The sequence below is a fragment of the Urocitellus parryii genome, chromosome 13 (assembly GCF_045843805.1).
Source record: "Urocitellus parryii isolate mUroPar1 chromosome 13, mUroPar1.hap1, whole genome shotgun sequence".
NCBI lineage: Eukaryota > Metazoa > Chordata > Mammalia > Rodentia > Sciuridae > Urocitellus > Urocitellus parryii.
In genome coordinates, this window is record NC_135543.1 from 62108345 (window position 1) to 62345189 (window position 236845).

A 236845-nucleotide genomic window follows, 5' to 3' on the forward strand; every position below is an offset into this window, starting at 1 on the left:
TGGGGCAGCGCGCTGCCAACTGGCGCGGCGCCCGCAGAGAAGGGCCGCCGCACACCCCGGCACGTTCCGCCTTTCTGCCGGCTGGACCGGGTCTCGTTAGTCTTCGTTCTTTAAAAGGCAGCATTCTTTAGCCGGCGACTGGGTCGGTGTCTAGCTGGAACGCGCCCCCATCTCACGTCAGCCGCTCTACGCCAGCCGTCCTACTATGCTCAGTACACCTCTCCCGGAATTTGGGGGGAAAGCACCTTGTTAAGGGAAGTTCAGCAGGTAAAAGTTAGTGTCACCTGTACAGCGAATTCTTTGTCCCCAAATGCGCTAGCGAGGGAAGTCCCCTTGCTTCGGATTTGAGAGAGCTCATTGTTAGGAGCTTACCTGCTTTTATCTTACTATATCATCAAGAAATGTGCGGGGTAAGAAAATGCTAGCTGTGCAGTCTAGGGTTAAGATTTACATTTTAGCTATCTCTTAACAAAATTAACAATTCACTGGAGCTGGAGACGTAGCTCAATGGTGGAGCACTCATTCTAGCATGAGTGATGGCCTGGTGCCACAGTACCACAGAAAAAGTAGAAGAAGAAAAATTCAGTTCCTTAGTGGACTAACCACATTTCAGGTGCGCAGTAGTCCACAAGTGCCTAGTAGCTGATTATCACAGCGAGCTTAGGTAGGATATTTATATTATCAAAAAAAATTCTTTGGGATAGAACTGAGAAGATTAAAATACTGGGAACAGAATAGTGACTTTAATCACGTAAAGTAATGAAAACACTAACCAGGGGGGGAAAAAACCACAGGCTGTAAAAGTTAGAAGAAATCTGTAATAGAAGCTGTCAACAGGTTCTTTTTACTTATATCTGTAACTTAGGACACATAGAAAATCACCTTCAAAAATCACAATCTTTAGGGGCTGAGGCTGTAGCTCAGTGGCAGAGCACTTGCCTGGCATGTGTGAGGAGGCACGGAGTTCAATCCTCAGCACCGCATATAAATAAATAAAAAAATCAACAACTAAAAAATGTTTTTTAAAAATTAAAACCTTTAGTTTTCCTGATTTCTGAAATTATGTCATTGAAACTAAGTATTTAGAATACCCCGCAATTGTTGGCCTCAGTGGGATTGCTGAATTATAGTGTATATGTGTGTTCCATTTTATTATACATTGATAAATAGTTTTCTGAAATTGGTCACTGGACAACGATGCCCAGTCCTGTCATTTCTATTCAACAACATATAACCATAGGGACAAGTAAGGAAAATTGAGAAATGGCATAATGATTGGAAAGAATGAAACAAAATTGCTATTACTATAGCCAATATATTGAATGCATAGACATCCAAAGTAATCTACAGGTAAACCTTATCTTAATAAATGACTTTAGCAATAATCCTGAATCAATATAAGAAAAATCAATTGTATTTTTACATTGCAGCACCAAATAGAACATTTTAAATTTTAATTACAAATTATTCAGAAAATTTTTTGACAAAACATCAAGACTCTAAAATGAAAGAGAAACAGCTGAACCAAGTAAATGGAAGACTATGTGATGTTAATGGCTTGAAAATTTTAGTATTGTTAAAGTTGCCAATACTTCTCTAAGTAACCTATAAATTCAACGCAATCTTAATCAAAATCTCAGAGATTATTTAGTGGAGATTAACAAACTGAATTAATATTTATATAAAAATGCAAAGGGCCTAGAATAGTCAAAATAATCTTGAAGAGGAAATAGGATTTTACCAGATATTAAGACTTCAAAGCTATGGTAATTAAAATAGTGTGTTATAGCACAAGCATAGACAAATAGAATAATGGAACAGAATAGGATCCAAAAACAAACCACCAAAAATAGCCAACAAGAGCAGACATAGAGGACTTAAAATGCCAAAACCTGCAGTGAAGGTGGTGTGATATAAAGGAAGGAGAGTAAAGAATAGGCTCGCATGTGAACAGCCACATAAGATGTGTGTTTCCCCAAGGTTGGTGCTGGTAAAAGGGGAGTGATGGCATCTTCCACAAGTGGTGCTGGATCCAAAAGAGCACACGTTGCCTGTTTCCATCCACATGAATTTCAACAACAGGCAACAGAACAGTGACTGACTGGGGCAGCACAGGTGATGTGAGGTATTGACTGGGAAGGAGCATGAGGGACCATTCTGGGATCCTGGAAATCGGCTGTCTTAGCCTAGGTGATGGGTGCACTGTTTTACGTGATATATTCTGTGTGTCTATAATCATTGTGCTGAACATTTAAGATTTTTGAACTTTATAAAGTTAGTACTAACCTCAAAATTATAATAAAATTAAATAAGTGGTGCTATTTCATTTAGAAATGGAAACTACACATAGTATTGCACATGGCATTTAATGAGCTAACACCACCTAGTAAATATAGTAAAACTATATATCCAAAGTTACATAATGCACCTAGAGTCTCTGAAATCGCCAACCACTACAAAGTATAGATAAGAACCACACAGGATTAAGATAGCAATTTACTCATTCCATATTTTGGAGACATGAAGTGTATCTGCTGCTTAGGTTATACCAAATGTAATTAATGTATCTAACAGAAATGCTAACACTTATTCAACTTTGTGCACAGCCTCCAAAATGGCTTTAGTAAAAGACCAAATAAATTATAGCTTAAAAAAAAAAAAACTTTTTAAAAAACTTCCTTTTCCATTACACAGCATGTATAGTGGACTTTCATGGCATCTCAGTATGCTGGTTACTAATTGTTGAATTTAAGCTCCAAAGTCTTCCCTTTTTGACTTCTCTGTAAGAATGGATCTGGGCCCTGTAACATTCTTTTGCTTATTGCTGTGATGTTAAGCTTTGTCAGTAACAGGCTGGCCATGGACTGGAGAGTCAAACAAAAAGTAAACTAATTCTAGAGAAGAACGTGTGAGAATACTTCTACAGCTATTTTTTTTTTTTTTTTTTTTATGCTAGGCATTGAACTCAGACATTGTAGGATAAAAGGGCTTGCTTCCTGGTTGGTGTGTGCTTGCTCAGCATGATCCTTCAGCCCAGAAGTTTCCTGCAATAGCCACCTGGGGGAGGGAGGCAGCATAGAAGAGGACCTCCAGTGAGATATCTCCACTTGCACAGTTTCCCATACCCCTGAGAGAGAGGGCAGGATAGTAGGTTGAATGGTGCCCAAAAATACGTGTGTCCAGAACTTGTGGTGGGTATTTGCAAATGTAATTAAGCTAAGTAGTTTAAGTGAGGATCATCCTAGATTATCAGGGTGGGCCCTAAATTCAATAACAAGTGTCTTTCTAAGAGAAGGGCACAAAGAGAGGCGAGTCAGAGGAAAAGGAAGATTCAGGCAGATTAGGTGATGTAGCCACAAGAACACCTGGAGCCCCAGTGCTGGGAGAGACAAGGAAGGGTGCCTCCTAAATCCTTCAGAGGGTACACAGCCCTGCGGACACCTTGAATTTGGACTTCTGGCCTGCAGATCTGTGGGAGAATAAACTACTATTGTCTTAAGCCACCAAGTTTATTGTGATTTGTTACGGCAGTCAGTTGCATAAGATTTCTAAGTTCTAACCAGCAACTCATCTGGAGTTCAGTGAGCCAACAATGTTCTTCTCCAAGGGGGCTTGAGAAGAGTGACAGCTGTTCTTGTGCCCATTATTCCACATCCTTTAGACCTCTCTAAAGTTTTTACTTGTAAATCCTTCATTAGTCCAACCTGCTGTAGTTAATAATTCTTATTATTAAATTTTCCCTGTCTGTATTGTGTGGTTTCTCTCTTCTAATTATATCCAGACTGATGCTCTGAAAAATATGAAAACTAAAAAATATGACAACTTTAAGTTTAACTTCATGCATGAAGAAAGGTCCATATTTTTTCTTGGTATTTTGATATAAATGTTTAATTACTGAATGAATGAAATAATGATATACATGTCCATGGAATTCACCTCCCCTCAGCAGATCCCCTCCACCCTAATAACCCTTCCAGGTAGGACAGAGGGACAAGTGTAGGCCAGTGATGCTGAGTACGTTGGCTATGCAAAGGAAAAGAACTCATCCTGACCACCGTCTACCTTAGACCATTTCTAGTAGACAATTCTCATGGACTAGAGAGCCGAACAAAAAGTAAACTAATAGTTTCTAGAGAAGAAAATGTGAGAATATTTCTACAGCCATATATTTTTTTGTGTGTGTGCTAGGCATTGAACTTAGGGACTTGCTTACAAGAGACAAGTGATCTACTACTGAGCCATACCCCCAACCCAGTATGACTTTTATTAATGAGACACAAAAATAACTAAACCATGAAAAATGTAAATTGGGCTACTTTAAAATTAATGATTTCTACCAGCAGGGTGGCACCCACCTATAATCCCAGCAACTCTGAAGGCAGAGGCAGAAACACTACTAAATTAGAGGCCAGCCTCAGCAACTTAGTGAGAATACAACAGTTACTAATAGGGCATTATGTAAAAATGTGGATGTGTAACCGATGTGATTCTGCAATCTGTATTTGGGGTAAAAATGGGAGTTCATAACCCACTTGTGTATGAAATATGATATGTCAAGAACTTTGTAATGTTTTGAACAACCAATTAAAAAAAAGAAAAAAACAAAATAAAAATAAAAAAGACTGAAGATCTAACTTAGTGGTAGGGCTCCTCTGGGTTCAATCCCTGGTACCATAAATAAATAACAATTTCTGTTCAGCAAAAGATGCATTAAGAAGGGAAAGAAACAGCAGCCGCACTGGAAAGATATCAAAGCAAGGGCAAAGAAAGAAGATCCTTTGGGTTATCTCTTAAAAAAAGAGGAAGGCTTACCAAGACCTCAGCCACCCAGGTGGAGCAGGCACTTTTGGCAAAGAAGCTGCAGACAGAAGAAAAAAGGCTCAGGTTTAAGTAACTAAAGTGATTGCCATGGGGTCGGGCCCTTTCCACTTCTGTAGTGGTCATGCCAACAAGAACACAGTGTGCTTCCTCAAGAAGGTGGGTCCAGGTGGCTGTTGGGTGAAGCACCAGTCAGGTCCCCCAGAGGCTGAGCTAGACCCAGAACATCTGAAAGCACAGTGACTGGGAGCATTTGTGGTTTTGTTTTCTGGAACTATCATCAAGAATCTTGGATTTAGGAGAAAAAAAAAGCCAGAAAAGCTTCCTGGAATGGAGAGGTCAGGTTGGGCTGTGTCTTGGACCTCGCATTTGGTTTTATCGGGTACCTGTGGCATTCCAAGGCAGGGGGCAAAGGTAGCAGGGTGATTAGATTCACAGGGGTGCAGCATAAAACACCTTGGATTTTCTGCAGGTTGTTGAGTACATAGAATATTAAAGCCTCAGTCAAGGAGTTGGGGGATGGAGATTCTTTTCTGCCTTCTCTTCAGAAACCAGAAGGGAAGGGACAGGGACAAAACTGCTATAACACCACAGTTCCAAGGAAAAGTTCCATTGTTTCCCACATTGGCTTCCACCTCCTCTTAAACCAGAATATGCTTTGTTGCATTGTTTTTTATTTTGTTTTTCTTTTGGTACTTGGAATTAAACTCAGGAGTGCTTTACCGCGGACTATATCCCCAGTATTTTTTATTTTTTATTCTGAGACACATCTCACTAAGTTGCTGAGGCTGGTCTCCAATGTGGGATTCTCCTGCCTTTATCTCCTGAGTAGCTTGTGAGGCATCACCACCCCCTTTGTTCCATCTATCCTGGGGTTTAATGTAGGTGAATAGATGACCCAACTATGTGCACAAGGCTCAGGGGCATAGTTGAACCTGGAAGTTCCTAGGGCTTGTTTGAAGAAGACCTAAATAAAATTAGGAAGAACACAAAAACAAAGGCTCAGTGGGTCTGCCCTGAATCCACAGCCTGATCTTTCCTAGGGGGCCCTGAATGTGCTCAGACTCGGCCAGCTCTGAGTGTAACCATGGCTTTTGTAACCTAGCCTGTTACTGGCTTAGTCCTTTTTTCTAGCTCAGAATTTGAGAATAGAAAGATCCAGTTGCCAGGAAGACGTTCATATATGCAAAATTTTGTGTATATGAAAAATTTTGTGTATATGAAGTTCATATGCCCTTCTCCTTAGGGACCCGCGCACCTTGTGTGAGAAAGTCCTGTTATTGTCAGGATTAGTCATCAGGCCTTGATCTTGCTGGTTGCTCTGGTTCCATGTGCTGTGGAAGACCAAAGTTTGCCAAGCTTTTCCCCTTCAGTCCAACTGGGTTTTACTATTAAGAATATGCAGCAGGGGTTGGGGTTGTGGCTCAGTGGTAGAGCGTTTGCCTAGCATGAGTGAGGCCCTGGGTTCGATCCTCAGCACCACATATAAATAAATAAACTAAATAAAGATATAAAAAAAAAAAAAGAATATGCAGCAGATTCTGGTACCATCTATAACTCCAGGAAGTGCCTGCAATCCCCCTACCCTGCAGGCTTCAAGGTGGAATTTCCTGGTTTTTCTGATGATAGGCCCTTCTTTTACAATCCAGCCCAGGCTGGGGATGTGGATCAGTGGAAGAGCACCTGCTTAGCATGTGGGAGGTCCTGGGTTCAATTGCCAGTATCGTGGTTTGGATATGAGGCATCCCCCCAAAGCTCCTGTGTTAATGAAAGATTGTTCTGAGGTGAAATGATTGGACTTCGAGAGCTGGAACCTAATCAGTCCATCCTAATTTACATGGACTGACTGGGTAGTAACTACCGGCAGGTGGTGCTTGGCTGGAGAAAGTGGGTCACTAGGAGCGCACCCTGGAGGGGTGCATATTCTCCAAGGCTGCTCCCTTTTCCTCTCTGCATCCCGAGGTGAGCAGCTTTCTTCTGCTATGCCCTCCCACCATGATGTTCTACCTCATCTTGGGCCCATAGCAATGGACTTGGCTTACCATAGGCTAAACCTCTGAAACCATGAATCAAAATAAGCTTTCTCTCCTCTAAGTTGTTCTTGTCAGGTATTTTGTATTTCAGTCACAGCAATGAAAAGCAGAGTAACATACCCAGTATCCACACTCCCTGCCCACCCTCCTGCCCCCAAATTAAAAAGAAAAAAGAAAAAAACACGTCGGGAAGGAGTGAACCATTTAGCATGGATGAAATTGGCACTATATGGCCTCTGGGGCCCTAGGCCAGCACTGTAGTTAGACCTTTTCCTTGCATAGTTTGGACTTCAAAAGTATTGCTCTTTGTTATGCAGTAATGATGTGGTAGACCAGAAATAAGGCTCCTGGAGATGTTAATCCCAAAGAAAATGGAGGTGATATTGCTTGTGTTTTTCATCAGTGTCCACCCTTTAGGGGGTGTCCCTCTGCCCTCTTCACTCAGCAGCCTCAACCTCCACCTGAGCAATGGTGAAGTTGGCCAGACCAGGTTGGACTTGAAAATATGCTCAACGGTGTTACACTTTATATGTGAGATGTCCCCAGAAGCTCATGGATGAGACAGTGTAAGAAGGTTCAGAAGTGGTAACTGAAGGCAGGTAGGGAGTAGCTGGAGGAGGTGGGTCATGGGGGGAGTGAGTTTTGAGTTTATATTTTGTCATGACAGAAAAAGTCTCTCTTTCTCCCCACCCCCTCTGCTTCCTGGTTCCCAGCTGTTTTCCTTCACCTTATCCTTCTTCCATGATGTTCAGCCTCACCTCGAGCAGAGTGACAGAGCTGGCTGTCCATGGACTGAGACCTCTAAAACCGTAAGCCTCCAAATAAACTTTTCCTCCTCAGATTGCTCTTGTCTTTTGTTCAGGTCTTTTGTTCACAGCAGCGAAAACTAACCATCGTGTTCCTGGGCCTTTCACATCAGCCTTGCTGCAATTTAGGCTTGTCAGATTCTTAAACATAGCTGTGAAATTGAGTTAGAGTACACAATGCCTTCAATGTGCCAGATTGTGAGGTAATTAGTTAGGCTGCTTGGCTCCGAGAAGACTAGATGTTATGGATGCTTCTCTTGTACTGTAAAGCATTATGAAATCAGATTACTTTAAAATGATGTATCATGAAGTCATGGAAAAGCAGTTGTGGGTCTGACGCCCAGAGTTTATCTCTCAGATCTGTCAGATATTAAGTATGGGGACAGGGGCTGGGGTTGTGGCTCAGCAATAGAGCATTCACCTAGCACTTGCGGGGCTCTGGGTTCTATCCTCAGCACCAAATAAAAAATAAAATAAGATAAAGGTATTGGGTCCAACTACAACTAAAAAACAAAATATTAAGAAAATATACATGGGAACAAGTGTTTCTGCTCTTGCCTGTAAGTTGGAGCTCATATCCTCTGGCCTGTCTGCCTCACTTGGTGGTGAAAAGAATTAAGCAAAATAATAGTTCTTAGCTTATAATTCTATATGAAGAAAAGAAATTCTCCTTTAAAAAATTGTGATAGTTATCGTAACAAAGAGAAAGAAAGAAATGGTAAGCCAAAAAGTAGAAGTTTTGCAGGGGACGATCCAAAAAAGGAATCAGGCCCCAAAGCTATAAGGGATGCTGTGGAGACAGCTCCATAGGAAAGTTGAGGAGCCATTCAAATAGGGATTTCACGAAGTACAAATGGCCAGCAGTACACACCAACCTTGTCCTCAGTCACAGGGAATGCAAATTAAAACCACCTCACCCCAGCAGGAGGGTATGAATGGGAAGCAACTGCAGATACCACCCATTTTATAATAACAAACACCCAAGATGGTCAACTCAGTCAAAGGTTTATTTTGGCTCACAGTTTTGGAGGTTCTGATCCAGGATTGGTTAATCCCTTGCTCTGGGCCCATGGCAGCACATCATGGTGGGAGCAGGTATTAAAACTGCTCACCTGATGCTAAGAGGAGAAAGAGAGAAAGAGAAAGAGACTGACCTCCCACAGTCCCCTTCACGAGCAAACCCACAGTGACCTGAAGACCTCCTGGGGGTCCCCTCTTAAAGGTTCTGTCACCTACCAGTGGCACCAAACCAGGGGCCAAGCCTTTAGCACATGTACCCACTGGAGAGGTATATTTTGACTAGAAAGAGGTAAGGTTCTAGCAAATTGAGCTGAATCATTCCAGAGAACAGAGGGTGGCATAAAGTCTGCTGGGACAGAAGTTGCCAAGGAGACATGAATATGTAATTTGCCTCTTTGTTACAATAACTATCACAATTTTGCCTTGGTCAGTGTTGGAAGGAAGAAAAAATAATGGGTAAAGGGAGATGAAAGCTAGGTGACACCTGCCTATGATCCCATAGGGAGGCTGAGGCAGGAAGATAATGCTTGAGTCCAGGAATTCAAGACCAACCTGAACAACACAGAGAAGGAAATGAAAGGGAAAGAGGGAAGGAATGAAAGAAGGGAAGAAAGAAGAGTAAGAGAAAGGAAAATCCAGCGAGTAATCCAGTTGGGTCACTTTGATCGGGAGTCTAAAAGATGAGTTCTCAGATACTTTATTACAGTCGTGTCCTATTGGATGTGTTAGGTGGTTCTCAGTTCTTCTTAATCATTGAAATCTGGGGCTTCCAATTTATTTTGATACTACAGCTCTGCAGCTATCAATGTCCCACTAGGATATAATTGTAAACTTAAAAAGGATCATCCAAGAGAATTTAAAGACAGAACAATTTATGAAGTTGCAGGCAAGATTTTTTTTTTTTTTAATCAATAAGACTGAGTGAAAACCCTGAGTTAGCCTCACTGGGAAAATCCTACCATCCAAAGTTATGAAGTGGAGGGAAGGGAGCAGTCACTGAGACCCAGAGAACAGGCAGGAGAGGGTGAAGGATGGGGCTGGCTTTCTTTAGAGCAGGAATATATCGTGTATTAATTTCCTATTGTTGCTGTAACAACTCACTACAAACTTAAAGATTTAAAACAACACAAATTTATTATCTTAGAGATCTCGAGGTCAGAAGGCTGAGAACAGGTGTTATGGGTTAAAATCAAAGTGGTGGCAGTGCTAAATTTCTTCTGGAGGCTCCAGAATCTGTTCTTGCCTTTCCCAGCTTCTAGAGACTGCCTGTATTAGCCCGGCACAGTGGTGCACACCTGTAATCCAGCAACTCGGGAGGCTGAGCCTCATTAACTTATCAAGAGCCCATCTCAAAATAAAAAGGGCTGGAGATGTAGCTCAGTGGTAAAGCACCCCTGGGTTAAATCCCTTATGGCATGGGAGGTCTGTATTCCTTGGCTTAGGACCCCTATCATTTGGATCTTAAATGTTTCTTGAAGGTCTGCCTGCTGAAGGTTTGGTTCCCAGCCTGTGCCACTATTTGGTGTTGCGGGATAGGGCGGACTTTTAGGAGGTGGGGCCTTAGGGAAGGAAGTTAGGTCAGTGAGGACGTGCCCTCCAAGAAGATATTGGAACCCAACCCCTTCCTCTCTCTTTCTCTATGCTTCTCAGCCACCATGAGATGAATAGTTGGTGGCCCATGGACGGGGACAAGTGGCAGAGGGAAAACGAACAGAAAGAGTGGCATCATGGTGAGAGAAGTATATCTTGAGCAAACACAGAAATTCCGTGACCATGGAAGTTTGAGGGGAAGCCGCCATGTCCACAGAGGACTCCTGGGAAGGGTTCTGTTGTGCATATTGCGTAAACTCCTGGATGAGTCTTTAAGAAGCCCAAGGTCTGGCACGCAGTCCAGTGATAGAGGGCATTTGTGTTATACACGAGCCTTGGTTTCGATTCCCACCACCTCAAAAAAAAAAAAAAAAATCCTATGATCAAAACCTTCTTCAGGGTTTCTGTAGTTAGGTTTTTGCTGTTTGGGGGTAAATTTTCATACTGACAGAGGTCCTGGAGCCTTGACTTATCTTCAAGTCATATGAGGGTCTGTAGAAGTGAAACGATGTTGATGCAATCTGTAGAAGTTCAAATTTGGTGTATCCTAATCTGAATTCAATACTTTAACATCTGCTTCTCCTGAATCCTCTATTCCAGTTAGTGACATCACTTATTTTCCCAAGCAAAAACTGGAAAGTTCTCTTTAACACCTATCCTTTATCCTCTGTATCTAACAGGGGCATTTGGTTCTTTTGATTCTTGCCTTCAAAAAATCCCTCCCACTTGAGCTCTTCTGTCTCCCCTGCTGCTGTCCTACTTCAGGTGTCCTAGTTTGTCCTGTTCCTGTGTCCTTTCTGCCCCATTTCATAACATTCTATTTGGTACCTCAAGTGCCAGCAGTGCCCAGAATAACGTAGATGGAAAAATCAATGCCATTGAAAGAACAGCTGAATGGATCTTTGTTGGATTACTTCAATTGTTTCCAATTCTCCTATTACAGGAAAATGTTGTAATGTCTTTTATGGCTATAACTCCTCCCCTCCTTTTAAAAACTTGTTTCCTTTAGATAAATACCCAGGAGTAGAATCACTGGACAGAAAGGTATCGCTGTTATCTCAGAAATAAACCCTGCGATGGAGATTGGAACACAAGTATTCTATGTGGGAGGTGAGGCCAGGAACGCTGGGAAGGGATTAGGGAAGGGAGAGAGGGGAAAAAGGAAGCCAGTGGAGGACTCATTGGCAACCAGATACCATGTGGCAACTGGACCATCCTCCTGGGGAAACCCAGGAGGCCATTCAGAACATACTGTCAAACCAAAGGGCAAGGAAGTGGGGTATCATCCACCAACTCCCCAACAGTTGTGGTTCAAAGGATGTTTCTAGCTTATTAGCTCTAGCTTGCCCTGTGTATAAGCTGAGTTTGTTTTCATGGCCAAGGGAAAAGAAAGGTTTAAGCAGAAAATAATCTCAAAGTATGTAGGTGAATACAGAGGGTATATGGGAAAGGCCCTGCTGAAGATGCTCAGTGGCTTTTGTAATATACCACTAAATTGCTTTATGAAAGAATATAATCAATGCATACTATAAGAAGCAATTCAAAACTGAGGGAGTTTGTCTACACTCCTACAACCTGGGTAATTATAATTATTCTTAACAAATACAATTTTGGAATGCACATCATTGTTTTTCTTTTGCTTTTAATAAATTAATTTTTTAATTATATATGACAGTGGAATGCATTACAATTCTTATTACACATATAGAGCACAATTTTTCATATCTCTGGTTGTATACAAGTATACAAGTATATTCACACCAATTCGTGTCTTCATACGTTTACTTTGGATAATAATATCCATCACATTCCACCATCATTTTCTTTTGCTTTTTTTTTTTTTTTTTGCAGGAGGAGTTACTAAGGATTGAATCCAAAGGTCCTCTACCACTGAGCTACACCCCCAAGTATGAGCCACAGCACTCGACTAAAGGAAGGATTTATGATCAATTTTGGCTAATTAAAGGGTGATTCCACTTTCTTAAATAAAGTATTAATATGGTTTAGATATGAGGTGTCCTCCAAAAGCTTATATGTGAGACAATGCAGGATCATTCAGACATGAAATGACTATGAGAGCTGTAACTGAGATAGAGTCTTAAGGGAAGGGTCCATGAGCCACTGAGATGCAGAAAGCACAGTTGTAACAGTTTTTGAGCAACAGGCCCTTGGCCCATTCCCTTGTAAAATGAGGGAAATATTCAAGTGCAGGGAAAACTGGCATGAAATTGTGTAGCTTCACCTCGGCTCCACCAGGAGTCTGGCCCCTGATACAGCCCTTATATAAATGTCCAGACCCCAGCCCAAGGCAATGCTTCTCACTCTCAACGAGCCCCACATTCTTCCTAAATAAGCCTCTGTCTAGTGCATGCTGAAATTCTTTTTTCCAACATGTATGCCAGAAACCCTGCTGGTTCCGGATCCATTTTCCCCTTCTCTCTTGGAACTCTTTGGGCCCTTTTCCAGCGACATCTCCTCTCCTGAGACAGTAACCTAATTAGTGGATTACTAATCCATTTGATGAATTGATAATTTGAATGGACTAATTGATGGTAACTGTAGGCATGTAGGGTGTGGCTAGAGGAAGTAGGTCACCAGGAGTGTGCCTTTAGGGTTTATAATCTGTTTCTGGGGAAAAGAGATTTCTCTGCTTCCTGATTGTCATGAACTGAGCATCTTCTTCCACCTCCTACCACCATCGGGCCTCACCTCAGGCTCGGAGCTACGAAGTCAGTGGTCCATGAACCGAACCTCTGAAACCAGGAGCCCAAATGAAGTTTTCCTCCCCTGAGTAGTTCTTGTCATGTCTTTTGGTCATAGTGATGAAAAGGTGGTTGAAACAAGGACCAGCACGTAAGCCTTTGTCTCAGATCCTGCTTTCAGGGAACTCAGGCTGAATTATTTAGTCTCAGATGTGGTCCTAGAAAGAAGTCTTTCAGGTTAAGGTTTTGGAGCTGAGTCACCAAGCAATAAGGAATGCACTGCTGGAGTAAGTGGCATGTTGTCACAGCACCATTGCTAAGGACCCACTTGGAGCTTGAGATGAGGTACAGGTGGAAGGTAGAGTACTGGGCTTGGTGGCAGCCCCAGCTCTAAAGTGGTGTTGGTCGATGGTAATTATGAAGATTTTGGAGGTTGCTGGTCTTTGTCAAATGCTTTAGAAGTTTTGCAGATGAAAAGCAAAACACAGAATTTTGTCTGCCAGCTGTCAATAAAAAGCAGGTTAAGGAAGCAAAGGAGCCTCCATGACACAGAATGTGCTAGATAGTAATCAGGCACAGAGATGCACATCAGGAAAATGGACGTAAAGGAGAATGATTGCATGAAAATCATTGACCTGAGAAATCATTGTGCACTTGGACTGGCCTGAGACCTGGCAACTCTGGATGCTTTGGGGCCCTGGAGGCCAACTGATGTATCAATTCTGTTAGATTTCACACCTAAGAAGGTGTCTCCTGATACTGACTTCTCAAGATCAACCCCAGCCACCACTCATTACCTCTAGGTTGAGAATCAGGGTCACAGCTTGAGTGGGGAAAAAATAGTCCATACTCCAGGAAGAAAGATCATACATCGAAAGAATGATAAGACCTGGGTGATAGGAACTAACAGAAAAAGAGCGAGAAATGGACAATTGTAAATATTCAAACACAGGATCAAGGAAGAGGCAAGTGCAGATATGAGTAGAGGAGAATTTACTGATGTAGGAACACACCCCACTGGCTTGTGAGTTCCAGTGAAGACGTCTGAATCTGCTTCTCATTCACTGCTGAGGTAGCCTTTGGATGATGACTTACAGTTAGTGAGGAAGAGATGCTTGAATTTCCTTGGCAGAAGCCTGGAAAGGCTCAGGGAGGTTAGAAGTTAGATTGGACTTACTATGTGGGATTGATCATAGATCCCACCACCTGGCTATGTTCCTTGAGAGAATTCAGGAGGACTCTCTTTTTAAAGCATAAAGACTATACTGGCATGGGAGTTGTGGCCATCTTTGAGAAGCCTGGTAAGAACTGTCCTTTGCAGGCTAGAGCTGATCTGTGTGCAATGTTCCCACAGGATGCCACATATCAGTGGGAATGGGAGAATTCTGAAATAGCTGAGGGCAGGTAGCAGCAAAAAGGGAATGGAATTACCATAATGGGCAGCAAGGCCAGAATGGCATTTAGACTCTCTTGGCCTGCAGGGATCTGTGGTGGTGCTCTGTTCTAGAGGGTGAGGTAGATGGATAGCTAATTAGGATGTGACTTGACTTGGATAATTTATTCTTAAAACCCAAAAGATGGAAAGCTGAAGTTTGCAAGTAGTCACTGTAATGGAAAATCATCATTCAATCTCCAAAGCTAAATCTGACTTGAAGCAGATTGATGGGAAGCCGGCCAGTTCTTAGAGATGAAGGACTCTGTGACACACTAAAGGTAAAAATGATAAATATTACCCAATCCTTCCTTATGGAACCAATTACCATTTAGCAGGCATAATGATACCTACAGAAATGGATAGAAAACTTGAGTTGACAGTTACCACTGGACTTGAAATGCCATTATGTTCCTCCAGTTAGAGTCAGGACTTATGAAGGGAAGATAGTAAATGGAGTTCTGACTGAAGCTACTTTACAAGCGTCCCCTGAGTCCAAGGACCTGCCCTGGGGTTATTTTCTCAGTTCCCATATGTACAATTGGAATGGATATATTCTTAGATGGCTTAAAACTTACAATGATTTCCTGACATGTAGAATGGGAAACATAGGGGACAAGTCCTTGAAATTGTCCCCAACCCAACCAAGATAAAAATCAGAAGTGTTACTAGGAGGAATTGCAGAATTGAGCACCACCATAGGAGACTTCAAGGTTGGAAGTTAGTGGTCCCCATCAACTTACCCGATGGGCCTTATAAAAATCAGATGGATCATGGTAGATTCTGGCACACTACTGTAAACCTAACTAATCTGTAGCCCAACCATGGGTGTCCTGATTGATGCAGTTTTGGACTGACCAACCAACATAGTTGGTTTCAGAACTCATGGAATGGCTATGGGGCCATTAACATCATTCTTCCTAAAACTCATCAATAAAGAGAATCAAAAGCAGTTCTTTTTCACTTGGAGTGAACAGCAAAGTGCATTCACTGTCTTGCCCCAGGACTTTGACTCTCAGACACAATGCAGTTCTCAGGGATCTTGGTCTTCTCAGCATCTGCAGAGTAGGACACTGACCCATTATTTGAGGACCTACCATGAACTGGACCTGGTGAGCAGGGAGTAGCAAGTTCTCTGAAAGCCTTGGTAAGACACATGCTTCAGCGTGTAGGAGGTAAACTATAAATGTTAAGAAATGAAATATTAAGAAATTCACCACATATTAAAACTTTTTAAAGATGCAATGGTCTGGACATAATGGAACATTCTAGAGTAAAGGACTAATTATTGGGGGCTGGGGATGTGGCTCAAGCGGTAGCGCGCTCGCCTGCCATGCGTGCGGCCCAGGTTCGATCCTCAGCACCACATACCAACAAAGATGTTGTGTCCGCCAAGAACTAAAAAATAAATATTAAAAAAAAGGACTAATTATTGTACCTTGCATCTACCTACCATTAAGAAGCAGGCACAGCATTTGGTGGTCACCTTTGAATTTTGGCAGCATCATATACTCTACTTAGAAATTCTGCTCTAATCCATTTATCAGATAACTTCCAGTTTTGAGTGAAGCCCAGAACAGAATGAAAGTCATTGTGCAATCTGGGCTGAAAGATCTGGAAGATCCATTTATGCTAGCAGTATCTGTGATTTCAAAAGATGCAGTTTGTGGCTCAGTGGTGGCGTGCTCACCTAGCACATGTGATCCTCGGTACCACATTAAAAAAAAAAAAAAAATGAAATAAAGATTGTGTGTCCACCTACAACTAAAAAATAAAATTAAAAAAAAGATGCAGTTTGGAGTCTCTGACAGACCCCAAAAGCAGAGTCATAGTGCAGACACCTAGGACTCTGTGACAGAGAATTACTCGTCATTTGAAAATAGATCCCAGGATGCTACCGGGCTCTAGTAGACTGAGCATATGAACGTGGGATCCAGAGTGGCCGTGCAAACAGAACTGCCCTTCAGTAGCTGAATATTATCAGATATGTTGAGTCAGAAGGTCAAGAGCTGCAAAAAGAACATTTAAATATTAAGCTCCAGGGGTCCAAGAGGAATGTAGGCACAGGTAAATTGCATACTCAGGTGTCTTGATTTCCCATGGCAATGCCTCTTCCTTATCTCTCATGTTCGGCTTCTTTGGGAAGTTTCCTACCACCACCTGATGGAGGAGGAAAGAACTTTGGCTTGGCTTACAGGTTGGTGCCAGTGGTAAATGGACTATTGCAACCTTACGGCCCCACTCTGAGATGATGTCCCAGTGGGTAAAATTGGAAGAAATACATTTGGCAATTCATTTAAATAAAGAGAATGGTGTCTGACTCCATCAGTGTGCAAAATAGGTTGATTGGTTAGTAACTAGTTTGTTGAGATCCTAGGGTGTGTAAAATTCACAGATTGAAGACAAGGAAGGCTGGGGAAGAAGCCTGTGCATGGACCTGGAGGGGTAGGCTCAAAGTTGAGCAGACAGTTGTGCCTCGTGTTAACATGCACCAGGCAACATCTACTAAAGAACAGGTGCTAATGGCCAGGTGGAAAGGACGAGTGTGTACACCTGCTGGCCTTGATCCCAGCCCCTCCGAGCCTTGCTCAATGGACTCAGAATAGTAGCAGGAATGGAAATTCCAGATGGTTCCAGAAGAGTGGGCTTTCTCTCACCAAGGCTTCCCTAGCTTTTACCACAGCTGACCACCCAGTCTGCCAGAGACAACCCAACACTGAACCCTCAATATGGCACCCCCTCATGAGGACAATAGCCAACAATTTGGGGAAGCTTTGTTACATTGGAATTCCTCCACCTTAGAGTGGACAGCAATGGCTGATCTATCAGCAGGGTGTCCTGCATGACATTGTCTCAGACCCAGGGACCCCTTTTATGGTAAAGGAGAATTGGTAATGATTATGGAATTATTACATATACTTTTTTCCATATGCCTTATCATTCAGAGGGAGGCAGTTGGATTAATAAAACAATAGGATCTCATGTTAAAGGCTTATTTGAAATGTGCCAGCCCAGGGATGACCCTCTGTGGGATTTGAACACTGTCCTTAAGAATTTGGTGAGTATGTTGAACCACTGTTCAATATATGGTACTGTGTTCCAGTAGATGGAATTCAAGGTCCAGACCATCAGTATTTCCTGTAACCCCTTTGCAGAAATGTGTGTTTCCTGTACACACCATGTGGCTCTGCTTGATCAGAAGTATTCATTCTCAGGCCAGGAAATGCTTCCATTAGAAACAAAATAATGCTTCTCTGAACTCAAAACTACAACTATCACCTGGTCACTTTGGGCTCCTCGTGTCTGTGGAGCGCATTGGAGGATTGTGTGAAACCCAAGGGATTTCCTGCAGTATCTTTTAGTGGTTCTGTGCACAATTGATAATGGCCAGTGAACAACTACAGAATAACAAAAGCAAGACAAATAAGGTCATAGATTCTACAGGGATGAATGTTCAAGTCAACCTCACAGTCAAGCCACCTGGATCCGTTGTCAACTCCTGGCACAACTCAGTTCTGGGGAGAAATGAGTTGTGTAAGAGAGGAAAATTGAATTGTGTAAGGAGTGCATTGTATTTTGTGCTTCTTATCTCTTGCTCCAGCCACTAAAGGTTTTAAACATGTCTGCACAAGAGCAATGAACAGTGCCTCCTCTCTTGCGTACATACCTTTTGCTTCCTTCCCTGGGGATTTAGGGAATGACTGTAAGAACCCACCCTTCATTCACCAATGGGCAACCCAGAAGTGCTGAGTAATGGACGCCGTAGATCCACTCTTGACCATGGAGGGTTAGGAGAGGACCGATAAATACTTTCTCTTTTCATTATCTGGGCATGCAATTCTAAGATACATTTCATTAAGCTCCTCAAAAAATGCTATTTCAATTGAGCCCCAGTGGCTTATGGTAATGTGTTCTTTCTGGGCTTTCCTTCTTTCTGTTTCACTCCCTCTTTTCTGCACTTCTTCCCCTTCAGGCCCCTTTTGAAATGATTTGCTTATATGCAAACCTTTGTCTCAGGATCTGTTTTCAGTGGCAGCCAGGTGAAGATAATTCCAACTAGGTGTATAAGTTTTAAGTCCCTGATCTAGTTTAACATAATTAATTTTTGTGTATTGTATGGGAAGTTAAGATTCATTTTCCCCCATATGGATGTCCAGTTGTTTCAGTGCCATTTACATTGTATCAGTAATTTTGATGAGGAACAATTGAACAGATATGTGTAGATTCACTTCTAGACTCTCTATTTCATTGGCTTATCCACCTCAGGCTCTTCCAACCTCAGAACTATTGAGATTTTGGACTGGATGACTTGTTGTTGTTTTTGGGAGCAAATTTGTGCATAGTGGGATGTTTGGCACCATCCCTGGTCCATCCACTTTATGCCAATAGCAACTCCTCAGATGTGACTGCCAAAAATGTTGCCAAACGTTCCCTTGGGAGTAAAATTGCTCTGGGTAAGCACCATCGGTTATCCATCTCCAGATCTCATTGCTTAATAATCATATGGCAATAAAAGTGCTTGTAGGCCTGGGACCATGAGGTTCCCTGGTGGTGCCTTAGTCCTTCTCATTCCAAAGTGGCCTAATCAACCAGCGGAATGTTTTGTAAGGGGCTCATTTAAAGTACCAGGCAGGATAAGTCTTTCACGTTTGCTCATGGAATTCAAAATTGTTTAGGCCATTGATGAGCCTTTGAATTTCCATTTAAATTTTTTAATATTTAATGTGTCAACTTGTGTTTCTAAAAAAAAAAAACTTCTAAATTATTGACTTGGATTGAATGGAGTCTGCAAATTCAAATTAGAAGGAGGATGAACATCTTAACAATGCTGAGTCTTCAAGTTCATGAATTTGGTACATCATTCCATTTATTTCAGTCTTTAATATCTGTCAGATACAGATCTTTAAAACTTTTTTTATATTTATTTTTTAGTTATAGGTGGACACAATATCTTTATTTTATTTTTATGTGGTGCTGAGGATCGACCCCAGTGCCCCACACATGCGAGGCAAGCGCTCTCTCTCTGAGCCACAATTGCAGCCGATGTCAGAAACGTTTTACAGAGTTAATAAGACATTTATATATGATTCGTTAAGGCTATTTGTAAGTATTTTATCCTTTTTGGTACAATTGTAAATTATATTTTTAAATTTTATTTTCCAATTGTTTGATATTGATATATATAGAAATATAATTGATTTTTGTATATTGACTTTGTGTCCTGCAGCCTTGCTAACTTCAATTATTCTGGTCAGTTTTTGTGTGGTTTCATTAGGATTTTTTATGTAAACAACCATGTTGTTAAAGGCAGTGTTGAATACTTTTCTTTTTTTCAATAGCAGAATCTGTAGTACAGATTAAGTAGAGGTGGTGAGAGTGTTCATTCTTCTCTTGCTCCTGAACTTAGGAAGAAGGCATTCTGCCTTTCACTAATAAATATGATGCTAGCTGTAGTTTTTTTGGTAGATACCCCCTTTTTTTAGAGAGAAAGAGAAAATTTTTTAATATTTATTTTTTAGTTTCTGGTGGACACAACATCTTTATTTTTTATTTGAATGTGGTGCTGAGGATCAAACCCAGCGCTACGCGCATGCCAGGCAAGCACACTACCACATCCCCAGTCCTGGTAGTTACCTTTTATCAAATTTTGCAACTCCTAGCTACTCTAGTTGACTTGAAGATTTTATCATGAGTGGTGTTGAATTTGATAGTTGCATTTCATATTTTAAAAAATATGTGACTACCACACACCTGTAATCTCAGTGGCTTGGGAGGCTGAGGTGGGAGGATTGAAAGTTCAGAGCCAGCCTCATCAACTTAGTGAGGCCCTAAGCAATTTAGCAAGACGCTGTCTCAAAATAAAGCATCTAAAGGGCTGAGGATGTGGCTCAGGGGTAAAGGGCCCCTGTGTTCAATCCCAGTGCCCCCCCCCCCCCCGCCAACAAAATAAAAATCTATTAAGGATTTCTTCTCCTTCTTCTTTTAACTTCTAATGTGTTTACTGGAATGGTTTCCCCTCTCATTTTGATTCATGATGCTTTTGGTGCTCCCTCCTTCTGAAGGAGGATCCTAGGAGCTTTGCTTTTCCTCCTGAAGGCTAGCAGAGAATAGGGGAGCAGCCACTACCTACAGCTACCATGGCTAAAGACTGGTGATTCTACAGCACCCTGGGAATTCACATCCATGAGGTCGGGACTGGGTCACTGCACCACAAGCTTCTTTTTGTGTTTCCTTTCCTCCTCCTCTGGAAAGGGGTGCAGATTCTTTTAAGAGCATGTTCTTGCAGGGAGATTGTCATTGCTGGGAAAATCTATTAAGAATTTCTGCTTCCGTGTTCATGAGTGTTTGTCTGAAATTTCCTTATAAAGTCTCTGTCAGGTTTCGTTATCAAAGTTATCCTGGCCTCATAGAATGGATGGAGATACGGTCCCTTCTCTTACAAGGGATTCTGTTGGATTTCTTTGTATCTAGGCCCCCTCTTCTCACTCTGGAGATTTCATACCTTCCTTCTGGTGGCATTTGAGAGCTTTCATATCAATAGACATCTATCTTTGCCTCTGGAGTCTCCTCACTGTACCAGACAGGACCTAAGACCACCCCAACCAGCTCTCCTGTTCACCTGGCTCACCATCTGATTTCTAACAGAAATTAGTCATGCATCTGGGCACAGTGGCACCCAACTGAAATCCTTGCAACTTGGGTGGCTAAGGCAGGAGTATCACAAGTTCGAGGCCAGTCTTGGTGACTTAGTGAGACCCTATCTCAAAAAAAGATTAAAAGTCTGGAATTGTGGTAAAGCAGTGGTAAAGCACCTTTGGGTTCAATCTCCAGTACAAAAAAGAAAGAAAAGAAAAAGAATCAACCATGCATCCTTTGCCTTGACAAGCTTGATGTGATGGGTTATTTTGTGTCAACCTTACAGTGCAATGAGGAACCCATGCTAAACATTTCTGGATGTGTCTTTGGGGGTGTTTCTGGATGAGATTAATGGGAATTAGTAAAGCGGAGTGCCCTTCCCAGTGTGGGTAGTCATCCTCCAATCTGCTGAGGGCCTAAGCAGAACACAGAGATGGAGACTGGGAATTTTGTCCCTTTTCCTTCCTGTCTCACCATTTGAGCTGGGACATCAGTTTTCTGCCCTTGGATTGGTATCTACATCATTGATTCCCCTAGTTCTCAGGCCTTTGGACTTGGACCAAATGATTGCCTGGCCTGGTTCTCCAGCCTGCACAAGACGGATTATGGGACTTCTTAACCTCCACAGGCACAGGAGCCAATTCCTCATAATAAATCTCTCTCATATACACATATGTACATGTATATGTATTTGTATTTTATATGTACATGCATGAATGTGTGTGCATGTATGGAGTTTATGCATGCTGTGATATGTACATGCATATATACCCATATGTACTTTTGTGTATATATCTATGTACATGTGTCTATGTGTAAATACACACACACACACACACACACACACACACACACACACACACATATATGTAAATGTGTATCCTATTGGTTCTGTGTCTGGAGAATCCTGACTAGCATACCTGGGCAGGCAGCCATGCTCTACACAGCAAAATATCCTCAGAGCGGCCAGCAAGTCAAAGGTTCTGGTGTGTTATGGTTTCAGGTACGAGTTCCCCATGCCTCCCCAGCTCCAGGAAACCCATATCAAAATCTCAGAGAATTTCTGTTGAAATCCCTTTCCTAAATATCTACCCTCACCTTCCCATCCAGGAGGTCAGCTGCCTCCAAAAATGTTTCTCTGATATTCACCACCTTGGCCACTTTCACTTTTTCATTTCCCTACTGTGGGTAAAGGGGAAAAGGATCACTAAATTCATTTTTAGCTTCCTACTTTGCACAGATGATCTTAATTTGGAATATGAGACTCATTTGCATATATTTTCTTCAGGGCCCCAGTTGAAACAAAGGCTTCAGTTCTGCTTAATTGATAACCTTTATTTTATTTATTTGTTTGGTATCAGGGATTGAACAGGGGTGCCTACCCCCTGAGCCACATTCTCAGCCCTTTTGTTTCTTATTTTGAGACAAGGTCTTGCTGAGTTGCTAAGGCTGCTGACGTGCAGACTCCATGATGTTAAATGATTCATTCACACTGTCTTGGCTCAAACAGGGTTTTGCAGTGGGATCTAAGCTGGCAGAAGGACTAAGAGCATTGGATGTATATGGATGCCCTGAGGGAAAAAAGGGTCCTTTTTTTTTGGTACAGGGAATTACACCCAGGGGTGCTTAATCATGGTGCCACATCCCCAGCCATTTTTTATATTTTATTTAGAGACAGGGTCTCTCACTAAATTGCTCAGGGCATCACTATGTTGCTGAGGCTTGCTTTGAACTCTCAATCCTCCTGCCTCAGCCTCCTGAGCTGCTGGGATTACAGGCATGTGCCAATGCATCTGGCTCCTTGGAAAATATTTAGAGAAACCATCTACTGGAAATCTTAGTTTTCATACTGATCCTCATGAAAAAAAATGTAGATTCACTTAATTTTCATTTTAAAATACAATAGCTGGTGGGGCGGAGCTGGGGTTCAGTGGCACAGCGCCTGCCTCGCACATGTGAAGCACTGGGTTCAATCCTCAGCACCACATTAAAACAATAAATAAGCAAAATAAAGATATTGCTTCCATCTACAACTAAAAATATTTTAAAAAAATAAAATACAATACCTCAGTGGCAGAATGCCTGCCTCATGTGAGGTCACTGTTTCTATCCTCAGCACCACATAAAAATAAATAAATAAAAATATTGTGCCCATCTACAACTAAAAAAATATTTAAAAAATACATAGCTGTTCTTTAGATTTCAATTTTATTTTAATATAGTCCCATTTAAATGTCCCATTTAAAATATATTTATTCAGTCCCCTATTATTGGACGTTTTTATTGTTTCTAACTTCTCACTATTATAAATAAAAGTAAAAGAAAGAACATTTATATTCATGATCCCCAGTTTCTCTCTGGGGAAGCTGCACTACAGTGGTACCTTATCTGTGATTTTGCTTTCTGAGATTTCAGTTACCCATGGGTCAAACATGGCTTGAAAATATTAAATGAAAAATTCCAGAAATAAAAAATTCACAAGTTTTATTCTATACCTAGAAGATCCAAAAAATTTCACCAGAAAACTCCTAGAACTAGTAAATAAATTCAGTAAAGTAGTAGGATATAAAATCAATACCCATAAATCAAAGGCATTTCTATATATCAGTGACAAATCCTCCGAAAGGGAAATGAGGAAAACTACTCAATTTACGATAGCCTCAAAAACAAACAAACAAACAAACAAAACCCTTGGGAATCAACTTAACAAAAGAGGTGAAAGATCTATACAATGAAAACTACAGAACCCTAAAGAAAGAAATTAAAGAAGACTTTAGAAGATGGAAAGATCTACCTTGTTTTTGGATAGGCAGAATTAATATTATCAAAATGGCCATACTACCAGAAGCACTATACAGAATTAGTGCAATTCCAATCAAAATCCCAATGGCATTCCTCATAGAAATAGAAAAAGCACTCATGAAATTTATCTGGAAAAATAAGAGACCCAGAATGGCTAAAGCAATCCTAAATAGGAAGAGTGAAGCAGGTGGCATCACTATACGTGACCTTAAACTATACTACAGAGTAACAAAACATACATAGTAACAAAAATAGCATTGTACTGGCACCAAACAGATGGGTAGACCAATGGTACAGAATAGAGGACACAGATACTAACCCACAAATTACAATTATCTTATATTAGACAAAGATACCAAAAACATACATTGGAGAAAAGATAGCCTCTTCAACAAATGGTGCTGGGAAACTGGAAATTCATATACAACAAAATGAAATTAAACCCCTATCTCTCACCATGCACAAAACTCAACTCAAAGTGGACCAAGGACCTAGGAATTAAACCAGAAACCCTTCGTCTACTAGGAAAAAAAAATAGACCCTAATCTTCATCATGTTGGATTAGGCCCCAACTTCCTCAATAAGACTCCTACAGCATAAGAAGTAATACCAAGAATCAATAAATTGGATGTATTCAAACTAAAAAGTTTCTTCTCAGCAAAAGAAACAATCACTGAGGTGAATAGAGAGCCTACAGAATGGGAGCAAATTTTTATCCCTCACACATCAGATAGAGCACTAATCTCTAGGGTATATAAAGAGCTCAAAAGGCTAAACACCAAAAAATAAAATAACCCAATCAATAAATGGGCCAAGGACCTGAACAGACACTTCTCAGAAGATGATATACAATCAATCAACAAATATGTGAAAAAATGTACATCATCTCTAGCAATTAGAGAAATGCAAATCAAGACTACTCTAAGATTTGATCTCATTCCAGTCAGAATGGCAGCTATTAAGAATATAAATAACAACAAGTGTTGGTGAGGATGTGGGGGAAAAGGCACACTGTGTCATACACTGCTGGTGGGACTGCAAATTGGTGCAGCCAATTTGGAAAGTAGTATGGAGATTCCTTGGAAAACTGGGAATGGAACCACCATTTTACCCAGCTATCCCACTCCTCAGTCTATACCCAAAGGGCTTAAAAACAGCATGCTACAGAAACACAGCCATATCAATGTTTATAGCAGCACAATTCACAATAGCTAAGTTGTGGAACCAAACTAGGTGTCCTTCAGTAGATGAATGGATGAAAAAATGTGGGATATATATACACAATGGAATTTCAGTCAGCAATAAAAGAGAACAGAATCATGGCATTTACAGGTAGGTAAATGGATGGCGCTGGAGAAGATGCTAAGTGAAGTTAGCCAATCCCAAAATACCAAATGCCAAATGTTTTCTCTGATATAAGAAGGCTGATTCATAGTGGGGTAGGGAAGGGGAGTATGGGAGGATTAGATGAACTCTAGATAGGGCAAAGGGGTGGGAGGGGAAGAGAGAGATCAGGGAGTTCGAAATGATGGTGGAATGAAATGGGCATCATTATCCAAAGTACATGTATGAAAACACAAATGGTTTGAATATACTTTGTATACAACCAGAGATATGAAAAATTGTGTTCTATATGTATAGCATGAATTGTAATGCATTCTGATGCCATATATAACAAATTAGAATAAATTTTTTTTTTAAAATTCACAAGTTTTAAATAATGTCTAATGCAGCATATTATTATAATTGCTCTATTTAATTATCTCTAGTTGTTGATTTCTTACTATGCCACCAAAATAACTGACAAAAACTTTTTAAAAAATGTTTTTAGTTATATATGGACACAATGCCTTTATTTTATTTGTTTATTTTGTACATGGTGCTGGGGATTGAACCCAGTGCCTCACACATGCTAAGTAAGTGCTCTACCATTGAGTCACAACCCCGGCCCAATGTTTTTGTTTGTTTGTTTTTTGGTACCAGGGATTGAACTCAGGGGTACTTAAGCACTGAGCCACATCCCCAAATCCTTTTTAATATTTTATTTAGAGACAGGGTCTCACTAAGTTGCTTAGGGCCTTGCTAAGTTGCTGAGGCTGGCTTTGAACTCTCGAGCCTCCTGCTTTAGGTAACTGAGCCGCTGGGATTACAGTCAGTACCACTGTGCCTGGTGACAAAAACAACTTAAATGAGGAGAAAATTATTTTGGCTCAGTTTAATAGCTTCAGTCCATGTTCAGCTGACTCCATAGCTCTGCTCCCAAGGTAAGGCAGAAGGGTGTGGTGGGGGAAAGCTACTCAGTTCCTGATACTCAGTTCAGGAAGCAGAGAGGGGTTGGAGAAGCATACAAAGAGCCGGGGACAAAATATATAATCCCCAAGACAAACTCTTTGTTTGACTGTAGCAAGTGAGCTGGATACATAAATCTGATGCCCAGACTGTCCTGGTGTGCACAGTATCCCAGACCAACAAACACAACTTGTTCTAAAGCAAAAACGCACACAATTTGTTTTAAGATTGTGTAACAAAATTGTTGGCCCCATGTCTTGTCAATTGACTGATAAAGATTTAGGATAGCGGACAGAGGCTGCAGTTCTGCATCTCCTTGTCCTCCAGTGTGTGGATACAAGGGTGCCTGGCGGAGCCCAGGCTCCATCTGCTCGTGCTCTGTTCTGAGTGCTCCTTCCTGTGTAGGTTTCTCTCTCCCATTCTGAGAAAAAAGGCAGCAACACTGTCATAGCTTGCCAGGCCTGGCTCTTAGAGCCATTTGTGCTGGAACAATGTGGACCTTCCTGCCTCTGCAGCTCCCCGGGAGCCGCACTTGTGAGCTCACAGTGTCGACCTGCTGCCGTGAAGGCTGGACACTGTGACTCCACTTTGTTGCTGTGCGTCACTGATGACGTCACAGATGCAGGAGTATGCCGGAAATCACAAAGGATGACTCATGTTCTGATCTTAGTAAATTCATCACTGCAGTGATTATGGCTTAGAATTCAAGAAAAAAACCTGTTTGGAAGATTGTTGCTTTCCACCTCGGAGATGCATGAACAGGACTGCAACAGAATAATGAGTGCTACAGGACAGCAGCTTTAGTTTTGGGACTTTTTAGCACTAAGGGAAAGTAACAGTCTTCCATCCATGTCTTTTTCTGAACCCTAAGGCATAATCACTGCACCTTAGAATATGATCTGTCACTGCTGACCCCTCCCTGCCTTCCACACCTTGCCAAGGTGGGGTAGGAAGGTAGACATGGAGCCCATGGGCTGAGCAAGAAGCTCATCCTGGGAAAACAAGACACGGTCACACTAATTGGAAGCAAGAGAAGAGATTGCAGGTCCCATGAGCACTGGATGGTAGAGGCCAGGCAAGTCCGCTGAGGAGACAGCAGGTGGTCTGAAGGGGCATTAAAGTTGCCACTTCAGGTGCCAAAGGTGGGGACATAGGGTAAAGGATCCTGCTGCCCTCGAGTGCTATCAACCATACAGCATTCAACCCAAGTGGGCTAGGTTGGTCCACATGTAGTAACTGGTAGCTCCAAGCTTGTCATGTGTCTGAAGTGATTGAGGACCACCCAAACCAGGATTTTAGCATCACTCCCATGACCCAGTCTCTCAAGATTCTGGGAAAGAAATGCCGTCGTAGTGAGGGTATGTAATCTATTCATCTGCTGGAACTGCAGTGGCCACGAGGCCCTGGAAGTACTCCAGAGACGGGGAGCCTTCCCTCGCCTCTGGCCACCTCTGCACTGCGGCCAGATGTTTGGATGAGGAGCTGTGCTCAGGGCGGGAAGTGGAGGGCAGGGTGTGAAGGAGAGAAAAGGTACTGATACCTCTGGGGGAGTCTGGCCTGAGCCCGAGGGGCCTGGTTAGGTGCTCCGATCCAGGTGGGAGACTTGGGAAATGACAGGGTGGGCTTCTGAGACAAAGCACCTAGATGCCAAGGCAGAGTGGTGACCCCCACCCACAGCAGTCACCGGCTGACGACTTCCACAGAATCTTCACCGAAAGTGGAACTATTTTTGTTCTCAGGGTTGGTGGTGAGTCTAAGACTGGTAGGAAGCAAATGCGGAAAATCTTGTGCTTTCCAACCAGGGGTACCTCAGCCCTCTGTTAGCCAGATTGTTGGCAAAGGTACAGTAACGGCTTATAGAAGAAAGGAGGGGAAGTAGGGAACACACAGTTCTCGTCAACTAAAAATAACCCTCGTTGCTTATTTTTTTAGTAATACTCTTCCAGCTATAAATTTGCTTCATAGGGTTTTGGATGCTTTTCTCCTTCGCTGAGCTCTGAGACTAACTTTTGTTAAATGTTGTAGAAAGGAAGGCTAATGTTTTCCTAAGCCTTGCCAAAATAGATAGGGATGAGCTCTTTTTTTATAACAGTTCCAGGAAACATGGAATGACTTTTTTTAAACAAAGAATTTAGAATGTGGATTTGTGAAAAATGCTGTCCTGATGCTAGCTATAACATTTTTGGGAAGCTTTTAAAGCAAAAAGAATGGTTTAATGAACCAAAAGACATGGTTTAAAGGATTGTGTGTGGGTTGTTGGAATTTTTAAGCTAATTTTAAAAAAATCTTTTTATGGGCTGGTCAAAATTTCCCTTATATTATGAGGGTGAACAACAGTCATCTGCCTTCATTACACAGATTTTAAACTCGATAAAATGTGAAGTTTTCAATCATCCTGGGTTTTTAGGTTCTGGCACCAGCTTTCAGATGAAAACTTGATGTAAGCAGTTCTGCCCTTCTAACTTTCTGCCAAGGAAGAGAGAAAAGAAGAAAGGGGTATGGAAGGGCTGGGGCTGGGGCCCAGTGGTAGAGCGCTTGCCTAGCTCATGTGAGGCACTGGGTTTGACCCTCAGCACCATTTAAAAGTAAATAAATAATAAAGTGATAAATAAAAGAAAGCAGGATGGAAGGAAAGATGGAGAAAAGGAGAGAAAGAAAATAGAAGTTTCTGGATTCATAGTTATGAATCCTCTGTCTAATCACGTTGAATGTCCACAAAAAGCCCACATGTTAAAGACTTGGTCCCCAGACTGGCACCACTGGGAGGTGGTGGGACCTGTAGAAGATGAAGCCAAGTGGGAGGCCTTAGTCACTGGGCATGTGCTCCCAAAGTGCCCTGTAGAGCCCTGGCCACCTTCTCGTCCCTTGCTTCCTGGTCATGCACTCCCCACCATGGCTAGCCAGTATGCCTGCCAGAGACTCAAAGCAATGGGTCTGCTTGACCATGGACTGCACCCTCTAAAACTTTGGGCCCAAATAAACCTCTTCCCTTTTTTTAAAAAAAATATTTATTTATTTTTTAGTTCTCGGCGGACACAACATCTTTGTTGGTATGTGGTGCTGAGGATCCAACCGGGGCCGCACGCATGGCAGGCAAGTGCGCTACCGCTTGAGCCACATCCCCAGCCCCAAACCTCTTCCCTTTTAAGTTAATTATCTCAGATCTTTCTTTTAAAAAAAAAATTTATTTAGAGACAGGATCTTGCTGAGTTGCTTAGGGCCTCGCTAAATGAGTGAGGCTGGCTTTGAACTGGCGATCTTCCTGCCTCAGCCTCCCAAACTGCTGGGATTACAAGCATGCATCACCGCACCGACTATCTCAGGTATTTCACTGTAGTTATGGAAGGGAAATAGCACACATCCATTTAAAGGACATGGCTACTGGGTTCAATCCCCAGCACCACAAAAATAAATAAATAAATAAATAAATAAATAAATAAATAAATAAATAAATAAAGGACATGGCCAGCTGCTGTGCATGGCTGTCATGGGTACAGGAGTTGGTGAGAATGATTTCAGAACACTGACTTCTCTCATTCAGACATAGCTTTTCCAGAGCAAAGTATTTTCAGAACATTTCCTGGCAGCATAACACAGATGATATCACAGAAGTAATTCCCGCACTGCTGAGCTGCTTAATTCCCCAGTTAAACACGCTCTTGTGTCAACAGCCCACAACCAGGAGGACTGCCAGAGTCATGCCACATTTAAGAAGGCTTCTGACCACCTGGGAATGCCACTTTCCCCTCATCGTAATTTCCAATAAGTTACACTTTTTTGCTAATCAATATTTGATTTATTTCAGGTTTGAGATTTTCACTACAACTTGAAAATTTGCATTCATTTCGAATGATTAAGCCTGATGATCCTCTCTCTATTCTAACATCATATAGAATCAGGGTTAGAAAAGATATGCAGTTGTGGTTTTGTATATTTGCCACACTTTTGTCTCAGGAATATGTTAATTAAGAATGTGGAAAAAATCAAGAGTATTGGTAGCAGAAAGATTATCTTTAAAAAAAAAAAGATATCTAGTCCCTAAGTCTGGTCCTAAGTTTCAATATGTTTTGCATATATGATGGCATTTGTGTATTCTAAGGTCCCTTATAATAGCTTTATCATTCTAATAACTCACTATTTCATCAAAGAAGAGAAGAATTTATGTTGGGACAAAGGATAAATTTAGTTTGGATCTTCAATGTCCCATAGTTCTTGGGTTGGTGCCTTGATTCCCAACCTGTGCTGTTTTGGGGAGGGAGTAAAGTCTTTAGTAGGCGGGGCCTCATTAAAGGACCTTAGGTCATTGGGGGTGTCTGTGAAGGGGGTATGGGCACCCTGGCCTCTCCTCAGGCTTTCTTTCTTTGTTTTCCAGCCACCACCAGGTAAGCAGCTTCCGTGCCATGGGCTCCACCATGATGGCTTACCATAGGCCCCAAAGCAATGGGTCAACAGTTCACGGGCGAGGCCTCCCAGACAGTGAGCCAACATAAATTTTTCCTCCTTTTAAGTTGCCTTATCTTAGTTATTTTTCCCAGGAACAGGAAACTAACACAGTTTCCAAGAAAGATCTTCACTACCAACAAGATCTTGCTTTACATTGTAAGAACAGTGGGTATAACAGGGGGTGAGTAGCCAAGCTTGGAAGGTGCACTGCCATTCCGAGGGTGAGGAGTGCCCGTGCCTTTCCAGATACTCGGCTTCCAGAAAGCATCGCATCCACATTCCTACCAGCCCTACGGCAGAAGACTGCTGCCCCTGGAATTGCGAAGAGGAGTTAGGGCAGGACTATTTTCAGAGGTGTGGGCAGGGTTCGGGGCACCCACTAGGGACATCAAGGACTATCAGAAGCAGAGAGCCTGTGATACTGGAGCCCAGTGAATTGACCCTACCCCAGGTTATAGCCAAGGAGGACAGCACTGACACCTTTCACCCAGAAAAACCAATCCCCAAGCTCGGCTAAGCTAGTCATTCTCAAGAAATTGAACATTGCTACCAGAGAGCTCATTACACAGGGTAAGACCCTGGAGCTCTAAGGTCCAGCAGAGCTGCCGCCAGCCAGTGACAGCCATATGTAAGAGAAAGCAAGGGGCCACGAGGAGGCTGATCTTGAGAGAGGACAGATCAGAGCCTGTAGAATGACCCTGAGACCCCCAGAAACACAGAGAGATGGCCTCTACAGAATCTTTGAATTCCACAGTGGCCAGTGTCACTCCTTAAGTCCTTATTTATTAGAGAGTTAGAGCTCTTCTATCTTTTGGTTATGCTGGCTTAGAACAACCAAATTCTTCTAAACACTCTTAAATAGTCAATAGTTCATAATGAGGGCAACATACCCCACTTATGAATTAATCTGTGGCTTATTGAATAATTCCCCTATTATTTTCAACATTTTGCATTATAAGCATCTTTTTATTTTATATCTGTGTGTCCATTTTTTTCTAGAGATGCAGTTCAAGGTGCTGGACTGAATGGATATTTTGATGTGTATTGCTTATTGCTTTTGGTTTGACTAGTTTTTACTCAAAACAGGGTATATGGCAACCCTATTTCAACCTGACTTCTAAATATCTTAATTCTTATTTTCTTTTCCATGCCAGTATATTAGGTTGAAAACAAGTACTTCTTTGTTAATTTGTATCTTATTGATTGAAACTTTCCCCAAATGTTGGTACACATTTGTTTATGCATATTTGGAGTTTATGAATTTATTTGCTATAGCTATGGTTAACTTCTTTTTTACTGGTTTGTAAGATATTTTCAAATGATCTGTCATCATAGCTTGAACATTTTTTGGGTTGCTTGCTTGCTTTTTTAAAAATCTTCTGTTTTGACATAGAAGTTTCATAATCCCTCATTCATTTTTAAACTAGGGAAATAAACTGATTATCAAAAAACCAAAACAATAAAAAAGTACATTTGTTTAAAAATTGTGAAATCTCCATCTAAACCTTGTCCCAGAGGTAAATGTCAGCGGATGTCTGATATGTATCTTACCATTTTCTTTTTTTTAAATATTTATTTATTATTTTTAGTTTTCAATGGACATAACATCTTTATTTTTTTATTTTTATGTGGTGCTGAGGATCAAACCCAGTGCCCCGTGCTTGCCAGGGGAGCACTTTACCACTTGAGCCATATCCCCAGCCCCTATCTTACCATTTTCTAAACAAAGATAGACATATTCATTTGGAGTTTTTGAAAACAAAAATGAGATCATTATATTATTCTACAACTTATTTTTTTAATTACATTCTAGAATATATTATAGACAACTTCCCAAGTCAGTAATAAACATACTTCATTTTAAAAAATACATAATATGCATACGCCTTGTGCTTATGTAATGGCTAACCCATTGATAAACATTTAGGCTATTCAGTTTGCTTTTTTGTTTGTTTGCTTTTAGTACCAGGGATTGAACCCAGGGATACTTAACCACTGAGTCACATGCCCATCCCTTTTTATTTTTTATTTTGAGACAGAGTCTCATTAAGTTGTTTAGGGATTCACCAAGTTTCTGAAGCTGGCTTTGAACTTGTGATCCCCCAGCCTCAGCCTCCTGAGCCTCTGGGATTACAGGATGCACCACCATGCACAGCTAGGCTGCTTTTAATATCATCAACAATATGGCAAGCTAGCACAGGAGACTGAGGCAGGAAAATTGCAACTTTGAAGCCAGCCTCAGCAACTTAGCAAGACTCTGTCTCAAAAAATAAAGAGGTGGGGGATGTAGCTCAGTGGTAGAGGACCCCTGGGTTCAATCCTCAATACAATAATAATAGTAATAATAATAATAAGCATTACAGCAACAGTCTCGACTATACAAGTACTTCTGTGTCTTATGTGAGCATTTCTATGGAATAGATTACCAGGAGGAATTTCTGGATCAATGGGTACATTTAAAACTTTGATACTAACTATCCTTTAGAAATGCTAGATGAAGAAGAAAAAAACCACTAAACTAAATTACATTTCCTTTGCCAACTGGGAATAAAAGAACCCATGTCCCTCAGTAGATGTTATCAACCTTCTTACTTGTTTTTGATCTCCTAGGTAAAAAGAGCAGATATGTACTTCTACATCCATTTAATAAAACAGTGTTTGTAACAGCAAAACATTGACTAACGGAGATGTCTGTCAACAGGGAACTGTTTAAATGCATTATGGGAAAACATGTACTGGAATCCCATGCAAACATCAGCAAGGAAGAAGGAAAGTTGTGGAACATACTTACTTCGGATATATTGCCTCTTGGTGAAGTGATTAGTGAGGGAAGCATATCTTCACAATATTAGCTGCTTTTCATGTTTCAATTTCTGTGACAGTTTTCTTCTTGGTTATTATAGAAAATGCCACATTTCATTTAATTTAAAGCACCATTGATCATAAGATGCAATACTATATTTTTGTGCAACAAAGAAAAGAAATTGCTGCCAATTAACTATCAGATGGTGTGACTTGATGGGCTTGTCCTAACTTCAGGGACTTTAACATGTAAAAATTTTTTAAAAATCAGAATATCTCATATCAGTTATTAAAAAAAAAGTCTTGGGGCTGGGGATGTGGCTCAAGCAGTAGCGCGCTTGCCTGGCATGTGCGCAGCGCTGGGTTCGATCCTCAGCACCACATACAAATAGAAGATGATGTGTCCGCCGAAAACTAAAAAAAATAAATAAATAAATATTAAATTCTCTCTCTCTCTCTCTCTCTCTCTCTCTCTCTTAAAAAAAAAAAAGTCTGGGGCTGGGATTGTGACTCAGTGGTAGAGCACTTGCCTAGCATGTGTGAGGCACTGGATTCAATTCTCAGCACTGCATATAAATAAATAAAATAAAGGTCCATCAGCAACTAAAATATATACTTACATGTATACATATGTATGTATTTTTAAAAAAGTCTGGACCTTAGATTCAATGAAACATGATCACACATTTATTTGTGTTTTAAGTCAAATGAGTTCATTACTTGCAGATATAGGCATCCCGCTTAGTACATCCCAGGCTTCCCCAGCTGTAAGAATATGTCTTGAAGATGCACTAGCCAGGTGTGGGAAGATGCTGGGCAGGAAAATTCAGTATTTGTAGTAGTAAAATATTATAAAGGCATACCTTGTCTATGGAGAATAACGGAAGAGTGCATGCTGCGCTATGCAGAGCCACCATTTCTGTATGGGTGTGAAAATGTACTTTTATACACATATGTCTTTGTTATACATAATGTATCTCCATCTCAAATGGGACTCAAGAATTTGTAAACATGGTTGCCTCCCAAGAAAGGACCCAAGGAACAGGGAGATTTGCCTTTCATTTTAAGACAACTTTTCACAATTTGATTTTTAAAATATGAAAATGTATTACTAATTAAAATTGCATAGTTAAAGAGTTGGATGGGGAGGTGTAGTCTGGTGGTAGAACACTTGCCTAGCATGCATAAGGCCCTGGGTTTTCCATCCCCAGCATGAGACAGGGGGAGTGGAGAGAGGGAAGCGGGTGGGGGAGAGAGGGAGGGGGTGGGGGGAGAGGAGGGGAGAGAGAAAGAAAATCTCATACCAAAAAATGCACAAAGAAAATCTCATGCCAAGTAATCTCATACCAAGATTGCATAATATTTTTATTCTGTAATTTCTATATTGTACTCTGTAGATTTTTCTTCCAGTTACACTAAATGCCCGCAGAGTTAGTTTTGGAGCCTCTTTTGAACACTTACCCCTTTAGTAAAGCCATTTGACTGCGTGGCTTTATATACTTCTGATCTCAAACTGATATTCAAATTTCTGTCTTCTACAGATGCCCTCTCCTCTGAACTCCAGGCTCAGTTGCACATGTTTCCGTATTGATATCCAAAAGCCATCTCAAATGTAACATGCCTATGTCATTAGGACTCTTTTGGCTCTGGGTATGTGTCAGCCACCTCTTTGTTGCTGTGATAAATTCTTGAGAAAAACAATAGTTATGGCGCATGGTTTCAGGGGTTCCAGTCCATGGTTGGCTGACTCCATTGCTGTGGATCTGAGTCAAGACAGAAACTGGTGGAGGAAGAACATGGCAGAGGAAGCTGCTCAGCTCATGAGAGCCAGGAAACAGAGACAGGAAGGGGCTGGGATAAGAAATACCCTTCCAGTGCTTGCCCTGGATGACCTGCTTCCTCCAACAGGCCCATCAACTACAGTTTCCATCACTTCCTGGTAGCTCATTCATCTATCAAATGGATTAATCCACTGATGATGTCAGAGCCCTCGTGATCCAGTCACTACCCAAAGCCCCACCTCTGAGTATTGCTGCACTGGGACCAAGCTTTCAACACACCAGCCTTCAGGGAACATTCCAGACCCAAACCACAACAACGTCATATAAAATCCAGTTTAAGGGACTGGGGATGTGGCTCAAGTGGTAGCGCTCTCGCTTAGCATGCGTGCGGCCCAGGTTCGATCCTCAGCACCACATACAAATAAAGATGTCATGTCTGCCGAAAACTAAAAAAAAATAAATAAATATTAAAATTCTTTCTCTCTCTCTTTCAAAAAAAAAAAAAAAAGAAATTAAAAAATCCAGTTTAAACTCAGGTAACCGTTGACATAGGTAAATGAAGAAGTCCTGAAGTAGCTTGTGGATCAGCAGCAGTTTAGTAAGCTCCAGGCTCTTACTGGCACCCCTCTGTGAGGTTTGCTTTGACCTCCAGCTGGATTCCACAGGATTGCCAGAGCACCAGTGGGCTTCTTCACACCACAGTGTTCAGAGGAAGAGGCACATTGGTTTTTGGAGGGTTCCTTTCAAAGAAGAAAAACATTATTCTCATAACTCATTCTTATGTTCTCATAAACATTATTCTCGTTTCTGAATTTTCCTCTTGCCAAGGGGATGCCTGATGTTGATTGACTTAGGCCAGGATTCCTGAATTATTCCATAGAAAGGAGAGATCCAATTACCTTCAGGCCCAACTCTTGAGAAGATGCGGTCAGCCTTCCTGAGTCACTTGTGGTATATGAGAAACTGGTAAATTCATGAATGAAATCAGAGTGCATCAGGCCAGCTGAAAGGGATGCTGGGTAGGCAGTCCTCAGTGCCTACAGACCACCCAAGAGTTGTGTTTGTTTGTTTGTTATTTCCCTCCCTCCAAGTGATTCCTTCCTAGTTCTCTTTTAGTAAATGGTAGTGGCTTGAGTACATAGGTCTAGTGGCAAGCATAGCTGCCTTCTGGGGAATGGCACTGCCACCGTCCCGGCTGTCCAGGACCAATCCCCAGGAGCCCTGTGCTATTGCTGACTTAATATGTCTCCTAACACCCATGATATTATGTTGTTACTATTGTCGCCTTACACAGCACATGAAAGAAATTAAGAGAAAAAAATATTATATTCACTAATTTCTTTGTACTTTTTCATATTCCTCATCCCTCCCTGTAGATCTGGGTTTCCATATGGTATGATTTTCCTTCAGCTACTGCTGAACTAGAAATGTCTTATTTTACTTTTGGATAGAGGGTGACAGGTGGCTAGTTTTTTTCCCTTTTTGTACTTTAAAAATGTCATCTCACAGTCTTCTTGCTTTATTTTTCTTATTTCTTTTTAATATGGAATGCTTCATGAATTTGTGTGTCATCCTTGTGCAGGGGTCACACTAATCTGCTCTGTATGGTTCCAAATTTAGAATATGTGCTGCCGACTTGAGCCCTGGCTTGCGTTATTTCTTTTTTTTTTTAATATTTATTTTTTAGTTATCGGCGGACACAACATCTTTGTTTGTATGTGGTGCTGAGAATCGAACCCCAGGCCGCACGCATGCCAGGCGAGCGCGCTACCGCTGAGCCACATCCCCAGCCCTGCGTTATTTCTAATGAGAACTATCACTTTTTAATCATTGTCCTGTTGTGTTTTTTCTTTCTCCTCTGGCTGCTTTTAAGCATTTTCTCTCTTTTTGGCTTTTAGGAATTGATAATGCACATAAAGGTAACTTTATTTGTATTTTTCCTGCTGAGCTTGTTGACTTTTTTGAATCTACAGTTAACATTTCTCATTAAAATTGGCAACCTTAGGGATGGAGATATAGCTCAGTTGATAAAATGCTTGCTTCACATGCACAAGGCCCTGGATTCAATCCCCAGCACCAGGGGAAAAAAAAATTGGGAATCTTCCCAACAGCTTGGGAGGCTGAGCAGGAGGATTGAAGTTCAAAGCCAGCCTCAGCAAAAGCAAGGGGCTAAGCAACTCAGTGAGACCCTGTCTCTAAATAAAATACAGGATAGGGCTGGGGATGTGGCTCAGTGGTCGAGTGCCCCTGAGTTCAATGCCCAGTGCCAAAAAAAGAAAAAGAAAAAAAAAAAAGAAAGAAAGAAAAAGAAAAATTGGGAATCTATGGCCACTTTCTTCATGATGTTCTCTGCCCCACTCGTTGTCTCCTTCTTTGTGCCACACCTATTACACAGATACTGGATTGCTTGGTGTCAGAAGTTACTGGTGCTGTATTTATTTATTTATTTTCAGTCTTGTTTTTTTTTTTTTCCCATTTCAGCCTGGATAATTTCCAGTGAACTCTCTTCAAGTTCCCTATATCTTCCTTTAGTGTCCAATCTGCTGTTAAACCTATTCTGTGAATTTTTAAATTTATATATATGTATGTATGTATCTGTGTATACAGACACATATATGTGTGTGTGTTTGTGTATATATATATATATATATATATATATATATGAATGATAGATATGTATGTATATATTTTTAGTTCTAAAATTTCCATTTGTTTTTTTCCTAAAGATTCACTTCTCTCTTGAAATACCCCTCTCTACCTGTATATGTTTTTTGCAAAACTCTTATCATGTTTATAATGAATTTTTAAAATTCCTGTTTGCTAATTCCAATAGCCAGTTGTCTGTGGATCTGTTTCTATTGATGGTTTTCCTTGGTTGTGGGTCTCATTTTTCTTCTTCTTCACATGTATCATTATCTTTCTATCACATACATCACAGGGTGCTTAAAAGGTCAGTGGAGTCTGCACATAACTTTGTAGTGTGTGTTGTTTTCTGGCCAGTGCAATTCCTTAACTTTGTCCAGTGGTGATGGTGGAGGCTGACCACTGGGGTCCTTGTGCAGTTGTTGAGTTGGCATCAGGCCACCACTTCAGTTGGACTGAGTTCGTGTGACTAGCCTGCCCCTAAGCTCCCCTGTAGCAAGCACTTTCTTCATCCTCTCACAGTTTGATATTGAAGAGAGTTGGACTACAGTTTAGATATTTTTTACTGAACTTTGGCTTAACTGCAGCAGGACCCCAGGCCCCCAAAACTTTGAGGGCTGCCTGGGACTATGCAGTTACTTTACTCCTGCCCACCAACCCTTCCTCCACTGCTGCCTATTCATTCAGCACCCCTAGGTGAGTTTGAAAATGGGGGAGTATGGTGGGAAATTATTAGCCAAGTTGTATGTATTTGAGCTTGGGAACTCTTACAGATTCCAATTGATCCTTCCAGCCCCTGTCATCTGAGGCTTAGCCAGTGTCTCCTCTTCAAGTTCCTCATCTAGACAGGCTCGTTTCTCCTGCCCTGTGCCAACTGGGTCGCTGCCTCCAGACAGGAAAGCTGGTGCAGCTCTCAGGCCACCTCTGAAGATCTTCCCCTAAGTTCAGTTCACTAAGGCGTACTGCCTGTGCAGAGCAATTACACAGAAAAGTATTTTGTTTGTCCTGTTACTACGGGAAGGAAGCGTTTTCATGTCCCTCTACATCCTGACAGGAATCAGACTGTGTGTTTTAAATTTTCTTGATTATTTTTTTCCTTCACTTCTCCCATCCAATTTCTCTGCAAACTCTGACTAGCACATCTACACCCCCTAGTCTCTGCCTCCCGGGCTTCCTCCTTAGAGAGCAGCACCTGTCACTCATCACTGGCCTACTAACTCATCTCCAATGTTTGTCTTCTGGACCTCTTTCTAATTCACTGTCCATAGAGAAATCAGAATGCTCACTTAAATAAAAATCAGAAACTGGGGGTGGTGGCACACGCCTAGGGCAATCCCAGCTACTCTAGACCCTGGGGCAGGAGGCTCTTAAATTGAAGGCCAGCCCCAGCAACTTATCGAGACCCTGTCTCAAAAAAATAAAAAGGGCCAGAGATGTAGCTCAGTGGTTAAGTTCTCTTGAGTTGAATCCCCAGTACCCTCCCCCCAAAAAAATAAGGCTGGGGAAGCAGTGGTATAGCAGCCCTGACTTCCATCCACAGTACCACATGAAATAAGTAAAAACAAACAAAGAAATACAGAGCTGACAAATCAGCCACAGCTCTCCACAGCATCTGGCCCCTCTTGCACCTCTGATCCCGTCTCAGGAGCCTCTTCCTGTTACTCAGAGACTGCCACCTGCACTGGCTTGCTAACTTTGCTACCAGGTGCCCAGGTGTTTCCTTTGATTCCCCACCTGCTGGCCTTGGCATTGCTCCTAGCTGCCGGGAAGGTGTTGGCTCTCTGTTCTTCAGACCCCCCCCCATCCTCTCTGTGTTGCATGAAACCTGCAAGTGTTCTTCCTGAGGCTCCCTCGCCCACCAGAGGTTGGCTGGCTTCAGCCAAGGAGAGGCACTTGTGAGGGGTTAGTGAGGAGGGAGGGCGTCCCTCTCCTCTGCTGCAGGAGGGCTCTTCACCGGAACCTGCATCTTCTCTGTGGTTCCACTTCTCACCAAGGCCCTGCCTGGGCTCTCGTAAGAGCACCTCCTTTGTCTCTCTTGTGGTTAGGAGTGATTTCCTTCCTGCTCATCTCTGGGATGCTGGACCACACCCTATTTGACGTGCGGGCTCTCCTGACACCTCTGTTTAACTACCTGAGGGAATTTGGCTCCTGCCCTGGGCAGTGTGTCAACATCCTAGACTGAGCTCACTCACCTCTCTTCAGAAAAACACCCCTGATTTTGTTAGTCAGCCTCGTGTTACTGTAACAACTACCTGAGATCACGGGCTTGCAGTTTTGGAGACTTCAGTTCCTGATCAATTGACCCCATTGCTTTGGGCCTGTGGAGAGGCAGCACATCAGGGCAGAAGTGTTCACAAAACCTCGCACCTCACAGATGGGACACAGGAGAAAAGGAAGAGCCCAGGGCCACACGGTTCCCTTTGGAAGGCATGGCCGTGTGGCCCACAGACGACGCTGGGTCCACGGTTCCCTTTGGAAGCATGGCCGTGTGGCCCACAGACGACGCTGGGTCCACCTCCTAAAGCTTCTCCCTCTTCCCAGCAAAAGTGGGGACCACCAGCCTTTAGCACATGGACCTGGGGAGACACTCAAGATCAAACTGTAGCACTGACCGTCCTGGCCACAGTGGCCTCCCAGTGACTGGACATTTTGCACTCACTTCACCTCATTGGCCCTCTTCTCCCAAGAGAACCCAGGCTTCAAGACAGTTCTGTTGGGGGCTGTCATCTCACACTGAGAATGAGATATCTCCAACTTAGTAACACCTCAACAAATACATGTGGATCAAATGAAAGTTTTTTTCTATGTGATTTTAAACTCTTATCAACATTTTAATCCATCAAAATATGTTTTATATAATGTAAAAGATAGGTGTAGATTTTTTAAATTAAATAGCCACTGGCTTAAACCCATTTATTGAAAAATTGCTCCTCCCACATTGTTTGCACCAATCCCTTCCTCACATACTAAATCCTTTCACATGTTTGTATCTGTCATCAAGCTTTCTATCCTGTTTAACTGTTCAAATATTTATTCAAATAAGAAAGATGCAAATAATACATCAATTTAATTATTGCATGTTTATAATACATTGCATGTTTATAATATAATTATTGCATGTTTATAATAGTTGATGGATTAAACTCTTCCTTCAGTATTTTTAAATTTTTAACTTATTTTTTATTGATGCACTATAATTATACATAATAGTGGGGTTCAGTATGACATGTTCCTACATGATGACATTTCAGTGTTATTTTTAAAAATCTAACATATATATACAATTTTTATTGCTCTAATGTACTTTAGAATACATTCTAGAGGTCAAAATGCCAAATGCCAAAATGCCATTCAAAATGCCAAAATCTTGTTGGCATTTTGGTGGAATATATAGATTAATTTGGGGGAAACTGATTTTACAACATTGAATCGCCCTGTGATAATTAGTGTTTCTTTCAATTTGTTCAAGTCATCTGTGTATTGTGCCGTATTTCAGTACAGTTTTAGAGTTCTCCTCACATAAATCCTACATATTTTTTCTTATTAATAATAATAGCTAATATGTATGAGCTGCTATTATGTGTCAGGAATTTTTAAAAATACTATGAGCATGGGGCTGGGGGTGTGGCTCCAGCGGTAGCACGCTCACTTGGCATGCGTGCACCCGGGTTCGATCCTCAGCACCACATACCAACAAAGATGTTGTGTCTGCTAAACTAAAAAAAAAAATATTAAAAAATTCTCTCTCTCTCTTTTAAAAAAATACTATGAGTATATTAACATAATTTAATCCATGCAATAACCCTATAGATAGGCAGAATAACATTATTCCTGAATAATTGATTTTTTTTATCACCAGGGTGAATGGGATGATTTCCCTTGCATTTTCTAATTGGGTATGTTGATATACAAGAAAACTATTGATTTTGTAAATATATCTTGTAACTGGAGCATGTGTTTTCTTCCTTCCTTCCTTCCTTCCTTCCTTCCTTTCTTTCAACAATTTAGAGAAATTGCCAGCTTAACAACCACTATGATACATAACTTGTGATTATACACATGTTCACATAGGCTTCTTAGTAAACTTTGAGTATTTGTCATTGACGTATTTAACAAGAATTGCTACTAAGATTTCACTATGTGACAAAGCTGTACTTGACACCTTACGTGTTTGATCTCACCAAATCTTGCCCTGAAACTCTGTGGTAAGAATGATTACACCCATTTGCAAACAAACAACAACAAAAAAACCTGAGGCTCAGAGAGAGTAATTTCTCCCAGATCACACGTTTCTATTCTGTTGTTTTAAATATAACTTGTAAGCATACACCAACTGTGCTGGGTTTTAAAAAGTGTTGATTACACAAGGCTATAATCAGACTTTCATGGCCTGAGATAAAAAGAAGTGAGACTCGTCCCACATGGGATGGATTTCTGTAATGCTGTGTTCTTAAATTTTGGCTTAGAGCAACAGGTTTCCTGTCTCTGAAATTTCACCACAGTTCAAGACAGGAAGGCGTGATGTCGTTCTGAAGGTGCCTTCTGATTCTACTAGCCTATTAGCCTAGAAGGTCATATTTGCTTCTCAAAAAGCTTTAATTTCTCAGGGTAGTAGGAAAAAAATTCAAAAGAAAATCATATGGATTGTTTCCTACCCCCAGGTATTTGCCTGGACTTTCCATGTCTATCTTTGTATCTTAAGGTATGTCACGGCTTTATTTCAAGCTGTCTCGTCTCCTTTCTCCTCAACTTTTTTTGCGGCATGCTGATAATGGAACAATTATTCCCATTTTTTTTTCTTTTTCATGGTGTGCCAGGTAATAACCAGAAAAAAAAGTGATATTTTTCCTTCTTCTTGGAAATCACACCTTTTCTTTCTTTGAGAAAGCTCTTTCTCACAAGGTGCTTTTTATGTTTGAACTTCTTGTTTGAATTCAGAGTTGCCCTTAAAGTGAAATAGAGTTATTTGACTTTATGTAGACACCAGGAGAGGCTGATATTAATGAATTCAAGCAGGATATTTGTTTGAGCAAAAGCCTGGGCCCAACCAATGATACTGAATTTGTAAAATTTATTAGAGCTAGGACAAATAAATTAAAGGTTGCTCTTTAGTTTTCAAATTTACTACTAAAAGAAGGAAAGTTACAATGAACTGTGATTTTTAGAAATTAAATTTTTTAGGAATTTTTGAAATTAAGGAATTTTAGAAATTAAACTTTTAGAAACTTAATGGCTTTTCATCAAAGACCCGGAGATCACGTAGACTGCTTCATAAAGAAAGGGGCCTTGTGTCCCTCATACCACTTACAACAGCATGCCAAACTACATGTCAAGGAGAATGCTGAAGAAAGGCTTCCCGGCCAAACCACAAGCTGATCTGAAAGTGCAAAACAGCAAAGTGAGAAGTCAAATAAAATAAACACGCCAAGACTTCGCTAAGCAGCATGAACCACAGGCCTTAGAAAAGCACACACCGCCCCCCACAGGCCTCACAGTCACACCCAGGACTGCCCCGGAGGTGCCACATGGGGTCCACGCCTCGCCTCTCACCCCTTGTATGTGGGACCACAGAGGATGCTGGGCGGGCAGTGTGCCTGCTGGCTGCACCCAGTGATCTTATGTGGACTCTCCTCTCCACCTTGGCACACACAGATGTCTCCCTGATGGCTTCAGAGGTCTTTATGTTGTCAGGGAAAATGACCCAAAGTAGCCATCTACACAATCAATTGTGCCCAAGCCTTTCTCACAAGGCACTTGGTACCTAACAGTTTTATTATTTCCCAAATAAATCACATTGATTAGGAAAGCAGGAAAAGATCTTATTTGTACCCTCAAACTGCCACTTTTAGAAAAACCTTTTAGCTATTTTAACTGTGAAATAGGCAGATATTTACCAAAAAGCTTCTCTAAGCATCTGAGAATACATTTTAACTACTTATGATAAAGTGAACCTTGAGACATTTCCACGAATCATAAATATCTTGCTTTAATGACTCATTTTCAAAAGTCAATACATCATTCAAAGGAAGAAGGTGGGCATTGTACAGTGCAGGATTATATACTGTTCAAAAAACCTGTACTGAAAATATATACCTCTCAAATGAAGAGCTTAATTGCAGTAAGCTTAGTCAAGAAGATTTCATTAAAGAAATACAATTTAGAAAATGAATTTTTAAATTTCTTATTTTGTTATTGTATTGTTTATAGCAGCAACAGATTGAAATCCAAATGACCACCAATAGGAAACTAGTAAAAATTCCTGGCATGTAGTAAATGCTCACTAAATGTTTATTGATTGAGCAAATGAATGGTACAGTTTCCATTGCCTAGAACACTCCCTTGCTTCCCACCCATTTTCCAAGTCAGATATCTAGCTTCTTGTTGATTCTGAGTCTCAATAACTTTCCAATAAATTCTACCTATGCTTAAGATGGCAACCAAAAAAACCCAAGTGACACATGCATCAAATGTGACAAATACCAAATTCTATCCTATAGCAAACATTTCAGTTTCAATATAATTATAAAGGTATACCTTTTGAATTACTTTGGTCACTTGCTCATATACCAAATCCCACTTCAGCCCATAAATGGTTTGAAAATAAAGTGAGATCTCGTCACTTGGGTATTGGAATGGAGCACTGGTAATTAAGAAGACTTCTCAGAGATGATATGCTTCAACTGACAGAGACATGTCCCAAGTGTGCACAAAATGAATAAGGGCACACCAGTGAGAGTTAGTGAGATGCACAAAGTGCATATTGACTTAGTTGCAAGAAGGACCAGCCAAGTACGACAATGAAGAAAAAAATACCGAAGAACTGCAAGGAGTCAAGGCTAGCAGATAGCGGTGCTTTGCTGTAGGGCATGGCACATAATAGGTGGTAGGAAACCCAACAAAGTATGGAACCTGAAGTTGAGCCCTGATGGGGAACAGGATAATGCAGCGACGCTGCCCTCCACAAATGCTGTCCCCTACACGATCTGTGCTTATTCTTCCAAGCACCCTCACGAGGAGATGAAAGCAGGGAGATGGAATATCCACCAGTGGTGTGCACTTGTTTTCGTTTGGAAGACCCAGAAGGCAGAGCCTGAGCAGAGCCAGCGGGTCCCTTCTGACAGGGAGTGCAATCCAGGACACAAGACTGAAAAGAGGAAGAGCCAAGGTGACACAGTGGGCCTCCAGCCGGCCACCCTGTGTCCTACCAGATGGAAGTTTACCTCCCAGGAAGCAATGCTCCATCCTCCTGGCACTGAGAGGACTAAATCTGTGCAACCTGCCTCAGCCGACTGAGAACCCCAGGCAGAGGGCACACAGAGACAAAGCACTGCTTGGCTGCTCCTGCCTGAGGCCAGCTGAAGCCATACAGAGCTGCTTCCTGCAGAGCAGCTGGAACCTGAAACATGGAAGGAGGGCAGACAGAAAGTGGGGCCTGGGAAGTGTCTGACATGGTGCTGGTCAGCTGGATCTGTGACGGGTTCCGGGTCTTCCATTACGTCTGGATGATGGAGAGCCTGCAAAGGTAAAGGAGGAGGTAGTTATGAGAATCCTGGGAGTATTTATAGTATTATGTAGGACTTTGCACGTAACATACATGTATATAATACATTTTAATAATAGCATACCTGGACAAAACTGTGGTGTAGGTGCAGCCAGGAAGCAATTGCCTTCATGCTGCTCAAAAGATGGTAGCTATCCCTTCTCATCACTTGTAAAACACCCTTAATTTGACGTGAGGAATGGAATCAGTCTCAAAATGGGTGAATCACAAAAATATCTGTAGACTGAGGTTCACTTTTGAATCTAATGTCATCATTGCCGCAGGTCACATAATGGATATTGAGTTATTATTAGCAAGTTTTATAAGTTGCCTGGAAAACATCCGTCACGAGGTGGTGCAGCATTAACGGGCAGGAACAGGAGCTGTGCATAAAAGCACATTACGTCACCCTCCAGCGTCACTGGAGAAAAATGGCTGCCTGGTAATTCATTGTGAAGGTCCTGACTCCAGGAGGACTTCATGAATAACAAAGTCGACTTCTTCATTCATCACGAGCAGTGGCTGATGTGTGTTTTTCATGCAACTTTCTAAGAATAAAAATTTCTTCAGAGAGACAAATATGTGTCATTTTTTTTCCTCTGGATGGAGTTCTATGTTATGGTCTTGAAAATCAATAATCTGATTTGAATTTACTTGCTCTTCTTACCATCATCTAAGTCATTATTAAATGAAGCCAAATGATACGCTTCTCCTCATCTCTAAATGGAAGAGCACATTCAATTTATTTTAAAACATTTTGCAAAGCAGCATCACTTTCGGAAAACACTTAATAATTGCCTGGCAATTATCCTCTTATGCTATTCTCATCGTCATCAGGAGGGTCCTGATGCAGGAAAACCTCAGGAGATTGAATAGAAATATTCTCTCCGTTCCAAAAGTGGGCCTAGATTCCAATCTCTCTCCCAAAACTTGGACCTTAAATGAGTTAACTTTCACCGTCCTGACCTTGTCTGTGATAGCTTGGTTTACTCCCATCTCTCTGTTGTACTCAGGCCAAAGGTGCCACCTTTTGTGCAGCAGAATAACAGACGTGAGGCTAAGGGGGAGACAGGGCACCCAGCAGCAGGAAACCTGGGGCGTTGGTAGCCTCTGCCAGGTCTCTGCTCAGTGCGGCTCTTCCTAGTTCAATAGGGAACTGTTTGCACTTCTTCTGGGGGCTCAAACCTAGGAGAGACAGTCCAATACACAAAGGTCAGGCCACGGGGCACAGATGATTGGAACAACTACTTGTCAGGGGTCTGATCTGGTACTACCCAGTTCAAGGTCAGCCTGCTTGGACCCCTAACCTGCCTCCTTACCTCCGCACACCCCTGCTCCTTGGGAGTGATTCTAGATACCAAAGAGCAACCAGAACACTTCAGGAGACATGGTCTAGGGCAAGAAATGTGGGAACTGGGCTCTCATCTGGACAAATGAGGGAGTAGAATGAGCCTCAAGATGACAGGAGATGAGAACAGTACCAAAGAAAGTAAAATAGAAAAAATACAGACTCATGCCCCACTGACATGTGCTAGGGGACTAGCTCTCCCAACTCCTGGGAGCTGCTCTGTCTCCTGATGGGCGGCTGAGAGTTGATCTCTGTAGCTGGCCGGCTGGGAGCAGTCAGAGACAGCTGCTCTTGCACACACCTGTGTCTGGAGCACAGTCCCATGGGAGAAGGCAGGAGTGGTCCAGAGAGAGGACAGCCCCTAAGCATGTCCACTTGGTGTGCTTCTCCTGCCTGATAATACCTGCTTCTTCAGGGAGTTTCACCGACAGCTCAGTTCCAGGGAGGATTTGGGGAATCCGGAACCTTCCTGCCCAGCTGGGAGGTGCCACACCACTTCCTCCTGTGGGCAAATGTCTCAGTGTGGACAGATCCCTCAGCCCTGCTGCCTGTGGAACATCCTGATGCCAGTGCACCTGTTGCATCTCAGTCACTCCCTACCGTGGCACCAACACACACCGACACATTTGTAGATAGGTCCAGAACGAGAGGCAATCTCCAGGCTACAGTGGAGCCCTGCTCCCAGGCTGCAAGTCACACTTTCTACATTGTCACACTTTCTTTTTTCCTCCAAGACAGAAGTCCTGGTGAACCTGAGGCCGACTCCCCACCACCTCTCCAGCTGCCTGTCTTGGAGGCTGTTAGGAGAAGACCTCTTCTGGTGCAAGGACATTTTTCTCACCTGTGTTCTTTAGCTCTACCCCCCTAATTATTCCTAGGAAAAGAGGACCGCATCTCAAGTAAAATGGGCTGTGATTTGGCAGATCAGGGGGGCTTACCCTTGGGTGGTGGTATCTGGTGGTATCAGCCAACTTCTCTGCTCAGATATCTATGAATAAAATAATGACTATTGAAGAATGAGACATGTGGCTAGTTGATTCATTAAAATGGAGGGTACGTGCCTGTTGCTTAAAATATGCTCCATGCAATCAGTGTCAGCACCTCCTGGAAGTGTATCAGAAATACAAGACCCTGCTTATTTTTTGAGACGGGTTCTTGCTATGTTGCACAGGCTGATCTTGAGCCCCTGGGCTCAAGGGCTTCTCCTGCCTTGGCCTCCTAAGAAATTATTAAGTGACTTGCCAAAGATCACATGGCAGACAAGTGTTGAAGGCCAGCCAAAGCCAGGCAGTCTGACTCCAGACCTGTGCACTGAACCCACCTTTGTCATCCTAGGAGAAAAAGAAAATGAGTCCTAGGCTGGGGGTCTTGACCTTGGACACACATTGGAATCACCATGGGCACTCTAGAAAACACTCATATCCCACAGACTGGGACAAAGCATTCACAGTTAATTATATTGTTACGAGTGCATGTCTCCATATGTAACTGCAAATACCACCTTTATGTACATCTAAAAATGCACCAATAAAAATGTGTGAAAAAAGAAAAAGAAGAAAAATAAATAAAATACATATTACAGTAAAAAGAAAATCCACAGTTTATTTATCTGACATGTCCTATGTCAAGAATCTATAAAGAATCCCCAGGAGGGGGGCTGGGGATGTGGCTCAATTATAGAGTGTTTGCCTAGCATGTGTGAGGTACTGGGTTCCATTCTCAGCACCACATAAAAACAAATAAAGGGCTGGGGATGTAGCGCGCTCGCCTGGCATGCGTGCGGCCCGGGTTCGATCCTCAGCACCACATACCAACAAAGATGTTGTGTCCGCCGAGAACTAAAAAATAAATATTAAAAAAAAAAATTCTCTCTCTCTCTCTCTCTCTCTCTCTCTCTCTCTCTCCTCTCTCACTCTCTCTTTAAAAAAATAAAAATAAAAACAAATAAATATAATAAAGGTGTTGTGTCTATCTACAACTAAAAATAAAAAACAAGAAAAGAATCCCCAGGAATGAACATTAATAAGACATTTCACCTAGAGTCTAAAAATAGGTGAGGGCCTGAACAAATGCTTCATACAAAAAAAAAATGCACAAATGTCCAATAAATACCTGAAAAGATGCCCCCCAAAAGATGTCCTTGTCATCAAGTCTGAAAATAAAATAACAAAGAGATGTCCTTTCATACTCACCAGGAGGGTTAACATTGAAGAGGCCAGCACCCCCAGGGTCGGCAAAGATGCAGAGCAACTGAAACTGTCACTCGCAGCTGTGGAGGGTGTCAGGTAGTGGGCTGTGCCAGGGAGCTGTGGCCAGTCCACATAGGTCAACATGTCGCCTGAAGGAATGCACTCCCACCTACTGAGTGGGCATGGAAGTTACTGTACAGTTTCCCAAAGACTGACACCCTCCCAAGGTCAGGGGCGACGGCCAACATTTCTCCTGCTCACAGATCCTGTGGTCAGAACAGAGAAGGGCCACAGTGCAGCAGTCTTTATCTGCCCCAGGATGGCCAGAGTCTGCCATGGCTGGTCCCCAGATGGCTCATTCACCCATCTGCCTCAGGCTGCGCCAGGACTTTCAACCAGTGTCCATCCCTGTGGTGGTCTCAGGGTCCCAGACTTTTCCCATGGCTGCTCAGTCCCAGCTCGAAGAGCAGCCTGGCTCTTTTGTTTACATGGCCTTATGGATTGTATCCCCTGAAGAGCCACACTGCCCATGCTAGTCTGTGTGGTTATCCTGCTGTGCCACAGGCTGGGAATGAGCCACAGGTACTTGCTCTCTCACAGTTCTCAAGGCTGGGCAGTCCAAGGTCAAGGTGCCACCAGGGTGGGGTGGCAGCTAATGGATGTCCACTTTTATCTTTCCCTCCATGTGGAGGGAGAGGGAGAGAGCTCTCTGTCTTTTTGTTTCTAATTTTTAATTGGCATATAATATTTGTACATATAGGATACGTATTGTAATTCAGTACATGTATAATCAGGTAATTAGCACAGCCATTTCCTGGGATGGTAACATTTCTGCCCGTTGGGATCCTTCACACCGCTCTCCTCTAGTTAGGTTGAAATGGGTAACGTTGTAACCCTAGTTACCCTATTCCATTAGAACTACTTCCACCCTAACTGCAGTGGTACCCATGATCCTCCTGACACTGTGCCCTCCCACTCCCCTTCCTAGCTTCTAGTCACCTCTATTCTACTCTCTACTTGTAAGTGGCCAAATTTCTTTAGCTTCCACAAATGAGTGAGAATGTACTATATTTGTTTTTTTTCCTTTTATGCAACATGAGGCCTATTGAATTAGGTCCTGTTCTATGAACTTGTTAATCCTTAATTACTTCCCTAAAGGCTCTCCTTGCAAATACAGTAATACTGAGGGGTAGAGCTTCAACATAGGAATGGGGGGGGGCAGGATTCAGTCCAGAATGTTGTCCCTGCCGCTATTCTCTGTGAACTGAAGCAGTCACAAGCCTGTGGGCTACGGCAGGAGGGGACATAAAGACCACGTCTGATGCAGGCGTGTCAAAGACAGTGTAGCCATGCTTTAAAATCAGGACGCAGGGCCTGGGATGGAGTCTAGTGGTAGAGCAAGACCCTGGAGGGGATCCTCAACTCTGTAAAAATAAGTAAATAAGTAGAGTCCCTCTAAGTTCTATTCATAGCAGCCCCAAACTGCTAACAACTCCCAAATACATCAATATTGATATGGATAAGCAAGTTGTGATATATTCATATATCAAACATTACTCAGCAGTAAAAATAGATATACAACCACATGGAAGAATCTCAAAAACCTAATTTCAAGCAAAAGAAGCAGACCCACCAAAACCAGAAATGCCTTGTGATACCATTTACATCAAGTACGAGAACAGAAAAAACTCATCCATGATGACAATGCAGGGTGACCTGGGCAGATCGTGGGCAAGAGGACTTTCACGACTTCCCCACGCATGTCCAGTGAGCAGTGCAGCTGAGGAACAGGGCTCAGGCGGCACAAGGTCCTAAGGTGGGGAGGACTCCGGAGCCCCCTTCACTAAAACCCAGTGCTCGCCTTGTGACAAGCTCTCACACACGTAGCTTGGAACAACCTCAATTTATGCTTTTACATTCTGAACATCAGAGGTGCAAAGTTAGTCTTAAGGGGCTAAAAACCAAAACGCTGGTAGTACTGTGTTCCTCTAGAAGTTCCAGGAGAACATCTTTCCTTCATAATCTGTTGGGGCAGCTACAGCAAAATGCCATCAACAGAAATGTATTTCTCACAGTTCCAGAGCTTGGAAAGTCCAAGATCAAGGTAAATTTGATGTCTGGCGGGGGTCCGTCTTCTCCCTGTAACTTCAATGGTAGACAAGAGGGCTGGCTGTCTTTTATCAGGATGCTAATCTCAACCTGAGGTTCCACCCTCCTGATGTCCCTAAAGCTCCATTTTGTCATGCCATCACTTTGGGGGTTCAAATGGAACACACAAATTTGGAGGATACAATCACTTGGACCACAGTATCTCCCTTGCCTCTTCCAGTTTCTAGAGACTGTCCACATCTCTTGGCTCATGGTCGCTTCTCTATACTCTCTGCTTCTCGTGACATCACCTTCTTCTCTGACTCTGATCCTCCTCCATTCCCATCTCAGGATCTTTGTCCTAATCCCACCTGCAGAGTTCCTTCATCACATAAGGTGACCCATTCACCAGTCCTGGGAATTCGGATGGGGATGTATTTGAGAGGATGATTTTTCAGCTTACTTCACTGTCCTTTTGGGAAATGAACTTTTTCAGATGTCAAAAAGAGAACAAAATTCTTACGCCAAACACTGGAACCCAAAGGATTTAGAAAGTTTCCTCTTTTGTCTCAAACGATTTTTTAAAAGTGACCTACAAAATGCTTGCCATCTCCCCAGATGACAGCATTACATCAGCTGTCCCAGATAACCAGGCCCAGGGGTGGTGATCGCATTAACAGAGAACTCAATTTCTCTTCTCAGGTCCCAGGACAGCAAGCCCCGTTACAGTGTGAGAACTTGAGAACAGCCACTGTCCTTTGCTACTAATGGGACAGGAGGTGGAGGACAGGGAGCAAGACTTTAGAGGCTCGTGTTCTCAGCTCTCCTAGTATGTGAGGATGAGAAGTGGGCACCAGCGGACTTGGAACAACGTGTGATGGAGGACCCACCACAGCCCCTCCTATGCCTGCACTCTGTCTCCAAGAGCTTACATGGTAAAGAACACAGGGGAAGGGGCTGTTAATTCTTCCCTGCACTCTCAGTCTTCTGGTTTCTTCCAGGACATTCCTGCAGTCAACTGTTTCCCCACGTGTGGACTTGCTCCCCTTGGCCTACAGGGTGAACACAAAGGTCCCCGGTCTTGTCTGTATTGCATCCTTGGCCAGGATCCATCATGTGAACCTCACACTCCAGCCCAATCAATCTAAGGAGGGACACAAAACTGTCTTCTGTTGTGTTGCTTGAGCACTAAATTCTTGTCATAAATGTCACTAAGGGCCTGTCTTTCCTGCAGGTTATGGCTGAGACTGGCCAGTCTTGAAGTAGCTTGAAGACAACCACTTTGCTTCAAAGTGGTTGAATGAGATGAGGCTCACCCCTCATCCCATTCAAGGGCTGCTTCCTCATGCCTCTGTGAGGAAACTTGGACTTTGTTGGAGCTGTAGCATCACCTTCTCCCTCTTCTTCTGCTTCATTCAGAAAGGAAAACATGCCCCAGGGCTGCTCCTGGTGAGATAGGTTCTCCCCTCTAAGCTCAAGAGTGAGAGCCCAAGGGTGTCTGTGTGACAGCCTGCTGGAGAAGAGGGAGAATGTTGCTCCCCATAGGTTCAGACAGGAGCACCCCCAAGACTGCAGACCTCAGGCATCCACTACTGCCCAGATTGCAGCCTCCTGGCTTGGAGGATCACGATCAGTGCTCAAGAGGCTAGAGATGTCATTCTGCAGCCACATCTGACCCCTTCAAAGGAAAGACATCAAGTCCTCTATCCCCAGCCCAAAGTTACTGCTTGTCCATAAGAGTGGCTTCCCAGTTTAGAGCTCTTCCTGGCCCTCCCAACTTTCCCTTGCCTTCCACACTCCTTTGGTTGTGAGACAACTCTCAGTGGGTGGATGTCCAGCAGTTCTGCATGTCTTGCAAGCAAGGAACTGGTTTTCCCTGGTTCTGGATTATCTTCTCAAGGACGTTAAGTCAAGTCCTGGAAGACAAACAATGGAGTCTTTCTCCAACTCAAAGGCAGTTTGCTTTCACACTTAGAAATACAAAGGATATTTCCCTCAGGAGCAAAATATCTCTTACCAAATATTCAGGGTCTCCAAACTCAGAGATCTTCCTGTATTATAAGACCCTGAGGATGCTGGTGTTGTCCAGCTTCATTATGCCTGCGCTCAGGGGCAAGAAATGCGAATACTCTGGCTACTACTACTGTTGGGAAGAATTGCACAGCTTCTTCCAGTACCCAAGGAACTGACAGCCCAACTCACTAGCTAGCAAACAGGGTGAAGCCTCAGGCCCTTCTAAGGCGTCTATGCTCCCTAGTGCTAGACTCAGTGCAAAGCAACACATTCAGACCTCCTGTGTCCTCAATAAACAGGCCAAGTTGGTTGAGTCAAATAGTGTCAGATTTAAAATGTAAAGATTTCATTTCCAATTCGACAAGACACTGCTGCTGTTGCAGTCCACTGAAAATTTCAGAGGTTGCTTACACCTGGGACTTTTGAAGTTAGAGCCCTTCAAAGCTTTATAGGAGCTGTTTTAGCGCCACCTACTGGTGATGTCTGATAAGGACCTTCAGATGGGCACATGGGCCGACCTATTCTAAAGTCCATCAGTAGCTGAATGGCTACACCTGGGCAAAATAGAGGTGAATCTCTCAAATATAATGGGAGAGGGGCAAGGGAAGGAATATTTGGTAAGGGATATTTTGCTCCTAAGGGAAATATCCTTTGTATTTCTAAGTGTGAAACTACAAAAAACAAGAGAAACTAATTGAAGCAGTTTTCCACTCACACAGATCTAACAGGAAATAGATACAGATATATATATTTTTTAGTTGTAGTTGGACACAATACCTTTATTCCATTCATTTATTTTTATGTGGTGCTGAGGATCGAACCCAGGGCCCCGCACATGCTAGGCGAGCGCTCTACTGCTGAGCCACAATCCCAGCCCCCACAGATATATTTTTTAAGGGACTTAAAGGAATTGGCTCATATGATTGTGGGGTCTGGCAAGCTAGGAATTCTGGTAGAATTTCTGTGTCAGTTTAGAGGTGAAATTCCTTCCCCTTCTCTGTAAAACTTTAGTCTTAAGGCCTTCCATTGAATGGATGAGACACATCTACATTATCAAGGATAATCTATTTTTTAAAAATTTATTTATTTATATGTGGTGCTGAGAATCTAACTCAGTGCCTCATACACGCTAGGCGAGTGCTCTACCACTGAGCCATGACTCCAGCCCCAAGGCTAATCTTATCAAAGGCAATTTTCTGTAGATGCTGATTACATCTGCAGCAACACTTACTCTAGTGTTTGAGCAAACAGCTGGGCACCACTGCCTAGTCAGGGTAACACATAAAGTGAACCATTACAGGCAACCCTTATTGATTTGGCATTACTGTACCTGACTTCTTTTTTTAGGTACTGGGGATTGAACTCAGGGGCACTCGACCACTGAGCCACATCTCCAGCCCTATTTTGTATTTTATTTTTATTAATTTTTTTTGCAGTTGTAGATGGACAGCATGCTTTTATTTTATTATTATGTGGTGCTGAGGATTGAACCCAAAGCCTCACACATGGTAGGCAAGCGCTCTGCCGCTGAGCTATAGCCCCAGCCCCTATTTTGAATTTTATTTAGAGACAGGGTCTCACTGAGTTGCTTAGTGCCTCGCCATTGCTGAGGCTGGTTTTGAACTTGAGATCCTCCTGTCTCAGCCTCCTGAGCCACTGGGTTTATAGGCGTGTGCCACCACGCCTGGCTGTACCTAACTTCTTAAGTCACACTTAATCTCCTCCAAATAAAGACAATAACAACATCAAATTTCCACCTAACCTGATACAGCTATCCTGAGTACGAAACTTCACTCCTTCCCAGAAGAGGAGGCAAATCCTTGGGCAATGCTTATCTTCCCTTTTTTTTTGTTTTTGTTTTTATTATTTTTTTAGTTGTAAATGGATCTTTTATTTTATTTATGTATTTATATGTAGTGCTGAGGATCAAACCCAGTGCCTCACACATGCCAGGCAAGTGCTCTACCACTGAGCCACAATTCCAGCCCTCTTCTCTTTGACATCCTGAAATTTAAATACTACCATGGAAAGTTAGTACATCTTAGGTTATATAAAGGAATAAGAGAGGAAAGGGAAGCAAAGATATTATGTATAAGGATTACATTTGTAACCAAAAAAGAAATATTCATGACAGTCTTAATTTCTGTAACCAGCCATGTGGCTGGGATTTTGTAGCTAGTATCCTAGCTGGTATTTGTGATAATCACCCTCTTCCACCGTCATTCCACATTCCCTTGGCCCTCAGCAAGCACTTCAGATAGTTGTGGTTCTTCACCTGGTGAGATGATGACATCTTCATCCCTGAAAGGTCTGGGCCATTATTGTTCCCATCTGCATTAGACTGTTGTGGTTTTCCATGGACCTTAGTCATGGTAACAGTAAGAGATGCCCCACAGGAGCTCTTGCACTCCAGATGTACTATCCCCTGCTTCCACTGTAGAGTGGCTGCCCAGTCTGCCCTGAGCAGCCAGGATCAGTCCTCCCACAGCATCTGTTGGTTCAGAGGCCTGAGCAAAGCACCTGGTGGCATCTGAAGTTCCAGTTCATTGGGGATGCCGTGTCTCCTGGCAGAGGCAAGCCTCCTTTTGAAACTAAGACTTCTAGGTCAGCAGAGCATGAGGTCACCGTTCAAGAAGCAAAAATTTTGCTAGTAGGTCACCAGGGGTAATTGTGGCTGGTGCCACTCCCGTTTCCACCCTTTGGTTCCTGGACCTGCATTTGCTGGCTGCAGGAGAAGCAGCCCATATGTTGCATGCTGATTCAGAGAATATACAGCATTCTGGAGAACCTTGTCCCAGCCTTGCAAGATATAGCCCGTCACTGTGCTACATCTGAGTCTTCAAAAGGCCATTTCACCCTTTATTCAATGGAGGGAAACATTGTTAAATCCACGGATTCTATGAGTGTGGGCACACAGAGCAGCGAGTTCCTTGTTCAGAAGCGCAGCTATGTGAAATCCACCATCATGGTGGACCAGGCAATCTGCAAGTCCACAGGTGGTAGTTTGGGCAGAAGCATGGCATACAGGGAGGGTGAAGGCACATCCACATATGGAATGTGTCATTTCTAAGAAGGATAAAATTCTATGATGAAAACAGTCCACCACACTGGGGAACAATGCTGTACCAAGGACTCGGTGTCAATCTCTGCTGTTGACAGAGGCATTCGATGGTGGTCATGGCCAGGTCAGCCTCAGTGAGTGCAAGTCCATGTTGCTGAGCCTCTGTACAACCTTCATTACTACCACCATGGCCACTTTATTCATGAGCTCAGTGGGTGGTGACCAGGGTGGCTGCAGAAAGAGACTCATTGTTAGTCACAGAATGGGTACATCCTATGCACTCAATTATTGAAGTCCTTCTCTGCTGAGGTGACCCTTAGGTGAGCATTCATGTGGGACATAAATATTTTCATGGGATTTTTTCCTGCCCAGAGGTTTATCCACCAGAGCTCTTTGTGGGTGCAGGGGTTCCCCTCTCTTGTTTTATTTCTCATTTGTGGTGAAATTGTTTTTCCATCGAATAAAGATTGTATGGGTGTTTCTGTTTGTGAATATCCAGTGAATACACTTAAGATATGTGTACATTTTGGAATGCATATTAAACGTAATTAAAAAGGGTTAAAATGGTAAAGATAAAGGTAAGAAGACAAAAACCAATGGAAACAAGAGAAAGACATTATATTAGATATGTAAAAATTCTAATTTTTTATTGGTGCATTATAGTTGTACCCAGTGTTGGGGATTTGTTGTTATACATTCATACATGCACACAATATAACAATATAGTTTGGCCAGTATCACCCCCAGCACCTTCCTCTCCCTCCTCAATGCCTCCACATTGATCCCTTTCCTCTACTGATCTCCCTTTGATTTTCATGAGATCCCCCCACCTTTCTTCTTCCTCTCTAGGTTTCACATATGAGAGAACACAACCCTTGGCCTTCTGAGTTTGGCTTATTTTGCATAACATCATGTTGTCAAGTTCCATCCGTTTCTGCAAACGACATAATTCCATTTTTCTTTACAGCTGAATAAAACTCCATGGTGTCTGCATTCTCTTTATCCATTCTTCTGTTGAAAGACACCTGACAGACAGGTTCCATAACTTGGCTGTTGTGAATTCTGCTGCTATAAACAATGGGTATTCAGGTATCACTGTAGTAAGATGACTTTAATTCTTTAGGCTAAATACCGAGGAGTGATATAGCTGGATGATATGGTGGTTCCATGCCGAGTCTTTCAAGGAAACTCCATATTGATTTCTATATTAGTTTTATTAATTTATAGTCTCACCAACAGTGTAAGTGTTCCCTTTTCTAGATGTCATTTTTAATTATAAAAAATTACTATTTATATATATACACATATAATGTATATATTATGTCTGTATACACTATTTATTGATATATATATTTAAGTATCTTGGTAAAATGATTGAGTTTCTTAAGGAAAATATGAATAATCAAAACTGATTTGAGCCTCTCAGTGTCACCAGTTGCTGTGTGCGTGCGAAGGACCGAGCTAGCTCACAATAAAACTTCTTTGCTGCTTACATCGATCTTGGTCTCTGGTGGTCTTTTGGGGGTCCTGAATTCGAGCATAACATATGGGGGCTCATCCGGGATTCCCCCCTATAAGCCTATTCAAGACACCCCAATAGAGAGGTGATGAAAACCCAGCTGAAGCACCCATCCCCAGATGTCAACCTGTTTTTCCCCAACCAGACTTCAAATGGAACTGACTTCTAAAAGGGAACTCACGTCCCCCATTTCATCCCCCATGTCGTCCCCCACATTGTTGAGCCCCCCTCGAGTTCGACGCCCTCTTTCAGCTCTGAAGTAGCCAGAATGAGCCATCACCCCTTCTCCTTACAGCAATAAGGAGTTCCTAAAATTAGAGGGGGGAATGAAGCCAGAAATAGACAGTGTAGATAGGTAAATCGAGTCAGGTTGGATCTAGGAGGCCAATTTTGAGTGAGTCTGGGAAGTTGAAGACTGTCCCCTGAGGGTTATTGTTTACCAAGATGTAGAGCCTGCCCAAATAGATCCTAAACCGAGGGAACCATGATTGGGAGGATTTTGGAATGTGGGAGAAACAGAGGCACCTTTGCCTCTCAGAACAGGCAGCTCAGACAACTGCAGTCCCAGTGGCACTGGGAGAGTTTGGCTGCCTGCTCAGAAGTAGATTCTGACCAGTGGCCACTGCAGCTTCACTCAGCTCTGGCTGCCGCAGCAGTACCAGCAGCAGCAGCTCCAGGAACCTCAGCTGTTGAGAGTTTGTGGGTCCTTGCTCCTCTGGCCATTGCTAACCTTAGACATCCATAGTCAGCCGGGGCACTGGCTCCTAGCTTCCTGTCTCATGACAGCAAAAGTCCCAACAGCCACCTCAGAGAGTCAGAAATGGCGGTCCCTGGGGAAAACTATATTTTCTTTTATTCTTCCAACCTGAAGACAGGGACCAGTTTTCTTATTAATCTTGGGTAATCTCACATGTTCCCATTTTGCTCATAGTTAAGTCTTCCAATGTATTTATAACCAATTTTTTTTAATGTGTGTGTTAAATTATCTGAAATAACTGAAGGGGAAACTGTATTTGTGATTAGATGTTGATTGATACAAAGCATATATACAAATATTTTGCAGATTATGTTTTTACAATATATATATACCTACAAGAATCAGTGTGCAGTAAAGGAACAGGAAAAAAAAAAGTAAATAAGCAAAACTAATAGCTTTCAACTGTGTGGTGGCGCATGCCCGTAATCTCAACAACTGAGGAGGCTGAGGCAGTAGGATCACGAGCTAAAGACCAGACTAAGCAATGTAGTGAGGCCTTGTCTCAAAATAAAAAATAGAAAGGACTGGGGATATAGCTCAGTGGCAAAAAGCCTCAGGGTTCAATTTCAGTATAAAAAAAATAGTTTTTTTATAAACAATATTAAAAAACCTCACTCACAAGTGTATAAAAAACATAAAGCATTTTTAAAAAGCCTAATGAGAAATATGCATGACTATATAAAGGAAAACTTTAGAAATATTGTGAAACATATACAATAAAAGCTATATGCATAAAAGAAAGGAAGCAGGCCTATGTTGATCTTTGTATGTTAGTGCATAAGCAGGGGGATGATGGATAAACTAAAATGTTTGTATTTTGGTTAGAAATAAAATATTTTGGTTAGAATAAAAAATTAATGAGACCCACATAAAAATATCTTTATGATTTAGTAGATTTTTTAAAATAATCAAAACAATAGATTTTGTATTAGTCTGTTTTCTATTATCACAACGAAATGCCTGAGGATGGGTAACTTTTATAAAGAAAAGGCTTATTTAGCTCACAGTTTTGAAAGTTTGCTAGAGTTTGGACCTGGAGTGTGTCTCAAGGGTTCATGTGCTAAAGGCTTGGACCCCAATGTAGCATTGTTCACGTGTGCTACTTTTGGGATGTAACTGGCTCATGAGGGCTCTGATCTCATTCAAGGGATTAGTCCAGTGTCAGATCATAATTTAATGTGCTATTGGGAGGTGGTAGGAACTGCAGGCGGCAGAGCATGGTCGGAGGAAACAGGTCACTAGGGATGTGACCTGGAGTGGTGTATCTTGCCCCAGGCCCTTCATTCCTGGCTTTCTCTGCTTCTCAGCCTATTCGTGGGCAGCTTTGTTTGGCTGGGCCTGTCCAGGATGATGCTGTGCCTCACTCCAGGCCCAGGGAATGGAGCCAGCCAAGCATAAACTAAAACCTCCAACACCATGAACCCAGATGAATCTTTGTTCCCTTAGGTTGTATTTCTCAGTTATTTTGTCATAGTGACAAAGAAGTGACAAGGTTTAAGGGCGTGGCCCTGCCACTGGCTTAGCTTAGCTCTGGCAAGGCCCTTTCACTGTGCATACAAGGTGGAAAGTTAAAGTTGCCTTTCCCCCACAATCTAACCTCCTGTTAAAGGATAAAAATTGTTACTCTGTATCTCTCTGCACTTTTCTTTGTACTTTTATGTAATATAAAGAGAATTTGTGTGTCTTGTATGCAGAAATTTTGTTTGAGTTTTAAAAAATAAAACACCTGCTATGGTTTGGATGTGATTTGTCCTCAAAGATTACTGGAACCTTGGTCCTCAGCTTGGAGTGGGACCTTCAAAGGGTGGTAGGGCTTAGTGGGAGGTCTTTAGGTTACTGGGAGTGTGCCCTTGAAAGGGAAAGCAGGTCTCCTGGAGGCAGTTCTCAGGAGAGTGACTTTTTATAACTCTCTCTTTGGCTTCCTGTCTGGCAGTGTGATCTCTCACTCAAAAACAAAACAAAACCAAACCCAGAAAAGCCAGGTTGTTTCCCCACCCCTCTGCAATCCTTTAGGGGACAGCTGGGACAACCTGTTTTGAAATCTTTCTAATTTGTTTAATTTACCCGGTACCACATTCTTGCCATTCCTGGGCACAACAGGAAGAACAAGCCCCTTCTTCAGGCTCACTTTTGAATTTTTGTCTATATTTTCTCTCCCTTGACCCAGGTTTCTGCTCTTTCCCATTCTCCCTAACTTGACCATTAGCCCCTTTTTCTGACCAAAAACACCCCCCCCCAAAAAAAAGTCATTAAATGCCCTGAAGAATGTTCCTCTGCTTTTTGATCTGACTGAATCCTTGATCTGAGCACTACCCTTCACAGTTCTCTCTCTGCCAGTGTTCTTAACATCACCTCACCATTGAGGGACTTCAGGTTTCATTTGGGGGTCCTGCCATCCCCGTAGATGTCTTATGTTTCTATAAGGAGAACCTTCCATTTGTTCTATTTCCTCATCCCCTGTTCACTTGTTCCAGGGTTGAGAACTTCCAGGAAACTGAGGCAGTGCAAAGGCCCCTTCACACCCCTGTTCTTGCAATCAGATTTCAGACATGTTGCTCAGGCAATGAATGAGTTTATCAGAAAGGATGGGAAAGGGGAGAAGGGGACATGGTGAAGGGACAGAGTGGGTCCTCTCAGAGAGGAGAGGAATAGGTGCCTCTCCTGCACTCCAGTTTTATTGGGGATTCCCAGAGAAGTTTCCAGATAGTCTCACCCAGGTCCACCTCTTGACTTCTGACCGACATCAGGATGACATCACATTTCATGGCCTGCTGCCATGACAACTCTAGGTCACTTTGGCCCATGCTGACAGGTTCTAACTGGATTCTGAGTCATAAATTCTTACACATTTTATGGCTAAGAGGAATTATCCTTGTCTCTGGGAGTTTCGGGATTTGGTCTATGAATAGGGTCTCTTACCAACATTATTTTGATTCTTTATTTCCCTGCAGATAACAGAAGAGTGATCAGTAAGCCAACATATCCTGTTCACTTAAGCCAAGGAGGGGTACAGATAAATTGCTTCTTGAAAAAGAAAGTATAGAATTTATAGAATTATTTCCTTACCTCGTGTTCCCACCACTGGCATGTCTGCCCCATCACACCTGTGAGGTCTTTGCACACTCTTCCCACTATGTGGAGCCCTGCCCTCCTGGTGGATCTCCCCAGCTCCTCACCTCTCCCTTCAACTCCATCCCTCCTCTATCCATCCTTCCTGTCCAAATCCAGCAGCTCCGAGTCTCTATGTGTTTGGGGGAGAAACTTCCATAGTTGACCTAAATAAATTGAAGGCTGTGGATGATATTTTTCACCTTTTCATTTCCTAAATTCGCACTAATATCCAAGCTTTCGCACTGCTCTCACCGCAGGATCTAGGCACCGTCCAGAGGCAGGCTCTGTCGCGCGTCCGTCACGGGGGCGTGGCCAGCGGGGGCGTGCCCAGCGCGACGGGGGCGTGGCGAGGGGCGGCCCGGCGTGGGGCGAAGTGAGCCAGCCGAGCTCGAGGCGACCGAGCGGGTGGGGGGCGGGGCGAGCGGGCCGAAGGAGGCGCCTCGGCGGCTAGGTCCCCGAACCTGCGGGCCACGCGCCGCCGCCGCCGCCGTCGCCCTCTTCGGAGGCGGGAGGGGCTGGCGGAGGAGGCGCGTCGTCGGAAGCCATGTTTGTGGCTCGCAGCATCGCGGCGGACCACAAGGATCTCATCCACGATGTCTCTTTCGACTTCCACGGACGGCGGATGGCCACCTGCTCCAGCGACCAGAGCGTCAAGGTGCGCGCGGCGCCTCGTCCGGCGGGAGAGGGAGGGAGACCGGCGTGGAGAAAGGGGACTTATCCCAACTCTAGGGCACGCCACCCAGCTCGAGGCCGGCGCTCCCGGGGCGGTGGGCGGGTTGCGTGGGGGTCCGGACGCGGCGAAGGCCCTCCGCATCCGGTATTGTGGGGTCCCGGCCGCGCAGTAGGCCTGCGCTCTGTCCTTGGGCTTCCGGCGCGCCTGCGCAGGCCGGTGTCTCGCCACGTGCGCGCTCACGCCGCAGGGCGCCGGGGCGCAGGCGTGGACCGCGCTTCCGGCGTCAAGGGGCGGCCTCGGAGCGGGGAGGCCGGCCCTGGGCTGGCGCTCGCCTTGCTGCAGTAGCGAGGTCTGCCCGTGGAGAGTCTCCATCACCGTGGCCCTCACCAGGGGACCTGGTCCTCAGCGAGTTTCGGATCAGTGCTCGCTTTGTTTCCCAAGAAAGAAACGTGAAAAGCCACTTGCAGTCCCAGCCACGGTCCCTCCTGGGGTCCAGAGTTGTTGTGTTTCTCCACGTTCCCTGAATACCGTTCTCAGAGTCCGCAGAGCTCTGGGACTTGGAACCCAGGAGATCAAGGGTACTGTCCTGGAGATGAAATGTGGAGCGTGGGTTATTTGCATTCTGGACAGCTCCAGAGTGCCTGGAAATCTAAGGACAGCTTTTCCTCCTTTTTCGCCTTCAAGTTTGATACTAGTGATCTCTTGAAGGTCAAATTGTAACACCCAGTTACCCATCGAGGAGCCAGTGTTGCAGTACTGGAAAGGTCTAATATCACTGGGAGAAGTGTCTATGTGGTTAACAATATAACCATTTCAAGGCGTGCAGTTTGGTGACATTAAACAGCGTTCCCGTTGTGCAGCCGCTGTCGCTGCAGAAGCTCTCCACCATCCTGACAGGAGCTAGGCTCCCAGCAACTCCTGTCTTCCCCAGCCCGCACCCTCGGTAACCTCCCTTCTGCTTCATGAACTTGCCTATTCTGGGTGTCTCATATAAATGGAATCATAGTTTTTATGTCTGATGTATTTCATAACATAGTATTGTCAAGGTTCATCTATATTGTAGCATATGTCAGAACTTCATTCCTTTTTAAAGATGAATAATAATTTGTTGTGTGTATTGATCACATTTCCCTTATTCATTTCATCCATCCACTTTTTGTCTATTGTGAATGTGGCTGCTGTGAATATTGATGTGCAACTATCTCCTAGTTCCTGTTTTCCTGTTTTGGGTATACATCCTCATGTATATAGCTGTCATAAATTGTATGATATGAATAATGTAGGCATATCGATTAAATATATAGGGGAGAGAATTTATGCTCTGTATGACAGCCTCAGAATAAAACAGACAGCCTTGTTTTATTGATTTATAAAAAGGTTGTGTGGGAAGGGTGTTATTTTTACAGAAAGTCTTAACTGAAAATAACAACAAAGTACAGGGGTTTATATTTCATGAGTTTTTAGGTTTTTTTTTTTTTCTTTTCATTATTTTCTGGCCTAATACCCATTTTTTTCCAGAGTACTTTTTTTCTACTAAAGAGTGTGTATATAAATATACACACATATAATTTATTTGTGAAAATGATATACTTAACTTTTATAAATGTTACGTATAGCTACGTGCAGTGTGGCACATGCCTGTGATCCCAGCTGCTCAGGACTCTGAATCAGGAGGATCACAAGTTCAAAGTCAGCTTCAGTAACTTAGGCCCTAAGCAACTTAGTTAGACCCTGTCTCAAAATATAAAAAGGGTCCAGTGGTTAGCATTTCTGGATTCAATTCTTGGCACCAAAAAAAAAAAAAGTGTTACTTATAGTTTCATTGCTATCTCAACACTTGTTAATATTTATTGGTAGTCTCTGTTCTTGTGATATTTAAAAAAATTAATGTAAAAAAATTTTTGTTCCATTATTGCTGCACTGTTTCAACCATTACCATTCCTAATGGCATAAGTAATATCTGTTAACTGAACAGACCATACAGTTTTTTCATCATCTGCTTAGTACTGGATCTTTTAGTTGATCTTTCAGTTTGTAGGTTGTCTGTCAGATGTCAATAAAAACTTCATTAACTTAGCATATTATATATTTTGAATTATTTCTTTAGTTTAATTCCAGAAGAGAAGTTAGCAAATATTTTAAAAGAAGTTAGCAAATATTTTAAAAGTTTTTAAAAATTACTGGAAAATTGCCTTTTTGCACCTCGTTTTTTTCTCCCCCTGTAGTGCTGGAGCTCAGATCTAGTGCCTGGCACATGATAGGTAAACCCTAAGCTACATTCCCAACCCACATTACATTTCTAGGGTGAGTATTGATTTGATAGAATCATTGCCTGTGTTGAGTATTACCATTCAATTTCTTTTTTTTAATATATATTTTTTAGTTGTAGATGGACATTTTGTATTATTTATTTTTATTATTTATTTTTATGTGGTGCTGAGGATTGAACCCTGTGCTTCTTCACACATGCTAGGCAAGTGCTCTACCACTGAGTTTACAACCTCAGCCTCCTATTACATTTTTTTTCCACAGGTTAAATTGGCACTTTTTTTCAAACTAATCTATAACTTTAGGGTATAATAAAATTCAATATTTTACTTTAACTTTTGTTATATAAACAGTTGATCCATGTTATTTATGGAGTCTTTATTTGTGAATTTTCTTATTAACTAAAATTTATTTGTACCCACTTGTGCTTTTCCAGTCATTTACAGACTTGGAGAATGGTAAAATGTTTAAATTTCTAGACATACTGTTTCAGCTGAGGTAGAACAAGGTGACAGACACTTTGTTTGTGTTTTGACTCACACTGTGAACAAATTCTTAGTATGTTCCTTTAGTGCCATGATTTTTGTGTGTCTTGTTCTTTATTAGTGATCTTATAGCCTGAAATGGTGTAGTGTTGAAGTGCTGCTTGCTGTTCCTAAGCGCAGGCAGGCTGTGACAAACCTTACCAAGAAAAGCCTCCCTCAGGCCCACATTGCAGTGTTTTTGCCTGCAAGAGCAATGTGATGAATCAACAATGTGTTTTGATTAGTTGATGAAAATGTTAGACTAGAGGCAAGCAGAAGCCTGACCCTGCATTTCCCTTAGGAGCAGTGATGCAGAAGTCAAGGCAACTTTACAGAATATAACTACAGTTTGTAATGAGAACAGAGGGCCCAGGGTGTAGCATAGTGGCAGAGTGCTGGCCTAGAGTGCATAAGGCTCTGGGTTCAATCTTTGGCACATCAACAAAAAGGAAAAAAAAAGAAAATTGACTGTAATGGTAATTGTTTCTGTTACCTGTTAGAGCTTGGGTTCCTGGATCCCTCAGTCTTGCTTGGCCCAGTGCCTGACACATTCAAGGTTCTTAATCAATCAATAGTTGATTGAAGGAACATTTCCTTACTGGTTTTATTCTTTTGTGAAGTTTATTTTCCCCTCTTTGCCTAGACACTGATTCAGTCATATAGCTTATTTGTGGAAATTCTTTGCATAAAATATCTGCCTTTTGTTTTTCATAGGTCTGGGATAAAAGTGAAAGTGGAGATTGGCATTGTACTGCTAGCTGGAAGGTAAGTATTTAATTACTGTGAAAATATAGCAATTAAAAAAATGAAATAGCTGAGCGTGGTAGTGTACACCTGTAATCCCAGCAGCTTGGGAGGTAAGCAGGAGGATTATGAAGCAGAAGGATCTCAAGTTCAAGGCCAGCCTCAGCAACTTAGTGAGGCCCCAAGTGAGTGAGACCCTGTCTCTAAATAAAATACAAAATAAGGCTGAGGATGTGGCTCAGGGTCAAGTGCCCCTGAGTTCAGTCTCTGGCAACCCCCACCCCAAAACAGAAAATTGCTGGGAATATGGCTCAGTGGTTAAGTGCCCCTGGGTCCAATCCCTAGTACCAAAAAAAAAAAAAAAAAAAAAGAAAAAAAAGAAAAAGAAATATTCAATGAGTTGCTGTTCAACTTTGGGAAAATTATAAAATTTATGCATAGTTCTTTTCCTGGAAATATATTTTATTCATTTTTTACTATTAAAGTAATATAAATATGTTTTGCATACATATTTATTTTTTGTAATTACATAGTCAGGAATGAGAGTAAGGATTTTTTGTTCATCACAGGAACATTGCTGGCTTTTGTTCCTGTGGCGAGCAAGTGCATCCCCATAACCTCTAGAATTAAAAGTCAAATACAAACGAAGCATGTTTGATATCTCTCATTAATAGAACATTATCTAGTGACACAACTCTATAGAGAAAAGTCAGATTATTCAACTCAAAAAATAACTTAAATTTAGGGCTGCAATGTAGAAACCTGTGGAATGAAATTCTGACTGAAAAAGATATTTTTGGTTAGCATTTACAGGTGGGCATTTTAAAAATGCGGGCTCTGAGTAGCTCCGGTAGAAACTAGAAATATGTTTTGGAGAAATTTTTTTTTAAGTTATAGATGGACACAATATCTTTATTTTATTTTTATGTGGTAGTGAGGATCGAACCCAGTGCCTTACACGTGCTAGGCAAGGGCTCTACCACTGAGTTAAAATCCCAGCCCTCAGAGAATTTAGGAATAAGAAAATCTGTAATTCTGTTTCATTCTACATGTGTAGTATTAGCATTTCAGCATATTTCTTTATCTTTCTCTCTGACATATATTTTCTTAAAAATATTTTAGTTGTATATGGATATAACACCTTTATTTTATTTATTTACTTTTTTAAAGATTTATTTTTTAGTTGTAGTTGGGCACAATATATTTTATTAACTTATTTTTATGTGGTGCTGAGGATCGAACCCAGGTCCTCACATGTGTTAGGTGAGCACTCTACCACTAAGCCACAACTCCAGCCCAATATTTATTTGGTTTTATGTAGTACTGAGGATCCAACCCAGTGCCTCACATGTGCTAGGCCAGAAGTCTACCTCTGAGCCTACAACCCCAGCCCCTGACATATTTTTAATAGTTGTGATGTTTTATATGTAGTTATTTATTTATTTATTTATTTTGGTACTGAGAATTAAACCCAGGGATGCTTTACCACTGAGGTATGTCCCCAGCTCTTTTTATTTTTTATTTTGAGACGGGGTCTTGCTAAATAGCTGAGGTCTTGCTAAATAGCTAGGGTCTTGCTAAATTTCTGAGGCTGGCCTTGAACTTGAGATCCTTCTGCCTCTGAGTCACTGAGATTACAGTTGTGAGCTATTGTACCTGGCTTAGTTTTATTTCTTGATTTTTTTTTAAATTTATTTTTCAATTAAAGCACCTTTAGCTGGAGATGGTGGAATATCTCTGTAATCTCAGCTGCTTGGGAGGCCGAGCAGTAGGATTGCAAGTTTGAGGCCAGCCTGGGTAACATAGCAAGACCCTATCTCAAAAATTAAAAAAGGGCTGGAGGTTTAGCTCAGTGGTAGAGGACTTGCCTAGCATGCTTGAGGTCCCAAGTGCAATCTCCAGTACGGTTAAAAAAAATAATAATAATAAAAATGAAAACACCTTTGGGGCTGGGGATGTGGCTCAAGCGATAGCATGCTTGCCTGGCATGCGTGCGGCCTGGGTTTGATCTTCAGCACCACATACAAACAAAGATATTGTGTCTGCCGAGAACTAAAAAAAAAAAAAAAAAATTCACTCTCTTTCTCTCTCTGTCTCTCTCTCTCTCTCTCTCTCTCTCTTTAAAAAAAATGAAAACACTTTTACTCAAGAGTTTTTCATAACTTAAAGGGTCATCAATTTTAAATGTACATTCAGTGAGATTTAGTAAATTTAAATGAATGTGCAGCCATCATCACAGTCCAGCTTTAGGATACTTCATTAGCTTAGAAATTTCCGTTTGCCCATTTACAGTTAGTCCCTAGTCCCATTCCAGACTCCCAGCAACTGCTGATCTACAGTTTCATCTTTCCTAGAAATTTCGTGTACATGGAATCTTTAAATATTTAGTTCTTGGTGGGTAACTGCTTTCCCTTAGCATGTTGAGGTTCATCTGCATTATGTAGTGTCAGTAATTGGTTCCTTTTAAAGCTGAGTAGTCGATGGTGTAAATATGCTACATTTTGTTTATCTAATGATCAGCTGATGAACATTTGAATTGTTTTTAGTTTTTGTCTGTCATGAATAATTTATGTTTATTCAACACAACACATAACAAAACACCTAAGGTAATAATAAAAGAAAAATTGCATAACTGGTGTGACAATTGTGTACAGCCAGAGGAATGAGAAGTTATGTTCCATTTGTGTACAATGTGTCAAAATGCATTCTCCTGTCAGGTATAACTAGTTAGAACAAAAAAGAGAGAAAAGTAACTGGCTCTCAGGGTTGGTTGGTCCATTGTTTTGGGGCCTGTGGTGAGGCAGTAGATCATGGCACGGAAATGTATTGGAGCACAGCCACCCATCTTGTGGCCAGGGAGCAAATTGAGAGAGAAGAGGTTGTCCTCCAGGGCACACCTTCAGTGACAGAAGGGCCACACACCAGGCCTCACCTCTTAAAGTTCCACTGCTTCCTAGTAGCACCTCTGAGGGAACAGGCTTCCAGCACATGGGCTTTTGGGGATGTTTGAGATCCAGACTACCATAGTGTTCTTAAGAATGTGCCATGCAGGCCTTTGTGTGGATATATGTTTTCATTTCTCCTGAGTAGATGTTTAGGGTTTATTTCTCTTGAGCAGATGCTAGGCTGTATATGTTTAACTTTAGCTGCCAAATCTTCCAAAGTGACTGTGTCATTTTATATTCCCACAAATGATATATGAGGGTTATAGTTTCTACATTGTTTCCTACAGTTGATATTACTATTGTTGTTGTTGTTGTTATTATTATTATTATTATTACTTGTTTTGGGGGGAATGGGGTCTCATTAAATTGCCTTAGGCTGGCCTCAAATTGTCAGTCCTTCTGCCTCAGCCTCCCAGTATCTGAGATTACAGTCAGTCCTTCTGCCTCAGCCTCCCAGTAATCTGAGATTACTACAGTACCCATCTTCTCTTTTATTATTAGCTTTTTTAGTGGGCATGAAGTGCTATCTCATTGGAGACACACACACACTTGTGGTGCTGGGGATTGAACCCACGGGCTTGAGCATGCTAGGCAAGTGCTCTACCACCAAGGTACATCCTCAGACCTTCTCTTATTTTATTTTGAGACAGGGTCTTACTAAGTTGTCCAGACTGATCTTGAATTTGTCATTCTCCTGCCTTACCTCCTGAGTCTCTGGGATTTTAGTCTAACAATATATTTTAAAAATACTTCCCTATGTTTTTAAAGGCTGTATAAATAATAAATATTACCTGTTTTGCTTAACTGATGAATTTTTTTTTTATTGTGAATATTTTTGTACACACTTTATTCTTTAGTTAGATGTGTTTATTAGGAACCTAACATTTAATAAAATCCTCTGTGTTAGTGCATTTTTTCCATAATAACTCTAAATGACAATTGAAGGTGAAGCATAAAGGACTAGAGCAAGCTGGATGAGAAGGGTGCAGAGTGTACAATTGCTGTTACCATGTAGCTGTTCTTCTGCTACTGACTGTAGAAAGTGCATGAATAGACCCAGCCTACCTGACATCCTCGCTTGGCTGCGAGAGCCCTGTAAACTGTTATCTCCTTTCTGGATGGTGTGGCTGACCGGTAACTGTATTGTCTTAAGAGGCTGATGTTATGTGTTGTTTTTTCGGGAAAAGATCAAACCTCACAGTTTGAAGTATCAGTTTGAACCACTGTAGGTTGATGAACATCTGTATTTTCTCAGGGTCCAAGGATTTTGATTTCTCATATTTAACCAGATATCAGTTAGAATCATTTAAACATTTTGTTGTTACAGTCTTTATATACTGTTAGGCTTTTGAATCAAGTTTATTATCATTGCTATTATTATTATTGTACTGGGGATTGAACCTGGCTTTTCTAAGTCACACCAGAGGTCCTTTCTTTCGCACATGCTAGGCAAGCACTTTACCACTAAGCTACACAGCCAGCCTCAAATAATTCTTTTTAAACCAGAATAGTGGTTTTCTTTATTGTTATAATCTGTATGCCATAATATTCACCCATTTAAAAAGTATACAATTCCGGGAGGCTGAGGGTATAGCTTAGTGGCAGAGCACTTGGCTAGCATGAAATAGGCTTTGGGTTCTATCCTCATTACCACAAAGAAGAAGGAAAAAACCCTGTGTCAAGTGTAAATTTAGAGATAGTCAGAATTCTGCACCTATCACCACTTGATAATTCCAGTCCATCTTCATCATCTCAAGAAACCCTGTGTAGTAGCCACTTCCTATTCTGCCCTTTCCCAGCCCTTGGTAACTGCTGATCTACTTTCTGTTTCTATGGATTGTGTAGCAGATAATTTTGGTTAATCCCATTTTATTTATTAGGCTGATGTGTCCTGTAGAAAGAATTGGCAAATAAAAAATTGTGGACTGGTAGAATCTGTTTCTAAGCTTCATAAAGCCAACCTCTGAAGCAAGACTGCTGCTATGGACACAGGAAACAGTGAACTTTGTCCAGTTGGGTTTGTCTTTATTAGTAAAATATTAGGAAAACAACTTTAGGGGCCACTGTTCCAAGTAGGGAATATCTTCTAAAGGTTAAAAAATTATAGAACTTAACTTTTTATTAAAATATTAAATAAACTAGCTTTTTCTACTTACTAAAGTAAAAATATCTATTGTTTTCTCAAGTAAAGCCTTGTCAAACTTTGTATGAAATATGAATTAACTATGTTTTTTTTTTTTTTTTTTTTTTTTTTTAATACCCCAGACACATAGTGGATCGGTGTGGCGTGTGACATGGGCCCATCCTGAATTTGGACAGGTTTTGGCTTCCTGTTCTTTTGACCGAACAGCTGCTGTATGGGAAGAAATAGTAGGAGAATCCAATGACAAACTGCGAGGACAGAGTCACTGGGTAAGACTCCTGGTGGTGTTCCTGGGGTGGGGACATACGAGACCACCTTTTAAGAATATCTTGGGTACTTGATAAAACCCCACCCCTTCCTCTATATTTACCAGTTCCACTGTCTTTTCTTCTGTGTTTTTCTCCTACTTGTTTATTTAATTTTGTCTTAGGCCTGAAATGATACTTAGGAGCACTTTTGGCATTAATTATATTATGATGATGAAGCCAGACAGAGTACTTGATTTATGTTTGATTTTGCACTTCATATGGTAATTAGTATATAACTTTTCCCACACTCTAAAATCTTTGAAAATTTGTTTTTTTCTATTTTGTGGTTACGTGTGGTGTGTGTGTTGTTGTGTGTTTGATGCTGGGGATTGAATCTAGGTCCTTACTTGTGATAAGCGTGTGCTTTACCACTAAGCCACACCCCGAGGTCCTCTCTCTTTTGTGGTTGTTTTCGCTCTACAAAATATACTCTTCTTTTATGTGTATCAATTAAATTCTAACTCTGCCTTGATTGGACAATTGATTTTGGACAAGAACATAATCTGTGGGCTGCTTAATAAGTTCCTCAGTCTGTTAGAGAGTTGAACAATAACAACAAAAAAATAGAAAATAAGTGTTGGAGCTGTCTTAGAGAATATGAAGTGGTATCTAATTATGTTTTTATTTTTTTCATTTTCCTATTGATTAATGATGTTGATAATCTTTTCATGTACTTGTTGGCTAATTGTATATCTTACAGAGGGAAATATTTGTCAAATCCTTTGCCATTTTTTAATTGAATAATGCGTTTTGTTGTTACTGAGTTGTAGTTATTTATATATTTTAGGTATTAATCCCTTATCAGATATATGATATGTAAATATTTTTCTTCATTTGTGGGTTGCTTTTTCACTGTCTTTTTTTTTTTTTAAACCAGGGATTAAGATCAGGGGCCTCAACCATTGAGCCACATCCTCAGCCCTATTTTGTATTTTATTAGAGACAGGGTCTCACTGAGTTGCTTAGCATGTCGTTGTTGCTAAGGCTGGCTTTGAACTCACAATCCTCCTGTCTCAGCCTCTGGAGCTGCTGGGATTCCAGGCATGTACCACTGCGCCCGGCTAGCTTTTTCACTCTTGAAGTATTCTTTGATGCACAAAATTTAAAAATTTTGTTGAAATCGAATTTATTTTTCTTCTGTTTCCTGTGCTTTTTTGTTAGATGCAAGAAATCATTGTCATGAAGACTTTCCCCAATAATTTGTTTTAACAGTTTTATAGTTCTAGAACTATATTTAGGTCTTTGATCCATTTTGTGTTAATTATTTTTGAGGCAGGGTTTTACTATTGCTGAAGCTGTTCTCTTAATTTTTGTGCTCAAGCAGTCTACTGCCTCAGCCTCCTGCGTAGTTGGAACTATACATGTACACCACCACACTCAGCTGAGTTAATTTTTGAACACGGTATAAGATAGGGTCCACATTCATTCTTTTGGATGTGAATATTCAGTTTCCCCAACACCATTTTTTGAACAGACTGGCCTTTCTTCTTTTTACATTGTCTTGGCAGTCTTCTTGTAAAATCAGTTGACCCTATAAGGACGATTTGTTTTTGAACTATATTTTGTTTTCTTGGTTTGTATGTCTCCTTATGCTCTTACCACTCTATTTTAATTACTGTCACTTTGTTGCTTGAACAATATTCTTTGTACAACTGTTCCTATAGGGACAGGGGTTGTTCTGATTGCTTTTGCACTAGGGCCTTCCTAAGGCAAATGACTGCCTACTGAGGAGGAGAGAAGGAATTTTAGGAGTTTTAGCATATGAAGGATTTTTCTTTTAATTTCAGAGTATTTATTTGTATTTAAAGTAACTATAATTAGTATACTTAGTTTTTTTTATTTGTCTCGATATGAATTATTTAGTAATATGTAGACAAGAATTTGCTAAGAGGTTATCTTTGATTTCTATGTGATACTGTTTTTTAGAAATTTTTAGTATTGGGAGTCTTTAAGAAGTATTTTGATAATCACAGACAATAAACTGTTTTCTAAATTTTATTGATGGTTTTGGGCAAATATTGTGTAATCTAGGTTCCAGAATATAGCTTTTAAAATGTGATGTTGGAATTCTGTAATTATCATGATGTCATCTTCATTTTCTTAGTTTTTTAAATACTTTCACTTAAAAGTAGATGAGGTTGGTCCAGTGGGGTTACCTGTCCTTTATGCTTGAGAGACGTTGTAACCTTCTATTTACTATAGTTTAAGGATCTTAATTCATTTAATTACTGTTTGCAGCATGCTTTGTATGACAAAGTGACCTATAGTAAATTCTAACAGTTTCTAGTTTTGTCGAACAATGTGCTTAAGAGAGATTGCTTACATAATAAAGTTAGGCATTTTTTTGTCTTTTTGTGGCACTGGGTCAGTTAACCCAGAGTGTGGTACGTGCTAAGCAAGTGCTCTGGTGTTGAACTACGTCCCTCATTTAAGTTTTATTTAAAATTGATCTTGCTAAGTTGCTCAGGCTGCTCTTCCTCTGACTTGTGATCCTCCTGCCTCAGCCTCTAGAATAGCTGGGATGACAGGCATACATTAGTGTCCTTGGCTTTCTAAGTTAGGCTTTCTAAGTTAGGCTTTTTCTAAGTTAGGCTTTCTAAGGCAGACTTTCTTTTGCCTTAAAGGTAGTAATTAATTTGTTTTTTTTTTTTTTTTTTTTTTTTAGAGAATTTTTTTAATATTTATTTTTTTTAGTTCTCGGCGGACACAACATCTTTGTTGGTATGTGGTGCTGAGGATCGAACTCGGGCCGCACGCATGCCAGGCGAGCGCGCTACCGCTTGAGCCACATCCCCAGCCCGGTAGTAATTAATTTGTTAGTGATTTTTGTGTGTTGTATTTTGCAAAGTGCTTTGTAGGAAATTGAGGCCCAGGTAGCTTTTACTAACTTATTCAAGTTTATATTGCTAGTAAATTGCAAAGGACTTCGTATGTGATTCTAAAGCCTATGTTCTTTCCACTGTACCATGTTTTATTTTTGTGTATAATTTAGGTTGATAATTACTGTTTTTCAGGTGAAGAGGACAACTCTAGTGGACAGCAGAACATCGGTTACTGATGTGAAGTTTGCTCCTAAACATATGGGTCTTATGCTAGCGACCTGTTCAGCAGATGGTATAGTAAGAATATACGAGGCACCAGACGTTATGAATCTCAGCCAGTGGTCACTGCAGCATGAGATCTCATGTAAGCTAAGCTGTAGTTGTATTTCTTGGAACCCTTCAAGGTAAGCTTCTCCATCAAACCTCTGATAATATAATCCTAGTAAAACAGGATAGTAATTTTTTAAAAATATTTTTTAGTTGTAGATGGATACAATACCTTTTTACTTATTTATATTTCTTTATTTTTATGTGGTTCTGAGGAGTGAACCCAGCTCACATGTGCTGGGAACGTGCTCTACCAGTGAGCCACAGCCTCAGCCCAGGCTAATAATTTTTAAGCTAATGATTTGATGATTTATTTTTTTCAAAAATGCTTTTTTTAACTATGTGATCTTGAATTAAAATTTTCCCTTTTCTTCCCTGCCATGTCTTTCATCCCTGTGTTTTTACCCCACAGAGGATGCTAGCCATTGTAAATATTCTGAACTTTCTGGGCATTTTCTGAGTATATACAAATAAATATTTGGTGTATTGATAAACACACAGATGTGCAGATGCATCCAGATGCGCTGATGTAGTAGGCACACAACACGATAAGTACATCATGGGCATTTTCCCATCTACAAGTATATTAAGCTCTTTTATATCATTTCTTTTTAACTGCTATGTAGTGTGTAACCTTTTAAAAAATTGTAAGAATCACTTGGTAAAAAAATTTTTAAGTAATGTAGAGGAGTACAAAAGTTCCTTTGGCCTCTAAAAATAAATTGTTGAAGTTATGTTTTTAGACTTTAATCTTGGTGGTCATATTACATTATAAATGATTTACTTCTACCCAGTCTCCTGCTCTGTAGTCTTGCGACAGTATTCATGCTCACTTGTGAAAGATGAATGTAGCACCTTCATAAAACCTTCCACCTCCCACGATAAGACTAGTAAATATTAGATGTTTTGTTTGTGGTAATGTTGGTAGTTGTTTTAGTTATATTGGTAATTATTATCTCAAATTTGTATCTTTCCTTACTGATACATGAGTTTTTAGGTTATATATTGTTTTCACTTTTTAAAAATTTGTTCTTTTTTTTTTTTGGTACCAGGGATTGAACTCAGGGACACTCAACTACTGAGCCATATCCCCAACCCTATTTTGTATTTTATTTAGAGACAGGGCCTCACTGAGTTGATTAGTGCCTGGCCATTGCTGAGACTGGCTTTGAACTCCTGATCCTCCTCCTGTCTCAGCTTAGCCTCCTGAGCCGTTGAGATTACAGGCGTGTGCTACCATGCCCAGATTATTTGTTCTTTTTAGATATACATTATTGGTTTTTTTCTTAAAAAAGAAGTTAGTTTATTTTGCTTCTACCTCACATGATCCTTTATTTTCTAGTATTTATTATATTATTTATAACTGACAAGATTTATGATATTTTAACATATTATGTAAACATTTAATATATGTATGATCATTTTTTTCTTGGACTACTAGTTGATTCTAAAAATTAAGTAGTAGCTAGATTTTCTTCGTTAGGTTATGTAAATATTCATTGTAGATGCAAATGTAATATATTCAGTATAGATGCAGATGTAATAATCTGTTTCTTGAAAACTTTGTTGCTTATGCAAAATAATCTCATGTTAGGTTCTCAGGAATACTCTAAATTCCTACCATAACACTTTGTAGTATAGTGTTAATTTTCTTACATTAGAAGACTTGATCTAATTACCTGAAGCTTTAGTAATGAAGAACTGTGTTTTTTTTTTTTTCCCTAATGACCACATTTTGCTTTTGGCTTGAAGAGGTTAACAATCACAATAGTGAGGCTAGAGGTTAAGCAAGAGTATTACTGAGATATTGTTTAATTTGGTTGAGGGAGGCAAAAGAAATTGATACCTTACTATAATTTGGTATAAAAATGAAGAGTGTTTATAGTTCACTTTAGTAGAGCCATTCTGATTACTCATCATCTGCTTTTTTTAAAATGAAGTTGCCTACACACAAATTTTGAGGGGAGCCTGATATGGGAGCATGATTTCCAGGAGGTAGTCTTTCCTACTCTTCCTCCTTCTGCCTGAGTTTCTTCCTTTTGTACAAAGCATTTGGAACTTTGTGTTGTCAGGTTCACCACAGTAGGTACCTCTTCATTGCATGTCTGCAGGAGGACAGACTGCTGAGGCATCTCAGGTATCTTTTTTAATCTGTTGAATGTTTGAAACTTTCTCTTTTGGGGAAAAAAGCTCCTTTCTAAGCCATAGAAAATGTGTTTTTAGAAATAATTCAGTACAGCTTGACCCATCAGTCCCCTGTGTGACATCTTTAAACACACATATTGCAAGATGTGGCTGTGAGGTGAGTGGCAGGGAGCTGGAAGTCAGTAGGGCCAGACTGAGGTGCAGATGCTCAGCTGGTCTTGAGTTTGTGATTCTTGAATCCACTGTCCTGATGATGATGTGAAGTGTTTTTACTCTTCATTTCAGCTCCCGTGCTCATTCCCCAATGGTTGCTGTAGGCAGCGATGACAGTAGTCCAAATGCAATGGCCAAGGTTCAGATTTTTGAGTACAACGAAAACACCAGGTCAGTACTGCTTTGATGTTAATTACTGTTCAGAGTTGCCTTTAATATTTAAGAGTATGTTTCCTTTATTCATTAACTGAATTAGGCCAACTTCTGTCCAGGATTTGATGATCTGGGGTTCATGAGGGGAAGGTAATTGTTCTCTTAGTATTTAGCATCTTGCAGGGAAAACAGAAATAATACTGAGAAAGAGGGCGAATTTTATGGCCTAAGAGAATTAGAATTTGAGCAGTTTATACCTGGGGAGCCCTAATCCAGTTTGGGGGCCAGGAAGGGTCATCTGCAGGCTGAGTATAGTCTGTCAGACAAGAAGGGCAGAATCCCAGGTTGGGGATGTGGCTCAAGCGGTAGTGCGCTCGCCTGGCATGCGTGCGGCCCAGGTTCGATCCTCAGCACCACATACAAACAAAGATGTTGTGTCTGCCGATAACTAAAAAAATAAATATTAAAAAAAAATTCTCTCTCTCTCTCTCTCTCCCTCTCTCTTAAAAAAAAAAAAAAAACATAAAGAAGGGCAGAATCCCTCCATGTGGAGAAGAGTGCAGGTAGGAAGGCCCAGGAACCAACATATGAGCCAACATATCACAAAAGGCACAAGGGAGAGGTGGTAAGGAGGAGGAGGCAGGACACAGGTCTTCAGGACCTGCTGTCTAGGTTTCCAGAATCTTGTGGTCATGTAAATGGGAGTATCAGCATCGGAGTGTGGTGTACCTCTGCATAGGTGAGGGCAATAGGAATGGATTCAGTAGTCCAGGGCGGGGATTTATAGTGGCTTTGTAGTACAGTAGTGGCCCTGGGACAGAAAGAAATGGCCTGTGTGAGATTAGTGGTATCAAGAGGATCAGGTGGCTGATTGAATGTAGTCAGGGAGAAGGGGAAAGGATCAGGATACTTTAATGTGCATAATGAAATTTGAATACTATGAGTAGTGTTGGCATCTTTTCTATTAGCACTGTTTTGCAAATGAAGAAACAGAGAACAACAGTGTAAAACAACTAGTTTATAGGGAGTCAGACCAGAAACAAGGTCTTTTTTTGTTCATTACTTTGTTCACTCCCACTGAGACTCATTTGGTTTCTTTCTTTTTTTCTTTCTTTTTTAATTAACATTTATTTTTTAGGAGTAGACACAACACAATGTCTTTATTTTTATGTGGTGCTGAGGATCAAACCCGGGTCCCGCCTGTGCTAGGCAAGTGTTCTACTGCTGAGCCACAATCTCAGTCCCTCATTTGGTTTCTTTAGATAGGAAAAATATTAGATTACCATTAATGAAGTATAGCTTATTTCAGGTCTATTAAACAACAACAGAATCATCAAAAGTCAGATTTTTGCAAGAACATTTTACAAGTACCAGGGACTGTACTAAGCCAAAGAAAATACAGTACAGTTCTGTATGTGTGGCGCTCAGAGCCTTTAGCATACAGATGAACATAGTGTAGTGCTGAAGATGCTGTGATGGTTGAAGCATGTGCCAGGGAGAGCAGAAAAGAAGGTCTTGTGAGCCTGAGAGAGGTAAAGTGGGAGGAATTGATGTTGAAGCCTCAGTTTTGAAAGATGGAAGGTGATCTGCAGACAGAGAAGGAAGGGAAGTAGGAGCAAAGATCAGGAGCATGGCACAACATGGTGAGAGATTATACTGCAAGTTTGGGGTTGAAGAGGCATGCCCACAGGCCAGGGCAAGCTTGGCCTCTTTCCTTTCAGTTCTGAAGGGTCCTGAAGAGTCACACATATTTACCTTTTAGGAAGATGATCTTGGGAGCTGTTTAGAAGAGAGACCAGGAGCCAGGGAAATTGAGGAATTAATGAAATAGCTCCATTGTGTTAAAGCATGAGAGTGTGTACTAAGGCAGTGGTGGAGAGGAGGGCCTAAGGAGACCCATCCAAGATGTGTAGTGATACTACTGAGTCCCTTTGAGCTCCAATGAGTTCTTCTGATGTGGCTGATAGTAGTGCCACCTGCTGAGATGGGCCTATGGGATGCAACATGAGGGGAGAGGCCATTCACTTCGGAAGTACTTAGTTTGAGGTGTCTTTGGGACATCCAGGTGGGAGTATCTAAAGAACAAATGGGCATGAAAGCTAAGATAGTTACCTGTTGCTACACAGCAATTTCACACTCTTAGTAGTGTTTATGAGCTCATGGTTGCTTTGGCCCAGTTCAGGGAGGCTACACTTGGGAGCTCACTTGCTGTTGAAAGTGTCACTGTTTCTCCCTCATGGACCATTTCTGGGGTAGCTCACAGCATGGCAGATGCTTCTTCAAGGTGGCAAGGGGAGTCTTCTCACAAGATGGGCACTGTTAGCTTGTGTATGTGATCACACAAGTGTAATCCTGTTAATTTTCCACATTCCTTCCCTTGGTTAAACACAAGTCATGGGCTGGTTTTGCCTGCACTTGTCAGGAGGAGGCTCCAAAAGCCAGACCACCTGAAAGTGGGGTCCTGGGCTCTTTAGAATCTGCCACAAAGCTGGTGTCACTCCTACCTTAGGACTTCTTACTAAAGGTCACAGTATAGCCATGATTGAACAGGCTGGGATTTGGACATGGGCACTCTGACTTAATGTGTGTGCTCTTTAGTGCTATCCTTCCCTCTTATCTGGTCTTTGGGAGAAGGGACTGGATTGGAGGTGAGATGCACGTGTGTGTGTGTGTGTGTGTGTGTGTGTGTGTAAATTTGAATATGAAAACGTGTACACACATATGTTCATTCACATATATGTGTATATGGGAATTGATTGGTATATGGGTAGTGAAGCTATGAGCATAGAAACTTTGCTGTCCAGGTAGGTAGGTCATCTGTGGATATTGTTAAAATGCATGTTCTTGATTGCTTGGGTTGTGGTGGTGCTGAGTGTACATCTCTCAGAAGCTTCCAGGCAGCTGCGGACCACACAGTAGAGGCAAGCATATGGTGGAGACTGCTTAGGTGATTGTTGAGAGCCACAGCCGAAGGGGCCCCAGCAAACTTCCAGCTGCCAGCAAACTTCCAGCTGCCAGCTGATGATTGGCTCACACAGTAGAGGCAAGCATATGGTGGAGACTGCTTAGGGGATTGTGTCTATAAAAAGAGGAGCTCAAAGAGAGGAACTAGAGTTTTTTTAGCTTGGTAGGTATTCTGAAAGGTGTCAGGGTGAGAAGGTTTAAGTATAGAAGGCAGGGAAGCACTGCTGTTTCGGAGGGTATATAGAAAACTGACCTGCCAGCTCCTCACTGTTCTCCTTTATCTGTAGATAAATAGATTTGTAAGAGTGAACTAGACTTGGGCAGTTTCCTTTAGTCACCTTGTGAAAAATTCCCATTGCTCCCAGCTTTATTATTATTTTTTTTTAATTTACACTCACGCATGTAGCTAATTTCTGGCCTGTTTCTTAAAAACTATATCAATGGTTCCTAAATCAAGACTTAATTTTAGTTAAATTTTTATTAAACTGTTTTAAGTTAAATTATCAAAGGAGTAAACCTGGGAGGTTACATTGGTTTCCTGGGGCTGCCATAGCAAATTACCCCAAACTGAGTAACAGCCCAGCAGAATTATTTGCTTATAGTTTTGGAGGCCAGACATCTGAAATCAAGCCATTGGCAGGGCTATATGTTGCCTGAAATCTGTTCTCCTTGGCATTTCTTGCGGCTCCATGAGTTCTTGGCTTGTGGTGGTGTAACTCCAGTTTCTGCCTCTGTTCACTAGAGCCTTCTTTGCATCTCTGTTTCTTCTCTTAGGAAAGGACAGTAAATACTGGATTCAGGGTCCACCTTAAATTCAGGATGAACTCATCCTGAGATCTTTAGACACAGACCCTTTTTCCGAATAAGGCCAGTTCACTGGTTTGGGGGGTTAGGATTTGGTCCCTTTTTGGGGACCACTATTCAGCCCACTGCAGAGGTGAACATGCCTTGATTATGAGCAGAATGAAAAAAATTGAGGTACTTTGAGGTGGAGTTTTGCAAATTTTATTTTCAGAAATTTTAATGTAAATTGTTTTTTTCATTAGGAAATATGCAAAAGCCGAAACTCTCATGACAGTCACTGATCCTGTACATGATATTGCGTTTGCTCCAAACTTGGGAAGATCTTTTCATATTCTAGCAATAGCAACCAAAGATGTCAGAATTTTTACATTAAAGCCTGTGAGGTGAGTTTTAGAAACAATTATGCATTTGAAAATACTCTTGCCCCCTAATTGTCTTTGGAAGAGAGAATTGGTAACTATGATCTGAAGAATGGTTCTTTAATGAACATTGTATATGTAACTATGTCACTCTTTGGGATGGGGAATTGAGTAAAGAGAGGAGACTTACATTCTCTTAACTGTTTTATTTAGGCTAATACTAACAATGAATTGGTACAATGAATTGGTACTCTAAATATAATTGGTACCCTACAAAATGTTCCAAAGATGAGAAATGGCCATCTACTTAGGAAAAACTAAATTAGCATTGAGATTGAGACATTTTGCAAATAATCTCGCTAGTTTTAATTTTGAAATGTGAGTTTTAGTTCTTTTTCTTTTCATTCTTCCCTTCTTGCTTTTCTTCCTTTTTCAGCTAATTATTATCAAGCATATTTGATTCCTCAGCCTTATTTGGGGTAATAATATCCTTATTTGTCTCTGAGTATCATTTATGGGCTAGGATCACTCTGGGTCCTGTGAGGGAATCAAATGAAAATGGCACTAGCAGCCTGGTGCAGTGAGTGTGGTGTATAATTCCAGTAATTGGGAGACTGAGGCAAGATGATTGAAAGTTTGCTGCTAGCCTTAGTAACTTAGTGAGGCCCCAAGCATCTTAGTCCCTTTCTCAAAACAGGAAATAACAAGGGCTTCGGGCTGTGGCTCAGTAATAAAGTGTCATGGATTCAATCCAAGTACCAAAAAAAAGATGGCCACACTTGACCAGCTCAAGGGCTTGGGGTAGGGGAGTATACAGATAGGCAAATTACTATAAAATTATGTGGTAAATAAAGTACATGAGATCACTTGTCTTTCTTATTTAGGACAGTACATATAATTTATCATTAAATTTAAAAATTTCCTTCAGAATTCCTCAGAAAAAATTTTTTTCCCCTAATTAACAGGAAAGAACTTACTTCCTCTGGTGGGCCAACAAAATTTGAAATCCATATAGTGGCTCAGTTTGATAATCATAATTCTCAGGTCTGGCGAGTGAGTTGGAATATAACTGGAACAGTGCTGGCCTCTTCAGGAGATGATGGCTGTGTAAGACTGTGGAAAGGTAGGAAGAGTTCCATGGAGGGGTAATTATTGCTTTATATTTTGCTTTTAGAATTTTCATTGAGGAATGTAAATTCTGAAATATTTTGAAAAGAATTACCTTTTATAGCAACTTTAAAATCAGTATCTTATTACTTAGTTCACAGTACTTAATGACTGATGGAATTTTTTCTTTATATAACATGGCAACTTTTAAAAATAATGGTAACAGTATGTAGTATCATCAATAAACAGATACCATTTACTACATATGTAACTTGTGTGGCTCTTCTACAAACTTGGGATAGGACTGAAGTCATCTCTTACTACATAATTACATTAGACAACCAGTCCTTAAATCTAGTGTCCTCTCCACCTCCTTTCTTGGGACTTCTTGGGACTCTGATTATTATTATTATTATTATTTTTTTAGTTGTCAATGGACTTTTATTTATTTATATGTAGTGCTGAGAATCCAACCCAGTGCCTAACACTCATGCTAGGCAAGCACTCTACCACTGAGCTACAACCCTAGTCCTGGGGCTTTGATTCTTAGTTTCTTACATGTAGCATTCTGAGAGGGAGCTAGGTCTGGGTGGTTGACAAGACTTGTCTCTGTAGCTTGGTTCTGCACTTTTCCACGATTGTTTATCCAGCAGGAGGAAAGTCTGTGGTTTGTACACCACAATGGTGGGCAGCATGCTGTATTTGGCATAGCCGTATTGTGTCACTACACTGAGTGGCCATTGTTTCTCGAAGTGCAGTCTGGCTAAACCTTGGGCCTCCCGTGGCAGAAATAGCCCAGATTTTCCTTTCCTCAGTGTCATTTGATTTTAAAAGAACTGTGCTGTCATTTTTCCTCTGGGCCTTAGTCAGGACTCTGCAGCCTCACTTGAATTTTCTGGGCTCTTTGACTGTAGGGCCATGTTGGATAAGCCAGTCCAACCTACAGTCAAAGGTTTTGCTGCTCACATCCATCTGTGAAGATAGCAGGTCCCCACATAACCAAGAAGATATCTTCATTACCTTATGCAGATTCGTTATAGCAGAGATGGAGATTTTATTGTGATATTAACTTCATAACATGATAATGTGGTAAAAAAAAATAAAACAAAATAGAAAATGGGCTGGGGTGTAACTCAGTGGTAGAGCACTTGCTTGGCATGCTTGAGGCCCTGGGTTCCATTCCCAGAACCTAAAACAAAAGGTCTTTAATACTTACCTGGAAAGAAATGTAGCCCACAGTTTCTGTCTCATTTCTTTAATTACCTTTTGAGGACATGAATCTGGATTTATGCTACTGTGCACAGGTATCACTCATGTTGATGTCTTTGACCGTTTTTCTTTTAGCTAATTATATGGACAACTGGAAGTGCACTGGCATCTTGAAAGGTAATGGGAGCCCAGTCAATGGGAGTTCTCAGCAAGGAAACTCAAACCCTTCCCTAGGTTCAAATATTCCAAGTCTTCAAAACTCATTAAATGGATCTTCTGCTAGCAGGTAGGCTGTTCTGTGGGAAAAATCAGAAGTTGTCTTCTTTTTTAAATCATTCTGGTCATCATACTAAAGGCATGCTGTTTTATGAATTTTAGGATGAATGAGAAAATGTACAAATTATTATTGTTAGAATTTAAAAATTGACGTTGTTAGCTCTGAATTTGGCTTACTTGGTCATAATTTTTATAGGTAGGTTGGGAGGCCATTAAACTAAACTATATTCTGAATTGAATGGTCTGTTAGGAGAAATGTCTGCAGCTTTCATATTCTACCTTGCCTCTGCAGCAGTGAGAGGAAGAATAAATAGTTTAATAGTGAGGGTTTTAGTTCTGGATAAGCACTGTTTTTTTAGTGCTTAGAGCATATAGTTTCTGCTTTCGCATTAGGTCAAACAAATTTTGAATAAAATGCATTAAGGCTTTGTAAAAGAGAGTGAGTTAAATGATTTGGCTTTTGTGTTTAAAACTTTTTTTTTTTAAATTTTTTTAAGGGAGAGTGAGAGAGGAGAGAGAGAGAGAATTTTTAATATTTATTTTTTAGTTCTCGGCAGACACAACATCTTTGTTGGTATGTGGTGCTGAGGATCGAACCCGGGCCGCACGCATGCCAGGCGAGCGCGCTACCGCTTGAGCCACATCCCCAGCCCTGTGTTTAAAACTTTAAAGTAGATTATAAGAGGAAATGATAACACCCCAGGTCTTGAGTTATAGAATATTTAGCATATTATTAGATTCTTGCTTCTCGTAATAAAGAACCTTTAGAACAAAAGAAAACTTGATGTAACCCTAAGAATCATTTTGTTTTCATATTCAAATTTCAAATATGTGACTTTATAAGAAAGTTATTTTAAATATACCCTTTTGGATAATTTGAAATGGAGTTTAGGAAACGTCAAAACTAAGTCTTCACAAACTGATTTGTGCTGTCATTGTGCTGTAGCTTGGTTCTGCACATTACCCTTATTGTCATCCTAGATCCTAAATAAAAGAAGAAAAGTGTATTTAAAGTTTCTTCAAGTATTATTATGCTGTTATATTTTTATAAAGAAGTCATCAGTATGAGGCCCTGGTTTGATCCCCAGCACTGCAGAAGAAAAAGGAAACAAAACAAAACAACAACAAAACAAACAAATAAAAAACAGGAAAAAGAAAGTCTTGCTACTTGATTCTGAGATTTTTAGTTTTACATCTATTAAAACAATTTTAGGTTCCCACATAAGATGGCAGATTATAAAGATGAGAACATGAAGCAAAGAATTCTAGAGTGTATATTTTAAATCTGGCTTTAGGAGGCTGCCTGTACTGCCTGTTTTCTTTCGTACATAGCTTTGACGTGTTTGATCTGTGTTCTTATTGTGCCAATACCCATCTGTGTTAGATCTGTGATGCATTTTCCCTTCTCCATTTGCATTATGTCCTTTAACAGAAAGCACAGCTGAGTACAAGCTAACTGGAGTAACTCTGCTGTTTTGCTGCTTGTTGCATGCACACAGGAATGGGACGCCAGCTCCTTTCCCCCTTCCCCAGCGCCGTTTGACCTCTCCCAGGACACACCAGCAGCCTGCTTACTACTAAACGCAGCCCCAAAGGCCTTTAGAAATGCAGTTGATATCATTTTTTTTTTGTATAGTCAGTTTATTGACACTATTTGAAACTCTTGAGATTTAAATGGAGAGGCTTTTTGTTGAGACATTGTCACCAAAACAATTTTTTGAAATGTTGCTGAAACTCAGTTGGATTTAAAAATTAAAAGGATTGTTAAATCCTTATAACTGGTTGGGAGGAGGGAAGATACCATTTTATTCCATTTGGAGAATATAGATATATTTCTTTTGTTTTCTAAATAAGCTAAACATGATGAATTTTTATAATTTTAATTCGAAGATTGAATAAATATTTTTCATAAAGATTGTTTTGAGTGCTAATTTGTTTACCTTTTGTAGAATTGTTTTATAAATGATATTATTTCATACAACTGTCATTCCTTTGTAATATTTAAAAAGTAGTAGTAAATGAGGAAATTAGCAAAGTAGTATTAGTAAGATGGAAGTAATTTGACTGTACAGTTTGTAGCCAAGTGGAGTGTTTGGTATTGTTTCATTCATAATTTGGTGGGAAATGGAAACAGCTTTATATGTTTCCAATTCATATTCACTAAAGACTTAAATGTTTCTGATATGTGCATGTATATTTTTGTGATGTGATTTCATGGCTTAAAGTTACCTTCAAGACACAATTTGGAAATATAATCAGTTACAGTTTTGCTAAAAGTGTGCATGCAAATTAACTTACAAATCCCATGTCTCAGGACTTCCTTTAGTTTGCTGTTTCAGTTTGTTCATGTCCTCTAAGGCTCTGATCTTGATGACATAGCTATAAATCTTTACATTTGCTAAAATGCATAAGTATTACGGGTAAGTTATACAGTGGCGCAATAATGATAATAGGGCATAATAATTCTTTGAGTCCTTTTACATATCAAAATTCTGTAGCTATTTTAAGGTTTTTGCAGAAAAATAAGTATATTTAATGATTGTATTTCTTCAAAAGTATGTTGCAATAGCCAGAAATACAATGTGAAAGTGTATTCAAATTGGTTTTCAGTATCATGTATGCACTAAAAAAAGTGTGCCTGCTGCTGCTACAGATGGAGCACTGCTCTCAGCGAGAAAGCACATTAAATTGCCAGTTTACAGAATGGCATCAGACATATTTCTGAGAGGTTAGACAACGTTTTAAATTTATAAAATTAATGTCTTTGTAACATTCATACTGATAATTTCTTTGGTATTTTAATAGATTGTATTTCTTTCCTTCAAGTTTCTATAATTGCTTAAGCAGTCTTGATTTGAGTAAGGGTCTTGGTTTGTGCTATTATGTTCTGTTAGTTTGGCATGAATATACTAAAGCTTTTTTTTCCAGCATGTGTTTTCTCCTCTTTGGTTCTCTTTGTATTTACTACTTTTCTCTTTTTCTTCTGTTTTGTTTTTTCTTTTCTTTTTTTTTTTTTTTTTCCTGTTTTGTTTTGTTTTGTTTTGGTGTTTTGTTCCTGTCTCCGTTGTTTCAGGTATTTCTTTCCCCCTCTGGATTCCCCACGGGCTGGATCGAGATGGTCCAGTTATGCCCAGCTCCTTCCTCCTCCTCCTCCTCCTCCTCCTCTGCTAGAGCCCTCTTGCGATGCTGACACTGCCAACCTCCAGTATCCTCACCCTCGCAGACGATCTCTCTCTCGGCCTCTTAATCCCTTACCTGAGAATGAAGGGGTTTAAAACACTGACTTAATATTTAAAGGCCTTATTCAAATGCTTGTAAATGCTTTCATTCCTGGCTGCTTTTTGTTTTTCTTCTTTTTCTTTCAGAAGACTTTTCTTATTTAGGGTCTGTCTTGCATGTATCACAACCAGAACACAGTGTTTGGAACCTAAACCTGTTTGTGAGTCTGCATCAAAGGAACATTGGCTTCACTGGTTGATAACCTTTGATGAAATGTGTACAGATAACATCAACTGTGAAAATTACACAGTAGCTGACTTCCAAGTGCCTGTTTTGTAAATTTTATTTTGAATTGTTATCATAGTCTTAAATTTCTTCTGCTTTGTCATACTGGTTAATGTGAAAACATCATTATGGAATTCATTCTGCCTTTGAGACATATTAAGAAATGTTTTTAATTTTTACAGGCTAAATGTTGTGACTAATGTGTAAAATAAATCATTCCTGTGTATAAAGCAGCAAAACAATTTGGATATTTTGTCTTTTTTTTTTTTTTTTTAAAGGAAATTGTCTTTCACTACTTGGAATTTCTATTTAAAGCCTTTGTAATTATTATCCAAGTAGTTATTTAATAAAATCTATTTTAAAAGACATGAATCTGTTGCCTTATAAAAATAGAATGTAATTTACTTAAGATTGTTCATACGACTTGCTCTCCTTCTACCACGTCACAGAAACCAAAAAATCCAAACAAAAGGAAAATAAAGGGATTAGGATGACAACATGAAAATTAAATCTAGAACTGAGAGATGTTGATTATCACTAACTTGTTTATTCAACATTGGAACAGATTATTTTCTAAAATATTTTAAAGTTAGAGATTAGAATACACTTGATAATATGGTGAAGTGATTAAAACTATGAGGCTAGTAATATTCTTATAGGTTCACATTTCTTAGGATCTGGCAAGAATTTAACCTTCAGGGCTAAAAGGAGATGTATCTTGAATAGTATTTCAAATATGGCTAAGTTGCTGACCCTGGCCTATAACTTGCAGTCCTCTTGCCTCAACTCTCTAAGTTACTGAGATTACAGGCATGTGCCACCGCATCCAGCCTCATAGTTTTTTTTAAAAATATTTTTATTTTTTAGTTGTAGTTGGACACAATACCTTTATTTTATTTATTTTTATGTGGTGCTGAGGATCGAACCCAGTGTCTCATATGTGCTAGATGAGCGCTCTGCCGCTGAGCCACAGCCCCAGCCCCAGCCCCAGCCTCAGGTTTTTAACGTTCATAGGATAGAGAGCAGATAGAATATATACTACATTTAGTTTAAGGAATATATGAATTTTGTTTTTTAATTAGATGTTTTGTGTGTAAAGTTAGCATTCCAGTGTAAAAAGAAATCCTTTTCAAATAATTCTTGATGGTTTTCCTTTTGTTAAAGGACTTTTAGATTATGTCGGATCAAAGCAAAGACTCCAGTTTAAGGATGGATCTAGCTCAGAATTAATAATTCATGTCTTTGAGGTTTCCATCATTTTGGAGTTAACTGGGGTTGGAGTGACAAAGAGTTGAGACCATTCTCCAATTTAGTGCATACTGGGCACTTACTATGTGCAAAACACCATAAGACATACAAGAAATAGAAAAGTAGTCTGCATACATTCTGGTGGGAGAAGGCATTTCCAGTTTATAAAAGGAAATGGGTTCTGCTTTGTAAGAAAGGTAGAAACTGTATAGTTGGCATTTACTTAACTGAGCTGGCAAGATTTGGAAGGGATGTGGGATTTCAACAGGTGGAGTTGAGGTGGAGGAAGGTGAAACAGGGTAAAGTGCTTAGGAAATAGGTAAAAGTCTGATGGAAGAGCAGAGAACATTTAAGGAGCCAGTGGGAGATTAATCTGGAATCATTCATTGTGGAAGGTTTTGAATATTTGTGGCTGAGGCGTAACATTTAGAGCCCTTGGTAAAGAAGCTATGGGAGATGTTTGACTTTGAGGCATCCGTTACTATGTGGTGGGGCCTGTGTTGGCCCTACTAAATGTCTAAGGAGATTTGGAGTCAAGAGTTCTATTCCTCATTTTCAGTGGGCAAGAAGGTTAGATATTGAGGTGTAAGATGATGGCTAATGTTTGTTGAGTACTGTTGTGTACCAATTCTTTCCTAGATACTTTACATGAGTTAACTGCTTTATATCCTCACAGCAAGCCTCTGGGGCCAGTCATCTAAATATGCTTTTACAGATGAGAAAACTGGGCTTATTGCTACTCATCCAAGGTACAAAGCTAGGATGAAACAAGGGAGAGCCAGCTTGGCTTTACTGCCTGCAGATCTCTTTGTCACTAGAAAATCATGAATATAGCAAAGTGACCAAGAAGTGGTAAACAAATGACCAAGTCTGGAAAACACTGTCATAAAATTTATACCATCAATAGAGAACCTACAAGTTTACGTTGGCCCTTGGTTCAACTTGACCCTGATCACAGTACTCAGAAGATGCTACTAGGTCTGGAGGGTTTTAAGAGGAGAGATCAAGAGAGGTGCAAAGAGGCCATAAAGCAGAATAATGGAAGGTGTGTGTATGTATAGAGAGGAGCAGCATTTTTCATAGAGAAGGGAACCAGTAGAAAGGGTAAACAGGATTAATAACTAGGCAATTTTTTTTTGAGGAAACAAATTAATCAAATGAATGGATCAAGTTTAAACCAAGTTTAAATTCAACTCGGTGTTTTCCCCTCTTCATGTCTCCCAAGTGCATCTTTAAAAAATATCCAGTAACTGCTGAATGAAGTTAAGGAATTAGCTTTGGGAAAGAGGGACCTCTTTTACCTGACACTATATGGAAGAAATTTTGAGGTAAAGGACTGTATGAAAACCTTTTGCGATAAATTTTGAATGAAAGGTTCGCAAGACCTTTTTGGTCTGAATGACTGAAAGCAAACTGCCACATTTCAGCGCCTGCCAAGAGGTGGTAGGAAAGGTCCGCGGCTGCTAAGGACGGGAGGATATCATTCGCGGGGGCGAAAGCCAGTGTCCTGGGGTTCCAAAGTGAGCGCGGTGAGCTCCGCTTCCAAGCAGGCCAGGGCGTCAGGGGCGGCACCCCAACTCCGCTACCCGGCGGCCGCGGCCGCGCAGCTTCAAACCCAGGGCGCGCGGGCCCCTCCAATCAGCGGCTCCAGCCGCGCTGTCACCCCGCGCCACCCAATCCAAGGCCGACTCTGCGCCCCCGCCCTTCGCCTTCTGACGCGAACTCACGTAAACCCGAGGGCCCACGGTAAGGCCGGCTGGGGGCGGTACGCACATGCGCACGCGCACTGGCGGTGCCGCTGGACGCGCCTTCCCTCCGTGGGCGTCTTTGCAGCAGTGACTGCTCCCGGAGCCTTGGGGGTGGGCTGGGTGAGTAGGGGCGGTGTCTAGCGTGCACCCACGCCCGGGGCGGCAGCTCGATTCGGGGCTGGGGGTGGCGACGGTTGGCCCGGAGGCGGGCGGGCCGCGGCCCCCGGGCTGCTCGGGCCCTGCGAGGCCACTGCGGGAGGGCGAGCGGGATTCTGGGCCTTGAGGTAGGCTTCTGGTGGGTGGCGCCCTTGCTTCCCCACCCCTCGTTTGGTGTCTGGTAGCTGCGGAAGGACAGACGCCTTGTTCTGGAGTTGCCTGCAGGGCCTCTGCCTTCGTGGGCATTGTGGTGGCGGTTCTGGCTTCTTTCTGTCTAAACTGACCCGGGTGGTAACGTCGTTCACGTCGAGGGTTCTGTTGGTATACCCAGTCACTCAGTCACTCCCTTAGGCTTCTGTGTGCACCTTCATTCCTAAAACCTTCCATTTCTTACCTATGATTTTCTTAGGAACAGAACGTTGAATTAGATAATGTTTAATATCAATGTGTTTTTGCGTTGCTCTTCATTTCAGACGTTGTTTAGTAAAGCATGAGGTTCCTCTCCATGCTGTCGTTTGGAGGACAGCTGTGTATATGACAGTGTTTCCATCTGTGGTTACCACTTTGAAGTCATTCTACTGGAGTTTTATCTGCTGGAAAATCAACTTTTTCTCCAGATTTCAATATTACTGGCGAAGTTTGAGGTAAGCTTTGAAAAGTAACATATTAAATGTTTAGCTAATTCTGAATTTTATCTTCAAGGTGCCAAGAGTAAATGATGAATGTTGGGAAATTTGACTAGGTTTTGGGTTCCACAGCATGCACTTTTAAACATGTTCAATTGGATATGTTGATCTACAGCTAAAGACTGCAGAAAATGACCTTTTATGTATCCAGAAATAATATTAAACTGATTTAATGCTAGTAAAGCCATATGTGAAATGGTGAAGATGGCTACTTGTTTCAGATATTGCAGAGGAAAAGATATCAGTGTGTTCACTTTAAATGGTGAAGGAAGTGTGAATAATGCAATGCAGAGGGAAGTTAGGGAATTTTTCCCTCTAGGAAAGCTTTAGGAATGTGGGTTTGTTCATGAATGGTCTAGAACAGTATAATCCTTTCTGGAAACAAGACAGACAGGTACTAGATTACATCTTGAGGAATTTTTTTTTTTTTTTTTTTTGAGAGAGAGAGAGAGAGAGAATTTTAATATTTATTTTTTTTTTTTAGATTTTGGTGAACACAACATCTTTGTTTGTATGTGGTGCTGAGGATCGAACCTGGGCCTCACGCAGTCCAGGGGAGCGGGCTACCACTTGAGCCACATCCACAGCCCATCTTGAGGAATTTCTTAATGGGTTGTGTTTCCATAGCAAATCTCTGCTGAAGCACTTAGCTGTCTATTCTTTGACAGGGATTATCAGCTCCCTGAGGAGGCCACCATATTTAATTTTGCATTCCTGATCCCAAGTACAGTGGTTTTTGCTTGATAATGATTGTTGCATGTGTGATCTTTGAGTAATAACAGAAGTTTCCTTGGATCTGACCCCTTCTATGTAGAGATAACCATTAAAGAGTTCTGTGTGTGTGTGTGTGTGTGTGTGTGTGTGTGTGTATATATATATATATATATTTTAAATAACTTTATTTATTTTTGTATGTGGTGCTGAGAATCAGACCCAGTGCCTCACATGTGCTTACCAAGTGCTGTACCACTGAGCCACAATCCCAGCCCTCACTATATATTTTAAGTAGTTTGTATGTTTAGAAATGAATGAATATCTTAGTAATTATAAAACTGGACTTGGGCAGGCTACTTGGGAGTCTTGTGCAATAATTTTGAAGTAAGAAGTAGCAAGCATGGGGAATGTAGCAGTGGGCCTCAGCTCCAGAGATGTATTTGAAGTTAGAACTATTATAAACTGATAACTCATTGAGAGCAGGAGAGATCAGAATGGTCCTAGGTGTTTTGGTAATAGGCAGTGAATAAGGATGACGTCAAGACTGAAGATAACTGGAGGGGTTGGTGGAGGAAAGGTACTAGTTTGGTTTTGTATTTGTTGGCTTTGCATTACCTGAGGGACATTCAGGGATAAGGTATAGTTGTCATAGAGCCATTTGGAAATCAGGATCTAGATCTTAGGATAGAGGTCCTGGCTGAAGGTGATTTGAAGATGAGGGAGGTGGCATTAATATGGAGGAAAGAACACTCTAGGACCAGACTTACTTAGTGGGAATCCCCCTGCTGTCTCACTTGCACCCTATAACTTGGAAAAGTATCTAGATTCTCTCTCTTGTTTCCTTGATAGTAGGGATAATGGCCACTTTATAAACTTGACAAAAGGATTAGGAAAATTATAAAATATAAAGCACATAATTTGATAATAAAGTAGACATGGAATATCAACTTGTATTCCCAGCTTGTATATTAGATTCTGGAAATATGTTTGAACAAAAAAGACAATTTCCCAAGAAATGGACCTTCTAAATATACAGGTATTAAAGTCAAAGATGAGGCAAATGCCAAGAATGTTGCCCCTCTTTCAGTTTACAAATATTTATTGAGTAGCTACTGTTTGCTAGGTTTTGTTCTAGACATTGGGTAATCGTGATGGACAGATAGGCAGGCCCCTGCACTCAGATGGCATTGGTTTCAGTGGAAGAAGACAGACATAAAAAAATCAGTAGTGGTAAGTGTAGAATGGATGTGATAGGCTGTGGGGTTACATTTGACTTAATGATAAGGGAGAACCTTTCTTAGAAGGTGACATTTAAGTTGAGATGAAAGGAAGACACTAGCTATGAAGAAATTTGGGAGAAGAATTTGAGTAGCATCTCCTGAGTACTGTGATCAGGGTCAAGTTGAACCAAGGGCCAACGTAAACTTGTAGATTCTCTATTGATGGTATAAATTTTATGTCAGTGTTTTCCAGACTTGATCATTTGTTTACCACTTCTTGGTCACTTTACTATATTCATGTTCCAGTTGTACTTTATTTAACTGAAATTTTTCTTTGAATGGGTTTGCTGTTTAAACTGTATACTCTGAGCATGGGTATTGTTCAGTGGTAGTGTGTGTGCCTAGCACACTCAAGGCTCTAGGTTCATTCCCCAGCACCAAAATACAAAAACCTAGAAAGTATTTTCTGAAACTAGAGTTTTGCTTTTGTTGTTTGAATTTGTCTATTCTATTTAAAAATGACTATAAAATTGCCAAACTTTTTTTTTTCTTTTTTTCTTTGTGGTGCTATGAATAGAACCCAGGACCTCAAACATGCTAGACAAGCACTCTACCCTCTAAGCTATGATCTCAGTCTACTGCCAGATTTTTTTTTTTTTTTTAGTACCGGGGGTTGAACTCAGGTGCACTGAACCACTGAGTCACATCCTCAGCCTTATTTTGTATTTTATTTAGAGACAGAGTCTCATTGTGTTGCTTAGCACCTCGCCTTTGCTGAGGCTGGCTTTGAACTCCTGATCCTCTTGCCTCAGCCTTCCAAGCTGCTGGGATTACAGGTGTTTCCCACTGTGCCTGGCCCACTGCCAGACTTTTAATCTTTTTTTAAAAAAATTTTTAGTTTTATATTTCTTTAGTTGTAAATGGACAATAGTACCTTTATTTTGTTTATTTATGTGGTGCTGAGGAATTGAACCCAGTGTCCCAAGCATGTGAGGCAAGCGCTCTACAACTGATCCACAACCCCAGCCCTAGACTTTTAAACACACCCTATAATCATCTATGTATGCCATCTGTATTATGCCTGATCCTTGCTTTCTTTATTAGATAAGTTTGTGGTAATTCATGTTCCTGGCCATACCAAGCCAATGGTACTTTAAACTCCTGTATTTTCACTACTGTGTTAAGAAGATAAGTTTAATGTCTGATGTGTATATTCTGAGCTCTAAAGTAGCATGATATTCTGAGTCTTACTCAACCTCAGAATAGTATTCCTTTTTAGCGATGTTGCAAAAACATCATTTTCTAAGGGTATTACTTTTCTAAGATTTATGGGACTTGTACTCTTCATCATTAGAAAAAGTTTTATAGTAATACTTGATTTATAAAAATGCTTTTGTTGTTGCAGTGAGATGGATGATTTTCGAGGTATAGCAGAAGAGTCATTTCCAAGCTTTTTAACAAATTCATTGCTTGGTAATAGTGGGATTTTGGAAAATGTCACTCTTACTTCAAATCTCGGCTTGCCTGTTGCTGTTTCCACGCTTGCTCGGAATAGAACCAGCACTGATAACAGGTAAGATTTATCTGAACATATATTTTCTTCAGGTCTATAACATACTAATACACAGAAGAACTGTTTTTCCTGAAGGGATGTGAGTCAGGGTCCAGGAAGTGCTAAGACTTGGATTCTGTCATTCCACTTCTCTGTGTGCTTCTCTCTCTGAAACTCTGTTTTTTGCTATTCTTTCTCTCAATTCACTGCTTTCCTGTTCCATGTTGCAGAATAGTGTTGCAGAATACTGCAACACAAACTGAAAAGGCACCTGTGAATTGCATTTTGTGAATTGCTGGTCCAGCTTAGTTTAGGTGTCCATTCCAGAGCCAGCTGGAATGGACATGTATCATTACATGTAGGATCTTTAGTAACATATAAAGCTTGTCCATGTTTAACTGACCACTCTTTCATCTCCTCTCAAACTAGCCAACAGGGTTAGATAAACTCTCTAAAAACTTAGCATTAAGATTTCTTTTTTCTGTTTTCTTAATCTGATTCTTTTTTTGAATTTGTTCTTTTTAAAAAATTTTAATACCTTTATTTTTTTTAATGTATTATATTTATGCGGTGCCGAGGATTGAACCTAGTATCTCCCACATGCTGGGCAAGAGCTCTACCACTGGGCTACATCTCCAGCCCAGTGTGTTCTTTTTAGATATACGTGACAGAGTATATTTTGACATAGTGTACATACATGGACTATAACTTATTAGAATCCCATTCTTATGGTTGTACATGATGTAGCATTAAGATTTCTGTGACTGGGGCTGGGGTTGTGGCTCAGCGTGGTAGAGTGCTCACCTGGCATGTGCGAGGCCTTGGGTTCAATCCTCAGCACCACATAAAAATAAATAAAAATAAAGGTATTGTGTCCAACTACAATTAAAAAATAATTATAAAAAAAGATTTCTGTGTCTGTATTTTTGTTTTTAATTTTTAATTGAGGCACAGAGATTTATTTAGGAAAGTAAGGATGACACACTCGATTGTACAGCTATCTGTAGAATGAGGAGCCAACTCAGTTATTGATACAGATGAATATCCCAGTGCAGATCCACAGGTTTCTGGTGCTTTTCACAGAGGATTATGGTTTTGGTGGTGGTTGGTTTTACTGTCATGTAGCACTATGTCATGGTGAATTTTAAATGTATCTAATTTAATTCTTAACAAATTTGTGTAGGTATCCTGATATCCAGACATCCTACTTAGTAGATGGGAGGTTTTCTGTTCCATCTTCATCATCTCCCAGTTGCCAGAGTGATGCTACACCAAGAGAGAGGTTACAGCTTAGCTTCCGGGATGATGAGTAAGTTCATATCTTTATTACCTTTCACTACATTAGACGTTGGTCTTACTCTATGGAAAATGTAAGTATAACTGGGTATCGTGGTATGCACCTGTGCTACTTGGGAGGTTGAGGCAGGAGGATTACAAGTTTGAGATCAGTCTGGGCAATGTAGAAGAGATGCCATCTCAAAAAAAAAAAAAAAAAAAAAGGTCTGGGGATATGGCTCAGTGGTAAAGCACACCTAGATTTAATCCCCTGTACCAAAAAAAAATTTTTAAAAATGTAAGTATAATTGTGCCTCTGATTAATTATAACCATTTTTAAGAGTTTTTTTCATGTGTTTTAATTATATTTTTGGCCTTTTGAAAAACATTTTTTCTGATTCTAAAAGTAATATATATTCATTGGGAATAAAATAGAAAGTACACAGAACTGTTAGACAGAAAAACTCCTGTAATCCTGTTAATTAGAGAATAGCCACTGATTACATTATCACTTATAGTCTTCAAGACTATTTTCTCTGTGCATATTTGTATTTAAAAATTTCTTACAAAATAAGATTAAATTATTGTTTTTAACTTTTAAAAATTAATATATTTTGTTCATCTTTTTATTATAATTAATATAAATCTGTTATAGTGTTTATGACTGTGTACTCAAGTCTGTTGTGGGCATTTAGAAAATTATAGTTTTGCTACTATTAAAAGTAATGAATTCTTTTGGCAGTAGTGGGGTTTCAATCCAAGGCCTTGCACATGCTAGGAAAGCACTCTAGTTCTCTGTCACCGAGCTACATCCCCAGCCCTATAATGGACTTCTTTAAACATATACTTTTATACATACATTTTGCACACTTAGGACATTATTAAGATAAATTTGTAGGATTTAAATTGCTGAGTTAAAAGTGTTTTCATTGTAAAGATTGTTATCAACACATTACTCTTTAGAAAGCTTGTACCAGTTTACCTGCTCACTAGATGTATATGAGAATGCCTATTTGTATGAGCCCCACCCAACATTTGTTAATATTATTTTTAATCTTTGATTTTAGAGATAAAAATAATTTATACATGTGCCCATATGCATGGAAGAAAGTCTGTCAGTCCATAAAATCAAAATGTAAATGGAAGTTACTTCTTGGTTGCGGTATTATAATCTTAAGATTTTCTGTGTTTTAAATTCATATTTGAGTATTTACAGGACTGAACATACTTTAACATTCATTACTTACGTGTCAGTTGTGAATTACCTATTGGTAGCCTGACTTTCTGTATGTTAAAGATATCAACTCCTTGTACGTTTTTTTTACTCCCTGTGTATTTTTGATTGATTGCCTAGTATGCACTATTCTATCATTAGGAAGTACCAATGAACAAAACAGATGTTTAATGGAAATTATAAAAATATGCCAGTTTCATGGTATATTAGAAGGAAAATGTGCTAGAGGAAATTAAATCATGATAAGGAGGGTTTTGGAAAGGCCAAAGGCATTGTCAGTATGGGTCTCCTTGAGGACATAAGATGTGAGCCAGAACTCAAGGGAGAATGTTCGCTCCATGGACACTAGGGGAAAGAAGAGGACCTCAGCAAAGGGTTACCTGAAGACACTGAGGTTGGAGCACACCCATTGTGTTCACAGGGCAGCAGGGGCCAAGGCAGGTGAGCAGGACCCTGATTCTGACCCTAAGTGAAATGAGAAACCATTAGGGGTCTCATTCAAATTACCTTTGAAAAGAAAATGGTTTCTCATCTGGTTACTGTGTGGGGAATAGACCATAGTGGTGAGATGGGAGCAGGAAGACCACCAAGGAGGCTGGCTTTCAAGGAGAGGGGGAGATGGAGAAGAGAGAAATGCACTGGGCATGTCTTTAGGTACTTCAGCATTGAGAAAATGGGGACAAGAGGGAGAGACAAAGACTAAGAATTAGTGATCAGAGGCAGGAAGAAAACAGTCTTCAAATCTGTGTCAAAAACATGTAGGTATATAGTGGGTGTAGTGGTACACACCTGTAATCCCAGCTACTCAGGAGTGGAGGTAGGAGGATCACTTGAGCCTAGGATTTGAGGCCAGCCTGGGCAACATCTCAAAAATAAAAATCCCAAAAAGATAGGGAAAAAACCCCCTGCAATTGAAAACACAAGAAACTATCAAATAAAACACGAGGAAGAATTGACCACCAGAAAAGGGGGGGAAAAAAAGAATCACCCACCAGGATTATCATAGGTTAGGCCATCAGTAACCTTCACAAGCAGTTTGATGGACATAGAGAGAGGCACAGTAGCCTGCTGAGCATGAGTTTAAGAGAATGGAAGGTTGATTTAGAGGCCAAGGACAGCACATGGCATCTTGCTGCAAAGGAGGAGAAAAATGGGTCTGTGGTGGCTGTTGGATGTAGTGGGTCAGGAGACCTTTTGCCTTTTTTGAGGCAGGAGACATTACTGCATGTTTGCGTGATAATAGGAATGATCTCCGGGAAAGGTAAAACTTCATTATGTAGAAAGAGTAAATGAGTCACAGCTGTGTCTGGAGTGCCCCGGAGGGAGTAGCTTTAGATGGCTGGACCATGGACAGCTCCTATGTGCTCTCTGGTGCACCTGGTGGTAGGAATCTGTGCATTCCCTCTTCAGAGCCTCAGGTTAAAAGCTAGCCCAGTGAAGTAGGAAATGTGGTCATCAAGTCGGAGTGAGGGTAGAAAAAGAGCAGTTGGTGGTTTGGAAAAAGAAAAAAAGAAGTAAAATAATCCTATGGTAGTAAAGAAAAGAGTTGGACAGCATTGAGGGCTCATTTGAGGGCTTATGTCAGGAATCACCAGTGTGATTGCACATTGAGCTGCAGAGGTGCAGGTGAGGAGTAGGTGAGAGTTGATTTAACCAAGCTGTGGTTTGATGAAGGCGATGAGAGAGGAGAGCTGAGGATGTGTGATGGCCATGGGATTCAGGTTAGGGAGGAGGAGTCCGTAGCAGAGGGTGAGGAAACATGGCTTGTGGTGGTGGTGGGGAAGGGTTGGAGGCACAGGTGGGTCAGAGGATTATAGAGTTTTGGTACTAGAGGCAGGTGACATGAGGAGTGGCAGGGGACTCAAAGCTGTGAAGCTCTGGGAGAGTTACCTGGAGGTGGTAATGAGGGGCAAGGAAGGCACATGCATTCCATCTCCATGCCCAGTGATGCCAGGGTTGCAGGAGGAACAGTGGCCCTTTGGACAGAGCTCAGGGAAAGCACTGACCTCCTGGGATATCCCTGCTTCCATTAAGGCAGTAAAGCCAAAGGAATGTGAGGAAGAGACTCAGAAATAACAGACCTTGCTGGTCCAGAAGGCACAGTGGAAGGGTTCTGTTTGATGGAGAGGAAAGGGAGATGTACAGTTTTATGGGTCCTGGGCTTGTTGTAGGAACTGAAATGGATCAGTGAACGACATCATAGACTCCCTCTTCCACTGATGTTGGTAGGGAGACAGTGACAGGAGGGTTGGGGTGGATCTTGGATTAACCTGATTCTTGATGGGAATCAGGAGGTCTAGAGAGTTATCTTGCTGATGGACAGGAGGCATGGTGAGGGTAATCTTGGATGCAGTGTGTGGCCTCTCTCACTGACTCCATCAGATTAGTGTTTGAGGCTGTCCCTTCACTCTTGAATGATCTGAAGACCCGGGTGCAAGGGCTTCCTTTGGCCACTAATGGAGAATTGACAACTGGAGAGGCATGGTCTTATAAGGGACAGCTTCTTTGACTCTTGGAGGGTGTGCACACAGATTTATATGTTTTACAATGTCTTTATTCTAACTCTGGATTAAATGCTTTAACAGACTCTAGGTGGGACGGGACATCATGGCAGAAGATGAAAATAAGCTTAACAAAATTTTGAAGGCATATTAGAGAAGCCTGATGCCATTTCTTTTTTCTTTTTAATTTTATTTTTTGAGTGTGTACTGGAAATTTAACACAGGATCACTTTAACACTGAGCTATATCCCCAACCCTTATTATTTTTTGAGACAGAGTTTCACTAAGCTGTTTAGGGCCTCCCTAAATTGCTGAGGCTAGCCTTGAACTTTTGGTCCTTCTGTCTCAGTCTCTCAAGTTGCTGGGATTATATAGGCCTGCCACCATCCCTGGACTGAGGCCTGAGGTTGTATTATTACTTTTTTTTTGCATTTGAATAATTTTTTTCCTCTAGAAACTTAGAATCTTTCGGGTCCCTTGTAGGTGGAGGTATTTTCTATTTGGCATCAGTGTGGAGATTTGTGTTTTTCTTCTAGATAATTGTTATTTCTTCAGCAGTTGATTCCATTTTCTTTCTTTTTCTGAAAGAGAGGTTTGAATTTCCTGGGTTAATATTTTTCCATTTTTTTCTTCTATTTTTTCTGTTTTTGGTGAAAAAAGACAATGTTCTAGATAAATTTCTCCTCTTTGTTTCTCTTTAGTGAATCAATTGGCAATCATAATTTTGAGAGCTTATTTGTTTTTTAATATTTTAAAGGCCACTGTGTGTGTGGATGTAAATGGCTGCTTGAATATTTTCGAGGATTCTAATTAGAAAATTTTCAAAATACTATACATTATTCCTTATGTCATGTTATTTAGTTTGTTCTCTTTCATCTCTTGAACTGTTCTTTTTTTCCTTGTGTCTGATTTGTGGCTATCTTCTGGGCTGTGAGTGTGGGTATTTGTTTTAGTTATTAGCCTTTTTGCCACTGCGGTAAAAGGATCCAACCAGAACAACTACAGAGGAGGAAAGGTTTATTTAAAAACTCTGGGTTTCATAGCCTCCATGACCCCCTAAATCCATAGACAGAAGGTGCCATTCCTCAGGGCTTGAAGTGAGCAGGACATCATGATGGAAGAGAGGGCAAGAAGGAACCAGCTCACATGATGATCAGGAAGCAGAGACTCTGCTCTTCAGATACAAAATATATATCCCAAAGGTATGCCCCCAAAGAACCACTTCCTCCAGCCACACCTCACCCGCCTCTGGCCCTTACCCAGTTAATCCCATCAGGAATTAATTCACCAATTATATAAAGGCTATGATCTGAGAAATGATGTGAGCTCTTGGAGTACACCTTGTATTCAAACCATAACATTCCACCCTGGCCCTCAAAATCTCATGGCCATCTCAAAATACAAAATATGTTTAGTCCTTTTCTTTTCTTTTCTTTTCTTTCTTTCTTTCCTTTTTTTTTTTTTTTTTTTTTTTAATGGTGCTGGGGATTGGGGATTGAACTCAGGGCCTTGTGCATGCAAGGCAAGCACTCTGCCAACTGAGCTCTATCCCTAGCTCTATGTTTAGTCCATTTCTAAGAGTCCCCATAGTCTCAAAATTTTCAGGAGTACCCAAAAGTTCATGTTCAAAATTTCCTGAGGCTCAGGGCAAGCCTGCATCATAAGTTCCTGTAAAAATAAAAAAAAATGAGTTATGAATATTCAAGATATAGAAGCATAAAAAGAAGGGATGGAACTGATACCGCCCTATGGTGACGAGTCCTGCTTCCCCACCTTGAAATTTGAACATTAGAGAAGCACACCCAGGCAAGCATACAAAGCAGGGTTTATTTAAAAAGGTTAACATAGATTTCTCCCCTCCTGGGAAGGAGAAGGGGGCCATAGCTCGTAACCTGGTATCCCCAGAAGGGAGGTGTTCTGCCCTTTTTATATGTCCTAGGCTTCCTTTGTTCTCCTGCCTTTCCTCCTTATCTTTCTCCTTCCTGGGTCCTGTCTCCCTGACTAGGCCCAGGAATGCTTGGTGGGATGGGCCTCAGGACGAATTAACAACCTTAGAGCTCCCTGTAGGGAGGCAATTCTTAGGACAGGTTACCTTGGCAACAGGTTGTAGCAGGGGCAGGTTCTTGATAAGGGTGGAGGAAGGGCTCTGAAGGAATTAACTTTTCAATCCCTCAGGGGATAGTCTCCCAACTTGCCTTGGAGATTAACTCAAAATTGGTCTCCTTGATCCTACCCAACTTTATTTACCTATCTATACTGACTGCCTGTCTAATTTTGGCTTCAGAACCAAAGCAGGACTGAAATCTGGCTGGGCAAACAAGTCCTATAGTTCTTTGTCTGTCATCTTAAGTATATAACATCATGATGTTCTCTCCAAAGGGCTTGTGTGGATCTGCCCTCTTGGCCTTGTTGGTTCCAGCCCAAGCGGCCTTTCTGTTGGCTTGTCTTTGCTTAATTCTTGCAGTTTCCCTAGAATGATGTCCCATGTAACTGGAATTTCTTAATCTTGAGGGGCCTCACAGCAGCTTCATCTTCCCCCTCATATCTCCACACTTTGCCTTCTTAGTCTGATCCTGCTGTGCTTTGCCTGGCCTCCCAGGCCTTCCTTTGGAAGCCTCCATGACCCCCTAACTCCAGCATCCTGCATTTCTGCAGAACCAGCACCTTATGGTTTACACAGAGGTCTGCCATCATCTCAAATAGGATTAAAGCCTCCAGGTTCCTTGGCTGCAGTAGTCTCTGAGGGTCAGGGTGACAAAGTATTTTGGAAAACCTTCCTCTAGTATAGGAAGGATGCCCCACTGGTCATTTCAAGAGAATTTTTACTTTAACTGCATTGAGCCTGAGATGGGTGTGGTCTTTTCAGCTCCTGAGATGCCCTCAAACCATTTTTCTCTTTGTCTCTAGATAGAGTCTTTAGCATTTGCTTAGTATTGTTACTTTAACAACTATAAATTCCTTAGCCTCAGTTTTACTCCTGCCTTTCAAGTTCAGGTTTTCCCAGTATGCTCTGCTTTCTGCTCCTGAATTTCACAATAAATCTGGCTAAAAGTCACCAGCAATTTCCATGCCTCTTGAATGCTATGCTGCCTAGAAATTTTTCTGCCATATTAAGAAGTCCATTGCTTTTAAAGTCAGCCTCACAGAAAGTCTCAGGACATGGGCAAAATACAGACAGTTTCTCACTCAGAACATAATGTGAGTGGCCTCTAGTCCAGTTAAGAAGAGTGTTCTCCTTTTCCTCTAAACCATCTTGAGCCCTGATTTCACTGTCCAGAGTTCTATTGGCATTCCGGTCTTCTGAGCTCCCACCAGAATCAGCCATTAAGCATGGCTTGTAACAACCTAAAGCATTTCCAGCCTGCACTGCTAAACATCTCAGAATTCCTTCCACCAATTCCAGAAAGCTCAAAATGCTTATGAACCACATGGTCAGGTTAGTCACAGCAATGACCCCATTCCTGGTACCAATTTCTGTTTCAGTCAGCTTTTGTGCTGCTGTGATGAAAGGAGCTGGACAAGAACAACTGTAGAGGAGGAAAGGTTTATTTATAGGCTTACGGTTTCAGCGGTCTCAATCCATAGACAGCAGGCTCCATTCCTTGGGCCTTGAAATGAGGCAGTATATCATGGCAGAAGAGAGTGGTAAAAAGGGAACCAGGTCACATGATGATCAGAAACCAGAAAGAGAGAGAGAGAGAGACAGAGACAGAGACAGAGACAGACAGCCACTTTGAACTCGAGATACAGAATTTATACCCCTTGCTGTGCCCCTAATTCTCACCTCCTCCATGATAAACAGTCTGATTCCCTCTTAAAATTGGGAGCCATCTTGCCACAAAGACATAAAAAGCTAATTTCAGCTTTGCTATAATAAATTACTGCAAATTCTAAACTGCTTGGAATGCCTGCCCGTGCCTTGAACCTGCCTGGCTTTTCCTGACTAGATAACAGCCCTCTCTGAAGCTCTAACGACCTTCATAAATTCTGATGTTGGGGCCAGCAAAAATATAAACTAGTCTTTGTATTATGCTCATCAGAGTTTTATTATCTGTAGCCCCACTTTGTGTAACTTTCTGGGTTATAAAGCTGAGCTGCAAGAAAGCTGTCTTTGGCTCCCTTGGTTTTTGTTGGGAGAGGCAGCCCAGCCGGTTGAAATAATAAGCTTGCTTTACTTTGATTTTAATTGGAGTCAGTGGTCTTTTCTTTGCGTGTCTAACACTGCAGACACACCCCACCTGCCTCTGGCCCCTATCTAGTTAATCCCATCAGGGGGTCAATTCACTGATTGTGTTAAGGTTACGACCCAATCGACCCAATCTTTTCTCCTCCAGACCTCCTGGCATTATCTCACAAGTGAGCTCTTGGGGGACACCACATCTAAACTGTTCAGCATCTTTGGCAGCTATGGGTAGGTCTCATATCCTTTAGACTTTCACATGAATTCGAAGATTGGGAGTCTTAAACTTAAGCCAAGTGTTTAAACCATGTTCTGCATTTCTTTGTCCCCACAGGCATTTATATCCTTGTCAACTGGGGAGTCCTTGCACTGCCCCCTTGCCTGGTGTTCTGTGTCATGTTTACAAAGCCATTTTGCTTGTTTGGCCTGCCTGGTAGACTTTCTCCTGCCCTTCTTCATTCCAGCTGTAGTAATGAAACATTTCTGCGGTTCTCACTGGCAGGTTTGTTTTTTCTTGTGCTTCTGGGCCCTTTTATTATAGTTCTCATTGTGGCTTCTTTTCTCCTGCACATCCCATCTACCTTTCAGGTTCTAGAACCTAGGGTACGCCTGGCTTAGGACAGGAAGTGAATCTCATGCAGATTGCTTTAACTTTTATAGATTTCCTTATCATTATTCATTGGACTCCTGGAAGTTGCTTTTACTTCTTTGACTTGAAGCTCATGACTTATTCCGAAAAGTTTTCATGGGCTAATGGAAACAAAGGATGGCTGTAGTTTGGGGAAGGATTTGTTTTAAGGGGTGTTGGTGAGTTTAGAATGCCCCATCCTTCACTCTCTCTATTAACCTAAAGTTCTGATGGTCTCTTGGTCATACTGTATGCTTTTCTCAAGGGAGGACTCTAACACATGGAAGTTAACCTGAATGTCTCGACTTGTTTCTTATTTATTCATGTCACTATCTTTCTCCCTTTTCTTTCTGTCCTCTGACAAATGGCTTTCTGTCCATAGATACTCTTTCTGCCTGCCCTTGACCACTTTTACTGAGGGTGACATTTTCCTGTACCTACTTGTGAGTGTACTTTTGGCTTAAGCTATTGGCCTTTACTGTAGCCCCAGAAAATACTGGGAAATAAATTGTAGTTAAGGTTGCAGAATTGCTTCTGCCACAGAAGTTAGGGAAATATGGAAAGATCATTTTTCTTTTCATCCTTCAGGGCTGAATTTAAGTCTGGCTCTAGGTATTTCTATCAGTTGGTGAATTTATTGCACTAAGAGGCTTTTTCCTATAGTTTCATTTCCGTTTGGCTTTGGTAAGCTGCTACAGAATAGAGGTCTTTTACTGGATTCAGAGGAAAATTGTCCTTAAGGAAAAATATTTTCATTTACATATAAAAAAGCAGTGGTAAGTAGAAAGTTAGGGCTAACAGGTGCAGATAAAAGGAGAATTCTAAAATCTTTATTAATTCAGAGATTTAGCTCTTTTGGCAGTTATACCAGTATTCTTTAAACCTTTCTTGTTTTTAGAAAGCTGAGGTTTTTCTGGACATAATAGTTTCAGGAATATTTAGTGTAGGAAAGAAGAAAAATATAATTTTATCCCTTTTTTTTTTTAAAGAGAGAGTGAGAGAGGAGAGAGAGAGAGAGAGAGAGAGAGAGAGAGAGAATTTTTAATATTTATTTATTTTTTTTTAGTTCTCGGCGGACACAACATCTTTGTTGGTATGTGGTGCTGAGGATCGAACCCGGGCCGCACACATGCCAGACGAGCGCGCTACCGACTGAGCCACATTCCCAGCCCCTAATTTTATCCCTTGAGAGACAGAGTAGCAGTACCATGTCTCCCTTGGTTTTGGTAGACTGGTTTCTGGACCCAGTCTTTTGATTCAGTTCCTCGAGTAACAACAGTGTTACCAGTTGCATGTTCTAGTCATACTTAGAGATATTTCTTTTCATTGTCTGTATCTATTTTTTTTTTCTTTTTGAAAGGTGAAATATGTAACTGGTAAATACACATTTTAGAGATTTATCCAAGGTGACTAACATTTTTGTCTTTATTCTGTTCTCTAATAAATGTTCTATCTCTAGGAAAAAGAACTACATGGAAAGTCCACGTTTGTCCAATGCTCTCATGGAACAGTCAGCTTTTCACACTGCTATGCCAAGAGCACAAGAGGAAGAGGCCAAAGTTTCAGCTTCCTCTCAGGGTCAGGATCTTTTGGACCGGGTTTCACCACTGGAGCAAGTACAAGGTCCTGAAGTATTAGAAGTTATTTCTTAATGCAGACCATTTAATTTCTTTTTTCATTTCCCTTTCTTTGGACTGGTATTTATCTTATGCTATTGTGTGAAAAACTGAAAATGTTTTGGTTTGTTATATTCTCAATAATCTAATATTTATAGTACTTTCATAGGGAATGGCCTCTTCACTGATCTCATAACTGTCTTCACTGATTAAGCTGAAACCTCCTTTCCTTTGCTGTCAGATGACCACAATATGCTTTATGTTCAAGACAAGGAGCCTGTTTCTACCATACCTCTTTTTGTCCCAACAATTACTTGCTCTCATCAAGTTATTTTTGTTCTTAAACTTATTTTTATGTAACTGGTGAAATATGAACTCTAAAAGAAATTATAGTTTCCAGGAAAATCAAGGTGAATACTTTGGAAAGACTAAAAAGTGAGTCATTTAAAAAATTGCTACCAGCTGGCCATGGTGGAACACACCCAGCAGTTTGGGAAGGTGAGGCAGGAAGACAACAGCCTCAGTGACTTCATGAGACCCTGTCTCAAGATAAAAATTATCAAGGATTAAGGATGTAGCTCAGTTTAGAGCACTGCTGTGTTTAGTCCTAGTTCAAGGAGTGAGGGGAATGTTACCAACTTAGATATTGGGGGGAAACTATAAGAATGTGGGGAAAATTGTTAGGAAAAAGAGTTACAGGTTTTTATCTTGTTCTGCTTTGCCACTGTACCCCCATTGAACCCAGGGTCTGTGCTGAACTATTTTTCCAGCCTTCTGATTTCTTTTATGTATTCTGCATTTTTAAATTTTTTGTCGGGGGGGGGGGTACCAGGGATTGAACTCGGGGACACTCAACCATTGAGCCACGTCCTCAGCCATATTTTGTATTTTATTTAGAGACAGGGTCTCACTGAGTTGCTTAGAGCCTCGCTGTTGCTAAGGCTGGCTTTGAACTCTCGATCTTCCTGCCTCAGCCTCCTGAGCTGCTGGTATTTCAGGTGTGCAGCACTGCACCCAACTACATTTTCTTTATTTTTCAAAACTGGAAGTGGAAAATTGCATGCTTTTGGGTCATATAGCAATAACATGTGATTCTAAACTGTAGTTCAATACCCAAAGACCTTGGTTGATCAGTTAAGATTGATGAATGAGGGCTGGGGTTTGTGGCTCAATGGTAGAGCGCTCGCCTACCATGGGTGAGGCACTGGGTTCACTCCTCAGCACCTCATAGAAATAAATAAAATAAAGACAATATGTCCAACTACAACTAAACAATAAATACTTAAAAAATTGATGAATGAATGCACATTCATGTGTTTTAGTAAAAAATTTTAAAGGACATTTGTGTTTTTCTTTCTTTTTTATTTTTTAATTTTTTTGTGGGGGTGGGTACCAGGATTGAACTCAGGGGCACTCAACCACTGAGCCCCATTTCCAGCTCCACCACCCTTTTTTTTTTTTTTGTATTTTATTTAGAGACAGGGTCTCACTGAGTTGGTTAGTGCCTTGCTTTTGCTGAGGCGGGCTTTGTACTTGCAATCCTCCTGCCTCCGCTTCCTGAGCCACTGGGATTAAAGGTGTGTGCCACCACACCCAGCCTCATTTGTGTTTTTCGTAATGAAGAATGGCAAATAGTATTAAAGTGGAATACTAGGCAATAAAAGAAGTAAATAAATTAGACTTCATCAAAATTTAAAATTAAGGCTTCAAAAGACATTTATCAAGAAAGTAAAAAAAAAAAACGAATGGGAGAAAATATTTGTGAATCAAATATGTTGAAAGGAAGTAGTATTCAGAATATCTGAAGAACTCCAATAATTCAACATTAAAAAGACAAAAGGGTAAAGGATTTGAAAAGACATTTCTCTATAGTAGTTCTCCAAATGGTCAGTAACACCTGAAAAGATACTTAATGTCGTTATCATGAGGAAAATGTAGTTCAGCAATCACAGTGCCAGTTCACATGTGAACCAAGACTGGAACCAGCAAGCGTTGGTGAAGGTGTGGAGATTTTGAAGCCTCCTGTATTGCCGGTCGAAATGGGAAATGGTGCAGCCACTGTGGCAAACAGTTTGGTAGTTTCTTAAAACATTACACCACATTACCCAGCACTTCCACTCTACACACACACACTCAAGAGAAGGAAAAACATGCCCACACAAAAACTTGTGCATGAATGTTCATAGCAGTATTATTCACAATAGACTAAAAGTAGAAACTGTCAAGTATCTACGAGTGGTAAAAGGGTAAACTCAATGTATTAAGTTCACATGATGGAGTATTACTAATTCATAAAAAGGAGCAAAATACTGGTATGTGCTATAATATAGATGAACCTTGAAAATATCAGACACAAAAGGCCACAAAATACATGTTTCTATTTATCCATAGGCACTTCCATAGAGATAGAAAATTGATTTATGGTCATCTGGGGCTGGGAGAGAGAGGAATGGAGGGAGAGAGATTGCTAATAGGTTTAGTGTTTTTGGAATGAAAAAAATATTCTGGAATGTTAAAGTGATGGTGGCTGTATAGTCTTGTGAATATACCAGAACCACTGAATTGTAGGCAGTAGGAGGGTGAATTTTATAATATGTAGATTATATATTTTATAAAACCCTCCCATATAACTACTCTAAGTTTCATTTGAAATAAAATTTTGTCAATCTTGATTCATTTCTCTTCAGTTTCTCTCCTGAGTCAAACTTAAACTTAGGGCCTCATGTATAGTGGACAAGGGCTTCACTTCTGAGATACACCTCCAGCTCCCACCCTTTTTTCCAAAATTCCAGATGTCATTTCATTTCTATATATTTTAGTGTATGTTTATTTTCTTATGTGACCACAGTGCTGTTAACACAACTGACAGTTCTTCATCTAGTATGGCAGTTGTTTTGCTTGAGTGGGGTGTGAGGAAGATGACTGTGTCACGGTGCACTCATTACAGCTCTAATGTGCATACTTGGAGTAAGCAATGCCTGTCACATATAGTTTTCCCCTCTGGTTGGACTTATGCACTTGGCTGGTTCTTTGTCATCTCTCCCTACCTACCCACAGGCAGAAAGAAGTTCATGTTGCAGTCTTGAGATTCATACTCAAATTCTGTGGCATGTGAATGCCTCTATGATTCTCCACCCAAACTTAAGAATTTGACCAATGATGGATTCCTGTGCCATGTTTGAAAGAGCTTCTATTTCATGATAAAAACATTGAATTCATTAGCTTGCTGTTTTCAGGTGTATGGGTATTTGGTTGATAAAATAGTTTGTGCTTTCAGTTTTGGTCTTTGTTTTCTTAACAGACTCATCTGTTGATTTTCATTTACAATCATGGATTAATAATCAGGAAGACAAGGTAAATTTTTATGTGTTATTGATTTCTGGAGTGTCATGGGGGAGCAAAAGGGATGTTTCATAAGTGTGTTAGTTAAGATTAACTACCCTTCAAACCTCTAGGGACCTTCTGATAGTACAGCATAACTACAGTTGATCCAGCTTCCGCAAAAATGGGAGTTTAGCTCAAGTAATAAGAAAGTTCAAGGGTAGCACTGGTACTATGCAGTGCCTTAGGTATTTATATGACTTGCTTTGTACTGTTTTCTGTAAAATTGCATTAAGATCTCATGTTTTTATAATAAAAAAGTATATATTTTGCAATTTATGTAGCTATCTATTATAGTGTGAAATAAAATCGAATCTTAGAGGGAAATGTTACATTTTCATTCTGGGCCTAGAGTAGTAAATTGCTGTGTACCTTCAGGGTTATGTGGTTCCTGTGTTGAGGAGCGGAGATCAGTCACTTCAGTGAGGGTTACATGTCCAACCTGTTACCTTCACCAATGAAGCAAGCCTTGCACTGCTCAGGGTTTAGTTGTGCATTTCTGTAGTGACTTTCTTAGTGGGTTCTCTTAAGCATGTAGAAGCAATATTGTAGATGCCTTAAATTTTAAGAGTGTCTTTCTAAACCATTGGTGGGAGGTGGGGAATGGAGTGAGGGCACACAATACATGTAAAACAGTTTTCATTTCTTTGACTAAATTTTGATTTCAGATACTGAGCACATTATAGATTGAGGAAATACTTGATCCGTTTTTGTAGACTTATACTGTGCTCTTTAAAGCAATGTGCTTCTCCCTTACACACCTTATTCTTTCTTTTAGATTGTTGTGCCTGATGCTGGAAAACAATTTGAATACAGGACTCCAAACAGTGACTTCAGTCATATCTTACTAGAAAATGAGAAACTTATGTCACTGACAAGTTTGGAAGATTCTTCTGGTACTGCTGAAGTAACTTTTGTTTTCCTAGTCCTTACCTTGCCATGCCACTGTTGCAATCATTATTATGCCCAATTTGGGGAATTTTTGCCTTTCTCTTTTTTTCCTACCCAGCAGCACTTCCATTGAGTGATAGGATTTAAAAAATTTTTATGACCTATCCTAATACCTTAGTTTAACAACATCAGGGTACAAAGTATCTACCTAAAGGTGGTATTTATTGTGAAACACTGTGTTAAGAAAATGGGGAACAATAAAATATTTAGCCTTAGCTCTCTAAGAGACCTCAGCCAAGTGCAGGAAAGAGCTGCACAGCCACACTTCAGATTGTGTAAGGTCTCCTTCTACACTCTGAAGATGTGCTTGGGAACCCTAGGGATGATGAGTTAATTCTGACCAAGGAAGCTCCCTGCAAAAAGATGGGCCCAGGTGAGGCCTTGGCGGAGAAGTGTGTTTCAGGAAGGAGCAGCCGCTTTAGCCAAGGCTCTGCCCTGCAACACATAGGGCACGAGTGGGAACTAGGCAGTGACTTTGTGTGGCAGGTTTACAGCACCCATAGGAGGCTGCATTGGGCCTAAAGGCAAGCCCGTGAGCTGAGTGGGAAAAACACATTGCACAGTTCAGGGCAAAGATCACTGTAAAACGAGTTAAAATAGAATTGTGGATAAGGACTTAATGATATGAACTTATCAGATCTTTCTTTGTTTTTAGTAGTCTGCCTGCTTAGAGGGGAAATTGCTAAGTCAAAGGTAATGAAATTGCTAAGTCAAAGCCAGGTGTGGTGGTACACATTGTAATTCCAGTGACCTGGGAGGCTAAAGCAGAAGGCTCAGCCTGGGCAACTTGGTGAGATCCTGTCTCCAGATAAAAAAATAAAATAAAGGGGCTGGGGTTGTGGCTCAGCAGTAGAGCGCTTGCCTAGCATGTGCAAGGCCCTGGGTATGAGCCTCAGCACTACATAAAAATAAAATAAATAAAATAAAGGTATTGGCAACTACAACTAAAAAATAAATATTAAAAAGATAAATAAATAAAAATAAAAAGGGCTGGGGTTGTAGCTCAGTGGTAGAGCATCCCTAAATTTAAACTTCTGTACTATAAAACAAAACAAAGAGGCGGTGCCACCTTATATTATTACTGTGGTTGAGAGTCACTCTCTGTCTTAACCTTTGCCAAACTTAAGTCATAGCATCGAAAACCCTTGCAGTGTCATCTCTCTTTTTCTTCACTTCTGTGATAGACTTATCCAGCCTTTGTTGGTAGCACTGACCACTTACTACACTGTTTTCAGAATATTACACTCTTTTCCCACTGGTTTGTGATGCCACATGTATCATATCCTACCTAACTTTTTGTGATATGCCAGGATCTGTTTTTATCCTTTTCTCTCAAGGAGGTTAAATATTGTATTTAAAAAGTGTTCATAAGTGACTTAATAAATGACTGAATTATAAGTTTTCTCATGTCAAATGTGAAAATAAAATCATACCATCCACTTGTTTTATAGCCTTTTGGTTAAAATTATGTATAGTTCAGTTCCTACTCTAAAGTATATTGTATTTTGCTCCATTTTATCAACAGATGATGACATTAATGATGAAGAGTTTTATGATGATCATTTGGAGGCTTACTTTGAACAGCTGGCAATTCCAGGAATGATATATGAAGATCTAGGAGGACAGGACTCTCCAGAAAAGGATTTCAAGTTGCCTTCAAGGGATCCTAGTCAGGTATGTTCTGGTCTTGATGATTTTTCATAAATTGGACATTTAAAAATTACTCTTGATCTCATTGGATATTAACATTAAATTTAAGCCTTGTTTTTCTTTAAACTCTTTTTCACCAGATACAAATTGATGAGCAATGTCTGTTTTTTTCCCACTTCTTCTTCCTCTTATTTGCCCTCACCCACAGAAAATGATAAGAGGGTAGTTGAGTGGCTGTCTGTTTTTCCTTTCTGTACATTACCAGTTGTCAACGTCTTATTACCTTTGCATTTCTTTCTCTGTAAGTACTTACTTCTCTGAATCATTTGAAAGGAAGTTACCAACATTTTATGACATTTCACTCCAGTACTTCAGCATTTATCTCATGAATAAGAACATTTTCCCTACATCATCCAATTTTATTATCTAATTTCGATGTATAAATTTAGATTAATATACTGTCCTTGTTCAAATTTGCCCTTGTTGTCCCCAATACATTCTTTAAGAATTTATTGAGAGATCATATTTGCTTGTGGTTGTCATTTTTGTTTGTGCTCTTTTAATTTGAAATTATTTCATGAATGTTTCCTGGGCTCCTGATTTTTTTAGAATAACCCATAATCTAGATACATTTGCTTACTTTTTCCCCTGCTTCCTTGATTAAACCAAGTATTTTGGTAAGCATTTAGGTGGAGTGTCTTTCTTGTGTGTGGAGTCACGTTAAAAAGACCATACTGTGTTTTCTCATTGCTTCATATCAAGAGACATGGCTTTTTGTCCCAAATGGTGTTGCTATTTGATAGTTTTGGTTAAGCTGATGGTAGCCAGATGTTTCCTGGTAAAGCTACCTTAACCTTTGTTATTAAGTCATTGTAGGATGACCCATCAAGGTTTTGTGAACATCCTGTCCCCAACAGCTCTTTATGAACTGAGTCACTTAGTTCCATTGCTAAAGCCTCTTGGAAGTAGGTGTTGAGTGGTGATTTTTCTAATTGCTTCTACATTTGTTACCTGGCATCCTTCAGGGAATCAGACCTCCTGTGCTCCCCCTCTTTTCCTCCTCAAAATGTTTAATTTTAATTTAAAAAATTAATACAGCTAAGATATTCTTTCAACAGGCAAATGAAAACAGTAGCTCAAACTCCAGGTGTCAGTCAGAAAATAACAGCTCTCCAGTTTCCTGTGGCTCACATTCTTCAAGAAGTTCTGCAACCACTCATGGAGAGGGCAAGGAAGGCTGGGTTGTCTGCTCACCTGGGACCAGTGAGTGTTGAAATATGATTCCTTTGTTTTTAAATTTTGTGTAAAAAAAAATCATTGCTTTGTTTTGAGTTATTATATATTTACTGTCTATTCCCTCAAATCATTGAATAGTCTAAAACTTTTTAAAAGAGCTTTCGTAATACTATAGTGTATCATTCATCTCCCAGGTTAAATTTGCTCCCGAGTAGTTTTGTATTGTATGTTGTTAAATATGAGATTTTTTAAAAAAATTATTTTTAACATAGTTACTTGTTAAAGAGACACTAAAAGCAAAAATAATACCTTGTTAAGTTGGTGCTGTTAGAAATACCACAGTATGTACTTTTTGGATTCACTGTTATGAATGATGATATTCAGACATTTGAGAATTGGAAACTGATTCTCTGTATGGTGGCAGCCTGTCCTGTTTATTGCCTTTCCATGCTTATTTTCTCTTGCTGCAGTTTGCTAACCTTGTCACATGAATGCTAAGTATTAGGTTCACATAAAGTAATTGGATTGGCAAGAAGCAGTTATGTTAGAATACTAAAATGTTGACATTGCTTTGTGATCTTTTTTCTTTATTTCAGGTAACTATGGAGGTACTAGAGATAGCAGAAGATATGTAGATGGTGTGTTAATGTTTTCCTGTAATTCCTGTAATTCCTGGAAAAGTGAGAAGGAGAAGGTAGAAGGTTTGAAGGGTATGGTTCCAGATCATAGCAGAGTAAGTTTATATATTTATTTTCATTCATATGGAAAACAATAAGGAGTCTTTTGTGTTTGTATATACTACATTTTAAAAGTCATTTTATTTTTTTTTGTTTATTTTTATGTTGTGCTGAGGATTGAACCCCGTGCCTCACATGTGCTGGGCAAGCACACTACCACTGAGCTACAGTCCCAGCACCTACTACATTTTGTTTTAAAGAAACAATTATTGTTGGTGTTTGAAAAAGATAAAGTATCGGAATCACTCTTGATGATGTTGGTGTGTGTGTATGTGTGTGTGTAGATATCTGTATCACTAAGATTATGTAAATATACATTTATTGTATGTATTCTTATATTTAAACATTTACTGATTTAGATGCATTTGCTGAGTTCCTTAGCCCAATATGTAACCATTAAGTAAAAAGCAAACTGATCATCTTTTACCTTACTCAGCATCTTTGTTTCGTAGTTTCAGCTTTTTCTGCTTATTAATGGCACCCTGTTTTTCCTGTGCTTGAAACAGATCACTACTTCGGGACTCTTGCCTGTTCTTTGTCTCTTCTTTAGTAACATGTATGCCTCATCATTGCTCAGTGGTTTTTAATATAGAGGGAGTGTGTTTGCTTACATATAGAAAGAGATGGTCATTTCTCCTCACATTAATCCTTTGCGTGCATCAAAGCAGCGAGTGGTGGGGTTGTTGTTGTGAGAGAGGTGGAGTCCAGAAGACTGGCACCCATCGGTGTGTCCTGACCTGTCTTAGACTTACTCTTTTTTGTTTCATTCCTTTACCTCCATCTGATTTACTGCCCCACTTACACTGTTTCTACTGCTCTGTCCTGCCTGTCAACACCACACTTTTGTCACATTAATTTTTTTTCATGTGCTGTCTTCTGTGCCCTATCTCATACTGATGGCCTGGAGGTGCCTGTCGTCTGGCCCTAGAGCATGTTGACTGTCTGGATGCTGCACTCAAGCCAGCAGTGAATTCGAGTTCCTTTTGCTCCATGTCTTTGTCAGCACTTTGTGGAGTTCATGTTTTGGAGCTTGGCCACTCTAATAAGTGTGTAATGGTACCTGATTGCTTTAACTTGCATTTTTTTAGGATCGTCTTTTCATGTGCTTATGTGCCAGATGTGCATCTTTTTTTGGTAAATGAATTTTTATCTTAAAATTTTTAAAAATACTAATAAACAAATCATTATTGTATATATTTATGTGACACTGTGTGAGGTTTTGTTATTTTTTTTGTTTTCTTTTGCTTTTTCAGTACTGGGGCTTAAACTCAAGGGTGCTTTACCACTGAGCTACACTTTTTCTTTTCTACTGTGACACAGGGTCTTGCTAAGTTGTCGAAGCTGTCCTTGAACTTGAGATCCTCTTGTCTCAGCCTGTCTACTAGTTGGGATTATGGGCACGTGCCATTGTACCTGGCTTAATATCTGTATACAGTATGGAATGATAAACTGAAGTTATTAACATATCCATTACCTCACTTTTCCTTTTTTTGTGGTGAAACATTTGAAGTTTACTCCTTTGGTTATTTTGAAATGTATGTTATATTACATTTTTATTGATATAATATTGTTAATAATAATATGTATATTATTCAGTGTAGATTTCACAATTTATTCTTCTTGTCTAAACAAAACCTCGCACCTTTTGACCAACAAACAGCTCCACACCATCTCCTTCTGCCATGTTCCCCTGCCTCTGGTAAAAGCACTCTGCTCTTTTCTTTTATAAGTCTGAACTTGGTAGAGTCCATATGTAAGTGAGATCATGCAGTTTTTTTTCTGTGTCTAGCTTCATTTAGACATTTTAATGTCTCCCAGCTTCATCTGTGTTTTCACAAATGACAGAATTTTCTATTTTAAAGACTAATATTGCATTCTAAATACTTGCCACATTTAAAAAAAAATTTGTTCATCCTTTGATGAACACTTAGATTGAAAAGACTTTCTGCTCCATTGTATTGTCTGCTCACTTGTCAAAGCTCAGTTGGTGATGTTTCGTGGGTTTCCTTCTGGGCCCTCTGTTCTGTTGAGTTGACATGTGATCTAGTCTTTGACTAGTACCACACTGTCTTGTTCCGGTGGCTTTATAGTAGTAAGTCCTGAAGTTGGGTAGTGTCAGTCTTCACACCTTATTCTTATTCTTCAATACTGTGTTGGCCATTCTGAGTTTTTTGCCTTTCCATGTAAATGTTAGAATCATCTTGTCATTATCCAAAAGTTGGGATTACATCAGAGGTATAGATCAACTTGGAAATTCTCTCCATTTTATCCATTGCAGCCCTTGGCATATTAATCATAATTGTTTGAATTTTTGGTCTGGTAATTTCATCATCCTGTTTTCTCTGCTTCTGCTTTTTGTTCTTTCCCCTCTAAACTGTGTTTCTTGCCCTTTGGTAGGCCTTGTAGTTTTTTTTTCTTGGTAGCTGGGCATGAAAAATCAAAAAGAGCTGCTGTTTGTAGGTGTTGGGGACAGGAGCTTTCCATTCTACAATTAGGTCTTGTGTTTTAGAGTACTTGTACCTTTGGGCTGTGGATTTTACAGGTGATTCTCAGTTATTTTCCTCTGCTTCATTCTCAACAAGATGGCTAGAGGAAGCTGGAGTTTCTCCCAAGTTAGTTAGGCTCTGAGAAAACCCTAGCAGGTTAGGTTCTGGTTAACTGGTTTTCCTGAGGGGTAACTCTGTTAAAAAAATGGTTCCTCTTCCCTTCTTGCCAGAAGCCTGAGGGATTTTTCTCCAGTATTTGTTTTGAGAACCTAATTGAGCTGCTGGAAGTAAAATTCAAAAAAGTGTGGGAATCCCCCTGTGAGAGGGTCCCCTGGAGTTTTCAAAACCTCTGAGGCTTATCCACACTGAGCCTGCAAATTCAGCTGCTGTTCAGGTGTTCTGTGCAGGTCTTCATTGCTGTGGAGGCTTCTGCTCAGGAGTTTGTGCTTCAGCATTTGTGTTCTCTCTGCCTGACAGTTTCTCCAGGTTGGAGGCAGTCATTCTGTCTTGGGATCTCACTTCTCTCACAGATCTAGTATGACACGTCTTGTTAGTGTGGTACTAACACTGTTGATTTGTCAGTTTGTTGGTGTTCCTAACATGCAGATCCAGAAACTGGAAATCACACCTGTATTACATAGTCAGGATTATTCTTAAGTTGTTTCATGGGTAAGATAGCTAGTTTTCCACATTTAAAAAAATTTTTTTTTAGTTATACATGGACACGATATCTATATTTTGTTTGTTTATTTTTATGTGGTGCTGAGGATCGAACCCAGGGTCTCTCACGTGCGAGGTGAGCACTCTATCACTGAGCAACAACCCCAGCCCCTTTCCACATTTTTTTAAAAAGTCTTTGCTCTTGTCATATATGAAAAGCAGTTATCTAGTTTTAAGTGTCATTTCCTGGTCATCTTTGTTTTTTCCCTCCTGGATGATTAATATTTTCCTGATTTTATAAAGTCTCTGTGATATGGAAATATAGTGATGTTTATGTAGTTTGGACTTCAGTATTTGTGTTAGTTCCTCAGGGTTGCCAGAGTGAATTGCCTCAGTCTTGCTGTCTTCAGACAGTGGAAATGTGTCCCCTCAAAGTTCTGGAGGCCAAAAGTCTTACCAGGGCAGTGCTCACTTCAGGGGGGTCTAGAGGAGAGTCCTCCCGGCCCCTCCCAGTTTCTGGTGGCCCTTGGCATTCCTTGCCTTAACGTGGCATCCTGCACTCATCCTCCGTGTTCACTTGGCTTCTGTGTATCTGTAGTTTTCTTCTCATTTCTCTTATCAGAATATTGGTCTTTGTACTTAGGGCCCATGATAAATTCAGGATCATCTGTTCTCAAGATCCTTAGGTTAATTACATTGCAGTGACCTTGTTTCAGAATAAGGTCAGGGCTTACATGTTCTGTGTTTAGGATTGGGGTATATCTTTTGCAGGGAACACAGTTCAAAATACTATAGTATTATATTAGAAAATGCTGTCTACTAATGAATGGAAAACTTATGTGGATTTTGTCCTATACTTTTACATCTAAATCATGTAGAATTTGTTTTGATACAGGGTAGAGAGGTAATTTTATTTTGTATAATAATGTTGTAAATTCATTCAGTTATTCAGTGACAGCACTAACAGTTGAACCTTTCTTCTTCCAAACTCACCATGTATTCTCTTATATAGAACTACCCCTCTTACTATTTTAACTTGAAACTTTGCTGATCAGACTGTTTTGTTATTATACATCATAAAGAACTATCATTACAGGTTTCATTGGCATTTGAGATCATGGTGGTAGCTGACTGTCTAAAAATAGTATTACAGGCAGTTGAGCCTCTCTTCAGTGATTGTAATTATAGAAAAGAATAAATGGCATTTTGGGAAAGTGTTGGAGATCATAATTTTAAGTCACTGGCTTAACTGATATAGTTATTATTGGGTTCTTTAGGGGCATTTATAGTCTCTGTTTTGCTCCTATTAAAAGATATTAATGAGTGTTTTCATTGGCTTTTATTCATATTAACGAGACTGGTCATATAGGACTTAGCCACACCTATAGAGACTTATTGGTAACTACGAAAGTCAGATTTACAGTTTTATTGTCCTGTAATGTAACAAGACAGAGGATCTACTTTTCTTTCTTTTTTTTTTTTTTTTTTAATACAGGGGTTGAACTCAGGGACAATCAACCACTGAGCCACATCCCCAGCCCTATTTTGTATTTTATTTAGAGACAGGGTCTCGCTAAGTTGCTTAGGGCCTCTCTAAGTTGCTGAGGCTGGCTTTGTAATCGTGATCCTCCTGTCTCAGCCTCCCGAGCTGCAGAGATTACAGGCATGTGCCACTGTGCCTGGCGAGGATCCACTTTTGGCTTCTAAATCTGTTGATGTTATTTTGCCATGACCACATTTTAAAGTTGTTTGGTAAATTACTTAACATTGGTTCATATATAGACTATAGTGAATATGTATAAGCTGTTCCTTCATATAATTTTATATCAAAGGTACAATTTTTCCTATAATATTATAAAATGAGTTCTGAAAAACTCTGTTCTGTCCCTGATTTTTAAAGGAAAGTGCAAGAGAGGATGTTCTGGTGAAGACTGTCGGCACTACCAATGAGAAACTTAACCCTGTTTGTTTTTCTGACAAAACTACTGATAACAGTGGTTTTGATCTGACTGACTCCGTCAATCCTTATCAAAATAAGCACATGGCATCAGATTCAGAAACAATTTTGCACACAGATGGATGCTTAGACACAGAGACTTCTACCATGTCCGTTCAAAAAGATATTTGCATAGCATCTTTGAAGCCCATCAGTGACAATGGAATTAGTTCCACTGATATTCTGTGGTCACCAACTTGTGACAGGAGAACATGTGACTGTTACAAGTCTGTTGAAAAGAATGAAGACCGTAAGTGGACTCTTTTATCTTTTTGAATAGAATTAAAGAAACATGTAAGATGTTTACACTTTTTTAAAAATATTTTTTTAATTGTAGTTCGATGCAATACCTTTATTTTATTTATTTATTTTTGTGTGGTCCTGAGGATCGAATCCATTGCCTCATGCGTTCCAGGCAAGTGCTCTACCACCAAGCCACAACCCCAGCCCTATGCATTTTTAATAGGTTAAGTTTCTATGTTGGACTTTCCAGTCTTTCATATTGAAGTATGTAAATGTTTAATGGATTTTAAAGGTTTTTAAAATATACCAATATTAGAGGATTTTTCCCAGAAATAATATTCGTGAGCAGAATCAGAGCTCTTGTGCAGGTGCCTGGAGAGGTCCTAATCCCCTTTTCCTTTACCCTCATTTTCCACTGTGAACTTTTGTGAGTGAGACTGACTCCCGCCATCAGGGAGATGGATGTTCCCTTTCTGAGAGGAAGGGCAGACTTCAATACTCCTTGTGACTACAGCAGTTAACTTACTTGAGATGGATTCACCATTGCAGTTCTGCATGTGTTGTGTGGGATTTTATTTTCTAGAACCGGATCTCCTACAGAGTGTGATCTATCAAAACGAGGAGGGCAAGTGGGTCACTGACCTTGCCTATTACACATCTTTTGATAACGAACAGGATGTGAATATTTCTCTAACTGATGAGATGAATGAAGACTTCAGATCTGGTTGTAAGTATATTTGACAGCCCCTTTTATTGTGCCCATTGTGTTGTTTCTGGTGGTGTTCTGAGAGCACTCTGTGTATGCTGATTAGACCCCTTCTGAAACCCAGCAGTGTTGTGCACGTGCCTCACTGGCTTTTATAGGAACAAAGGCTTGAGCTGGTCAGGCTTAACCACCTCCTCAAGCAAGCACAGTGGTCAGACTAGCACGCTTCTACTTCTGTTTAGGACCTGTGGAGTTGTAGGGCTGAAAAAGACTTTAGGCTTACATAGTCACTTTTAAATTCTGTCATGAGCAAAAGAAATGTTCTGATAAGTGTACAGTTACCAACGGCAGAGTCCATTTTGGATAAAAACTTAAGAAATGAGAGTGAAAATGATGGAAATGACAAAAAAGATAAATGAAATCTCAGAGGATAGGAGCAGTAAGAGAAGCAGTTGTTGGTTACATACCCTCTGATGTTGGAAATATATGGGTTTAGGTCTGCAGATACAGGTTCGGCCTCACCCTGGGAAGGCATCCCTATGCTGCAACCTTAGGTGCCTTAGCAGCTCTGCAGCTGGTATGAGGAGAGGCACTCAGTGGCCTCTAAAGCCAACTTGTTTTCAGTAGTCTGGTAGTCTCCCAGGCACCAAAGGAACAAGTATGCTGACTACTGCCTGTGCCAAGCTTCTCCTAAAGGTCCAGCGATGCAGCAGTACAGTTGAATAATGTGGTATGTCAGCCCTTGAGACACTGTCAGCCGGAAAGGGTAATTTAAGAATATAAAACACACAGCAGCATAACAGACACAAACCAAATGCCTTTGAAGTTTAGAGGAGAAATAACTTGCATGAGTGGGTAGCGAAAGGATTTCATAGAGATCATTTTGTGGTACAGTTACAATAGGTAGTCATCTGGGGACATTAAAAAATTCTAAAAGGAAGGAAAAACTCAAGTTGAAAGAATGAACTGGTACAGCCTGGGTACTTTTTGAGAAGGTGAATGGTCTAGTGTGTTGACACTCAGGCCAAAATAAGGGGCGAGTAACAAAAGAGGTCAGGCAGGGCCAGGGTGTCAGAGAGTTTTCACTCCTGTGGTAAGCAATAGGACCAGACACTCCTCTTAACTGGCTCTGCAAGCCATCTTCTGGCAGTATTGATTGGTTGAATGGGAAATGGAACAAAGTAGCTAATGAAAGACATGGAAGTAGAGCAATTAGGATTTGGTGGCTAGATTTCAGAAGATGGTAGAAAGGCATAAAAAGAGAGGATTGTGTTTTGAGTTGCTTGGGAAAATGGCAATACCATTAACTTAGATGGGGATATCAGAAGAAATTGTTGGTTTTTGCTATTGTGTTTTGAGATGGAGGTATTTACTAGTTGGAAGTAAGGATTAGAAATCTGTAGGTAAGTTATAGTTGGACTTGGTCAGTACATCTTGATTTAAAAAGGACAGTGAGGGCTGGGGTTGTGGCTTAGAAATAGAGCACTTGCCTAGCATGCATGAGGGTTTGATCCTCAGTACCACATAAAATAAAATAAAGACTTTGTGTCTACCTATAATTAAAAAATAAATATTTAAAATAAAAATAAAAAGAACAACGACGACAGAGCATGAGCAGTGAATATTTATTTTGTCACTTAAAAAGTCAGAATTCATGAGCTTCTCGTGTATTGCTGTTGGGAATATAAATTGATTCACCATATTGGAAGGCTGTTTGGCAGTATCTTGTAAAGGTGAACTTTATGAACTTCATACTACATGACCTAAAAATTCAAAACCTAAGAATATACTAGCAGATAGGGTGTATCTATTAACCAGATAACACCCACTAGAATGCTTATAGCAGCATGGATTGTAGTAGCCCCATATTGGAAAGCTCCCTAGTTCTTATCAGCAGGTTAACTAATACCCTATAATGTCATGTGATGTGATGTGACAGAGTGTAAAAATTAATAAGACTGTACACTTATGAAGTATATTGTAGGATGTATACTTACCAAAGTATATTATACTTTGGTAAGCAATTTTTTTTTAAATTGATGCATTGTAGTTGTACACAACCGTGAGATTTGTTGCTACATATTTGCGCACGTGCATAGAAAACCAATATAATTTGGCCAGTAATCATTCCCAGTATATCCCCTTTCACTCCCCTCCTCATTTCCCCTTATCCCTTTCCTCTACTGATCTCCCTTCATTTTCATGGGATTTTCCCCCACACTCCCATTTTTCTTTTCCTCTCCCTATAGTAAGCAAAGTTTTTAAAAATTAGTGATTTAACTATAAAAAATTTAATTTGCAATTTATATTATAGGTTAAAGGCCAGTTCCTTAATACGTAGATAGTTCTAAAATCCAATAAGAAAAACACCTGCTACTCAATATAGAATTGTATAAAGGTTATAAACAGTTTATAGAAAAGGAAATTAAAATTGTTTTCAGATGTGCAAAAACATTCATTCTTACTCATGGAGAGAAATGTAGTGTAAATCTACTCAATGATAATATTTTTCATTTATTTTATTGGCAGTAATCCCAGAGGTTGGTAATAACACTGTGTTGGCAAGGTTGTGAGGGAAGCATGTGTTCTAGCCCATTGTTGGCACAGCCTTAGCAGTGGCAGCATCTAACAAAGTTGCAAATGCACACACCAAACAACCAGGCCATTCCATGTGGGGAATTCATTCTCAGGCACTCCTGCACAAATGGTAGGTGATAAACCCACAGGGTGAAGCAGCCTTTTTATAGGAAGGGAGGGGGAAATTGCTTAAATGTAAAAGAAGGTGATGTTCAGAGCATAAAGGTTGGATCCAGGGCTCAATTTCATAAAACTTCCCTACTTATGGACTTTCGTCAGAAGAGTTACCTAAGAGAAATGAGCCTCTTTCCCATCTTCCCACCCCCTTCTCTGATGGCCTTGAGTTTTGCATTACTTCTGCCTTCCGCCAAGATTTAAGCACTGGGGCTGGGGGAAGCACACAGTTGTTTTAAAGTCCAGCCTGTGAAGGCTTCAGGCGACTAATGAGAGGACAGTTAGTTGGAGGCTCGGCACATAATTGAGCAAGGATTCCTATAAGAAATGAAACTCTGCTTCTGTAACATCTGTGACTGACTGATGATGAACAGCTAAAGTAACAGGATACTCTCAACAGTCCCTTCCAGTTGAGCTCTCTGCCCAGTGATTGGAAAACCATAAATGAGAAATTATGTCCCAATTGATTCAAAGGTAATAAATAAATAAATAAATGAAAAACCATGTGACACTTGAGTAAATTAACTTTTTTCTGGGTGACCTTTTAAGAGACTGAGTTTCCTCCTTCCTCTCTTGGCTGTTGGAGCTGGTTGGTTGAACTTTCATATGAATGATCATGGTTTTAGCTTATTTGTGTCTGAGGTCCACAGGAGTCTCACAGAACATATTTATGTGGAATGGCTGTTTTTCGTGTAATTTCGGTGGCTGTGCCATAGGTTGAATGCCCTTGGGTAAAGAATGTATTTTGAGTGAGAAGTGACTGCTTCCCACAGTGCCTGTGGGCACTGGACTGTTCTCTCTGTGAGGGCCTTACGCTGCCTGTGGTACTCTGCTTTTCCTGACTGGGGCCATTACCCTGAGTTTCTCAGGTTGTGAATATAGATGGTCCAGGTTTCCGAAGGGGCAGTTTGGATCTAGTTAGTCCCTGATGATCATCTGAGAGTGGAGAGTATCTCCCTTGTTTAGGGCATGCAGGGGCTATTTCTTCTGGCTTCACTCTGCATCCTTCCATCTTTTTTTTTTTTTTTTTAATGAACTTCATGACATTTCCAAATCTTATTTTGTGACTCACTAAGGCCCTTATCTCCAATTTAAAAAATCATGGAAGTTTACAGGATATTATTCCATTCACGGATAATACTGTCTGTACATGTGAATTTTCATTGTTGTCTCCTCCCAGGTTTGAGGTCTCCAGATAGAACTCCCTTTGATTTACTAAGGGTAAGATTAGTGCCTTGAAAAACATGATTTCCTTCTGGTTTATAGGGTATATTATATATTATTTTTTCCATACAAGTATGGAATATATCTTATTCTAATTAGGATCCCAGTTCTGTGGGTGGTGAGATTTACTGTGGTGTATTCATGTTTTACATAGGAAAGTATATTACCTAAGACCCAGTAGGAACTTGGAAATGAGAGTGACTTCAACAAAGATATTACTTACAAAGGAATGATCAGTGTTAATAAAGTTCATCACAGGAAGTGTATTCCTGGGATAATAGCAGCAAGAAGCTATTACCACCTCTAGGCCTCAGAAGGCAAAGAGAGAGCAGTTATACTTTGGTAAGAACCTTGGAGAGTTGCTGAAGAAGGTGATCTTGGGCGAAGTGTTCAGGCACAGGGTGGGACAGTGAAAGAACTAGGGAAACGAACACAGCAGTCTCACGCTCCTTCTGCCTTCCAAGTACCAGGGATTGGGTGAGGTGCTACTGGACCCCGTGATGAGGTGCTTTTGGACCCCGTGGAAGTTTAGTTGATGCTATCTGTGAACATCAGCTTCCTGGGCCACTCTGCTCCTCTCTGCACAGCCCCTCTAGTGCCTGCAGGGGCCCAGAGTGGACGGCAGACTTGGCAGCATGTTTAAAATTCCTTCTGTTCACATGCTTGTCAATATCACATGCTTCTTGGCCTTCTTTGCTCATTGGCCCCCAGTTTCTGAGGCTTTGATGTGGAGATAACCTTTGTGAGTGGACTGACATTCATCTTACCTTGGAGTGGAGGTGCTCTGTGGGGACTTTGAGGGTAGGCATTAGGGGCCCACCTGTCCCTGAGGCTTCCTAGAATGTAGGATTTTATAAAACTGGTGTGTTCCTTGGCACACAAGTGATTTGGAATCCTACCTAGATGTCTTTGTGACTACTTTATAGAGAGGTTTATCTGTCTGGTGGTGCCAGGTGAAATTCTGTGTGTATTCATGGGTGGTGAGTACCTAGACTCAGGTATGCCAGATTCTTCAAACTAAAATAATTGTCCACATTCTGGGGTGCTTTTTGGCACCTGGGATTAACAGGGCACTTAATCATTGAGCCACATCCCAAGCCCTTCCTATTTTTTATTTTGAGACAGGGTCTTGCTAAATTACTGAGACTGGCCTTGAATTTATGATCCTCCTGCCTCAGCCTCTGAGCCACTGGGATTATAGGCATGTGTAAACTCTCTTTTTTTTCTGGGTAGGATGTTGCCTAGGTTGGCCACAAACTCCTGGGCTCAAACATCCCTCCTGTCTCAGACTCCAAGTAGCTGGGACTATAAGAGTGTACCATCATGAAAAATGCATTATAAAGCCCCTTTGGGCAAATTGGGGCAAATTAGTAAGTGATTGAATAATCACAGTAGTATTGTGTTCATTATCCAAAGTTCGATAATCATAGATTTACATACTTACACATGCATAACTTATGTGAATGGGAGCGTTCACTTACTTGTAGAAATGTGTTTCTTCAGTATTTCATTTTCCTAACTAACTTTTACTTGTCTACCAGCATAATGTAATTATATAAACTTGTTCTTTTTTTTAAAGCTGAAGCATTGAATATGATTGCACAAGATGAGGAAAAATTTAATAAAGAGCATCAATTTATACAGGTTTGTAATTACTTATAAAAAGTAAATTTTTAAACTTTTCTTACATTTAAGTACAGGCAGAATGTTCATTTTTTTGAATGATTAGTATAGAATCATTTATTTTTCTTATGTTAAGACGGTTTTTGCTTTTTCCTTCTCAATTATTAATTGAAGAACTCTGGCCTACCAAAATAAATCTTCAGACTAGGAGTGCAGCTTAGTGGTACAGTGCTTGCCTTGCATTCATGAGGCACTGTGTTCATTCCCCAGTACCACAAAAAGATTAATAAGTAAAATATGGCTTTAATTCGCTTACTGCTTTAAATACCTTCATGGATATTTCTGTAGCTTTTAATCCTGTTTCTTTTAGTGAAGATGTATGCTTTTTAAAAATTCTTGCTCATTATGATCAGTGTTTGATTAAGCAGTATATTAGGACAATGCACTTTATAACTTGAGCATTTAAAAAATTAGTTTCTTGCTGAGTGCAGTGACACAGGCTAGTAATCCCATCGACTTGGGAGGCTGAGGCAGGAGGATCGCAAGTTCAAAGCCAGCCCCAGCAATGGTGAGGCACTAAGTAACTCAGTGAGACCTTGTCTCTAAATAAAATATTAAAAAGTTACTATTTGGTTGCGACCCAGTGGTCAATTGCCCCTGAGTTCAATCCCTGGTGCCCCCCCACCTTCCCCCCCCCAAAAGTTCTCTCTTTTGGACCTCATTAGTTTTAGTAGCTGCTTATGCTTGAATTTGTTTATTTTTTTTCCTAATTTTTAAGTTTTCATAGTTAATTTTGTTGTTGTTGTTTTTATTTAGTTTCACATGTTAGAATAACAGAAGATTTGCTGGGGGAAAGAATGAAACAATGACTTTTTTTCTTCCTAGGAAGAAAACATAGAAGCTCAGAATATTTCGGTTGCACTAGCAGACACATCCTGGGTTGCTACAGTTAATTATAATCTGTTGAGGAAATCACTTAGCCCATCAGAGCTGGGCAGAGATGATGCCAGTTACATACGTCTGTCATTAGGAGAGTTTTTTGCACAAAGATCTGAAGCTCTTGGTTGCCTTGGTGGTGGAAATAGCGTAAAAAGAGTAAGTACAGAACATGCTTAAGTGGTTAAAGTCTCTGACATCTGAGGATGTTTTGAATTACTTTATTACAACACCAAACACTGGATAAAATAAAAGAGGTTTGCTTTGGCTTACGATTTTGGAGTCTGGGAAGTCTAAGACTAGGTGGCTATATTTGGTTAGCCTCTGATGAGGGCTTGGTGCTGCAGCTCCTCATGGTGGAGAAGGAGATGTGTTTGAGAAGGAGAAGCAGACGTGCCAGAACTGGGAAGGGGTGCCAGACTTCCTTTTGCAGTACGTTGCCTGCTCTGCAAGAGCTGTATTAGGCCCTTCGTGAGGGCGGACCCTTCAGAACCCAGAAGCTTCTGAAAGACCCCCCCACCACCTCTCAGAACCCTTAGGTGGTGACCTTAACGTGAATTTTGGTGGGGACAAACGATACTTTGAATTTTGACTGTCATGATGGTATTGCTAGAGCATAGTAACTTTAAAGCAGGGGCAGAATAGGAATATGATAGAACAATGGGGAGACTGAGCTTTTGAGTCACAGTTAGATCTGACTCCTCGCTAGCCCTGCCTTTCAACTAGTTCTGTGACTTTGAAGAATGCATGTAGCTCTTCAATGCTTAATTTCCCCAACTCTAAAAGTAAAAGTCTGTTTTACAGAGGTAAACACATTGGTACATAGAAAGCCTTTAGCCCCAGCGTGTGGCATTTGTCTCTGTCGTGGTATGTTTAACAGGTCGGAAGAAAATTCTAAGATTCACTTTTTAAACCTGTATAAAAAGATATTTCAAAATGTAGAGTATTTTGATTTAATAAAAGGTAGTACGTGTACAAATTTTTAAATGCAAATGATTATTGCTGCAAAGAATGAGTGTAGGGAAGGCACTGCTTCACCGTGCTGGTCAGGATGATGTCCGAGGGGATGACATTGAGCAGGCGCTTAAAGGATGACAAAGAGGCAGCTGCTTAGAGCTCTGGAGACCCAGTGTTCCCAATAAAGGGAGACCATCCATGAGCGTCCTGGAAGTTGGAGCCAGAGTGGTAAGATGAAGGCAGGCAGAGCTAATGTGAGGGGCCAGTGGTGGCAGGTAGGGTGGGTTGATGTTCAGTTCCAAGGGCCCAGTCATGTGAGTTCCTTGTAGGAGTGGGGTTGTATCTCACATGAACAAGCAGGAAGTGCTTGGAGGCAGGGAGCAACTCTGTCATGGTGCTGGGGCCCATCTCCAGGTGCAATAACATGCCACCATTTTTATAACTTGAGCATTAAAAAATGAGTTTCTTGCTGAGTGGGGTGGCACATGCCTGTAATCCCAGTGACTCAAGAGGCTCAGGCAGGAGGATCACGAGTTCAAATCCAGCCATCTTTGTTGGGACCCTGGGTGAGGAAAGTCACTGAAGCATAGAGGAACAAAAGTAGGCAGAGGCTTAGTGAACAGGAAGAAAGGTGATGAAGATTGGGGACTAGGTTGACATGCAGAAACATAATAAGTATAAGGATTCAAGATTTGTTCTGAAGGTAAAGTCAAGGATTTGTTGATAAACTCAACATGGGGAATTAGGGTAATTAGAGAGTATTTAAATTGGATTTCATGAAGGGTATGTATTAGCTTTCTGTCACTGTGACAAAGTACTTGAGATAACCAACTTATTTAGTAGAAAAGGTTTATTTTTGGTTCATGGTTTTAAAGGTGTTAGTCCATGGTGGTTTGGCCCTGTTGCTTTGGGCCTTGTGGCAGTACAGTACGTCATGGCAGGGGAAACTGCCCACCTTATGGCAGCCCAGAAGCAAAGGAAGACCAGAGGTGGTCAGGATCCCAATGTCCCCTTCAAGAGCATGTCCTCCATAACCTAACTTCCTTCCACTGGGCTCCACCTCATACTGGCTGGTGACTGAGACTTGAATGCTTAGATAGGGAATAGTTTTGAAATAATTGATGTAGTGCTAGAAATCACAATTGATTAACAGAACTTAAGTTTGAAATTGTACCGCCCTCCTGTCTCATCTGTGCAGTGAGTGATGAAGGAAAAATAATAAATATGTGAAAGAGGTGGATTTTCCTGCCTGGATTGATTGGGATTTTTTGAGATTTTGAGAGAAGTTGAAGAGTAACTGAATTTCTTCTTAAACAGGTGAACAGAGCACTGGATCATGGAAAAATATATCTATTTTTATTAGTTATGAGTTATGATATTTTATATGTACTAAATTTACTGGATCAAGGGAAGAAATTCCCAAGTGAAGACCACTCAAAAACTGAATTCTTGTTTTAGATTTGTCATTTGAAAGTAGCATAGGAAAGATGAGTGGGAATTCTGTGGCTGTGACCTAGCTCTTTGAATGCAGATCTTTCTAAAGCTCTCATTTCAAGTCAGCAGAAATATACCTAATGTAATGCATATTTTTTTTTTGGTATCGGGGATTGAACTCAGGGGCACTCCTCCACTGAGCCACATCCCCAGCCCTGTTTTGTATTTTATTGGAGACAGGGTCTCACTGAGTTGCTTAGTGCCTGGCTAGATTGTTGAGACTGGCTTTGAACTTGCTATCCTCCTACCTCTGCCTCCCGAGCCGCTGAGATTACAGGCATGCACCACTGTGCCCAGCCATAATACATATTTTTGAGGGTGTATTTATTGTTTTTTTTTTTTTTAGAGAGAATTTTTTAATATTTATTTTTTAGTTATCTGCGGACGCAACATCTTTGTATGTGGTGCTGAGGATTGAACCCGGGCTGCACGCATGCCAGGCGAGCCAGCTACCACTTGAGCCACATCCCCAGCCCCAGTGTGTATTTATTGTATAAAACAAATGTCCTATAGTCTAAGTTTAAGGAGGCAGGAATTTTTATCTTTTTTCCCTCATTGATTTGTCCCTGAAGATTAGAATAGTGCCTGACACTTAGTGGTTGCTAACAACAGTTACTGAAAGAATGAAGTTGTTTTAATTTGGATTTCTTAGTAAGGTTAACTTATTTGACACTATTGCTGCTAACGTCTAAAAGCTAGCTGGTATTAAGGAAATAAAAGGTTTTCTCTGGACTTCTGAAGTTCATCTCGAATTATTTGATATTAAGAAGGAAGAAGAGTTTGCCAAAGTCACTTAGCTGTGTTACCAGTATTAGATAAAATAGTCTAGAATTTATCAAAGCAGTTGAAAATTAAGGAAAATTAATTCATGTCTAATTATTTTTGTAGCCATCATTTGGTTATTTTATTAGCTCACCGGAGAAGAGAGAACCTGTTGCTTTAATAAGTAAATCTGATGTGTCAGGAAGTGATTTGGAGAAGGGAGTGGCTCATCCTAACCAGGATCTGTCTTCAGGTACGGATAAAGTGAACTGTGTTTTAGAGGAAACTTTTTTTCTTAAACCACAACTTAATACTTGTGTGATAATGTTTTTTATGAATGAAAACGTGGATACTACTTCATAATTTTTCATTATTGGTTGCAGATTTGATTTATATGTAGCCCTGTATTTCCTACTCAATCTGCTTTCCTAAAGTAGACACAAGTCAGCCCAAATTCACCCAAATCCTTTAAAAAAAAAAACCACAGTAAATTAAATAATTTCAAAAGAATGAGTTAACTTTGGCTTATTAAATTACCAAGTTAATGAATAAAAGATATTATGTTATTTCAATAAATTTTAATTAAAGGTGTTTTGAAGTTTAGACTGTGGTAATCTAAATATGACAAATATCTCTGAAAAGCATTTATGATAAATATTTTAAATCAAATTTTCTTGGTTAACTTACAATTATTGAGCCATTCTTTTTCCCCAATACAATATGTTTTTCTACATATCATATGAGGTTGTATGAAATCTGCTCCATTTCTTAAAGAGCCTATATTCCAATAGGAGTGTTGGGGTAAAAGGCCTGTGTGTGTAGTTGGTTCATTTCCTACTTCTCTTAAGTAGTACCTATTTTGAATCAATGTGAAATGTTAAAAGCTGAAAAAAATTAATGTTTTCATTTTGTTGATTGATTAAAAATATATTGACTGGACATATAGTATGAAGCCTGCATTACATACAGACCCAGTTCTTCCTAAGTGAAATTAAATGAGTATTTGTAAGGCAGAAGTTAAAATCCAGTCTTCTTCCAAGTTTGTTCTTTGTCTAGGTGGCTATATGAATGCTGTCTTAGTAAGGAGAACTCATGTTTGAGGTATGAAGATTATTCCTTGGCAATTAATCATTTTGACTAGTCCGATCCCAGACTGTTTCTGTGAGGGAGTGCATCTTGTAATTCAAGTATCCTTTGTTTTCTGCAGGAGATTTAGACGAACAGTCCGAGACACAGCCAAGTGAAGGATCAATTACACTTCGGGTTGAAGCCCTGGAGGGCACCTCTCTGGTGGATGAAAGTGATGTGACTTTAACGGCCAACAAAGACAAAACAGAGGTAGTAGCTCACACCTTTCCTGAAGGAAAGCTAAGATTATCGTATCACAGGTCTGAGATCAGATCACCTGAGAAGAATATATGCGGCTTCACATGTGTTTTTATTTTCTTGGATTCAATTTTATTACAAATGTCTTTAATTTTTTTCCATCAGTTTTTAATATACATGTGAAAGACTTTATAAAACAAATCTACAGTTGATGAATTAATGTTCACAACTTTTGCATGCCCCAGGGCAAGGAAGAGAACACTGAGAGACACTTATAGACACACTCCCTGTATCTTGCCAGTTAATGTCTGGTGCCACCTCAGGACTAGACTAGCAAGAAGGCCATTGCCAGGTGCAACCCCCAACCTTGTGCATCAGAACCAGGAGCCAAAATAAACTTCTTTTTTTCATAACTTAAAATAATAATAGAGTAAAAAAAGAAAAGAGATCATTGCCAATAGCCCAGAAAACATTTTGCCCCCTCCTAGACACTCTGCCCTTCATTAGTCCCCTGATGTCTCTAGCACTGTATTAATTTTGTCTGCTTTTGAACTTTATATAATAAAGAAACCATGTAACATTTATTCCTTTTCTTTAACTGTTTTCACTTCATCTTATGCTTACAACAAGCCCATATATTCTGTTGTATGAATATTTGCAGCTTATATATCCATTCTATGGTCGATATACTTTCATTATGTTTTTGGTATTGGGCAATTATATGATGATGCTCTCTGAACAACCTCGTGCCTGTGTTTTGTTGGCAGTGTGCGCACTTGTGAGGTGTTCACCGAGTGGAACTCATAGCTTGTAGGGTTTGTATTCCTTCATTTTTTTTCTGGAATGGTTGTACCAGTGTAGATTCCTTCCAGTAGTGTTTGATTCCTGTTACCACACATCCTCACAGCACTTTGTAGGTGTGTGGTTCTCTGATTGCTGATGGAGTTGAGTATTGTACATTTACTGGCCTTTTGTTTTCAAACGGGCTTTTAAAATTTTTTTTGGTGAAGTGCCTGTTCAAGTCTCTTGATCATTTTTCTAGTGGAATGTTTTTCCCGTTGATGTGGGAATTCTTTACATATTCTGGATAGGATCCTTTTGCCCATTATGAGTGTTTCACATATCTTCTCCCAATTCTTGACTTGCTTTTTCACTTATTTAATGTTGTCTTTATTTATTGATTAGATCATTGCTTTCTTGTTTTGTTATAAATCAGATATCTGTGGTGGTGTGGATCTTTGTCTACGTTCTCTGTTGGTTTTTTTTTGGAATCTTTGTCAACCTATTGTCATGAGGACTTTGGTAAATATTTTTGCTTTATAATGAACTTTGGTATCCATAGAGTAAATCCTTTACATTTCATACCTGATTTTAATATCAGATTGTCAGCTTCTACACACCAATGAACTAATCCACCAGGAACCCTGTTGGACTTTTGTTGGGATTACATTTAATCTATAGAACATTAAAATTGACATCTTTATAATACTGATACTTGAACTCTATGAAAATTAAAGTCTTCAATTTATTTGTTTTAATCTCTGTGTATTTTATAATTCTTCAGATTTTTTATGTCTCTTGTTAGACCTATCTCTGAATTGTTGAAACATTTTAGTGTTTTACTTAGCTTCATTTTCTGTTCATTGTGACTATTCAAAGAATAGTTTCTTTTTTTTTTTTTTAATATTCTCACTTTATATCCAGCAAATTTATCTTTTGACTTCCCTCCCCATTTAATTGGTGCAATAGTCACATATAATGGTGGAATTGTTACATATTCATACATGTACCGGTATAATTGGGCCAGTGTCACTCCCCAGTTTTTCCCCTTGCACTTCCCTTCTCCCTCTCCCTTTCATGTACTCTGCTGATCTCCCTTCAGTTTTCATGAGATTCATCCTGCCCACCTGTCTAGTTCTTTTTCCTCTCTTGCTTACACATATGAGAGAAAATATGACCCTTGACTTTCTGAGTTTGGCTTATTGTGCTTAACATAATGTTCCCAGGTTCCATTCATTTTCCTACAAATGACATAATTTTATTCTTCTTTATGGCTCAGTGAAACCCCATTATGTATATATTCCACATTTTTTTTAAAATCAGTTCATCCATTGATGAATACCTAGATTGATTCCATAGTTTGCTATGAATTTTGCAGCTATACACATGGGTCACATGTATCACTCACACTAGCTGGCTGACTTTAATTCTTCAGGAAGAATAATGTAGCAGGTCATATGGAAGTTCCATGCCTAGTCTTTTGAGGGGTCTCCATAGTGATTTCCATAGTGATTGTACTAATTTACAATCCTACCAACAGTGTAAAAGTGTTCCTTTGTCTTCAGATTCTCTCCAGCACTTTTTATTGTTTATATTCTTGATGGGTGCCATTCTAACTGGAGTGAGAGGAAATCGGGGTGTAGTTTTGATTTGCATTTCCCTAATTGTTGATGATATTGAACATTTTTAAAATAAATTTATTGGCCATTTGTATTTCTTTTTTTAAAAAATTAATTTATTTTAATTAGGAATATATGGCAGCAGAATGCATTTTGATTCATTTGTGCACAATCACAGCACAACTTTTTACTTCTCTGGTTGCACATGATGTTGCATCACATCATATGTGCGGTCACATATATACCTAGGGTAATGATGTCCACCTCATTCCGCCATCTTTTTCCTGCCCGTATAACCTTTGCCCATCCTCCCCTTTACCCAGTCAAAGTTCCTCCATTTCTCCCCACCTCCCCACATCATGGATCAGCATCCACTTATTAGAAGGAACATTCAGCCTTTGGTTTTGTGGGATTGGCTTACTTCTCTTAGTATGATATTCTACAGCTCCATCCATTTACTTATAAATCCCATAATTTTATTCTCTTTTATTGCTGAGTAATATTCCATTGTGTATTTATACCACAGTTTCTTTATCCATTCATCTATTGAAAGGCACCTAGGTTGATTCCACAGTGTAGCTATTGTGACTTGAGCTGCTATAAGCATTCATGTGGCTGTGTTACTATAGTATGCTGATTTTAAGTCCTTAGGGTATAGACCCAGGAATGAGATAGCTGGGTCAAATGGTGGTTCCATTCCAAGTTTTTTAAGGAATCTTCATACTGCTTTCCAGAGTGGTTGCACCAATTTTCAGTCCCACCATCAATGTATGAGTGTGCCTTCCTGCTACATCTTTGTCAACACTTATTGTTGTTTGTATTCTTGATGACTGGCATGAGATTAAATCTTAGAGTTGTTTTGATTTGCATTTCTTTATTATGAGAGATATACACAGTTATAGCTTTTGCTATTCTTGGTCTTTTATTTTTCCAAATTAATTTTAGGAGTATTTTATCTAGTTCCAAGAAAAATATCATTGATATTTTGATTTGAATTGCATTGAATCTGTATATTGAATCTGTATGTTGTATGTCTATCTTGCTTTTGGGAATAGGGCCATTTTAACAATACTGATTCTAACTATATGAACATGAGAGGTCTTTCTATCTTCTTTGGACTTCTTCAGTGTTCTGTAGTTTTCATTGTAAAGATCTTTTATCTCCTTGATTAGATTTATTCCTAGTCTTTTGTTATGTTTTGAGGTTTTTGTAAATGAGACTGTTTGATTTCTTTCTCAACATATTCATTATTGGTGTATAGGAAAGCTATTGATTTTATGTTGCTTTTGTAACCTAGTACTTTGTTGAATTTGTTTATAACTTTCAAGTCTTCTGGTGGAGCTTTTTTGTATCCTTGCATCCCTGGAATGAAAACAACTTGGTAATGATGTACAGTCTTATTAATATGTAATTGAATGTAATTGCTAATATTTTAATAAGGATATTTGCATCTGAGGTCATCAGGGATATTGGTCAGTAGTTTTCTTGATGAGTCCTTATTCTTTTTTTTCTTTTTTTTTTTAATAAGGTTGATACTCGTTTCTGAGAATGAATTTGGAAGTGTCCTATCCCTATTTTGTGGTATAATTTGAGAAACATTGGCATTAGTTTTTCTTTAAAGATCTGGTAGAATTCAGCTGAGAATCTATCTGGCTCTGGCTTGGTCTTTTTTGGAAAGCTTTTTATTATTAATGCTTCCATCTCATTGTTAGTTATTGGTCTGTTTAGATTTTCTGTGTCCTGGATTCAATTTTGGCAGGTCACTTGTGTATCCATTTTTTTCTAGGTTTAATGAATTATTAGTTTAAATCTAATCAAGGAGATAAAAGATCTCTACAATGAAAACTATAGAGTTTTCCAGTTGAATGGAATATTAAGTTTTCAAACAGTCCCTAAAGATCCTCTGGATTTTTGTGATGTTTGTGGTGATTTCTCCTTTTCACCTCTAATTTTGTTAATTTGGGTCTTCTTTCTTTTTCTTTTGGTTAGTTTGGCTGATGGTTTATCCAGCATTTTTTATCTTTTCAAAGAACCAACTCTTCATTTCATTGATCCTTTGTATTTTTTATTTTCAATTTCATTGATTTGGTTCTGATCTTAATTATTTCCTTCTTAGTTTGAAATTGGTTTACTCTTTATTTTCCAACAGCCTTGAGATGTATCCTTAGGTTGTTTATTTGGGATCTCTCTGATTTTCTTATGTAGGCACTCATACCCAAACTCTCCTCCTAGAACCCCTTTCTTCCAGATGTTCTGGTATGTTGTATCACTCTTGTTTGATTCTAAGAATTTTAAAATCTTTCCCTTGATTTCTTCTGTCACCCACTTATCATTCAGGAGTGTATTGTTTAATCTTCCTGTGTTTATGTAGTTTCTGTAGAGTTTTTTGGTGGTGTTTCTAATTTCATTCTGTTATGATCAGTTAGGATGCAAAGAATTATATCTTTTTTTTTTTTTTTCCTTCTCTGTTTTCTGAGAGTTGTTTCATGGCCTAAAGTATGGACTGTTTTGGAGAAGTTACCATGAACAGTTAAGAACAAAGTATGTTATACTGTTGTTGGATGAAATATTCGATAGATGTCTGTTAAGTCCATTTAATTTACAATATATTTTAGGACTAAAGAGTCTATACTGAGGGCTGGGGTTGTGGCTCAGTGGTAGAGCACTTCCCTGGCACGTGCCAATGGGTTCCAATCCTCATAAAAATAAATAAAAACAAAACAAAGGTATTGTGTACATCTATAGCTTAAAAAAATTAAAGAAAAAAGGTCTATACTGAATTTATGTCTGGAAGACCTATCTATTGGTGAGAAAAGTGTGTTGAAATCTCCCAGTATTATTGTAATGGGATCTGGTTGAGTCTTTAATTCATGTAATATCTGTTTTATGTAATCAGGTGCACCAATGATGGGGCATAAATATTTACTGTCACTGTGTCTTCCCATTGCATTGTTCCCTTTACCAGTGTGAAACCGTAATATTCTCTTGGGATCCTTTATTATCTTTGGTTCTTAAACTTCGTCTTCTTTTTAATTTATGATACTGATTTTTTGCCACTTTCTCTTTTTTCTTGGTCAGTCTCACCAGATAGTTCTCAGTTTTATTAAATTATCAATTTGATTTGTTCTTTATTCTGTGTTTTTGTTTTATACTTTCTGGTTTTCTTGTGCTTTCTGTGGTTATAATTTATTGTTTTTCTGACTTCTTGAGATAAGTGTATAGCCAACTAATTTTTCTGTCTTACTTTCCTAATATATGCCTCTAAGAATACAAATTTCCCTGAAAGCAGAGCTTTGGTTGGATTCGTATATTTTTTTTCCTTTTGACACTTATTTTCTGATGTGTTATATTTTCATTATCATTCTGTTTAATGTTTTCTAATTTCTTAGGCCCATGAGTTTTTTGTAAGTTTATAGTTTAGTTTCTAAGCATTTGGGAGATTTCCCCATTTTTGAAATACTGATTTTAGGCCTAAAATTGTACTTTGATCAGGGGATTTTGGTTCTAGTCCTTTAAAATTTGTTAAGACATGATGGATGATTCAGCATTTGTTCATTTTTTATGCACTTGAAGAGACTGCCTGTCACAGTGACTGTTGGCCCTTCTTTGTGTTTCATGTAGAAGAGATTTATTAAATTAGGATGTTTAGGTTGCTTGCATTCTTAAAATTACTATGCTGTTCTTTCAGTTAGTTAGGTTTTAACATTTCTTGCTAAGATAGCATATTCGCCTGTTATTCATTGTGGGTATGTCTATATTTGCTTGAAACTTCTCGAGACTGTATTTTTGAGACTGTATTCTCTGGAAATTAGATCTCATAACATTATATATGTCTCCCTCTTTCTATAGTGATCTCTTGCTGTGCCTTATTTTATAAGTTAAACTTTATTGTGTGTGTGTGTGTATGTAGGACAAAACACAGTTCTTAGTATATAGAGGGTTCAGTGCCCACTGGTTTTAGTCATCTAGTGACAGTCTTGAAACATACCTCATGGGTAAAGGGGATACTGTAAATAAATATTAAACTAGAATATACAAGTCTGTGGAATCGGGTCAATCTACATGATGTAACTTCTCATTTCTAGGGCACAGGCAGGAAAAATAAACTCCCAGTACGCAATGACCAGCTCCAAGATAGTGGTGATTCTGTACTCAGAATAAGCACCATTGCTTCAGCCATTGCAGATGCTTCAGTTAGCACGGAGCCTTCCCAGCTTGCTGCCATGTTGAAGGCACTTACAAATAAAGCAAAGGACAAAATTTTACAAGAAGACGATGAAGAGGACTCTTCCACGGTGTCTCATTTTGTACCTAATGATTCTGAAAAAAGTAATGGATCCAGTGTATTTGATATGGAGAAATATCTTACAAAAACAGAGATCAGTAGACATGAAGGTGGGTTGGAAACTGTTTCAAGAGCTGGCATGTCTGATATTTGGGATTTATCTTTGCCAAAAGAACAGACTATTCAAGACATCCACACAGTTGACTCTGGAACTACTAATACAACTGTTACAGAGCCAAAAGAAAATACAGCAGCTGTTTTTTGTGTTGAAAATGGTGAGAGTCAGGAATCATTTAAAGCAGTAAACTCTTCAAATTCAGTTCTTACAAATAGAAGAGAGAATGAGAGTGTGGTAATTGGTATGAAGACACTTTCCACTGACCACAGATTACCAGACATCGGTAGCAATGAGAAAGCTGCCTCCATTTCCACTTCAGCTTCTAATAGTTATTCATCAGTAAGGAACCCCATAGTGACATCCCTGTGCCTCTTAGAAGAATGTGAAGAAAAACAAGCTAGCAGAGAAAATCAGAGGCAGCAAGAGTATGTCAGTGAAACAAGCGGCAGTGACAGACGTGTGACTTTTAATCAGCACTGCAGAGTCTCACCTAAAAATGTTGGTAAGTGCCTGTGTAATTGACCACATTTATAGAAGTAAAGTCTTGTTCTGTTCTCATTGGAAAATGTACCTTTCTGATAGATTTGAAAAACGCCTCTCCTGAGCATGGGGGATCAGGCTCAGAGGACCAGGAGAGCTTCAGACCCTCTACTTCACCACTCAGTCATTTTTCTCCTGGTGAAATTTCTGGAACAAGTTTATCAGGGTAGGTGCTGACTTAAATTCTTTCTTTCTTTTTTTCTTTAATAACTATGTGCTACGTGTAGGAATATTAGAAAAAGGGATAAAGAAGAAACATCTCCCATTTATAGGTTCATCTCTTTCTGCTCAAGCTTTTGTTTTGTGCTTTTTCATTTACAATTATTTTCTGAATTTTAAAGAAAAGTAATTTATGTTTCAAACTGCATAATGGGTCTTTCATGGTTTATTTAATACTTCCGGTGGATACTTAGTATCTGTGTTTCGCTATTTCAGTGACATTGAGATGAATCATTTTTCTCAAAATTTTATCTTATGTTTTCTTTGGTGACTTTGTAAGATATAAGTCACCAAAGAAAATATAAGATAAAATAAGAAAACATAAGATAAAAGTTTCTCTGTTGAAAGAAACTAAAAAATAAATGGAAATTTTTGCCAAATTGGTGAAATAATCAAAATATTATAGTTTTTATTTATTTCAAAATACTGGATTTCAAATTTATCTAATAATTATTTCCTAAGTTGCCAGTGAAGTTTTTCATATTTATCTGAAATGTGGTATGGGTTGGCTAGAGTTAAATAGCAATGGAGAGCTTAGTTCCATGTTTCAGTGACTTTTTTTTATGCCTCTGCTTTTATTTATTTTTATGTGGTGCTGAGGATGGAACCCAGGGCCTCCCACACACTAGGCGAGTGCTCTACCGCTAAGCCACAACCCCAGCCCCTCAGTGACTCTTTGTAGGACCGTTATTTTGAAACACTTTCATATGCACGTCTACGTCTTATTTAATAGTTAATTTTGTGCTCTAAAGGACATTAGAAGTCATCTAGCCCAACAGATTTCATCATCTGTCTATGACATGTGCTAGCAAGTTTTAAATCTTTGGCTTTATACTTTCTTCCCCTAAGTGTAGTGTTTTGTTTTGTTTTTTTCCCCCAGTATGGAGGATAGAACCTGGTCCTCGAATATGCTAGGCAAACGCTTTACCACTAAGCTACATGCCAGCCCTTTTTTATTTTGAAGCAGGGTCTCACTGAGTTGTCCAGGCTGGTCTCAAACTTGTGATCATCCTGTCTTAGCTTCCTGAGTAGCTGTAATTACAGGCATGAGCCACTGTGCCCATCTTCCCTTATTTATTACAGTGATTGCTGTACTGTCTCTATGAAAGTTGAAGGAAAATCTGGGACTAGTCTAATTTTTTTTCTTTGGAATTGACTTGATCTTTTTGCAAGGGTTGGCAAAAGATTCTTTGTTTTTCAAGTCTAGTAATTTTATTAACCTGCATCTCTTTGTTGACTCCCATTGTTGCTTTTCCCTATTACTCACAGTGTGTACCCTTTCACTGAGGATTTGGGCATTGTCCTGCTCCTTTCCCTCCTGTGCCTACCAACTCTGGTTGAAAGACTGGCACAGGACTGATCATAGGCACAGCAATGACAGGCATAGCAGATTTATTGTCAGGCACCTGGCAAGGCTGTGTCATGCAGAAAATAGTAGGAGAGAGGGAGCAGCAGCAGCTCCCCCTTAAGCATTATCTTTTACAGGCCAGAATCATGGCTGCCCCATTAGGGGCAGGTTTAGCCCTTGTGACTGGCATTGCAAGCATCACCTGATTTTGCAGAAAGCAAGTTTCTGTTTCTTGGGAACAGAAATGGGCAGCTCCTGTTTTTTTTTTTTTTCTTTTTAAATTTTTTGCTTTGGGACAAGTTGGTGTTGCTAAGTTGGTGAGGTCGGCCCCAAATTCCTGAGTTGCTGGGATTATAGACCTGTACCACCAGCCTGGCTTAAACTACGATTTAAAAAAAATAATTTGTTTCTTTGTTCTAATCAGTTTTACATGACAGCAGAGTGCTCTTTGATTCATCATACACAAATGGGGTACAGTTTTTCACTTCTCTGGTTGTACACAAAGTAGGGTCTTACCATTCGTGCAATCACACATGTACCTGCAATAATGATGTCCATTTCATTCCACCATCTTTCCTGTCCCATGCCCCCACCCCTCCTCTCCCTCCCCTTTGGCCAATCCAAAGTTCCTCCACTAATCCCATCCCCTCCCCCCACCCCCCATGTATTAGCATGCACTTATCAGAACATTTGGCCTTTGGTTTTGTGGGATTGGCTTACTTCGCTTAACATTATATTCTCCAATTCCATCCATTTACCTGCAAATGCCATGTTTTAGTCTCTCTTATTGCTGAATAATACTCCATTGTGTATGTATACGCAGTTTCTTTATCCATTCATCTATTGAAGGGTATTTAGGTTGGTTCCACAGTTTGACTATTGTGAATTGTGCTGCTATAAACATTGATGTGGCTGCATCATGGTAGAATGCTCTTTTTAAGTCCTTTGGGTATAGACCAAGGAGTGGGATAGCTGGGTCAAGTCTTTTATCTTTCAAGGAGAGAACAGAGACTGGCAAGCCTTTATCTCACAAGGAGAGAAGAATAAAAACAGTATTCATAAAGTGGGGATGGGGAAAGGGAGATGGCTGTGGTTATGCCAACACTGGTGATTCATATGAAGAATCTATTTTATTTGACTTCTGCATTTATATTCTCCCAATTTTTGAAAAACTTTTTGATTTTGAAATATTTGTAGATTCACAGGAAGTTGCAAAGATGATATAGAGATCAAAGAATCCGTCATCCAGTTTTTCCCAGTGGTCACCTCATACATAATTATAGGGCAGTTTCACAACCAGGATCTTGACATAGGAGCCAAGTGTGGATAGGGGTCAGCGTCATTTTATCACAGGTGTGGATTCAGTCTGCAGCCCCCACAAAGTTACTGAACGCTTCTATCAGCACTGGCTCTTTTTTCATTTCTCTTTGATTGTTTACATTTCACATTTCTGATCTCCAGACTCCTGGCAGTGTTTTCTGCAGTCTTTTTTCCCTTGTGTACTTTGCAGTTTCATCTTGATTTCTTTGATATGGACTTTTAGAAGGGATTTAATAAAAACTAGGACTCTGCTGGGTGCAGTAGCACACACGTGTAATCCCAGTGGCTTGGGAGGCTGAGACACGAAGAGTTCAAGCCAGCCTCAGCAACTGTGAGGCACTAAGCAACTCAGTGAGACCCTGTCTCTAAATAAAATAGGGCTGGGGATGTGGCTCAGTGGTTGAGTGCCCTTGAATTCAATCCCTGGTCCCCCGCCTCAAAAGAAACAACTAAATACTCTGTAATGACTTAAGTTATTATGATTTTCTCCTTCAAATTGTACTTTTAAGAAAATCTTCTTACTCATTAATATAGGTGACATAACTTGAGGAATAGTGACCTTTTTCAGGAACTTGAAGTGTGGTCACATGCTTTTACCTTTCTGAAGTGACTCTGAAATTGGTCGGCTAACTCCACATGGGTACACTAGCCAAGCAGTAGCACCCTTTATCTCTCAGTGTTGGGTAGAACCATGGGACTTAGAAAAGTGTCAATTTATAAGACAGTATATTCTGAACTATTAGCTGCTGAGGAATACCACAGGAGAGTGATCTTGTGTTGCCAGCTTTGTTGGCAAATCTTTTTTTGTTGTTGTTGCCATGCTCACTAAAGCAAGTGCTAGTTGATATCTTTTGGGTAGTGTCTGCATGTCGATCAATCTGAATTATCCAAGGACAGGGAAGTGCACAGTCAAATTTTGGTCCACTGCTGACCCAATTTTATGATTTCCCAGTATGCATTTTGTCACATTTTTTAATTGAAGTTTAATTAAAATACAATAAAATGCACAACTATTAGGAGTTTCAGTCAATGAGGTTTGACACATATTATGCCTATGTAAACACCTGCCCCTAAAAAATATGGAGAAATTCTGCCACCCTTTAACTAGCCCTTGCTCTTTTATAGTCAGTTCTGCTTCTCCTTCTGTCACCCTAGAACCCACACTCTGATTTGTGTCACCATGGTTTAATTTTGTCTGTTCTTGGGTTTCATGTAAGTGGAACCAGACAGTGTGTTCTTTTTGTTGTGGTGGCTTCTTGCACTGAACAGTTTTACAACGTGTCCCTGGTGCGTGTGGTAATAATGCAGCATGTTTATTGCTAACCAGCACTCCAGCGCTCCAGTGTGCCAATTCTGATAACCAGTTCCTCTGTTGCACAGTATGCATTTTTGTGTAAGCCTAAATTTGTGGCTCTCTTTTATGTTCCTACAATTGGTTTCTCTCATGAACTTCAAATGAATGTATCAGTCTCCTTCGGTTGATTTTGCTGGGACACCGTGACCACAGCATGCACAGTTCTGTCTTCTAGGGAAAGTTTGGCTTTCTGTTGTTGGTTGTCCTTGTGTTCTAGTTACTCTTCCCTCCAATGAAATACACTGGCTGGTCTACCATATTCCCTTTTCCCTCGTTTTCATTTCTGTCTGCCTTGCCTCTAAAGGAATGGTTGTTTAGGTATTTATCTTTTCCACCCTGGTTCTTATGGTATTAACTATACTTTTTATTGCCACTAATGTGCACTTTAATTTTAGATTCATCTTTTTTTTTCATTTTTAAAAAAGTTTTTGAAGGACTGTTATTTTATTTATTCATTTATGTGTGATGCTGAGAAATTGAACCTAGAGCTACAGGCGCTAGGCAAGTGCTCTACCCCTGAGCCACAACCCCAGCCCTATATTTATCTTTTTTGAAAGCCTCCTTATATTTTTATTTTACTGATGAGATGGATGTGATATTTCTACCCTTTTTCCTGTTTCTGCTGGCTGTATTCTATTTCCTCCTGATTTCTCTTCATGGTCTCTCTTGCCTCATCTGTTTGTTCCTTGATCATTTATATTTCTGCTTTGTGATCATTGTTCTCAGAGGTGATTGCTTCATCAGATTTTTATATTTCTGGCAAAATATTGATCAGAATTTTCATCTTTAGTGATAACGTTCCCTGGTGAATGTAATTTATCTGGTAAGTGTTCTTGTTTGGTGTCATTCCTGCTAGATGATCTTCTGGCTTCTAGCTAGTTTCCCACACTAAGTTGAACTGATTTAGAACTTCTAATTCCAGAACTGCCGTTGAATTTCAGTATGGCCAGCCACGTGGCAGCTTTTGGATTTGTTTGAAGTTTGGCCTCTCTTCGGAAGTTTCTCTCTTTCCTCCCACACCACATGTTCTTGTAATTCACTTCTCATTCCTTGAGGTAGTTTAACCTAAGTGCATTTGTTCCTGTCAGTCAATGGAGCTAAGCTAAATAACACATCACTCCAGTGACCTAGAACTTTATTTTTTTAATTTTTTATGGGTTGTTCAAAACATTACAAAGCTCATGATATATCATCTTTCATACATTTGACTCAATTGGGTTATGAACTCCCATTTTTACCCCAAATACAAATTGTAGAATCACATCGGTTACACACTCACATTTTTACATAATGGCATATTAGTGACTGTTGTATTCTGCTACCTTTCCTATCCCCTACTATCCCCCCTCCCCTCCCCACCCATCATCCCTCTCTACCTCATCTGCTGTTGTTCAATTCTCTCCCTTGTTTCTCCCCCCTTTCCCCTCACATCCTCTTCTATGTAATTTTGTGTAACATTGAGGGTCTCCTACCATTTCCATATGCTTTCCCTTCTCTCTCCCTTTCTCTCCCCCCACTCGTCTTTGTTTAACGTTAATTTTTTCCTCATGCTCTTCCTCCGTGTTCTGTTCTTAGTTGCTCTCTTTATAGCAAAGAAGACATTTGGCATTTGTTTTTTAAGGATTGGCTAGCTTCGCTTAGCATAATCTGCTCTAATGCCATCCATTTCCCTGCAAATTCTATGATTTTGTCATTTTTTATTGCTGCCTAGTACTCCATTGTGTATAGATGCCACATTTTTTTTTATCCATTCATCTATTGAAGGGCATCTAGGTTGTCTAGCTATTGTGAATTGTGCCGCTATGATCATGGATGTGGCAGTATCCCTATAGTACGCTCTCTTAAGATCCTCAGGGAATAGTCCGAGGAGGGCGATAGCTGGGTCAAATGGTGGATCCATTCCCAGCTTTCCCAGGTATCTCCATACTGCTTTCCAAATTGGCCTTACCAATTTGCAGTCCCACCAGCAGTGTACAAGTGTACCCTTTTCCCCACATCCTCGCCAACACTTATTGTTGTTTGACTTCATAATGGCTGCCAATCTTACTGGAGTGAGATAGTATCTTAGGGTGGTTTTGATTTGCATTTCTCTGACTGCTAGAGATGGTGAGCATTTTTTCATGTACTTGTTGATTGATTGTATGTCCTCCTCTGTGAAGTGTCTTTTCAGGTCCTTGGCCCATTTGTTGATTGGGTTATTTGTTATCTTATTGTTTAATTTTTTGGGTTCTTTGTATATTCTGGATATTAGGGCTCTATATGAAGTGTGAGGGGTAAAAATTTGTTCCCAGGATGTAGGCTCTCTATTCACCTCTCTTATTGTTTCTCTTGCTGAGAAAAAACTTTTTAGTTTATTTATTTATTTATTCTTGTTATTAACTCTTGGGCTATGGGCGTCCTATTAAGGAATTTGGACCCCGACCCCACAGTATGTAGATCGTAGCCAACTTTTCCTTCTATCAGACGCAGTGTCTCTGATTTGATATCTAGCTCCTTGATCCATTTTGAGTTAACTTTTGTGCATGGCGAGAGAAAGGGATTCAGTTTCATTTTGTTGGATATGGATTTCCAATTTTCCCAGCACCATTTGTTGAAGATGCTATCCTTCCTCCATTGCATGCTTTTAGCCCCTTTATCAAATATAAGATAGTTGTAACTTTGTGGATTAGTCTCTGTGTCCTCTATTCTGTACCATTGGTCCACCTGCCTGTTTTGGTACCAGTACCATGCTGTTTTTGTTACTATTGCTTTGTAGTACAGTTTGAACTCTGGTATCGCTATACCTCCAGATTCACACTTCCTGCTTAGAATTGCTTTTGCTATTCTGGGTCTTTTATTTTTCCATATGAATTTCATGATTGCTTTATCTATTTCTACAAGAAATGCCGTTGGGATTTTAATTGGCATCGCATTAAACCTGTAGAGAACTTTGGGTAGTATCGCCATTTTGATGATGTTAGTTCTGCCTATCCATGAACAGGGTACATTTTTCCATCTTCTAAGATCTTCTTCTATCTCTCTCTTTAGGGTTCTGTAGTTTTCATTGTATAAATCTTTCACCTCTTTTGTTAGATTGATTCCCAAGTATTTTATTTTCTTTGAGGATATTGTGAATGGAGTGGTTTTCCTCATTTCCATTTCAGAAGTTTTGTTGCTGATATACAGGAATGCCTTAGATTTATGTGTGTTGATTTTATATCCTGCCACTTTGCTGAATTCATTTACTAGCTCTGGCAGTTTCTTTGTAGACCCTTTTGGGTCTGTTAAATATGTTATCATGTCATCCGCAAATAGCGATAATTTAAGTTCTTCTTTTCCTATTTTTATGCCTTTAATTTCTTTTGTCTGTCTAATTGCTCTGGCCAGTGTTTCGAGAACTATGTTGAACAGAAGTGGTGATAGAGGGCATCCCTGTCTTGTTCCAGATTTTAGAGGGAATGCCTTCAGTTTTTCTCCATTTAGGATGATGCTAGCCTGAGGTTTAGCATATATAGCTTTTACAATGTTGAGGTAAGTTCCTGTTATCCTTAGTTTTTCTAGTGTTTTGAACATAAAGAGATGCTATATTTTGTCAAATGCTTTTTCTGCATCTATCGAGATGATCATATGGTTCTTGTCTTTAAGTCTATTGATTTGGTAATTAGTATTTATTGATTTCCATATATTGAACCAGCCTTGCATCCCAGGGATGAATCCTACTTGATCATGGTGTACAATTTTTTTTGATATGCTTTTGTATTCGATTCGCCAGGATTTTATTGAGAATTTTTGCATCCAAGTTCATTAGAGATAGTGGTCTGTAGTTTTCTTTCTTTGAAGTGTCTTTGGTTTCGGGATCAGGGTGATGTTGGCCTCATAGAATGAATTTGGAAGAGTTCCTTCTTTTTCTATTTCTTGAAATAGCTTGAAAAGTATTGGTATTAATTCTTCTTTGAAGGTTTTGTAAAACTCTGCTGTATACCCATCTGTTCTAGGGCTTTTTTTGGTTGGTAGTCTTTTGATGGCTTCTTCAATTTCTTCCTTTGTTATTGGTCTGTTTAAATTGTGTGTGTCTTCCTGACTCAATCTGGGCAGATCGTATGACTTAAGAAATTTATCGCTATCTTCACTATCTTCTATTTTATTGGAATATAGGGTTTCAAAATACTTTCTAATTATCTTCTGTATTTCTGTAGTGTATGTTGTGATATTGCCTTTTTCATCCCGTATGTTAATAATTTGAGTTCTCTCTCTTCTCTTCATTAGCATGGCTAAGGGCCTGTCGATCTTATTTATTTTTTCAAAGAACCAACCTTTAGTTTTTTCAATTTTTTCAATGGTTTTTTTTTTGTTTCAATTTCGTTGATTTCTGCTCTAATTTTAATTATTTCTTGTCTTCTACTACATTTGCTATTGTTTTGCTCTTCCTTTTCTAGGTTTTTGAGGTGTAGTGTGAGTTCATTTATTTGTTGGTTTTTTCTTTTTTTGAGGAAAGAACTCCAAGAAATGAATTTTCCTCTTAAAACTGCTTTCATTGTGTCCCATAGATTCCGGTATGTTGTGTCTGTATTGTCATTTGTCTCTATGAATTTTTTTATCTCCTCCTTTATGTCTTCTGTAACCCATTGATCATTCAGTAACATATTGTTCATTTTCCATGTGATGTAGGATTTTTCCTTCCTTCTTTTATCATTGATTTCCAGTTTCATACCATTATTATCAGATATGGTGCATGGTATTATCTCCATGCCTTTATATTTACTAAGAGTTGGCCTATGGTATAATATATGGTCTATCTTTGAGTAGGATCCCATGTGCTGCTGAGAAGAACGTGTATCCACTTGATGATGGTTGATATATTCTATATATGTCGGTTAAGTCTGGGTTATTGATTGTGCTATTGAGTTCAATAGTTTCTTTATTCAGCTTTTGTCTAGAGGATCTGTCTAATGGTGAGAGCGGTGTGTTGAAGTCACCCATAATTATTGTGTTGTAGTCTATTTGACTCTTGAACTTGAGGAGAGTTTGTTTTATGAACGTTGCAGCTCCATTGTTTGGTGCATACAAATTGATAATTGTTATGTCTTGTTGGTGGATGGTTCCTTTTAACAGTATATAGTGTCCTTCTTCATCCCTTTTGATTAACTTAGGTTTGAAGTTGATTTTATTCGATATGAGTATGGCCACTCCTGCTTGCTTCCGAGGGCCATGTGAGTGATATGATTTTTCCCAACCTTTTACCTTCAGCCTGTGTATGTCTTTTCCTATCATATGAGTCTCCTGAAGGCAGCATATTGTTGGATTTGTTTTTTTGATCCATGTTACTAGCCTATGTCTCTTGATTGGTGAGTTTAGGCCATTAACATTTAAGGTTACAATTGAGATATGATTTGTACTTCCAGTCATGTTTATTTATTTATTTATTTTAGTTTGGCTAGTTTTTACTTTTTGGTTATTTTCCTCCCCCTTTACTGAGATACCTCCTGCTGTTAGTTTTGGGCACTATTTTTCAATTCCTCTTCTTGTAGTATTTTGCTCAAAATGCTTTGCAGTGCTGGTTTTCTGGCTGCGAATTCTTTTAGCTTTTGTTTATTGTGAAAGATTTTAATTTCATTGTCAAATCTGAAGCTTAATTTTGCTGGATACAGTATTCTTGGTTGGAAACCATTGTTTTTCAGCCTTTGAAATACATTGTTCCAGGATCTTCTCGCTTTTAAAGTCTGTGATGAAAAATCAGTGGTTAACCTAATTGGTTTACCCCTGAATGTAATCTGCCTCCTTTCTCTCGTAGCTTTTAATATTCTCTCCTTGTTCTGTATGTTGGCTATCTTCATAATTATATGTCTTGGAGTTGGTTTATCACGGTTTTGAATGTTTGGGGTCCTGTAGGCTTCCAGGATTTGGCAATCCATTCCATCTTTCATCTCTGGGAAGTTTTCTAGAATTATTTCATTTAATAGGTTGTCCATTCCTTTGGTTTGAATCTCTATGCCTTCTTCTATCCCGATGACTCTCAAATTTGGTTTTTTAATGACATCCCATATTTCTTGAATAGATTGCTCGTGGGATTTAAGCATCTTTTCTGTGTTGACTATATTCTTTTCAAGTTGATAAACTTTGTCTTCATTATCTGATGTTCTGACTTTTCTACTTGATCTAGTCTATTTGTAATATTCTCGTTTGAGTTCTTAATTTGGTTTATATTTTCCTGCATTTCTAGGATTACTGTTTGATTTTTTTTTTAAGATCTCTATCTCCTTGTAAAGCTCGTTCTTTGCCATTTGAATTTGTTTGTTTAATTCATTTTCAAAATACACTTTTATTGCTTGGACTTGCTGTCTCATGTCTTCTCTAATATTCCTTTCCATCTGAGTTAGGTATGCCTTGAGTTCTTTCCTTATCCCTGTTTCTGATGCTTCTAGGTCCTCCTCTAGAATTAAGTTGTCCTGCATTGTTTGTACTCCTTTTTTCCCTTGTTTTTTCATGATGTTCACGCTACTTTCTAGCTCTATTTGATTGCTGTGCTTCTGCTCTCTTCTATAAATTTGTTTTGGTTTTTTATATCTCTATTGTCTCTCCTTTGTGTTGTTGGTAGGCTATGCTTGCTAAAGTGGATTCCATTGGGAAGGAATTCCGATGGCCGAGCTCCAGTGACATCACCTCTCTGCTATGGCGGGCCCCAGGTTCCTTACTGGGGTGTCCGAATGGAGGGGTGGGACTGGACTGTCTCTGGTTGGTTTCAGCTCCTGGACGCCGGCGGCCGGGCAGTCTCCAGCTGCCCAGTTGCACGGTCGCCCTTGGGCATGTGGTCTCCAGCCACTCAGTTGCAGGGGCAATGGGCCGGCTGTCGCAGGTGGGTGGGCGGTCCCCAGTTGCCCAGTTACGGGGGCAGCCGGCAGGCGATTGGTCACCGTTGTGCGTCTGGTTTCCAGCTGCTCAGTCGCAGGGGCAATGGGCTGGCTGTTGCAGGCTGGCGTGCGGTCTCTAGCCACCCAGTCGCAGGGGCAATGGGCCGGCTCTTGCTGGTGGGTGGGCAATCTCTAGCTGCCCATTCGTGCGGTCGGTCACCGGTGGTTGCGGACTCCAGCCTCGAGGGCCTGGCCTCTAGTCCCCTGGTTTCTCCTGCTAGTCCTGGTTTCTCCTGCGTGGAGGGTGGCTATTGTATTGAGAACCCCCGCACTCTATTGTTTTGATTTTTTCCGCTTGCTCCTCCCCCCGCGCTGGCAATACAGGTTTTGTTTTCCCTGCTGTTGGGAGGGGGAGTTGAAGGTCGGGTGTCTCTAGTTTTACCGCAGGCTTGCTCTGATAATCCCTCCCCTGGAGAGCCTAGGAGAGATTTTATGCGAATTCCCCGCTGTATGGGAGATGAGCTGAGTAACATGCACCTGTTTTATTGTTGCAATCTGTCGGAGAGTGGCGGTGGTTACTTCAGCTCTCCAAGATGGTGGCTGCTGGTTTCCTTGGTGGAGTTTCCGTTGTGGGGGATAGAACTGTCCCATTTCCTTCCACGTCAGAAATCCCGAAATCAGCCTGGGGCTCCGTGAGTGCTCAGGCGGCAGGATTCCACGGAATCTGCAGCAATCTCCCTGCTTGCTGGAAGCTTCTCGGCGGCTCCCCGCTGTCTGTAGCTGCGGGGTGGGCCGCGCGGATCAGTCAGCCCGGATCTCTGGTTGCACAGTTGGCTCGTGTATTAGACTCAATTACTGGACCTGGGTGCTGGAAATCTTTCCTCTAGGTTTCGGTGCCGTAAGTTCCTATCAAGATAGTTTTTTGTCGTTCTAACTTGTTATTCACCCGCGCAGTGGCACGGTACATGGGGTGTGATGCACTCTATTCGCGGCCAACTTGGGGACCCGTGACCTAGAATTTTTATCCTGCCTTATCATGGCCTTGCACTTACATGCATATGTGCATACAGGAACCCACGTAGGTGCACATCATACAGTAGCTGAAGTAGGCCCGAAGCAGTTTGGTTAATAATATTTTGTCTCCATTGGTTCCAGTGAAGACAGAGAAAAGGGAATAGGGTAGACAGCAAATAACCAGTACCAGGCATGGTGGTGCCTGCCTGTAATCCCAGCAGCTTTGGAGGTTGAGACAGGAGAATTGCAAATTCAAAGCCAGCCTCAGCAACTTATTGGGGTCCTGAAGAACTTAGCAAGATCCTGTCTCAAAATAAAACATAAAAGGGGATGTGGCTCAGTGGTTAAGTTTCCTTGGGTTCAATCCCTGGTACAAAAAACAACAAAAAAAAAAACTAACAAGGGTTTTGAAAATGCCATCTTAATGTGGGGCTTTTAAAAATTGTTTAAAACTCAAATATCAGTTTTCTCTGTGTGTTCCTTGCCTAGCTGAGTATTCTGACATTGTGCAAAATTGAAAAAAAAATGGTGGGGGATAAAATCTTCTCAGGTCAAGGACTCAAGTGAAATTGAGTGGTAGAGTGTCTGGATGTGTGGGAACTATTTGCAGAGTTTGCTTGACAGCTTTCCTGTCGTCTCCTGTGCTCTTCCGCCTGGGACTGTGCAGTCAGCTTATTCTCTCTTTGCATCTTAGCTAGATGCTCTGGTGGATAATAAAAAACAAAGTGAAGTAGAAGTAATATTTCTATCTGTTAAATGCATTTGTACATAGTAAATGTGTGTAGGGTTCTCAAATTTTTTTGTTTTCTAATCCTTTTTTAAAATTCAATGTATCATGAACATCTTTGTGAGCCAAGTGATAGTATTGAACAGCACAGGTATTGGGTTTTTTGTTTTCATTTTATTTTCACGGTCCTGGGGATCAAACCAAGGACCTCACACATTCCAAGCTGCTGTACCACTGAATTAACTCCCAGTTATATTAGCATGTTTTTTTTTAATGGTTGCAATGTTTTATTGTATATTTTTGCCATAATTTCCTAAACCTGCTTCCTCCTCTGAGACAATTAAGATTGCTTATTTTGTTATCAATAACAATGTGATGACTTTTTCTTTGTGGAGTTTTTATCTTTAGTTTTTCCTTAGGATGCAGTCATAGATGCAGAACATCTGAGTTGAGGGGTTTTTGAAACATGTCACTTAATTGCTCAGCTATACTACTTGATAAGGGCATTTCTTTGCCCTCATCTACGTAATTCTCCTTTTTTTTTTTTTTTTTGGTTCTAACTACTGAGCCACATCCCAGTCCTTTTTTATTTTTTATTTTGAGACAGGGTCTCACTAAGTTGCTGAGGCTGGCCTTAAACTTGTGAACTTGTATGATCCTTTGTCTCAGTCTCCAGTATACTGGGATGACAGGCATATACCGACATGCTTGGCTCTCCTAACTCCTCTGAGGAAAGCCTACAGGATTTACTGTGTTTCCTTTTGCCTTTTGCTGCTGAGGATCGGAACCAGGACCTCCTCACACAGCCCCAGCCTGGGCTCTTCCACTGACTGAGCTGTGCTCCCAGCCATCCTCTGGTTCCTTAGTCCGTCTCTCCCTCCCTCCTTTCTCCCTCCCTCCCTCCCTTCTCCCTCCCTCCCACTCCTCTCTCTTTCTTCCTTTCTTTCCTTCCAGGAGCACACAACTACTGAGCCACAACCCCAGCCCAGCCCAGCCCAGCCCTTTTTTATTTTGAGATATGGTCTTGCTAGTTTACTCAGGATCTTGCTAAGTTGCTGAGACTGGCTTTGAACTTGTGATCTTCCTCCTCAGTTTCTTGAATTGCTGGGTTACAGATGTGTGCCACTGTGCCCAGTTGGCTTTACTCTTCAAGGGCAGGAAGTTTTAATGCTTTTGTTAATTGCTTTATATCAGGTACTCAATACATTCTTTTAAATAAGTAGCTAATGTTGTTATGTGACTGCATGTGGTATTTAGTAATGAAAATGCCACATTTTTATTTTACAGTAGCTTATCAGATAGGTCATTCAGTAGGAATTTATAATTTTTTTGTTTGTAATAATTTACAGTTTTAGATAATTAAATGTAAATGTTGAACCCACGGTTGAATTACTTCCAAGTTTATAGACAGGCAGCAGCAAAGCGTAGATGATTCCAACATGAGGTATTCATTTCCTTTTCAGGTGTGCTTTGGAGTCTCTTGATTCTGCAGCTTGTCACCAAAAGTCCTCTTCTGAGAGCGAGTTGTCTCACTTGGTGTGTTCCCATACTGATATGAGCAGGCTGACTTACGTCTCTGAACAGGAGAGCGCCTGTCCTCCCACAACTGCTGACAGTGGCCCAGAGGACTGCAAGGTGGGCGGCACTTGGACTGCTGCTTTAGTAAGGCTTTGTGACCTTTTGTTTGACTGAGTTCAGGCCTCTTTAACTGTTGCGTTGCTGATTTACCTTTAAAATGAATTAGTGTGTGCATGTGTATGTGCATATGAATTCATGCTTGGTGAGCACTAGAGGTCCGTACGGGGAGCTCCAGAGTCTGCCCTCAGAAGCTCTCTGTCTGGTGCAAAGAGCTATATTGTGTGCTGTTTGTACCAAAGTATACGGGGCACCCAGATGCTGTGGGGATTCCTAGAGAGGTGGCCAAAAGTCTCACCACAGGGTGGGGGGGTGGTTCAGCAGGTTTGTGAGAGGGAGTTTGGTGAAGCCTGATTTTGCAGAGCTACTTGCATTTGAGGTAGGAAGGCAGGTAACAGATGGAGGAAGATGGGGAATGGGGAGCTAGCTGTGTGTAGGGTGGCAGTGAATCTCACACATGGGAAAGGAGAGGGGTAGAAAAGAAGGTGGGCCCGAGGGAGAGAGGCTTGGATGTATAACTTAGTGTGAAGGCTTCTAAGGTGGACACCAACAGGATATGTTTTCATGTCTTAAAAGCTCATTCCAGTAGCAGTGTGGTGGAGGGAGTCGGGGAGAGCAAGGTTAAAATCAGGGAAGTTTGACATGAAGCTACTGTAGTCATTCAGGTAAGAGACAGTATGAGCCTGTCTTGAGGAAGTGTGTGTGTGTGGCGAGTGTAACAGAAGTGAGTTTCTTAATGAGCTGAATTTGACTATTGTGGGCCTGTGGTGTAGACCTCCTCCACCAATTTGTGAAATACAGGGTGCAGTGTTAGGTGGAGTATTACATTCATTTCATTGAATGCTATCTTTTTGGTGGTGGTAGATATTGACTCTGTGTTCTTCGCCTAGTGGTTAAGAACTGAGTGATGGCATCAGACAGCCTGTCCTCTGCTGCTTCCTCAGACTAAACCTTCCTAAACCTGTTTCTTCACCCTTGAGGAGGAATACTGTGTGAGGGCAGTGCTTGTCGCCCACTACTTGGCCCCCAAATATCTATTGTTATTCTTAATAACCAACAAATAATCTTTCTTTATCAATATCTTTGTTTTTAAAGCTTTGGTCCAGGGGAGGTTTCCATACCTACATTTCACAGCTTCCAGGCTACTTTTCTTTGTGTAAACCAGCTCCTTTTCAGAGAGATAATGTCAGATCCTTTTCTGATTTTGTGTGAGATTATAACAGTATGGTTTGAATTTGTTATATTCTATCTGTTATAATCTATCTGTGGATAATTTTGAAAATTATTTTGTCACACTCAAGAGTGATATCACCAGTGAGTTGAGCACCACAATTATTCAATCAAGCCTAGCACCATTGGAGGAACATGCTATGGAAAAGCTGAGAAAAAAGGTTCCATTTCAGAATAGAGGAAAAAGATCCTCATCATCTCTTATTCAGAACCAGTCTGATTTGAAAAGTGTGACTGAAACTACTTCTCTGAGTAGCAGACCTGAGGGTGGAGAATCAAGTCAAGATCCTACCTCCAAAAGAGGAGAGCCATTGGAAACCAGTGAAGAACGTTTGACATCAAACCGCAGTGACCTGGATCCAGTCAGCGAGGCTCTCCTGAGCAAGCCAGGTCTGAGCCATCAGGTGGGGCTAGCCTCATCTCACCTTGCTGTGTCCTGCCTGAGGTCCATGGAAGAAGGTCAGAGAGTCACTTCTAAAGATACCTCGAGCACCAACAGTGAGTTCAGTGGCCAGATTCCTAATCAGAACACCTCTGGAAACCTGCGAGGCCCCGTCTCCCAACTCACGGCTCACGGCTCTGCTGAGGAGGTGCAGAATGTTCCTGCTGTGCACCCCACACTCTGGACGGCACATTCTCTCAGCACCGCTCCCTTGAAACAGCAGTATGTGGGTACACTCTCTTCAGCAGGGAACGTTGCCTTGCCTCAGTGCCATTCAGGCAGCGCCTCGGCCTGTGGGTTCTCAGGATGCTTTACTTACCCTGCTATCGCAGGAGACCACGTTCAGAACTCCATGGCTATGGGGATTTACCTGGGACCAGATATCACCCCTGGATTGATGGGTCCCACTTCGCTCTATACCCGGTGTTCTAATACCTTACATCAGAACCTGCTAAGCTCAGTACCATCTTTTACTGTGCAGTCTGGAGTGGAATCCTGGGATTCAGGAACCATGTCAGGATTTGGTGAGATGCTTCTTGTCTCTTTTTTTCTACTGTTGCTTTTACTATTTAAAGGTTGCTTTTTGTCAAATGGGATTGTCAAACCAATGTTTCAAGGGGATACTGGCCATACTTTCTTACCAGTTTTGTTCTCTGTTTGGAGAACAGAATAATATTTCTACACAGAAGTCCCTTAAGTTGGCTTAGAATAGTAAGCTTATGCAGGTGGAAAGCTTCCTTGTCTTTCTCCTCATTCTTCTGCTCTATGCTTGGATTTTTGTTCTTTCAACTAGGAAGTGACCACTTTAGGAGTCCTTGACATACCTTAGGAGTTCAGAGAGGTGATGTGGTGGTGGGCAGCACTCCTGCTCTCCCCACAGGGATGGGTCTCTCCCTGACAGTGGTCTGCTCAGCAGGGCTGGGCACTGTACCCGTCCACTGTAGTACTGTCTTCTCTGTCCTTCAAGGTGTTTGCGTGAGGATGGAAAAGATGGGGGAAAGATGGCACTTCTGAAGATTAGAGCCTCTGTGGTTTCTTTCTAATTCAGGCAGTGGCTTATAATTTGGGAGAGGAAAAAGGACAGATTTCCAACTGATAATAACATGAGTGAGTTAATTGGCTGTACGTTGTGAGTTTGATAAATTATAATTTTTTTTTTCTTCTCCTGGTCTGGATAGAGGAGGAAAAATTGTTAGCAGGCCTCCACTCAGGTTTGTGCAGCATCAAGGACTCTTGCACACCCAGGGCACTGTCCTGGGACTCGTAAAGTAGGCAGTCTTATATTATAAATTCCATTTGACCTCTCCTGCTTTTAACCAGGTGTTTGATCTGAATGCTTGTTTTGATATCTTCTCATGCAGACAGCGTCAGAGTGCCTGAGGAGTTGAAGTTTCCTCATGCTTGCTGTGTCAGCATTGCTTCGCAGACCTGCCTTAGTGTACTCAATCCAACTGGCCGTTGGCTACAAGTCAGCATTGGGGTTCTCAGTGTTAGCGTTAATGGTGAAAAGGTAAGCTTTCTGCGACTTCCTGGCTTCACAGCCATGCATGGGGAAGCACTGACTTCCCTCTGGATTCGTCCACCCTGCGCACATGCACTGGAATGGGATCCTTCTTCAGTGCCCTTTTGGTTGTTTTACTCATAGTGGAAGAAGTGACATCTGAACGTGTTTTGCGTTTTCCATTGGCTATTATTAATCATTATGTTTTATCGTTTATTTATTAAAGTATGTCAGGTTGTTTTTAGTGCTGTTAAATCACTGAATGTTTTGAGTTTCTGGTCTCTACTTGTTGGTTTTTTGAGATAGGATTGGCTATAAGTTGCTATCATATATCCAAAAAAAGGAAAGAAAGAAACACGTCACCCTTGGGGTTATGTCTTTATTGACTTAAGGGTAGTCTTTTTGACTAATTGATCTGATCATTTTCTTACATGATCTTTTGAAATACTTGAAAAAAAAACCCAGTTTTTTTTAAAAAGTATGTTTTCCATTAGTTGTTGATAGGTCTTTATTTTATTTATACTTGGTGCTAAGAATTGAACCCAGTGCCTCACACATGCAAGGCAAGAGCACTCACTACCACTGAGCCCTAGCCCCAGCCCCCCAAAAACCTAGTTTTAACAAGTTAACATTAACTTGCATGGTCTGGGTCTCCCACATGGTCAGTGACAGCTGCTTTAATTCCAGATGTAGATCTCATTTGAACAGAGTGAGCAGGGAAGGGGGAATATTGTCCATGGCTGCCTTCTGATGTGTCTTGTCTGCAATACTGCTTGCTAGCCAGCGTTGGCAGATGAGCTTGCTCCTCCCTTTTTCCTCCTAAAGTAAAAGTGTCTCTACCTTGCCCCGCTTCCTTTCCTCCCTGCTTTCAGATCCTTGGTCATGAAAAGCAGGTGATTGGAGGAAGGCTTGAAAGTGGAAGGTGAGATTTGATTAGGGGCATCTGGGAGTCTGCGTAGTCCTGTTTGTGGATGTGGGAGTGGGAAGAAGATCCCCATCTACAGTGAGGAGGAACTGTCTAATGGGAGCCATGATTGCAGTACTGGGGTCTTATTGAGGCCCTGAGAGATCAGCCTGACTCCCTGCCCCACATGGTGCAGATGCAGAAGCCATGTTCCAGAGAGCTTTCCAGGGCCAAGTGCTTCACTTTTATTGCCTCTTTTAAGAAGAGTGAGAGTATAGATAAATGTGTTTGCTTTAAAATAGGCTAGGGAGACCCATTCTTGATGCAGTAAGAGCAGTTCAAACTGGGGAGCGAGTTGACAGATAGTAAGTTGTAAAATGTGGGTATTTTTGAAGAGATAATAAATGTCTAGATTTTCAAGTAACTGTGAAAAGGAAGTTTAAACTTGGATATTCTCCTTGATTTTCAATGCAAAGCCATTTCTTAACAAATCCTGTGGGTTTTTTGTTTTTTTTTTTTAAAAGGTAGATCTTTCAACATGTCCTTGTCTAGTTTTCAAGAATAAAGTCATCATAAGACCTCATGCCACAGAGGAGATAAAAGTACTTTTCATACCATCCAGTCCTGGGATTTTCCGATGTATGTTCAGTGTTGCTTCTTGGCCATTTTCAGCAGATTCTGAGACAATAGCACAAGCAGAAGCTTTGGCGAGCAAAGTCATTTTCACTGCTATCGCTGAGACCCCTGTTATTGAGGTAAACGAGTCTTGTCATTCCTGGTGTTTTAATATAGGCTGTTTAACCTTAGATGTAATATTTGGGAAAAACAAATGTGGGCCAATGTGCCACAAAGTTAATTTCAAGCTGAACATTAGTTCTTAGAATCTTGTATTCCAGAATTTGAAATTATTTTGTTTTTTATTACAGGAAACATAAATACACTTACTAAGATGTTTGTAAAGCAGAGTTTTAAACCCTATTTCCCACTGATTCCTTTGTGTATTTGACATACACTTAGGAGAGCACTAGGTACACGCTGCTACTCCTTTCTCTGTGCCTGAAGAGTCCTTGCTAGCTGCAAGCCTTCCTCTTCTACAGTCATCCATTTTCTGAAAGTGAAAGAAAAATCAGTCTAGCCAAACTGGGATGATATAAATGCTCATTGGATGACACACCTGTTGGGGAAAGTAGGTTCCTGTCCTGGCTGCATGTTGGAATGACACGGGGAGCTTTCTAGGCTCCCCAAGACCTACTCAGTCAGAGGGATTACAGAAGGCAGCCTTAGCTACAGTGTAGGTACTTCCAAGAAGTGCCTCTTCTTAAGCAATAGTGAAATTAGAACTAACTGGGCAGGATGGAGGAACAGGAGAGGGCACAGACAGGAATGCTCATTAAAGCGAGTTAATTCCTAAAAGTTTAACAGAACCTAACATGTTTATTTAACCCACAGGTGTTACTGAGCTTCTACTAAAGCTAATTTGTTGTTTTGTTCAACAAAACCGTAGCTGTGACTTATAGTTTAGAGCTGGGATGTGGGAGTGAGGGCCAAGGCAGCCTCTTGGGAGGCTGAGGAAAATTATCCCAGGGTTTTCTCACAGTACACTTTGCCCAGAGGAATTTGCTTATTAACTTCACCCGACAATTTCTAGGGCAGGGAGGAGAAAGTAGAATTTGTAGATGTTCTCCTTATTATAAACTGTTAATGATCTTTTTCTGAAGTGCCAGTTTATGTATTTCTCCATCAACTCTGCTGTGATTGCTTTTCCTCTTGATCAATTTTCAACTTTAACACTATTGACATTTTGTGCTCAAATTCTTTACGGGTGAGGGGCCCGTCTTTTGTTGTGTGGGATGTTGAGTGTTGTCCCTGGTCTACGTTTGTTAGATACCAGTAATAGTCCTTTCCCAGACCTGATAACCCAAAACATCTCCGGGAGGTGTTACATTCCCCCCTCAACCGCCCCCCAATTGAGAACACAGCTGTTAATCATCTGCATGTCAGTATGTGTACACGTGGCTTTTGAACCTGCACTTAAGGAGCTTACATTTTTGTAGCACACATGAAAATCACTACTAGGCCATATTTAAAGTTGTCACGTCATGCGTGAGCAGCTCAAGTCAGTGGCATTGAGCAGTGTAAGGCATTGTTCCAAAACAGGGCTGTGCATTGGAATCAGTTGATGAACTTCAAAAATCCCGATGTTTGTGTCAGAGCTTTGAGTCTACCCGACAGTTTTGGGGACCACTGGAGTAAGTAAGGATCATTCAGCATCATCCAGACCAATTAAAGTTGATTTCTTAGAGGAGTGGACATGGGCCCTGAGGGACAAGCAGGGTTGAGTAGGGAGTGTGAGGCATGGTTCAAGAATGGTATAGAGGCCCCACCCACAGATACAGAGCGATCTCCCAGGTACTACAGCAAACATACAATACGTAACAGTGTGTGTATCTTTATTTTTGTATTTTTGCCAATTTACTCGCTTAATTTATATGCCCACAAGAAATGTATGAGAGCTCCTATTAGTACTAACATTAGGGTTAGTTTTCTAATTGTTTGCTTGTTTTAAATTGGTTGCCTATTTCTTGGATGTGGCTTATATTTTAATTTGTGTGCTTGGAGTACTAGTTACATTTAGTATCTTTTTCTCTTTGTCGTTAACTATATTTGCTTTCCCTTTCTCTGCCCATTTTTCTTTTGTTTTGAAAGTATTGATTTTTTGTAGATGTTCCTTAAATTCTGGATTATAATTGTTTGCTAATTATTATGCTTTGTGGTTATTTTTTCCCATTCTTGTTCCTTTTCAACTTATTATCTTTAGTTGGGCTGAAATTTTAAATATAACATAGTCAGGTAGGACTCTATATACCAGATATAAAAATATCTCTGGGAATAGGGGGAGAATCTGGGTCCTGCTGTGTCCTTCCCTACATATTCTCTCCTTTCGGAAATGCATTATTACTTGAGTGGATATTAGTGTGATATGTTTGAACAGTCATTTGGCATAATTGATGGTAAAAAAGGACATTGAAATTTAACCAGATTATGTAAGTAAATTATACACTAGCTTTTAAGTATCACTTTAAGAAGCAGTATGGTAAGTAAGCAGTGGGGGAAATCTTGAATATATGTGTATAGAATAAATAAAATCAAATATTCTGAACTGTGGTCCAGCTTAGTAGCAGAGCACTTGCCTAGGATGACAGGACCTTGGGTATAATCTCCAGCACCACAAGAGCAAACAGCTGTTCTTTGTTATATGAATTAGTGCAGCTTGCAATAGTTTTCAGTGACAACATCACACATAGATGAAAAAGTGCTGCGGGAGTGAGCTTTCTGGACACCTATGGACAGCTCAGGAGCAGCTTCAGTGGTGGAGAAGCCCCTGCTGTTGATGTTGCTGGGCTCAGTTTGGGTGCCTTCACCTTCTGAGTAGGATCCTCCTCCCACGGATGATGGCAGGCTTCACTCTCACGTCTCTGGGCCTCTGAAGGGATGTCACCTGACTCGGTGGAGGGATTGGCAGTTCCCCCTGCCTCTCACCCCACCCTCCCCTTCTCTTTGGCTTACTTTGCTCTTTCACTGGACACCTTTCATCATCTGACAGCATAAGTCATCACTAAGTTATAGCCTCTGTTCCTTGTGTGTTGTTGCTGTCTACCCTCTTTGCCCTACTAGAGTGTGAGCCCCTTGTGGGCAGCATCTGTATTTCTGTTGTTCATATCCAGAATGTGCCTGGCACACAGGGGCTTGATTAATATTTTTTGAGCTCTTGATTCAAATCAGAAGTACAGATAGCAATATTTCTAAATTACATGGTTTTTAGAATATTGTATTTCATAGGTACATCCCAGAACCAGGGAGTGTAATTAGCTAGCTGTTTGATCCACATTGCTGAAGTTTGTGTACTAAAGTTGCCTAGAAAGTCTTTAAATGCTTTTGTGGTTTCCAGCTGTGTGGGGGTGTTGGGATGCCCCCCCTTCCTTTTTGTGCTCAAATACAAGATGGAGATTATCTGAAGCCCGTGTGTGTTCAGTCCTGCTGCTCCTACCTGTCTAAAAGACACGTGGTTCTTCTCTTCAGTCCTGAGTGCGTATGTGTCCTGGAGCTCTTTTCCTTTCCCTGTGTCCTTGCCAACACGTTGGTTAGCTTAGACTTTCAGCTTCTGAGAGAGGTGGCTGTAGATTTGGGATTTCTCCCATATGGAGAATTATAATTTCTATCAGTTTTGTCTTTGGTGTCCTGCAGCTGTATTGTCACATGTGTTTTAGGCTCAGAATTGCTTTATCTTTTACACGAAATGCTTCCTTTTAAGCAGCAATGCTTTTTATCAGTTCTGTATTAAAGTCTCTTTTGTCTGGAGTTAATATTTCTATCATCTTTTGTTAACTAATTTCTTTTTTAAAAAAAATATTTTTATTAGTTGTTGATGGATATTTATTTATTTATTTATTTATTTATTTATTTATTTATATGTGGTGCTGAGAATTGAACCCCATGCCTCATATATGCTAGGCAAGAGCTCTACCACTGAGCCACAGCCCCAGCCCCAGCCCCTTGTTAACTAATTTCTTATATATCTATTTCCATCTCTCTATTTTTCAGTATGCAGCATATATTTTATTATAGTATCTTTTAAAAATTCAAAGTGTTTTTCTTGCCCTTCTTTGGACTAGTTTTGGAAATTATACATTTTATTTCTATTTTTATCACATTGGTTGCCTAAGTCTAAAGCTAATCAGGAGTGCTGTTCTATCCCCCCAACAATACACTTTGATCATTTTAGCACTCATCTTTTTCTTACTATTTTTAATTTTCTAGTTCCAAATAGCTTTTTATATCTCAACATTAAGATATAATAGGTCAATCCAGCTGTGCATACATTGGTTTTGCTCACCATTGCTTTATGAATATTCTGCTTTCCCCTCCATCATGGATCCTGTTGTAGATACACTTTAAGATGAACTTATACAGATGTGCCTCAGTTTACAATGGGGTTGTATCTTGATAAACTCATCATAAGTGGAAAATATTATAAATGGAAAGTACATTTAATACCTCAAACCTACCAAATATTATAGCTGAGTCTAAGCTACCTTAAACTACTCAGAGCACTTACCTTAGCCTGCAGCTGGGCAGAACTATCTAGCATAGAGCTTATTTTATACTCGTGTCAGCTCTCTCATGAATACAGATGCAGTGTGCTCTGGGTATACTGTCACTGTTTCTTTTTGTGGCCACGTGGCTTAGGGGAGCCATAGCAGGCTGCCACTGCCCGGCACTGAGAGACCACTGTGTTTCCCTAGCCCTAATAAAGTCAGGGACCCTCTAGTTTATTTCAGGTTCTGGAGGTACTAGTGCTTCTGTTAATTATTTACTTATTATTTTTTTTTAGTCTTCTTGATTATTTTCTTCTCGTGGCTTCTGATTTTTTTAATTGATACTTGCAAGTTTTAACATAAGCGCACATTCATTTAGGCTGCTTTTGCTGTAGGGGGCCCACGTTGCCCTGGTCTTTGGAGTACTCCTGGAGATCATGTTGCAGAGTCTCAGCTGGGGCTCCTCAGGCCTAAGTTCAGGTTTTCCTGTTCTCCATGTGATTCTTCAGGCACCCCCCATTCCTAGACAGGCTCCCTGGTATTTTTCCAGGCATGGGGTCAGAGTTTTTTCCAGTTCCCTTTTAATTTCTAAAAAGGGCACTTCTTTTAATTTTGGGGCTTTTTGCATGAAGTTCAATTTCCATTCTGTCCCACCCTGCCCCCAGCAAGCGAGCTTGAAGTCCTGTCTTCCAAGGATATTAAAGCTCAACCATCTTGGGGTTGACTCTGGACCCCAGACCCTCATGGGACACCAGAGTTAGTTCCCTCCCACTGGGCAGTCTGCCTTTGGTTTCCTTGTATTTTATGTTTGGTTAGATAAAAAAAAGAAAGAAAAAAAGTGTTAAATATTGCCCAGCATTTCTACATGGGTCAGGCTATGAGCATCTATTAGGTGTCCTTCCACGTTTGAAAAAGTCTGTGTTGTCATGTAGTAAGCACCTGCTTTAAACTTTTGATATATCTAGTTAAATGTCATTTAAAATATTTTCATAGTATCAGAAGTCTGGATGAAATCTGAAAATGCCAAGATATTCATGATAGTTTTTTAAAATATATTTTTATTGTATTTGTTTATTTATCTATTTACTTTTTATGTGGTGCTGAGGATCAAACCCAGGGCCTCACAAGTGCTAGGCAAGCGCTCTATTGCTGAGCCACAACCCCAGGCCTTCATGATAGTTTTGAACTGAGAAATGTATATTCTAAGAATTGAATTCATTGAAGGGAGATTTATATACTTTATAAAATTCTCATTTTCTCTTAAGATCCAGTAGTTTTTTCAGAATAGCAGCAGCTAATCTTAGGAATTTATGTACATGAACTCCCTAAAAAGAAGAATTTAACATTTAGTTTTGTTGAAAATAAGCAATTATAAAATAGCTTAGGAAAAACTTAGGTCTAAATTCACTTTCAACATTGAGTAGTGATTGTGGTCAGAAGAGGCAGTGATATGTACATAAGGTACGGTCTTTATTCATGTATGTTTTTCATAAATCAGTTTTTTCTCATACTTAGGTAGAAACAGAAGAGAAAGGTGTTCTTAATTTTGGTGACTTGACTTATGGTGGCTGGAAGGCTCTACCACTAAAGCTGATAAACAGGACACATGCCACTGTCCCGGTCAGACTGACCATTAATGCTGTGAGTATCAACAGAGTAGGAAACGTTACAGAGAACGTGGTTTGGAATTGTAGACCACTGATACCCTTGGCTGATTTTTTTCTGGTGGAAGTAAATTGTGTTGTTGAGGGTTCTATTGCCAGAGATAGTGCTGTGGCTTTACTGAACTTGACCCTTCTGTTTCTGAATAGAACGCCTTAGCCTGGTGCTGCTTCACCTTTTCCAAGGAACCCATCCATGCTTCTCTGAAAGCTGCTCCTTATGCCGATGTGATTGCTCAGCTGGCAGCCCCCTCTGTGGTCAGTCATGTGATGCCTGCCAATCAGGAAGGACAGGTAGGCTAGGCGGGTTGAGGACTGGCTCTTCTCTCATGAAGACTTTATTCTTATTTTAACTAGTAGACACTAAAATAATAATAATAATTCTTTTTTTTTTCTGTTTTGTAGGATCCTGAATTTTTGATAATTTGGGTTCTTTTTCATAGTCCAAAGAAACAAATTGCTTCTTCAGGTATCACATTTGTACTTTGTGGGAATTACTTATATCTAAATAAACTATAAATTTCAAACTTATTTTCTCTCTCATTAAAAGTGACTATTTTGACAATTGTAAAGAATTTTATGTTTAGAAAATGGGCAGATGGAATGATATTTTGGGTCAAACCTGTGTATTTATGGGTAACCCAACCAAATGTCACAGAAAACCTGTGGGGGAGTTCGTTCTCTCTCTCTCTCTCTCTCTCTCTCCTTCTCTCTCTCTCTCTCCACCCCCCCCCACCCCTTTCCAATCTTTTCTGTTTCTCCTTTAATTCTTAAAAAAAACCTCTTGTCTAAATCTTCTTGTGTCCCCTAAGGGCATTGTGTTGGCTGATGAGGGCATTAGGATTAAATAACTCTAGTCTCTGAACTAAAAGAATGAACTTTTGTAGAGATTCTAGACCCTGCAGAAGAATTCTTGGCGAGAGTGGATATAGAAGTTGACAGCCCAAACCCTACGCCAGTTCTTAGCAGTGTGGGTCTCCGAGCAAGAGCAGGAGTGGCTCGAATCCATGCTCCTAGGGACCTACAGGTACCTCAGTTCCTGGCTGTCGCTGTTTTGTGTGCCGGCTGATGCACTGAATCAGGACCATTTTGTAAGCGTGGGTTTTGTCCTGTCCTTTAGACTGTGCACTTGCTGGCTGGTGTGAATTCCTCAACAAAGCAGTACCTGCCTTTGAAAAATGCTGGCAATATTGACGTTTACTTAGATATCAAGGTAAGAGTTTCTTTCATTCGATCTCTCTTTTGACTGTAAAGATCTCACTTCTGAAGGCTGCAGGACTTCCTGTCCTGGCAGAGCCTAAGGGTCAAACTAGAGAATCATCTGTGTTGTGAGAGCTCGGTGCCGCTGGCAGGCAGCATGCCCCAGTGCTCTTGTGTCAGAGCCTGATGTCTTTTGTTCAAGAACCGGCTTCTGACTAGTGCTGAAAAAAATGTGTGTGTCATCTTGTGGTGAGATAGGATGGAGAAGATTGGTCCCCACGGTGGACATGAGTTGAGACCTGTGGGTAGACCTGGGAGAGGGTGGAAGGACTGGGCTTTGGGGATAGAGGGGAGATAGGTTTGTTATGGAGGAAGAAGGAGAAAAAATATATATTCTTCAAAAGAAAAAATAAGTTGGGACAGTGATGGACAAGGAAGAAGGGACAAATAACCTGTCATAGTGAGAAGTGCACATAGGACAAGCTTGACTGAGGGTGGGCTGCACTTGGATGAGTCAACAATGAGCGATGGCTATGATTATTCAGGTCCCAGGACCAGGAAGTCACTTTTCAGTGGATCCAGAAAATTTATTCCTTAAGCCTGGTGAAGAACATGAAGTCCTAGTTTCATTTATGCCAAAGGATCCCAAGGTTTGTGAGGAAAGGTAAGGTGAACATACTTATGTGAAGCCCTTACTCATGTCACAACAGCCACTTGCTCCGACATACTTCACCTGGGGCCTGAATGCAGAAATATGTGTCTGACTTCTCATACCTGATAGAGCTCTACCTCTTTTTCTTTAAGCCTCAGATTTTTGTTTTTGTTGTTATTGTTGTTGCAAAAAATCTTGTTTTAAACCAACTGAATAGAAATTAAGAAATTACTATTTTGAAGTATATTCTGACAAAAGTAAATGATAAAACATCAATATTGGTGTTTATCAATTTTGATGTTTCTCATTAATTTTTTCTTTTTCTCCCGGGAAACCTTTAATTGACCTTGTTGCTTATGAATTTAGTACTATTTCCAGTCCCTTTTCCAGGCCTGTGGTTTTTTGGCCCCCAAATCATAAGCAAATATCAACTTATAGCCAGAATACCACTATTGTTTGTATTTGAACTTGAGTGCATAAACCTAGCTTAACACATACCACCTCTGAGATTCATTGCTTGCCGCCTGCCTGGGGTGCAGTCTGCTGTTGGGACCCTGCAGAAGAAGAGAGCAATCTGGCTGCACCAGTGTGAAAGCTTATATCTGGAATGGTTGCCCTAAACTCCCCTGGGCAAGTCCCTCTGGGAAACTTTCCTGACTTCCCAAGTTTCTCATAAGTTGTATCCCCATAACACCATGACCGTCTCATGTCACCCCATGTGAAATGATTGTCCCCTTCCTCTGTCTGCACTCTTTTCTGGACTATGAGCTCTAACGGCAGGAATATCATGGTACCCCTGGCACCTAGCTCTGTTTCTTGGATAAAGAAGCACTTAGAAAACAGTTGCCAAAAGAACGGATACAGGACATTTGACATAGATTTTTCTCTTTGTTAGGATCTTGAAAATATTTGTGCAGCCATTTGGACCCCAGTATGAAGTTGTGTTAAAGGGTGAGGTGGTTTCTTCAGGAGGTAACCCTCTGCTGCCAGGACCTTGTGCCTCAGATGTTCCATTGATCTTGTCCAACAGGCAGTTTCTGGCCTGGGGAGGTGTCCCACTCGGCAGAACACAGTAAGTGTGCACGTGGCCATCCACATTGCTGAAGATTGCTGATTAATGTTGTTCTCTCCTGGGTGATTATGACCGTGTTATTGTTTCTAGAGTTGATAAAGCTATGTTCACTTAATCTTTCTACTCTGAATTTTCATGTTTGCAGTACAAAATTTTCCTTTTTTTAAAATACATCCCAAAGAAATAGGTTTGAGGGTTTTTTTGGCTCTTCAGCAAATTTTCTGCTGATTACCAAATGTAAGCAGTTAAGAGCTTGTGGGTTCCTTCTGTGGAAAGGAAGGAGGGGAAAAGTAGAGATGTTATCAACTTGTTACAGTCTTGTTTGTGAATGTTTGGTGCTGCAGTGTTAAAGACTGCAAGGGGTCTCTAGTGGAGCAGATGCGTACTGTTTAATCTCTGTCTTTGATTCTAAATAAATTTGTAAAGAAACAACTAGAAATACATAAATTAATACAACTATGAGAATAAAATTAAAACTACACATCATAATTAAGACTAATTTGCATGTAATATATTTAGTATATTAAGTGTTTCCCTTTATAAACATAACAATGTAATCAACTTTTCTTTTTACAAGCCTCAAATTAGTAAACAAATGCTTATAATGACCTAATAATGAATAGCCTGAGTGTTTACTCTTCCATATTTTGTACTTTTGTGTTTTTCCTTAAATGTCTTACACATACGCTTCCATGGTACCTGAGAGATAAGGAACTCCTGGCTGAACTTCTACTCTGATTGTGAAGAAATTGCTTTTTAAAAACTTACTTTGTTAGTTCTGAAAGGGTCTGCTTGAACCTCTTCACTTGCAGAGTTCATCCATGCCTTAGTTGTCTCTGTCTTATTACCAAAGCAGCTTTCAAAAAGACGAGTAAGATGAGAACAAGTGGAAAGTGACTCCTGTGGGGAGTAGGAGGAGGTGATGTACAAAGGCAGGGAGAGCCCCAGTGCCTGCCGAGGCCCTGTGTGTCCCCACCCCCGGTGGGCTCAGGCCTGCACTGACAATCTGCCCGCACTGTGGAGAACCACACCATCAGTTACCCGGATCCCAGTGTGCAGAAGTGAAGCACAGACTGGTTACTGCCTGGGAGAAGTGTGACTCCTCCTGCCCCAGCTTTTGAGATGTATCTCCCCATAGATCTGTGCAGTACAGTGAATCTCACAGATAAATAGCAGATTCAGATACCATTTCCAGAGACCCCTCTCCCACTTAGTTGCTTCCGTGAGGTCTGATAGTGGGGTGCCCAGGCATGGTACAGCAAAGCATTTATCTGGGCCTTGCCAGATCCATGTAATTGCAGCTTGAAATGGTTCAGGTCATTTCAAGAATGGGCAGTCTGTGTATTCTTCAAGCACCTCACGGTAGACATTTCTCTCAGCTAGGCTTTTGGCAGTTAATTTGAAGTAATGATCCCTCTTCAGCAGCTCTTTTGCTGCTGGGCATGTGTGTCCTTGTGCTTTTGCAGCCAGCTAGATGGTCAGAACTGAAGAATATGTTGAGAGCAAGGCTGAGCAAAGCCATGTGCCTGTCTAGAAAGCTCTTCTAGCTCTCTGCAGTTGAGCATGAACAGTGCCTACATGACAGAACGTCCCTTGCTTCCCCAGACGTTGACTTGTGGTCTGCTGTAATACACGTACACACAGTTGTTTGAGGTCCTTAAGTAAGTTCTATGCTATGGAAGGCAACCAAAATCATTTAACTGTACACTACAAACATCAAGACGAGGGATGCTACCTGACAACTGTACTTATTAATGTGCTTCCGAGTTAAGGTGGGGGCTGTAAAAGGCTAGTGTCCATTTTGACACACAGCTTTTCTCATAGCTGATCTTATCTGTTAAGTCAAAAGGCAGAAAAAAGTTGAATCATTCTTGGACTGATCCTGAAGATTTTTCTGCCCTGTGAGAAAGGTTGTAATAAATAATCACTGTGGGTAGGGATGGCTGTTCTTAAGATCCAGCCTCTCCTCAGATGGCATGCCTTCCTGAAACCTCACTTTCAGCTTACCAAAAGTCGAATTAATGTGTGCTGAGTTATTTTAAAATAAAAAATAGTTAAATTGGGACTGGGATTATGGCTCAATGGGAGAGCGCTCACCTAGCATGTGAGAGGCCCTGGGTTCAATCCTCAGCACTACATAAAATAAAAATAAAGATATTGTGTCCAACTACAACTAAAAATATATTTAAAAAAATAACTATAAAAAATTAGTTAAATTGAATATGAGCAGTGTGTTGCCCGTGCTTTTGTCTTTGTCACTGGTGTTTCTGCCCTAGTGTCTTCCTGAGTGAGAGGCCTTCAGACTCTCCTTGCTTCATGGCTTCGCTTCCTTATGCTCCGACAGGTGCAGGGAGCTTCGGTGCAGGAGTGTCCCTTACTTACAATAGTTGGGTAGATAAATTTGCCTCAACTGGAGGAATGTACCAGTCCTGTGGGAACTGCTCTACCTGAGGTTGGTGAAAGCTGGGCTCTGAAAACAACATCCCAAGCGTTAGTGGACATGAAGCTAATAAGCACAAGGTATTTTGTGCTGCATTTAGTGAATCTGTGGATTCTGTAATTCTCCTCACCCCGTTTTTGTGTCCTGCATAGAAAAAAAGAGTTTTTCCATCACAAATGGTGCATGCTGCCCCTCTGTGAGGGTTTTATGACAGAATTCAGGATAAAGAGGCACATTTATTGTCTGCTTAGAAAGGAAACTTCCTGTTTTTCCCCCACCATGAAATGTCCTAGGAGGCAGCTGAGGCTGTGCTGAGAGGGGGCAGATCATGTGTCTGCTGGGACCCCCATGCCTCCCCTCTTATAGGAGAAGGTCCTGTTGCAGAATGTGGAGTACAGAGGACAAATTAATAAATGATAATGTTGGGGAAAATGTGATTAAATTAATGGACTTCGCTTCTGTTGCAGAAAGGAATGATAATAAATTACAGTTGTATTTTCCAAGCATAGAATGATCCAAAGATAGTATTTAATATCAAATTTTGGATTCCTACTTAAAATCTTCATTTTTCCACAATCTGCTTATTCATTCTGGTTTCTTTCTTATATGTGTGCTTAAACACTTCAGTCCTTTAGATTTTTTCTCATTAATTTTTGTGAATTCCTTGAAGAATAAAGATATTAATCCTTTTTGTTTGTGGAATTCCTATTTTAAATTGGAAACCGAGTTCTCTTCCCCTCAACTTGATAACTCTACTTCTTAAAATAATAACTGTTTCTTTAAAAATTAAAAAATAAGTAAAAATGAAAGCTTTACCAAGTAGCATTCCTCCAAGTCAGTCTTCCCTAGGCAACATAGCTATGGGTTGTTATCCTAGGGGTGTGGACAGCTGAAGCTCAGTCTTTCCCTTTGAACACCAGGTGGACAAGGCCTAGACCACAGCTTCCATGTTGAACTGCTCATCTTCACATTTTGGGTGAAATAGGGCTTGGCCCACATACTCAATATTCCCCAATGGAGAGGCAAGTCACATGGTTTCAGAAATTCAAAGGGTTTCCTGCCAGCCAGCTGTTACTCACATGTTTATTTTCCTTGCAGTGGAACTTTTTAAAAGCAGGATGAATTCAGCACGCTGCTAGGAGCACTTGTTTGCCTGAAAGCTAAATTGAGCCAGATATTCCCCTTAGCTGTGGCATTGACTTAATGACTGAATTTCTTCAGTGATGTTCATTGATTTTTTTATAAGGCAGACAATATGAGAGAGAATAAGGCCCTGTAATTGGAGAGAGATTAAGCCAAAAAGCTCATCTGCTAAGGTGACCCCCCACGCCTTCTGTTTTCAGAAGCAAGGGCCCAAGACTGTGAGAACGACACTGGCCTGCTAAGATGGTGTATGCCACCAGCCCAGGTCTGCAGATGCCACGGTTGGTTTTGACTGGCTTTATTTTTGATAGTTGTAGCATTTGAAACATGTAATTGTTTCCAGACTTCAGAAGCTGGCATTGAGAAGTAACTCCACATCCACGGCCCAGCACTTGCGGCTGCTTATCAAAGGACAGGACCAGGACTGCTTTCAGGTCTGTAGAATGCATGGCCTTTGTTTTGCCCTGTGTTTTGTCTCCATCCAGACAGTCACATATGCAGGCAGGTTTTTTACATTTTGTATTAGTAGTGTGTTTTGTTTGTGCTACTATTTTGTTTTATGCAGTGATTATTTTTAAATTATAGCTTCAGAACACTTTTGGCTTAGAAGAGCGATTGACCAGTAACTGTGAGATCAGAATGCAGCCAAAAGAAGACATTGTAATCTCAGTATTATTTGCACCTACTCGGTTATCTTGTATGTTGGCTAAACTGGAAATCAAACAGCTTGGAAATCAATCACAGCCAGGCATTAAGTTCATGGTAAGATAACTCCATTGCTTCTTTCCTCACAGGCAGTTTTTGACAAGTTGTAACTATTGGTTGGCAAGTTATATCATCCATCTTTTACAAGCAAGTTAGGGACAATTGTCAAGTTATAAAAGCAACCAATTAAGTATTTGTATTTTCTAACGTTTTTAGGTGTCATTTCAGTTTGAGGATTTTGAAATGATTCTGACTTTTTAGGAACACATTTTTTGGTAAATCCAGGTAGAGCTTTGTTTAAGATACTGACTTTCCAAGTAAATTTTTATCTTTTCAATTGGCAGTCTGTCTGGTCTGCTGTAACCAAATGGGTAAATTTATAAACATTTAAATTTGATCGAGGTGTCAGCAGATTCATTGTCTTCAGAGGGTTGCCGTCTGCTTCAGACATGGTGCCTTCATGTTGGGTCTTCACATGATGAAAGGAGCAAGGACACTCCCTTTGTATTTGTTTTATTTACTTATTTTTCTTGTGGTACTAGGGGTGGATCCTAGGGCCTGGTGCATGCGAGGCAAGTTCTCCACCACTGAGCTATATCTCTGTCCTGCCCTCATCCGCTTTTTATGAGGGCACTATTCCCATTTTCAAGGACAGGGCCCTCACGTAATTCAGACACTTCTGAAAGGACCTCACCTCTTAACACTGTCATTTGGAGATTAAGTTTCAACATTCAAATTTGGGGGGACACTGACCTTCAGACCATAGCAAATATCTATTGGTAGAATTGCTAGATTCGTTTGTAAATACAGAGATACAAGGACAAGTTTTTAGATTTTGCCTATTCCCAGCATAATTTTTAAAAGCGATATGAGGCTGTTTACATAACTACATTCAGAGCAACTAGAGATAAAAGGAATAAATTATTGAGGAAAGAAAATAAGAGCCTAATAGTCAGTGCAACTTGAGCTGCATGCTATTGCACACCTTCACACCGCACAGTCACCTGGCAGTGGGGCTGGGACCGCCAGCCACAGAGGGCATGTGATGATTACAGGATTGGCCAGGATAGCTTTGTTTGACTCTGGCATTGACTTCTTCTGTGTGCAGTCACTTGATTGGCCCCACGGTGGGCAGAATTGTTTAAAGACCTAAGAGGTTGTTTTTAAACATGGCATCCGTAAATGTGACAAAACACTATGTACCAGAGTGCATAGCTCTATAATAATTTGGTTTCATGTAAAGATAAAATTTGGTTAGTGGAGAAGACCAAATGGGCTGTGTTTTAAGGTTATCCTGATTATTTTTTGAATAGTTTTCAGGTTTACTAGCCAATGTTTGAGGTTATTAGTGAAGAAGATTCCCTAGAGAACTAATAACTGGTGATTTAGGGTAGAACCATTTGATTTGACAGTCACCAAGCCCATGTTTGGGTTTGACATACTCTCTTAAAGAAACCCAGGGTCCTTGTGGGGTTTCTACTGAAGTCAGTGACCACCTCATCTTTTCATAGAGGTGGGCTGAGTAGAGCTCCCCGGGGGCTTTATTTCACAGGAGCATCAAGACCACGAACAGGGTGTGTGGACGACACTTCACTGACACTTCTTCCCTGGACAAGGGAATCCAGGGAGCCATCCCTGTCTGTCACTTAGACTCACCGTGAGTCAGTCCCTTCACTTTCTCTGACATGCAGCAACTTGTCATCCCAGTTTTTTTTTTTTGCAGAATTATTTAGTAGTTGAAAGAATTATGCAATAATACGCACATACCCTACCACTTAGATTGTAAAATCATATTTCACTCTATGTCTCTTTCCCGTATTTAACCATCTATCAGTTCATCTTTTTTTTTTTTTTTTTTTTTGATACTGGGAATTGAACTCGGGGGCACTCGACCTCTGAGCCACATCCCCAGCCCTGTTACCATGCAGCTATCAGTTAATTTTTTAATTATTAGAGAGCTATGCACTCAGGTACATAGTGTTTTGTATTTTAATTAGGCACAGGATCTCACTGAGTTGCTTAGAGCCTCGCTGTTGCTGAGGCTAGCTTTGAATTCGAAATCCTCCTGTCTCAGCCTCTCAAGCCACTGGGATTACAGGCATCTGTCACCACACCCGGCTGTTGCAGTTCATCTTTTTTATGCATTTCAGGGTAGATTACAAATATCAGTATGTTGAACCCTAAAAACTTCTTAAGCAAACATGTCTACTCTAATCCTTGGATCATTCCTCTGTCATCTAGGCTTGGCTTTTGTAACAGTGAAATGATTATTTTTAACAGACTAAAGGGCATGTAATTTTGCAACTCTTTATTTTTCCTTAATGATAAGGTTTTTAGGGGCTGGGTTGTGGCTCAATGGTAGAGAGTTTCCTGGCACATGGGAAGCACTGGGTTTAATCGTCAGCACCACATAAAAATAAATAAAATAAAGGTATTGTGTCTGTCTACAACTAAAAAATATTTAATAAAAAAAAACAGATAAGGGGTTTATATAATGCTGGACTGGAAGTGGGGTAACTTCTAGCCCAAGTACGCAGAGACACATGAAATCATCCTGTATCATCTTCTGACTATAATTAAATCTGCTTTCTTACATAAAAATAATTTTGTATGTGTATATTCTTTTAGATACCTTTGTCTGGATATGGAGGAACAAGTAATCTTATTTTGGAAGGTGTTAAAAAATTAACTGATAGCTACATGGTAACAGTGAATGACTTAATACCTGGCAAAGAAAGTAAAGTTGTTGTTTCTGTCCGAAACACCGGCTCTCGGGCAGCTTTTGTCAAGGCAATAGGTTTTAAGGATTCTCAGAAAAAAGTTTTGCTGGATCCCAAAGTATTGAAGATTTTTCCAGATAAATTTGTGCTCAAGGAAAGAACACAGGAAGTAAGTACAAAAGTCTCTGCCCTAAAAAATTCAACTCATTTGTAGATTAATAATGCTGTATTTTATGGTCAAAAGCTAAAATAGTATTTGGAAGTAATGTAGGAGTTGAAGTGCTAGTCCAGTCTTCTTGGAAGTGCCACATGTATGCAGTTGTGTCTGGGTGGGACATTTAGGCTCCTAAGACTGTTTATCCAGAGTGAACTGACTTACTCAAGAAAAATACTTAATATTCACTTCTGATTTTTCTTGGCATTAGGATGTTACTATAATATATAATCCTCCAGACAGAAAGAATGACTGTAAAACTGCAACAGAACTGTCAACTATATACTTCTTTGGTGGAGATGAAATTTCCAGACAGCAGTATCGAAGGTAGATTGCTTCCTTTAGACAATGTTGGGAATTTTTCAGTGGAAATAATGAAGGTGTAAATGATATGATATTTGGGATTTTTAACATACTTCACTGTGTGCTAGTGAACTGGCAAGTGACGATAGATCAGTGTCAGAGATTTTAAGAACCACTGAGAGTATACTGCATAAACATACCAATTTGGAATATTTCTGGGAATTCTGTGAATTATTTGAAAGAATTATATTTTAGAAGTGTGTAAGATGTCTGAACTTCAAGCTATTGAAAGCATGTACTTTTGTAGAATTTGATATATCTAAATATGGTTTACTATGCTGAACTTCTGACAAATTTTAAGATTTTGTTCTAGGTCTAGGTGTGATTTAAACATAAGTTACATCCTTAGGTGTTAAATTCTGGAATATTTTATTATAAAATTCCGTTTCTTAGCCTGGAGCACCTGATTATGGGACATGTGGCGCTCATGACACTCATCTCTTAGTAGAAGTCATTGGCTGCAGTATGGCATGCAGTAAATACGCAGGTTTCCTTCCAGCTCTTTGTACTCTGCTTTGTTTTCTTCTCAAGATAATTTGGGAAACAGTTTAATTTTTAATTTGTTCGGGCTCATTGGAATGTTTGATAACAAGTAGTTAGTGGTGACTTGCTATAGGATGCTGGAACAGGCCACATATGAAAAGCTCACCTTGGAACCTCTATTTATTATTGTAGAAATAGAAACTGACTTTTAGAGAAGTCAGATTGCCAAGTTTTCTGGATTTTTAAAATTTCTGTCCAGTGGGATATAGAAGTTGGTGTATTTGTTTCAAACCTTTCTTTGCCAAAAATTTACAGCAGTGAGATTTCCTTCGGTTATGAACATCTGGGAGTATTATAAAATAACTTACAGTTGAGTTTTCACTTCAGAGATCTCTAGAAGAGCCTAGAATAGGTATAGTTAAGTTTTTCCATGTTCTTTTTCCCCCCATGTTCTTATTTTGAGACAGATTTCTGACAAATTGTCATTATCACAAATAATGAAAATGTAAGACCTGAAAAGAATCTAATTTTACTATTCTTTTTATTCTTACATTAGAGAGTTCTTGTTTTGGTATAAATATTTAATGGAAGCTAGTGATTTTACTACCACATGTACTTTACAAAACAGATTTTTCTTTTAAAAGTACTTGTGTTAGGAATTAAAATATGAGATCTCTAAACTAATGTGATGTGCTGTTAGTAGGTCTTGCCAATGCATAAATGAAGAGACTATTTTAATACATCAAATTATTTTGAATAAAACTCTTCCCTGGCAGAGCCCTGTTGGATAACCCAGGGGTTGTAAGACAGATCCTTCCAGAACACAGCGTGCTGCACAGCGTGAATTTTGCTGAAGTGTTCCGAGATGAGATGCTAGTCAATGAAGGTAAGCGTCTCAGTGTGTCTTCAGTCTCTTGGTCACTTCATGATGTCATCTGCATCATGATGTGGCCAAAGAAGGAAGATGTTAATTGGATGTGTTATCAGGCTGAATTTGGGCCACAGCTGTGCTACAATGACTTGGAACAAATGGTGTCACTGAGACTCAGTTCTCATCTGTCGAGTGGGAAGAATGGGATCTAGCTTCTCATCCATGGAGAGTTGTTCTGAGGATCGTGGAAGAGCTTTGCCTCATCAGTGTTCTGGGTGTTAGTAATACTATGTCCCCACACATGTTCTGTGGGGAGGCTTGTGAACAGGGCAGAGCCATTGGTAAGCCCAGGTTATCTCATGTCATAAGTGTGAACTTATGGTCACGTTGAGGGCTGTGGGCTCCTGTGCCTACTGTAAGATTTATGAAGAAATTGATGGTAGCAAAACATTCAAAACAGGCATGGGAACTGACTGTAATCTAGGTGGTGGGCCCTATTTGAGAAAAACAGTTAAAAATGTTTAATAATGTCTGCTCTCATACAAAATAAATTTTGTACCAAGATGTGCAAATGGTGTAAAAATATATGTACGTATTTCCAACATAGTACTATTTATAAAAGAAGTAAGACTAGGCATTTAGGTTTAATTTTGCAGTTTTAAGTGGTATGAATATATAAATGACAGAAAACTCTTCATCTATTTAGGAAAGCATTATTTTAAAATTTTGGGTAATATGATCTCATTTTGACAAAAATTATATGTAAATATTCATGCAAATAAAATTGCAGGAGTTTGCTCTCCAAACTGAATATTAGGTGGTTTTTGTTGTGGTAGGATTTCAGGTGATAGCTTTTGCCCTTTATTTCCTAGTTTTTTAATGATGGAATTATTTCTGAAATATAGTACAGCAAAGGAAAAGGACATTTGTGCCTCTAAACAGGTGATATAGAATAGGCTGATCTTTTCCATAAATTAGGAGTCTAGTTCATCTGCTCCAGGGGGTGGCAGGCATGGATTAGACAAAAGTGATACACAGATTTATAATGGACATGTATGTCCTCAGTGTGCCAAGGAGCAGGGCATGGAGAACAAACCTTGGTGGTGGAAGCTAAGGCAGGGCCATCTCTGCCAGTTCTGCCCTTCTTCTCTTCTCTAGGAAGGGTCCAAGTCAGAGCGGACCTGAGCTGTGCTTTAGCAAGGGAGCACAGACTCTAGTGACACTGCAGTGTGTTGAGCACCGAGGTCACAGGCAGGTAGCAAGGGCTTACACAAGCAGGATGGACACTTGCCTTTCAGGGTGTGGACAGCAGGATGTGTCCTGACCACAGGGCCAAGAATTGAAGCTTGCTAGAGCATGTTTAAGAATGCAGGAGAACCCCAGGAGCGGCCTTCCATTGAGAATGAGGTGACCGAGGTGCTGATGGGGAGGGGCAGGCCTGGACAGGGAGCTGCCCGTTCCACACTTCAAGAGGAGTGTGCTTTCAGGGTTGTCCAGGGACCCAGCCAAGCACTGCAGCAGCCCATCCAAGGTAGGGGAAAGCTGGGACTTTGGCCAGGTCTTCTGGACATCAGGTCTTTGGGACATCAACTCTCAGTACAGTGGTATGTTTGTTGTCCACATGAATAAAGGCAGTAATCCCACATTTTCATGTTGGTGAGTGCCACACACTCCTGTGAGGATGCTGCAGTTGCACTTTTTTGATTACTTTAAGTGACATTTGCTTGTACATATTACAAGTATTGACGATAGTGATCTCACGTTTATAAACTGATTTATAGCAAATATTCTCATGATAGATTTAAATTTTTATAATCAAATACCTTGGCTAATGTAATTTCCCATTTAAAATATATAATTTGTAATGATTATCATATTTTGCATAAAATATAAGTACATTCTATAAAGTTTAATGTATATGAAAATTCAGCTGACCTAATCTAGAGGTGTTTTGTCTGAGTAGTATTTTATTGATCTGCAAATTTTTACTTAAACTAGGCGTGTTTCGTGTTTCTGGGTGCTCTGGTTGGCTGTCTGTGTGACCTTCACTTACGTATTGTGCATTCTTAGCCCCTTTGTACTTCAGATTCCTCTTTTTGAAGAAGACATCATACCTACCTCAAAGAATTGTTCTGAAACTTTAGTTAATATAAATGGGCTAGAATGATGCCTGGCCCACAGTAAGTTTTATATAAATGTTGTTGTCATGTTCCAAAACATTTTTTGTTGAGAGGATCACAATACCACCTGAGAGAGGTTGTTACTCCAGATTATAATAGAGGAAACTAAAGCTCAGAGAGGTTAGTAACTTGCCAAAGGTCACAGAGCTAATGAGAAGCAAGGGTAGTAAATGTTCAACTCAGAGCCAGAGCCGTCAACCACTGATGCTGAACTGCCTGTAATTTCATGCCAGCCTGTTGAATTAAAATCAGAATGTCACCTACCCCAACCTAGGAAAATATCATTCTATGGCTATTAGTATATAAACTTATGTATTTTGTGTTGTATTTATGTAATGATTGATGTATTTCAAAATACTGTTTTCTTTTTCAGTGTATGATCTTCCCCAATGGCCTATTGATATTCAACTCTTTTATGGAAACATGCGAAAAATTACCCTTTCAGTAATTGGAGAATTCAGAGATTCTGTCTCCTGCCATGAGTTTCTTCAGCCACCTTCTAAGGCTAACTTGGAATCTAAAAGGTAAAACAAATGTAACTCTGACCAGATTTGAGGATTGGTTTATAGTAGAACTGATGTTTTTCCCCTATACTTCTTTCAAAATGTTTATTTCACCTTTATTTTTTAGTTTAAGTTAAACATCACTTCAGACTTACAGGAAAGTTTAGAAATAGTACAGAGAACTCAAACCCTGTCCCCGGTATCCCTCATTTGCAATTTACTGTATTCAGCAAACTTAGCCACTGAGGCACATCCTCAGCCCTTTCTTATTTATTTATTTATTTATTTTAAATTTTGTGGTACCGGAAGTGAACCAGGGTCTTGTGCACATGATCACTCTATCAACTGAGCTCTGTCCCCAGTCCCTCACTAAACTGCTCAGGGCCTCAGCCTCCTGAGTCGCTGGGATCCTGAGTGTGTGCCACCCTCCCTCGCTACCTTGTCATCTTGATTTGAATAGATCTTTTTCCTGAATCACTAAGTGTGAGCTCTAGGCACGGTGACAGTAAGCCCTGAAGTTGCGAAACCACCGTCTGTGTAGTCATGGAAAACTCCACAGAATCAGAACATGTCATGCTAATACAGTGGTATCATTTAAGGATCCCATACACATTTCCCAGTTGTTAGAATAATATTCTCTATATTTAAATCAAACCACAAAGCAAAAAACTTCCTTTTTTTCTTTCCTCTGTGGTTCAGAGTTGAATCTGAGCTCACATGCCTCTGTACTGTCTCTCAGTATAGAAAGAGTTCTCCGTCCTTCCTCACCTTTCTCAAGTGAGCTAGCAGGGTTGGGTTACCAAATCAGATCTGTGGATTCAAAAGACATTCGGCTTTACTAATAATTTTAGGCAAAGCCTGGGGAAGTCTGGAGCTGCCTGTGGCACTTTCTAGATACTTTTTACAGCATTCATTTACCTGTGCTCTGGTTCAAGTTTTACACAAGTTTTCCAGGTTGGGCCTGTGGTCTTTGGATGACACGAATGGCAGCTATTCAAGCCTGAAAGTTCTGTTTTATACTTTGAAAATTATGTAACGTGATAGTTCTTCAGAGGACTGTATCCATAAACCTGTAAGTTTCAGGTTTCCTTATCACAACACAGTTCTGGAGAGATCAGGTCTATCCTGTTAAGAGCCTTCCATAGATGAGCTGGGAGATCTGTCATTGGCAGGATTTCCAGATTTTTCCAAGTCACCTTTCATTTCTCTGAATTTTCGTTGGTGACATGGAGAAAACAGGCTCCAAGCTAGCTGCTGATAACTCACCCTTGTCCTGCAGCGACTTTGAGGTTGAGGCAGCCTCCAGACCTTACAGATTCAGGTCTCATGCTTGGCAGAACACCCGGGAAGTGCTGCTACTCTTTTTTTGGTGCATTTTCTCAGGTGGTGCACAGTTCTGGTCTGTCCTGCTGCTCACAATATTTATCATATAGTTGGAAATAGTGTCTCACACACCAGCTTTCTCATGTAGCTATACTCAGGAGATACTAAATTGACTTGTTGCTTAACATATTCTTCATATCCATCCATGGTAGCTGCCTGAGTCACACTGTTACTCTTACAGTCACCAAGGGGTGATATTTAGAATTCTGTTGTTCTCCACTTATTAGCTGGCTTTGCATTCTGAGGAAGAGGTTTCGTGTCTTTATTCACTTACATTAGGATGGACTCAGGGGTTCCATGTTGTTCTTCACTGTCCTTGCATTTTATATCCGCCTCCCTGATCCCTTCCGTTTCTTTCTGGCTCCACACATGTTCTAGGCGCACCCCCCACTCCTCCACCAGCCCTAGGGCAGCTAATTCTCCTGGGGGGCATAGCTTCTTTCAGCAGAGACTGGCACGGGGAGCCAGGAGGTTGGCTAGCGCTCACTCCTGTGGTGTCACTGCCCTAGTCCCACAGTGGGCAGAGCTCGTGTGTGAATCAACACACAGGTCCACCACAGCGACGCTGTTCCTGTTTGCAAATATGTTGAAGCCATGAGTTTTGCCAGACCCTCCAATTCTGCTCTCGCCACAGGGCTCTTTTCCTGAACTCTGGACCCTTTTTTTTCCAGTACCAGGGATCCTGTCCCTGTTATCCCTAGCATATTTACCTTTTCCCTCCATCCCCTGCTGTTCACTCCTCTTTCTGGCACAAGGGCCGTCTTCCTGAGCCCAGTGCTGCCAGTGAGTCCTGGCTGAGCCCCCTTGAGGGCTAGTGCTCCAGGGCCCTCCCACCTACCTTGCACCCTGGCCACCAGCCTACTCTCTTTCCTGTTCTTTTAGTGCTGAACTTCATTCAGAGACATTCACGGAAAGCCTTAAAGGTAATAGTTATATACGTTAAAAATCACCTTGAAACTCTTTATTTTATGAGGAACTAATGCTTAATTAGCAAAAAAGTCAAGAATGTTAAATGTTGTTATGGTTTAAATATTACTTCTGACTTGTGGCCAGTGCTGCATTGTTTTCTGGAGCTGTAGAGGTCTGTTCTATTTGTTTTTTGTCACACTGGGGATTGAACCCAAGGGTACTCTACCACTGAGCTACATGCCAGGCGCTTTTTTTGAGACAGAGTCTCACTAAGTTGTCCAGGCTGGCCTTAAACTTGCCATCCTCCTGCCCTCAGCCTCCAGAGTTTCAGGGATTACAGGCTAGAGCCAGTGCCTAGCTAGAAGTCTGATTTGAAAAGCAGGGGAGGGAGGGCCTGCTTAAGAGGTAGAGACAGGGGTTCCTTTCTTTGCCGTGTGTTGACTTGAAGTAAACAAGGCTCTGCCACATGGTGGATGAATTTGGGCACTGCAAAAAGTTTAATTACATCATGTGTTTGTTGATTACAAAATTCATTTGAACTAAATGTATTTAAAAATCTAAGGTTTATTAGAAAACACCTAATAGTAAGTATTTCTAAATTATATTAGCATTTTTCCCAGAAGACTCCTGCTTGTGTATATATGTGTGTGTGTATGAGAGAGAGAGAAGTACGGCTTATTGTTAGCTTTATTGCCTATAATCTGTAAGACTCAACTTCATCGTGCCTTTGCAAATAGGATGTGTCTTTAAAAACTGATCAGACTTTTCCATACATATAGCTTTATATAAAAGATTACAGTACAACACTATTTTTGTTATTATTGAAATGCTATAGAACAACCAGGCGCAGTGGCACACACCTGTAATCCCAGCAGCTTGGGAGGCTGGGATGTGGCTCAGTGGTTAAGCACCCTGGGTTCAGTCCCCAGTACCAGAAAGAAAAGAAATGCCATATAACTCAAGAGCACAGGGTAAGCACAATGAATATAATTCTGAGTCACCTGAACAGACAATTTGATAAGTCTTTAGTGTAAATGTAGAAAACATGAAGGAGAAAACAGCACACACATGCCGTAGTCATGAGCATACTGCCCCAGACACTGCCCTTGACACTGCCCTTGCCAGGCCCAGGCCCCCACAGGCATGTCCTCTGTCCAGAACATGTACCTCCTGCCTCTTGTGGCCACTCACCCTGTGCAGTTACCCAGACATCAAGAGTCTGGTTTTCCCTCAAGTCCCAGTGTTGAGTCATTTCCTAGTGAATCTTCTAAGGGACTTCACATGCAGAAGTCAGCCAGAAAAAGATTAGAAATCACTGAATTTTCTAATTATAGCGTATTTACTGTTTGACTTACACTGTACTTGACTTTTTATACTGTTTTTCTTTTTCTCTCATTTTTTTTTCTTTTGTAATGTTTTTCTTTTCCTCTTGCGAAAAGTGCTGGATGCTGAACCCAGAGCCTTGGGCGTGCTGGGAAAGCTTTCTGAGCTGCATCCCCAAGCCTGTATGCTACTTTTAAGTGTCTAAAATACGGTGGATTTTTATTCACTGAAAAACCCTTTTAGATTTGTCTTAATGTTTTTAGAATTATGAAGAATTAATATAAGATATATGAAACAAACTGTCTTTTCATAATTTTCCCCCTCTTTCTCTGATTTTTTTTAATTAAAAAAATTTTTTTCTAGTGAATTGGGGACTTCTGGAAAACACAGTGGCCATGTCTCTTTGGATGTTTTACCAGTTAGAGGTCCTCAGGGTTCTCCTTTTCTCTCACAAACTAGCCACCCACCTCAAGATAACTCGGCCTCTGAAGAAACTTGGACTGTCCAGCCAGAGCACTTGATTCTGATAGCACCTTCTTCTTGTGAGTAGTGAGGCAACAGCATGTCAGCAGTGGGTTTGGGAATTGAGAGCTACACCCCAGCACCCAGGGCTCAGCTGGGGTACACACGGCTTTGTGCACTCTGGACTGATGGCCTATCCAGGACCAGCTCCTGCCACTGAGACCTGACTCCGACGTGACTGGGGTGTGGTCCTCACCCTGAGGCGGTGCTCAGCAGAGCCACAGTGCACCCCACGAGCTCACCCGGCACTTGGCCTGTCCTTCCTGTGACACTGACGTAATTTGTAATAGGAACATAGTAGGTACATGCACATGTGCCAGAGTGCACACCAGCCGGGAGCAGCCTTCACGTCTGTTTTTCTCTTAATGTTGTTTAGTGTTGCCAGTTAGTTTTTAAGGTTTATCAGATAGACTTATTTTAACAGGGGTTTGAAATTTTTATGAGTGGTTGGAGAAGAACAAAATAAGCCGCTCTACTAGTTTATTTATTTAGGATTCACTTTTATTACTGACATGTCTTTTTTTTTTTTTAATCTAGTTCAGTAGATAACACATGGCATTTATCTCTTGATAACAGATGACATGGCAAAAACTGGATGTTTCCAGATTGCAAATCATTCCATCAGGTTGCTGAAATTTGAGCTGTACTGGCCAGCACATTGCCTGACAGTCACACCACAGCACGGGTTTATTGCCCCTGAGTAAGTATATCTCTGTGCTCTTCAGGTGCTATCATGGGTCAGATAATAGATTACTTAAATTTGTTCAGGGGCTGGGGGTGTGGCTCAGTGGTAAAGTACTTTACCTACCATGTATGATGGTAGGTTCTGTCCCAAGCACTGCAAAAATAAGTGATGAATGTCCGTGCTCAGTGACAGTTTGTACTATGCTGACTACAGAGTGCAGCAGGCTCTGTGGGGCATCAGGGGGTTCAAGAGATCACATACACATCAGGGCTGGTGGCCTGACGTGGCAGACAGGCGTATTTGAGGTGGAACAGTGACCCTGGGATGGAAGACTGAAGAACGTTCTGATGCAGCACTCCACCCCCAGAATCCCCCGGCAGTGATAAACCAGGGCACTGGATGAAGGATAGAGGGATCTTAAAACCAGATGGTCTGCCTTTTACCTCCTTGGTTTGGATTATATATTCTGTTTGTTTATGAAGGACTTTTTATACTCAGAGCTTCCTGACTTATAGGATAGCTAAGCCATAACCCAGCTGATTATTTTCTACACAGAATCGTGTGAGAAGTCTTTGAGGGTAGGCGGTTCATGCACAGTTCCCCCTGTATGAAGCTAATTACCAATAGTGGGTAAAGCTGCAACTCTGCAGCTTTTCAGGGACTTTACCTAGGCTAGCCCAGAGCTCTCCCATCTGGAAGCTGCTTCACACTTGAGATTAGCAGATCTGCAGAACGAATGGAGTTTAATTACTTTGGCCCAAGTGATGAATGTATTTTTTAGAGTTTACCTGGCGGAGACTAAACAAAGGCAGGGACAGGAACACTTGAGAGAAACATTGCAGGGACCTGAGCAGTCAGCTCAGCATGCACTCGGGGTTTCCTACGCACCGTGTGCAGCAGGACCTTTCTAACCAGTGCTTGAGAATGCCTTCTTCACAATTCACTTTCTCCATGGCCTTGTATATATAACAAATTGCAGTGGAAAATAACCTCACTCTGCCATTTTTGACATGTGTAACTAGTGATTTCTTTTAGTCATACGTCTGATCATGTGATTTACATTTAAACTCCTTTTTGGCACTCGTGGGTATTAAAGAATTTTGTGCTCAGGAAAGATCAGTAAGTGGGTGACAAAGAAACCGATTTCCCACTTCACGTCTCCTCTCCCTCATCTCCTCAAACCCTTTCTTCCAGTCTGCTCTCCAGCTGTTGTCTTCTTATCTAGAGGCCCAGAGCATTTGTAGAGTGAGACCTTCTGTTCTAATTGCTTTTCACCTGCACCTTGTCCATGCCTGGTGGGTTTTGTAATTCACCTGTTAGCCTTTGAGCTGCGCATGGGAATGTGGGGAGCTGACCTCATTCTCTGCTGTCTCCTAGACACAGGAAATAGTCGGTCGCGGGTAGAACAGTATTTGTGACTCTTATCAGTCTGCTATGGAAGTACAGGATATTCATGGTTTTTATTGTGAAATTCTTTTTTTTTTTTTTTTTTTTTTTTAAGGAGTAAACTACAAATTCTTGTGAGTCCTAATTCCTCCTTATCCACAAAGCAAACAATGTTCCCATGGAGTGGTTTGATCTATATACACTGTGACAGTGGACAGAAGGTACTTGTAAAGTGTTTTTCTGAACAACATTTATTTTGTAGCTTCAGTTTCATAATCCATATTAACCCTTAGATTTCAGAAGTCCTGTGAAGGTGTTCTTCCAGCCCAGCGAGGTTTATTTAGCTGGAGCACTTAGTACAGATTTGCCTTTAGTGATCTGAGTGATTCTCTTAGGGGTTGAGAGTGAGGTCTAAAAGCCATTGCTAATTTGCAAAATTTTCCTTGAAAAAGAAAAAAAGGGTGGTTGGGGAGATAGACTCAAAGTTGAGGTCTGAATAAACTTTAATTTCTAAGTCAGCATTTCATTCTTTTGGCATTTCTTTTCTCTACCATAAATTTAGAATCAGAATTGTCTCTTTTATGATGGGTTTATTTGTCTCTTATTCTTTTATTTGGCTCATTTCAGAAAACTGTGAAAGTTCAAATTCGAGAAGATTTGACTCAAAGAGAACTCTTACCTCACTCGGCCTCTGGTCTATCTGGAGTTCTTACCCCAGCACCTGAGCCTTCCTTTCGTCATTTGGTAAAACCATTGACAAAGCCACCTTCCACGAAAATCGAAATAAGAAGCAAAACTGTTACTTTTCCCACAACAGAACCTGGTAAAACTTCAGGTATGTATCATGGTATTAGGTGGGTCAAATGTCTATGGCTATCGAGTCTTTATGCTCAATTGTTTTTTAGTTAAATTAATTTGTTTTTGTGATGCTGGGCATTGAATCCTGGTCCTCGCATAGGGAGACAGCCACTGTACCACTGAGCTGCGCCCCCAGCCCCTAATGCTCTCTTCTGAGGTAACCTTAGCATAGTGATGAGTGTAAATTTCTCCCCAGCTTCAGGAGAAAATCCAGTGGTCACTGACAGTCATTTCAGTGGTGGGCTGGATTTGGAAATGTAATCTTAAAGTATGAAATCTAGACACTCAGTAACTCTGTGCATTCCAAGAATCTTAGATTTTATTTGATGATGAACCATCCCTCTCCAACTCTCACCAGAATTAATGAATGAGTAGGTGGAGAAGGAAAGTGGGCGCAGCCGGGTTCACACACCACCTGTACAATAGCCACATAACCGTGTTGTCAAGGATACCCCTCAGATATCCTGAGGTCATTTCTCCTTTACCTTTGTCTCTCCTCCTTTCTTTTTTTTTTTTTTTTTTTTTAAAGAGAGAGTGAGAGAGGAGAGAGAGAGAGAGAATTTTTAATATTTATTTTTTAGTTCTTGGCGGACACAACATCTTTGTTGGTATGTGGTGCTGAGGATCGAACCCGGGCCGCACGCATGCCAGGCGAGCGCGCTACCGCTGAGCCACATCTCCAGCCCCCTCTCCTCCTTTCTAGTGGAAAGGAATGGTGGCTAGGACACAGAACAGCCCTCCCTGGGCCCCTGGCTTCTGGCCTGTCACTGTTTTTTTCTGTCCTTCTGCCTCAGTTTCCTTCTTCCTTGGGCCTCTCCTGGACCTTGCCCTTCACCCCTGATTGCTCACCTTGCTTGCAGACAGTGTCAAGCCTGACTCTTGGCTGACTGTTGGTCACCACCCTCTCCAGCTCACTCACTCTGGGATTGCAGCAGTTCTCTGAACTTGCTGAGGCCTCCAGTCTGAAACCCTTCAGCCTCAGCATTCCCCACCACCCTGCTCAGATCTCCTCCTCCAAGGCCCCTAGGATCCTGTGCTCTGCCATCATGGCCACTGTCTCACATCCTTCCTTAACTGTCTTGTGTGCCTCTCCCTCTACATTCTGACCCAGGTTCAATCAACCTGTCTTGTATTCCATGTCCCTAGCACGGAATAGTCCTAGACAAAACGGTATAGCCATTGCTGACAGATTCATGGTCAAATGCCCCTTTATCCCGAGGCTTTGGAACCCAACCTCCCAGCTGTGTGTGTCTCTTCTCCCTCATAGGTCTGTCTCATCTGCACTTTCTCTTGCTTTTCCAGCTCTCAGTGGTGCCCCACACAGGAATCGGGAAGCTGTTAAATGAGAATGGAAGGCTTCTGTTTCTCTCATAAATAGGGCCTCTGCTTGGAGTCTCACCACCTGTTCTTGCCTGCTCAGGGACTTTCTCCACACCTCCTGGGTCATGAGTGCCTCTATTTCCATCAGCCCCAAGGTCACCTGTGCCACCACAGTCAAGGAGGTGCCTCCTGGGCTGCCGCCTCTCCCTGCAGCTACCCGCTTTCCACGTCCCTCCTGCTCTCCGGTTGTGCTGCCTGCCTTCCCTTCCTCAGGCCCAGAGCTGCTGAAACTGCTCCAGCTGTGAAGGTCACTGTAGAGCCCCATTTCCCTTTGAGTTTCAGCCTCTCCTTCCTCCTTAGAACACCTCTCATAGCCTCTTGGATGCTGATGCTCCAGGTTTTCCAGCCTCACTTGCTCTTTGTTAGATTTCTTTGTGAACTTTAGCCTCAACTTCCAAAGCTTGACATGTCTGGATCCTGGACCTGCCGTGCCCCTCTCTCTCTGTGTTCTTCTGAGCAGTTTCCTGTCATCCCTAACTCTGTGCTCAGGTGAGCTCCCTAAGGTACCTGCCTAGCACTGGCTCAGCTCCTGCACCTGAGCATCTTTCAGGTGTGTCAGAGTAACATGCCCAGGACAGGCCTGCTCCTGTCCCAGTCTCTCCATGTCAGTGGGTGGCACTGCTGTCTTTCCATTTCACTGTCATCTTGTTCCCTTGCTGCGGCCGTTCAGCATCTTTGTCTTAGGCTTAAAATAGGATCAATAAGTATCTGACCACTTGAGTTTTTTAAGAAAATTCTGAAGCTCCTGTTGGACTACAAAGGGCTCCCTCCTTGTAGCGAGGTCACGAGGCCTGTCACAGAGGGCTACTCATCACTGGACTCTCTCAGAGTGAGTTGTGGTATGTCTGTTCCTTTTAGAGAACTGTCTGGAGCTCGAGAATCACGGCCCTGCAGACGCGAGGTGGCACTTGTCGTCCTTTGCTCCGCCATATGTCAAGGTCAGTCATGGTGATCTCGAATGCACCCGTCTCGCTGCCTTAGTTCTGTATGGGGTGTTGGAGCATGAGCTGATGCTTCAGTTGTTTGTCCCACCAGTTCATTTACTTGATTTTCCCAGTAGATGGGATGATATATATCTTTTTAACTGATTAAAATAATTTGTGTAAAAATATGTGCTAGCTCCATTTAATTGTGTCTCTGAGTCCTGATTCTTATCTAAAATGATTTCAGGGTCGTCTTATCAGGCACTGTGGTGTGCTCACTGGCTTCCTCTCCACGCTGATGTGGCTGTGGTGCAGGAGGGGGCACTGCCTGAAATGAGCAGGCTTGCCATCTGTGTTGTTACAACACTGGAGCCTCTCTGCCTTGGATTTTTCGTGAAAATTAGTTTTGAGCCATAAACTAAAAACAATAAAATGTGTGCAAAAGATAGTTTTCACATCTAATGCAGAGATGTGATGAACTGGTATCGTTTGGGATGTTGAGGTGTAGGTCCTGGCCTTTGAGGGAAGGCAGTCACTTGACACTGTAAACAGAATCATGAAGGACACTGGGGCCAAGGAGGTTCTAGAGATTGCCACGCATGGCCTCTGTGTGGTGAGGACAGCCATCATGATGGGCCCAGCCATGGGACGCACCATCTTCTGGGAGTGCTTTGCGCCCTCCTCATCTGCTGCTTCCTGGGCTGCTCTGTCCTTGATTACCGTAAAGGTAATTGTGTCTCTGAAGTGATCCATTCATTCCTTCAATTTTTGCTTAATTGTTTAAATTACCACTTTGCAGGGAGTTGACGAAAGTGGAGATGTTTTTAGAGCTACCTATGCAGCATTCATATGTTCTCCTATTTCTGGGATTCTGAAAAGCAGTGGAATCCAGAAGGTGAGTTGGGAGTTATTTTATAGCTCGTTGGCAGGTCAGGCTGCTCCTTTGAACTAGCCACATGTTTCTTTCCCTTGTCCCAGCCCTGGCCTCAGGGAAAGGGGCCTCCTCGCTGCAGTCAGCACCTTCCACTGCTACAGCAGGAAGTCTCGCTGTGAGGGAACTGGCAGCTAAACGAGCACCCTGCCCAGGGTAAGGGCCTCAGCTGCCAGCGCTTCCAGTGCATGTCCCTGCCTACATGACAGTTGTGCCTACCAGCCAGAGCCAGGGAAACCTGCTGCTGCTCAGGAAGACCTCTGTGTTCGTGGCTGAGTCCCCAGTGTGTCTTCCAGCTGCTGTGAATCTCTGTGGTCTTCATTCATCTCTGGACCTGACCCAGCCCCTTCAGATGTCCCCCGTGGTGCTCGACAGCCCCTGGGATTCAGCAGTGCTCTTCTTCATCCCAAGGGCTAAAGTCCATTTAGACCATGGGAGGATGGGGAGTGGCTGCTGATGGTGTAGGACTTCCTTTTGGATTGTTGGAAATATCTTAAGACTGGTTCATGGTTCACAGTTGTCTAAATGCACTGAAAACCACTGACTGCCTTTGCCTTGGGTAACCTGTGCGGTGTTCTGTGTTCTTCCACAGTCAGTTGCTGCTATAAAGGGACACAAGGGAGGTATAAGAAAATCAAGGTTTATTGTTCTCATTGGTCTCATGCCGAGCTGGAAGGAGGAGCGGTCAGCAAGGTGTTCAGATAGCAGAAAACGGGAACCAGGGGTAGCTCATACCACAGCTGCTCATGAGATTCCCATAGGAAAACAAGGCAGGGCAAGTGAGCAGGTTGGGATTGGCTAGCTTGATAAATTTTGGCCAAGTGTCAGCTGATTGACAGAGAGAAGCCCTGCTTCTCAGGATGGGTTCTGTGTGAGTGAGTTTGCATATCTAAGGCATGCCCCTACCCAGGCCCTGGCTGTCTCTAAGGACTGGGCAGCCCAGCCAAAGAAGGTGTTTAAGGTGCAAGACATTGTATGCTTGTGGGTGTTTATATAAATATATAAATAAAGTATGGCATGTGAATTGTGTCTCAGGAAAGCTGTAGGAAAGAGAAGGTGTGGGCTAGATTGTGTCCCTAGAGTTTATCCCTTTCATAAAATACGTAACAGCAGCATAAGCTCTGTGAGGGCCTTGATTTTTGTTGTTTGGCATGTCAAACAACAAAAATCAAGGGTTGAACTTATTATTTATCACTTTGCAGGTAGTTGGTAAATGTGTCAGATGGCTTCTAGGCCTCATCACTTAATTTGTATTAAGGAAATTAGCAAAGCACATTATTCAGAGTCCATTTAGGAAAGTATTACCCTATAGCACAATCACTGATGTATATAATAGTGACCCAGCAGGGGGGAAAGGTAGTTACAATCTTGTTCTTAAAGTAGCAGACACAATATATTTTTTTTTGAAACATTGGTTGTGTGATATGAGGATAGTAAGCATCAGAGTTATCAGTGTTACCTAATATTACAGGCAGTGTTATCCGTCTTTTTCTTTGCTCTTTGTGTTGGGTGTCTGACAGGTGTGATTGTGGTTAGGAGTCTCCTTGGCATTTCCGCCCTTGCTTCCTCATCGGAGTCTGGGCCCTCTTTAGAGTTTAGTCCCCTCCTTGGGCTGCCATCACCTGACAGGCCTGCCTATCCTCCTGTCTGTCAGAAGCCTTCACCTCCAGCTGCTTGGAGGCTTCTTGTGTTCTTCAGGGGTAGAAATGAGGTCACTTACGTATATCACATTTAGGTTCAAGCACAGATTCTGACTCATTGTTAGTTGAACTGGTGATTAATATTATCAACACTGAAATCTTTGGTAAAGCTGAAGCTCTTAACACTGGTAAATGGCATAAAATACCATTTCAAAAATATTCATAACTTCTTTTCAGGGTGTGGTGGCGCACACCTGTAATCCCCTTGATTTGGGAGGCAGAGGCAGGAGGATTGAAGTTCAAGGCCAGCCTCGGCAGTTATTAAAACCCTGTCTCAAAAAAAAAAAAAAAAAAAAAGGCTGGGAATGTAGCTCAGTGGTATAGCACCCCTGGGTTCAATCCCCAGGACTGTGTGTGTGTGCTTTCACAGCCTTCTCATTGAGCTTTTCACAGGTTGTACACATGCAGGTTTGTGTGTGACCTTGAACTGTGTCATCAGGACAGCTGGCTCTGCTGGTGCTCTGATCACTGAGTCCCAGCTCTTCCCTTGTTCTTCCTGGTAGCCTCCAACCCTATCTCTGCAGCTTTATCCTTGTGCATTATGGCCAGCAGAGGGGACCATAAGCATGTTGGTCAAAAGCCAGATTGTTTTTCTGGTAGGACTTTCCCCACCCCCGGGGTCTTGTGCTTGACTGCTCTAGTACTTTGAAACTTTTTCTCCAAAATGTATACTGTGAATTTTGAGGAATGTGTTGTATAAAGCCTTAAACAAAAGTACCTGGTATAGATACTGAGCCCAGTGGAAATAAAACTGTTCAAATTCTCTTTGAATTACTAAGCAAACTAACCATTGCAAAAGCATTTGTTCCTTTAGTTTTTAATACCCAAATTTTGTATTGCTAATCTAACTGCATGTGTGTGGTGTTCAGGGTATGAACATTTCTTCTGGGTGTGTCTTATAGGTCTCCATCACGTTTTTGCCCAGAGATAGAGGGGATTATGCCCAGTTTTGGGATGTTGAGTGTCATCCTGTTAAAGAGCCTCACAAAAAGCACACGTTAAGAGTCCAGTTCTCAGGACAAGTGAGTATTAAACTGCAGTTAGCCAAATTGTTTGTGTATTAAAGTGAAACCTGTGTGAAAAACTTCTGAAGATGGAGAATATTTTTCTGATACTATTTCATTCTCATTAATTCTTTTTTTTTGGTGCTAGGGATTGAACTCAGGGGCACTTGACCACTGAGCCATATCCCCAGCCCTGTTTTGTGTTTTATTTAGAGAGAGGGTCTCATTGAGGTGCTTAGGGTCTGGCTAAATTGCTGAGACTGGCTTTGAACTCACGATCCTCCTGCCTCAGGCTCCCTAGCTGCTGGGATTACAGGCGTGTGCCACCATACCCTGCTCAGTTTCACTAATTTTTATATTTTCTTTTCTGTATTAATTGATACGTTTGAAGTCAGGGTTTGGCTCGCTTGTTCATAAACTTCATAAAACTAGTGTTTGACTTCATTATATGATGCTATCTGTGTGTATGTGTGCATACGCATAAAAAGGAAAGAAGAAAGGGAGACTAGACAAAGTAGGTAATAGGACTAGTAGTTCAGAAGTTTTTAAAATCATAAGTCTTTAAAATGTTTAAAGGAAATGATAGAATTACAAAACGTCAATGTATATTTTCTAGAGTGTTCATTTCTCCTTCCCACCTTGTGATTTTTCATACAGAGTGTCAGAGCTGAAAACAAGCCTGAAAATGCACACCCTTCCACAGACACCCTCATTAAAGTGGATAATGCACTCACTCCTCGAAGACGTGCTGTGTCAGAGACCTCTGGTGTCCTGCCCAGGTGTGTTGGTGGTCATCTTGGGGGTCAGTAGTCAGTAAGAGGCTTGCTGTGGTCAGTAAGAGGCTCAGTGACTTCACCTGTGTTTCCACATGGGCCTCTACCATGCCAGTCAAGGTACGAAACAGAGTGTGCCTCTCACCTCAGAAGGTTCTTTTTTGTTTTTGTTTTTGGGTCCTAGGGTTGGAACCTAGGGCCTCATGACATGCTAGGTAGGTGCTCTGCCCCTGAGTTACACGCCAACCTAGCCTCACCCTAAAAAAAAAGTCCTCAGTGTGTCCTTTTATGGTCCAGATTTGTTCTGCTCCAGTTTCTATCATCACGGATTAGTTTTGTTTGAATGTCATGTACACATATACTCTTCGTGTCTTTTTCCATCAGAGAGTTTTCTGAGATTCATTCATGCTATCGAATATATCTATAGTTTTTTTATTGTTTAGTATTCCTTTATATGATCACAACACGATTTATTCATTTTCCTATTGACGCTTAGGTGTCTCATAATTTGGACCTATTATGAATCAAGATATATTAACATTATTATATGGCATTTTTGTGGATATATGTTTTTATTTGGAGTAAGTGTAATGTGATTTTACTCACATTGGTGGGTCACTGCTTAGTGTGTATTTAAGTTTAAAATAAATTGCCCCGTTTTCCCACAGTGACTGCCATTTTACACCCCCACAAGTAGCATATGCAAGTATATTCTTAAAAACTTTAAAATTTATACACCTTTAATAATGATATTAAAAAATCCTACCTAATGAAATTTTTCTATCTATCCTAATTAATAATTAAGCTTAATTTAGTTTTGGAATAAGGTGCTTAAAAGAAAAAATATGTTAAGCATCTGCTAAATTTACTATAAATTTGGTCACTTATTTTCTAATAGGAGCAATAATATATTTTGGGAGAAATTAGAAACCTTAACTAGAGCACAACTGTGCTCCCAGCACACTGCTGACTTCCACCCGTCTCCCTCCACCTGCTGAGGGCTTGCTGTTTGGTGGGCTGAGAGGGGGGACTCAGAGGGACTCCCCTAATCCCACCTCTGGGGACTCCTCCTGCAGGAGGAGCCATAGCACATTTGATTGCAAACCATGGAGAGGACCGGAGAGAAGTAAATGGGAAGCATGGCCAAAGTTGCTTGTCTGTGGTAGCTGGAAAGAGCTTCCTTGAAAAGGGACACTTAAGCAGAGGAGGATGGGTGGACATGGCCCAGTGAAAGGGGCAGACGGGTTCCCCTTGGTCTCTGGGTTCCCCTGTGTAGAGACCAGTGGAGATTGTGGGCTCTGAACCCATGTGGAAAGGGAGAGGCACGACAGGAGGCTCGATGTGTGTGTTGTGCAGACCACAACAGGCCACGTGCGAGCGGGAGCAGGGCCGCTTCTCTGGAGATCTGCTGGGAGCCGTGGAGTGACATGGTCTTCTGTGTTTATAGAGCTTCCTCTGTCATAGCAAGCCTAGGCATGCACATGAGCCGACCGCTATATCTGTGTCCAGGAGGGAGGTGGTGTTGAGGGGGTGCGAAAACTCGGAAGGAGACCATGAGACCTCCATGGTGTAGACCCAAGGATGTGAGAGGGAAGAGGATGTCAGGATGGCTGTCAGAACCATCCCTAGGACAGGAACTGTTGGAGGACCAGGTCTGAGTAGAGATCATGGATTTAGTCTTGTGTTGCAGGACCTGGGATGTTTTGGAGGTGTCCAGAGGGAGGGAGGGTGTCATGACTGCAGATAGGGGATGCTGCCAGAGGCTGCCCGAGCCTCCATACAAGTCAGTGTGTTGAGGAGCTCCCTGCAGCATGGGACTGCCTGGAAGGAGGGTCACTTGACTCTTGGGGAAGGGCTGCAAAGAGGTGAGCCAGGTTTACTAGGAGGGGAGGAAGGCAGCGCCCCAAGAGTGTCACCTAACGGCACTATTGTGAGAGCCCCCCCGTAGACATCACTCATGTAGATCAGGTAGGTGCCATTATAAGGCAGCACCACAAAGTTTGATAAAGAGTTTGTTATATAGGTTTCACATAGTTACCTTTCAAACTTTTTTCCAAAACAGGCTAGTGGACTTGAATCACCGAGGAGTCTATGCCCCAGAAGATGTGTACACATTTCTGCCAACCAGAGTTGGAGAATCAAGGACACTAAAAGTCAATTTGCGAAATAATTCTTTCATTACACATGCAGTAAGTTGGGAGATTCCAGTGGGTTTGGGAAAAGATAGATTCAGCTATTGGATAAACATCTTCCTGGTGATTAAAAGTACTCTAGAGAGTACATTTAGGTTTTAATTAATTAATTTCCTAAATGCCCTATACTGTATTGGAAAAAAAAAGTAATTGAAATTATGATCCTGTATTTAAAAATCAAAATTTTGTTTTAATATTTTAATTTTTAACTTTTTTCTGTACAATGTATCTTCAGTTAAAGCAATATAGAGTATGTTTGATATATGCTCAAGTGCCTAATTTGCATAACTTCATGAAGTATTTCCTGTTGAATTCCAGCTGAAGTTTTTGACTCCCCAAGAGCCTTTCTACATCAGACATTCCAAATACTCTTTGAGGTGAGTTTGTCAGAAATCGTAATGTTCTCTGTGGTGCAGGACTTGTGTCCCGGGAGTAGGGTACGAAAGAGCCTCCTCTGTCCTAGCCCCTGTTGTCAATACCAGTAGCACAGAGCTTTCAGCCCATGCATCTGCACAAGTAGCAAAAGGGAAGGTGCCTGCGAGGGCATGTGTCGGGGTGCTCTGCACTTGGCACGTGGCAGCCTGGCAGTATTGGGCCAGCATGTGATTTCTCTCACTGAGGATTTTGCCACTTCATCAATATCTTAATGATCTCATGCTTAACTTTTAGAATTCATGCTTCAAATGATGTTTTCACTGGTGGTATACTGAGAACCAAAGACTTAAATTTTCATTAATTAGGAAAAAACTTTTCCTGGTTAATTGGTAAAGCTTTTTATTGTATATTTTTCATTTATCATTCTTCAAATACCTTGTATTATTCTTACATTAGGGCCCTACTTCTTGTCTTCCCTCCCCTGACCTCTGAAATAAATGGGCTTATTGAGTTATTATAAATGTTAGTCAGAAAAAGGACCAAGTCCTAGTACAAGTTTTCATAAATCCCCAGCAGTAAGGCCAGAGCAGCTAGAAAATGTCTACCAACTCTAGAGCCTAGAGTATTTTTATAAACTCTGGAGGAAGGAAAGTTTTGCTTACATTGAACCACGTAGGCTGTAGATAAGAGAGGCAGAATTCAGAAAGTGGGCAGAGCTCTGGGATAGAAGGGTGGTCCAAAGGAGGAGTAATTGCTTCTTCTGGATGGCTTGGGGTGAAAGTCGGGGAAGCCCATGTATGAACACCGCATGTGGCCCTGCTGGTGATGAGGGTAGCCAAGGCTGCAGTGTGTGTTGGGGAGTGGCAACACTCTCCTGTTGGTTGGTCTGCGGCCTTTAACAGATTAACTTCCCTCAGCTCTTCCCACACAGCCTTATTTCTTATCATTCTTGCTGATTTCTCTTTTTCTATTTGTACATTTAAGTTGAAATCTCAAACAGGGGTATCACTATTTTCTAGAATTTAACAGTAGGGTTCCATTGGGCTTAGTACTAAAGAATCTCTCATTTTAGTGTTAGGGAGCTATTCCAGAAACATGACCTGTGCTGTGAAAGTACAAAACAATTCTGCAAGCATTTCAGGACTCCCTTTGACCAGCAGTGTTCTCTGAGAGAGGCTGGACAGTTGGCTTGGTCGAGGACTCTTCTCTGTGCTGCTTCCCTCTGTTCTCGCTGTCCTCTCTTCAGCGCCCTTCCATGCTCTGTTCTGTCAGACATTGCTATCTACCTGTGGGCTGAACACTTCCTTTCCCTCCTGGGAGACTGCCATAAAGGCAAAAACTTTAGATTTCATTTCTGCAAACTCAAAAGTCAGTGCATGTAGAAAATTATCATGTGTTTAATCTCTCTAAGCCTCAGTTTCTTTATTTGCAAAATGGAGATGATGCTTCTTCTGACAGCAAGGAATTGGGAGAGGAGGGGGGCGGGGGGGATAACAGTGTCAGAGCGTGTGGACATAAGCAGATGTTAGTGTCCTCCTGCTCCTCATCAGGTCTCTGTAGGTGTCTCTATTTATTCCAGGATTGATTTGTTTGTTTTGCAGTACTAAGGATTGAACTATGGGGTAGCTTCACCACTAAGCCACATCCCTATCTAGTGTTATTTTTCATTTTGAGATAGAGTCTTGCTAAATTTTCAAAGCTGGCCTCAAACTTATGATCTTCCTGCCTCAGCCTCTTGAATTACAGGTGTATGCCAACATGCTCAGCTTCTTATTTTTGAAAAATGACTTTAACAACAACAAGAAAAAAGCTTCTAAAAAAAAGTTCCATTTTAAAAAAAAAAGTCCTCTTGAAGAGCTTAATATCAACCTTTTTAAAAACAGTATTTACATTCACCTCATCTGTAGTTTTGGTAAAGAATCATGTTTAAAGTGGCTGGTTAAATTGCTGAGCTTTGTGTCACTGCTTTCTACTTCAAGGTTAGAGGATGAGGAAGTCAGACCCTACCAGGAGTTAATTAAACAGACACTTTGCAACTTTCGTCACTGAACACATTGTGGTTTCAGATTCTCCTTAGATATCGTATATTGTATATTTGTTTACTTTTTTTCCCATAGATGTTTTTACAGTGCTCTTCAGCTAGAATCTGTAAGCCAGATCACCTGTGTTTTGGCCTTTGCAGAAGGACTGGTCTTGGTCCGTTGCGGTAGTGTCGCAGTGGAGTGTGGGAGCTGGACCAGGCAAGCAGAGAGTTAGGAGGTGGGTTGGGGATGGATAATGCTTCTGTGCCAGCCAAGTCCATTTGCTCTGCTGTAACAGTACCATCACAGATGGCTCACAAATAACAGCAGGCCAAGATCAAGGTGGCAGCAGATTTGGCGTCTGGTGAGGCCCTCTTCCTGGTTCCCATTGGCCCTTCTCTCCCTGGGGCCTCCCGTGGGCACTCACCTGTGACCGGAAGATTTCAACATAAGAGTTTGTTGAAATTTTTAAACACACAAACATTCACTCGAGTGCATTTACTACAGTTACAGTTGGCTGTCATTTGAGGTCTCATGTTTATGGAACATGGACAGTATCTAAATTGAAATAGAATCAATCGTTAAGCAGGCTCCCTCTTTCTGTGTGAAGCTGCTTGGATATGATGGTGGTTTTCTGCTCTTCATGTAGATTCTGCCTGCTCCATTACAGACATGGTGGGAGTGATGAGAAATCCACAACTTTGGCATGAGATAGCACCTCTTTAGTTTCATCCTGTTCGAGTTTTGAAATGGAAGTTGTCATCATTTGGAAATAGAGGTGTTTGTGGGGGTGACTGTGGACTTGCTGACCCAGTGCTGCCCTAAGTCAGAGTCTGGGCCATGCTGACAGCTTCTGAGGAAACTTCCACACAGGAACAGACTTCTGAGTTCAGCAGACCATGGGAAGTTCAGATGAGCCAGCGTTTTAAATAGCATCACAAGATACATTTTGTCTACCCACTTCAAGCATACTTAAATTTAAATTTGCCTTTAGACTTTAACACCCTGAAGACAAATTAAAATGAGATAGTTTTGTACTTCATTAGTGGCCAGGTACTTACGTTGTTCAAATCGAGAGTTTCCTAAAAGTGTTCGTCAACACTCACCATCACCATGTGACCATGGGGTGGGTGCACATTGTATACCCCATTATATACCCCAGCAGGGGCTTTCACAGTGAGTGAATCACAACATCCTGTGTGAAGCACTGACTGTGACCTGTGTAGCCAAGAGGAATGACACACCCATAGGTGGCGTGGATCAGGTGGAATGACCGGCTTTCTCCCCATCCGGAGCAGCAGGACAGCAGCATACAAAGTGAAGCAGCGGGCACTCATTCTTCCTGTGGGTTGAGGGCTGTTGTGTCTGTCCCCAACACTGGACACTCTGGACAAAGGTACTCCTAGAAAGTGATCGCTAAGAGTGACAGTTGGCTTGCTCTGGCAAGTGGAGCAAAAGCTGTGTTTGTAGAACCCTGAGGAGCAGTGCCCGTCTTTTACTGATCACGTTTTCTTCTTACTAGCACATGGTCTGCTCAGTGACACTTCTAAGCACGCTGTAGAATGAAGAGGGCTTAGTGATCTGCAGGTCACAGCACACGCTGGCCACAGCCTCAGGGCCTGCTGGGCTGTGTTGGCTAGTCCCCGCACTCATGGGTACAAGTGGTGTGTCCCTCGGGCTATCTGCTGACTGCAGCACATAGAGGCAGACGAGATCCCGGAAGTCACAGGAGTTAGGCCCAGTGCAAAGGCGGGGCTATTTCACCCCCATAAAGTGATAGAATGGGAGAAACATTGGTAACATTTTCTTGGATAAAGATTCTTTTGGGGGCCCTTAATTGATCATCTCTTGTGTCTTTAGAAAAAAACTTGTTCATGTTTCCATTGAATCCCCAGATCCCCCTTGTAATCTGTGGTTCTGTGCACATCTGTCCTCGCTGAGGTGTTGGAGCCAGTGGGTTTCAACTGGTCTGTGCCCCATGTCCACACCCACAGCAAGCTACTGGCGAGCTCCTTCTGAGCTGGCAAGCCCCACTGTGTCATTTCAGAGGGAAGGACGGTTCACACAGAAGCCACAGTCAGGCATCATCAATGAGCTGTTGGATCTCTGCTGATGGCACAGGAACAAATCATTTGTATTTTTTTCAGTTTCTTTGATAATGATGGTACCTTGAGTGTACTAATATTGCTAGCTTTTTTCTACAAAAATTGCTCCTTTGAAATTAGAGGTGGGGGAGAAAACTTATGAAGACAAATTAAATAGATAGAATTGCTAGGTTCTGCTAAGCCCTTTCTGTGTAAGCAGGGCCTGTGGGGAGTGAGGTGGGCTGGTGTGTGTGGTGCTCTCCGAGTTTCGGCTCTGTGTATGTTTGCTGTCCTGTCAGTCATGAGCTACTAAGAAGATTGAACTAGGCTTCCTGTGAGCTTGGCAGACTTTTCTTGTTTTCCCACATATATGAAGAGGCGGATGAAACAGTTAATAATGGTACAAAGTAGTGTCTTAAATATGTCCATCTTGCTGGGGGTATCGAAGAGAGATGTTAAGCTCATGGTTCTTTCTGAATTGCATTCTGGTTAATTCAAATATCTGTACTTTAGGTTATCAGGTACCAAAGGGAGGTGACACATTTTATCACAGTACATTTTTAAAGACCATTTCTTAGTTGAACATAGGATACTACTATGTCCTATATTAAAATTCATTAATAATGGGCTCTTTGAGAGATTTATTTTGGGCTACTTCATTATTTCCAATGAATTATTAGTGATAGAGTCTCTTAAGTTGGCAACTTCTGAGTGCTGAATGCTAACATGACAGACAAAATTGTAGTTAATTCCATGGACTAGATTTCATTTAAAAAATAAAAAGCACATTAGCTTTGATATGGTGAAGTATATGCGTTTGAAGAAAATAACCCAGACTTTAAGTAAAAATATGGAAGTTGGGGATAAGCTGGGTGAAACAGCACTTGCCTCACATGCATAAAGCTTTGGTATTAATCCACAGCTCCACAAATAATTAAGAAAGAATGTACAGGTAGCCATAGAGATACACATCTGTGTCTTTGCTGTTCAGACAGATGTGAAGTCAACCCTCTGAATCCATGCATTACCAACTATGAATTGAAAATATTCAGAAAAAACTGTGCCGAACATGTACAGGCCTCTTATGATCCCTAACCAGCTCAGTAAAACGACTACGTGTGTGCATATTATTTGCATTGTGTCTAGAGATGACGTAGTAGAGGATGCACACAGGTGAGAACTATATGACACTCTAGCAGGAACTCCAGAGCTTCTGGGCTTGGGTGTCCGTGGGGTCCTGGAGACAGAGGGATGCCTGCGCCTGCTGCAGGTAGGTAAAGATAAATATATATATGTCCTTATGCAAGGAAAAGGGCTGGAAGTCAGTTTTCTAAATCTCTATCCCTCAATCTGGGCTTCGTCGATGTCAGGAAAGACAACAAACAAGAGCATATGTCACTGTGACCCCCCCACACACACACTTGAAGATGTGTGGTCTGGGAGGACACTAGGGTGAGGTGCCTTTCTGTGAGGAAAAGTCTGAAGGCTCTTGAGACAATGGAGACAGAAAGGTGACGACAACATTTAGGCTGTATGTGAAGTACCTGTGCGGCCAGGAAGGCATATTTGGGGGGACAGTTTTGTGGACATAAACTCCCCCCAAAATAGCTTTTAAATGTGGACACTTATTGTCTGACTCTGCATAAAATAAGTTAGTTTTAAGGCTCTGACTGAGGTTTCACGTGATTCTTAGAGCAAAACTGCACAGTGATGGAAATGCAGGGACAGCCAGCTGTCCTTCCGGCGTGGCGTGCTCCCAAGTTAAGAGTAGCCTGAGCTCTGGGTCTTTGAGTTTCTCTTCACCCTTCCTCAGGTGGACAGTGACCTGTTTTTGCAGGTAGCAGGAAGCTCAACATGTAAGAGGTCAGACCTCGTTTCCCTTTTTCTGTTGAAAAGCCAGGAATATAGATGTGACACTATTTCAATCCCATTTTATTTTACCTTTCTATGATGCTAGGGATCAAACCCAGGGGCCTTATGCATACTAGACAAGCTCTCTATAGCCCAGCTACACCAATTTTAGTTCTTTCTCTCCTTTGTACCAGTTTTTTATTAAATAATAAATCCAAGAAATTAGAAATGGATTTCTGCAGAGAGTGACTTGGTTCTCATCAAGCTGGTGCTGCTTGGGCCATGCAGACGGCTGGTCCTGCTGACCTCACTGCTGCCGTTTCCTTCCTTTGCAGAGCCCGGCATTACATCCACATCCCCGTGCACTTCAGGCCAAAGTCCGCTGGCAAATTTGAAGCTTTGCTCATTATTCAGACAGATGAAGGCAAGAGTGTTGCTGTGCGACTGACTGGTGAAGCCCTTGAAAAAGATTAACTAGAACTCATTTTTTTGTAAAGTAAATTACATAAGTTATATTTTTGCAACTTCTTTTTTTCTACACTACGATTATGCTGTTGTATATATTTTGTATGATAAATTGATGTGTACAACTGTAGATATTCTTGGTTTTGAGAAGTTAACCCTGAAGACCTGACTAACATATCATGTATCCAGTCCACAGAATTGTATTAACTTTTCAGGGAGAAGAGAGTTCTATTTTTGCATTGATGATATATTCCTAATAAATATGGCAAATATTTTAATGTGATATGTCCAAAAATAAACTTAATTTCCATTGAGCCTTTTTGTGTGCTGTCATATAAAGATTAGAGTATCGCCTCATACTGCTAGGGATATCCAAGCTTGGAGTCTGTTCTCGATTTTTCTCTGTCACAGCTTCCTCTCCCCTGAGAAGCCTCATCTTGTTTCCTTCTGCCTTTAGCTCATTGCCCACAGTAGAAAGCACAGATTACCTTCAGAGCTGCTTTTCTCCAGAGCAGGGGTGGGAAGGGGTGGGTGGAGCCCTCCAGCAGGCTGGCAGCCCTCCAGCCCCCCGCCCGGAGGCTGTCTCCTGTCCCTCCCCACGTGGAGGTCTTCACTCTACCTTAGAGGCCACTTTGCCATCAGGGAAACCTCTCAGACCTGAGAGGCCCTGCGTGCCCCAGATGCTGCCTCACCACTGTCTTGTGACTTAGTCAAAGCCCTGGCTGGGTGTCTGGCCCTTGTCCCTCACATTGGCTCCCTGAACAGTGTCCTACAGCTGTCTCCACCATTTGCCCCAGCAGTCTGAGCAGCAGCATCTCGACAAACTCCTTGGCTCTGGAACACTCTTCATCATAGGCAGAGGTGCACACAAAGTTCCTGGGGCCTGGAGGCCCTCATCCCCTGCCCTCCCCTCCATCCCCTGCTGTGCCAGCCTCCTGCCTTTCCAGTGGAGCCAAGCTCTTCTCCAGAACTTTGCCTGGCTGGCTCACCCTCACCACCCTCTCCAAGGCAGTACCTTCCTTTCCCTCTTCGTGTGGCACAGCTCTGTGTACAATCCCTCGTCTCCACCTCATGCCTTTCTTGCTGACTTGTTTGCTAGTTAATTGTCCGTCTCTTGTAGGGAACAACCCTGGAAGAAGAAGACCTGGCCTTCTGCCCAACCTGTACTCCCAGCACTTGGAGAGCACCTTGCACAGCACGGATACTGCCGCTGGCTGCCAGCGTCCAGCACATTCACTGTGCTCCCCCATTCTGGAAGGCTCTCTGCTCACCATCCTGATGCAGGTGTCCAGCTGCTCCTTCTCTCTACTGCCAGCAAGTTTATGCTTCTTAGGAGGGTCTCCACCCTTCCCTCAAGTATTTCTTACCTAGCTTCTTATCAATGTCCTCCACACACATTTCCTGATTGTAAGAAGTGATTGATTTCTGAGTACCTGCAATGTGCCAGGAGTGCCCCACATGCCACTTAGTCATGCTTAGTTCTCAATAACTTGATAGACGTTGGGCCTTTTATGGCAGGGAGGCTGGGACAGAGCCCTTCCTTCTGCTACAGCCTCCAAATTCGGCAGCAGCCTCTTGGACAGACGGGTTTATAGGGGTAAGAGGTGGGCCTGGTCTGGCTTATGAGGTTGAAACTTGTCTTTAACAATGGAAAAACTAAACTTGGAGAGGTGAAGTGACACAAAAATCAGTTGAAAGAGTTTGAGCCAAGACTCTAACCCTACTTTTGCTGACTTTAGCGTCCAGTTGCAGAGAATAGAGATGACTCTGGGCAGAATTGAGGAAAATGGAACATCTTGTGGGGCTGCTTTAAAGGTCTGATTCTTCTCTGATGATAAAACAGCCCTCCAATTGCCGATGGATGTGTTTTGCCGGTTGAGCTCATTGGAGTCCACACAAGTGACGATGTCTCTCTCATCAACCAGGTGGGACGTTCAGCAAGCAAGACCTGCACCTCCACAGAACTTGGTGATGATGAATATGCATCATTAACTGATCCAGTTTATCCATAAATGAGATATGGAGTAAGAGTGTGTCTGTTTTTAGTAGTCAGTTGGGATGATCTTACCTGATATGCAGTGCATACGCTTTATGGAACGTGGCTCTCTGTGTGCTGTTAACGTGGGCAGAAAAAAATTGAGAACAGACTCCAAGCTTGGATATCAGGACCATAACATTGTATTTGCTCTGTTCCTTAAGTGACTGTACTCCCTTGTCTATTTAGTGTTAATTTTTTAACTTAATACTTAACATGGTAGGTTATTTTATAAAGGTTTGATTAAAAACCTCATTCTGAAGTCAAAAGCTATTTGCCCAGCCTCTTTCCAGATGAGATTATCTTTCCAGTTAATCATATCTTAGAAAAATATGTCTTTTCCATTTAATGAAAACTTACCATGTCAGTTCTCTAAAAGGTGAATTTCTTAGCCACTACACATTTTGGATAGGATGTATTGACTTTGCGCTTGTTCACAAACAGCAGCAGATTCATTTGCTCTCCGATAGTTTCACTCTCCAAATTTTATGCAAACTGTAGCTTTTTAGGTTTTCTACTTGACTGTTGAATTTCATGTGTCGCTATGAATCCTTCCAACCCTAGGTCCTGCTTCTGGCCAGTTCATGCATGTGGTCATTCTTACACAAGTATGGTGCTCCTTGTCCCCAAACCTCTTCTTAAATCCACATGCCACAGGACCATGTTTGGGGAAACTCTTTTCATTACTACTTCCTCCGTCATTTTTGGGGGGGATAGGGACCAGGGATTGAACTCAGGGCAATTGACCACTGAGCCACATCCCCAGCCCTATTTTGTATTTTATTTAGAGACAGGGTCTCACTGAGTTTCTTAATGCCTCACTGTTGCTGAGGCTGGTTTTGAACTTGTGATCTTCCTGCCTTAGCCTCCCAAGCTGCTGGGATTCCTGTCATTATTAAGAGGCCAGGAACTAAACATTTCAAGTATTAAATTTATTTTCCATAAAGATGGATTAGTTAATTCATATATTTTGTCTATATGACATTTCCTGTATTACCCTAGTCTGGGTAGAAGAGTGAGCAGGTAACTTTAAAAATGTTCGTAGCTGTACTATTCTAAAACTAGTCCCTGTGAGTATTATTAAAGAGCATGGTGGGGTGTGGCAGGCAGCCTCAGACGGTGCGTGGTGAGCCCCACTGGACAGCATTCCCAGCCTCCTGTAACCCCCTCTGTAACTTGTCTCTAACCAGGAGAGTGGCTCAGCATTGGTGGACATGCCACTTGCCTGATTAGGTCACAAGAGTCTGACTGCCATGTTGTTGAGGAGGTGTCCCACACACAGGCTGCAGTGTGGGGTCTCGGGGGTCATTAGGAAGGCATATTTCACGTTATACTAGAACCTACTTTTGAATAAGATCCAGTAACTAGAACTGCCAGTTCTCCCTGAACTGACCTCCGCCTGTAGTGCCTCTTCAGTAAGAATACCTACCTGGGGTCTTTCACAGCTGAGAAGTGGTTCTGAAGTGGAAGGAACAAGCCAGGAGGGAGTCCAGGGCTATGCCCAGGGGAACAAGGACAAGCTGGGGCAGCCGCAGGCTGCGGCTGCCTTGCCTCACCCAGAGGAGGAACCAGGCCTCAGGAGTCCCATCTCCGCCCCCCGGTAGTTGAATCTAACTCGGGAGAGGAAGCACTAGCGGCCACAGAGGTGTCAAGCTGGATTTCAGCCTCCCTCTGCCGGAACCCGTGTCTTCTTTCAGTCGGTTGATGGAGAGTGCCAGGGATGGACTCACCAGCCACTTCCATCCAAATAAAAGGGATTCACGTGGCCTGGGTGAAGCCAGCGTGTACAGAAAGATCAACCAAACTAAGTGGAATCCAGCAAGGACAATGCACACAGAATTTAATACGTAGGAAACATGGCATTTCAGTGGAAAAGAGATGGATTATCGCTGCAAGAGTTCATGCCTTTCCAAATAGAAACAAAAAGAAGTCATATAAGAAAGATATAAACTCAGTCACGGACGTTTAAATTATTTTAGTGGAAAAAAAAAAAAACAACCGTAGTCCAAAAGCAGATGACAAACTGGGAAGAATATTTGTAACAGTAAAGAAAAATGGCTTTAGATTTTAATAAGGAAAAACCAACCTCCATCAAAAAATAGGCAGAACACATGCACAGGCAGTTAACAGGAAGGAAATGCAAATAATACATTGATTTAAAATGTGAGCATTAACTTTCAAGCAACCTCAGTCTCAGCAGGTGTGTTGCCGGGACAAAATGAACGGGAAAGTCAGTTCACAAGGAGGAAAGGGTTATTTTGCTTGTGCTTTCTGTCCATGGCCACTTGTCCAGGGTTGGGGTCTTTGGGCCTGTGGTGGCATCATGTGGGAGCATGTGGCTCCTCCTTTATGGCAGCAGAGAAGCAAAGGAAGGGTCAGGGTTCAAGGCTGCGCCTCTGCTGACCTAACTTCCTCCCCTGGGCCCCACTTCTCAAGGTGCCAGGCCACGCCTAGCATCTGAGCCTGGGGACATTTAAAATCCACACCATTAACAATAGTCTGAAGTAAGTTCTGTGCTGAGCTGCTCAGCCGTGGGCTGCAGGCTGGGCCTAAGTGGCTCCCGTGTGGCCCAGTAGAAGTTGGGTCCTGGACTCCCTGTGGTGTTGGCGGAAGAAGAGAAACAGGCTGTGAGCCTTGGGACTTTGGCCTGGAACCAGCAACATTGGCCAGTGTCACAGGGCCCCTCAGGGGGAGGCAGTCACAGGACAAAGACAGAATGTGGCGACAGCCCAGCTCACCGGAGTGGACCAGGCCGAGCAGGTAGCTTTTGCACTGTTATAAAATGTAGAGGGCTCAGTGAGTGCTCCTCCCTGTCCCCTTACGGCAGTGGCTAATCGGATCTGCGGAGTCGCTGTCAGTGCAGGTGCTGTTCTTTGGGGACCCTGTCAGCAAGGCCATGTGACAGCCGGGCTTCAGGCAGGCCCACAGGGCAGGAGGAAGGCCGTGTAACTGTCTTTGTAATTATAAGTTTTTAAAGCAAACATTAATACGATTGTTTCACTGAGGTTTTGAAATCTAAGCATCCCTGCTGATACTCCATAAGCTTGATAAGAACACAAGGTACTATTAAGGTGTTTGAGCTCGTCTTTTGGGCAAATGCTGCCTGTTGCTGGGGGTGTTTCTCAGAGGGCTTTTGAAATCACAGCTCCTGGTAAAGTTCTGGGCTGATTTTCCCTGAGTTTGAAATCCCTAGATAATCTCATAGGTGTCATCTGAGTTCCAGGTGACATCTCCCTCCAGTGCAGTGGGTCAGCCGACTTAGCCAGGTGGCTTTTGGCTGGGACTCTGGCTTTGCTCACCAAACGTTCTACTGTGGCACTTGCAGGACACGCTGAGCCCACTCAGGGGTTTGGTTGCCTTCTGGACTTCCAAGAGTCCCCTGCTCCAGCATCTACGCTGCGGTGGGGCTGACTGGGGCCATGCCGTCCTGGCCTCATGCACATTGCTGTGTCGCACACAGGTTTGGTTTTCCTCTTTGTGCTATTTTAATGTCAATCTTAAAGCTACCTAAGAGCTTTTAGAAGTGTCTGGTCATCCAGACCATTGTCTTCCTGGGTGCTGAGGGGGAGGGCAACGGGCCAGGTCCCTTCCCAAGCCTAAGCCCAGGCTGCCTCCTAAAGCCAGTTAAAGCTTGAGCAGAAAAGCCAAGACCCAGGAGCAGGCGGGCTGAGGTCTCCCATCATGTCATGTCAGCCAGCAGCCGCACAGAATCTCCTGCTTTGGGGAAGGAAGGGGATCGTAGGAATGGTCACAGATTTATTTCTGTCACACTGTCTTTTTTAATAATCAATATTTTTTTTCCTGTGGCCTGAAAAGAAAAGTAAGAGACAAAGACCAAAAGTCAGAGCATATAACCAACCAATCCAGTGCACCTGAGGCTAAGGAAGCCATCTAAATATCTGATCGCAGCGTGGGTTCCCACAGGCTGCCCAGGGTCCAGCTGCAGTCAGATTCAGCAGCACTGGGGCTTCTCTGTAGGTCTTGTGCATCTGTACTTTAGTGCATCTTCTACTGACACAGTGTGTCTGCACATAGTGTGTCTGCACAGGGTGTCTGCCCCACGTGTGCCTGAATGTCTGTGCCTGCACGTGGCTTCCTGCATGTGCTGTGCACCAGCCTGTGGTATGCCCAGGGCACCGGTAGGGGTTGTAGGGCCACCCGCCTGGCCAAGACAGAACAGGACGCACAGACCACCTTGCGGAGCTGGCACGGTCAGGCCGTGAGATCTGTCCTGCAGCCTCCACACTTCCCAAGCTGGGCAGGGTGCCCAGCTTGCTGTTGGGCAGCAGGGAGGGATAAGGTGGGTGTGTCAGGTGGCTTTGTTCCTTGTACCCTGGGCTCTCAAGTTAAAGCAAGAGCCACACCTTCCTGTCCTGTTTCCCTGTGAGGCCAGCGGGTGGTGGGGCTCATCCCACCAAAGCCGACCCGCATTGTGGCTGCCCTGTCACCAGCCAGAGCTGTCAGGTGTGTCAGTCATGCTGCTTTGTGGCCGTGTCACCGGCATAATCAGCGAGATTAGGTGGCCACAAAGAGCCATGAATGAGGTGGTAATTGCGTTCGGGGGGAAAAGAGCGTTAAAGAAAGACAGACTTTCCTTTCTCACAGACCCATGAAAGAAGTGACAGCTCATATTTTAAAGCTGGAACAAGATAATTGTGGTAAGAGATCTTTGTATGTTCTCAGAAAAATGCTGCATGCTCACAATAAATATTCAAATGCTCATTTGTGTTGTGAATACCAGATAACCGTTTCCAGTGGGGCCATTTGCATTGGCCATTTTGAGACATTCCAGCCCCGTCCTGTGCTGTCAGGAGCTCACCACACAGCCCAGGAATGCCTGGATGCCAGGGTGCCACCTGAGTCACTGTAGGGGACAGCCCAGGCGCCCCAGGCCCCTTCCAGGCACATCCCAGAGCTTCAAGGGGAGGGGACAGGTGCAGGTTCAAGTGTGAGCACCCATCATCCCTGTAAAAGAGATGCTCCTACTTGGGAGTCCTTAGGAGATGAAAAGGGAAGAAAACAACACAAAAGCAGTCTGTAGTCGCCCCCATGGGGAAAAGGCCATCAGCCTGTTTTCTAGCATTGAGTGAGTGACATCAGCGGCGGGAGGTGCCCTGACTGAAGTGTCTCATTGAGAGAAGACTGACATCAGGCTGCAGGTGTGCGCCTGGCTGCAGGTGACTCCTGCGGGACCAGGGCTGCTCCTGTGTGGAGCTCTTGCTGTCGCAAAGGAGGAAATCTGACCCGCCTCCATGCTGAAGACCATTCACCAAATGCTGCTTTCTTTTTTTGTGTGTTATTTTTTTTCTCTCTCTCTCTCTCTCTCTGAACATCCTAAATTGAGCCTTTGGACACGTTGACAGCTGACAAATTCCGTTTCTCACATTTTCATCACACTCCTTTATCAGTCCCTCAAAGTTGCTTTCTTTCTTTTTTATTTTCCAGTTGGCATCTCTAAAGTTCCGGTGACTAGAACCGTGTGAGCCTCAAAACCACACACAGACTCGCGAGCCTGTGAACCGGCTGCAGAAACCCCTGTGAGTTTCTCAAGCTTTTATGCGCTGCAGGTTTTATAGACAAAAAACTACAGGGGTCCCATTTAGAGGCTTCTATCCGAGCTCACATCGGAGGGGCAGCCTTTCTCGCTAAAGTGCCCTCTTCTGAGCCCATTAAGCGATCCCACTTGCTCTCCACTCTTGGGGTGGGAAATGCCCTGAGGAGCCAGCCATGCCCCCGGAGCCTGTCCCTTCTCCCAGGATGCCTCGCTTCAGTGCATGGTGCCCTGACCTTGCCTCAAGTGTCTTGAGTCTCATCACAAATGACTCAGTATGTCCCTCTGTCCTTCTGCCTCAGTGCATCTAAAAGCACCACAGATGACACCCTGCAAAGGGAAACCGGCAGTGATGCCCTTGTCTTGGCTGCACCCCACTGCCAACCTGGCTGGCAAGGCTGACTTGCCCAGGGAGGAGAGAGCGGAGTGGGTGCAGGGCTCGGTGCAGGGGTTCTGCCGCAGGAGGCCCGAGCACCTGTGGGGCGTCCAGCTCCCCCCAGGCCCTGAGTGGCTTCAGAGTCAGGGGCAGGGAGGGGACACGAGCCAGAGGTAGGGAGGCTCGCAAAGGGGGCAGCTAGAATGGTCAGGGACTCACGGTTTCCACAAGGGGTGAGAAGAGGAAATAGAGGTTTCCCGTGAGGCGGGAGGGCAGGTGGCAGGGAGGGGGATGGTCCTTCATGGGCTTCCCCCAGGTACACCTTGAATTTTGAAAGAAAGGATAAGAAGATCCCCCTCTTGTTTACATCATATTTTAGCTAAAGCAGGACATTCAGTCTTCTGCAGAGGCTGGGCAGGCCAGGTGTCACTAGGATGAAACGTGTTGCTGAGCTCAGAGTCTGGCCGCTGCAGGGTAGTGGGGCCGTGGGGCTCTTCACATACTGCAGCTGTGTTCAAAGCTCCCCACCACTCTGGCACTCATACGGGTCCCAAGTGGAGGCTTGGCATGGGGCACATTCCTGATAGGCAGACACCGTGGAGGGGGCGATGCAGGAAGTTGGTCCTTCACATGGGCCCCAGGTGCCTGTCCCTGGGACTCCCAGACCATGGCTGATCCACCAACCTGTGTGTCTGCTCCCCTCACCTCACCACAGCCCCTCTCCCTCACCCTCTACCTTCTTTCCCCTGCCTCCCGAATCCACCTGTTTCTCCCTAGATTCCTCAGGGAGCTAATATATGCACTGACCCTCCTGAGCTGGGTGTGGCGAGCAGTGCCAACTTGAGGACAGTCGTGACTGCCTGGGTTCAGCTACCTGTCCTCCCAGACCGTACGTAGTACCTAACCACTCTGTGCCTCAGTTTCCTCATCTAAACATAGGGTTTATCATTTCACTGACCTCACAGGAGGTGAGTGGCACGAGCTTATTCAGCAAAGGGGTTCAAGGAAGGTGGCCATTGCTGGGTGCTATACCCTCCCATCTCATGAATCCCTTGTGTGCATCTGTCTCAGGAGGGTTGGTCATGTTGGTCAGCTCTTGCCGGGTGCTCACCTCTAGAAGTGTGGTGCTCTCTTTGGGTTTTGCTCATTTGGTCTGCAAGAGCTGCCTGAGGAGGTGCAGAGAGACTCATCCCTGGAGATCCCTGCCTGATGCTGTGCTCTTGCCAGGCTCAGGACCCACGCACTGGGCTGCAGCAGCCTCTGCTGGGCTGTGGGTGTGTACGCATCTTGGTTTGTGGTCAGTCTGGCCACCCAATTCATGTGTGTTGTCCAGTCTTTGAGAGCAGAAATAGAAATGCGGTCATTCACAAGGCTGATTGTACCAGGTATGTGCGGTGGCAGGATGTCATCTAGGTGTCCTGGAAGGAGACGAGGACAGATGTTCAGCACGCTGGTGTAAAGGCCAATGCCAAAGAGTGAATCCAGGTCACAAGGGACTGAGGGACACAACTAAAGCAAGTGTGCAGACCTCATCTGGATCCTGACTGAGACAAGCTCAGGAGGGCTGTAGATCCACACCACTCTCCACCCAGCCACCCTCGGCTACCCCTCTGCTCCCTGTCCTTTTTTACTCTCTCGGGAGGTGGAGAAGTCAGTAGCATTGTAGCCCACTGGTAGCGACTGGGTGTCTGGAACTGAGTGGAACTAGTGAGTGCCACTTGCACCAGCCAACACCAGCCCCTGCTTTAGGAGCTTATCCATCTCTGCCCTCACACGGCCTGCGGGGACCCACGTGCAGGGAGCACTACTGCACTCGGTACACGGCATCCCAACAGAGTGGCCTGCACATGCTCAGAGGGTGCAATGTGGGGGTGTGTGTTGGCTGATTCATGCACTAGAACCATGGCCAACGGGCGCCAGGAAGAGCAAGGTGGGGCTCTGTGTGACCAACATCTAAGCTACGCCATCCATGAAAACACCAGGAACTTGAGTTTCCTTAAGAGCAGAGAGAGGGACGGGGCCTGTAATAGATGTAAGGATATCAATCAAGGGCATCTTGGAGACTTCTTTAATAAGTATTCAGCACTGGAAATGTGTGTTTTTAAAATTCTATAATAATATTTTAATTATATAAACAGAATCTGAAATGATGGGGGTGATGAGCAAGGGGCTTGTTGATTCCACTCCTGGAAAGGAGGCCCCGTGCTTTCCTGGGTGCTGGACCAGGGCCAAGGAGCCACCAGGGACATGGTGTGGGGAGTTTGGGGTACCCTTGGCTCCAACAGCCTCCGAATTCCAGCTCTAGGTTTGAGAGTGATTGACCAGCCCAAGAGTGACTCCATGGACCTGCAGCCTCAAGGACCAAAGTGAAGGTGGGACGCTGGGCTGGGGTGTGGGCTCAGCCAGAGCCTCTGCTAGAGCTCACTAGGGGTGGAGCTCCAGGTGCCAGATGCCACCTGTCCTCTCAAGGTCCTGGGCCCACTTCCCAGTCACCAGCATGGGGCCTGGGGCACTGCACGCTGGCTGCATTGTCATGGTGGTGAGTGCTGAGTCTTTTCACCTGTCCTAACTCACATTCTCCTGGACTCAGCAAGGATGTGGGCCCCGCATACCTAGGTCCCTCACAGGTCATTCAAATGACATGACGTGATAACACACCCACATCAACATTGTAAATGTTGGTTTTGGTTTTCCTTCTATCTTGTCACTCAGAAGTAGTTTTTCGTAGCATATTATATTCAGGAAGAACTTTTAAAAGTAGGTAAGATAAAAATAATTCCCAAGACCTCCAGTGAATGCAGTTAGAGTGGTGGTAGCTTGTTTCACTCACCGTTTCTCCAGGCCCTTTATGCACCAGATACCCACCCATTTCTTGCACCAGTTTCATTATTGATCACACTATTTGTTCTCATACAAGAACATAGTTTAAAACTATAATAAAATTGCCACTCCTTTTTTTCCCAGAGAGCTGAGTTTTGTGACTTTATTTTATCTAAAACTGAGTTATATCCACCCAGAGAAATATTAACTTAAATCTGAATATGATTTTGTAAGTTTATCTCCTTCAGAATTCTTGGGATTATTATTTATTATTAATACTATGATATGCAAATGCATATCAATCCAAAGACTTGTCCAAAAATGTATTATTCTTCAGGGAGACAACACTGTTTAACATTCCAGAAACTTGTGCACATGTTCAGTCTTAAAGCCCATATAGGAATGCTTCTTGGAAAAGTGCAGGTAACTTGTCCTAATGGCACTCCTGGGTGCACATCACTGCATGTTTAATTCTAAAAAAAAAAAAAAAAAAAAAAAAAGCCAACGTGTCATACAAATTGAAGGCAGTGGTCATAGTCCCTGGAAAGTTATAGTTAACTTATTTTTTAAGGTGAACTTTTACCTAATTAGCAGTTTTTTAGTCCATTGTTTTGTGTGAGTAAAAATGTTAAGTAAAATTGTAATTTTTATGTTAAACAATTATTTTAAGATCATGATTATAACACAGTCTTTTCTGGACTCATTCCAGCATGAAATAATAAATGCTCCTGCTTAGACCTCTTATCTAATGATGAAGGCAAATGTATTCATTCAGAGCCCTGCTCTTAATGGAATTCATAGTCTGTACTTATGTAAGAACTTCATTTCAGCAGATAGGTCAGTTTTCTTTGAATAGCCATGGAACTTAACATGTAAACATCTGTTCCCTTACTCAGCTTTCATGATGTACCAGGGATTCCTGGTAATTCTCCTCACCAACCTGCCAGGGCATACCTAGGCTGACATGAGTTACAGTACAGTGATGTTTTGTTCATATTCATCTGTTTAATTAAAGTTTTCAAAATTGTTGAGATAGCATTTCAATGTAGAAACACTTAAATTTGGCAAAATATGTGCAAGATATATATGCTGAAAACTACAAATGTTTAGGAAAAGAAAAAACCTAGCTGGATACGGTGGTACATGCTTGTACTTCAGTAACTCAAACAGCTGAAGAAGGAGGATGACAAGTTTGAGGCCAGCCCACATGACTTAGCAAAACCCTGTCTCAAAATAAAAAATAAGCTGAGCATGGTGGTGCATACCTTTAATCCCAGCAACTCAGGAGTCTGAGACAGGAATATTACAAGTTCAAAGCCAGCCTTAATAATTTTAGCAAAGTCCTAAGCAACTTAGTTAAACCCTGTCTCAAAAAAATAAAATGTAAGGATGTAGCACAGTGGTAAAGCACCCCTAGGTTAAATCCCCAGTTACCAATAAATAAAATAAATAGGTAGATAGACAAATAGGGCTGGGGACATAGGCCAGTGGTAAAGTGTCTCTTGGTTTAATCCCAATACCACCAAAAAATAAAGAGAGAGAGAGAGAGAGAGAGAGAGAGAGAGAGAGAGAGAGAGAGAGAGAGAGAGAAAAGGCAAATAACAATGAAAGAAATAAAAAACTTAACAAATAGATGCACCATGTTCATGGATTGGGAGAATCAATATTACAAAAAATGGTGGTTTTCCCAAACTGAGCTTTAGAATTAATGCAACTCCAATGAAAAATCCTATCAGAATTTTTAATAAATATTGACAAGTTGATTCAAAAATTTATATGGAAAAGCGAAAGCAATAGAATAGCCAAACAACCTTGGAAAAGAACAGAATTGAAGGATTACACTGATATTAAAACTTATTACAAAGCCACAGTGATTGATGTGGTATGGCAAAATGATAAGACACATAAATCAATGGAACAGACTGTGAATCCCAGAAATAGGCTTTCACAAATATAGTCAATTGATTTTGATTGCAAAAGCAAGTATGGAAAAATGGTATTGTGTTCTGTTCAACAAAACAATGCTATAGTGTACAAAAAGGAAGGAAAGAAGGAAACTAGCCACATACCTCACATTTGAGACAAAACTGAGTTGAATTTATCATAGACCCACACATAAATGGTCAGAAGGCTTTTGCCAAAGGTAGAAGGGCAACTCAACCAAAAAAGAACAACCTCTCCAACAGTTTGTGCTGAACCAACTATTTGTCCACATGAAAGAAACAAACTTATCCTTGCCCCAATAACAAAACAAAATAAATAAATAAATAAAAAGAAGCTTAGACTGAAATGTAAAATCTAAACTACACAACTTTTAGAAGAAAGAAAGAAAAAAGATCTTGTGATCTTGGAATAAGCAAAGAATTCTTTGCTTCAAGATCCACAAAAGAAATAGTTGGATTCCTCAAAATTTAAAACTCCTATTTTACAAAGACATTTATCAACAGAATGAAAAAATGAGTCATCAACTGGAAAAAACAGATCACATATATGACAAATGATATATAGCAAGAAAATTTCAACACTCAGAATCAGAAGGGGGGAAATTAAAAATAGGTAAAATATGTGAATTGGTACTTCATCAAAAGAAGAGCTAGATGTCCAGTAAACATGGCAGAAGATACTCAAAATTATTATTCATTAGGGCTGTGCAAATGAAAGCCACCATGAGATACTATACTGTTTTCCATAGTGGCCCATTTTACACTCTGACCAGCAAGGCACAAGGGTTCCGATTTCCTACATTCTCACCAATACTTGTTATTTCTATATTTTAGATTTAATTCACTTTTCATTTTTTAGAATGATCATGCTAATGGTTATCAGGTAATTGCACTGTGGTTGATTTTCATTTCCTCAATGATTAGTGACATGGAACATCTTTTCATATACTTGAGAGCTACTTGTGTATATTTTTTGAAGAAATGTTGAGTCAAAAAGTTCTTTGCCCATTTAAAAATCCGATTATTTGCCAGGCCTGGTGGCACATGCCTGTAATTCCAGTGGCTCGGGAGGCTGACGCAGGAGGATCACAAGTTCTGGGCCAGCCTCAGCAAAAGCAAGGCACTAAGCAACTCAGTGAGACCCCCGTCAGTACATAAAATACAAAATGGGGCTGGGGATGTGGCTCAGTGGTCAAGTGCCCCCGAGTTCAATCCCTGGTACAAAAAAAAAAAAAAAAAACAGATTATTTGTTTCTTGTTGTTTTAAGAGTTCTTTATAAATTCTGGATACTGATGCCTTATTAGATGAAGGATTTGCAAATATTTTCTTCCATTTTGCAGTTTGCTTTTCAGTTGTTAGTTTCCTTTGTTGCACATAAGTTTTCTAATGTTGCCTGTGCTTTTGGTGTCATAGCCAAGAAATCATTGACAAATCTATTGTCACAAAACTTTGCCCTTCTTATTTTAAAAGTTCTATAACTTCAGTCTTATATTTATAATTTCAATCCATTTTAAGTTAATTTTTGTATATGGTGTAAGATAAAGGTCTAACCTCATTCTTTCATATGTAAATATCCCATTTTCCCCACAATATTTGAAGAAGTTCCCTTTTCCCATTACATAGCCATGGCACCCCCATCAAAGACCATTTGACCATACATATTGTGATAGTCAAGCCACAGCGACTCCATGTTGTTTAGTAACTCCATTCTGTAAAACAACCATGCCAAGTAGAAGGGTCACGACTGGGGCAAGATGTTCTTTTCCTTTTGCTGTAGAAACCTTTAAGAAAAGAAACTACCTAATGGGGCATTGTTTCTGAACTAGGTTAACTGGGCTATGTTTCTGTAACGGGGGTGACTGGGATAACTGTGATTGGTTAGGCTTCCCGCCACTTGACTGCACTCTCCCGCTTCTGTAACCTGGCTTGCTTGCAATGGCTGGATCCCCAAATGTCCCTTTTGCGGTTTTCAGGCTTATAAGGAATGCCCTTGCAATTGTTTAGGGCAGATCAGGGGAACAGCTTTATGTTCTGGTCAGCCGCCACCGGTGTGCTTTAATAAAGGCTTGATTTGATTATACGTGAGTGGTCTGGAAATCAAGTTATGAAACCCCGGGACGAAGCTTTAATTATAACAATACGAGGGCTTATTTCTGAAATCTAGTCTGCTCTGTTGGCCTATATGTCTGTCTTTATGCCAGCACCATACTATTTTGATTACTGTGGCATTGTAAGTTTCAAAATCAGAAAGTGTAAGGCCTTTGGTTTTATTTTTCTGTCTTGAGACTGTTGTGGCTCTTGGGGTCCTTTAAGATTCCATATGATTTTAGGATTATTTTTTTCTATTTCCACAAAAATGTTGTCTTTGGGAATTTGATAGGGATTGCATTGAATGTGTAGATTGCTTGGGGATTATGGATATTTCCTTTTTTAAAATAATTTTTTTAGTTGTGGGTGGACATAATACCTTTTTATTTTTTAATGTGGTGCTGAGGATCGAACCCAGAGCCTCACACATGTGAGATGAGTGCTCTACCGCTGAGCCACATCCCCAGCCCCCAGATTGTGGATATTTTCTTCCAATTCATGAACATGAATGTCTTTTCACTTATTTGTTTCTTGTTTATTCCAGCAATGCCTTGTAATTTTCAGTGGCTTTTTACCTCCTTGGTTAAATTTATTTGTAAGTACTTTATTCTTTCTGCTGTTACTATAAATTGTTTTCTTTCGATTTTTGTATTGTTTGTTGTTAATGTACAGAAACACAAGTTTTTTTTGTATGTGATTTTGTGTCCTGGAAATTTGCCAACTTCAGTGCATGGTTCTAACAGTTATGTGTGTGAGGGTATGGTGGGTCTTCAGTATTTTTTACATATAAGATTGTATTTTCTGTGAACAGAGTTCCTTTTCTTCTTTCCAATTTTGACACATTTTATTTATTTTTCTTATCTAATTACACAGGCTATCATTCCCAGTACTATGTTGTATTGAAGTGGCAAGAGAAGCCATCATTGCTTGCTTCCAGTATGAAAGGAAATCTTTGTTTACCATTGAATATGATGTTCACTGTGGACTTTCCATATGTGGATTTCATTATGTTGAGTGAATTTCTTTCTACTCCTAGTTTGTTGGGTAAGTTTTATCATGAAAAGATATTAAATTTTATTGTGTATTTTTTCCTGCATCAATTGAGATGATCATGTTTTTTTGTTCTTCGCTCTGTTAATTTGGTTAATTCATTGTTAATTTGCATTAATTGATTTTTATATATTGAAACATTATTGCATTCTGAGAATAAATCCCATTATTGCATTCTGAGAATAAATCCTTTTTATTTAATTTAATTTCAGTTTTTACACAAATGGAGTGCAACTTTTCATTTCTCTTGATGTAGAGTCACACCATTTGTGCAATCATACCCATACATAGGGGTAATAATATAATCCTTTTAATGTGCTATTAAATTCAGTTTGCTAATATATGGTTGGTATTTTTGCATCCACATTTATCAGAAATATTGATGTGTAATTTTCTTGTAGTATCTATTTGATTTTGGTGTCCACAATAATGCTGGCTACATAAAATGACATTGGAAGTGTTCCTTCCTCTTCAGTATTTTGAAAGAGTTCAAAAAGTTTTGATGTTAATTCTTACTTCAGTGTTTAGTGGAATTGTCTAGTGATGTCATCTGGTCCTGAGTTTTTCTTGGTTGGGAGGTTTCTGATTTCTGATTCAGTCGCCTTTCCAGTGGTAGATCTGTTCCATTTTTATTTATCTGTTTATTTACTAATTTAGGGTTCAGTCATAGCTGGTTGTATGTTTCTAGGAATTTGTCTATTTCTTCTAGGTTATCCAATTTGTTGTATATAACTGATCATCATATTCTCTCATGATCTTTTCGTTCTTGTGGCATTGATTGTAATGTCTTCTGTTATGTTTAGATAACATAAAAGCTCACGTGTGAGACAATCCAAGAAGGTTTGGAGGAGAAATGATTGGGCTACAGCCTTAACCTAATCAGCAAATGAGTCTCTGATGGGAGTAACTGGGTGGTAACTGGAAGCAGGTGGGGTGTGGCTGGAGGAAGTGGTTCATTGTGGGGGTGGCTATGGGGTATACATTTTGTATCTGGAGAGCGGAGTCTCTCTCTCTGCCTTCTGATCATCAAGTGAGCTGCTTCCCCTGGCCATGATGTTCAGCCTCACCTCAAGTCCTGAGGAATGGAACCTGCTTTTCAGGGACTGAGACCTTTGAAACCATGAGCCCTTATGTAAATTTTTCTTCCTCCACAGTTGTTCTGGTTGGGTCTTTTAGACACAGAAGCAAAAAAAGCTAACTAAAACAGCTTTTTAATTTCTGATTTTTGTTACTTGAATCTTCTTCCATATTTTTCTTAGTTAATATTTCATTTATTTCTGCTCTGATCGCTAATAATTTCTTCCTTCTGCTAAGTTTGGTTTTAGTTTATTTTTTTTCCAGCTCCTTGAAGTGTAGAGCTAGATTGTTGATTTGAGAGCCTTCTTCTTTATTCAGGGTTATAAACTTTCCTCTTAGTACTGTCTTTGTTACATACCATGAGTTTTTATTTTTTTTATATTTTCATTTTTATTTTTCTCAAGACATTTTGTAATTTCCCTTGTGATTCTACATGGGTACACTGGTTGTTCAAGAGTGTTGTTTAGCTTCCATATACTTGTGAATTTTCCAATTTTCCACTGCTCCTAGTTTCTAGTTTCATTTCATTATGGTTGGAGAAGATACTTGGTATGACTTCAATTTTCTTAAATATATGAAGACTTACTTTGTGGCCTCACATGTGGCATATCCTAGAGCTGGGTGCTCTTGAGAAGAACATCTATTTTTCTGAGATTGGGCGGTGTGTTCTATATGTGTTTGTCTGGTCCGGTTGGTCAATGGTATTGTGCAGGTTGTTGGTGGCTTTGGTTGTAACCCATGACGGGTTGACATTCTCTCTGCTTCATCTTTTTTTTAAATATTTTTTTTAGTTATGATTGGACACAATATATTTATTTATTTATTCTTATATGGTGCTGAGAATCGAACCCAGGGCCCCGTACTTGCTAGGTGTGCGCTCTACCACTGAGCCATAGCCCAGCCCATGCTTCATCTGTTTTTAAAGTGGGTTACTGAAATCTCCACTAATACTGTGACTATTGCTCCCTTCAGTTCTTTGACTGTTTGCTTCCTCCACTTGGGTTTGTGCTGTTGGAGGTATAGACATCTATAAAGGGTGTGTCTTCATGGTGCACTGATCCATTTATGGCTGTATAATATCCTTCTTTATCCCTCATGTCAGTTTTTGTCTTAAAGTCTAATTGCCTGAAGTACCCACAAAGTATCTTTCCATCCTTTTACTTTCAGCCTGTGTATCTTTATCTCTGGAGTGTCTTGTAGGCAGTATATTGCTTAGGTTTTTTTGATACATTCCATCTTTTGGTTAAAAACTTTTATCTATTTACATTTAAACTAATTCTTGATAGAGATGGACTTACTACTGCCATCTTGTTGTTTTTTATATATCTTGTAGTTATTTTGTCCTTCTTTCCTGCTCTTCCAGCCTTCCTTTGTGAGTCATTGATTTTTTTTTTAATATTGGCATGTTTTGATTCCTTTCTCATTTTCTTCTGTGCATTTCCTATAAGTGTTTTCTTTGTGATTACCATATGGATTACATTATACCATAAGGACCATGTCATCATAATGATCAGTTTTAAACTGATACCAACTTAATTTCAATCACAGATAAAAACTTTTGTGCTTCACAATATCCTCAAAAAAAATAAAATACTTGGGAATCAACCTAACAAAAGAGGTGAAAGATTTATACAATGAAAACTACAGAACCCTAAAGAGAGAAGTAGAAGAAGACCTTAGAAGATGGAAAAATATACCCTGTTCATGGATAGGCCGAACTAACATTATCAAAATGGCGATATTACCAAAAGTTCTCTATAGGTTTAATGCAATGCCAATCAAAATCCCAAAGGCATTTCTTGAAGAAATAGATAAAGCAATCATGAAATTCATATGGAAAAATAAAAGACCCAGAATAGCAAAAGCAATTCTAAGCAGGAAGTGTGAATCAGGCGGTATAGCGATACCATATTTCAAACTATATTACAGAGCAATAGTGACCAAAACAGCATGGTACTGGTACCAAAACAGGCGGGTGGACCAATGGTATAGAATAGAGGACACAGAGACTAATCCACAAAGTTACAACTATCTTATATTTGATAAAGGGGCTAAAAGCATGCAATGGAGGAAGGATAGCATCTTCAACAAATGGTGTTGGGAAAACTGGAAATCCATATGCAACAAAATGAAACTGAATCCCTTTCTCTCGCCATGCACAAAAGTTAACTCAAAATGGATCAAGGAGCTTGATATCAAATCAGAGACTCTTTGCCTGATAGAAGAAAAAGTTGGCTATGATTTACATATTGTGGGGTCGGGCTCCAAATTCCTTAATAGGACACCCATAGCACAAGAGTTAATAACAAGAATCAACAAATGGGACTTACTTAAACTAAAAAGTTTTTTCTCAGCAAGAGAAACAATAAGAGAGGTAAATAGGGAGCCTACATCCTGGGAACAAATTTTTACTCCTCACACTTCAGATAGAGCCCTAATATCCAGAGTATACAAAGAACTCAAAAAATTAGACAATAAGATAGCAAATAACCCAATCAACAAATGGGCCAAGGACCTGAACAGACACTTCTCAGAGGAGGATATACAATCAATCAACAAGTACATGAAAAAATGCTCACCATCTCTAGCAGTCAGAGAAATGCAAATCAAAACCACCCTAAGATACCATCTCACTCCAGTAAGATTGGCAGCCACTATGAAGTCAAACAACAACAAGTGCTGGCGAGGATGTGGAGAAAAGGGTACTCTTGTACATTGCTGGTGGGACTGCAAATTGGTGCGGCCAATTTGGAAAGCAGTTTGGAGATTCCTGGGAAAGCTGGGAATGGAACCACCATTTGACTCTGCTATTGCCCTTCTTGGACTATTCCCTGAAGACCTTAAAAGAGCATGCTACAGGGATGCTGCCACATCGATGTTCATAGCAGCACAATTCACAATAGCTAGACTGTGGAACCAACCCAGATGCCCTTCAATAGATGAATGGATAAAAAAAATGTGGCATCTATACACAATGGAGTACTATGCAGCAATAAAAAATGACAAAATCATAGAATTTGCAGGGAAATGGATCGCACTAGAGCAGATTATGCTTAGTGAAGCTAGTCAATCCCTAAAAAACAAATACCAAATGTCTTCTTTGATATAATGAGAGCAACTATGAACAGAGCAGGGAGGAAGAGCAGGAAGAAAAGATTAACATTAAACAGAGACATGAGATGGGAGGGAAAGGGAGAGAAAAGGGAAATTGCATGGAAATGAAGGGAGACCCTCATTGCTATACAATATTACATATAAGAGGTTGTGAGGGGAATGGGAAAATTAACAAGGAGAGAAATGAATTACAATAGATGGGGTAGAGAGAGAAGATGGGAGGGGAGGGGAGGGGGGATAGTAGGGGATAGGAAAGGTAGCAGAATACAACAATTACTAATAGGGCATTATGTAAAATTGTGGATGTGTAACCGACGTGATTCTGCAATCTGCATTTGGGGTAAAATTGGGAGTTCATAACCCACTTCAATCTAATGTATGAAATATGATATGTCATGAGCTTTGTAATGTTGTGAACAACCAATAAAAAAAAATTTAAAAAAAAAAACTTTTGTGCTTCAGATCTTTCTCCTTTATGCTATCAAGGTCACAAATTATATCTTTCTATATTTTGTATCCATTGATACAGTTTTATATCAGTTACTTTTGTACTTTCATTTTTTAAGTTCTGTTCCAGAAGTAAAAGCAATTTGTGTACCATCATGGCAGTATTATAGGAACCTGTCTATATGTTTACCTTTAGCAGAGAGCTTTATATTTTTCTATGCTTTTATGTTGCTTTCTAGCATCCTTTCATTTCAACTTGAAGGACTCCCTTTAGCAATTTTTGTAAGTCAGGTTTAGTGACGATTAAACTCCCTCAGCTTTTGTATCTCTGCTAAGGTATTTATTTCAACTTCATTTTTCAAACACATTTTTACTGTATAATAGTATTTTTAGTTGGCAGAGTTATCTTTTCCTTTCAGTACCTAGAATATATCATCCTACTCCCTTCTAGTCTCTAATGTTTCTGCTAAGAAATTTTCCAACAGTCTCATGGGAGTTCCCCTGTATACAACAAGTTACTTCCTCTTAATGCTTTCAAGCTTCTTTCTTTATCTTTGACTTTTGAGTTTAATGTGTCTTGAGATGGGCCTCTGAGTTCATTCTAGTTGAAATTCTTTGCACTTCTTGAACTTGGATGTCTATTTTCTTTCCAGATTTGATAAGTTTTCAACCATTGTTTTAAAAAATAATCTCTCTCTCTCTCTCTCTCTCTCTGACTTCTATGATATATATATTTGTTTGCTTGATAGTTTCTAAAATTTCTTTAGAATTTCCTTTTTTCCCTATTCAATGATTTCAAATAACTTGTCTTTTGAGTTTTCTAATTCTATCTTTTACTTGGTCATTCTCCTATAGAAACCTCCTGACAAATTTTTAAATTTAGTTATTGTATTCATCAGCTCTAGAGTTTGTTTCTTTTGTTGTAGTCTCCTTTTGTTGTAATCTCATTTTGTTGATGCATCATTTTCCTGATTTCTTTTGGTTGTTTATCTGTGTTCTCTTCATATGAGCTTCTTTAAGGCAAATATTTTAAATCATTTGCCAATATTTAATAGGCCTATCTTTCTGGAGGTTTGTTTGTTCCTCTGATTATACTATGTTTTCCTGTTTCATCATATGTCTTTTTGTTTTGGCTTTGATTTATGCTTTGAAAAACCAGCCACCTCTCATAGTCCTTAAAGACGAGCTTCATAAGGGAAGACCTTCACTAATCATTCTGATCAGAAATTCTAGGCAGGTTTTCAAATCTTTTCTGGGGAGATGTCTTCCCTTCCTATTAGAGAGGTTTGCTGGTTTCTTTCTCAGGTGCTGTAATCTCTTGCTCCCCCCTTGTGTCTGTATGTGTTACTGCAGATCCTCTGCTACAAACTCCTGGATTTTCTTCTGTTCTCTGGCCTGAGGCATCCCCAGTAAAGGCCATCCCAATTTACAGTGGGTCTACTTCAAGTTTTGCTACATTATGGTGGTTTGAAAATGATACTCATTCGGTAAAAAACGTATTTTGAAGTTTTGAATTTTGGCTAGTGATATGCAATTTAATTCTTCCTGGTGACGCCAGCCAGTGGCAGCAAGCCAGGTCACAATGCAAACATCCAATATATCATGGTACAGTGTCTGTGTTGCTAAGCTATGACGTTTGGCTGGTCAGGTGCAATGAATGCATTTTGAATTGTGGCATCTTCAGCTTAGATGGGCTTTCCAGAATGTCACCCTGCATACATCAAGGAGCAGCTGTATGACAGTCCTTCAGTGCTCCATCAAGCAAGACTGAAGCTGGTGCTTTGAGCAGCCCCTGGAGAGTCGGATTGTTGGACACCTGTCCAGTTTCTTCCCCTCTTGAGGGAGAAGCTGTGAGTGAGGTGCTCGCTCCCACTTGTGCTGTTTTGGAGAGTGGCGTTTTAGGGCTAAGATGGAACGGCTTCTCCTACCTGTGCCCATCTGTGTGTCCTGGGCTCTGAGCTGCCTGGGGACCACAACTGCTCAAGTGGTTTCTGGACCTTCCATAAGGTTTTTGGCCATGCATCACGGTGCAGTCATTGTCTCTGGTGGGGAGTGACATCTGGGGCTTCCTGTTCCGCCATGTTGAGGAAGTCACTGTGTTGGCTCATTAGGACAGCAATAGAGAGCAGATGTCAGAGTCACAGGGACACGGTGAGCAACATCCACCTTGTGAGGAGCTGGAGAACTAGTGATTCCCCACCAAGGAGTCAAGTCTGCGGGATGCCTCGCCTCCCTCCCTTCCCCGTGGACAGAGAAGTCAGCCAGTTAGCATCCGGGAGCCCCTCTCCTCTATCACATGTTGGCCACGTGCTGGGGTCTCTGTCTCGGTCTTGGAAGCTTCTCAGGGAGGCAAAATGTCCGTAGTTGGTACAGCTGCTGAGGAGCAGGTGTCCTGATGAGCAGGGAGAAAAGGAGGTCAGAGGAGACACCGTGGGAAGGTGGGCTGGGCTGCTTGGGAGGGACTCTGACAGGTGTGTGGGGCTGGGAGGATGGGCGTGCGCTGGGTGGGGAGTAAATATACACATAGAACTTGCTGCTTCAGCAATTCTCAAGTGTCAAGTTCAGTGACATCAACCCAGGAGTGTTTTTGAACAAGAAGTGATTTTAGTTTGGGAAGGATAATCCAGTGCAGGCTATTTCAATGAAAGGACTGAAATCCTTTCAGGGCTAAAAAGCAGGGGGCTAGTGAACAGGTAATGAAGCTGTGAAGAATCAAGCGTTGTTTGTAGTGTGGTTGAAGCAGCGACACTTTGCACAGTAGCCAGTGTGACACCCCGTTTCCCAGATAGAAGCCCTGGGTGGGGTGAGTGGCCTGCTCCATCTGCCCCACTGGAAGGCGGGGCAGGCGGGCCTCCTGCAAGCCTCTGCTCTCCCCCTTCTCCATGGCCTCTGTCCTGAAACCGAGTATCTCTGCTGTGTGCAAAATTACCTCGCAGGAGGAGCACAGGTGCCAGAGCTGGTGAGCAACAGGTGACAGCAGCGACGGGACTCTGAGCCAGGGGAGCTGGACACGTTGTCCCCGGGCAGCCCCACTTCAGGTCTAGCCAGCTACGAGAACGGTTCAGCACGTCGGGAAGAGGGTTCGGATTTCGTGTTTATGTGAATCCCATTTGTTGAGAGGCACCGTCCCTTGTCCCATCCTCCACAGTGAAGCCGTATGCCCAGTGCCAATTGCTGGGGCCCTGGAATCGGAATGTCGCAGTTCATTGTGCCCGGGAGACCACAAGAACGAGCTGTCTGCTGGCTAGAATGCACCACACTGGGAAAATGTCCCCAGAATAGATCTGGGAAGCTCCGGAGACCTGCAGATCCTCAGCCAGGGCTGAGCACCTCCTGTGCACCATTCAGGGACAGCACCATTCTGGGAACATGGTGATGCACCCTCAGGACGACTTTGTAGAAGCCAGGAATGAAGCCAGGCTTAAGGACAGCACTAGAGGGTCCTCCCCGCTCTACACCCGAGACATTGTCACTCGTGCCCTCACCACTAAGGCAAAACATCCCCAGCCACCCCAGCAGGCTGTGTGCCGATGGCCCTCAGGGCAATGGAAGTGAGTACCACATCCAAAGTTGAACCTTTGTCCCTCCACCATGGGCCCAATGGGCCTGTCACACTGCTCAAGGAGAAGTTACACTCTGATATAACACTACTGACAATTCAAGCAATTTGGTCACATAATCAATTTGTCCAATTAAAACCTTATAAAAAGGAGATCCGATTCTTATTGAACCTGTGCAAATAATGCCAAATAAAGCAAAGAAACTCGATATTTGATTATGAATCCTGAGAGATAGTTAAGAATAAAATACTGAAGAATGTTCATCTTGAAAAAACATTGTTGGCTAAGTTGAAGGGAAGAGAGAGATTGAGAAGTGGAGAAAGGGCTTCATCATCATCACCGGCCAAAGAACACATCTTTCATGTCAGTAAAAATCAGATCCCTCTTCATCCATTCAGTCTGTCTTCCTTAATCATGACAAGGCTTTCGTACCCAGAGTTTTTGGCTTCTGGACTAAAGCGTTCTGGGTCCTGACTCAGTGCCCTGATACCATCTGGCAGTGTCTCAGCAATGTCAGCTCAAAAGCCTTCAACCAGGGTGCCCTCGGAGTGTCCTGGTCACCCCACCTGGCAGTCCTTTCCACAGGGCCCAAGGCGTCCCTCTGTGGAGGATGCACATTCACTCCTGGTCTTGTCCCCTGTGCAGCTAGCTCAGAGGGACCCATGTACCCAGAATGGTGCTGTCCCTGAATGGTGCTGGCGGGGAGAAGCCCTCCTGGGGAAACAAGGTGATAGCCATCTACGGGCCACCAGGGTCAGGCAATGAGGACAGACACAGAGGTTCCAGCATGTCCTTTTTCTTCCTCAAGGCTCCTGGTGACAGTAGCTCAGGGCCTTCCTAGACCCAGAGGCAACAGCCTCTTCATACCTGTCCACCAGCACCACACGCCCACCTGGCACTTGAGCAGCCTGACCCCTCAACAGGTGGGACTTGGCATCTGTCTCCCCAGTGGGGAATCTGCTGGCCCCAGACTGGCAGTCTCCTGAGTGCAGAAGACCCCTGCCTTTGCGTCTGTGTAATTTTAGAACCCAGTTCCTGAACTCACAAGCCAAATGCATCATGCATGCCTGTGTGCGTGCGTGCGCGCACACACACACACACACACACACACACACACACACATAGACACTACACATGCACACACGTGTTGTTCAGTTTTCTGTGACTTTGAAATTACAAACCTGACACTCAGATTATTTTATGTTCAGTGTTTTTGGTGATCCATGCTGGTGCATTATTGCCATAGTAATTTATCACTTTTTGAATAGTCCACTAAGTACCCCAGGACCACTTTGCCCTTTTAATAAAGAAAGGAACAAATTCTAGTGTTACATTAATGTGATATTTGGCAGTGAACGGTTCATATGCTTTAATTTTGTTCTTATGAACAAACCCATTAAGGTTGAACAAATTTTGCCAAAATCATAACACATTTCTTTGTTTCTTTTCAGACTTATTATTTGCAGATATTTGGGATGAAGTTTATTTAAGTTTATTTATTTAATAAAGTTTATTTAAGCCTTTCATCGTTTCCTATTTTCATTCACCTGTGTCTTTCACTACACTCTCTCATTCTACAGAAAACCACCACTTTTAATATATATATATATATATATATATATATATATATATATATATATATATATATTTATTTATTTATTTTTGTGCTGCTGAGGATCAAACCCAGTGCCTCATATGTGTGAGGCAAGTGCTGTGCCACTGAGCCCCAGCCCCAACCCCCCAACACTTTTCTTTAGGCAAAAACCATTCTTTTTTTCCTTGATAAAGGCACCTCCCACCAAATATGCTGTTATATTTTTGCCACTGTATACATATGCCACTGTATACATATGCCACTGTATGCTGACATATTTCTTTGCTCCTAGTATAGTCTTTTTTTCTTTTTGTACTGGGGATCGAACCTAAGGGTGCTTAACCACTGAGCAATATCTCCATCCTTTTTTTAAAATAAAAATTTATTTGTTCTTTTTAGTTAAACATGGCAGTATAATGTTTTTGACCTATTATACATACATGGAGTGTATGTGTAGCTTCCCATTCTTGTTGAACATGAGGTAGAGTTTCACTGGTCATGTATTCATATATGAACATAGAAAAGTTATGTCCGATTCATTCCACTGTCTTTCTTATTCCCAGCCCCTGTCCCTTCCCTTCATTTCCCTTGACTAATCCAGTGAACTTCTATTCTTCTGTCTCCACCTTATTGTGTGTTAGCATTGTTACATAAGAGAGAACATGTGGCCTTTGGTTTTTTTGGGATTAGCTTATTTCACTTAACATGATAGTCTCCAGTTCCATCCATTTACCAACAAATGCCATAATTTCATTCTTCTTTATGGCTAAATAATATTCCATTGTGTATATTACCATAATTTCTTTATCCACTAATCTGTTGAAGGATACCTAAGCTGGTTCCATAGCTTAGCTATTGTAAATTGAGCTGCTATACACATTGATGTGGCTGCATAAATATAGTACACTGTTGTTAAATCCTTTGGGTGTATGCCAAGGAGTGGGATAGCTGGGTCAAATGGTGGTTCCATTCCAAGTTGTATCCCCAGCATTTTTTAATTTTTTGAGATAGGTATCACTAAATTGCCCGGACTGTCCTGGAACTTGTGATCCTCCTGCCTCAGCCTACCAAGTTGCTGGGATAAGAGAAGTGTGCCACTGTACCTGGCACTTCTAGTATAGACTTAATCCCACGGTGAATTGTAAATGTTAAAGTCAGTAACGTCCACCTCACAGACAGAACTGGGAGGTGGGGACAGGACTGTGTACAAGGTGTTTTATCAGAAGTGCCGTGTTGCAGGTGAGAGCCTTTGGACACAGTTACAGAGATGGAGCTGGGCCTTTAGGCCCCACACTTGGGAACGATGGGGAGGGAGAAGGGTCAGCAGAAGCAGGAGTCAACCACTTGTAGGCCAAGCCAGCAGGGGTCTTAGGTCAAAGGTGAGAGTGGGAAGGTCCCTTGGCTGACAGGTGGGGCTCAGTCACAGGTGTGGCCCAGGTGGTGCAACTCTCGGGCCAGGCACCTCTCTGCCCCTGAGCAGGACCTGAGTCCACCACAACCAGAGGCATTCAGGGGCACGTTGGCGAGGACCCCAGAGCACACACAGCTCAGGCTACAGCTTATAGATAGTGTAAATGTTGTGAGTCAAAACTGAACCCACTGTCACCATGGCCCAAAGGTACAGCCTCTCTGTAGATCGTAAAAGCAACATTAAGTATTTAAGGATTATCCATTGATTGACTCACTATAAATCTTAAAAGTTTATTAAGGTCTTTGGAAATCATATGTCAACCAGAGAATAATTACTATTGGTATAACAAAATTTGTTAGAATTCTTCAATTTAGTTGAGCACGGTGTTACATTGTTTTAAATTTAAAACTTTACATCAAAGTAATATTAACTTATTTGCTTAGAAAATCAACATAAGAAGTTAAGGAAGACCAGATTTTCTAGATTAGCCAAGATAAAGCAAACTCAGGTACAAGTTGAGAATAAGAATAGTGGGGGCCAGAAACTGGGGGGAAGGAGAGGTTGGGAGAAGGGACAGAGTTGTTGGATACACTGTTATTGATGGTTTGGGAGGATGAAGAGGATCTTTTGGTCCATGGTAGAGCAGGGTGAATATAGTTTTCAATAGAGCATTGCATGTCCCAAAATAGGAGAGAAATCTGAACAAACACATCATAAACAAGTGATAAAAGTCTAAGGGGATGGGAACACTCTACCCTGTTGATCACATGACTGATCAAAACATAACATTGTAGCTTGTAAATAGTGTGAATATTATGAGTCAATCAAAAATTGAAAAGTAAAAATATATAGTTACATTATATTTCACATAAATAAAATCAAGAAAAAGCTTATTAGCTGTTTTAAACCAAACTTCTCTATTTAAGCACTTTGTGTTAACTTAGTTTCTTATAGAAAAAAAATGCTAAGAAGTAGTAGTTTTTTCTTTAAAAAGCCTGAGATTGAAAACATGAGTTCAGTTGTGAACCTTCTGGCAGTTCTGAGGGTGCCAAACTCACCAGGCACGTGTCGCCTTCTGTGTGCCAGGGAGACAAAGGCTCCTTTTCTGCAATGAGATAACTGAAGTTCTTAGTAGGCTCCACATAAGAAAATACCTCAGACAGACTCACGAGAGCCAAGGCTCTCCTCAGTCAGGCACTCGGGGACCACAGCACCTCAACCCTCACTCCACCACCTCAGCCACCGACCTGTACAGAGGCCCAGCCCCTCACCATCCAGGTCCTAAAACCCGTTCTCCTTCCACGTGGTCCTTGGATGGGGCACAACTCACAGACGGAAGGAAAAGAGCAAGCCAGGTTTTCTGTCCTCTGTGACCCAGCATAGACGGAGCCCTCCTGGCCCATGGATGGAAACCCAGTGGGTGAATGGAAAGGCCTTCCCATGGTCAGTCATGGCGGATGGAAGGGCCAGCCCATGGTGGCTGCCACAGTGAGTCACGTATGGTCCCAAACCATCATGGTGGATGGAAGGGCCTGCCCACGGGCATGGTGGATGGAAAGGCTTGCCCATGGTCAGTCATGGTGGATAGAAGGGCCTGCCCACGGGCATGGTGGATGGAAAGGCCTGCCCATGGTCAGTCATGGTGGCTGCCACAGTGAGTCATGTATGGTCCCAAACCAGAACCAGACCAGTGCTGGCCCAAACCAGAAACAAGCCTGGACTCACAGCCAGGAGTCAGAGGGGAAAGCTGTTTGAGATCTACTCTGGGAATCCAGGATTTCAGAAAAGACAACAGCATTTGAATGTTGTCACCACAAAGAAATGACAAATGCTGAGGTCAAGGGTGGGTAAAAGCCCTGACTTGTTGACCACGCCATGTGTCCGTCATGCTGCTTGTAAGTTTGTAACACTGTTCTGTGGGGCTGGGCTGGGGCTGAGTGGCAGAGCACTTGCCTAGCATGGATGAGGCCCTGGGCTCGATCCTCAGTACCACAGAAAAATAAATAAACAAAACACAGATATTGTGTCCATCTACAACCAAAAAAAAAATTTTTTTTAAAAAAAGAGTCCCTGTCTCTATAGCCATTAGGCACACTCTGGGCAAATGGAGTCCGTTGGCTCTGTAGTTGGAGGGCTCCAAAACTATCCAACTAATCTGCAAATACATAAAACATATAACTTTCCTCCAAATATAGAGTAAAGATATCACCAGCTTATTGAAAGGTTAACAAGGGAGCCAGAGCAGACAGAAGCTGGTCACTTTCGAGACACCTCTCTGGTGAGCCAAGCCGTAAGAGAAAGTTATCCCAGTCTCCTCCAGGTGGGACACGCTGAGGTCCTTGGCTACAGCCCTCTACAGGGGATGTCCCTGACCCAAGACAGAAACAAGAGGCCCACACAGTCAGTCCCTCTGGGCAGCCAGCTGCTGACCAGTCCTAGTCCTGGGAAGCCCGTGGGCATTCTGAGGTTGGAATCTGATGTGTGCAGAACCATCAGCCCAGGGAGCCTGTGGCCATCACATCAGGGACCCTGGCCCGGTGAGCCTCTGTCAGCAGGTCCACGGAGGTCTTCCCTCCTTTCCTACAGTGTTATGTAGGAAAAAGAATTCCACTTTTCTTCCCCAGAGATCACTGTTTTCAACCAGGGCAGAGGGTCTTGTTTTGTTGGCATAGCAAAATGTTACTGAAAAGTTCACTCTAAATTAAAATCGACAATATAATTTCTGCAAATAACCCGTTTCCCTCAGCTCGGTTTATTTCACAACAAGCAGCATCACAATATCATGATGTCCTGACGCGGTTCTCAAAACTCCTGGGACGTGGCTGATGACGGGTTTCCGCCTGCTCTCAGCCCAGCTGGAGTCCCCACCCCGTCAGCTTGGGTGACCACAGAATCCAAGGCCCCTCTCTAGCTGTCCTCCTCCTGGGGTTTCTAGGCTGCTCACTTTCTATTCTTTGGTTCTTCAAGGCAACAGAGTTGCAGGTTTTCTGTCTGAGTTCTTGCCACCTCCACTTCGCCTGGACGGGCCCCCGGGGAGGGACACAGTGATCTGAAGCATTCCCCTTCTCCCTGTGACGAGGGACGTCTCACCAAGATGTCTACTTTTAAAAATCTTGTTTTCAGTTACTTTCTTCTCTGTGTGCAGGACACGTGCCACCTTCTCATTTGTTATGGCGACCCTTCCTTGCTCAGTTCTCCCTGTCCCCCTGACCCTCTCCACCAACATCAGCCTTGGGGGAGGGGCACTTACATCTCACCAGGACTTTGACTCCAAGGTCTTTATCTGGTTGGTTTGTGAAACAGCAGAGCCGACCTCATTGTGACTTTTTATAGAGAAAGGGACAGAACCTCTGAGAAGCTGAGCCACCAGCCTGGGGTGACGGGGGTGTGGAACGGAGAGCACCGGAGTTCAGACAGTTCTCCGTCTGTCTTCGAGGTGTCACTACACTTACCAGAATACAGGGACTTTCAGAAACCTGTCAATTGGGCTTTGACAAGGCATTTTTCCAAGTCCCTTTTCGTCTCTGGTGCTGGGGGTGGAACCCAGGGCCTGGCACAGGCCGGGCAAGCGCCCCACCACTGAGCCCCATCTGCAGCTCTTTTTAGCTTTCATTTTGAGACTGGCTCCCACTAAGTTGCTGAGGCTGCCTTCGGATTTGCCATCCTCCTGCTCAGCCTCCCGAATGGCTGGGATCACAGACGTGTGCCACTATGCCTAGCCGCCCGCGTCTCTTAACACGGGGACACAATTTGAGAAACACGTTGCTAGATGATTTCACCACTATGCCAGCCCTGTGCAGGCACTTAGGTAAACTCAGACGGCTAACGGCCACTGGAGGATATGGCGTTCTGTTCCCCTCTGTTTGGAGTATAATAATTACCTCCCGGACTGGACTAGGTAAAAGGACACTGATTTTAATGCCAGCTGTAAATTTTTAGCATCTGTTAATTAGAGTTTGTTAACTTTCACAGATGAGGCTGCTGGACAAGCCACATAGAAGGACATAGACATGATGTTACAAAAGCTCATACTTGTTTATAAATGTTAGGGACTGATTTTTTTCCTCAGGTTTAGATAACTTGGTATCTGTCCCTGAAACTGTGGGGTGGATTCACAAGTAAAGAGCTTAGCCCTGGACCTGCTCCAGGGCCCAGGGTTGGTGGCCCATAGCACAGGGCCACTCCAAGTCCCCACTGGCTCCGTGGGCACAACAAAGAGCCTGTGTATTGGGCACTTTGTACCCTTCCCTGTCAGCAGGTGCCCCACCCTCTCTGAGATCCACCCTCCATTCTGCTCTGGCACGAGGCCTGTTGCCAACAAAATATTTGATACACTTTATTGTGTTAAGACACATAGGCAAAGGGGCTCTCTTTTAGGAAGGGGCTACATTTTAGGAAAAACGGGATATCATTATTCTGGGACCTGACATGGGGTCATTATTACTGATTTCTTTTTAGTGTTTTTTGTTTGTTAGCTTTGAAAGCTTTATTAACATATAACTGGTATTCCATCAGAGAATGCCGGACTCTGTCCAGCCCCAATGGAGAACCTTCCGAACAGCAGGAGAGTGAAGAGAGGTTTCCAACTCCATTCAGGGTGACAGGGGAGTGTCAACTGCTAAAGTGTTTGACATATGAAACTGATAATCTGCCAGGCGTGGAGCACACCTGTCATCCCAGCAACTCTGGAGGCTAAGGCAGGAGGATCCCAAATTCAAAGCCAGCCTCAGCAGTTTATTGAGGCCCTAAGCAATTTTGTGAGACCCCTGTCTCAAAAAATTAAAAAATAAATGTCTATGGATGTGGCTTTAATCCCTGGCACCAAAACAAAATCCAGATAAATTATTTTATGTATGAAATATATAAATGCATATTACATATATATGATTATTAAACTTCTTTTTAAATTTCTGCATGTACCAGACTAAAGTAAATAAGTAATGAAGTTAAGATTGTAGCAATCAAGATTCTTTTGGGGGCGTGGGGATTGAACCCAGAGTTTCACACATGCTTAGTACATGCTCTGCTACTGAGGTGCAGATCCTGTAACCAAACATGGTCTGTTTTGTTTGGCGTCCTTGGGTGGGCACAAAGCAACCAAGATTGAATTTTTTTATTTTTTTGATACTGGAGATTGAACCCAGGGCTGTTTTACTAGTGAACCACAACCCTAGACCTTTTAAATTTTTATTTTGAGACAGTGTCTTGCTAAATTACTTAGGGCCTCAATAAACTACTCTGGGCCTCACTAAATTGCTGAGGCTGGCCTTGAACTTGCTATCCTTCTGTCTCAGCCTCCTAAGTGGCTGTGATTACAGGCAAGTGCCACCGTGCCCAGCAGCAACCAAGACTTGAGAAGATAAAATGTTATGATAAAAGATAAAATCAAGATATTAAGTCTCTTTGAAGTTAAATTTATATTCGAGCTATTGACTTACACTCATGACTTAAAGAAATCCACATTTCTAGCTCTTTTCACTGAAAGTGCCCACCAGCAAATGTGACTCATGAACAATGGTATCTCTAGAAAACATAGGCCTGCACACAGTCCTGGCTGCTGTGTGTCTCCAATTATATGAAACAATGTGATTCAGAAAATAAAGACATGAAGCTAATGTTCAAGAATTGTCATATGGTGTCCACACTGTACAAATTCTCCTGGAGGCCTGTGACCATGACACATCAGTCAACATGAAGGAGCCTCAGTGTTCATAGTTCCAGCTCCATTCTAGTTACATGGGAACATGAACACGCCAACCTCTAATTACTAAGTAAAAATAAAAGCAGGAAGGTGAGTAATGGGAATAAAAGAGAAACATAAATATGGAATCATCACGTCAACAGCTGGAAACCCATTTGCTTTTGAATCCACAACATATTCAAAAGTAAATTCCAGGGTTGGGCATGTGGCTCAGCGGGAGAGCACTCGCCTAGCACAGGTGAGGCCCTGGGTTCGATCCTCAGCACCACATAAAAATAAATAAAGAAAGGTATTGTGTCCAACTACAAAATAAAATATTTTTTAAAAAAGTAAATTCCAAACTGGCTGAAAACTTTAGTGTAAAAAATTAAACCATAACGTTAAAAGAAATTTCATCTTTATTTATTTTAATTTTTATTTGTTCTTTTTATTTATATGTAATAGTAGAATGTATTTTGGCATATTATACATACAAGGAGCATAATTTTCTATTCTTTTTTTTTTTAAAAGAGAGAGTGAGAGAGGAGAGAGAGAGAGAGAGAATTTTTAATATTTATTTTTTTTTAGTTCTCGGCGGACACAACATCTTTTTGGTATGTGGTGCTGAGAATCGAACCCGGGCCGCACGCATGCCAGGCGAGCGCGCTACCGCTTGAGCCACATCCCCAGCCCTAATTTTCTATTCTTGTGGTTGTATGTGTTATGGAATTATACTAGTCATATAAGAAGAAATTTTAAAACTATTTCTCTAAGTTTGAATGTTTGCATAGGAGAGAACTTCTTAAACAGGAAAGTAAATCCAGAAGCCAAAAAGAAAAAAAAAAAAGTGTGTGTGTATATGTGTGTGCACATGTACACACACACATATTTTGGTACCAGGGACTGAACTCAGGGGTGCTTAACAGCTAAGCCACAACCCCAGCCCTTTTTACTTATTTATTTTTAGTTGTAGATGAACACAGTATCTTTATTTTTATTTATTTGTTTTTATGTGGTGCTGAGGATTGAACCCAGGGCCTCACGCGTGCGAAGCAAGTGCTCTACCTCTGAGCCACAACCCCAGCCTCCTTTCTAATTTTTATTTTGAGACAGAGTCTTGCTAAGTTGCTTAGAGTCTTGCTAAGTGGATGAGGCTGGCCTTGAACTTGTGATCCTCCTGCCTCAGCCTTCCAAGTTGCTGGAATTATAGGTGTGCACCACCACACCCAGCCAATATGCATATATATGGGTGGTGTGTGTGTGTGTGTGTGCACACACCTGCATGTATGTGTATACTTATGCTGAACTAAATATGCATAAAATGTATCATTTCTATTCACTGTTAAGTTTAGCGCTGAGGGGCACTAGGTACCTTCGCATTGCTGCATAACCGAAACCATCATCTGACTCCAGAACTTTCCTGTCTTCCCAGCTGATCCAGTTTAACACCTGATGTTCACATTTGCACAGCCAAGATATTGTAAGCAAAGGCAAGAGACGAGAGAGTTGTTGAGGACTTTGGAGCACTTACTATTTCTACCCACAAAGCTCTGCTGTAAATCGACAGGAGAGACAGCGCAGTGGAGGAGGGGATGGTGTTCACGCAATCTGAAGGTCAGGGGGCCTACTGCAAGGTGACGTCACAGTGAAGTGCCATTTTTTGGACCCATCCGACTGACAGAAATCAAATTGAGTCACATCCTGCTGCTGCTGCAGTGTGAATTGCGATTTCAGGTGTGGGGAAGGCAGACGAGGCAAGAGGGAGAGATTTTTCTTACTCATCAGATCAACAGAAATTAAAATGAGGCAGAGATCCTTACGTTGCTTGTAGGACTATGAACCACTAAACTTTTGGGGAATATGATCTAAAAGTACTTGTAAACTATGAAAATCCTCTGAGCTAGCCATCATATTCAGGACTCTGTCCTATACAACAAGAGCATCCCTAGGTAGACATACCTCTATGTAAGGAGAGCCACCTAATTGTCACAGCAAAAGTCCCGACCGATGTCTACCATTCGGGCTGTACACATCAGGATGTTCCAGCTTATCCAGAGGAAATAGACAAAGAGCTCCAAAAAAAACAATGGCTTAATACAGCAAGCTTATTTTCTGCTCACACAATAGGAGCAAATGCAAGATGGTAGGGTCGATGTGGTCATCACACGCGCTCAGGAAGGCAGGGCTGAGAGGGTCCCCCTTGGATGGACCTTGACGCTCACCACACTGGGGGAGCAGACATCCTGACCTGCACTTACAATGAAAAGGCTTCACCTGGAATGGAAGCCCCTGATTGTGCCCCAGAGGGTAGCAGAAAAATCTATCCAGCTCTGTCGTATTGTGTAGTCCTCATCAGCCCACAGCCTTCTGCACACAGAGTTGCTTCTATTTCTCTGCACACCCAGAACTGTGTGGAAGGACACATTGCTTCCATCAGGGTGACTGAGGACTGGGAGAGATTTTATGTAGTGGAAGATTTTGTCTGTGGGTAGTTACACTTGTAAACAGCCTATTGGCTTTTCTAATTTTAAATGGAAGTTATATAAAGACCATAATGTAAAAGTTAATAAAGGAAAATCCTTGACATTTCTAGATAAGGATCTTTTGGCCCTAAGGCCATATAAATTAATAAAATGGAATACTTAACTTCACAATGTGGTTGAAGGTTGTTTTTTTTTTTTTTTCTAAAATTGGCTGCACCAGATCTGCCATCTCTTGTCCTGGTTTTCAGTGTAAACTCCACCCTCCCCCATGCAAAAGTGGGATGGATTTCTCCACCCCTAGCTATGGCAAAGCAGGCCCTATGCCAAGAACAGGAGTAGCCCTCAGATGGCCTCAGCTCTGCCTCTGTCCTTCCTTCCAGAAGCTGGGCACCAGGGGAAATGAATGCAAATACCCTGAAACACCTGCCAAGACCCAGGCTGCTGCTGGAGAAGCCCCAGCGCCCTGGAGCCCACCGAGAACTGAGTGAGCTGGATGCTGGCCCCAGGCACCCTGGCTGATGGTCGGTGGGCAGAGGCTGCCACGCCGTTCAGACTTCCCCAAGTTCCTGACCCACAAATATGGATGCAAAATAAAGTGGTCATTTGATGTCATCAAGTCTTAGGGCAGTTTGTTACGCAGCAATCATAAGCAAATTACATGTTGGCAGCCTTGGTTTCAAAAAAAGTCTCATCTCCTATTGCTTTAAATGATTTATTTCCTTTTTATACAAAATGTTAATGTATTTTGCTTTTTTTAAAAGCAAGTCTATCTCCATTTGTTGACAGACTTCAAATAAGCAATTTAAAATAGGATCCAAAAGATAAAGAGTTAAGTTTTATGATATTGATATTTATTTGGGGGGAAAAAAACTATAACCACAGGCAACAATCTCCTT

The 236845-nt window shown here is 41.2% G+C and overlaps 2 protein-coding genes and 1 non-coding gene across 3 annotated transcripts; 2 read left to right on the plus strand and 1 right to left on the minus strand.

Annotated features, from left to right (window-relative positions):
- Window positions 1-36691: 36691 nt before the first annotated feature.
- LOC113192027 (U6 spliceosomal RNA) lies at window positions 36692-36798 on the minus strand. Its single transcript, XR_003301966.1, has one exon. It is a non-coding gene; the product is annotated as a U6 spliceosomal RNA (small nuclear RNA).
- Window positions 36799-60870: 24072 nt separating this feature from the next.
- Seh1l (SEH1 like nucleoporin) lies at window positions 60871-87206 on the plus strand. Its single transcript, XM_026401974.2, has 9 exons — window positions 60871-62078; window positions 65603-65653; window positions 70843-70989; window positions 74043-74254; window positions 76608-76706; window positions 80699-80839; window positions 81781-81938; window positions 83267-83417; window positions 86481-87206. The coding sequence occupies exons 1-9, from the start codon at window positions 61968-61970 to the stop codon at window positions 86680-86682; spliced, it is 1272 nt and encodes a 423-aa protein (XP_026257759.1). The 5' UTR covers window positions 60871-61967; the 3' UTR covers window positions 86683-87206.
- Window positions 87207-89956: 2750 nt separating this feature from the next.
- On the plus strand, window positions 89957-200960 carry Cep192 (centrosomal protein 192). Its single transcript, XM_026401973.2, has 46 exons — window positions 89957-90027; window positions 90537-90707; window positions 94089-94256; window positions 95419-95544; window positions 105513-105676; window positions 108971-109023; window positions 109829-109946; window positions 111527-111675; window positions 112770-112914; window positions 113484-113620; window positions 118671-119016; window positions 119593-119736; window positions 125270-125334; window positions 126199-126408; window positions 129589-129715; window positions 130670-130800; window positions 137273-138092; window positions 138173-138296; window positions 152403-152574; window positions 153876-154770; window positions 155608-155756; window positions 157176-157406; window positions 163263-163388; window positions 163559-163702; window positions 163814-163877; window positions 164296-164435; window positions 164529-164621; window positions 165154-165272; window positions 166156-166332; window positions 170259-170349; window positions 170501-170677; window positions 173249-173509; window positions 173766-173881; window positions 175177-175286; window positions 177825-177975; window positions 181933-182111; window positions 182668-182791; window positions 184278-184383; window positions 184790-184997; window positions 187259-187338; window positions 188123-188218; window positions 190857-190976; window positions 191616-191737; window positions 193794-193920; window positions 194242-194300; window positions 200590-200960. The coding sequence occupies exons 2-46, from the start codon at window positions 90598-90600 to the stop codon at window positions 200726-200728; spliced, it is 7713 nt and encodes a 2570-aa protein (XP_026257758.2). The 5' UTR covers window positions 89957-90027; window positions 90537-90597; the 3' UTR covers window positions 200729-200960.
- The last annotated feature ends 35885 nt before the right edge of the window (window positions 200961-236845 follow it).

Bases quoted from the DNA above. Each gene is read 5' to 3' on its own strand.
- Seh1l (XM_026401974.2), top strand. From the start codon at position 61,968: ATGTTTGTGGCTCGCAGCATCGCGGCGGACCACAAGGATCTCATCCAC. The intron at 65,654-70,842 runs GTAAGTATTTAA...TTAATACCCCAG, and splicing joins ATTGTACTGCTAGCTGGAAG to ACACATAGTGGATCGGTGTG. The intron at 81,939-83,266 runs GTAGGAAGAGTT...TTTTTCTTTTAG, and splicing joins CTGTGTAAGACTGTGGAAAG to CTAATTATATGGACAACTGG.
- Cep192 (XM_026401973.2), top strand. From the start codon at position 90,598: ATGACAGTGTTTCCATCTGTGGTTACCACTTTGAAGTCATTCTACTGG. The intron at 90,708-94,088 runs GTAAGCTTTGAA...TTGTTGTTGCAG, and splicing joins TATTACTGGCGAAGTTTGAG to TGAGATGGATGATTTTCGAG. The intron at 184,998-187,258 runs GTATGTATCATG...TGTTCCTTTTAG, and splicing joins AGAACCTGGTAAAACTTCAG to AGAACTGTCTGGAGCTCGAG.